Here is a 263,961-nt window from a genome sequence, read left to right as displayed (position 1 = left end):
GCACGCGTTCATCTCTTTCCATTGTTGTTGTATTTGAATAACACTGCAGTTATGTGTGATGTGACTGAAGTGACCAACAGTCCAGAGCTGTGCTGACATCAACATATTCATAATCACAACACCAACCAAGTCACAGCTGGAAACTGAAGCCAACGTGGAAGAACCTTAACCCTCGCGTTGTCCTCGGGTCAAAATGACCCGCAGCTGTGTTCAACCAAGTTCTATTTTATTTCTATATTTTTATATTTTTGGGGATTTTTTTGGTTTAAAGAAACCCTCAAAGCATCCTTGTCACCAATGATCCCAAAAAATATGAAAATATAGAAATAAAATAGAACTTGGTTGAACACAGATGCGGGTCATTTTGACCCGAGGACAACACCAGGGTTAAAGTGCAATACAACAGATATTGATATTCTTTCAATGTGGTGAACATCAAAAAGCCCAATTCTGTGCAACGTATTGTAAACTATTATTTTTTTACAATAGTTGATCAGAGTTAAAACAAAATCTGAGCTTTTAAAAAATCATCACACACAAAGATTTCAAAATGTAAATGTTTGTGTGTTGTACTCTGAGAAGTTTGAATGTGACCGCAGCCTCCTCTGCTGGTTGACTTTATTCTGAGGCGAGGATGATTCCTGAACGTTTTTCTGCAAGGCTTATGAATATCTCAACTATATAGGTCATGATGTTATAGTAGTGAATAAATCCGTTGGGGAGATAGCTTTATAACCTCACTACAAAAGGCTGAAAGTAAACATAGCACAAACCATCATTTTCATTTTCATCATTACAGATTTGTTAAATTTAAGCAAAACAGTCATCAAATTAAGAGTTCATGATTCCTAAATAAATAACAAACCCAAGGTTCTAATGTGCAGGAAGATGAGGGTTAAAGATGAAGAGGTAAGGTGAGGAAGGACAGGGAGAAGCCTGGAGAGTTTCTTTAAAGGAGATTTGACAGGTCCAAGAGGGAGTTGAACAATTTTCGCTCGCTCCACCTGCTGCAGGGATCCACCTGCTCCACCCGCTGCAGGGATCCACTCTGCTCCACCCGCTGCAGGGATCCACTCTGCTCCATCTGCTCCAGGGATCCACTCTGCTCCACCTGCTGCAGGGATCCACCTGCTCCACCTGCTCCAGGGATCCACCTGCTCCACCCGCTGCAGGGATCCACCTGCTCCACCTGCTCCAGGGATCCACTCTGCTCCATCTGCTCCAGGGATCCACCTGCTCCACCTGCTGCAGGGATCCACTCTGCTCCACCAGGCCTTGGTCTCCAAAAAGGTCAAAGCAGTCCAGCCGGCTCTGGGATAATCCAGTGATCTTTTATTTGAAAAAAATATCTAAAACTTTCTATTCTAGAGCAACTAACTCCAGAAACGGAATCATTCTTCTGAATAGCTCCTCTTTCAGTCACTCTCAGTCCTCCTCAGCTCTCCTCCATGCTTCCTGTGTCTGATTGCCCCTCCTTCTGCTTGCAGGTGTGCTTGATTTATCACTTCCCTGTCAGGGTGGTAAAGGGCTCTTCCCTACTTTTTTCATTGCTTTTTTCCCCTCTCTGCTATCAACTGATCTTTTTCATTTTACAGGTCTGGAACATTGTATTGTTTACTGAGCTATTTCATTTCCTGTCCTGCTTCACCACTTGACCCTCTACTTTCTCTAGTTGTGTCAAAGTCTACTTGTTTTTCCACGTCTCTCGTCTTCCTCTGTACTCTCGTAAAATTTAACAGAAATTTCAAACTGTCGAAGGCTGAGTTGAATAAATTTAGGACAAAATGAGTTTATTAAAATAAGGAACAAACAGAAAAAGGGATGCAAATGACAGCAGTAGAAAGAAAAGAGAAGCACAGAGGTGAATGAAGGACTCGAGGCAGTAAAGGAAGAAATGAAAGAAAATGAAGGAAAGCAGAGATGGAAAAAAACGAGTTGAGATGAACAAATACAAGGACATAAAGAAATGAAAGAAAACAAAGAGGATGGAAGGGACTGAGGGAGAAATGAAGGCAAAAAAAGAAAAGAAAAATAACAGTAACATAGAGGATGAAGGAAAGAGGAAAACAGGAAAAAATACAAAGGAAGCAAGGATCACAGACAGGATGAAGAAAGGGGAAGAAACATGTGCATAAATAGTAACGGGAGGAAGGCAATTCCACAGAAAATGATGGAAGATTTGAAGAATACTGTAGAAAGCAAAATAAAAAAGGAAGAAATGATGAAAGTAAGAAGGAAGTCAAATAAAGCAACAGGAAGAAATATGAGAGTGAAAGAAAGGAACAAAAGGAGTTGCAAAATGGAGAGAGAACAGCTGAGGAAGATGAAGGTTGTTAAAACTAGAGGTAGGAAAGAAAGGGAAGAAAAAGACAGAAAGATTGGCTTGAAGGAAACCAAGAGAAAATAAAGGAAGGAAGCAGAAGAAAAAAGTAGGAAAGGAAGAAGGAAAAACATGAGATGGTGAGAGGGAAGGAAAAATAACAGCAAACAGAAAACAAACAAAAGACGGAGGAAAATCGACCTTCATGTTGTTAACGTAACAACTTTTGATCATTTCTGCAGATGTTCATTTAAACCACCAGATGGCAGCGCAGCCCTGACAGTCTGACCGATCTGAGATCAGCTGCAGCAGCAGAAACACTGGCTGCTTTGTCTCCTCCAGCTCTGACAACGTTTATCTCCAAAGTGAACAGAACTCCTTATTGTCTCTCCCAAATATCAAACTTTGTACAGCCGTTATCACACGGTGTTTTTCTTTCAGTGAACTCTTCAGGCTGCTGCATTCAGCACATTTAATATTAAAAAAAAAAAAATACCATGTGTTTTAACGGGGAGCATGTTCATCACGAGGAGGCTCTAAAATCCTGCAGCCTGGTAAAGGTTAGAGCACTCATGGTTTCAGAAGACGACTTTATATTACAGAAAGTCAGGTGACGATGATCTTGAAGATATTTGATCAAATGTAGACAAAATCATTAAAAGAAGGTGAACAGCAGCGAACAGTATTTTCCTGATGACGTTTCTTGATTAACAGGTTTCATCATGAGTTTAACAGGAAATTTAAATATGGTACAAGACATCATTGGCGTGTCAGCACGACTGAGTCATCAATCTATTGAATCCACGACCTCTGATTGGCCATCATCGTCCTCAGACAGCTGAACAACACCAGAAATTAACAACACAAAAACACTATACAAGCAGAATCTAAGATCATTTTTGGGGTATTTAAAAAAAAAAAAAAAAAAATTGTTATCTTTAATCCTTGTTCACTGTTGGTTTATTTGCCCACAATAATTACACAGTTAACAAAATTGGCAGCACATAAACGTCAGGAGATTTGTGTAATCGCAGTGGCTGTAGACAATTCATTAAAGTGTGGCAGAGAAAAAATTGAACTCAGAGCCTAAAACATATCATGTGTCAGTTCGGAGGAAAGGTCAGTGTTTGGATGGATGGTTGGGTTTTAATAAAATGAAAATGTTCTGTATGTGTTTTAGAAGATAAATGAGGGAAACCAGCAAAATCATTATTCAAAATGCTGAAAAAAATCCTCCGGTCTGGATCGCTGTTTGGAAATGAGGTTGTAAAAATATGTCAATTGTGACCTTAAACAGATCCACATGTTGATAATGACTCGGCCTTGATTGTCTCAGATGAATCATCCAATTTATAATATAAAGGTTGTTTCTTTAATTTATAAAAGAGGAACCACAGATATTGTCTTTTATTCCATATTTTCTCTCCTTCTTTGCCAAAACTGCCAAAGGACAAACTAATTTTGTATGAACAGGCTGCTTAACTTCTCACTTTCTTGCACTGATGCGTGTCTATGTAATGTGACATATCACAGATGCTGCTCACAGCACGAGGGGAAACACGGGAGTCTTTGAAAGTGGTAAATGTATAGCCTGCTCACAAACTATCGCTCACAGCTTCAGTTTTCTGCTCTGATTATATTGTTAGCATTAACAGTTCGACTTATTGATTAAAGCTGCAGAAATAGTTTCAAAATGAACCCGAGGTCTGCGCCCAGTAGGATGCAATGACTGAAAATGATTCCCTGTAGATTACTCACTGATCCTTCAAATATCCACACTCCCACACTGTTTAGTATGTCAGAAAGGGATTTAGTATGTCCCAATACATAGTATGTTAAATGTACTATACCAAAAGTACCAGGATGTTCTACTACATCCAGTCTTATTCTGCAGTCTGCAGGCTGTTCTGACCCACAATCCTCTGCAGCGAAGGATTTGTCACATCAGCTGAGCCGCCGAGAGGTGGTTGCAACTCACAAAAGGAAGAAGAAGATGCATTCAAAGAAAGCGTACTCTTTTCAAACTCCCTCCTTTTTCTTTTCACTTCAAATGTCGTGGGGGTTTCAAGACTTGTGCAGTTGTATACGAGTGGGATGTTCAGTGGGTTGTACAATTACTTTGTTTTTTCAACTCGTGATTGATATTCACGCCGGGTTACATCAGGCTAGTGAACGCATGCTGCTGCATAATCATTTTGAAGGAGTGAGTGAGGATGATGGAAAACATCAAACTGACTCAGTCAAAGCAATACCAGCAAACTGACATGAGGATTCATGTGTCAAGCACAAGTCAATCAAACATTGTAACGATTATTTAACTGAAAGCGACAAAAAAGGGACTTCAGGCAACTTTTTGGTGTTCAAAGTCTGCAAACGGCCCACTTCTCCTGCTCTGTGTTGTAAAACGTCTTTTGGTTTTTAGTGTTTCTTCAGAGAGACATCTAATGTGGACACATCACGTTGGGCTCTGTGGACTTGTGATGGTCATTTTCCATGATTTTCTGACGTAGACATTCACATCCTCTAAGTGTTTGGGCAGATAAATCATTATGAAAATAAATAAGGATTGACAGCTGAAACTCGAGACATGAACGATCAAATCGAAGACGCATGTGAGGGCGAAGATCAGCATCAGAGCTGCAGAGTAATTCTAGTTTTCGCTGCTGCACCTGCAGATCATGAGACGGAGCGATAACAGAGCCGCTGTCTCTCTCCTCAACACTGGGCCGGATTGTGCCAAGGCAGCCGGAGGCTCATCATTCAAGCCGGAGCCCAAAATCAACCCGACAGAGAATCCTCTCTATTCACTTCTGAATAATCAAAAATCAATTAACCAGATTAGAAAAAGGTCACAAGTCAGTAAAAAACAAAAACGAAAATATCAAAGTATAAGGAAAATATCCTTACAGTATGTACATAACTTAAGGCACTCAGTTTTGAATCAAATGATTGTGAAGGAATCGCTGTTTTTAAACACCCTCCGGTACCACAACGGTATTTTTGTAGCTTCTGATTCAATCTGCATCTGCAGGTTTATTTTCCTGATCCGTTTTTAGCCAAATCATTTCAGTTGTTTTATTTTAGGCCCCCGGCAGGTGTGCTAACGCAGGAACTTCGAGTTACGTAACATTGATTTCATGCTTTGTGGCATCCTGGAGTGCATTATTACGTAAAAAAAATTCCCCTAGATGCAATACATTGCAGCTGGAGGCGCTATAGCATGAAATGAGGGAAAAGCTATCCCTCATTTGTTCTCAGCACTAAAGTTCCAGCTGAACTTTGTTGACTCTTTTATTCAGACTTGAAGACTCCATCCTTCTTCCATGTGATTCGAAAGTCACACAAAACATGGGCTGTTTTAGTCTTCGGCGCAGTGAGCACAGCCGAACGCTTTCCTCAACAGATGACCCTCACTGGTTGCTGCAGAGGTCGTGGAAATGCTTCCCTGAGAACAGAGATTGATCACCGCCACAGACGGAGCTGAGCGTGTGCACCACGCGTTGCATCGGTTCAACCAGCTGGTGCACTTTGTGTCTGTGTGCTATTTTAGAGCTCGTTTTAGGACTAACTGATAGTTAGAAATGAACGAAATATTATTACACCTTAAAAAACAAACCCTAACACAGCTTGTTTAACTTGCAGCACAATTCATCCTTCTCATAAAGAAGGTGTTGTACTGTACTGAGTTAAAGTCTCCTGTCCAGCACTTGAGGGTTGTTTTAGATCTTCAAGTAGAAAACGTCATGTTTTCCTGCAATTTGTTGCTGTATTTCTTCATTTCAGAGCTGTCTTTTGAAGGGTTTCATGATTTAATTTTCTTTTCTTTATAGCTTTAAACACTAATCTATCAAATCTAATACAAACTAATTTAACAGTTTCAGTCTGGGAACAGGCACTTTTTCTTTATTTTGGAGCATGCTTTTCCAATAAGAACATACTTTTGCAACCTGCTGATCAGACTGATTGTCACTTTGGTCAAACCAAGCAGCAGATGTGGGCATCTGGAGTCAGGCTAATATGACTGAAATGGTTGACATGAGGCACAGCTGACTATTAGGTTTTGTTTGGTGATGGAGAAATGCAAACTAAGAAAAAGCGTGTGCCTTTAAAGCACGTTTTTTTGGGGTGAGGCTCAGGTCAGTATACCACAATGAATACATAAATGCAGTCACAAGGCGTCACAGCTGAAGTAAAGTGTGTGTAGAGATAATATTCACCACATTAAAGATATTTTTTGCACTATTTGACCCAGAACTGAAGCCTGTTTCCGCCCCAGCAAGAAAGCTTCAGCCTGAAATATTGATGCAACTTCATAAGCAGCTTTTGCTGTTTGGTTCCATGTACAGTTGGAAAACACGATGGAACTCATACACGGCAGACTTCTGCTCCACTTTACTTCTGATTATTCAAAGGTAAATAGCAAAAAAGACAAAAAGAGAACAGACATGTTCCTGGTACAGAAACATTTGTCATTTGTATTTCAGACACACTATTTAAGAAAAAGAAGTCAGAGCCGGAAGGAAACTATTCAGTCTTTATTTCTGTACTGATACAGTGTAAAAAAAAAAAAAATGAACCTGCAACTGCAGTATAATGTAAATACTGGACCGGAGTGATTCAAGGCAATTTCTCTGTAAATAACAGGTAACTTCGCAAGTTACTAAGAAGCAAAAAAACATTTGTTTCTCACTCGGTAAACGTGGACGGTGTCATTTAGGGAGAATAAACAGGATCCGTTGATCCGGACCCAACTTCCAGTGCTGCATCCGTGAGAGGATACAGCCCCTGATTTAGGACCCAGCTGCTGCATCCTTGAGTTGTATGTACTGTATTTGTAATGTATTTGAAGGCTGAATATCAGTCATGCAGACATCGTCTGAAGTGAATGAACTACTGCTTTCGTAGTTGTTCTAAAGGCTGAACCAATATCCAACATTAAAAAAAACTCAACATTAACAGAAGACTCTTATCATTGACCTCTTATTCAGGGTTGTTGCAATGGTTTCAAAGCATGCCGAGATAATACATGGGACGTATTCTAGCCACGTCGTATTCAATGGAGAGGGCAGATTTACAGGTAGATTTCAATTAAGCAATATTAGATGAGAGGATGTGCTTTAACGTCATTATCGGCACGACAGGAGCGAGGCACTTGCTTACAGACCTCAGCCCAAGCGCCTCGATTTACACACTTCCAGCTGTAAGAGACTGCACTTTGGTTTTGTGCATACAGTCAGTGTTGAATTAATATGATTTTAAAGCATTTGAAGCTCTTATTTTGACAGCAGATGAAGCCTTTGTATTCTAAATTAGAGTCACAGACTGTCTGTTCTGTAACGCTACGTCACTTTCAGGAGGATTTTTATAACTTTGAGTCCCATGGATCCCTAAGTTAAAATAATAAATTAGAAAACATTATAAGTAAAATATTTCTGTGATTTACAGCATTGATCATTATCACATCGCAATTGTTTTCCTCAAATTGCAATTTTGTTCTAATTTCTGCAAATTACACAGCAATTTTTGAAAGAGTTTATTATTTGACTTGATCTCACGTGTTATACAATTTTGGGAACGTGTGGAAAAAAAGATCTGAACAGATTAACAATGGCATAAACATTTTCCACAAAAAATGAAATTATTTTTATTTATCAAGTTGTTAATTTTTCCACACAACTTCACGCCATGAATGTAAATGAGTTTGCTACAAATGTTTAATTACAGTATTTTTCTGAAATATATTTGGTGACAGAATTTGCTGTTTCCGTTTGAGAAAGGCGTCCCACAGAACACCCGTCAATTTATACCCTCCCCCTCCAAGACCCTTCACAGCCCCAAGTGTGACCCCCACACCTCGCGACACTTCATCAGAGTGGAAGTGTGTCGGGCCGGATTGGAAATGGGTCCTGATTAAAACTCCCTGTGTGGCCACAGCTTGTCCTGGCGTCCCCACAATGTGACTGAACTGATATTTGTCCCCGCAACATCGTTAATAAAAGTACACACACTCACCAACTGCATATTCGCCACGGTGGTCCATAGATTATGCTCCTGCTGTTTTTTTTAATGATTGATTATTGATGTGCTGTTGGTGTGCAGCAGAGAAACCTCTCTGAATAATGGCTTGAACTCCACTCTGCTGCTGCCCTTCGGGAGCAGGGTGTGTGTGTGTGTGTGTGTGTGTGTGTGTGTGTGTGTGTGTGTGTGTGTGTGTGTGTGTGTGTGTCCGTGTGTGTGTGTGTGTGTGTGTGTGTGTTCGTGTGTGTGTGTGTGTGTGTGTGTTCGTGTGTGTGTGTGTGTTTGTGTGTGTTTGTGTGTGTGTGTGTTTGTGTGTGTGTGTGTGTGTGTCTGTGTGTGTGTGGGGGGGGGGGGGTCGAACAAAACTTAGGATAGATGAAACAGAGGAAGGAAAGGTCATGGGATAGACCTTTGCCCTTCTTTATTTACTTTTCATACACTGAATATGAGAATAAAAATAATTATTGTTTGGTTTTAAAGCCGTGAATATTTTTGGCTGAATGTGTTTTTCCCTTCCCGTCTTTTTTATGCATTGTTTGATTTTCCTCCATTTGCCCAGTTTTCGTTTTTCGTTCTTAGGTTTGTGAAACATACTTTCGATATAATTTGAGTTGTAAAAAAGAGATTTACATATCAGGAAACATTTCTGGTTTAATAAATGTCAATTTTTTTTTTTGACATGGTAATATCAGTAAGGTCTGAAGATTGTTCATTTGTCAAATATAATATATTCATAGATTGTGACCTGGAAGTTATGCCACTTAGACATTTTCAAAGTAAACATTTCAGTTTAATCACTGTATTGACGACACAATCACGACTTCCATCACTTCTATTGTCCTTCCTATTGTTGTTGTTAAAACAGCAGGTGTATATTATTGTCTACACACGAGGTACTGATGTGCAGTACATTGTGCCAGCTTCATAAGGAGCAGACATTTGGTACATGAAATCAATTTGAAAAACTAAACCTACAAATATACAAAGAAATCTCAATTTTAAGAAAGTTCCACTTCTGAAAATATGGAACAACTTGATCATTTGAATAATGTTGCTAGCATATCTACTAATTGTGTATGCTACAAGAATCGATGTTATTATGGTAAATATTATTCCTGCTTGGCATAAGTTTGCTTGTTAGCATTTTATTTTATTATAAATATACATATATATAAACTTTTGAGAATTATTAACAAGAGTAGCTGGTGGAGATGGACACAGAGCTACACGTAGAGTGTAGCGACGATGGAACTTCAAAGTCGATTTTCTCTGCAACGCTTTGTCACACAGATGAGGTACTGGCAATGTTGGAAAGCTCGAGTCGTGCAGTTTTTATAGGATATGAGCTGCATCTCTCTGTGATAAATACTTGCTGCGCAATTTAACCGAGAACAAGGAGTGGATTTTCCTCCGTCGGGCTCTGAGGGTTAACCTCTGCAAGAAACACATTCACAACCAATTAGGTTAATTATCAACAGATCAATAACATGATTGAGTTTAAAAAAGGGCACCCAGAGAGGCAGAGTTTCTCAGCAGAGGAAATGGGGAGGGGTTCATCACTATGTAAACGACTGCATGGGCAAATAGTGTAAAAATGTTATTTAACTTACTGATCCACCCTCGTATAAATAACTCTTCCCCTGATATTATGAGAACCGCAGCAGGAAGAGGTTCAATAATTTAAGACAAAAACATGCATCTTAAACACGCCAAATTTTGTCATTAAATACATGTCAAACTGAACAAAGAACACTCATCCAATATATATTTAAATCCGGTGTTGGGATCATGTTGTGGAGTCAGCAGAAGTCAATTATGCACACTTAAAACTCCCAACGGCTGTCTTTGGAGATTTCCGTTTGTCTGGACTTTAACCCTTTAAGCCCGAGAGGCCCCCAATTGGAGGCCAGGGAGAAGACTTGGCAAAACTATTATTAAAATATGGACACATATACTGATATTTACACATCTCTTTATTATTAAAAATATTTTTTTTTTAAATAATTTTTATTGTGGTTGCAGAGATATACTCTTTTTATTATGGGTATGCAATTTTCGAGCAGAGGCCTAAAAAATAGGTGTGTTTTCAAAAGGTTAAAGGATGCAAAAGACTATTCAGGATGATTAAAGGTGGATTTAAATATGGATCTATTTTATAATGGAATAATAGTTTATTTTGGGGGTAATAAAAAAGAACTTTTGGAATGGTTAATTAAATGTAAATATTATTTCAAATGTAAGGTGCAGCGCTGTGCACGGTGCACATTTCTTTAAGAGGGTTTGAAGTTAAAAATGTTAATATTTGGTGTTATGTAACCCAACGAACAGTTTTCTTAAACACAGCTATTGTTGAATCACAGTATTGTCGGCAGTGGTAAGTTGTTCTATAATTGTCTTCCTTGTTCCAAATGAACTCGTGCGTTTTAACACCAACCTGAGGTTGTGTGTTACGAGCTGACTTGTGTAAACGATGCCATGTCACTCTGTGGTCTTGCAGGCTGGCGAGAAAAGTACATGTAGATGGAAAGGCTTTTAAATTGTTTCCCCATCATGCAATTACAATTGCAATTCATTTGTAATTAACTGGAGTGCCTTTTAATATTTTATGGCTGAGATTGGCTGCTGCATAATGACGTGCACCAAAGGCCCAATTCCCATCCAATTCAATATACAAAAGTCAACTTTTCATAGAATTAACTGAATCAGAATGTTGCATTAAAAAAAAAAATAATAATAATAATAATTATTCATGTAAATTGAATTGAATACAAAGAACCGCTCTGTGGGATTTCGGTCCTTTGAAGCCACGAAAATAGATTTTGAAGGCACCGATGCAAACTCACCTCAAAATGGACAACAAAATAGCACCGGGGCATCTTCAATGACCCCCTGCTGTGCCGTTCCACCCATCTGAGTGCAGTTGGGTTCGTCTTGGCGTAACACGAAAATACCACTGCCCCTAGATCTTCGCTCCGCTGCCAGGAATGTAAACAGGGCCGTCTTTTCGTCTTTTTCAAGGAAGGAGGTTGCTTATTCACAAAAGAAACATGTTTAACCGCATTCTGTGTTACAACAGTGTGGCTCCATAGTAGACGAGTGTGGGTGCTAAACTGGCCTGCCTGCAGTCCAGACCTGTCACTCATCGAGCATTTTTGGTGGATCATGAAACAAAAAATAAGACAAAGAAGACCCTGAACTGTTGAGCAGCTGAAATCCTATATCAGGCAAGATTGGGACAACATTTCACTTTCAAAACTCCAGCAACTGGTCTCCTCAGTTGCCAGACATGTTTCAGTCTACGTTTGCATAGTGTTGTTAAAAGGAGAGGTGAGGCAGCACTGTGGTAAACATGCCCGTCCCAATTTTCATGCTGCTTAAGAGACAAATCTACTCTCAATTACAGCCGTAAATGCATGAAGACAAAAAACACTGTTACTTTTAGGATTTTAAATTAATCTGTAAAAAGTGACACGTGGCCGAGTTTTACTAAATTTCGAGAAACAATACACCAGTGAATACTAAAGTCAGCGCTATGGTCATGTTTGTCCTGTAATACGTGTCACCTTCTGTCAACACTAAATAGACTAGAGACTGTCTCCTTGTGTGATTAGAGAGCTGTTCTTTGTCTGAATTCCTTATTTAGGTCTGTTTTCGCCACTGTGACGAAACAGCCAATTTTAGCTTCAGCAATAACTGAGCATTACTTTTAAATCAATGTGGAACATCACTACCTAATGACATTAGTTTCAGGGGTTCCATATGTTAAAATGCTCCATTTAGAAATAGCTCTGGGTGGAATCAGGTCATGAAAGCTAAACGTTCAGCTCTATTGATGTTAGAAGTCTGAAGAACAATTATTCTTTATTAGCCAGTGTGTTACAGGCAGTATGTTTCTATACACAGGAATACACAGTAATTTGACCTCAGCATTTCATCTGTGTAGTGAACAGCATCCAGGAAGCAGCTGCGGTTTAGATACCATGCTGGGACAAGGAATCAAACCAGCCTTCTTTTAAAAGTGGACACATACAAACAAGTATGGAAGCCAAATAGCTATGAAGGGTTATGTTAGAACCAAATATGTATTTATTACAGATCTTAAATATATCTTTATCATAATACTTAATCTGGGTCTAGAACCAGTCTGGACCGGAACATGAAGATGGTAACATATAACAAGAGTAATTGCCATCACATTATGGCAAGACAACCAACACAAATAAATGTCCTTTAGTCACAATTAATAGTTTTAAATTCCCTGTACTTTTAAGACTGGATTTCAGTACTGTGGGTCTTTGTCAGTGTATGGATTCCTTTTGCTCACTGTAAATTGTTCAGTAATGTAATATCCTTCAGAAAGTCCCTTCCCAGAAAGGGAATCAACTCAGTCACCTTTCAGACTTGGAAAGTGAGTTCCTGATGACGAAACAACTTCAGTGTCTCCCGCCGCATTGTTTTACACAAGTGAGTCCTCTGGAGTTGACTTGAGCTGCGTCAAGGTTACGTTTGGTTTGTATAATTTAAAAAAAAACTGCAAATATGCATAATAGATCTCCTTTATGTAATTTTTAAGCAAAAATTTGCTTTTTCAAGTGTCTGTGATAAACTTGAATCAAAAATGATCATATTTCGTATTTTTCACTATTTTTTTGACATTCTATAGACAAAATGATTAGCCAATCAGTGCAGATTAATGAATGATTAAAACAATTTTTACTTGCTGCCTTACATGGAATAAGCCTCAATGTAGTTTGATACTGGCTATAAATCAGTGTGACCGATTTTATACATCAACGTCTACGTCTTGGAGAATACTCCTGCACATGTGAAAAATTAGTACAAAGCCTTTAGTGTCTCCAGAGAGAACCATGTGGAGTCTGATGAATGGCCTCACATGGTGTAACTTCAGTGAGTGAAGGATGGGTTCAAGACTGCACGTTTGACGAGTAAGCAAGACAAAATCCAAGCCTGCTATATGGCTAAAATGTGTATCACAAAGGTGGAGGGCTTTTCCTTTGAAACCAGGGCATTTAGTTTGAATGGATACAGGAAGTCAGCCAACCAATTCCTAACTGAAAAATGACATGAGTTTCCCCACATGTATCCCCATGTGGGCACATGTGATCAAGGGTGCTGCTCGGTTTGACAGCTTCTGCTGCCGCTGGCTCTCTCTCGCTCTCCCAAACTAAGTGGAAGAATATCCAACAGTGAGTTTTGCTGTCATGCAAACAGACGTCACATTTGTCAGCTATCATGTTCGAAATCACAGTGTGGGTGGAAAAGAACCAAGCAGAACTGTTCCCAGCTAAATACACAGAATCTTACCGACTTCTAACCTTGAGCTCACTCCCCCTCCCTCTCCCCTTGGTCCCGGTCCAAATTTGGCATCGTTGGCCTCTGTGAAAAGGCCTTCTCCCCTGAGGATCGAGGCTATGGGTAATTCCTGACTGAGGTCAGAGTCTAACAACATTCTGATTTTCCCACAGGAAAATACAAACATCAATTCCGACATAATGTGTTTTGAAATCAGGAGATCAAAGCTGTGAGGGGAGAGGCTTCGTACACAGCAAATTTCTGGAGTGAAATATCCTGCAGTTAAACAAAGAGTTTGATTTTGGGAGTTTATTTTCTAAGTTAGACTCCAGCTTGTGTTCAGTGTTAATCTCTGGTGGGGTAATATTCTGGGGTTCATTCGCTGAGTGTTGAGGAGTATCATTCAACACGACTCCCGGTGTTTACTGCGCAGCTTTGTTGCTGTATTACTATTTCCCACATTCCTTAGTTATTTCTTCATAACTTTTAAGAATAAAGCAACCAAATTAAACCCAAGTGATGGGCAGAAATTAAAGTTAGTTTTGTTAAAACGTGCTGTTTATTAATATTTCAATGAAGACATAATGATAAATAAAACGGGGCTATCATTCAAAGTGTACAGTGTACAAGGTAGGAACGTAAGATGAATATGTTACTTTGTAGTAAAGTCTTACCTAAAACCTTTACAGTGTGATGAAATTTGAACTACATGAATGTCAAACAATACACACTTATATATATTGACTGTTAACACTGTGAAAGAGTTCATACTCAAACAACTCAAGGTTAAAGTACAATTTACTCTTCATGGGAGTCGAGTTAACTCCTAAAGAGTTTAAGGTTCAACTCCTGAAAAGTTTTACTTCCATTTGTGCCATGAAACTAATTATATAAAAGGGGAAGTTTTTAGAGAGTTTTGAGAAACACAATCACACACTCAGGATGTAAAATCTGAAAAATACAAGACAAGTGCAGTGTAGCATTGATGCTTCAAATGTCAACGAGGTGATCAGTGAAGTAACAAGAGAACCGAAGGTGAAAAATAAAATATCTCGGTAACACTAACTGAGATATAATCACGGTTTTTAGGTTGTAAAAAAAAAGTGATGAAATGTGCAGAATTACACATTTGAGTGGACATATAACGATTAATATGGGCCTTACAGATCAATAAAGCTGCAATGATTTGTGTGTTAAATGATTAGTGGAACTATTTTGATAATCCATCACATTTTAATTAAAAATTACCTCTGTGGAGTCCGTTTTTTCAAAAGGATTGGCTACCTCTGTTTTTAAATCATAGTATAGGCTACTGTAAGTTTTAAACTGTTAGTTGGAAAAGAATATGTCTGCATTTTCCACTGTTTGTGTTGTGTTATTAACCAACAATTATTTGGTTAATTTAGAATATAACTTGCAGATTAAATTGTCACAATACGTGGTGTGAGCGGACCCAAGTGCAGCACGGCCAACAGCAGAACTTCAGGTAAGGATATTTATTTCCCAAATACAGGTTATCAGACAGGCTGGACCATATGGTCCTCTAGACCGGAACAGCACATCAGGGTTAACAGGATGACCGGGTTAACAGGATGACCAGGATAACAGGCAGGATTGACAGGGTGGTTCCCGATGTCCGACGCAGGATAACAGGCAGGATGGACTGGGTGGTACCCGAGGACCGACGCAGGATAACAGGCAGGTTGGACTGGGTGGTTCCCGAGGACCGACGCAGGATAACAGGCAGGTTGGACTGGGTGGTACCCGAGGTCCGGCACAGGATAACAGGCAGGATCATAATATCCCAGACAAACAGGGACGCTGGTAGGAACTGTGGCAGGCAGAAAACAGACAGAGAGTCAGAACCGGAATTGCAAATATGCAAACAACTTACCAACAACTGTGCCGACCTGATCAGGAGTGAAGAGTGGGAAGCGTCTGGAGGTGAGCGGTGAACGAGTCCATGCCCTGCAGACACAGACCAAAACAAGAACGCATGACAGACAAAAACAGAGACAGACAGGAACTCCTGACATAAATTGATAAAGAAAATAATTAGTTGGCAACTTGAGGATCAGTAGTTTGATAGCAGCTTCTGAACACTACTGGAACGGGTAGACAATCCCGTAGTAACATTTTGTTTTCCATTTATTCAATTATGGTTGAAATCTGACAGTGCAACATGAATGAAACATGCTGAGAAGTGCCAAGTGGTGCTACCACTCACCTTTTGGGTCCAACCATAGACTGTATATAAAAGTGGACGTAGCTTTCGGCTTTGAAAAATGAGGCTGAGGTGGAAGGGCCTAAAGCTGCCATACCACCGAGTGCCACTAGAGGTGGGCTCCAAAAAGCCTCTGGCTCCAGAGACTCCCATTCAACTTCACTAATAAGATTCTTAGTCAATAAAATGTTTCCATGAGTTTTTTGTATGTCTGTCTTGATACTAAAGTCACTCTTCCAGTCCATCTGAAAATAATCCGTCGTTTTTTTATAAAATAAGCTTAAAAAAGACCTGTTTTTGGGGGTGTGTCTGTTTGATTGACAGGCTTGTGGTGCAGTCAGGTTACGGCTATCGGTGGGCGGGACGTAGTATCGTCAGGTTTAAATATAGTATGTCATCCAAAATGTAATTAAAAAGTCACCGAGAAGTATGTCATAAAAACTGTCATACAACACTATGTCGTCCAAAATGTCATAAAATAGAGATCAGTCAGCTCCACTGCTGGCTCCTCCCCCCCAGCTCGTCCAAATATGGTCACTTCCTGCTCCAAATCATTCCGAACTAGCAAAATGGCAGCGGCCAAATTCTGAACTGGAGGCTTCCTAACGGCTGTTCACAAACCAACGGGCGACATCACTGCCGGTTGCCGCTGGATTGGAACCATGTTTCATGGTGATTCTACAATATAAAAACCAAATTGAATTGAATCGTAGTGTCATCGTACTTTCTCTTGCTGCAGCTGATTGCAGAAGCGGTCCAGACGTTCTTTTGGACTGTGACGACTGTAATCCTTCCACATGTGATGCGTTCCTCCAGCTGTCTCCAGTGTGTCTCTTAGCAGAGAAGCCTTGTTTATTTGGCTCACATGACTGATCTGTTTCTGTGCCAAACGGCCATTCCTGCTGCGCTCACATGACGAGACTGTGTTTGATGCAATTGATGAGGCTCACATGAAAGTTATTGATCGGTAGAGAGTTCAGTGAGCATCAGTGTGGAATTGTTCTGGTGAGGGCTGTTTTTGTTCTGGTCTGAACTGTGTACTTCAGACTCCAGAGTGTCTATGACGCCACCATGTTTTTGAAACATCTAACACAAATGTTGATTTGTGTCGATATACACCAAAAAAAATGCTCTAATTTTTTATTTTATTTTTTGCTGTGGATTGATATTAATACAGTTTTCATTCTTAAGTATCTTTGGACCATTATGACCTACTCAAACTCTTAAACTAATCCAGACTAATACAATTTTTGGGTCAGCAGCTGTTCATGAAAAGCTAAACTATATGCGTGCTTTCAAATATACTTTCTTTTATCAAGTGTCCATCAACTATGTCTATGCAGACATAGCTGCTCACTGGCTCTTGTATAACATAAAACAACCTTTTTGGTAGCTTGACACTTTCCCTCTGTAGCTCTGAGGTTGGAGAAAGAGTGCTACAGGTTTGCTGGTAATGCTAATATATACTGTAAAGCCAAAGACAGATCAGTGAAGTATAGTACTGTATTTGTAGTATCTGTGACCTCAAATAAATGAGCAGCATGTGTTCTTAGTCTGCTGCAAAATACAAAAAAATGTCAATAAAGAAAAGCTTTAAACAACATGAGGAAAAGTGGTTGCTGAAGAAACAGTCCCGTGTTCTGTGGGAGAGATGTGATGGAGAAGTGGAACGACCAGCAGTGACATCACCTGTTGGTTTTTAAACTGCTATTATGAAGCCTCGAGTTTGACTTTTAGGCCATCGTCATCTTGCTAGTTTGGAGTGGTTTGGTTTTTTTTGACATTTTTTAAATTCCTGTGATTTTTTACGCAAAAAAGGTTGTCAGCAGAAGCTGTGCTGCAAGTGTCAGGGCATAAAATAGACTTGTCAAACTATTTCATTATTATTTCATTATTAACAATTACAATCGTCCTCCTCAACTCTCAACACCAAAATGAGCAAGCAGAAAACCCAGAAGTTACGGAGTTTGCGGAAATATGGTCTTCGCATTAAAATGATCTAACTAAAGGCTTATTATCAAAGAAACTGATTGCACATTACGAGCTGGGGCGGAGCGAGTGGTGGATCTGACTCAATCTAATTGGAAACCAGGGGACACTGAGCCCCGCCCACCAATAGCAAAACCTGACTGCACCACAGGCCTGTCAATCTAAAAGACATGCCCCCAAAAAGACACCTTTTTGAGGGCTAATTTCTAATTAATTATGGGATTATTTTCAGATGGACCTCCAGAAAACCAATAACAAGGAGTGACTTTAGCTAACAACACCATAATAACTCAAATAAAAATGTATTGACTTCGTATTTCATGAGACAAGTTGAATGGGAGTCTATGGAGGCTTTTTGGAGTCAACCTCTAGTGGCACTTGGTGGTATTGTACTTAATGGCACGGCCGCATTGGCCTCATTTTTTAGACCCGGAAACTACGTCCACTTTTACAGGACATACAGTCTATGGCTACATCCCGAGTACAGTGATCCAGTGGACATAAAGAGTTAGGATTCAACCAGTTCTCATCCTAATAAGTTAACAAATCCCCCTCCCGTGTTGTGGTCATGGTTGGGTGGACGACTTCCCAATTCTACCGTTGTTTGCAATTTGATGGTGGATTTTTTTTTTTGGGGACCAAATCAATCCAAAAGACAGTAAACATAACATTTAATTTTAATTTTATTTTAATCAGACAGTTACACCTCCCTACAACACATTTTCAAACTTCAGATCACATGCTGAGTAGCAAAAAGCTCAACTGTAGTCACAATCATTTTTAAGCCCTTTCATTCAGATATTTCGTCCACTATTGTTGATGGTGGTTCGAGGGAAAGCTGTAAGCTGTATTGCACAGTCTCCCGCAGTCGAGCTAGAGCACACTGAACTTGTCAAATTCATCGTATAGCTTTACATGATTTTTGTTGTTGTTGTTCTTATTTTCCAGCTCCTTTATAAAGTTTGACTCTATGCAGATTTGCGTGACTTTGTCCCAACAGCACACGGGACAAGACCCCAGGCAGGCCAAAAGGCTTCCTGACATGAATTATAGCAAACAGGAACTCTTTGCCCTCATAATAAAAACATTGCAAGCCATCTGTGTTACACAACAGTACACAAGGAGTAAAGTCAGTAAATTGCACTCAGTATTATGAGACAGAAACGTTGATCCAGACTGAACCACAATCATGCAGGTAGTGTGTTGGTGCAGCATCTTTCCAAATGAATAAAGCAGGGACTCAACATGTCAACCTTTTTGCAGGAAAATACATTTTGTCTGTATACACATCGTTACATAGAAAAATGTTATATAAATAGCACATATTGAGGGGAACACGGTCAGTGGGAGGTTCAATCCCCATGACAGCCGCTGGTATGTCTTCAGAAATGTCTTACTCCTAAACCCTGAACCCTGACCTTAGCCCGACCTCTGACCCCTGAACCCCTGTGGTAAAAATGCAAGTTTGTGTCCCCAGAGAAAATGCAAAGAAAGCAGTTCATCACAACATACTTTAAAGTCACGATGAAATAAAACATGACTTTCAGGACGATCACAGCCCTGTCTCGAATACCCCTTTTAAATCGAACATATATTTAATATACTACAGACGTGAACATATTTAATATCAAAATGACCAAATGTTTGTGAGCGCTCATCACAAAAGTTGAAGCTTCTTAACTTCTAAAGAATTGGCACTGACCAAACAGGGATTATGCATAAAATCTGCACTCTGTGCAATCTTCAGGGTTCTTTTAGCTTGTAATACGCTTGTTGTTAATTATAGATCAACAATAAAATACTATGTCATTTATATACAATTTTATACATTTAAAAGTAGCTCAACCACAATAAATTATGTGGATTTTATTCCTGTCACTTTGCTTAAGGTAGGCAAGTCAATCAGTCCAGAATAGTTTTATCAGACGTTACCTATTCTTTATCAAGGATGAATTTAACTACTGCCTCTGTTGTGTGGGATAACAATGATGTTATCAAACTGTCTCTTCATAAAAAAGTGTCATTTGTCATTTCCACATGATACTGCAGGAAAAAACTTTTGCATTTTCTAAGGCTAACTCCAGCAAGCTTGTTTGAGTTCCTTTGTGTAGTTAGTTTAATACACAGAACAGGAGGACTTTTAGCCTTTCTGCCTCATTTACAAGTGTTTTTTAAAGTGAACTTTCCTGTGAACCAATAAATAAATTAGACACACTAAACTTTGCCAAAGCAAAGTGCATCAACTGTGGTTCTGATTTTGTTAGTTTTGTAGTTGCAAATTTTGCATGCTGTTTTCAAGGACAAACATTTCTATGGCATTCTCTTTTGTCAGACAGAAAAACACACGATAACTACAGAGGCATTCAGAGAGCGTAGATTTCTGCCAAAGCCAATAGTCTGCACTTCTAGGATATGCAACATCTGCAGCAATGTTACAGTTGTACTGGTTTTGGTGTCCCTGAGGGCTCCATAGCAACTGCTTGCTTCACAGGTTTGAGCAAGTACATGTGTATATCAGGAGGATAAAAGATACAAATAAATGTGGATTGTGATATGGAGTCATCGTATTTCAAGCCCATAATTTGTCATTATATAGAAAATAATTGTGGTTCCGCCATGTGATTCGGATCCACTGCAAAAATTTGTGTTTAGTACAAAAAAGACAAACGCACCAAATATATACAAATTCAGATTTTGACCAAATTCTACATTTTGAAGATGAAAAAGTCCAACCCAAACCATATATATTTGACTATGTGGTGTTTTATATGTGTATATATATATATATATATATATATATATATATATATATATATATACAGTGGGTACGGAAAGTATTCAGACCCCTTTAAATTTTTCACTCTTTGTTTCATTGCAGCTATTTGCTAAAATCAAAAAAGTTAATTTTATTTCTCATTAATGTACACTCAGCACCCCATCTTGACAGAAAAAAACAGAAATGTAGAAATTTGTGCAAATTTATTAAAAAAGAAAAACTGAAATATCACATGGTCATAAGTATCCAGACCCTTTGCTCAGTATTGAGTAGAAGCACCCTTTTGAGCTCGTACAGCCATGAGTCTTCTTGGGAATGATGCAACAAGCTTTTCACACCTGGATTTGGGGATCCTCTGCCATTCTTCCTTGCAGATCCTCTCCAGTTCCGTCAGGTTGGATGGTGAACGTTGGTGGACAGCCATTTTCAGGTCTCTCCAGAGATGCTCAATTGGGTTTAGGTCAGGGCTCTGGCTGGGCCAGTCAAGAATGGTCACAGAGTTGTTCCGAAGCCACTCCTTTGTTATTTTAGCTGTGTGCTTAGGGTCATTGTCTTGTTGGAAGGTGAACCTTCGGCCCAGTCTGAGGTCCAGAGCACTCTGGAAGAGGTTTTCTTCCAGGATATCTCTGTACTTGGCCACATTCATCTTTCCTTCAATTGCAACCAGTCGTCCTGTCCCTGCAGCTGAAAAACACCCCCATAGCATGATGCTGCCACCACCATGTTTCACTGTTGGGATTGTATTGGGCAGGTGATGAGCAGTGCCTGGTTTTCTCCACACATACTGCTTAGAATTAACGCCAAAAAGTTCAATCTTGGTCTCATCAGACCAGAGAATCTTATTTCTCATAGTCTGGGAGTCCTTCATGTGTTTTTTGGCAAACTCTATGCGGGCTTTCATATGTCTTGCACTGAGGAGAGGCTTCCGTCGGGCCACTCTGCCATAAAGCCCCGACTGGTGGAGGGCTGCAGTGATAGTTGACTTTGTGGAACTTTCTCCCATCTCCCTACTGCATCTCTGGAGCTCAGCCACAGTGATCTTTGGGTTCTTCTTTACCTCTCTCACCAAGGCTCTTCTCCCACGATTGCTCAGTTTGGCTGGACGGCCAGGTCTAGGAAGAGTTCTGGTCGTCCCAAACTTCTTCCATTTAAGGATTATGGAGGCCACTGTGCTCTTAGGAACCTTGAGTGCTGCAGACATTATTTTGTAACCTTGGCCAGGTCTGTGCCTTGCCACAATTCTGTCTCTGAGCTCCTTGGACAGTTCCTTCGACCTCATGATTCTCATTTGCTCTGACATGCACTGTGAGCTGTAAGGTCTTATATAGACAGGTGTGTGCCTTTCCTAATCAAGTCCAATCAGTTTAATTAAACACAGCTGGACTACAATGAAGGAGTAGAACCATCTCAAGGAGGATCAGAAGAAATGGACAGCATGTGAGTTAAATATGAGTGTCACAGCAAAGGGTCTGAATACTTATGACCATGTGATATTTCAGTTTTTCTTTTTTAATAAATTTGCACAAATTTCTACATTTCTGTTTTTTTTCTGTCAAGATGGGGTGCTGAGTGTACATTAATGAGAAATAAAATGAACTTTTTTGATTTTAGCAAATGGCTGCAATGAAACAAAGAGTGAAAAATTTAAAGGGGTCTGAATACTTTCCGTACCCACTGTATGTGTGCGTGTGTGTGTGTGTGTGTGTGTGTGTGCGTGTGTATAAATATATATATATTTATGTATAATCCTTAAAAAGTTTATTTTTTGTTTCCTTACGAAGTCAAATTCAGGAGCAAGACGCTCTCAGAAATACCATTTCATTGTGACTTTAAAACCAAACTCTCCATCTTAAATCTTAGGATTTTAAATGATCCTGAATTACACAGTATAAAGAAACACTTTTCCTCCTACTCAAGATTGTAAATAAATTTAAAAAAAACAGGTCCAGTCTTGAGTGCAGCATGCCAGACATCTTGGCCGGGACAAATAAATTATCCTAAAAACACTTCTACAGATCCACAAGATCGTTATCATCCTGGACGTCTGTAGCCAGAAGTCCTCCAAAGGGCCCAGTCAGCCGCCGCTTAAATATTCATACTTAAAGTGAATTTACACGATGCCAAAAAAGACAGAAAAGTGCTCAGATCTTCTGAAACACTTTCTCTTCTGCAGCAATCAAGTTGCTAGAGAAATACAAGCAATAAAGTTAGAGATTATAATGAAGTTAGTCATTGCATTGAGGCAGACAGCAGATTCATTATCAACATGTACACCGACTGCACTATAAGTCATGAGTTGATTATCGTACAACACTACGTGGCTTGTGATTTAAGAGTCATGTGCTATTTCAGCTTGAGATCAAAGGCAAACAGCCTGGAGGCTTAACAAAGAACTGCTGATAAACCTGAGGATGAAACAAGAATAAATAAAATGTATTGTCTCTGAGACAAGGCTACGCCGCTGTCTGCTGGCGGAAAAAAAAATCACCGGGTCAGCGGCCATCTTAGAAAGTAAAGCTAATTTCCAAAACCAACATTTTCATGACACCCGGTGCTGTGTAAACACATTTGGAGCTTCCCACCAACTTCAAAAGAGAGGAATCCTTTTGATACAACACATGATCTCCTAAATAAATCTCGCTCTTCTAAGCTTAAAGTCCATCTGTGACACATTTTTAACTCACACACAGGCTGATTAGCGGATGATTTGTGGGCGAATTATTTTTTTATACGCTCATTAGCATAGAGTTCCCGAAAGGGAAACATATCAGTAGACTGTTTCAAGTGTTTACCATTTTTTGCAACAGCTAACTCTACCCTGAAAGAGCCAAGACAGATTCATCAGTCAGGCTTGAAAACATTTAAAATATTTTTTTGCATCTCAGTGGGTCGGACAGCACAGGTCACGCTGTGCTTTCCTTTTTTGCATCTCAGAGTTGTTAAATCCGAGCAGGCAGGAGTGTTTTATTAAATCCTCTGAACACACATGAATACTTTTCTCATCAATCTTAAGCTTCTTTACTTTGTCTTCGTCAGCTTGCAGCCATGAAAGAGCAGCATCACACGAAGGGCATCTGAGAAAGTCGTAGCAGGAACTTCACAGCCTCCTTTTTCCAGAAAATGAGCCTTTGAAATGACCGACAGGCGTCTGCACGGGCGCCTCTCTGTGCTCCATGCAAGGGGTCCACAACACGTTTCAGCGCGGGACCAAAAAGACCTGTGTCATGCTACGCAGCGAAGAGCAAAGCGCACACACTTGAGGCCGACGCCTCCAAAGTGACCAAACCGAAACCATCCGAGTCGGGTGTCACACTTGGCACTGAGGGTCCGGCCGCAGGCTGACGGGGGCCGGAGCCTTTTTGGCCTCCGTGCAGCTGAGGCAGGAAGGAAACAACGAGCTGAAGAGGCGGCCGAGACCTTTCCGGAAGACGCTGTTGGAGAGGCTGTAGATGAGACAGTTGCAGAAGCTATTGCTGATCGCCAACCACGTGGTGAGGAAGGACGCCACCTTGTGGTGATACAGCCCGGCGCTCTCCAGGAGGAAGTAGAGGATGTACGGCATCCACAGCACATAGAAGACGCTGGTGATGCGGAACAGCACCATGGCGTAGCGTTTGTCCGGGCAGCCCTCGCACCGCTCGCTTTTGTCGCCCTCCGCCTGCGAGCTGAAGCGGGCGTGGCGCTGCGTGATTTCCCTCGTGTGCTGCCGGCAGATCCTGAATATGCTCCCGTAGGTGAAGCAGACGGTGAGTGCCGCCGGCGCATAGAGCAGCGCTACAATGAAGGTGCTGAACCCCGGGTTGGTCTTCCAGGAGTCTGCGCACCACTGAAATATGTCCCCGTGATAGCCCGGCTTCCCCCAGCCAAAAAAGGACGGCAGGAAAATCAGAGCAGAGTAAAACCAGATGAGGACGATGCACACCCTCAAGCGGCACGGCGTCACCAGCGTGGCGTAGGACAGCGGGCGGGTGATGGCGATGTAGCGGTCCACGCTGATGCAGGCCAGCGAGGCCATGGAGACGCTCTTCAGCACGGACACCATGTAGCTGAACACCTTGCAGGTGAGCTCCTCGTTCAGGCCTCGGAGGTAGCGGAGGAGGGACAGGGAGGGCACGAGGCAGCTGACGCCCACCAGCAGATCGGCGTAGGCCATGGTCTGGATGAAGTGGCTGGTGGTGTGGTGGTGCAGCAGCGGGGCGCAGTGGAAGACGAAGATTACCACCAGATTGCCAGCTATGATGAGCACGGTGAGGAAGAGGATGATGACCACCTCCAGCACGCAGGTATCCAGGCTGTGGGAGTAACCCACGGTGCCCAGCAGGCAGAACGGGGGTGAACTGCTTTGGTTTGCATCAGAGGAAGAGTTCATGTTTGGACTGGAGAGGTGAAGGAGGAGAAGGGGGGCGGTTTCAGATCAACACAGCCATCATCCCGTCATCGTAGTCTCTTTTTTTAAATCCTGAAGTTGCTTGTCCCGTCTGCTGCTCCAAAAACAAAGCGTGCCTCCTATTCTTCTTAAATCAGCATCTTTTCTTGCTCAGCCAGCAGAGAGCCGGTCCTTAAAGTAGCAGTAATCCATCGGTGCATGAAACATGCAGCCAGCCTCTGCTGCTGCTGCTGCTGTTGCTGCTGCTGCTGCTGAAATTTGTGCATGTGTGCAACCTCAAGAGGCAAAAAGAAACACAGAATAAGAGATGCCAGTCTGATGCTGCAGTGCAACCCGCCTCCTCTCGCCGCTGTTTATCATTCCCCCCCTCCTTCCGTCGACTACAACTCCTGAGGTAAGCACTCTGCTCCAGCATGCAGCCACCAAAAAATAACAAAAAAAACAACCAACCACTCGCGCTCCTCAAATACTGGCAAAGGAATAAAAGAGGGAAAACAATGCTGAGAATCTTGGCAGCTCCTGTTTGGTTCGCATCAGAGGTTTGCAGCACTTCTGCGCACTGACAGTAACGGCTGCTTCAGCAAATAAAGTCTAGGTGGTCCAATCAAACGTCAGACGTGGAAGTACAGCCTCGTCCATCGGGCTTCAACAGAGAAGAAAACAGGTCTTCAGACGCAGCGTCTCGTGCAGGAAGAGTTGAAGTGATGAGAAGCAGCTGGCTGCCTTCCAGTGTGCGTGCATGAAAGTGTGTTTAAAGTGTGAGAGAGTGTGCACGCATGTGTGTGTGTGTGTGTGTGTGTGTGTGTGTGTGTGTGTGTGTGAGAGAGTGTGTGAAAGACAGAGAGACAGAGAGAGAGACACTGAGCTGTGTCTCCTCTGCTGTAGTAGCAGTGTAGTGATGATGCAGCGCTGCCTCTGCTTCTTTTCTCTCCTCCCCCTGCTCGCTCGCTCCTTCTGTCTCTCTCTCTCTCTCTCTCTCTCTCTCTCTCTCTCTCTCTCTCATACACACACACACACACACACACACACACACACACACACACACACACACACAAACACTCTTTCACACACACAATTTTTTCTCCCTTCCCTTTTCCCCCTCTCCTCTTTCCCACACAGTCCTTTTCACTCCCGTCCTCTTTGTCCCCCTTTTAAATTTTTTTATTTCTTTTCTACCTTCCCTTCCACTCACTCTCAGCGTGGCCCTGTTCACACTTGGCATTAAAACCAGTCTCTGGTAATCCGATTACACTATACACTATAGCCATGCATTGGGATCCGATTGCTCAGACCACATTCAGAAGTGGAGCAGAGTAAAAAATATTCTGCTGAAGGCAGCTGAAAAGACAGAAGAAGAGATTTACTTGCTAACTTCAGACTGAACTGGTAGATTATAAGGCAGTTGTTAGGTGAATAAAAACACAGGCTATCTACCTGACCCTTGTTTCACCGAAGCCTCGTCTGGGTTGGATATTTTGGTTTTAGTACACTAAACACAAAATATACCTTTTCCAATCTCTCTGTTGTATAATTCAAATGGAAATAATCAAATGTGGCCCTTTGATAGACTGTCGACCTGTCCAGGGTGGACCCTGCCTTCGCCCAAAAGTAAGCTGGAATAGGCTCCAGCCCCCTGCGACCTTTAATTTTACAATAAAACCCTCAGTTTACCTTCAATATTATGGTAAAGATAAATGACCTTCTATTAAACTCCTGACCACGCAACTGTAGTTATTTCAATACGTTCACATCTTCCGACTGTCAAATTCTGATGTTTTATCAACGTCTTTCTGCAAAGTCGTACATTTTATGTTTTCAATCATAGGAAAATAAATAATAAATCAATATCAAAATGACCAAATTGTTACAGTAACAAAACACGCTTTCCCCTTCGGGAGTTTTTCAGGAGCTCAGTGGTTGACGGGAGTGTCAGACAGCCTGGCGTGTGCGCTACCCGTCACGCAGCGCTGAGCTGCCACTCGGTTGCGTGTGTGCGTCCACACCGGCTGCCTGTCAAGGTTATCCCTTCTATAACGGCCGTCATTAGTGGATTTTTGAGGTTGGACAAGTTGTAACCAAAGAGCAGTCACGTGGTTTTTGTTGACCTGCGTGAAACACAGCGACACACACAGGCAGGGAATGACACGTCAGAACTTAGAAAGTCAAATCCTACCCAACCTCCACTAAATGCAGGCTGGGAGCAGCAGTCCCAGCAGAAAACACTGGAAACACCAACAATCCCGTTTAACACGAGAACAAACTGATGCCTTTTCTGTACATATGTGAACATCGTATTCATCTAATGCTTGTTAAATTTATGCCACCGTTCAAATTCAACCTAACTGACTGCTTTATGACCTCCAAAGTTCACGTGAGAAAACTGCTGAAGTCAGCCAAATGAACTGTATCTGTTACAGACATGGACCAGCCATACACTGGGTCTGACCTAGACTTGTCAATCAAATAATGGACACAGATATATCCTTGATTAAATTAATTTAAGTTGTGAACATCAGCAATGCCTCTCTGCATCGCTTATTTACTGTTGAATTCAGAATTTAATACTTCATGATTTGCTGATGTGCGTGTGTTATTACATGTGTAAATAGGGAGTACCAGCATTTTTTCTTTCCATTGATATTGGAATTTTGACTGCCCTTTCTCCCAGTTTGAGAATACAGGATGTTCTCCATCAGGATGTTCACCCATCTCTGCAGTCACCCTGACCTACCAATGAAATCCCTCACATGGTTCCCACCAACGCTTGCAAAGAAAGTCTTTAAAGCTGCAGACATTGTGATTTTTATGAATCATATACTATATGTTGACTTACACTACGTGTTGTAACGGGTCGTCCTGCAGCCAGAAGCCTCCAACTTGTCTGCTCACGGTGCACAGATCAATTTGCCTTTCACTTTGTGCAGTGACATTTCCACTAAGTTTATTTAATATATCTGTGTCCTCTGATGAAAACAAGAGTGGGAGGTGGTGTTACTTGGTGCAGTTCTACAGCTGAAGTTGCACTGCTGGTTTTAATGGTTCATTTACAGGAAGTTAATTCGGAAGATGATGCACTTGTCTTAATGGATTTTTTTTTTAATTTGATTTGTGTTATACATTAGAGTAAACAGCTGAAAGTATTTTCTTACTGACAGAGTGCTTTTACTGAGTTAACAGTTACAGAATTATGGCCAATGAGACGCTTTTATGTTATATATTTTATTTTTTATTTTTTTGGGGGGGGGGATTCATGATAATTTAAGTTAATTTATTTTAATTTGTTTCCTCTGCTGTCCATAAATAGTACCTTGACTCTAAAATTGAGGTAAATGTCAGACTGTGAACTTTTGGTTATCATTCCATCTCATTTGCCAATTATTTCCTTTATTATTTAATTTATTTATTATTTTCTTTTATTTCCTTTTCTTCCCTCTTTCACCTTCTGATTCCTCTCCACTGTAACTGTAACTGTACCCCCCCATAGGTCCCTGCATCCCTCCATCCTTTGTCTCCATGGACACACCCTCACCCCTTCACTCCACACTGGAAGCCCCGCCACACTCACATCTGTCAGCCAATAAACAGCCAGGAGGTTTCCATCTCCACAGAGACCGTTCCCACCCACCCACTCGCTCACACACACACACACACACACACACACACACACACACACACACACACACACACACACACACACACACACACACACAGCAGTGTTCCCTCACATATGAACTGTCCTCATGTTAATGCAAAGACATGGCAACACACACACGTGTTCAAAAGACACAGCCAGGAATGATCACAGACATGTACACACACACATGAACGCACATCAGATGACAATAGAGTGATGCTATTCGCTTCGTGGGGGGTGGGGATTCCTGCATCTACCAGCAGCTAATGAAAGGAGAGATGGATGAAGATATGAAAAGGAAGATACAGGATGCAAGACATGGGAACAAAGGAGCGAATGGAAGCAGAAAAACCTGATGTGGTATGGTTTGGTTTTTTTCAACAAAAGAATATTCCTTTCTATTTAATAATCCAGTATCTTCTAATGTTAATAACAACAAGTAGTGTTGTGATTTAAGGTCAAATCAAACTACATACATACATATTTCATCACTGCTCTGTGCTAATCACTGGGGGGACGGTGCTGCAGCTGCAGACATGTAAAAACACAGAATCATTCAGTGAACATCAATTAAATACATCGTGCATGTTCTGCATGTGCTTTGCACAAACTGGCTGCACTGTTGGTGTTATGTAACCAGGCAAAGCCGGTTAGCCACTTGTCCTTCTGTAGAACTGCAGTTTCTTCCCTCAACATGTTGGACAGTAGATGTTTAAACAAAGAGACTCGTCTGTTTTCTCTTCTCATGAGTGTGTTGCATGTTGCAAAGATGGACCGTGATGTTTGTTCACAACTTGCTGATGTCAGCTCGTTGCACATTTCTTCATATCAACATCTGCTCCAGGCTTCAGCACATCACAAGTTCCAAGGACAGCCCATCCACCCGCTCAGTCTGCCTTTAATACCAAAAGCACCTACGATCAAATGAAGATATTCCAAGCCAAGTGCCGTCAAACCCACAGCTGGTGACTCAAAGACTAAATCCACCATTATGTTACACAGCAAGTAATGTGCATTATATCTATCATAAACCTGGTGTTATCTTTGTTGCAGTGGATGTTTGAACTGTCCACTCTCACTCAATCATCATCCATCACTGAGGTTACATGTTGGTCTGTGAACATTATGAAGCCTCCAATTTGGTTTATATTGTAGAATCACCATGAAACATGGTTCCAATCCAGCGGCAACCGGCAGTGACGTCGCCCGTCGGTTTGTGAACGTTATGAATCCTCCAGTTCAGATTCTGTCCGTCACCATCTTGCTAGTTCGGAGCGGTTTGGAGCAGGAAGTGACCATATTTGGACGAGCTGGGGGAGGAGCCAGCGGTGGATCTGACCGATCTGACTGGAAACCTGACAATACTACGTCCCGCCCACCGATAGCTGTAACCTGACTGCACCACAGGCCTGTCAATCAAACAGACACGCCCCCAAAAACAGGTCTTCTTGAATCTTCTTTTCTAATGAATGAGGGATTATTTTCAGACGGACCTCCAGAAAACTAATAAGAAGGAGTGACTTTAGCTAACAACACCGAGATAACTGATGGACACATTTTATTCACTTTGGATTTGATGAGAGAAGTTGAATGGGAGTCTATGGAGCCGGAGGCTTTTTGGAGCCGACCTCTAGTGGCACTTGCTGGTATTGCAGTTTAAGACACTTCTGCATTGGCCTCATTTTTCAGAGCCAGAAGCTACGAACACTTTTATATACGGTCTACATATGAATGCATTTAGGAAGTTGATTTTTCCAATCACAAGCACTGGGCCTTGGTATGCTTCTGGATATAGTCCAATCAGAAGAAAGACGGCTTGTAGGAAGGAGGATGTTGAAGAGATAGGATCTTAAACTGCTCGTTTCAGACAGAGAATGAATTGAAAGACTGCATGAAGGCCAAGAACAACATAATTAGGGAACTGAATGATGCAAAGCAACAAATGAAATGAGCATAAGAGGTGTTCAACAAATTTTACCAACTTGGAAATGGATCCAAAATTAACCACACACACACACACACACACACACACACACACACACACACACACACACACACACACACACACACACACTCTCTCTCTCTCTCTTTTCACCACACTCATCCGAAGGCTTGCTAGAAGCTTATAAAAACCACAAGTCACATTTATATGAAAAATAAGCATCCCACCAGAAGTTTACAGGAGGATTTCAGTTCAGGGACTAAAATTCAGACTTCCACCATAATCTCAATAGACTTAGTACAGTTGTATGACACGTGAAAATATAAATACAATACATAACAGTTACACTCTTCCTGCACACAAGTGGACATCATTCAGGGGTGGAGAGCTAACATTAAATGAGGGAAAGGTGACTGCCCTTCTCTCATGTAGGTGACCTGCTCGTTTAAGTTGAAGTAGTTACAGTGTGTAGTGGCTAACGAAGTAGAGAAGGACAAAAGTGAAACACAGCCCTAAACTAGGACGTTTACTAGTTACAAATCACCAAAACAGGTACAGTTGTAGTTACTTTGAGCATAATTATATGATTAGACAGCATTTTGTAATGTTTATCTTTATGGAAGGTCCAAGACCCGTGTTGAGGCCGTTTCAGCCACGTTTAACGAGCCTGTGGAACGACCTGCCGAAGGACCTGAAGGGATCAGAGCCTTTAACTCATATTTTATTTATACACTCATTTTACATGTACAGTATTTCCATTCTTTATGTTCAGCACCTGGAGTTGAATTTAATGTATAGCTTGTGTTTTATAAATACAATTTCATTGCTATGGTTTGATTAGGTGATTTTTCATGATGATTAGGTGATATTTTTGTTTAAAATAACTATATTTGAGTCACATTTGACTTTTATAATCAGGGAATTGCAACACTTAATCTATTGTGTTCATGATGCCATGCAAAAAACAGTAGCAGTATGCGTCATTAGCGAACTGTGTTGTCTGCTGATTCACCACATCAAACCAAAGCCACTGTTGTGATATCTGGTCCCACAGCGAGTACAGCTCTCCCTTCCAGGCTGTTCGTGGGGAACAGAGATGCCATTCTGACTCTGTTTTCTGTTACCATATGGTGAGCGTTGAGGTCGGAAGGAAGGCCGTTAGCCACCATGTTAATGCTTCTGTTTCTGCTGTTCATTTTCCAGGCCAAGGATCAAAGGTGCCACATCTGCACGGCTAAATGAGGCGGAACCTCCAGGCGGCTGAACAAGCAGTCGGTTGTCTGATACGTTGTGAGGTTTAAACGTGAGCGCAGCTATCAGCACCTCCGCCTTGTTGCCATGTCAACACACCGAGTAAACAGCAGACGGGCCGACGGGGAGAACCACCTTGTGATTGAGTGTTTGGAAAAGAGAGGGTGTGATGCAGAGTCTGCTTACAGAGCATAGAGACGATGTGGAGGTCACGGTGTCTGCGGAGAAACAGCTGAAATGACAGTCGTCTTTAATTATGTATACAACGCTGTTTTACAACACTTTAAATATTTGACTTCATGAGAACGTTGAGAGACATCAAGGACAAATAATCTGCAGTCACATATGAACATAATTCATAGGTTGAGAATGATTCTGGTTGATGCAACGCAATGCACGGTGATGTGTTACCTAATTAATGTAGAGAAAAAAGTACATGACTTCTGACATAACAGCAGAGCTGCTTTGATCATATTTTAATGTATGTATTATGAGAACATGATAGGTCATAATCATGAAGGCCGTTCAGTTTTTTTTTCAATTAAATTTGAAATATATAGTACCAAATCATAACATGTCATGTTGTAGTGAGTTAAAGATGTGTCAACATTAGAAGGAGAAACCCAATAATTCCTCTTTCAGCAGCCAAAAAAAGACTCAAAACTTTGCCTTTCAACAGGAATAAACTTCCAACAGAAGCAGACAGAGATGAAAAGAGCAGCAACAGAAATAATAAGAACTGAATAGCTACAAACAATAAATAGCTAGGAGGGTGATGAGTCAAGTAACCGTAGATCATTTAAAATAGTGAATGTTTAAGTTTATAAACCATAAACACCTTTCTGATCACATTTTGACCGATATCAGAAATAATATTACAGTGAAGGAAACACTGAGCTTTTTGAGTCTCCGTTAAAGACAGTCTGACTGCAGTAAAATTCAGCCTCACACATAAACTGTAGGGTGCGGATACGCTGAACAAATCCCCTGATTCAGTGCTATCGCGATACTTGGGTTGCGATTCGATATGCATTTGATTTTTGCAAGTTACTGCTGTTATTGTTTCCATTGTGGCTAGACAGCAGCAGCAGGGTGGTGATCTGGTTAAGAATGGCAAAAGGAAAAAAAATTAACGAAAGAGGAAATCCAGCCAAAGATGCATGGGAGTGAGTTTTTATTCATTCAATTAATCATTTTAGTTTTCTTGTGCTCATGCCATGAATGTAATGTGCGACAGAGTATTAGGGGCCACATCACGTGGAAAAAAAGACAAAGATCTTTTTTTTTTATTTAGCTTATGAGAAAAAAGTCATAATTTCTAGAAGAACGTAGAAATTTTGAGAATTAAGATCAAAATTTCAAGAATAAAGTTAAAATACTATATTTTTGTGTTTTTTTTTATTTTGAAATATTGACAGACACAGAATACAGTAAACATGTACTTTGACTAATATTTCCATTGTTTTTCAGCTTTTTGTTAACGTATACAAACAAACAACAAACCTGTCCCACCCACCCCACCCACTGGTACACCCACCTAGAAAAACTGAAAAATAAAGAAAGAAAAAGAGGGAGGGGTCACCTCATTACGCCGTGCCAGACGTCATTATATATATATATACATGGACACACACATACACTGTACATCTGTATGTAGACACGCCTGCATCACTCTGCAAAGTAAATACACAGTCAACACATCATACAAGCACAATAATACCCAACAATCAAATGACAATAGGATTGGCAAACAGGTAGAAACCAGTGCCCAAATTATTCCTTATCCAACAGAAAGAGAGTAAAATTAATAAGTGAATCAAAAAACAGTTGTGCACCTCATGATTTAGGGTCTAGACCAAGAAATACTGCTGGGCAGTATCAGGCATAGTTTTGAGTTCCCCTAAATATGTCAGAACCGGATCCCAGGTGGAGACAAATTTGTTCCTTGATCCCCTGAGTATTTTATTTTCTCTAATTGTATGAATTGCATCAGGTCACTAAACCACAATAGATGCCTTCGGTGGATTTGTTGATTTCCAATGCAACAGTATTCTTCTACGAGCAAGAAGTGTCATAAACGCCATGATGTTTTTATGTCTTTTTCTTATTGTAGAGTGTTGTCTATCTGTGACACCAAATATAGCTGATGCTGCATTGGGTTGGAGATCAATATTAAGAGCCTCAGAAAGTGTTTTAAAGATCACAGACCAGTAAGCTGGTAGAGCAGGGCATGACCAAAATATGTGAGTTAAGTTGGCAGGAGTATTACGACATCCGTTACAACTAGCATCTAAATTAGGCTATATTTTAGCTAATCTTGCTTTTGAAAAATGAGCTCGATGCAGAACTTTGAATTGTATTATGTTAAGTTTTGCACAAGAAGAACTGTCATTCACTCTTTGTAAAGCACAGTTCCACGTCTTATTCGGTGTCACCCTTTAGCTCACCTTCCCAGGCCGCTCTTATCTTCGCCTGGGTTACGTTTTTAAGAGAAGCTATACAGTCGTGTATTCTTGAAATTAACCTTTTTGAGTCGAATGGGAATTCTAGCATATCATCTAAGCCTGACACTGAAGAGACGTTTGGAAAGTTGGGGTCATGACACTTGAGGAAGTGGCAGATTTGGAAATATCTAAATAAGCTGTACCGAGGAAGGCTAAATTTGTGTGATAAATCCTCAAAGCTGGCAAATACACAGTTTATGTACATATCCTTAAATTTAACGATGCCTTTTCTTTGCCAGAGAGAGAATGCAGCATCTTATCTAGCTGGGGGGGAAAGATGGTTATTGCATATAGGGCTTATGTGAAGAAGGTAATTAAAACCCAAGTTCCGTCTAAATTGAAACCATATCTTGAGGGTATTGATGACGATTGGATTGTTTGTGAAATGTGAAATAGAAACTGGAAGACTGGAAGTGACCAGGGCTGTAAGACATGTTGAACTGCAAGATCTAGTTTCCTAGTGACACCTGTCTGTATCTGGAGCATGAAGACAAAAGATGATTTTTTTTTTGTAACATTTGTTGCCCAACAGTAGTGGCAAAGATTAGGAAGAGCTAGCGCTCCCCGTAATTTAGTTCTATATGTACCCTAGGGTTCTTACCATTCCATAGAAATGAAATGAAAGCTTTTTCAATACATTTAAAGAAAGATTTAGGAAGGTAGAGCGGAAGGCATTGAAACAGGTAAAAGAATTTGGGAGGCACATTCATCTTGATGCAATTCACTTTTCCTGCCAAGGATAAGTTAATTGTTTTCCATTTCTTCAGATCTAATTTTACTTTCTCAAGTAGAGAAGAAAAGTTTTCTTGGTAAAGGTTCTGCATATCTCTTGTGATGTTAATGCCCAAGTACTTAAAGCCATTCCTCGACATTTTGAATGGTAGTACTTTATCCTGAATTTGAAGCGCCAAGTTAATAGCAGGGTAGCATTCACTTTTACTGAAATTCAGTTTATACCCAGAAAATTTACCAAATCTTAACAAAGCGTGGATAATGTGAGGTACACTTAGAATAGGGTCTGATATATATAATACGAAATCATCAGCATATAAAGATAATTTATACTCTTCCTCTCCTCCACTTAAATTCCACTTATTGATGTTAACGACTTGAGTGTGATGGATAAGGGCTCTATGGCCAAAGCAAATAACAGTGGGCTGATTGGACAACCCTGACAGGTTCCCCTTGACAATGTGAAGTATTGTGATTGTTTACCATTTGTAACTACAGAGGCCTTGGGTGAATTATATAGGAAATCAAGTTAGGACCATAACCAAATTTCTCTAAACATGTAAATAAGTATTCCCAATCAACCCTGTCAAAAGCTTTCTCTGCGTCCAGTGAGATGACCTCTTCTGGTACCACGCTGGACGCAGGAGAGTGAATAATATTTAAGAGCTGACGGATATTGGTAAATGAATGTTGCCCCAAAATGAAACCGGTTTGGTCAGCAGAGATCACATCACTCATTGTGGTTTCTAGGCGTAGGGCAAGAGCTTTGGCCAGGATCTTAACATCGCTGTTGAGGAGGGAGATGGGTCGGTACGAGCCACATTCTGTGTTTATGGCTTAAGAAGGAGAATAATTGATGCCTCAGTCAGTGTTTGTGGCAGCAACTCACAGGACAAAGAATCTAAAAACATATCTAGTAGAATTGGGGATAATTTCTAAGAAAAAGTTTTAAAAAAATTCTATTGGGTATCCGTCTGGGCCAAGCGCCTTACCACTTTGCATTACCATTATCGCTTTAACAATTCCAGAATGTTGTAATGGGAGTTCAGTTTTTGAAGGTTGTTAAAAAAAAATTCCATGTCAGTTCTATCATTTGCCATTTCTGACGTGAACAGGTTTGAGTGAAATGAGGTAAATGTTTCATTCATTTCTCCTGGGTTAATAGTTAAATCACAATTTACTTTCCTTATTTGTGGGATTTGTTGGGCAGAAGATTGACACTTAAATTGGTGTGCTAAAAGGCAGCCAGCTTTTTCTCCATGCTCATAGACATATCCACGCAATTTTAACAGCATTTTTCCCGTCTTTCCAGTTGATAATAAGTTGTATTGAGTTTGCAGGTCAATCTTCCTTTTATAGAGTTCAGAGGATGGTGATGTAGAGTACTGAGCATCCACTGTGATTATTGATTTAATAAGCTGGTCTTGTTCATTTCTACGCATCTTATTGGTTCTTGATGAATATGATGTAATCTCTCCTCTAATCACGGCCTTCAGTGTTTCCCAAAGCAGGGAAGGGGAGATGTTATCGTTTTATTAGATTCTAAAAAGTCATAAAAAATTTTGTTTATCAATTCACAAAAATAAGTGTCAGCCAGTAAGGTTTTGTCTAGTTTCCAAGGAGGGCGTTCCAAATTATTAAAAGCACATCTAGTAACATTGGGGCGTGATCAGATTCAATTATAGTTGAATATTTAGCTTTCGTGACAAAGGGAAGAAGGGTTCAATCAATAAAGAAATAGTCTATTCTACTGTGTGAGTGGTGCATTGGGGGAAAGTAGGAGAAGGATTGATTCAGTGGAGATAAAGAACACCAAGGGTCGACACTTCCTATTTAATCCATAATAAGGGACAATGATTTGGCCATTTTTGACGGTTTTGTAGATGTAGGATTAGAACGGTCCAATACTGGATTAACTTTACAGTTTAGATCATCCCCAAAAATTTGTTGTTGTGAGTTTAAGTCTGACTTGATATTTTAACAATAAATGAGTTTCTTGAAGAAATACAATTTCACATTTGAAGTATTTCAGATGATTGAATATTCTAGCTCTTTTTACAGGCCCATTTAGGCCTTTTACATTCCAGCTAATGAAACGCACATCAGCCTTTCTTACATTTGTTCTTTTTTCCATGTTTAATCAAAAAAGGTAGAGTAATTTCTTTAATCAAAAATCGTCGCAAAAAAGTGCACAGCTCCATGGGTGACCTCTCCAATGAGAGCAAAAGCAGATGCAAGCTGCAAAAATCTAGGGGTGTACTATTCCATAACCCTATCCTAGGGTCCTTCTAAAGAGTTATGGTAGTACATCCTCTTGGCACTTCTAGCCAAGAAGGCTCCCAGTGATTCATAGAATATAACAAGCTGAACACCTTCAAGATAAAATAATAATAATAATAATAATAATAATAATAATAATAATAATAATACAGCGCAAAGGAGAAAAAAAAACAAAAAAACTTTCTTTACAAAAAATAGCCCAGCAATAACATTAGTGAGAGTAACCATACCTTGAGTCCTAGGGCTGCTGGCAGGATCATTTCAAAGGCAATAATTCATGGTTTTAAGTCAGTACATGTCATTTTCCATCTCCAAGCTATACAGAACAAGGCAAATGTATCCGTATTTTACTCTTTATCAATCCTCTGATCGTAAAACTTCTGAACTTCATCAGGTGAATCAAAGGTGAGCACATCGTCCCTGTGCATCACACGTAGTCAGTCGGGGTAGATCAGGTGGAACCGGACGCTCTTTCTTTAAAGGGCTTGTTTAATCCCGTTAAATGCAGCCCGCTGTGATCTTGGTACATCCTGATGGTGGCTCGTGGTTCCTCGCCCAGCACAACGCTGCCTCCTTTTGCTGGAATCTGGAAAAACAAACAAGGAACGTGCGAGGGGATTTTCCTTGGCCAGATCTGAAGGTGGGCTCTCTCCAGCTGAGGTCGGGGACCGGAGGGCTCTCTCTCCAGCTGAGGTCGGGGACCGGAGGGCTCTCTCTCCAGCTGAGGTCGGGGACCGGTGGGCTCTCTCTCCAGCTGAGGTCGGGGACCGGAGGGCTCTCTCTCCAGCTGAGGTCGGGGACCGGTGGGCTCTCTCCAGCTGAGGTCGGGGACCGGAGGGCTCTCTCTCCAGCTGAGGTCGGGGACCGGTGGGCTCTCTCTCCAGCTGAGGTCGGGGACCGGAGGGCTCTCTCTCCAGCTGAGGTCGGGGACCGGAGGGCTCTCTCTCCAGCTGAGGTCGGGGACCGGTGGGCTCTCTCCAGCTGAGGTCGGGGACCGGTGGGCTCTCTCCAGCTGAGGTCGGGGACCGGTGGGCTCTCTCCAGCTGAGGTCGGGGACCGGAGGGCTCTCTCCAGCTGAGGTCGGGGACCGGTGGGCTCTCTCCAGCTGAGGTCGGGGACCGGAGGGCTCTCTCTCCAGCTGAGGTCGGGGACCGGTGGGCTCTCTCTCCAGCTGAGGTCGGGGACCGGTGGGCTCTCTCTCCAGCTGAGGTCGGGGACCGGAGGGCTCTCTCTCCAGCTGAGGTCGGGGACCGGAGGGCTCTCTCTCCAGCTGAGGTCGGGGACCGGTGGGCTCTCTCCAGCTGAGGTCGGGGACCGGTGGGCTCTCTCTCCAGCTGAGGTCGGGGACCGGAGGGCTCTCTCTCCAGCTGAGGTCGGGGACCGGAGGGCTCTCTCTCCAGCTGAGGTCGGGGACCGGTGGGCTCTCTCTCCAGCTGAGGTCGGGGACCGGAGGGCTCTCTCTCCAGCTGAGGTCGGGGACCGGAGGGCTCTCTCTCCAGCTGAGGTCGGGGACCGGTGGGCTCTCTCCAGCTGAGGTCGGGGACCGGAGGGCTCTCTCTCCAGCTGAGGTCGGGGACCGGAGGGCTCTCTCCAGCTGAGGTCGGGGACCGGTGGGCTCTCTCCAGCTGAGGTCGGGGACCGGAGGGCTCTCTCTCCAGCTGAGGTCGGGGACCGGAGGGCTCTCTCTCCAGCTGAGGTCGGGGACCGGTGGGCTCTCTCCAGCTGAGGTCGGGGACCGGAGGGCTCTCTCTCCAGCTGAGGTCGGGGACCGGTGGGCTCTCTCCAGCTGAGGTCGGGGACCGGAGGGCTCTCTCTCCAGCTGAGGTCGGGGACCGGTGGGCTCTCTCCAGCTGAGGTCGGGGACCGGAGGGCTCTCTCTCCAGCTGAGGTCGGGGACCGGTGGGCTCTCTCCAGCTCAGGCGGTGCAGGGAAGACATCGGGACCCATCACCTGCAGCAGCAGCTCTGACCGGATCTGTTCTGTCCTCGCTGCCTTCTGGTATGTTCAGTATACGGACATTCGCTCTCCGTGATCGGTTTTCGAGGTCCTCGAGCCGAACCGGAAGTGATTGGTTTTGGGTTTGGAGTGTTTTAATGGTGGACTCCGTTCCGGCTATACGTTCAAAGTTATCTCCAGCTACGGACTCCGCAGAGGAAAGACGAGTCTGGAAAGTCTTCACTGTTGTCTGCAGTGAGTCTAGTGAGGCTTGAAGTTGCTCTGTAGATTCTTGAATCAGGAGAGAGACGTCATCTCTAAGTGTAGTTCTCTGCTTTTCAACGTCTGCAGATAGTTGATCCATCGAGATGAGAGCAGAGGTTGTTTTCTTCGGGTATTTTTGTTGCTGTCTGAAGGCTGTTAGCTGAGAACGATGCTAGTTTACCCGCTGCGCTCCTGCCAGCGCATGTCGCTGCCGTTTGTGCACCTCCACTTTGTTTTGTACTCTTAGAGTTGCTCATTTTTAGTAGAAAACTTTAAGTTAACTCTTACAGTGATGTTTTTGTCAAAGTTCTGGGAAGAAAGCTTGTTAAACTAGAAAATAGCAAAAAGTAGACTGGGAGCCTTCTCTCGTGCGTCCGCTCGCTACATTTACAACCTTAAAATACTATTTTGAGAAAAAAGTCAAAATTTCTTCCTTAATTGATACTAAAAAAAAAAAAGAAGCCTTTTATAGCCTCTTGCATTAATGCATTAACTAAAGGCCTTATGAATTGTGTAAATTTGTAATGATTTTCTCCCAGTAGTCTATGTTTCCCTACTTCATACTCTGTGTAAGGCCACTTCAAGCACAGCTTTCACAATGTTCTCAGTTAACAATAATTGCATAGTTGTCTTTGTGTATTGACAGTTTGAGTAAAGAAGGGTTTCTCACAACAAGTGGGAGTCAGAAATTGAATTTGAGGTTAATTATTCAATCATGTAAAACCAGTCACATATATTAACATGAACCCACACTAAGAAAAGAAATCCCAATATCACTTAGTGACCATGAAGTGAACTGAGTTTACACTTGATTTGATTAGCGCACCACCCAGTCCCCTATTAATCTGATCACTATCGATGAGGAAGTAAATATTCTGGCCTACAAATTAAAACCAACATGCACAGACTCTCTGGACTAGACACACAAGGGAATACCAATCAATTAAACAGATAGATGTCATTCCTATGGTTTGAGACTGGCCGATCAATATTTGTGAAAAACAGCCTGCCCCATCGTTTTGAGATGATCAATGTGATTTATTTTTATGTATCAGCGAGCGGTCATATTGTTTTGGCTCAAATATCAAATGCCAGATTCCTCTTCAGGTAGCAGCTTCTCGTTTTTAGCCGACTGTTGCTGTTGCTTAAATGAATACAGATGAGATCGTCTACAGTACGGTGAAATAATTTGAATGTGGTAACTCAATTAAAGAGTGAGGTTACAAACAATTAACCACACTCTTTAATTTAGTTACCACCAAGTGAGAAGATATATCAGTCTGTAACGCCACTGTGCGACCACCACATTGTGTATGTAATTTAAGTTTCAGTTATGACTTCTTTAGAGATATTATCTCCGGCGATGAATGCTCTTCTTTCATCAGCTAAAGCGTACGTTAAGGGGAGGTGTTGTAGAGGGTTAGTGGAGGTAATGTAGAGGGGGAACTAATTTTCCTGCTACTTTTACATCTCAAGTGCCGACTGAAAGCTCAATACCACAGCAGGGGGAACATGATATGTGCTATGTTAATTCTGAAAGTAACTTCATGAGCTACAATTAAAGTCCATTCTGTGACATCACTGTACGAGTGTTTTTGCTGATTAACTTCAGAGTTTAGAACCACGGCCTTTAGTATTTTAATTAAGGTATTAAGGCATTATTATAATGGGTTCCATAACAATCCAACCTAAATTCCTCCATAACTAATGCTTTTTCTGTAAAACTTCAACTTCATCGTTTAACAAAGTTTCACAACTATGCTTGAGCCTCTCCAAAGTTGATTAACCAAGTTTTTGCTGTAACTGCAAAATTTTAGTAGCATAAGAAAACAATTGCAATTGAATAGGTCACTAGTATAAAATAGCCATCAATTGATTTCTTAGTGAGAGCAGCCGCATGGGGGATCACTTGTTTACATGTGGATCACGGATTGTTCCTTTAAAGGCACTGCTGCGTGAACATTCAGAGCAGTAATGGCCAAATATATTGAATACTGGTCGATTCTATTCTACACTGTTCACGAGCTCACATGTTCGTATATAATTCATGCACTGATACATCATTCATGTGTTCCTAGATTGACTCCGGGGTCTGTTTGCCTCATTTTGAACCACCTTCTCTCTTTTTTTTCCTCAGAGAAACATTGTGACCTGCGAGAGTTCCTGTACAAATTGAATTAACCTCAGGCACATGGTTCATTAGGGGAAGGCCTGCCTGGTGCCACGGGCAATTAGCTTTTACAGTGCAAGTCTGCACGACTAATGCCGTGTTCTCGCTGTCAGCTATACATAAACACAGGCCACAGCCTCATAACACACCATTACAGCCGGATGAAGCCTATTAGTGTCAGAAAACGTCACACTGACAGATGATGCTGCAGCAAGGAGGCGTGGTGGATCTTTTTTTTCCCAAATCTTCACTATATTTTCAATTTAAGAAGCATTACACATGATCAGATGCTGCCACTTCTGAGTTGTATTTATATTGCATTCATTGCGATGTTATGGTTGTTGTTAATATTCACTCCAATAATATATAACAGAAAAAACATTAGTCAGCAACATTCGCTTTTTTAACTTATTAATTCTTACACTTCATAAAAGTTATTTATCAAGCAAAGAACCCAAATTTTGCCTTGATGTTTTTCAGTTCGATGTCACTTTAAATTTAACTGAGTAATCATGTAAATCAAGTGTCAACTAAGAACAGAGCTGAAGTCTGGATGTGTTTAGTCGAGCTTACCACACACACAGACTGGAGGTAGGGAGGAACATTTCCAAAGTTCCGCAAATCTTTAAAAATTCAAAACATCTTTTATTTTGTTTTTAGCCCCCACTTCTGCGCTGCGTCTCTGGCGCAGAGCACGGGTTGTCATATACGGTTGGAGAGATGAAAAGCTTTGATTTTGGTCTTTGCACAGGTATGGTGGCACCAAACCCGGCAGCCTCTGTGGCAACTGCGACCCTGCAAACAGTCTCTGCACCTAACTTTTATCCAGCAAGGAGCAGCTGAGATTCCCATAAAACTAACTGTTGTTTTTACATTTCTGTTGGTGTACAGATTTAAAAAGCCAAATACATCACCGTACAGCAGAGCGCTTTAGAGGCAGTGATGGGAGCACTATTAGATTCAAAAAAGGATCCGTATTCTTACAGATTCCTCATACTAGTTACTCCTAGTTATGAGAGTCGAAGAAATTTCTTAAAATTGTGATCTTTTCTATGAATTTCCCCTAAAAGTTAAGAGTAGATCCTTGTAAAGATGAAAGTTATTTAAAAAGCCTTTTAGCTCTGAAGGTGACAAACAGGAGCAGGGAGAAGGACTTTTAAAAGAAGAATTTCATAAGCAGAGGAGAAAATTGCAGAAGTCGAGCGACGTAGGAGAAATATTCTTCAAACGCCGAGTGGCAACACGTTAATGAAACTCTACAGATCATTACATGCAGGTATGATGTCTGTGTTCAAGCTCATTGTAGACACGCACATCTCACACCCAATGCAATAGCACCAGAAATAAATGTGATCCACAACACAGATATTAGGCAACTGTAAAATTAAGACAAACTTCATCAGCAGACACTAAAAGCACTTTCACAGCCTCAGAATGGGACGCAGCTCAGTTCACTTCCACTGGATGTCACTACCATTCGGTAACCATTTTCACAAATAGTGCATTTCTCTGATCAACCAAGTACATTTTATAAAAGGATGTGTAATAACCAAGCAGCAACCAGCTGTGACGTCACTCGTTTGGTTTGTGAACAGCCTGATGAAGCCTCGAGGATGTTGGTCGGCGCCATCTTGCTAGTTTGGAGAGTTTTGGAGCAGGAAGTGACCATATTTGGACGAGCTGGGGGAGGAGCCAGCGGTGGATCTGACCGATCTGATTGGAAACCTAACAATACGACGTCCCGCCCACCGATAGCTGTAACCTGACTGCACCACAGGCCTGTCAATCAAACAGACACGCCCCCAAAAACAGGTCTTCTTGAATCTTCTTTTCTAATGAATGAAGGATTATTTTCAGATGGACCTCCAGAAAACTAATAAGAAGGAGTGACTTTAGCTAACAACACCGAGATAACTGATGGACACATTTTATTCACTTTGGATTTGATGAGAGAAGTTGAATGGGAGTCTACGGAGCCGGAGGCTTTTTGGAGCCGACCTCTAGTGGCACTCGCTGGTATTGCAGCTGAAGACACTTCTGCATCGGTCATAGCTAGCAATAGCTATGACCACACCTCCTCACTGACATAAAGGTTTTTGTCCCTTCTTTATTTGGAGTTGCTCTGAGAAGTTTTCTAAATCGCTCCTGAGCCAAAACTCCTCGCTAGAAATGTTTCATTCGGAGCTCTCAGACGGTTTGTAAAAACACAGTGAATCAACAGTTTTGTTGCCCCGTTCTGTTTGGGGTTTGACATTTTGTTTAAATGCAAAATTTGTATCCCATATTGGAACAAAACTCCATCATTCCAAATAATACTTTGGATGTGAACGCTGAAGAAAAACACTGCATATGCAAGTGATAAGTTACTTCTGAAGAGAGTGAAAGAGAGAAAAGAAGCAGCTGAGCAACCAAATAACTTAACAGATAATCTTAGAAAGTGCAGTGATTTATTGACTTCTTCACCCTCTCATCACCTTCTGACAAAACACAAGCTGACAAAAACTAAAAAATTGAAATTTTCCTCCCAGCTAAGTGAGGATATTGCATTTTTTGCTTTTTAAGAGGCAGATTTAAGGCAGAAACATTGTTAGTAGGTCAGTCAGTGAGGGAATTCAGTCTCCGTACGGTGGAAACACTCCTCTCACAGCTCTCCGTCAGAGTAGGCCTGCATGGACGGGGTTCTGACGGGTCTGAAGCCGCTGTACTGCCCATCCGGGTTGGGATATTCCTTCCTGATTCTCCACACGCAGCAGCTGGGGATGGCAGGGTGGGTGTCGGCGGGTGGGAACCCAAACCTCCAGCTGATGTACTGTCCGTAGGCGCAGTGACGCAGGGCGGCGGTCTGAACCTGATCCAGAGGAGACAAGGGGCCCCGGTACCAAAGTACGGCCTCGAGCAGGGAGCGACTCAACACCAGCTGCTCAAAGAGAGGAGACGAGGTGATGCAGGCGCCGTCGCTTCGCCTGCAGCACAGCGCCTCCTGCGGGAGAGAGGAGGGAGCACAGCAGCCGCACTTACACCACGCCGGACGACCGGGTTTAGGGTTCGGGTCGGCTTTATGGCCGAGGGGAGGCAGAGTGTTACGATCCGCACCGAAACCCGGCTGGAGGAGACAGAAGATGGCGTTCAGGTGTCCTGTGTCCTCCTGTTTGGACGGAGACAACATGTCAGTAACTATTCATCTACGAGTGTGAGAATTAAAAGGTACTGTATATGCAGCACAGCACACACACTTCTTTAACTGAAACACAAAGTTAGACATGAAATAAATCTTTCAAATCAACTTTTACCAAAACTAATGTGCTCATCACAAAGGGCCTATTGAGGAGCCAAAATGATGATGGGAGTCGTCAGGAGAGCTGTAATATCAGCTTAATGGGTTCACTGCTGTTCTCTTCTGAGCCCATTTTCAGCTTATATTTGTGGAATTTTTTTGGTATTACAAATATGCAGAAATATCAGTTAGTAGTTCCTGTTTGTAGTGTAGCATCACCGGGTTACTGTGATCCTGAAGAAAAGATGAAAACGTGGTAATTCTTTTCCATCTGATTTCTAAGCATATTAATGGTTTATTTGCTTACCTTGCGAGGGTGAACAGAGATCGGTTTGATGTCCTGTAAACTTCTTTTTTTTGATCTCTTCACCAATCGAAGGTTGTTCTCATCAACGTAGGCCACACATAGGATGCACTGCAACACAGCCATTTGGAAAAAGTTAACAGACTATTAAAACACATTAGGGGTTTCCATGAAACAGTTTGACACTCGGTTTGCAGCTACAGTACAGACAAGATCCAACCCAGTATCACGGCAAAGTGTGAAATAGACACGCAAGTCCATTACAGCAAAACGTGAAGTAGCCACGCTTTGGCCCATCTAGGCGCGACAGTTACACGTTTGGAAAGCGTGAAACTTGCACGCATGTAAATGTTATGTGACCCGGGATCATGTGACCAAGATCCTGCAAGAGGCAATAGGACATTTTTTGGCGGTATTAGGAGGCAGAAGGGTTGATTTGGTGGCGTTAGTCATAGACTGCCATGCGAGATGATGAGATTCAAATCCAGGAGATGACAATGTTTTTGTCGAGTTGTTTTTTGTTTTCTAACCTCAACCGCGTGTTTTACCTACAAGTTTCATTTTCCTGTAAATTACATGGCTTTACACATGCAGTAGGTTTCATTTTTGTCTATTAAAAGGAAAAATGTGTAATCGTCACGCCTAGGCAGGCCAAAGCGTGCCTATTTCACATTTTGCTGTAGTGGGCCGGCATGTTTATTTTGCGTTTTGCTGTGACACCCAGTTGAAATATCACATTCCTGGTCACATCAAACTATTCATCACCTTCTCTTGGTCTCGTACTGTGTCCACTTTCTTCTCTGAATAGTTTTGTCCGACCTCTGAAGAGTAACAGCTGGTTCCAATCAGCCAGTCGATAAACATGGTCGTCTGCAGGAAAAGACAGTTTCAGCTGAGTGGAGACGAGGAACTCTTTTCTGCAGCCACAGTTCTTAATCTCTTCTGAGAAAATATTAAAGTGTTAACACCAAGTCGCATTTACACTGCAGCTTTACTCTTCAGTCTGACTTTATTTCTCTCTTTATTAAGCCCCATTTCTGTCAAAAAAAATAATTTATGAAGAAAGATTTTATTAAAATATATATAAAATATTAATTTCAGTCAAACATTTTACCTACAAACATAATGTCAAAATCATAAAATAAAAGGTAACAATTGTGCAAAAAAAGTACAAATAAAGGTCAAAGTTATGAGATACATGAACATTATTAGATCAATAAATACAAATTAATAAAATAAGGAAGCGTCAATACTGGGGAATGTAAAAGGCACTACGCAACTACAATCTTCACTTAATGTAAAAAGTTTGATAAAAAGTCTAAATTAAAAATGTCCCCATTTCTAAATTATCAAATAAAAAGAAACAAAAGACAAAAAAAAAAGTTTATGATATGACATAATAAGTCACAATTAATCTTGACTTATCAAGTATAGAAAGTTATGAAATAAAAAATATTAACTAAAATTCACATGATATAAAGTGTCACAAAATCTCCATGGTAAGTCAACATTTTCCTAATTTCAATGTTTTATCTCAATTTTAATTTAACAAATAAAAACTTTAGTTTTTTCCTTTACTGGCTGTAAGAGACTTTCACAGCTCTTTGAGGTCACTGCAGTAAAATGTTTAAAGTCCCATTCTGGACATTAACACTGAGCACCATTGTGTTCAGCACTAAAGGAGGATGAAGAAATGTGTGGTCTCTCACCAGAGCGTAGTACGACAGTGTTGAACCGATGTAGATGATAAGCTGGATGAAGCTGAACTTTCCCGCCTGGAAAATAGATAAAACAGTTTTGGTATTTTCTTTACACTCTCCTTCGGAGTTGTTTCCAAAAATGTAGAAATATTGAGGTCAGAAGTTCCTCAGGCACACATGAAGTTACTGATTAAGAAAGTTTTGTATCACGAATCAGTAATTTTATTTTACTAATGACCTGTTATCTTGGATTTCCTTTCAACAAAATAGCAAACTGGGATGCAAAGCACTAAAATATATCAGCCAAAATGTACAGATACCGAGTGTAAAATATTATAAATCATGCAAATTAGATTTTTACTGAAAAGGTATTTTATGAATATATAAACAAAGTTGAAGTTTGTAATACTTTGTTGTTCAAATTCTTTTTATGTTTTTAAATTTGGCCAATAAAACTGATCAACAGAACACAAAGTTGTTGCCATGACGGCAGACGATGCTTCAAATATGGATGTTGCTATAAAGAAGCTATAAATTCTAAAACGTGGATGTTTCACACACATGTTCAACCCGACAGCACAGAAGATCTAAACAATCAGAACAGTTTCAAGTTTAGTGTCACCAGTTCAGTATCTGACTACATGTGAAATATGGTCACAGTGTCTCCTTCTGTTTTTGAGTTATGGTGGTGAATTATGGCCAGAAAAGTGTTTCTGCATAATATTATGATGAAACAGTGAAGTTGACCTTTTGGATGTAAAACATCACCACCTCATCATTTAATCCTATTAAGAGATGGACAACCTTGATTTTTGACCCCCAAAATCAAATCAGTTAATCTTTCAGTTCAAAGTGGACATTTTTGTCGAATTCAGAAAAATTCCTCAAAGCGTGTCTGAGATATTTGCAAGAATGGGATGGACGGACAGACGGACGTACAGACAGACAGACAGACAGACAGACAGACAACCCAAAAACATAATGCCCCCGTCCACAGCGGTTGCCGGCGTGAAGGCATAAAAAGAGACATGGACTGTGTGTGAATGAAGGCCGTGTGAATAGTACCACCGGTCACCTTTAGTTTTGTGTTTAGTTCGGGGTTCGGTCAGGAACGACCAATTAGAAGGTCTAAGGTTGCATGTAGGCTCGTAGGGGGACAGGAGGTTAGCTATATATTCAGGAGCCAGCCCCCTGCGACCCTTATACAGTGATCATTAAAATTTTAAAATGTATTCTAAAACAGACAGGGAGCCAATGAAGTGATTTCAAAAACAGGTGTCATGTGCTCTCTCCTGTTGGTACCTGGTTATGAGTCCGGCTGCTGCATTTTGAATGAGTTGACGTTTGTTTATGTTAAATTGTGTGAGGCAGGAGTACAGTGCAGTGCAGTAATCTAAACGGGATGAGATGAAAGCATGGATTACTGTTTCTAGGTTATTGGGGGATGGAAATGACCTGATTTTTGAGATTTTCCTGAGTTGAAAAAAGCACGATTGGACAACAGAGTTGGTGTGCAGGTTGTCAAAGATCACACCGAGGTTTCTGCTGGAGGAAGTCATGTTAGCTGAGAGGGAACTGAGATGGGAGGAAATATAATTTTGGGATAAGTCTGGACCTATGATGATAATTTCTGATTTCTCTGAATTTAGCTGCAGAAAGTTTGATGCCATCCAGTTTTTTTTATTTCAGCAATGCACATGTGGAAGTTGCTTAGTTGGTTAGTGTGGTTGTTGTCAAAGGAGAAATATAATTGTGTATCATCGGCATAGAAATGGTAATTGATATTGTGTTTTTTTAATTAAATGACCGAGAGGCAGCTTGTAGCTAGAGAATAGTAACGGTCCAAGAACAGAACCCTGTGGAACTCCGTGTAGCAGCGCTGCCGGTGCCGATTTAAAATTCCCAATTTTTACACAGAATGACCTCCCCGACAGATAAGATTTAAACCAATCTAAAACCAAGCCTGAAATACCCACCCAATTGTTTTAAGATGTTTCATTAAAATGTTATGATCAACAGTATCAAAAGTTGCAGAAAGGTCCAACAGGAGTAAAAAAGTATTTTGACCACAGTCAGCTGCTAAAAGAAGATCATTTAAAACCCTGAGGAGTGAAGTGTCTGTACTATGACCCTTCTTAAAATCTGACTGAAATTTTTCAAGGAGACCATTGCAATTCATAAAAGAAATAATTGATTCGGCTCCGATTTTTTCAAGGACCTCTGCAAGAAATGGAAGTTTAGAAATTGGCCGTAAATGATTCAGAGTATCAGGGTCGAGTGTAGGTTTTTTAAGTAAAGGCTGTACGACTGCCGTTTTAAAATAATCAGGAACGATGCCAGATGAGAGTGACGAGTTGAACAGATTCACCAGGAATGGACCGGTGATGGCCAGCGTTTCTTTAAGGAAGTTGGTAGGAATGATGTCAAGGGAGCAGGTGGAGTTGTTCATTTTGGCAATGATCTCAGTCACATAAGTAGTTGTTAATATATTGAAGGAAGCTACGGTACGGTTGCTGCTAGGAGGTGGAAGTTCAGGAACAGTCTGGGAAGTAGAAGAAATATTGTTTCTGATGTTTTGAATTTTGTCAAAGAAAAAAGACTTAAATTGTTCACATTTATCAATTAATGGTTCAACGGTGGTCGGGGGTGGACCGGATGTGCGGTTTACAACATTGAAAAGGATTCTGGGGTTGGACCCATATTTGTGAATTAGATCATTGTCATATTGCTCTCTTGCCATCTTCCCTGCTTGATTGACATTTTTTTGTAAAACTCTCAATTTGTTCAAGTCAACGCCTCCATTTTTGTTCTGTTTTGCGACATGACTGTTTCAGGGACTTGATGTCACTGTTTAGCCATGGCTGGTGTCTAATTTGGGGTTTTCTTGGTTTTAATGGAGCCATCGTGTCTAAAATATTTGTACAGATTGAATTGAAAGTGGTGGTGATGTCATTAACACTCAGTTCGGAAAATAGTTTAAACGACTGCACTATTCAAACACAAGATGGCAGTAGAAGTAGCAGACAACAGTCCTACAACAATTGTCAACTACAAATGGTGAAATGGGTCTCGTGCTGGTTAACGTGGAGAGAAGGAACACAAAAATTGATTGATATCTAATCAAACAAAGTAGGACTCTGCAATTAATCAATTAACTAATATGAAGCCACTCTTAGTCAATGAAACACATTAAACAAATAAAATGCATTCTTTTCATAAGCTGTTAAGACATCCCTTAACTCTCTGGAGCTGCCTTAACCTGCCTTTAAATTCAACAGGGTTAGGGTCCAATTAACCCTAACTGAAGAGGGACAACCAGGCCGGCTGAGATCTGTCCACTGGGCTGGACGTGGGGACGCACTTTGTCTTCAGTCAATACAACACTGAGTAGAACAAAGCTACTATTAAATACTGCAAGAAAAAAGCTGCAATTCTGAAGAGAAGCTCAACTAAAACTATTTAAATTATGAATCGGCTTTGCTGGAAATGCAAAGAGCTGAAGTGTTTAAAGTGATTCATTTTAGATTTCCTGAATAAACAGGAGATATGAAACGATCAGGCCGTTTTCTTTTTACAGCACGATTAACAGGGTTTGAACTGGTAAATATGACGCTGTCAGATATTCACTTTTCTATTTTGAAGTCAGTGATAAATCAGATTTTTTTTTTCATAAATTGTGCTGTAAAAAGAACGGAAACAATACAAATCTTTGTTAAGTGCTACTATTGACTGATAACAAGTCCACAAGTGTATTTAAAAAATGAGTTATAGTGGTAACTAACAATTCTTTTTACATGATATCGCCCAGCCATAAAACAAAATCACAGACCAGATGGAGAGAAACTGAGAGACCGGCTGCGGCAGTTTAAAATCAAAATGCGTAGGGAGGACGAGCAGGCAGACAAAAGAGACATATATGAGCAGAGGAAACTGAACAGACAGATTACTTTTAATTCTTCCACCATGAATCTCAAACTTTGTGTTCAAAATGCAACAAAACAAACTTATTGGCCTTTTCAAACCAAACCGTCCACAACCGATAACCACGATAAACAACTCTTGAATTAACTGCGTCCTGCTAATGTGGCGCCGACTGCACCCAGTTTAATCACAAACTTCAAAAAACTGCTAATCCTGAATTTAAAAAAAGCCTGAAAAGCTAAAAGAGGACAAAATGAAAGGAGAAATGCACCGACCTGTCCGAACACCATGACATCAAATCTGATCCCAAACGCTTTGTACAGCGTGCGCTCCTCCTCTCCGTTCACCGTGTTGTACTTTGCATACCTGATCAGAAGATAGCAGATATGATGTATACAATTAAAAACACTGCAGTTTGGTCTGATTGAAGAGTTTTTAACAGGAGGGGGGTTTATTTACACCAAATCAGAAACGGGGCCTGAAATGAAACAAAGATTAAATATAACCTGTATATTTCTGGTACCACAGTGCCTGCTGGAATTTATTAATTCATTTTCAAAGTTTAGTCATCTGAACATGGTGAACTTGACCTATGACCCTGGCTCACCTGAAGTTGAGGCCGGGGTAGAGCGTCTTGTTGCTCTCCTTCTCGTCCAGCCGTATGAAGGAGTATCTGGGGAGGCAGCGATGCATGAGCTGGTCCAGGTTGCAGTCCCATTTGATCAGGATGCCGATGACTCCCCCCTGTGGCCACAAGTGGAACCGCAAAACCTCACTGATCATATAAAGTGTCAAACAGTCGATGCTTTTTTTGGAATTAAATCAATTTGAGAGGGAATTACATCAATAAATAAATAAATGTAATACTGTAACAATCACATGGGCAAATTTCTCCTTGAAGTAGTTAACACTTTAAATACATTTTGCTTAAGTAATACTGCACGCAGCGCTTTTACAAGTACTTGTTGTATTTTTATTTATTTCACTAAAGGATGAAATAAATACTTCTTTTGTCAAAGGCCGTTGCTCAAATCGAAGGTAGAATCAACAAAATGGCTGCCAAGGAGATATTTAGTTCAAGTTTCTCTGGGAAATGGTTGCACCATTGTACACAGGTGACACCCAACATCATCGTACAGTAAGAAGATGAGGAAATTGTGAAGTTTAAATTTAAGGGTCCCTTTAAAAATGCAGATGAACACTGGAGAGCTCTAAATCTTTGAGTCCTTCGAAGCCTTATTTTCTTAAAACAAGAGAAAAGAACATTTCTAAGAAAAATAAGTGTCCTGAAAGTAGAAAGAAAGTCTGGTAGTTGGACTCAAATCAAGAAAAATGCAACCTGATTTCACAAAATACTACAAGAGGTAGATTTTCATTGGATGGATTTTTTTTTATTTTTTTTTTCATTTGTTTTAGGAACATAATACTTGTAACACTCAAACAAAAAAATATTTAATAAAGATTTTTACAGTGAAGACTTCTTTATTTCGGATGTTTTATCATTGTAAAAGAGGTTAAGGGTTTTTTGGGGTTTTTTAGGGGAAAAAAACAGTAGACATTTATTATTTAATAACTACAGGTCTGATGATTCTTTCATTTTATTCTCACAAATATAACACTGTTGACTGTGTTTCTTGGTTGTTTGTATATAATATATATAGATATATACTGTACTGTATATACTGTGCATTTTATATTTATATTTAATATTTTTTTTTACTGCTATTTTATTGCTTTTCTATTATTATCTTATTATCTTATTGCTTCTGTATGCTGCTGTAGCGAAAAAAAAATTCCCCTCGGGGATTAATAAAGTAACTACCTAACCTAACCTAACCTAAACTGAAGAGGGTGTGTTGTGGCAACAAATGATTCACTAAAAGAAACCCAAAAAATTCAAAGTGGTCTAGTCTCATAATGTTGCAGCATCCTGACATTTTAGCCATAAAGTTGAAATGTTCCCACGATAGTTTACTGACTAGAACTAGAAACGTATTCAGGTTTCAGATCTCTTCATAGAAACATCAATGTGACCTCACCTCTACTGCCATCTGGGAGAACTTCTCCCCGGCCTCTCGGACGACGTCTCCCAGCCTGAAGATTGGACACAGCGAGTCGTTTCCTCTCCGACAGCTCTTCAAGTAGGCTTCGTTCATCTGCGGCAGGATGTTCCTTCTGGAAGACAAAACAAACTCTAATATTCCCAGAAAGTCAGGGTGTCCCTCGCAGGAAGGAGAACTGATGAACTGAATGAGCTGCAAACACTGTTGTTAGTCAGATATTTCAGTGTGCATGTAAATCATACTGTACAACTAAATATTTAAGTTTATATACAGGGGAGTCCAAAAGTCTGAGAACACACTGAAAATACTAATTTTACGTAAACCTGCAAATAATTAGGATTTAGAAACATGTATTTGTGTCCCTCTTTTGAAGAGTGTTCAGATGACATTCGGGTAGATTTGATCGACTCATCTGAGGCTTGTTTGAGTAAATTCACCTGCAGCCACTGACCTGTTAGGAACACGGCTGTGCTGCAACTTTCCAGCAGAACCTTGCTGACTAAGCGGCATTGTGATCGTGGGAAACATGGCATCAGAACTAAATGAAAGTCACTCTTTGGAAGCTGGACCGGATGATCCAAAACGGGAGCGGCTAGACCAGAAGTGGTCGCAGAATCAGATGATCAACACATCGAGATTTGTTCACAGAGATACAAAAGCAGCTTCACCACAGATACAGATAAGACTCCAATCAGCAAATGCCCTGCAAGAGAAGGCTGTCCTGTCGTGTCTCAGAGGACGAGTAGCATCTGTAAACTACTTCTCAGGAGGGGAAACGGGTACAAACACTGCAGGGGTGGGCTTAGACAGTTCACAGTGGACGATGGTAAAAAAAAGTCTGATTGACTGATGAATCCAATTTAGAGATTTGTGATGATACAGACGGGTGGATGTAATGAGACGAGCGGGACACAGAATGATATCGCTCTTCATCAAACTCACAGTGACCGAGCAGAAGCAGCACGTCCAGCTCGACCCGCCGCTTTACATCCAAATCATACAGCAGCAGGAGAATGAGCCCAAACACACCGAAACGCTTTGAAGAACTACTTGAAGACCAAAGAGTGCTGACTGTCACGGACTTCCCTCCACAGTCACCTAACCTCAGCTCCACTGAACTTTTATGAGGAAGCCAAACAATCCTGACAAATTTATAGACATTTTTTTCAGAAATCTTTCAGAGAACTTTTCACTCCTTGTTAGGCTGATATAATTTTGAATAAAAAAAATTATTAAATAAAAAAATGAACTGAAAAAAGTATCTATACAAGCGGTCTCCACTATGCGAGTCTTGCATGTGGATGTACTGGATTGGCATGATTACATATATGCAAGGTACAAATTAAAAAAAAAATAAGATACAGACATGCAGCTTCCTTTTTTTTGCAGACAGAATAATTGGTGTCATCTAATTCTGTTTTATACGCATATGATAAAGAACTGTAATATTTATTAAACTCATCATGACTTAACAGGTCAATAATAGAGAAGTCTCACCGGATGAAATTGAAGGCGGGGAACTTGATGTTGTTCTTGATGAGGACAGTGAAGTTCTCCGCTGCTGCCAGCAGAGCAGGCCTGCATCACAGGAAGAGGCAATAAACAAATAAATTACACCCCAGACAACATCACCTTTGGGTGTGCAGCCCAGAAGTTACAGGACTTCAATGTTTCAGTCTCTAGTTAAAAAACTAAAACAAAGCAAAATACAGCAGCGGGGTTGTCATGGGGATTCCACAAGGGGATTGCGACCTGCCCATGGTGTATCTCGTGTTCCCACAATGTCAGCTGAGATCGGCTCCAGGCTTTAATATGTCACATACCTGAGGAACCAGTCAACTCAGGAGTGAGGCCTTCCATATCATTAAGCTACCAGTGAGCGGAGCGAGGTGGGGGCTTCAGTATTTGCATATTCATCAATCTACGAAATGTGTCGAGCTACATCTGAGACAGCATTAGGGGAAATTCTTTCTTGGAGTGAAACATGCTGCCCAGTGTCAGAAAGCTCTCTCTCAGCCAAAGGCCATTGGTCCTCCAACAGGATAATAGTCCTGAAAAACAGCTTAAAGCACCTGGAACAGCTCAGATCAAAACAAAGGACTCTTCTGAAGTGGCCTTCTGTAGTTCCTGATCTGAATCATTTTAATCATCTATGGAAAGAGCTCAAACATGCAGTCCATGACGGAGATAGCTCAGGCAGTGTGCTCTGAAAGAGCGACCCAAACTACCTGTTGACAGGTGCAAAAGTCTCAGTGAGAGCTACACGAGTCATTTGATTGCAGTGATTTCCTCTAAAGGTTCTTCTTTTTTTCATATCAACAAATTCATCCACGTCTGTATGGGATCTTAAGGTTTTAGCACACATGCTGATGACATGATGTTTTAGCATGATGTAATGCTAACATTAACATGTTCACGTCATCTCAAAGTACAGCTGAGCCAATGGGAGTAGAGTATAATTTGCCAGAGTCATTTGGTTTCATCCATCAAGCATGAACATTTCTACTAAACTTCATGGAAACAATCAAATAATAAATGCCAAAACATCTTACTCTAAACCAACAAAGTAAAACTAATTCGATTTTAACTACATACTGACACCCTGTGGAGTCCAAACTGAATTGAAGTTACCTTGGAGGGGTTGTCTTGGTTTCTATCGGACACCACGCAGAAACCTCGCAGGTTTTCCTCAACACATCAAACTTGACACATGATCCGGTCTGAATCCCTGCAGCAGAGGAACAATTGTCCTGTAAACTCCAGTCCCTCTGTCACAGCACAGCATGAAAAAAACGTTTTGATTTCTGCAGCAGCTGAACTGAACCCAAATCATTAATTTAGCAGAGAGTTGCAGAGAACTTTAGACTGAGCTAAAACTGCAGCACAGCAATGAGAAATTCCTCAGCTTCTTGTGGAAACAGGTGGTGGCTCCCTTTCTTTCCGCTAAAATAGCTTTAAGGTCGTTGTATGCAAGTTTGTAATGGTCTTTTTCCTCACTGACTGGAGCTTATTAAAACTCTTTGTCTTTATTAGACTTTCATATTAATATCATCCAAATGGAAATATTTAAGATGTCTTATGCATTATTTTACACAAATTCCTCAAAGATTCAGAGACTGCTCTTGTTGCACACGAATGGTGCACAGCACCTTGAGGTGCACTAACCTCAGAGAAGCTATAACCTTTGTGTTAAGTACTCCAAGTTGTGTTGCTTGATCAAAACCAGCACCTGAGTTACACCTGCTTTTGTGAGCAGCAGCCGGCTGCATCGGCGGTTCTTTACGCACCTGAACCTTGAGCAGAGTGCACATCAACCTTTTTACTAATTATTGGGGAACAGAAACAAGTATCAGGGAGCCAAATCCAAAGTGCTACGGCGCCACAGTTTAGGTCATCATCACCGAATGTTTTCCTTCAGATCGTCACGGTACACTTCGGTGTTGACAGTCTGACCCTCGGGGATGAATTCATGACGCACCACAACCCCTCGAATGTGAAAGAAAACCCACCTGGTGCGAGCCTGACCTGGTGAGCCTTCATTGGGTTTGGACAGTGACAGTCCGCCCCAAGAAAACACAAATGTCACTCAAAACACCTCTCCAGACAATTCATATTGTCGTGGGTTTCTGTTGCTGATTTCCAGAGATTGCTACAAACTTTGACGTGTGCTCTCTGCGTAGGTTTCAGGTGCGTGAAGAATCACCGGAGCGGGACCACCGCTCACAAAAGCATGTCGAACTCAGTTACTGATTTTGAAAGTACTTCCCTGTCCTCTGTGCACATCACACCTCCTCTCAAAGGGTGAAGCCATCTTTTTCTATACTTTTAGTTACTTGCGGTTAATTGATTTAATAAAAGCACCAATGTGTCAATACCTTATGAAATCTACACTGCTTCTGAAGAAATTCTTTCAAAACAACTTGTAAATATTTAGTTTCATTTTTTACAAATAGAACAACAATGTTTAAACTTGTGGCAGCAGATTAATCCCCATTTGGTGCAATTGTACAGACTTGTGAAAGCAGGACAATGTAAATGGGATTCTTTCAAAATAAACTACAATGCGTGTTCATGATAATGAAAAAACAATCTCTCAGTTCAACACTGTGGCTCATTGATGTGGTTTTAATAGTTTTTGGACAACATGTGGAATATCCACATAACTGAGTCATCCATTACTTGCTAAAGAACCTTCTGTGGCTGACAGGGCTCTAATAAAACCAGTTACTGTACCATGGCTCTGATGGTCCCAGGCTCCTTTGTTACAGTCCTTGTCAGAGCGACACAATCTGCCTTTAAGGGGAACCTGGAATATAAACAGTGCTGCAAAATAAGAAAACTGCTGACTTTTAACAGAAGCATTGTAGAACCTCGTCTCAAAGAAAAGTGTGGACGCTGTCCAAAAACTAAATTAAAAAAAGAACGTTATGATTTGCAAATCATATAAACCCACATTCAATGAAATATAGCTCAAAGAAAACACATCAAATGTTGATACTGAGAAACGTATGTGCTTATTTGAATTTGATGCCAGCAACACATCTCATAAAAGTTGGGACAGGGTCAACAAAAGACTGGAAAAGTTGTGTAAAGATAAAAAAAGAAATACTTGGTGGAACATCTCACAACTAATCAGGTTACCATGGCAACAGATCAATAACATGATTGGGTATATAAAGATGATTTCAGAGAGGCAGAGTCTCTCAGCAGTGAAGATGGGGAGAGATTCACCACTCTGTGAAAGACTGTTGGAAAATAGTTCAACAGTCTAAAAAAGAATGTTCCTCAACTTAAAACTACAAAGAATTAGTGGATTTAATCGTCTACAGTTCATAATATCATTAAAAGATTCAGAGAATCTGGAGAAATCTCTGAACACAAGGGACAAGGCTGGAAACCAATATTGGATGGTGGTGATCTTCGGGCCCTCAGGCAGCACTGCATTAAAAACACACTATTTTGGAGTGGAAATCACTGCATGGGCTCAGGAACACTTGTGAAAACCATCGTCTGTGAACACAGTTCATCGCTGCGTCCACAAATGCAGGTTAAAACTCTCCAAAGAAGAAACCATATATAACTTCAAAACTCCAGCAACTGGTCTTCTCAGCCCCCAAAAGTGTTTGTTAAAAAGAGGAGGTAAACATGCCTCTGTCCCAACTTTTTTGAAACGTGTTGCTGCCATCAAATTCACAGAAAACCATCTATGTTTCATTAAAAAAAAAAAAAAAAATCCCCAGTTTCAACATTTGATATCTTTTCTTTGGTATATTTTCAATGACATATGGGTTTACATGATTTGCAAATAACTTCATTCTTTTTTTTATTTATATTTTACAAAGCGTCCCATTTTGTGGAAATGGGGTCGTTCTATTATCACCACTTCCTTTTGTCTTAGTGGTCTTTAAACATTACAGTTCTTTAACTACTTAAAATAGATTATTCCAATCAAATAATATCAATTATAAGTACTAATAAAGATGAAAGCGCACCTCTGGGCATTTCCCCTGCTTCTGATTCTTTGTCACAATGACATTGGTCACCACAAAGAAGGAGTTTTTGTCCTAAAAAGAGAGAGAAAGATGTCTTTTAAAGTCTTTCTCTTCAACAAACACAAAGAATATTCACAGCCCAGCACCCAAAGCATTGAGCTCCCACCTGCGAGGGCCCGCTGTAGTCTATACCATCCCAGACCACGTCCCCGACCCCGGGCAGGTACGTCTGAGCTACACCTTTCACCTTGGTCGTGACGGAGCTCACCACAAGGTCGAACTCCTGGTAGTTCCTGTTCCACAGCATTATGATACTGTAAAACAAAAAACAAACCGTTTAATGCAAGTTCCTCAGATTCTAAAAATCCAGATCAGCTAGTAGCACAGAGGGGAGTATAGTCAAGGGGCTAGGGTTTGAGATTACAAACTTTTAACAACGTGTCCAAGATAAGGACGTGGGTATCCTCAGAGGGCTTTGTAAGTGTCCCGAGGCCTGGACTGTTACGTAGGACTGGGGGTTAGTGAGTTAACTTTGGGTTCAACTCTGAGTTTGCAGGTTTATGATGGTGGTTCACATCTTATTGTGATACGTTGTTATGGTAACTAATGCTGCAGACCTAACCTGCGCCAAAGCAGGTTGTGTTTGAGAAAACAGATCAAAATTACCAATCAATTATCTTAGAAAATGGTACCACTGATTGTAGGAAACCCAGTGGAGCTCAGTGCACAGATATCAAGAGAGTATCTTAAGGGGAAAGAATGTCCAGAGACCTGCCAAGCTCTGGCTTTCCCAACAGTTTTTTATACAGTATACTGGTTGTTACATTAGGTACACATATTTAACTGCTCATTAAAAAAAAAACTGCTCATTTAAAGCAAATATCTAATTAGCAGATCATGCAGCAGAAACTTGAAGACGTTCAAACCGAGCAACAGAAATGTGGAAGAAAGGTTGTTTCAGGGACTTTGAGTGCGGCATGGTTGATGGTACTGGAAGGGCTGGTTTCAGTATTTCATAGACTACTGATAAACTGGGTTTTTATACACAACCATCTGTAGGGTTTACAGAGAACAGCCAAAATTAAAAACCATCCAGTGAGCAGGGTTTCTCTTGGTAAAAAGGCTGTGTTGATGGTCGAGGTCAGGGAAGAAGGACCAGACTGCTTCAAGCTGACAGAGAGGCAACAGTGACTGATATCATTAAATCCAAGGTATGAAGAAGAACACCTTGATGCAGACGGCCTACAGCAGCAGAACATCACTCTGGGTCAGCTAGGAACAGGAAACCGAGGCTGCAATTGGCACAGATTCATCCAAATTAGACAATGGAAGATTGATGACGCCTAGTCTGAGGAGTCTCAGTTTCTGCTGCGACGTTCAGATGGTCGGGTCAGAATTTGATGTAAACAACATGAAATCATGGATCCGTCCAGCTTTGACATGTTCAGGCTGCTGCTGCTGGTCCAACAGTGTCAGCCATGTTTTCTTGCAACACTATAGGCCTCTTAGTACCAAGTGAGCATCATTTAAACACCACAGCCTACCAGAGTAATGTTGCTGACCGTGTCCATCTCTTCAGTGTATCAATCTTCTAATGATTACTTTCAGCAGGATAACATGACATGTCACCAAGCTCATAAAACCTCAGACCGGTTTCTTGAACATAACGATGAGTTCACAGTACTCAGATGGCCTCCGCAGTCACCAGATCTCAATCCACGAGAGCCCCTGGGGGATGTGGTGGAACAAAAGATTTTGCATCAACAGATGGTGCCTACAAATGTGCACCAACTGCAGGATGCTGTTCTGATGAATGTGTCCAGCACCTTGTTAAATTTATGCCACAAAAAGGCAGTTCTGGAGGTGAAAGGAGTCCAACATGGTGCAAACATGGTGCGAACATGGTGCACCTAATGCAGTGGCCAGTTAGTGTAGGTTTCAGTTCCTTGTGCTTTTGTTTACAGATATCATCCTTCAACAGAGACTGATTGAAGCCTACTAGTAAGATATGAAAGTAAGCCTCCCTACAGCTTTGAAAACGTTTTTTTTTAGATTTTTTTATTTTTAAGAATGAGCTGTATTGGTCATACACAACATGACAATACATCTAAGCAACGCATTGATTGATTACTAAAACAGAGCTGGTGTACTAATGATGCTGCGGTGAAATCTGAGCCGTTTCTAGCCTAAATCAGATGTTTAACTTCTTCATTCAATATTATAGTTTGCTGGTCGTTTGTAAAATATGCCGCTCTGCTGCCAGTAAAACTCCTCCTTGTTTGTGATTGGTCAGATGCTCCTTTGAGAATGGGCAGATTGGGAAAACGTGACATGAAAATCACCGATTCTGGTTTTCCAATTACCCCGGTTGTTGCATAAGTGAATCCAGACAATGAAAACATTTTGAACTTGCTTGGTGGTCCAGGCCCCGGATACTGGATCTAAGTGCTCGTCCCTGCCCGGAACAACACGCCAGCCAGCAGTGCGCCGGTTGGAGCGCTGACAGGACGGAGTGAAAGTGCAGAATTAGGGAAGTGTGAGCTGAATGTGCAACACGGAGAGAGACGAGGGGACTGAAATATTTCACATGTTCACTTACCAGATGAAGAGCAGAATGGTTGCGTTCAGGGTCCACTTCAGGGAGCCGAGGCGGACGCTCTGGATGCGGACCAGCTTGTAGGTTTCATACTGACACAGACCGAGCAGCCCGCACGACATGATGGTGACCCAGCAGCTCCTCTTCCGACTTTCAGATCCGTCTGGCGGATTATTTTGTGGAGGAAGAATCTCTGACTCATTTCTTGGCTCCTCTTCCTGTGTGCACGGTCACATGTCCAGACTCCTGCAGCTGCTCTCACGTCTAACATCCCCGCAGCAGCTGCAACATCCACTTCACATTAAGAGTCCAAAAAGTTCACTTTAAAATTGTACCTTTTTTTTTTTTTTTTTTTTTTTTGTCTGATTTAAATTTTCACGTTAATAATATTACTTGCCGTTTTAATATTAAAGCTACAATTTGTTACCATGACAATATGGCCGTTTTTTCTTTTCTTTACTGGGAAAGAAAATCTTTATTAGCCAAAACACGCCTCGTGCCTCTGTAAGGACTGTTTGACCAAGTAGCAGTGATGGAGTGCTGCATCAGCTTTCAACAAAACAGCCAACAAAACTCAACACATGTGGAAACTCCTTAAAGACTGATGGAAAAGCTTCATGTGATGACTTCATGAAGAGTGTGCAAAGCTACCAAAATAAAATATATATTTTTTTGGTGCTTTTTCTAACCTCACATTACAGAAATGTCAGTATTTAATACCTTTTTGATCACAATTCGGTGTTGTTGTTGTTGTTGTTGTTTTTACCTTTTGAGGCCCTGTGCTGTAGATGGCAGTGTTGTCTCAGTGGTGACAACAAGAAAGGTCTGAATCAATGTGACAACCCTGAATGGATTTACTGCCCCTGTTTCCACAGAAAAACATCTGAAAAAAAATAAACTAGAAAATTCCTCCCATTCTGTAAACATGTAAAAACTAAATGCTGCGGCCTTGGAAACCACTACATATTTACATATCTACTTGTTTTTCTGCTACTCTTCCTGATAAAGGGCCTCTTGTTCCCAGCAGGACAAGTGAATATCTGTGTGGAAAAGTGACCACAGACTGTCCATGAGGAAACAATGACAGCCTGAGTAGTTGTGTGTGCAGAGTTGAAATGTAAATGAGAATATTTCACTCATGTCGGGGTCTCTGCAGCGTTCACCAGATGGCATTCGAGCCTTTTCAAGATGTTTTTGTCACCACACAGAACTAAACATCTTTAACGACAAAGAAAACCACTTTGAAATGACCTTGTTTTTATTTCTAAATTCATTCTTTTCTCTTTCCACAAACATGTTTTTAAAAATACATTGATAGAAAAATAAAGTTCTGACGTCTCCATTTTATCATTTATTTATTTTATTGCATGAAAATTTTGATTTTTGTTGTTATCTAAATTATGTTCTTTAATGTAAAATCAGATAAACACAAACAGATTTTTACAGAGATGGATAGTTTTAAAAACACATCTACATTTTTTGGAAGTGTGAGTTACTCATCCATCATCAGTGCAGTAGATGCACGTCTCACTTCAAAAAAGACCAAAATTACCCCTTTAATACCTGGAAGCTGGTTAAATGGATTCTAAACACTTCATATCTAAACTGCAAAATTCTGCTGCTACAAATACAGAACAACCATCAAACAAATGAAGTGAATCTCTCTGTTTACACACAGAAACCTTTTCAGAGGAAAACCTTCTGAAAGTTTGCTTTGAACATCTCCATCTCTTTGGTCATCTTCATCTTCTCCAGCAGACTGTTGACCGTCATGAGTGCGTCGTGAGCTTCATCAAACAGCTTCTCACCCAGCTCCTTCTTCACTCGTGCTCTCCAGGCGATCAGCTTCGGCCGACCTTCGAACACATCCACGCCGGTCGCAACAGGCTGTAAAACACATATTTAAATTTTTATGTTTTTTTAAATGATGATTCAAAGGAGCTGAGAGTCTCACACACCTGCAGGTTTCTGGGAGTTTGTTCCAGTTAGTTCTGACTCTGAGGACAGAAAGGAGACCCGTCCCAGACCACCTGATGGGTCTGGATGGTTCATAAAGGTAGCAGCAAATCAGAAATATATTTTGGCCCTAAACCATTCAGTGCTTTATAAACCAACAGCAGGATTTTATAGTGGACAGGAAGCCGGTGTAAAGACCTCAGAACTGGAGTGATATGATCCACTTTCTTGGTCTTAGTGAGGACTCGAGCTGCAGCGTTCTGAATCAGCTGCAGCTGTCTGACTGACTTTTTACAGAGACCCTTAAACACACCGTTACAATAGTCAAGTCTACTGAAGATAAAGGGACACGTTTTTCCAAATCCTGTTGAGACACAAGTGCTCTAATCCTTGATATATTCTTCAGGTAGGCTGATTTTGTAATTGTCTTGATATGGCTGTTCAGATTGAGGTCTGAATCCATGACTCCTAGATTTCTGTTCTACATGGACCAGAGCCTGGACCAGAACCTGGACCAGAGCATGGACCAGAGCCTGGACCAGAACCTGGACCAGAACCTGGACCAGAACCTGGACCAGATCATGGACCAGGGCCTGGACCAGAGCATGGACCAGAGCCTGGACCAGAGCCTGGACCAGAACCTGCACCTCCTTCTGAGTGAGAAGAGGACGTATTCTCCTGATGTTGTGCAGCATGTATCTACAGGAACGTGTTGTTGCAGTGATGTTGGCAGTAAGAGAGAGTTGACTGTCGAGTGTTACACTGAGGTTCCTAGATGGGAACAACACATATCCTGCGGTTGGTGTGGAGGCACTTACTGCTTGTCTAATTATCTGAATTTTGTCAGTAAAAAAGGAGGCAAATTGATTGCATGCCCAAGTGGATTGGAGCTGAGCAGCTACTGACACCGGAGGGTTTGTTAGCCGGTCGACGGGAGCAAATAAGGCGCGTGTATTGTTATTGTTTTTGGTTATGATGTCAGAGAAGAAGGACTGCCTTGTATTTCTCAGTTCCAAATTATAATTGCGAAGTCTTTCTTTATAGATGTCACAGTGAACCTGGAGATTTGTTTTTTGCTCAGCTTTTCAACTCTCTTTTCTCTATTCTGACCAGCGTGGCATTTCTCCAACGAGACCTTTGCTTCCCAGAGACAACCTTCACTTTAGTGGGTGCAACAGCATCAATAACATTTTCAACTTTAGAATTGAAGCTATCTACAAGCTCAATGGCTGAGATGCCAGAGAGGGCTGGTGTGGAGGAGAACCTCTGAGTAAATAGTTCACTGGTGTTTTCAGAGATGTAACGCTTCGTCACCACCTCGGTTTGGACATTTGTGTCGAAGGAGATTGAAGTCTCAAAGAAAACACAGGAATGATCGGAGAGTGCAACATCAGTCACAGCAACCTTGGAAATGTTTAAGCTTTTGGTGATTATTTGGTCCACAGTGTGTCCTCTGTTGTGGGGGGGTCCTGTCACATGCTGAGTGAGATCATAGTTATCAAAGACACCACATAGTTCTCCAGACCTTCTGTCGTGGGGATTATCAACATGGATATTAAAATCACCAACAATAACAACAGTCAAAATCAATACAGATTATAAACAGCAGTTCAGTAAACTCATCAAAGAAGGTTGCACAGTATTTAGGTGGTCTGTACATGTTTAGGAATAAAGCTGTAGAGGAATTCAGAGTCACATATTTAAAAGAAGTAAAATGACCAAAGGACATCTGCTTGCATTGAAGAGAATCATTAAATAAAATAGAAACTCCACCTCCTTTCTTATGAGCTCTTGTTTCACTCATGAAACTGAAGTTGAGGTGTTGATTCAATAAGATCAGCTGCACTGTTATCTCCGTCCAACCAAGTTTCAGTTAAAAACTAAAGGTCCAGTTTGTTCCGAACAATAAAATCATTGATTCAAAATGTTTTTCCTGACAGAGACCTGACATTTAATAAAGCTAAGTTTAATGTGTTTAAAGCTTTATTTGCCCAATTTACTTGGACAGTCTGTGGCTGATGAGGAATGAATATGAAGTTTGATAAGTTTGCAGATTTACTCTTGTTTCTTCACAGCCTCACCTTTCTTCTTCTACAACCTATCAGGACAGGAATTGAGAAGGTTAGCTGCATACAGCATAAATAATTTTAACCAATTCTTGATATCATTCTTACAGCAGTCACACATGTAACACCAAGTACTCTATCTTTAGAGACATCTGTAAAACCTGATTTATAATTAAACCACTTCTCTCCTTAATCCCAAATGATTGAGTCCAAGTGAATGTATCCGTTAAATCAGACTGAAAAATGAGGCTTCTGTCCAGATTGATGTCAGATTACAGTGTGGGGTTACAGAATAATTAGTATCTCCATCAAATCACGTATTCTCTGGTACAGGTCAAACTCCAAAGTAATGGATTCCACATTTCCCATAATGCAATTCTAATGTTGGCAAACTCTCTCCAGAGCCACAGAAGACAACTGACTACTCACAGGCTGAGTCGTACTCCTCTTCACTAGACAAGAAGAAGAATCATTTGCTAAGAAATCAGGAAACTGTCAGCAGTGAAAATGATGAGTATTATTACCTGCATGATCTCCACAATAGCCACCAGATCAGCCAGAGAGATTTTGTTGCCGGCGATGAAGGGTTTGTTCTGGATGAACGTCTCCTCCAGCAGGTCGACTGTCTTCTTCAGGTCCTCTACAGCGGCGTCCAGTTTCTCCTTCGGGGGCTCAGAGCCCATCATGACAGGAAACAGAGCCTGCTCACAGGGACACTGAGGTCAGTGACACATCGGTAGTGTACCAGCAGCAGCAGTCCATGTAACTCTCTGGTGAACTATGAGCCTCCAAGAACACTGAGATCATCTGCCGCTGGTTTATTGGAGGTTCAGCGGCAAACAGCCGAAAGAAAATTGGGGATTCGGTTTTTGTCAGCTACGCTCCAAAGCTGTGGAACAAACTACCTGTTAGAGATCAGGGAAGCTAGTTCAGTTAATACTTTTAAAAGAAAGATAAAAACATATCTCTTTACATCAGCCTTTAACTAGCTACTCTTGAAGCTGTCTTGCACTTTGAACTACCGCACCTTTAAAATAGATAGTGCTTATTTTATATTTGAACTTTATTTGTGTTTAATTTGACCTGTTTCTTATGCATTTCATCTGTTCTCATGCATCTCATTTCTTTTCTATATTTTTAAATGTTCCTTTATATCTGTTTTTATGTCAAACACTGCATGTAATTTTCTTGCTTTGAAGCACTTTGAGCTGCATTTCTTTTATGAAAGGTGCTATACAAATAAAGTCTAGCAGTTAAATTCTAGTGTGACAGCAACAAACAAAATGCGAGTTGTCATTTTTTTGGTTCATGAGTCTGCATGAACAACGGTGAGCCATCGACAACTACAAATAAATTCTCCACCTGTGGGAAACACAGAGATCTCTCAGCTTTGTCTGTTCTTAACTGTTCTCATAAACAACCAAATCCAAATAGAATCTTACTGTTGTACATATTATGTAGAATAAATCACCAAAATTATGGGAAAAGAGGGTTTTTTTTCATTTTTCATCTGCCAGGCTAATAATAAATCTACAATGGGTCAATTGAACTCTGGGCTGAGAAGACTAAACATGATCAAAATTAAATAAAAACATATTAAATTTTTTTTTTAAACAAATCATAAGTGTAATTCCACAAACTGTAGATATATGTTGCATGACAGTACCGGTAAGAGGAGAGTATCAATTATTATAAAACTAATAGATTCAGCTTTAGAAAAAGGAACCAAACAGACGAATGAAGTGATGAAATGTGAACTGGAGGAAGTCGAGTGAGGCCGCGGCACCGGGCCGGTCCGGGTCACGTACCTTGAGCAAAAAGACCTTTGAACCGTGATCTCGGAGGTTCATGTGCTGCCACGACAGGTATTCATTAACGCGAGCTCGCTGCTGCAGGTCAGCTGGATACCAGTGATCCGCCACCGACGAAGAGTGTTTCTGCACCAGGTACAACAGGATCGCAACGCTGCAATCCACACGAACAAGAACTAATTCATGCTCTGAACATCCAACATGACAGAATTTTTCATATTTAATTTGTTTGACTACTTTAAATAATCCTTTAAATGTGCAGATGTTCAGAACCGCAATCAGATACCTTCATATGAAAAGATAAATTAACTTACCAGAGTCTTAAAACTGAGACTATAAATAAACTTCCCTCACATTTAGGCCTCATAATGAGTTCACACAATACTGATCAGGTTTAAAGGTAAATATTTCACTATATTTAAAGTTTTTAAATCTGTGCTGACCAGATAAATGCGTATTGGCCATGGTCTATGGACAGAGCACAGACACCAGCTAACTTCCTCTTGGATCCATCATCAAAATACATATTTCCTATCACCTTTATGCTGACGATACTCCAAGAGTCCAAGTGAATGTTTATGTCCAGTTTGAAGAAGTCCTCTGAAGGCGTTGTTCACATATCCCGTTCACCACAATCAGACAGATGGATGGAAACGTGAGCTCACGACGACCTTTGACCACTAAAAACTTAGTAAGTTCATCCTTGAGGACAAAGTGTGCCAACTTTGAAAAAAATCCAAGATTCAATCCAAGAATGGGTCGCTGTGAGGTCGAAATAACTTTGACCTTTGACCCCCAAAATCGAATTAGCTCATCCTTCACGACCACAATAAGGTTTGCTCCAAAATAAAAAGAATTCCCTCAAAGCCTTCTTAAAATGTTAAGTTCATGTGAATTCAGCAGACTTTAAAATAAAAGGGAAATTGTTTTCCCCTAAACTTTGACTGACTCAAAGAGAACCGCTGCTCGAGAGTCTGCAAAGCCTTCTGCATTCGGCTTGTTTATTTCTCTGGCTGCAAAAAACCTGCATTGCCGCATTGAATGTGACCTTATATTGCAGCTAATGATTATTACCATTAGTTACTTGTTTCTATCTAAAATATGAACAAAAGGACTAATCAGACTTCCAACACACTTGTAAACCACTTTAAGCAGCTTCAAAAGTCCTTTAAATTCAGTGTAAGAAAGCCAAACCTAAATCTAAATCACTATTTTACCTTTCTGTCAAAATGAAGCTTCCATCCTTCATGACAGGAACCTTCCTTATGGCGCTGATTTTTCCAAACTCCTCGCTGTACTGCTTCCCTGAGACAAACACACAGAAAGGAGATTCACAGTTCAGCTAAAATCAAGAAAACTCGTCTGTTGTCAGTTTTTTGGTGTTGACGTGACTGTAAATAGAAGAGAAGCGCACAAGCAGGCATAGAATAAGTAGTGAAAGGGTTGTTGTATTATGTGCAGACAAAGAGATTATAGAAACTAAAATGTCTGCAGAAGTCTCCTTCCCCTTTCCTCCTCTTCATATCTGCTCCACAATGTTTGTCTTTCCTTTATTTATTTTTCCCGCCGCACATCTCCATTGTGTTTTATCATCTCTGGGACTCAGGACTGTTTTATCAGGATGTTTCGAGGTCAGATCCACAACACTCCACCCACTGTTTGCTTGCTAAGTCGGATATCTAGGCGTTTACGTAACTCTACCCCTCAGCTCCCCGGATGGGACCGTCAGCTCTCTGGGAGAAATGGTCAAATGTAAAGTGATAGCCCAGAGGAGGGTTGCTTTGATTGTTAATGCTCACAGAACAAGTTGGAAGCCTGGAAGAACTTTGTGCTGAATGTAATTCCAGACATTCAAATTTAAAAAGGAGAGAGAAACATTCCTGTAAAAACAATCATGCAGACTTCTGGAGCTGCCAGATTATGAAACAAGTTCAAAGTTCGCAAGTCATTCGACTCTGCAAACTCTACACGTATCTGGAAACGTTCCGTTTATTTCTAAAATAGAAAAACATGAATCTTAATGCAGAATGTGAACTAAAACCTCCAGTCAAACATACACAAGTCTGATGCCATGATTTCAGAAAGTATCATCCAAACGTTGGATTGTGTGTCTGTGCTGGTGTCGGATTACCTGCAGCGAGGTCCACCAGCTTGAACTCGAAGGGAACCCCGAGCACTTTGGCGAACAGATAGACGGAGCGGCAGGGCTGCGAGTGCAGGTCCAGATAGAGCTCCATCATGGTCGAGTGTGAAGGCTGCAGATGTTTCGTCCCTTTGTGTTTCCAGTCCTCTCCTGCCGCGCCTGTTATCCTCTGTCTGCTCACGACTCCGCCTCTCCTCCCAGTGAGACGCATTGATTTTTAAATGGTGGCGACAGTTCAAAGTAAGCAGGCTGTCAGGGTTGAGCAGTCCGACCTTTGACCTCGGCTTAGCCCAACATTTGATAAACACTGAGGAGATTGCAATATTTGTATATGCTAGACATGCCTCTTATCTGTGTCCTAATTATGAGTTTATCAGACATTAATGAACAACTAATTAATCATTAATGTCATTTATCAAGATGTAACACATAATGATCTCTGGTCTCTGTTTCTCACTACATTATACAGCTGGTAAAATAAGTATTGAACACGTCACCATTTTTCTCAGTAAATATATTTCCAAAGGTGCTATTGACATGGAATTTTCACCAGATGTTGGTAACATCCCAAATAATCCATACATACAAAGAAACCAAAACAAATCAATTCAGAAATTAAGTTATGTGTAATAATGTGAAATGACACAGGGAAAAAGTATTGAACACATGAAGAAAGGGAGGTGCAAAAAGGCACGGAAAGCCAAGACAACAGCTGAAATCTACCAGTAAATAGAAAGTAATCCGGCCTCTTGTCAGTGCAAATTAATATCAGCTGGTTCAGTCCCAACTGATGGCCTAATACAAGGTGTCTCATTACCAAGGTGTCACCAAGAAACATCTCATGATGGGTGAAACCAAAGAGCTCTCTCAAGACCTTCTCAACCTTATAGTTGCAAAACATACTGATGGCGTTGGTTACAGACGCATTTCTAAACTTCTGAATGTTCCAGTGAGCACTGCTGGGGCAATAATCCAGAAGTGCAAAGAACATCATTTCACCATAAACTGGCCACGACCAGGTGCTCCTCGCAAGATTTCTGACAGAGGAGTAAAAAGAATTATCAGAAGAGTTGTCCAAGAGACAAGGACCACTTGTGGAGAGCTTCAGAAAGACCTGGAAGTAGCAGGTACAGTTGTTTCAAAGAAAACAATAAATAATGCACTGAACCTCCACGGCCTGTCTGCACGCTCACCACTTCACAGAATGTACTGAGACATTCTTGATAAAAATCTGCTGCCATCCACCAGGATGATGAAGATGAAACGAGGGTGGACATTTCAGCAAGACAATGATCCCAAACACACAGCCAAGGAAACTCTCATCGGTTTCATGGCCCAGCCGATCACCTGACTTCAATCCAATTGAAAATCTACGGAAAGAAGTGCAGATCAGAGTTCATAGAAGAGGCCCACGGAACCTTCAAGATCTGAAGACTGTTTGTGTGGAAGAATCAGCCAAAATCACACCTGAGCAAAGCATACGACTAGTTTCTCCATACAGGAGGCGTCTTGAAGCTGTCGTTACCAACAAAGGCTTTTGCACAAAGTATTAAATAAATATCAGCAAGCGTGTTCAATACTTTTTCCCTGTGTCATTTCACATTATCACACATAACTTAATTTCTGAATTTATTTGTTTTGGTTTCTTTGTATGTATGGATTATTTGGGTTGTTAACCACATCTGGTGAAAATGTCATGTCAATAGCACCTTTGGAAATATATTTACTGAGAAAAATGGTGACGTGTTCAATACTTATTTTACCAGCTGTATATCTTTGGGTTTTGCACTGTTGATCAGACAGCAAACACTAAACAAAATGTTTGACTGAATATCTGCTGGGTGTAAAGATTCAGTAGTAAGGGAGCAGTCATTTTTCAGACGCAGGATTAAAGTGAGTAAAACTTTTATTTTGACGTGGTGATGGGATGAAAACAGTTCTTTCTCACTGTTTACTGGTTTTGCCTCAGAGGTGGAGCTGCTGCCTCTGAATCAGCGTGCGGAGGCGTCGGGTCGGACGGACGGATTATCTCTGACTGCAGAGTTTCTGAAAGACGCAAAAGAGCAACAGAATTTAAACGAAGAGCAGATAACGAATGGTTGTAACATGGTTACAGGACTTTTGTTCTGTGATGGCTGCAAACAGAGCATGATGAATTTAAGCTCAAACTGTTGATGCAGCACCGACTTCAACCGACCGTATTGTTGTAATTTGCTGCTGTTTGTGTTGTAATGTAAAAAAACAACCTCATACTGTCGTGTGCTACATTCTCCGATAAGTTTAACACAAATGCAATAAACAAAACATGAGAAAAAGGACAGGACAAGTTCTTCTGCCATTTTGCCACTTAATCATTTTTAAAGATTTTGCATATTGCAACAATTATAGTGTAACATTATTTATCATTATTTGAGTACCGGCATGTTTGGCCTCTTGGCTGCAGCAGAAGTGCGCAGTGAACATAAACAAATCATTAAATTATAAAGTTGCTGTGGTGAACTTGTTAGAAGGCAGTTTTACCAGCATTAGGGCCCGTGTCCGAGTGCAGCGTATTTTTAAAATAGATTTTAATTGGAGCGAAGCTTTTTTTCCGACGGCAACAGCGTGACCAGGAGCTGAGCGTTTAATCGGAGCTCTGAACGATCTGCGTTTCTTTCTGATCATCCAGAGTTGAAAAATATTCAAATCAAGCGGCAATCAACTGTGACGTCAAGCATTGGTTTGTTAACCGACTGTCTGAAAATTTTAAATATAAATTTGGTCTTTTGTTCTCGCTCCTTTAATCTGTATTTTTTATTTACAGGAGAGAAAAAAAAGATAGTGATGTTACATAACTTGAAGAGATCTTAAAACAGGGACAAGACAAGGACTTATTTCATCACGTGTTTCAAACTTATTGGAAGAGGAGTACATTGTTTGTTTGACTGTTTGGATCGGACCAGCTGATCTGGCTCTGGTGGGACTCGGCTGTGATTCATCCCGCTGTGCTGCTGACAGGAAACAGCTGCTGTGTCTTCTGGGTTTTTCTAAACAACTGTCTTCACACCACTGACAAACACACACAATCCTCTGGAGAGTGATTCCAGTACCTGACTGACTTGGGGTCAGAGGTCAGAAGTTTCTGTCCTTGACTGTTCCCTGAGGGGCGGAGCTCTCCACAATCTTCAGCAGCCTCTCTATCTTCAACTGAGTCTCAGATCCGCTCTCAAAGTCCTGCAGAGGACAGAAATCACCAGAGACACCTTGGTGGGCGGAGCCACAAACCCAAATATTTATCATGTTCTTCAGATATAATAGATATTAATGTTCTAATAATTCTAATGTGGAGCTGTGTTTTTACCAGTGAGGTGTGTATGATGGCCGCTTCCCGCTGCACACGCTCCAGCTGCCTCCTCCTCCTCCTCTCCTCCTGCAGCTCGGCCCGCAGCTCTTCCAACATGGCCGATGTTTTACGGCACTCGTTGGACTCCAACATCAGCTGGTCGCTGCAAACAGCAGAGACAACAACACTGTACAACACCGGTAGAGCCAGTAGGGCTGTCGCTGAGTGGTTGAACATTACATTGAAAAAAAAAGAACCTCATTTGGACAAATTGTACCACCGAGGGCCCATCGAGCTCACCAGGCAATACCTTATTTGGGCAGAACAGATATAATGAAAATGTACCTACTGGTCACAATGTGACGTTTAATTAACACATGTCTGTTTTTATAAACCCAACACAGGGTCACACGTGTTTTAAACACCTGGTGGGAAATGGAACAGCAGGAGGATGGAGATCAAATATGTCACTTTAGACTTTTGATATCCACAGTCACCACACGTATGCACTGATGGTTACACACACGCATGAATGCTTCATGTAGCAATTTTATTTGCAATGACACAACAATTGTCATTTCTTCAAAATGGAACCAAATGTAAAAACATTCAGACGTGACAAATCTCAAAAAAAACAATTCTGTCTTTCTTTCACATCTAGAGTCAGATAACAAAGAACAAGCTGTCTGGAATACGTCAAAAATATATCTTCACCTCAGGTTCATTTTAAACAGGACTTATTATGGGTAATGAAATGTTGTCTGTTAACATTTAAGTTCAAAACATGAATCGTCCTCTGGTCTTTCACACAAGATCATTCAGAAAGTCTTCTTTTGTTTTGACAGTGCTGGCGGGCCATAGATAATACATTTGAACATTTGAAGACGGACGCTGCGGGCCATAAAACCTGATCTTGGGCTGTGATTGGCCCCCGGGCCACAATTTGGGCATTCTTTCTACACACTACTTGGCTCATCCACCGTTATAAAAGCTGTCTGTTATGGTGCAATGTAAACCTGGCTCTTAAAGAGAAAACAACAATGATTGGTTTATTTCACGTCAAGCACGTAATTAGGGAACCAAGCAGCATCCCTCTGAACTGTTCTTTTGACTTTGCACTCAGATTATTATGTGCTGTTAAACTGGTGGATTTGGACACCACGCGCTTCAGACCACGCACTGTTCAAATAGACCCCCTGATGTTTCAGCCTTTTAGTGTGATTGCAATGTGAAGTGCTCCTGGCATGACAGTGCATGTGGTTCTGATCCAAAGGTACGGACGGTAAAGAGAGAGAACTCCGACCTGAGAGTTTCCGTCTCGGCCCATGAGCTCAGTTGGGCGATGTGGTCGTTTTTAATGTCGACCATCAGCTGCTGACACTTCTTCCAGAGCTGCTCCACCTCCTGAAGAAAAGAAGATAGTGAAGGATTTTTATTCTAACTCAAAAAAGAAAGTCACGGTAAAAAGGTAAACAATATTTGTCTCGTGCGAAAATGAAAAATGATTAATTAACTATTTATGACTGCAGCTTTTAGTTTTAAAGTGAAATGTCCATGTGACCTCATGTTGACCCCATCCTCCCGAAGGCTTCATCCCAGGAATGCATTTGGGGAATTTCCTCAAGTGTGCCACAAACATTCACTTGACATTTGATTTTATATCTCAACGGTCAGAGGCCATATTTCATATTCAGTCAGACACTGAAAGTGTGACACTAATCCTGAAACTGTACTGATTGTACAGATCTTCTGTGCTTAGAAATGGTATTTTCTTTACAGCAATATCATAATAATAAGCCTGTTGCAGCAGCTCCCGGTGTGCATTTTAGTTTGCAAGACTTTTCACTTCTTCTCTCTTCTGAGTTGTTTTTGTTTTCTTAACGTTTTGTTTAAGTGACAGTCAGGCAATGGACCGGAACTTTTTTTTTCCCTCTTTTTTGGTGGCTTTTCTGTTACTTTTTTCCCTCCTTCTAACGGAGAGCTACGCACAGTGGACTGGTGCCTTTGTTTACTCTCGCGATCAGCTGATTGCGCTGAGTAAACCCCTGCTGCTGCCCGGAGCGAGGCCTGAAATCCCGGAGGAACTTCGTAGAAAACATCAGGGTTGCAGAGCTGGAGCTAAACTGAAGGCGAAGAGGAGGAGATGTAAACCAGCGGTACCGGCGATTTTAATGGAGAACGTGAGGCCAATAAGTTGGACGAGCTCGGCGCGCTGGTAAAGACCCAGAGAGAGTACCGGGAGTGCAGCATCGTGTGTTTCACCGAGACATGGCTGCACTCACATCTCCCGGACCACAGGGCGGCCGTACCCGGCTTCAGGACTGTTCGGGCGGACGGAGACGTTGTGCAGAGCGGCAAGAAGAAAGGTGGAGGGATTGCAGTCTATGTGTGAAACATGTGAGCTGCACAAGCTCAGTATGTTGAATGTAAATTACTGAGAATTGTCTACATCGCTCAACGTCTCTGAACACAAACATTATGCACATCTGCTCACAGCGATTACAAACTTAATGGACTTTTAAGTTTGTAATGAAATTGACAAGCAGCGTTTATGAGGCAAAACTCAACATAGATGAGAGGTGCTTTGTGATTCTGGAAAGGTTTGTATGCGATAAAGATAAAGATAAAAAGTGAAAGTTGCCAACTCTTGTGCAAGTAGGAAATCCTGTAGTTTTCTTGCACGCCACCAGGTGGAGCCCTCGTGTACCTCTCTCAGTTTCGGAATCACCAGTATGGTTCAAAGACTGTATAATTTGAATGTTTTCTTAAAGTCCGACTTTCTGAACACCGGAAACTGTGGCCAAAAGATGCAATCACAGAATAGTTATTGGCACATACACCCTGACAAACGCTGAGGCTGCAAACACAGCAGAGACACTGACAGGCCTACCTGAGAGGGGAGTGCAGCTCAGTGATGGAGCAGATCAGATTCAAACCTGAACCACCCGTCCTGGAATAAAACAGTTCTTCTGCAGATGGTGTTACTGGTTGTCCTCTTACCCTGTCGAGGACGGATCTTTGCTGGGTTATTTTGTCGAAACCTTTCTTCAAGTCATTTCTCTTGAGGCAGATATCATTCTCTCTGACTTGCAGGGCTTCCACCTCCTTTGGCAGGCGCTCACTCTGACTCCTCAGGTTCTGCAGCTGCTGCAGCCTATGGATGTGCCTGGCCCTCTCCTTCTGAAGGATCCTGGAGGTGTTACACGTTATAGAGGTCTTCACGAAGTTGTGGAAATCCTCAATATTCCTGTTTTTTGGAGGACAGAAGACAAGAAGGATACATGTTTTTTTTTTTAAAAGATCAGCATAGAAAAATTCCTCAAGCACTTCAACTCTGTCCTGTAGACTTTACTTTTCTCTCGTTTTCACTACTTCCATCTTCAGGCTCTGGATGGTAGCTTCTTGCTCTTCATTGTGATTGGCCAGCTGCTTCTCCTGAGACTCCACATCGGACAGCTGCTGCATCAGGCGCATCAGCTGATTCTGTTGTTCCTCCAACTTCACCACTGAGGAGGTGAGATGAGAGTAAATCAAGGAAAGGGGAGAATGCTTACGGACTTCTCACACTGCATCTTCAAGCCTTGGGCTAAAGGTACTGTATATATCCCTGTTCATTTTCAGAGGATGACCCAGGAAACTCGGGGTTAAGCTGTCTTAGAAACTGTGTAACAAACATTATTCTTGACACATCTCACCCATCATGTCCTCTGAGTTCAGTTTGTGTGTCAGGTCCTGCATCTGCTGGCTGTGCTGCAGCTTCAGCGTCTCTCTGTCCTGTTTGGCCACCTGCTTCTCGCCCTTCAGCTGCTCAACCAGCTCGACCGCCTTCTTCTCCTTCACAGTCAGCAAGCGCTTCAAGCCCTTGGTGCTCTCTGTCTTCTCCTTCTCCAGTGTGTTGTACTGAGAGACAAGATCCTCTTCCTGCTGCCCCAGCTCATCACATTTAAGCCGACACCTGTAGGATGAAGAGGGACACAGCGGGTTTGAGGGTCATATGCGAGGATCCAGTAGAATTATTGTTTAAAGTAATAGTATTCAAAATAAATAACTGTACTTATACTGTCAGAGAGTTTTTATCAGGCTCAAGCTGTGACTGAAGGATGTCAGTGAGTTGAAATATAATGATGGTTCAAGGGACCAAAAAGAACTAACATGAGATTTAATTAACTGAGGCACAACATAATGGGCAATCATTATTTTTCAAGCAATAATCTCAAACATTCACCAGGTTTAAGCTTCACTCACTCATGTTAATTTTGTTACGCTTTTCTTTTGCATGTATGTGTCATATAGGACACTAATACACCGCCAACAAGTTATAATTTGTATTTTTCACTATTTTCTGAAATTTTGTTAGCCAAACAAATAATCATCATAATGATCACCAATTTAGATTAATCCTGGATTTATGATGCTGCTTATTTTACAATATTAATAACAGTATATTAGTTTGTATAGGATACTTTAATTTGGTATTTTTTGTGATATAACGTTAAACCTAATGTAAACACATTTCTTTTTTAATAATAGTCTTTGAGTTTCGGCAATCACAGAAATAACTTTATTACAATTAAATCGATTTTGTATGAACTATATTTTCAAAGAATATGGCACAACTCTCCAAAGACTAACTGCTGTTCATCATGATGCTATTGTTAACCTAGTTAACATCACTGTGGCTAACGTTTAAGCTTTAGCTAAGCAAATGAAACGTATAAAAAGAAGAATAAATACCGTATCTGACATGAACGGACCACTAAAACACTTGAAAACTGTTTCCTGGAAACGACAGCAGGTTTGCAGTTTGTCAGTCTTACCCCTCCAACTGCTCCTCCAGACACCGGATTTGTATCAAATGGAAGGACTTTTCTTTGTCATCAGAACCGATGTTATCTGCCATAGTTATAATGATGATCTTTTTCTTAAATATTTTTTGTTTTAAATTGTTTATCTGCGATTATAACACGTCTTTTCAGGGTAATTTTCAAATAAAGTCCACCAAGTCTACCTGTCTTGCTAGGGAATGCCCTAGCAACAGCTAGGGAATGCTGTTGCTAGGGAATGCTGTTGCTAGGGAATGCTGCCTTCACAGACTGCTCCGAAATTCCTTCAAATCTGTCAAAGGTATCCAAATATAAAAATGTAATGTAGGCTAATATCATATCATATCGTATCATATCATATCATATCGTATCATATCATATCATATCATATCATATCATATCATATCATATCATATCATATCATATCATAAATTTGAGGCTTACTTAGTTTTTAGACTCTGCTGCTACTTGAGGATGCTGCTTTCCAAGACTGCGTGTCCCCCACACTGAAGGCCATTTCCCTGGTTGGAGAAATAATCCACCCAACCACAGCTTCATAAGAGACAGAATTTGATTAAAAGTCAAAATGAGAAAACCAGTTTTATATCCCTTTAAAAGGGAAGAGGCTCCATGTGGTTGTAGTTTTAGTCATCACCAGGAGAGGTCAGTAAAGCTGTGGGATCCTTTTTAGTTCACATCACATCCAGTTTGTGTGTGTGCAGCTGTATGCAAAAGTTTGGACACTCCCATGGCACATATTTTGTTGTTTATTTTATTTTCCTTTATGTTAAAAGAAGTAAACACAACCCCAGCAGCAAACAGCATCTGCTCAAATGTTAGTGTGCTATTACTTTTTCTTTAAATGAACTTAAAAAAAATAAAATAAAAAAAAAAAGGAAATAAATCGAACATCCATTGTGGAATGTGCAAAAGTTTGTGCACCCTTGTCCTTGTAAAGTTTGAGAACTTTATTAACTCATTAACTGAAACATTGATATGTGTAAGGCAAGAGGACATTTAGGAATTTATCAGCTGATGATAATTCCTGAGATGACAAATTCTCTTACATGGTGACTCTCAACAGCTGTGGGCTCCTCTGAGAAATGACTGGGGATCTGAGATGAAGCTTATTGGAGCCTACAAGTGAAGAAAGGCTTTTTAAAAAAAAAACATCAATAAACTTCTAGCTTACAATTTCCACTGTGCGAAATGTCACTGAGAAATGGCTGGAAATCCAGAAGATCACAACAACTTTAAGATGAAACTTCACCTCTGACCTCATCACAAAAGTCAATGTCTGCAGTATGAAAAGCAACATCTTGAAACAAGCGCTGTGGACCAAAAAAACTATTTGGCTCCAATTACCAAAAGTATGTTTGGAGTAAAGAAGGAGAAGCATTTGAAGTGAAGAACACCTCGCTGATTGTCCAGCATGGTGGTGGAAACATCTCACTATGTGGTAGAAGAAGTATTGCAGGGACAGAAGGAAGAAGGGATTGCACTAAATATCAGCAGATTCTGGATGTAAATGTCCCAAAGTCAGTCAAGAAAGGAGAAACTGAAGTGAAACAGCCAAATATATCTCAGAAGTTGAAGTGATCTGCAAAGAATTACTGAAAATGTGAAATAGAAAGGCTGAGCTGGTTACAAAAAGCATTTCAGCCGTGATTACTGACTTAGTACGATTGTAACACTTCACAATTACTGCATTTAAATGACTGGAACATACAAACCCTTATCAACAATCAACAAAACATCTCAATTGCATCCACCTGTACCTGCAGTGGAAATGTAGTTTGGTTTATGGTGCGGATGATGGAGGTGTTTGTGAGGTTAGGTTAGGTTAGGTTAGGTTAGGTTAGGTTAGGTTAGGTTAGGTTAGGTTAGGTTAGGTTAGGTTAGGTTAGGTTAGGTTAGGTTAGGTTTGGTTAGGTAGTTACTTTATTAATCCCCGAGGGGAAATTTTTTTCAGACAGAAGTTCAGAGACGCTCTCCACTCTACTTGGAGTGCAGCTGCAGGAAAATGATGGTTATGAAACAGAAAGAGGTCGGCGGCATCGATTACTCAGACTGACAGCTGAGTGTCCTGAACCCCGGCTGTAGTACAGTTCTGTTAAAGATCTGCAGGAAGGTTGAGGTGAGTGTAAACTCATGTAAGTACTTTGTGTACGTTGTAAAAATACAGCTGCAATAAATCATTAAATACTTTGTGAGAAAAAGCACAAGATCACTAAATATTTACGCCAGAGTGCAGTATGGTACACAAATATGTATACATGCAGGAACCATCTCTGATAAATGCCTAAAACTATTTGGTTTGTAGGGCTTAGTGACAGAACTGCACAGAACGGTACGCCAGAGAAAAGGTGACCTTAAAGACTGAAGTCAGAAAGGAAGTGCATCGATCTCCAGGCAAGATAACTGAACTTTAGCAGCTTGAATTGTTCCTGTTTATAAAATAGCAGTACGTTTTTCAGAAATCGCAATTTTGTACTCACTGGTTACAAGTTTTAAACTTTAACAAAAGAAATACTATGAAAATTGTGGCACATTTCTTTAAGTTTTAGTTGATTATTACAAAAACTAACTGACTCCTACTGAAAATGGAGGTCTTTTTGTATGTAATTTTCAAATTCAAAAATATCATGTCTGTTCTGGAAAAGTCAAGTTTTTACTATACTATCCACCAGAATCTTGAATTAATATGATGTAAAAAGGAAAAAAAAAGTTACAGCTTCGCTGGCCATGTTGTTGGGGATTTTAAAAAGTTGCACGTCACGCTGTGGTTTCAAACGTTTGCTGAAACATGAAAGTTCATCCTTGACACAACGTTTATTTATTGGCTTTTTCCAGGGTTACTAAATATGGTCCTCCAAGTGCAATGGCTGAAATCATCAAAAAAAATCTTGTTTACATGACAACAAACTGTCTCCATGACAACTAAGTGAACTCAGTGCTAATGAAGACTGAATGATTTGGTTAAAAGCTTAAAAGCTTTTAAGGGGACCTTGAGTTGGGATTGATTTGCCAAATTCTCAAATGGTTGTTTTTCTTGGATCTTGTGGAGACAAAAATCAATATGTGGCATGAAGCCTGTAAACTAATATTTGTTATAATGACACCAGACTGGTTGGGGCAGATGGCCGCAGAAGTTTTCAGCTTCCTGTTAAAGCAGTCTTATTAGAGTTTATTGTTATCGCTGTGTACGTTCCTCCATCAGCTGATGCAGAGGCAGCAGTGGACACTATCTACTCCACTGTGTCCAAACTGCAGACTCAGCATCCCGGTGCAGTTTTGGCAGTTACTGGAGACTTAAACCACTCTGGATAAAGTACTACCACCTTTTCACCAGTATGTGAACTGCCAATAAAACCCTGGATCTTCTGTATGCTAATGCCATGGATGCATACAGTGCTACTGCCCTTCCCCCCCTTGGTAGGTTGGATCACAACCTGGTCCTGCTGACTCCCATGTTCCCCCTGGTGCAGAGGCAGCCTGTGACCACCAGGACTGTGAGGAGGTGGACACAGGAGGCTAAAGACGCCCTGCAGGACTGCTTTGAGTCCACGGACTGGAATGTGCTGTGTGGACCACATGGGGAGGACATCAACAGCATGACAGACTGTATCACAGAATACATCAAATTCTGTGAACACACCACCGTACCATCCCGGACTGGACACTGCTTCCCCAACAATAAGCCGTGGATCACCAGTGACCTGAAAGTTCTTCTTAATAAGAAGAAAGCAGCCTTCAGGTCTGGGGACAGGGAGGAGCTCAGGAGAGGCTGGTCTTGACCCACCTCAGGCCGCTGGTGAAATCTTCTCTGGACCCTCTGCAATTTGCATACCAGCCTCATGTGGGAGTGGACGACGCCATCATCTACCTGCTGCAACGAGCTCAGTCTCACCTGGATGGAACCGGTGAATCTGTGAGAATCACCTTCTTTGATTTCTCCAGTGCATTTAACACCATCCAACCACTGCTGCTGAGTGAGAAGCTGCGGGTGGTGGGGGTGGACACGTCCACCGTCTCCTGGATCACTGACTACCTGACAGGCAGACCACAGTTTGTCCGTCTGGGCAGTGTGCTGTCTGATACGGTGGTCAGTGGTATTGGAGCTCCTCAGGGAACTGTTCTGTCTCCTTCCTGTTCACCTTATACACCACTGACTTCCAGTCCAATTCAGAGTCCTGCCATCTGCAGAAGTTCTCTGATGACTCTGCAGTGGTTGGGTGTATAAGGGATGGACGGGAGGATGAGTACAGGGCAGTAGTGGAGGACTTTGTGGAGTGGGCGGGAAGAAATCACCTGCTCCTGAACGTGGCCAAGACCAGAGAGATGGTGGTCGACTTCAGGAGGAAGACGACGGCTCCACAACCGCTGAGAGTTCTGGGAGAGGAGGTGGACATGGTTGAGGAGCACAAGTACCTGGGTGTCTCCATGGCAACAGACTGAACTGGAAGACCAACATCAACGCTGTCTACAAGAAGGGGATGAGTCAACTCTTTTTCTTGAGGAAACTTCGATCCTTCAATGTGTGCAGCGAGATGTTGGAGATGTTCTACCAGTCTGTTGTGGCCAGTGAACTGTACTTCACTGGGGTCTGCTGGGTAGCAGCACTGGAGCCGGCGACACCAACAGACCGGCTCCATCATTGGCTGCAATCTGGACAGTCTGGAAAAGGTGGTGGAGAGGAGGACGCTGAGGAAACGATTATCCATATTGGATAATCCTGACCACCCTCTCCACCACCTGCTGCAGGGACAACGGAGGACGTTCTCCAAAAGACTCCTGCAGCTCCGCTGTCACAAGGACCAATACAGGAAATCATTCCTGATACAGGAGATCATTCCAGATACAGGAGATCATTCCAGATACAGTAAATCATTCCTGATACAGGAGATCATTCCAGATACAGGAGATCATTCCTGATACAGGAGATCATTCCTGATACAGGAGATCGTTCCTGATACAGGAGATCATTCCTGTCCACTGCAATAAGACTACAATAAATCACCTCGGGCAAAATCCATCACACAACAACAACACCATTGGTTGTTTGTTTTCTTGTTTGTTTAAATCCTTGCACTATTGTTTGGTTAGTTTAATCTAATTTAATATTATTCTACTTTATCATATATATTGTGCATTTTTAAAATTTAATATATTTTACTCTGCTTTTCCTGTATCTATAATGCTGCTGTCGCGAAATAAATTCCCTTTGTGGGATTAATAAAGTAACTATCTGCCTATCTGCCTATCTATCTATCTATCTATCTATCTATCTATCTATCTATCTATCTATCTATCTATCTATCTATCTATCTATCTATCTATCTATCTATCTATCTATCTATCTATCTATCTATCTATCTATCTATCTATCTATCTATCTATCTATCTATTAAGAGCCTGGAGATGACCTGCGGTGTGATTTGGTGCTGTATAAAATAATGTAATTGGAAATTTGAATTGAATTGAATTGAATTGAATTGAATTGAATTGAATTGAATTGAATTGAATTGAATTGAATTGAATTGAATTGAAGATCTGCTTTAAAATGCAAAAGATTTCAACAATACTGGCCATCAAAACCTTTGAACACCACAACATCAAATTTTGTATTTTTACAGAATGTTTTATGGACATTTGCTGACATATAATGCGAAACAGGAGACTTCATCATTTAAGGCTCGTGCCTTAAAGGAAAACCAAGATTCACAGCAGCACCACATTTTTCTGGCTCTGTTATCGTCTCGGTTTTTTCCGCCTTCACCCCTTTGGCCCTTTTGTTGTGGCGAGACCGCAGCCACGGGTCCGCCGGGGGCGCGTCAGGAGGAGAGAATGAAGGTTAAAGCTGTAATGACCCCCACTGTGTCTCCGTTAACTCCCTCCAGGACCATTTTTCACAGCTCTCGGCCCGACCGGTCGCAGCAGGCCGGTCGCTGCCATCCACGCGTCTGGTTCGCATTAAAGGAACACATGTGGTCTTTGTTTGAAGAAGTGCAGCTGACACAAACCCATAACTAGCAGTATGAAAAATTGATTTCTCAGGCAGCAAATTTAGGCGAAATTTAGTTTGGGGACTTTAAACAGGAGGTATCATAATAATAGGAAGTGTATCGTTTGACCTTAGCCCCTAGTTAAGGATGATAGGCAGAGTATCGCCTGCAGCACACAAGAGCTGATATAACAGGGACCTTGTAGGCAGGTCAGTTGCCAGATATGAATCTATTGGCAAGATAACGTTCTTTAGAGGTTTCAGCTCAAACTCATAGGCCAGAGTTTCACAGCTGCGTGTTGCTGTAAAAAGCGAGACGCCTTCTCCGTCTACGACTGAGATTTACGCTCCGGGCGTTCAAACAATGGCGCAGTGTTCAGCGCAGGGACACATGGCGGTTAATGGACACATTGGCTGTGGCAGGGATCAAACCTGTGACCTTTTTTTATGACCAAACAATTTTTTTGGACCACCCTGCAACACCGTCCGGCCATCCGATACTTTAATAAAGTTTCTTGAAGGCTCGTTGTGGTTATAATCTATATTTTTCTTCTATTTAACAAATCCCATGAGAGGAAAGGTGTGCATACATTAAAACCTAATATATCTTATTTCTCTGTGCCATAGAGCTCCATTACTGTCTAAAAATGATTAAAAACACATCAATGAGACGGACTGTTTAAATTTTTTTCATTACCATAAACATACACATTAGTTTACTTTGAGTCCATCCTACATCTCCAACTACATCCCCAACTATTAAAGCACTAAATGTGGATTAATAAGCCCTTGAAAATAGTCCTGAACACATACACTATTGTCTCTCATTTGATAAAACCTTTATCAGCCGGCTGTTTTTGGAAGCAACGTCTTTGTTTTGCTTATTATCTGAGAAAATCTGACCATGCTGCAGAGTCCTGCTTCAGACTGGGACTTTGAAGTGTTCCATTTCTGCATTTGCTGAGGGAAATATCACATCCTGATTTCAGAGTCCGTGATGAGTCCTGAACTTTGGAGAAAGCTGAATATGCAAGCTTAAGTTCACCAAAAGAAAGCAGGACACATGTTGCTTCTTCACATCTTCTCCAGGTTTCTGAATGCTGCCGATTACCTGCACCAGCACAGCTTCAACAAGTTCAAACATCTCACTTTCATCCGGGAACACCTGATCTCATCACCCTGAAGATGCAACTGGTTTGTTTACATGTGTGGGGCTGATTTAAATGCAACGAGGAATTACTCCATGGAACAGAAGGAAATTGGGCACAAATCATTTCAGTCCGGTAGGTAAATCAAATGAAAGGCAAACAGCACGCAGGCAAAGGCAGAAAGACGGTCGACCAACTGAGGAGGAAAAGAGAGGAATCCCAGCTGTGGGACGACAACTGATGAATTTGTGACTTTGATGGACATTGTTGTCCTGGAGATGATGTTTCATCTCTCCAACATCAAATGGAAAAAAGACCAAGACCAGCAGGACCAAGTGGTTGGGTCTCCATAAGGGCAAGTAAATGCTGTTACAACAAGAACATCTCGTTTGCTACGACCTCTCCAACACAAACACACCAAATGGAAAGCTAGCCACAACCTCGCACACATAAACAAACTAACATGTGCGGATGAATACGCAGGGTGAAAGTCAGCCGGCACGTCTCCCCAGATGGTGATCCCTGATGCATTTCCTTTTTTCCACATTTGGTCAAACTCAAAAACAGTAGTGGACCGGCGTGTCTATATTTCATGCTTTGTTGTGATACCGGGTTGGTTTGTACCCTAAATATGAAGCTAGAAGCAGCAGCTGCAGGCTGATAGAGCAAAAACTGCAAACAGGAGTCAACAGCCTGACTTTGAACAAAGGGAACCAAACGGTTTGTGCCACATTTAATGAGTTGGACAGGTGCTCTGCTCTGATTGGCTGTTTCAATAAGGACATCCCAGTGATTTCTAGCATCTCATCGAAATGTTTACACAAAAGTTGGTAAGCATATTTCTCAAAATGTCAAACTATTCCTTTAAGTTCGCACCTTTCCTCACAGTTCGCTGTAGCAGTTGTGATGATGCGGCAGATTTACCATAATGGAATAAAACCAGCACATTTTCTGACACAGTCTTTGCTTCTCCAACCATTCCAGTATGTCCCTGTCACATCAAAGCTTTTACATGAACTTCATGAACATGATTTATAATCTGTGTGTATGTAGATGTGGTGAGGGTTAAAATCAAATCAAGCCCTCGAAGAGAACAACCCCCATCACACACACACACGTTAACACCAGCGCAGCATTAGCTCACTGGAATGCCATGCTGGGCACTTTTGTTGTGAGCAATTTTGTTTTTATGGTTGTTGCATTTTTACCAAAAAGAAAACACAAAGCTCTACGATGATAATCTGTCCATGTGATAAACAGACCGAAGCTTCCATTCAGAGCGGATCGACAGCTGCTGCATCAGGACCAGATGGGAGACACAGACGCTTTTCATCTGGAAAGATCTTTAGCTTGATTTCACCTGGACAAAGAGACGGGAAAACAAGGACTGGATGGAGGCCCTGAGCGCATACAGCTGTTAGACTGGAGTACGTATGATGTAAATATGGATATGTTCAGTGCTAAAATGGTTCATGGTGGATGTGAGAGGTTTTTACCTGAAACACGATGCTGTATCAGGTAAAAAAAAAAAAAAAACCCTAACAAGCTATAATTCAATATATAAATATCAAAACACAGAGTATAAAACTGAACTGTGATTTTTTTTTTTTTTTCAACAATGTAGTCCTTTTACATACTTTTATTGCACTTACCTTTCCGATCTCATGTTTTATCCTCCCTTGTCCTCATTCTTATTTTTATTTTTAGTTTCTAGTTCTGATCTCACTTCTTCTACATTTCTATTATCGCTATCATCTTGCGTGCGTTGGTCTTCAGGTGTTTCTTAAATTGTCTTACTTTCCTTTTAATGTATTTTTAATCGTGTTTTTTTAATTTGTTCTCAAATTTATTACATTTTTCTGGTAGACACCTGTCTGCCTTATTATCGGTCTGTCAATCATCTGTGAAGCACTTTGAACTGCATCAAAATGTACGAAAAGTGAAACATAAGTACAGTTTGATTGACAGTTATCATCCAATGGGACCACATTTTATTGATATTTTTATTCATTTATAATAAGGCTCATCTGGTCAATAGAACACAGTACACACAGATTTAAGCTTAGTGATTATATTTTTCTCATAACTTTGAGTTTTTTTTTTTTTTTTTTATCAAAGAATCGCATTTGTGATGAAGATCTTCACTGTTAAGACTCGTTATAATTTACTTGTCGTTTTGTTTTAATGGCTTATTTTATGTGAAGCACTTCGTGACTTGAATTTAGAAAAGTGCTATACAAATAAGGTTAATTGTTATTTTTATTTAGTGTTTGGACAGACAATTTAACCAAGAGAGTTTAATGCTGATGTAAGCCATAAAAATGCTCCTTAAATGACATTTACCATTTAGAAAATTGCAAATAAAGGATGTAGACTCATAACTCTGATGCATCTACCTCACCCTCTTACAGGCTGTAGTTACAGACTTTTTTTAAAATCCAAGAATCATGAGTTTCATAAGTCATAACGGGGGAGCACCAACTATGTTCAGTTAGCGAGCCAAATACTTCTCATGTTAGAATAACATTGCTGAGACAAGAATTTGGTTATTAGACTGAAACATCCTTGTGAGGGAGTGAGCTGGCAGATAAGAGGAGTCACAGGAATTTACTCAGAAAAATAGCTTTTATCTACTTGCAAAACAAAATTGTGTAACTGAAGTTCAGCGCCTATAGAAGAGGTCAACTAAGCAGAACTTAATTTATAATGCAACTGACCTGACAAGAAGACATAATTGGGACCATATATACTGACTGATCGGACCATTTAGAGACGAGAGGGGTGACACGAACACAACACCAGCCACTGAACGACAACAGCAGGACTGATGCTGCAGTGGCAGACTGATTCAAACATCATCCAAATCAAATTATACCAAAAACTAATTCATTATAAACAAACCAACAGTGTCTAAACTAAGAAATACATCCCCACCCACCTCCCCCAATGCCTTTTGGTCGAGTCTGATTGGCCACTTCCTGTATTTAAAACCTTCACTTCCTGGAGCACATCTGTAACTCCAACCTGGCAAGATGACCTCCAGCAGCAGCAGACAACAGTGCCCCCCCCCCCCACCCCCACCCACACACACTCCACCCCAGCACTGGTAACTCAAGGAGATGAAAGTTTGAACGTAAGAAAACTAAAGACAAACATGTTGATTGTGCAAACATTCTCTAAATGTGAGCTACAAGTAGAAACTAATGTAAAAAAAATGTTATTACAGTCCTGTTGTGAATTAAAGGGGAGAAGTGGGACGTCCAAGCTGTCATCTGACATTCAAAGGTAACAGGACACCTTCAGATGTCGTGTGGAGTCTGATGGGTCGGAGCGGTTTTGGTCTTGAACAGCTTCAGTCAGGTGGTTTTAAGGGTTTTGACTGATCAGTGTACATTATTTGTGACTTGTACGGGTGTTATGATTTAAACTTTTACAGTGGCTGCGTTTTAAATCACAGGACTGTCCTTCTCCCTCAATCAGCACGTCATGTGAAAATTCCAGCTCGTTTTCAGCGTTTCCTTTGTGTCACTCGGGCAGATTCCTGGGTATTTATTGGACTTGGCAGCGAATCGAATCCAAATTTTCAAAGTGGGTTTCTTTTCTAATTGAGAGCTGCTGTCATGTGTTGGACGATTGCCACCGCTCGTAAAAAATAAAAACACGGAGGGGGAACATGTATTGGGACCATCTGTGGGGGGAAAATGAGATAGTTTGTTCATATAATTCACATGATGACGACGACCAGCGCAGCTCAGGATACTTCAGAGTTACGAGAGCAGTTTAATGTCCGCTAACGTTTGACAATAAAGACATTTGTACAAAGATCAGAGTGAATGAAGTAACAGTGCTGCTGGAGATCAAGAACACTCTCCTCTCCAACACAATGAAGATATATAGAGCGTGATCACAACAGTAGATCTCAAGTTCATTTACAAACCTTTCTCAGTCTCAAACCATCTCATCGGTTTAGTTAAATCTTGATGGACAGAGATGAATGTACACGGTTCGGACTGCAAGTTAACTGGGAAACTCTAAAAGCATAAATGACAACTTTTTGAATTCGTATGAAAAAGTTACACTTATTAATGAAACAACATGACTGAACTATTAAAATGCCCTTTATCCCTATGAGACAAAAACACCCAAAACTTCTGTAAGTCCTGAACAGCACAGGCGCACAGTTATTTTTCAATTTTTTTTTTTTTAAGTTCATATTCAAATTCATTATTTAAAAAAAAAAAAAATTCTACGGTTCAAAGTTTGAGTTTCTGTTATTTATTACTGCCGAGTGTCCTCATCTCCTGTCAGCTAATGAACAATTATACAACAAGTAGTTCCGACCCTGGATCATGAGATCTGATTGGTCAACTGGACATGCGACACGATCAGACATGTCCTGGTGTTGTTATAAAAGTAATATCTGTATCTATTTATAAAAGTCCAAACCCCGTGCACTGATTCCTTACCAAATCAGCGCTAGCTTTGACTTTAATTGGCCTGTGTGCGTAACACGTCTGCATACTGTAACATTAATTACAGTCTCCTGTCCAGAAATTAGAAGTGTTTCTATCTGGCAGAGCCCTTTCCCTTTTCTCTGTCATTACACCGGGAAGATAACAGGCCCGATGTGGTGCAGAGCTTGCAGTTCCTCGTAAGGCAATCAGATTTTATTAGAGCCCTTTTTCCATGTTCAAATATCCTTCAGAAACCTGACAGCCATTACACAGGAAAGCACTGCTGAATTCTTTACTGCGATTAGTGGTTGTAATTATAGAAGTGTTCTCAAACTGATTCACAGAGGTTTTTTTTTCCTGCACGAAAGGGATGAATGTCAGAAACCTCCACACGGTCCGACTTGTGCATTTTATTTCACAGCTGCAAAAATGCACCAGCAGATTCTTAACTTCCAAGTATTTTAAAGTTGTATTCTTCTAATCTTCTTCATTATCATTAAAACTACTCTTCACAGACTTTGTGGCCTTTAATATTAGTTATTATCATAATTAATTTGAATATATATAATTGTTTGCCATTTTGGGAAATATTCCTTTCCAAATATTAGATAAGAAAGATTTAACTGTCCCATGTGTGAGCATAAAGCAGAGGTGGAATGTAACAAAGTTGAGTATCGTGTTTAATTGGACCACTTTATTATTTCCATCAAATTAACTCTTTTTAAAGGATAATTAAAGCTTTGCAGTCTCCACCTCTGTGGGGGAAACGAGGAGTCACATAAAAATGTATGAGAGCAGGTGCCTCCCCAAAGCTAAAAGGTGATGATTTGATCACATGAAAGTTGCATCGGTGGACATTTTTGACATATTCACAATTCATAAATTAACTAATTTGTATTTATTTATTTTACATTTACAAGATTACACAAACTCCAAACTAGTCGTATTAGTTGTTTTAAACATTTTGTATTCTCTGTTCCTTTATGCTGAGCCAGATCCATCCATTGATTTGTAGCCAGACTAGTGTAGACTTCATATCACACGTTAACCATGTGTGATATAAATCTGGACCGCTGTGTTAGTTAAAAGTAGATACTACACACTGGTAATTAACTGCAGGTTAAGAGTGGGATCAACGGAGTAATCTGACAATACATCTGAAAGTCATCGTCACACATGTAAACAAACCAGCTTACATGGATAAATATGCAAAAGTGATGAGGTCAGCCAGTAAGTATTCCACGTGGAGATCTCCAATGTAAATATCAAACTGTGTTACTGTCAGTCAAACTGAAAAACAAATCTTGAAAATGGTTCATGTGAAAATCGTGCTTTTGTGTGACTCCTCTTGAATTTCTACAACAGAGGTGCAGAGTGCAATGATGACCTACAGAGACACCACAGCAACGTTGATGGGTGATGCTGTTTAAGTAAAGTTTTGGAAGAATTCATTTTACTTGTGTCATTTCAACACTGCAACAAAAAGTACAAGACACGTTCCACCACCGGCATCAAATACAGAGGTGGAGTCAGGAGGGAACGAGTTTAGATTAATAGGCAGGAAACAGCCACCGTGGCTCTGCTGCAAGTAAAAGAATCCGCCTTCCAGCATCCCTGCAGCTTGTTCTGTCTGTACACAAACAAAAACATTTCCCCCAAAAAATGAAATGAATTTGTGTTTGGAGGAGGAGTTACTTGCTGATTTACAATTTACAAAAAAACACAATGTTTTTGCAGCGTCTCAGCTGGTTGGTCAACAACCTCATGCTCCATTGTCACTTTTACATTTCTCTTTAATTGGGGCTTTAGGAGTGTTTTAGGTGTGTCTGTGTGAACTTTGGACAGGGCAAGTCCGCTGTCCAGCATGTGTATGAAAACATTGTGGAAGTGAAGCGGAGGAATTGCACAGAAATTAAGCTTTTCTCTTGAAATATTAAACACAAAGCTATTTTTTCTGTGTATATTTGGGAGTTTTAGGTTTCTGTGGGGAGTTTAAATTCTACACTGACGGATATTTTACAAGTTTTTTTTGGTTTTTTTTGTTTGAGTCACTTGAATTTGAAGTGCAGAGTCTTTTAAAAGTAATATGTAACCAATCTCCAAATAATTCCCATTTAAATTTCTGCACGAGTTGAGAAAATTCTACTTCTCAGGCTTATTAAACCACCTGCAGATACACTGCCTTTTTTCTTTTGGGCTTAAATAAATGTTAAAATGTTTCATTTAACAACTAAACTGCCATGAACAGAAAGGCGTTCCTTTAATTCCAACATCTGCACTGTTGCACGGAGCACTTACTGTATGTTTTTTTCTCCTCATAAGAGGATTTAGTTGGACTTGAAGTGAATGTGTTAGTTTTTGCTGAAGGTGATTGTGTTCTTGTAATACTCTCAGAATAACCCTATAATATTTCTATAGGTAGCTTGGAGTGGGCCAGCAGGGCTGCAGGCGGTATCACCTTGTTTGTGGTGTTTAAATTGTTTATTTCATTTCATTTCCTGCCAAAACTTGGTCCTGGGTTTCTTGGGCTTTATAAAAAAAAAAAAAAAAAAAAAACAGGTGGGTGAAAAACGCAGATCCGTCCTCATCTGTTTTGAGTCGCCCGGTGCGGCAGTGGAAGAGTTAAGAGTCACATGGTAGCGGGTGGTATTATCAACCCGGGTTGTTAAAAAAAAAAAAAAAAAAAAAAAAAAAAGTGTATCGGGTGAAAAAAACAGGAGAACAAAGAAATCAGAGTCTATTTAAGGAGAAGTCGCCCCAGATCCTGGAGCCGTGTGACTCCCGGCACTGCACACCGCACACTGCTGCGCCAAGACCACGCTGCTCGTGCATCACCGCGGCTCCCAACGGCGGTAAGGATGCGGACTTCTCTGGTCGTGTGCTGCTGCGTCTTTGCGCTGCAATGCTTCCCGAGCACGCTTTGTCTTCCAGGGCGGGGATCCAGCAGGTACAAAGTGGTACCGGTGAGTTGGAGGACGCTTTATTCCCCCTCTTTCATCTGTTGCGAAGTCGAAGCGGAGAAAAAGAAACGTGTCCTGTGCAGAAGTCGAAATTGTGGCGCAGCTTGGTTGAACTTTTTACTGTTGCACGCATGAGAACAAGATTTATCTTTTTCATTTTAAAGGAATCTGCAATGTTGACTTTCTTCATTCTTTCGCTTTGCTACAAGTGACTTCCCCACCCCCAAAACACACACGTACACATGAGCGCGCACACACACGTGCATTGCAGTTGTTTTATTGTGGAGACTTTGCCCCAAATTGAACAGGATTCTCATTGTTGGACGAAGAGTTAGTTTTATGTTTAAATTTGTCAGCGCGTCTCTGCAGCTACAAGTGCCGCGCACGAGCATGTCCATGAAGCATAATGACCAATGACACGCATGTTGTAATTAAGAAAATGGTTATTTTCGGCGCGCAGGAGTTGACCTGTCACTGTAATTAGCCCGCAAGCTGCAAGCGCTCAAGAAATCACTGCTTCTTTTTTTGTCTGCTCAGCAGAAACACGAGCACTCATGACTTTGCACCCAAACCTGACTTCCCGTCCTCTCCGCGCACGCGGGATGACAGCGCAGTGTTTTGGTTTCGCCTCAGTCTGATCTCCGGGGAGGAGGAGAAGGAGAGGGAGAGAAAACCAAAGGTTGCTGAGTTCCCGTGTCTGCAGGGCAGGAAGCTGTAATAACAGCTCTTAAAGGCATTTTGTCAACAACACCATAAAAGCGAGGGGTCTCCATATGGACCCGTCATGACGGCGTCAGTGGCACAAGCTGCACTTTCTGTCATTGTCACGTGTTTTGGTGGCTTTTCTAATCCTTTCATGCAATAGTAATTAATGTATTACTTTAACTTTGGTCTGAAACCATTTTGAACACATGTTTCACCAAATATTTCCGTTGATATTTGTTCTAGTGTTGTAATATTGGATTTTATTAGGTTTATTGCTCCCTTACATCTTGAACTGTATCATACTTCTTCCGGGAGCGAACATCTAACCTTTATTTACACTGACTAAGTATGTTTAGCATGAATTGCTTATTCACAGGAATGTCCTGTTTACAGGTAGGCTAAATAGAGAAAGGGCTATTTTATCAAAACAGACAACTTTCATAAGCAGTCACAGAGAAGCTGGGGAAAGTGTTGGAGCTGCAGAGGGATTTATCCATTTTAGGAGACCAATGTGTGCAGTTAGTTATTTGTGGTATGTTTCCTGAAGCATCAGTTAATCACATAATGAGGTTTGGAGCAAAGTTGCAAAGCATTAGAAGTGAAGATGGCAATTTTCCTGACAAGAGGTTTACAGAGAAAACACAGTAAATACCTGCTGGTACGTCTGTCAGTCAGGGAGGAACAACCAGTCTTATCATGAGAGATCAACGGCGAGTGTCGAACCATAAAGTCCACACAGCGATTATCTGGAGGTTTTAATCCATCTCCAACCACATCCATATCCAGGTGAGAACGTGCCGGGACTAGTCGGCCACAGTAGGCAGCTAGTTTTAGTAGCTCGTGGAACAACAAGTTCACAGTTTATTGGAAAGACGTGCAGAATGAACATCATGGACATTTCGCTCTATTTTTAATCAAGGTTAAGGTGCAGTCAAAACTACAAAGGAAAAGTCTAATCAGAATAAAACCTTTCATCCCACCAGGCTGAATCTGGAGTACGTTATTAGTATTTATATGGTGAATGCAGATTTAATACTAGTGAGCAGGACTTTTCCTCAAGCGTGTGAAAATACTGTCTAAGACATGACAGATGATGTTTTCATAAAACAAATAATTTACCATCACTTCCGTTGGATGAGATAAATACTTTGGCTCCTCTTGTCTTACTCATTGAATTACAAGAGACAATGAGGATGATGTAAAAAGAACAATAACCAGAGTTTGATGGGTTGAAGGTGCATCAGAGGTTTATGACAAAGCGCCTCTCCTATCCAGAATCAACGCTGCTGTAGCAAGAGGCTCATTCAGACACACAGCTGACATCTGGTTGATGGTAACTGATGATAAAGAGCCTTTCATCGGCTCTAATTATTGTTCAGTATCATCAATAAATTCTGATCTTAAGTTGATGTCTGGTGGAGACATTTCCATCCCTAAACTCGGTGGCTTCGTTGAGATTCAGGCGGCTTCAGATCAGATATAATATCTGCTCCATATTTTTCCAGGAGCCACATTAAGAGATGATATTATTTGATCCCCCGTAGACTCAGATGGTCCTCTCCGTTCGGACTTCTCAAAGGTCCAGATGGTTTGCAGGAGGTCAACAGTGCAAATTCCCAGGTCAAAGTTCATCAAAGTTAAACTTGAAGAAAATATTTACAAAAGTTTACTTGTCTAATTTTAGCCTTTTAAACGCTTCTCTGATCGGCTCGACCCGTGTGGGACTCACAACTGCTTCTATGACCTTTAGTAGTTGGGAAAACAGCTGACTCAGCATCTGGGTCGTAACATCCCGACAAAAACAAAAACATGTCAGACTTTTTTTTGCCTTCTATTGTACTTAATTAAAACGTATGTGATGTAGCCTACTATGTTCAAATAATAGTTTCAGTAAAGATCAAGCAGCAAGTTGATCCAGTAATGCATTGCAATTATACTGCAAAGAAAAAAGAAACATTTCGACTCCCAGTTTGCATCAAAACATTCAAAAATGACCACCAGCGTGCGATAGTCTTCCATGCACCTCCTCTTTCATAAAGATAATCCACATATGATGAAACATAATGTTCCATAATCTGATTATTAAAATGATTAACAGAAATAAAACCAGAAAAAACATCTGCTGCACAAAGTATTTATAGTTTCAGATTTTTTTCTAATCTTTACTTTTTCACTCATAAATTGATGGATTTTAAAAAAAAAACTATTTCAGTATTCAAATATTATTAAAAGAAGAAGAAGGTTGAACTGGTTTCAACTGGTAGAACCACTGACCTGATATGACAAATATTATAAATGATATAACACAAATATTGTGCAGACTGATCCTGCATAACGATCTTTATGCTTTGTTTTCATTCATTTATGTCCACACTGTGTTTTTTAATACTTTTCCTGAGTTTCAGTCACAATCAGACCATTTTAGTGTAACCACATGCCTTTGGTGACAGTGTGATTATGTCTCTACATGGAAAATGACTCTTTTTCTAGCAACACATTGTCATGACTATGTTGCACCTGTGATGACAGCTTTGTTATGTCTGCTGGTCATTTCATTTTTGGAAAGTCTAATCTGCAGTTTTGTCGATGGGTTCCCGTGTTGTTGATAAAGGAGTGAGTGATTGCACAGGCTTGGACAGGCACGAGTGCCTGTGGCATTCAGGGCAGTGGGACACACAGAGCGCCTATTTTCTCTACGGGGTACGGAGGCTGTAGCGCTCGCTGTTTTCTTTTTTTTGCTTTTGTCAATAAAACCTGAGTGCCGTGGTCCTCCCTGCCTGTTTTGTTCATGTCATGTTGGTGTCTTTGAGCAAACCGATTGGTTGGGGAACCGTGAGAGCAAAGGTGACATCAGAGCGGCCCTGGGTTCCCATCGAACAGATCTAGGTCACAGCTGCGCCGGGCTGTGAGTGGACAATCAGACACAACAAGGGGGGGGTTGCAGTTAAAAGGCGCATGCACCCAACCTTCATGAAGTTAACTCACATATTTTAGTTTGTGAGAGCCCTCAGACTTGTTCTTCTAGAGGAGGAGCGGTAGCAAACCTGCATGTTTACAGCTCAGGTGACTACTGACGGGATGAACCATGTCATGAGTTTGGCAGGATGGTGTTGTTTCTTCAATTCACTGAGTTTCTGGATGGCAAAGAATGCCAGTTTGTAGCCTGATTAGTTTCTCAAGGTGTGTCTCCATCTGTGGCGTCATGGCAACCGCAGAAGTTAGCAGTTACGTGATCCGTTTTTCAGTGTTTTTTCATCTGAGGCAGGCGATAAAGATGCAGTTAGTTAAAATCCACTGTCCGTGTCATGAAAACATGAGATCTTGAATGTTCACACCGTCTAAAATACCCAACTAGCTACACAGCTGCGGTCATGACAACTCGTGACAGAAACACGATGAGATGGACATATCAATCCACTCTGCAGGTTGTTGAAAGTAACTCTCAAATCAACTGAAAATCAGGAACTGCTGCTTCTGTGTTCACTGAAAATGTCACTTGCTGCCACAGACTGGATATAGAAGTGTTCGTAGCTTCCGACTCTGTAAAATGGTTCCGATGCAGAAGTGTCTTAAGCTGCAATACCAGCGAGTGCCACTCCAAAAAGCCTCCGGCTCCATAGACTCCAGTCAGATCCACCGCTGGTCCCCCCCCCCCCCGGCTCGTCCAAATATGGTCACTTCCTGCTCCGAACTAGCAAAGATGGCGACGGACAAAATCCAGACTTGAAGATTCATAACCAGTTCAGAAGCCACAGAGCCAACTGTGAATCCTAGCTGTCAGTCAAGAGCCACGTGGCGGTTGACTGAAAACACCGGAGCCTTTTATAAGCTTTTAAATCTTAATAATACAACAATAATTTTCAAAATAACCACCAGTGTACTTATTAGAGGGCCTGAAATTAGCAACTGAGACCTTAATGACGACGTAGTATTTCTATCGAGAAGCCAAAACTTTCTGAGTGGAAGTCGGCTGAAGCCAACAAGTAGCAGCCATTGCTGGTGTTGCACTTTAAGGCTCCTTCACGGTGCCTCGAGCTGTGGTTGCTGCATCAGAGACAGACGACTACACACCAGGCGTCGCACCAGGTGGGACTTAAATTTGGTGCCAGCAGTTAATCCTGTGGGTTTTCCCCCATAGAAAAAAAAATCTGGTGTTAACTTGGTTATAAGATAAATGAAACTGAGGTTCTCACCACAATTCAGACCTTTCGGGGCATTTTGACTTGAGTTTTTCACTTTTCCCTAAAAGTCCCATAACAAGCAAATGAAATGAAAAGTCCTTCCAAAACCCCTCCCTTAAAAAAAAAAAATTGTTTTCCTTATTGTTTGCACAGGTCAGTGTTTGAGCTTCACTGTGCAGAGTTTGACACTACAAGGCTGTTTTCACAGTCTTCTGATTAATGTGCAAAGTTGAAAATCTATAGAAAGGTGAGCACTACGAGCATGATTTGTGAATCACAAATTGTTTGGAAGCCAATCTTCGTCCAATTCAATTTACAAAAGTAGAAGTTATGTGGAAACTTGTAACTCCCAGTGCACACACACTTGGGTAGTTAAGTATGAAACATCCCGTGTCCAGCATTTTTAACGGGTAAGGAGTAGACATCATTTTAAGAATTTATATAAAATAATGTAAAAAAAAATTGTAGTAGTTAAATTGGGTATTTTTATACATTTTATCTTGTCTGGACGATGTGGGAATAAAAGATTGAGGCTGCGTGATTTACTTGGTACTGTTGCTCATTAATAATCACAATCAGCAGTGAAATCATGAGTGAGTCAGATGAACTGAAGATCTGCTAGTCGGAGGTTTGAGAGGAAGCTGTTTGGTGTCAGGAAAGATAAGATGATGCTCAGATGATTTATATCACCTCTCACTGCTGGGTGTTCCTGATTTTCAGATGATATGTTGGATTAGGAGACTAAGAAGGAAGATATCAACGTATTTGTTGATGCAAAATCGTACTACAACCTCTCCTATCTGGCACAATAAATCCTCACTCACTGTAAGCAATCCTTTGTTACTGGTTTCGTCAACTCTTCAAATTGAAACCTTATCTGTCTCCTCAAGTAAACATCCACTTATGACTTACTTCCCATCATCCGGATTCTGCAGGTTTTTTTCAGACAGACGTCATGTTAATTAAAATGTTGCTGACTCTTGTTTTTATGCTACAAACAGAATATATTGGACAGCATCACTTGTTGCTTCTTTCTGCTTCAGATGTGCCCTCGGGTCCTTTCTGAGATCTGTGACGCTCTCTGGATTTCAGGAGGAATTTTTTTCGATCAACTTTTGTAATTTCCTTTTTGATTAACCCAATTTCCTTCAACCTTTCCTGTCCACTTTGGTTGCAGTTATACATTTCCTACTGCCCTTATTCAAAACACATGTGGAGTGGATGTAATGCATTCTGGTTGACCGATGCTAATGCTAGTATACAAATTGGTCTTTGTGCCAGGACTATATCAACCATTCTCCAAATGAATATGTGTTACTGAACTTTCAACAAAAATGTGTTGAAATATTGTAAATACTTGGAAGTGGATACTACTTGAAAATATACATTGAAGGTATTTTGTTGTAATATTACAATGAATATGTCTAATAAACAAAAAGATCTCATGCTGTTATTAAAATGCTTCAAAATGCCTATAAGAATAATCTAGAATATTTGTGCAGTCAACAAATGATGTGAAAAGACCCAAAGACCAACACTCGCCGTCTGTCATGACCTGTCTGACTCTCAGTATGTTAAGCCCATTGGTTTCTTTTAGCTGAAAACACCTCACAAATATGTATTATAATTTATGGCTGGACTGCAACAGCAGGGCAAGCCCAAAAAAATGGAAAAGTCTGTCACTGAGTGAGTCAGCGAATGAGTGAGGGATAAAGTCTCACTAGTGGTCGACTGAATGAACACTGCATGGCTAACTACCTGTATCTGTTTCAAATTAAAAGCCCTCCCTTCAAATTAAAAGCCACATACTAGGTTTTGATCCACGTAATAAGATAAAATAAGTACTCAGATCATTAAAAAGAAATGTGCAGTCCCATCAAGCGCCCATCCTTTGATCCGTTTTAGCCTTCATTAATAGGCTATCAAGTTGGCCTGTTAGCAGCAAAATTTTAGTTTTATCGTCATGGTTTTTGTGCTTTTACATGAAAAGATGTTGAAAAATACCTTATCGTCTAAAATGTACAGGTATTAAATTCAGGACTTCTCTGCTGAAGTCAAGACGTAGCGTGTTTGAAAGTGGACTTGAAGCTTTCCTCCATGAAGGTTCTCCATCATGTCAGACGACAGCACCGTGACCGGTTGGTCTGGGGGGGGTTGTTGTTGTTATATTGGAGACGTTCCTCAAACGCACCGTGTACAGACATGTTTCTCTATGCTTTCTGAATACCACTGTCAGATACCCTGCACTGCTTCTCGCAGATCTTGTCATCAATGTAACCAGCAGCTAGATGTGTCCATACTTGTAATGGATGCCCCCCCCCCCCCCCCCCTCAAGGCTTTTTGAAGCTTTTTGTCTCATTACTTACTTCATTGCACACTCAGCAGAAAGTGACAGACTAATTATCCCGAGGGCAGTTTTTTCTTTCTCTCTCAAACGTCGTCACACAGTCTCCTAACTGAATTCCCACTGTCTGCACAAGCATGCCACAAAATGTTTGTCTCATTGGTTGATCAGCAGCCCTGAACTAAAACAAATCTGCCAACTGAGCTTTAGATTTAAATGAAATTCATGAAGAATAGGACGTCTGTACGGTTCTTACTAATTCCATATTTTTAAATAAACCCTGTCTGAAATCATTCAGGAAAATGGCTTACTTGTGCAAAGTCAGACAAGAAATCTGGCATCCTACACACGTACAGTGGTGTGAAAAAGTGTTTGCCTCCTTCCTGATTTCCAATTTTTTTGCATGTCTGTCATACTTAAATGTTTCAGATCATCAAACAAATTTAAATATTAGTCAAAGATAACACAAGTAAACACAAAATGCAGTTTTTGAATGAAGGTTTTTATTATTAAGGGAGAAAAAAAAAATCCAAGCCCACATGGCCCTGTGTGAAAAAGTGTTTGCCCCCTCCTGTTAAAACATAACTTAACTGTGGTTTATCACACCTGAGTTCAATTTCTCGAGCCACACCCAGGCCTGATTACTGACACACCTGTTCTCAATCAAGAAACCACTTAAATAGGACCTGCTTGACAAAGTGAAGTAGACCAAAAGATCCTCAAAAGATAGACATCATGCCAAGATCCAAAGAAATTCAGGAACAAATGAGAAAGAAAGTAATTGAGATCTATCAGTCTGGAAAAGGTTCTAAAGCCATTTCTAAAGCTTTGGGACTCCAGAGAACCACAGTGAGAACCATTATCCACAAATGGAGAAAACATGGAACAGTGGTGAACCTTCCCAGGAGCGGCCGGCCGACCAAAATTACTCCAAGAGAGCAGCGACGACTCATCCGAGAGGTCACAAAAGACCCCACGACAACATCCAAAGAACTGCAGGCCTCACTTGCCTCAGTTCAGGTCAGTGTTCATGACTCCACCATAAGAAAGAGACTCGGCAAAAATGGCTGCATGGCAGAGTTCCAAGACCAAAACCACCGCTGAGCAAAAAGAACATTAAGGCTCGTCTCATTTTTGCCAGAAAACATCTTGATGATCCCCAAGACTTTTGGGAAAATACTCTGTGGACTGACGAGACCAAAGTTGAACTTTTTGGAAGGTGTGTGTCCCATTACATCTGGTGTAAAAGTAACACCGCATTTCAGAACAAGAACATCATACCAACAGTAAAATATGGTGGTGGTAGTGTGATGGTCTGGGGCTGTTTTGCTGCTTCAGGACCTGGAAGACTTGCTGTGATAAATGGAACCATGAATTCTACTGTCTACCAAAAAATCCTGAAGGAGAACGTCCGGCCATCTGTTCGTGACCTCAAGCTGAAGCCAACTTGGGTTCTGCAGCAGGACAATGATCCAAAACACACCAGCAAGTCCACCTCTGAATGGATGAAGAGAAACAAAATGAAGACTTTGGAGTGGCCTTGTCAAAGTCCTGACCTGAATCCTATTGAGATGCTGTGGTATGACCTTAAAAAGGAGGTTGGTGCTGGAAAACCCTCCAATGTGGCTGAATTACAACAACTCTGCAAAGATGAGTGGGCCAACATTCCTCCACAGCTGGAAAAGACTCATTGAAAGTTATCGCAAACGCTTGATTGCAGTTGTTGCTGCTAAGGGTGGCCCAACCAGTTATTAGGTTTAGGGCAGGGGTGTCAAACATACGGCCCGCCAGGGGGTCCGGCTCGGCCCGCTGGATGACTTTGCTAATTGTGAAAATTACAGAAAGACATAGATTGCATTTCTATGAGAATATGGAGGTTTATGAGTACAAACATTTTGTAATTTTTTTAATCGATCCAGTAATTGCTTCAAAAACAGCATAAATGCGACGTCTGCTCCGGAGGCAGCAGCGCTCGCTGCGAGGGAATCTGCAGAGGAGAGCCCAGGCAGAGAAACAGTGGGCTGATGTCTGAGTTTTTGGTCTTTATGTTTCTGGTTTATTGTAGAAAGACCTTAAAATAGGGTTTAACATCCAAAAACCTTCACCAATGATTTAAACATAGAGAAATATTGTCGTTATTATGCTATGAATTTACTGGTCTGGCCCACTTGAGATGAAAGTGGGTAGTATGTGGCCCCTCAACTAAAATGAGTTTGACACCCCTGGTTTAGGAGGCAAACACTTTTTCACACAGGGCCATGTGGGTTTGGATTTTTTTTTCTCCCTTAATAATAAAAACCTTCATTTAAAAACTGCATTTTGTGTTTACTTGTGTTATCTTTGACTAATATTTAAATTTGTTGTTTGATCTGAAACATTTAAGTGTGACAAACATGCAAAAAATTAAGAAATCACAAAAGGGGGCAAACACTTTTTCACACCACTGTATGTGCACATGCTAACTATTAAACCTTAGCCTTGTTCTGTTCAAAGGTAACAAAATACCTTTAAACACCATTAAAACTCATAAAACCCCATAAAACTGGATTTTGTTACATTTGAAGGAAGCCAGGACGTTGTATTTGTGATATATATACATATGTATATATGTATATATATCACATGTATATACAACGTGTGTATATATATATATAAGTTGTATATGCCTTTGTGAAAAACTGTGTTAGCTGCTGGATTTAGCTTCATTTTCAGTGTGCAGAGATCAGCGTGGGATCAATTCTTCTTATCCAACTCTTGGCACGAAACTATATTATGATATTTGTAAAAACCAAGCAGACTAATGTGTATTTTAATCCAAAATATAAATCTAGTATTCTAGTGTTTTTCATTAACAAATGCCATGAACTTCAAACTCACAATGACTTTATCCGATTAGCAGGTGTTTTGTGTGTGTGTGTGTGTGTGTGTGTGTGTGTGTGTGTGTGTGTGTGTGTGTGTGTGTGTGTGTGTGTGTGTGTGTGTGTGTGTGTGTGTGTATCCAAAGCCTGACATCTTATTTGTCAAAGCTCGATTGTTGTCCAAAGGAAAATTAAAAACACAACACTACACTCGGTAACATGTAGATTAATGTGCCGCAGAAAATGCCCAAATGCCTGAATTTCTTTCTTTAAAATAACATTTGTTTTGCTAAAAACTTGAGTGACCAGCAGTCATTACACATTACAGAGCCCCTTTTTAAAAATGAAAGTGTCTGTTTGTGAGGTGGTTTTTTTTAAAGATTAAGTCCTCAGTCGTCCCGATGTGCCTCAGACCGAGTGACAGAGCAGGGACGTCAGAAAAGATTCATACATTGGCCACCAAAATATTTCAATCAGTGCGCCATACAGAAGTAATTCATTTTCTCTATATATTTGAAGGTATATTTAAAAAAATGTGTTAAGAATTGTATGTTTCTATTGTTAAAGCACATAAATTAATAGCTAAGCTAAATCAAAATAAAGAAAAGGTTTGAAACCAAAAATTGTCCAATTAAACAAGAAAACCTGCAAGTAGATATTCTTTTTCAAGATGATGCCGTTGTTTGGCTTGAACTTGAGCTTTGATGTGGAACCCGTCAGGAATCAGACACGTGTATGGTTTTATTCGTTGAGGGGTCAGACAGGTCAAACAATCCATTTGACACACAGTTGGGGGCTTTACTCCTTCAACTACATGTTTTTTTTTTTCATCGCAGTCTTTGAAATGAAGGAGGTATCCCCCCACCCCCCACCCGGCACTTATAATTAGCCAAAGTTTTATGACCCTGAAAGGCGACACTCCCCTCACATCTCTGATTGGGATCAGACAGTGGGCGGCTTCGCTCTAAGCTGTCTCGTTTGTGACCAGGTGAGTCACAGTTCAAATCCCCAAACTCAACAACGACAACAACAAAGGCTCGTAAACAAGACATTACCGGTGATAGAAGACCGTCCTCACCAGCAGATATACTGCGTTATTTGAGAACTGTGTTCACATCATCCTGACAACACCTGGATGATCAACCATGGAAAGAAGGAAACTTCCAAACTTATGTCAAAATCTAGTTTTAAGGGTTTAATTATATGAGCTGATGATGGGCGCTCACATATTATAACAGCACAGAGGAGATGGCAAGAGTTCGGAGATGGAATTGCATACAGGGCAGTCGGCGGAGGTTTCAAGGACCTCTAGTGGTTGTGTGGATAATATGAAGCTTTTGTCTGCGAGGAACAAAGGAGGAAATAATGTGATGTTGTGCTGTAAACATTAGGTGATCTGTTATCTTTGAACTGATATATGACCCAATGGGAGCATTCATCAACACACTGAACTCATACATTTTAATACTACATTTTATTCATAGCACTTGTCATGATACTCAAAGACGATTATGAATCACACATTAAAAGCAGCTCTGAAAAGGTGGGTTTTGAGGACAGATTTGAATGGATGCAGAGGGGGAAAGCATTTTGGTCATTGCACCCCCCTCAAATCACCTCCTGGCCGTTAGATCTTGGTGCACAGGCTTTGGTGACTGCATGCAGTAGACGATATGCAAAACAACTGCATTGTTTCTGATGCTGTTTGCCTGATATTTTGTTCCAGATTTTTTTCATATAAGCTCAGGTCTTCTCAGTATTTCTGTCTTTTTGTGATCTTCAACGGCTCCGTGTTCTCTGTCTTTATCAGATGCTCTGAGGCTCGTCTAGACTTCATCTTCTCAAACTGGATGTGTGTTGTTCTGGGTTTTCTACCCTCATGGTTGAAATGCACTTATTGTAAGTCGCTTTGGATAAAAGCGTCAGCTAAATGAAATGTAATGTAATGTAATGTGTGTTTGGTAGTCTGGCATTCACCGTCTGTAGAAACTTGCAATTGTGTAAACAAAAGTGTCTCCACAGAAGCTTGATCAACACTTTGCTGCTCTGCTGCTGTGGTTTGTTTCTCTTTAAGTAGTCGTTTTGGGGGAGAAATCTGGGGCTGTTGCGAGGAGATGCGCAAACTTTAAACTGGTATTCTGGAAAAAAAATTGTATTTGGTAATTTGACAGTGCCTTGAAATAATCAGTGTTCTTTTTTATATCTTCCTTAAACTATCTGTCTCAAACAGCCCACAGAAGTGGAAAGCAGACGCACTCGTCACAACCGGGCGCTGTGGCAGTCGGGCTCTCCTGCCGGTCCGACGAATGTGCACGATGCATTTTCTTTTTCTCATAAAACATTTGTAAAGCAGCTGTCTTCGATTTGTTGGTGCATTGCTAAAACGTTTTGGTACCCCTAACTGTCAATCAGGGGAATATTGTGCAAAACATTTGACAGAAATGCATATTACAGCGTTCACATGCACGTACATAAATAAAACAGGGATCCACAGAAGTGCTTCATATCACTCCTGGGTAAAAAGTCCATGACAACCAACCTGCTTAATGTTTATTGTTTGGATGATTTATTTGAGTCCCTGACAGGGTTAAAAAAAAAAAAAAAAAAAGAGAGTTGTATTATTATAATATTTCAAGCAACAGTTTTATAGTGACTTTAAAGAATATCAAAATGAACTTTAAAAGCACACTGTGCATATTTAATCTGTAATTGTGGAGTGTCATTAAAATCCCAGCATGCCCAGAAACAACACAAAGGACTGAACTCTGTCTTTACTAAATGGTAGATAAGTGTTAGACTGAATTCCTTGCTGGTTATGTTTTCCACCAGTTTCATGTCAGTAGCCTTTATCACTGCAGAACTGCTGTACACCTTGATGAGTGTTTTGTTATCTGCGGTTTTTGTTGTTAATCTTTACTGTAGACACAGAGAGAGAGAGAGAGAGAGAGAGAGAGAGAGAGAGAGGAGCCTCGGATCCGACTGGTCTGACACATTTCTGAAAGTACAAACCTGTAGAAAAAGAGCAGAAAAGAAGCTGGACGAGAAGCAGGTTTTCCGGGGACGCCTTTAAAACCTCTTGGGGGCTCAGTTTGGAAGCTACGGCTCTTTTAGTTCAAGCATAACAACACTAACAAGGCATTTAAAGAAAAGCCGCAGGACATGAACAGAACCACCCCCGCCCCCCAACATGAATAAGTGCTTTGTGCGACCAAATAAGCAGCTGAAATCTCGTTTAAACAAAGTGATACACAGGAGGTGGGTTGGGTGGGGTGGGGTGGGAGGGGGGTCTCCGGGAGGTGTGCACTGTTTGTTCTGTGATCCAGACCCATCAGTCACAGCTTTTCTGCAGTCTGGAGCACATTCCACGAATCCTGCTGGGTTTTGTTCCCCATAACCTACAACAACGTCACAACAACAGAGTCCTGCCGAGCGGAGCGAGTGAGCCTCGTTTCTACACAACAAAAACAGGATCGTGACTTCACCCACAAAAACCTTCTGCACTGAATTATTTTAGATTTATATATTTCATGGATCTGGGTGGGGCTTCTGATTTGGGATAGGTTCATTTGATGCTGGTTTTGTGCCACTTTTCTGTTTAAAAAGGGCAGAATAGAGTTTATGTCAGGTTTGTAAAGCATCCGTAACTAAACCATCGTAGGACGTGGTTTGACGGTAAATTTTTGTCTTTTAATTCTAGTAAACACAAGGTTACATGAAGTTTTAGAAAACGTATTTGTTGGATAACTATGATCTGCTATCCTGGCTGTACCAGAGTAGCATAATTGTCATATTCATACATTGACTTAGCTGTAGCAACAAGTTCCACTTCTAATGTAGATGTTAGCATGTTTAAGACTTTCTGTTTGATTTGTTTACTTACTGGTGAAGGATGTTGATGTTGTTTCTGTTGGTGACGGTGATGGCTTGTTGGTTCAATGACAACATAAAGTTTATTAAGATTCAACTCAAAAGGCCCATCAAAAATATAGACTTCATTAAATAACTCGATACATTTGAAAGCTGTACTTTGTAGGAATGTAATCCCATCTTGTAATACGACTTTGTACCTTTAGGAGGCGATAGTGAGTCACTGCAGCATGCAAGCAGTCTGCCCTCAGTTGGTTGTAATGCCAAAATTGGAGTCATCAGTTTCTGTAACCTACAGTGTTGGTTAGGTTTAGGCATGAGGAGTGAGGGTGAGAATATTCAGGCAGGTCACAGAGTCTGATGGGTCGGAGGTTTCAGTGTAAACCTTATAACCAGTGGACCACCCACATCCGAGCCACAGCCAGTGAAAATGAGAGGCACACGAGCGTTGGTAAAAACTTGAAGAACTTTTTGATGGTCCACCAGGATTTGTCCCCGATAGTCAGAACACCCCTGACGTCATACTGTTAGCTGCCTTTATAAGTTATTGCTATGAAGCCACCGTTAGCATTAACAGCTGTTTACTCACCAGTCTGGAAGATACGTTGTCACAAGAGTCACAATCATCGAATGAGTGAATATATATACAGCACTAGTCTCCCATTCAATAACAAAACTGCAAAAAACATGTTTATACATTTTTGTGTAAAGCTCACTGTTGTTCTGTATCACAAATTAAATGATGACATAATCACAAAAACACGAGTTTCCAGCCTCGTTGTCAGAGATTAAATCTGGAGCCCCATGATAGATCAAAACCTCTTCTCTATTCCCTTTAATTGATTATAAATGGAACTAAATTCTAGCATCGGAGTGCATGCATCTTAAAATGTTACATGATACCATGTCACCAACATTTTAACCTGCCAATACTGTATACTCCTTCTTCTCAGTTGAATAGTGCAGTGAGTTTTCATAACAGAGAAATGCAGCCATATTCTATGAAACTGCACGACTTTCCAGCAATGTCGACTTTGAAGTTGAATCATCGTGACACTCTACATAAAGTGCTGTGTTCACAGCTGACCTCTGTCCGGTCTCCAACATAGGGCTGACATTACATCCCACTTTGTATGCTAAAAATAATAATAATAACATATTTGTGTGCCGACACTACAGCGGAGTTACCAGCACATATCACAGGGCCGTAGGTCCTGAGTGTGAGTCCCTGTTTGGGCTCCTGGACACCCGCAGTCATTCATCCAATGTGTTTTCCGTCAGGCATTAAGCACTTATTTTTTTCAAATTGCTGAGTCATATAGTGTCCCGCAAACATGGTTCAGATATTACCAGATTCTAAGCAATGTCCTCTACACAATATTAAAAAGCACATCATTCTGTTATATTTTCTAAATTATGTTTACACAGGGATGGTAAATTATTTATAAGTAATATTGTTGCTTATGTAATATATTTGTTTTAGAGTTTTAACAAAACATTTCCCACAAGCAAGTGATGTAATGTTGCACAAAAGGTCACAAAAGGACAACAGCAGCAGAAATTAGACCAAAGATCCGAGCTGTGGTCCTGAGAAATATCATGCAACAGAGAAGCTGTGGGAAGATTCAAAGGATGTAATGATAGAGGTAATTGGTTTTATCTCAATATATTGATAAGGTCTTTTCCCACCGGTCGGTCTGAGCAGCAGCGGGAAAGGAAATGATGGTGATTGTGTGATAGGAGGAGAACACCCAACGGTTCGCTGCAGAGCTGCAGATGTGGTTTGACGTTGAGGCTGAGGACTGAGTCAGATGAAGACGTGCGAATGGGACGGCGCTCCTCTGTAATTTGCGTCTGTGGAAATGAGCAGAGCCATTTCCTCTGGATCTGGCAGGGGGGTTATTACCCATAATGGGACACTCTGGGACCGACTGTCTCTTCAGCCAGGCCGAGTACATCGCTCGGTGACCTCTTTATGAGTGTGCTGTGATTAACCTCCGGATTTAAAATGATGCTGACTCGTATCCAGTCAGCACTGACGTCTACTTCAGGTCTTTCTTGTGGTTTTCTTTTGGTTCTCCAACTCTTGACTGTTGTTTCTTCTTCGTGTTCACTTTGAATGTTTCTTCTTTTCCTTTATAACTCTGTAGATGGAAATGTTAATCCACCCTTCTTAGTCCTGACTCAAATATTCCAACTATTATATTCAACTATTGAATGGATGGACATTAAATTTGGTTCGGACATTCATGCTCCCATTGGGGTGAACCGCAATAACTTTGGTGAAGACTTTTCACTTTAGTGCCATCATCAGGTCAAATTTATAATCTGCCCAATACATTCCCATCAACCGTGATGCCCTCTCAAGTATTAATATGCTAAACCAAGAAGGTTAACAGTGTAAATATGATACCTGCTTAGCACGAGGATGTGAGTATTTTAGTATGTTGCCTTTAGCCTTTAGGTCAAAGTTCAAAGTAAATGTAGACTAAAGGTTGTCTATTCCCATTCCTTCCTCTTGCTCTTCATCTTTTGCATTTTATGCCTCCGCAATGGTGACAGTATTATGTTTTTCCATATCTTCAAATTTGGCACCAACATTCAATATATGTGGAAATATCAGTGTTAATGTTTTGTCAGATGTCTGCTGAAGTTAGCATGCTAACCTGCTAGCACCGTTCTGGCCTATCTTGTAATACCACTTTGTACCACAAGATGGTACACTGGGTCACTGTAGCTTTCAATCTGCCCACAGTCCCACATCAGGAAAAGAAGTAGTGTATTTTAATGAAGGTGTATTATTATATTATGATGAAAGAAACTACAAACACAACGATGGCTGAAACCAGTGGCGCCCTGAAACTGTGGTGGTTGAATAGATATTCTATGCTGCCGGTTTGAAGATGTGTTTTATGCATCCATGTTTCCCAATTTGTCACTTTGCAACAGCATCCACGTTTCAAACGTTGCCTATTGTCCTGGCTACAACTTTAAATTCTATCAGAATCCGCTTTTTTTGCCCAAGATTGTGAACACATGTAAAGATTCCTTTGAATTATTCACGCCGTATATGAGTCTGGACTGACATAGATGTAAACTGCAACTGGACTGGTTGATGGAGCCATACAACCACAAGGTGGTAATTCTAGTTTGCTCTGCTTTGTCTTTTTTCATTTCATTTCATTATAATTTTCTCTGTCATCTTCTGAAAAGGAAATCATTTTCACATTTAGTTTTACCAACACACGAGGGGTGTACGACGAGGCGTGTTCAACATACCCAGGATTTCTGTGTCTGAGCTGGTCTCAACAAAGCGGTCAGTAGGTTGTCTGTCATATCTTATAAGTACAACAAATGCAATGCTTTTGTGGTTTCAATCAGTCTCTGCTGTAGGATGATATCAGTATATGAACTAAATTAAATGGAGTCTATATCTCATGTAAAAATTGCAGAGGAAAGCCAAAGAGGACTATCTCACTCCAAGCACCAAAAACCCCGGGATTATTTTACAATGGTTGATGACATTTTTCCAAGAAAATTGTTGGTCAGTAGGCGGTGCTTTCGTACGTTTTGATCCCATATCTCGAACATAACCTGCTCCGAACCAGGTTCAATTTGCAGCATAAGTTACCACAGCGGTCTAGTCAGGTTTATTTATCTCATGTTTTGTTGAGTCGGGCTCTCGACACAGAAAAGTGTGTTACCACATCCCAGAATGTCCTGCAGCCACACAATCAACACCGCCTCAGGAAGTAACATGCAGACATGGGTTTGACATGTTAAGCCAGTTTAGGAACCAAGGAAGATAAAAGAAGTCCATTGTTGTTCCAGGTCTCTGAAAAGTCACCGGGCCTGAAGAAGAGAGGAAAGCTTCCTCATGTTCAAGACTTGGTGAAGGAGGCGAGTTTGTTACCCAACAACTCAAACACGTGGAATCGACCCCGCTGCGGCGTACCGGACTACCCCGCCCAGAAGGAGGTGCAGTACCCGGGACGGAACCGCCAAAGACGATTCGTCCTATATGGAGGGCGTTTGGACAAGTCGGACCTCACCTACAGGTACACATCAATAATCAGTATCAATCATTCTTTGTATAATTTGAGTTTAAAAGAAGTTGAGATGTGTTTTTATATTTTCACAGCATTGTTTACATCCGACTTGTTTAAATTAGCATTTATGCCTCCAATTCAACTAAACATAATTCATATGTCCAGCAGGAGGAAAGTTGAAGCAACAAACGTAAAAATATAAGAAATACAAAATATATTCACACAAAATCTTTTCAATTGTTGTCTTTTATCTGGGCTTAGTGATTTTGTGTTTTGGATGTCTCTCTTGGAAAAAAGATCTTAATTTCAAGGATACCAATACCTGGTTAAAAAAACCGTTGTAAATATCATCTGATGTAAACTGTATCAGCCAGATCCTGGACCCGGAAATGCATCTAAAAGATTTTGCTGTTCAGGTTCACCAACGTCAGAAGAGTGTTTTTAGCCGCAGCAGGAAGCTGTTTTCAGAGCACTAAACAGCAGACTGATACAGATAGTGAGATAGTGACTAACTGGTGAATATAGTGGATCATTTGCAGACATTTCCTTTAGAAGCAAGAGGAGACCAAAAACGGAGCTAAAAGAAATTAAATCCCGGACTTTCATTCATCAGAACGGATGTGGAAATAAACACGTTCAACTTATCAACTTAAAAGATGAAGATATGTCAATGGTGTGTTTGCAACTTATTTCTGCTGCTGTTCTTTAGACGCACTGATTGATGGGAGATGTAAGATGGGGGGCAGCGGGGGAGGGAGCTATCGAGCACTTGGAAAATTCAGTCTTGGATCGAGAAAACGGGGGTGGCGGGTTTCTTTCATCTGAGGTCTCGGCTCCATTGAGACCTGGTGGTCTGCTGGCTGCTGCCTCTCTGTCTGTGTCTCCTGGGGTCCCTTTCTTTGTAGTCATTCTTTAAAGTAACAGTATAATAACACAGACAGAGAGAAAGCAAGCAGGGGGAGGCAGAGTGCTTTTAATAGCAGCAGCGACCACACACTAATTAGATTCTGCTGACCAATATAAAGCTCACGGTGACACCTGACAGAGGGATGTGGTTACCAACCATCAGGGCAACGACCCACCAAGTCAGACTACACATATCTCCATCATGGCCCAACAAGGCCACCATCCCTCCCCTGTCTTCGCATGTGACTCAAGTATGAGCAATGTAATAGTGGATGCTAAGGAGTCCCTGTGTTTACTTTTTTTTTTTTTTACTTTGAACCAGCCGGTATTTTTACTTTGTGAAGCAAGTCCTGGCCTGAGACATGAAGACATACTTGGTCAGCTGAATGCAGTGTCGTTTAACAGCTTTAAAGCTCGTTAACTAAACTGAAAAGATCTCCAGAGGCTGCGAAATAAATGATTGAACTAGCTGTGCAGGAGGGGAAAGAAACTCGACCAGTTTTTATTTTGATTTAAGAATTAATTAAATGTCTAGCTTATGCGTGTAAAGAATTTTTTCCACTATGAGGCAGAAAAAAATAAGTGTGACGTGATAAAGTCAATGATTTAAGGAGGACAGAGGAAAGTCCCTTTGAAAATAAACAAAAACTTAAGACAATCTGCTCAGATTTTGGCACCTTTGCTAAAGTTTTTTATTTTGCATTGTGTTTGCGTAAACACGCTTCAAAATTATGATCAAAGGTTTTTTCAGGGCCGATTGTGGGAGTTTAAATTAAAATTTTTCATAAAATGTCATGGTTCAGCTCTACTTCTCCTCCTAAAGTATATGGAAACAAAAGAAAGTAATTGAGAGGAATACCAGCAGAGTTTTTATCGCTTGTGCATTGCCAAATTAAGATCACATTTCCCATAAAGCCTGTTGCTTCCTGTCCCTCTTGACCCTCCTTGCATGCAAAAAGACAAGAGCCACTAACAGCCGGTATAAATCCTTGAAGGTAAAATAATGTGCTCCGGACTGACGGCCCTTCTTCCGGTTTTTGTGCCATAAAATGATGTAGCAGATTCTTTGTGATCGTCTTGTCTTTCTTCAGTAGATCAAGTTAAGATCAACTTTGTTTTGAATCTTTGTACCAATCAAACCTGCGTGTACAGATCTCAGGAGGACTCGCTGTTTTATACTGAGGTGACCAGGATACCAACTTCTTAAGCGGCCCGTGTCCAGAATTAAAAGGTCATCATTTTTGGTAGACTACAAATATTTACTTTCTTTTTACCGAGAGCGAAAATCTATTTTAATCTTAATTTGTGCATTTACGTAAACGCGTCGAGCCTAGTTTAGCATAGAGACTGGAATCAAAGGGAAACCGCTAGCTTTGCTCCCACCAGGTAAAAAGAAATCTCACTAATTAACATGTTGTATATTGTTTGTTTGTGTCTTGTTGTCTCTGCACAAGAGAACCATTAAAACTTGTTTCAGTTTGTTTCAGGGGAGGTAGATGCTTTAACTAGTTCAGTCAGGTTGCCAGGTTTGGTAACATTGTGCCAAAACTGTGCAATAGCCAGCAGCAGTGCACAGAAATACAAGCTGAACACGTCCTGATGGCTCCAAACGTGACCCACGTGTGAGTTTCAGTCGTATCCACTCACTCTCAAAGTGTTGAACTATTTCTTTAATTCTTTGGCACATAGTTTTTAATTAAAGGAGGGTTAAAGTTGTTAATTTACCAAATCCAAATACTATTATCTGTTAAGGTCATAGATCAGAACAACAAGTACAATAATTAATGGTTCATTTATTTTGTACAAAACCTATTGTATGAAACAACTTTCCTATTTTAGGGAGTTTAATATACCCAATTGTTTTTTATTGCAATATTGTTGTGCCATTTTTAGTCTATTTTCAAAGAGTACCAGAGTACTTGGAGTAAATCAGTTTTTACGATTTCCACCCTGATGATAAACTAAGGTTTTATATACATCTCCTCCTCCAGAGCTTCCAAAGAGTGCCTGAATAATGTAATATACACTTTGGTTTTTATCCAGTAACCCGTCTGCATGTTATTTATCTCATTATACAAAGCTAAACTGTAGTTCTGTCTAATTCACAACTCTCTACCTCAGCCCCTTAATGTTGTAAATTGTAAATGTAAGACTTTGTCCTATTTCACTGCTGCAGCTTCTCTCCGGTTTAAAGTTTAAACTAAATTTACTCAGAGCTCTGTATAATTTACAAACTATGGCCAAAGCGATGTGTTGAAACTCTGCTTATTATTCACACAGGGATCTGCAGCACTGCACAAACATGCAAAAAGATTGTAATCAGATTAAAGATTACAAGGTGAAAGATTATTTATGGTACATCGAATACTTTCTCCCGCAGAGAAGCTTTCTTTCCTTTTACTTGGCAAGTTGGCCATTAATTAAAGCAATCTGCAATCCTTAAAGGGAAGGAACGGAGACAACACTGTGATTGTTTCAATTTACAACAAAAACACACCGATGAGTCATTAGGGCATTAAGTACCATCACTTTAAACCCTGTTAAACTAGGGAAAATGGATTTGGACACATCCTAAATGCACTTTCACAAATAGCTGCAGACCGTGATCTTAAGTCATTCAAATACAGCTGGAGGAGTTGTTTTTTTCCCGTTAACACACGGCTTTGTTTTATCTTAAAGAAAAAAGGGGCAGACAATGATGCAGGGTTTTGTTAGTGAGCCTGAGGGCTCCAATAACAGCACACACCTCCCACAGATACAGCTGCAGATATCAGACGGCCCCTTACTGCTGGTGTACATCCTGTGTGACTGACACCTCAGTGTGTGACTGACACCTGAATGTGTGATTGACACCTGAGTGTGTGACTGACACCTGAGTGTGTGATTGACACTTGAGTGTGTGATTGACACTTGAGTGTGTGACTGACACCTCAGTGTGTGACTGACACCTGAATGTGTGACTGACACCTGAGTGTGTGACTGACACCTGAGTGTGTGATTGACACCTGAGTGTGTGATTGACACCTGAGTGTGTGACTGACACCTGCCTTGGTCTCCCGCAGGATCGTTCGTTTTCCTTGGCAGATGGGCGAGGAGAAGGTCCGACGCGTCTTCCGGGAAGCGTTGAAAATATGGAGCGACGTCACCCCGCTCACCTTCACCGAGATCCACAGTGGGAAGGCCGACATCCGCATCGATTTCACCAGGTGGGAGGACACACTGACAAAAAAACATCTTTAAACATGACTGAAAATGAAGAATGAGGAAATTAATTACATCAAAAGTATATGAGAGACACATGAAGCAGCTCAAATAACATCACAAAAATATCCCTTGTCTTAAAGTGGCTTGGATGGACCTCTATATACAAATAGTTTCTGCCTCTTTCTCCACCCATCCCTCCATCACTCGCTCCAGCGGTCAGCGCGATGATACGTTAAGCTCCACCTCATAAGTTGACAGGATTGGGTCCTTGGTTTTGTGCTGATAGAAACCTTGGCTGTCTGAATCCGTGTCGATACTCCGCTGCTGTTCCAGAGTGGAAATACTCAACCACGGCACTGACTGCTTATTTCACTGGTGTTATCTTCTGGTCAGCGGTTTAGTTGTGTTGTGGACAATGCAACAAACAGCTCTTGGTTTCATGGACTTCCCAAGATACTGGAAACCCTCCTTTGAGATCGAGCATCACTGTGACCTGTAGCATCACATCATGACGCTGACACTGACACTGACAAACGTGTAGACGTTTGTCAGCTGCACATTCACGCAATCCCAAATATTAATATCAGTCTAGTTTCATAAGCACAATTCTGAATTCTGTGAACAAAACTGACAAAATTGTAAAAGCACATTTGTTTGCAATGCAAACTATTTCATTCTCACATCATATATTTTTACTTACAATCTTGATTTTTGATTGCAGGGCGAGAAATTTGCTCTTTTGTTTTTCTTGCATAATAAAGACACAAAAGTACCTTCATATGCTGCTCTCTGTTCTTGTCACAACAGAATTACTTGCAATAGTTGTTGAGATATTTAATTCTGGATTAAAGTGGTGTCCCGAACGCCAGGAGGCTAACCAGGAGGCTAATATGATGTAGACATCGTCATTCCTGATTGGCTTAAAGAAACTCAATCAGAAACAAGACAAAAGCTGCAATTTAATGATCATTTTCATTGTTGATTATAATCAGGAGTAACTGATTAGTCAGTTTGTGGACCAGAAAAAAAGTCAATGACAGTCAGAATCACAGTATTCCAGAGGACAATGTGACGTCTTCAAATTGTCCAGTTAAGAGTCCAAATATTTGGCCTTTTGTTGGATAATGATTAAAGAATCAGAATCTGTTATTAAAGCTTGGTACAGATTGATTTATCTGTTGAGTTACACATCAGCTGATCATTTTAACACTAAATAAAAACATTTGACAGTTTCAAGATGATTTTAAATTAAGAGACTACATAAATCATGTGTTTTTAATTCGGCACTTTTTCTTTTTGGTGGCTCTCCTGGACTTTCCAGTTATTCCACAAATCATCACAAGCATCTCAGTCAACAGACACACAAAGTCAAATATTTTAAACCTATTTATGAGTTTGAACCGACAGAGTGAGATGAGTTCAAATCATAATTTTCCAAATGATCTTTGTTTGAAAGGGATTGCAGGAGCCACAGAGATGGAAACAGGAGATAGTGGAGCAAGAAGGGACAAGCAGCTGCCAAACAGCAGAGACATAAAGACAGTTTTATGACAGTGGATTTATGTCATCTTTGAAGTTACCTCATTTTCTTTTATGAAGCTTGGTTTGTTTATTCCTGCAGGTTGTTTCTGTTTTTCCCTTTTTAATCATTTCTTTAAATCAAACTTCACTGTTCGTCATGTCAATCTTTGTGGTGAAAAACAATTGAAAGATATTATGTTTGAATTTATTTATACCATATTAGACTAATCAATACCTAATCAATACCCACTGTAAACACGAATCAGTACCTGCAATGATGTTGACGTGCATCTGTAATGGTTAAAAAAGGAATCAGGCACGGTTACAGATGGGTTTTTAATTCATGTATCATACAGCGTTGCCTGTAATTGTAAAAGTTGACAGCTTGTTATTTAAAAATGTTTTTAAAGGGTTCATCATGCTTGAATCCCTCCAGAGAGCCTTTAATGATCTTCAGGGTGTTTATGTTTTTTTTATGATGAACCTGTAGGTACTGGCACGGAGACAACCTTCCCTTCGACGGACCCGGTGGGATCCTCGCTCACGCCTTCTTCCCTAAAACACACAGACAGGGCGACATTCACTTCGACTACGATGAGTCCTGGACCCTCGGAAACCACATGGGTGAGTGTTGGGTTGACTTTGTTTTTATTTATCAAACTGATAAAATACATTTTTGATTTTATTGAAAGGTCATGAAAAGTCCTCTGTTTGTCCTGCTAATAAAAAGAATAGAAACTGTTTATCAAGCTTCTATTGCTTCACAAAGACAACCACCCCTCTGCTTTCTCTAATAGTATTAATTAGGCGACGCAATATAACTAAGAATAAAGTAGTTGCGGACTATTATGTACATTTGAACAATTTATATGATTTTATGCTCTTTTTTTCTGTTTTTTTTTTTTTTGTTGGCATTCATCAGAGGGTGAAAACAAACAAAATGAATAAGTCTAAAATTATATTTTTTTCACCATCACTGTTTCACATCTTGTGTGCAACTGAACTCTCTTTATTGTATGATTTCTGTAACATCCCTGGTCTCTTAATGTCCTGTTATTTTAAATATATTAGATTGATGATTAATGTAGATTAATTATTCTGAGCATATGTGATATGTGATTCATACATAACTAGGTGAGGTTTACTGTATGTTAAGGGTAATTTTGTCTCTGTAAAAAAAAACAACCTAAATAATAGTCTAATTAGTTCAAAGTCCATCTTTTACCCAATTCAGTTTAAAGTTTAAAAATCTGTTGGTCACTTACAACGTGTTAAATTGATTAGCTCTGAGCCGTATCTCTGATTTACAAATAACACTTTTAAATTACTTTTAATTTGTTTATTTATAATAATAACCTGGTCAATATTATTATATTAACTTAAATAGTATTTTATCTAATTTTTGTGGTTTTACTGTATGATTTTATGACACTCTCTCATATCTTTGTAACTAAGTCAATAAGTGATATACCCATAGAAAATAATAAATATGACAGGATGGCCACCACGGCGGCAGTCATTTGCAGCTGCCATAAAGTGCAGCTGTAAATGAAGTCAAAGTACAGTGAAGGCCGTTACGGTTTGTAGAGATGATTCCTGAAATAATCATTTCTCACTTTACTCAGTGAAGGAAGGAGGAGGAAGTACAATAACAGCGGTCATCATACTAAACAATATTACAGGGTAAAATATAATTTTACATAAATCCTGTGAAAACAGACTGACTGACTCCGTCTGCCACCGCGAGCAGGTCAAAACAAACGCTCCCAGCTGTTCTCTGACAGCGTTTGAACCAGGTGTGCCCCTCCGCCCTGCAGGCACAGACCTTCTCCAGGTTGCCGCCCATGAGTTCGGGCACGTCCTGGGCCTGCAGCACTCCCGCGAGCCGGGAGCCATCATGTCCGCATACTACTCCTTCTCCTACCCGCTGAGGCTAAGCGAGGACGACAAGCAAGGTATCCAGTATCTGTACGGCGCTCATCCGCAAGTCCAGCCCTCGCCACCGCCCCCGCCTCTGCCCCCGTCGAACCCAGAGACCAACGAGATCGTCACGAACGTGAGTGGAGCTGATCCAACATCATCTGCATGGGAGGACTTTATGAATGTACTTATGTATTTTCAAAAATGATGCATACACAATGTGCTGACACACACAGACTGAATAATAATGATGGTAGTTACCGATGAGCAGCATCCAACTCACATTATGATCTGCCATATTTGGACGTGCTGGGGGAGGAGCCAGCGGTGGATCTGACCGATCTGATTGGAAACCTGACGATACTACGTCCCGCCCACCGATAGCTGTAACCTGACTGCACCACAGGCCTGTCAATCAAACAGACACGCCCCCCCAAAACAGGTCTTCTTGAATCTTCTTTTCTAATGAATGAGGGATTATTTTCAGATGGACCTCCAGAAAACTAATAAGAAGGAGTGACTTTAGCTAACAACACCGAGATAACTGATGGACACATTTTATTCACTTTGGATTTGATGAGAGAAGTTGAATGGGAGTCTATGGAGCCGGAGGCTTTTTGGAGCCGACCTCTAGTGGCACTCACTGGTATTGCAGCTGAAAGCACTTCTGCATCAGATGCTACAAACACTTTTATATACAGTGTTAAAAACACATCATAAATATGTGGTTCCATTTTTAAAACAAGTTCAATAATTTCCTCCATCACTGTAGTTTTTAGCAAACATTTCTCAAACAGGTGGAAATAAATTAACATTTTCAGCAGCACATTTTGACGTTATGATAAGTATTACAATGATAGCCTAATAAAATACATTGCGTGTTAAAATGCTAATGAAACAGCTGATGTCACGGTGCATGGGGTGGGTCATAGATGTGTTTTTGGACAACAACGGAGCCACATGGAGTTGTATGGGCTTTGTTGATGAGTAGAAACTAGAATCAGAGTTATCCTATAACTAGCAATGGTTTCTGTGGTTGTACGACACTTTCATAGGAAAATATATTTCAAGGCTGCATGTCTGTCTGACAGTGAATATCTTTGAAACTCCACCATAACAGACACGAGTGTATCTTTGAACCGTGGATGATAAATGAGCGTCAGAGACCAAAATAATCTCTTCGTCCCAGAGGAGCTTCTTACAGGCGAACAGCTTCCTCTCACCATGAAGTTCTTGTGTAAAATTTGTAGGTTTCTCACTCGTGTGGAAAATCCCGGAAATGTATTGCTGTATGGTTTGTGGTATCGTCTTCGGCTGGACCTTAAGGAGCACAAAAACCCTCTTCACTCTGGCATCCTTTCAGACAATAAAACGGCTCCTCAACACTTCATCCCACAGCAGTAAAAATCCTTCATGTCAGATACTTGAAGTTTTCCCGCGTCGTTGCGTGTGGAAATGAACCCGTGATCTGTCCTCTCTGCAGCCCGACGCCTGCCAGACGGACTTTGATGCCGTGTCTATGATCCGGGGGGAGCTGTTCTTCTTTAAATCGGGGTACGTTTGGAGGATCAGGGACGGGCATCTGGAGAGCGGTTACCCGGCGCTGGCGTCCCGTCACTGGAGGGGGATTCCCGAAAACATCGACGCCGCCTTTGAAGACAAGTCGGGGAACAGTTGGTTCTTTCAAGGTGGGCGGCGGAGACAAGTGAGCGGCTGTTATGTGGTTGACAGTTTCGCATGACTGCAGATCTACACAAGTCAAATATCCTACCCTTCGAGGAAACTTTAATTTGATCGTAAAATGATAATTAACACTGACTAGTGCAGTGCCCGTTCAAAATATCCTTTTTGACCGTATGATTAAACTACCCAAGCCCATAGTTATTAAAATTAGTACAACCTTTAACATCTACAGCAGTAAAATACAACATCCACAATAATGCAGCAGCAATATGAACCCAAATACATTATATCATAGTAAACACTGACAGGGAGCATTTTACTGCACAGTGTGCTTTTACTACATCAGTACATTTAGCAAATACTAATACATACTTTTACTTAAGTGCATTTTTAAATGCAGCACTTTTATTTGTAATGGAGTATTTTTTGTTTGGTATTTGTACTTTTCACTTCAGGATAAGTCTGATTCTTTAATGCGCTTCTAAAAAATATTTATATTCTAAATATGAGAAAATATTGTTTTACAGCAGCAACAGAAATGTCCATATTAAGTCAATAATAATATTCCGGACATCAACATACTGTGTGAAGGTTGGAATTTGCTCCTCCTTTGAAAATGTATTTATATGAAACGTGTCGCGTATCCAAATCGCACCAAAAAGACGCACAACCTCGGGTCCCCAACAACAACCCCCCAACATGGAGGGAGCATGGAGTTTATTCTCTCGCTGGGAAAAAAAAAAAAAACATGAGACAAAGACATCTCTAACAGCGATCATACGAAAGCTGTTTATTTGGTGTGGCAGAAAAGAGTTTCTATTTAGATTAAGGACTATTTAAGATGTATTTCCTAATTTTGTTCTTCCTTCTCTCGTCTGAAACGTCCAGCATCTCCACAACAGAGATGCTGTCACATTTTCAGCATTTTGGGATGGTACCGGGCCAGAGCGTTGTCACGACATCCTTATGCTAAACTAAAAGGATGAACAACATCATTGTGCTGCTGCACAACATCAGGAGAATATGTCCCCTTCTCACTCAGACGGCGGCGCAGGTTCTGGTCCAGGTTCTGGTCCAGGCTCTGGTCCAGGCTCTGGTCCAGGCTCTGGTCCATGCTCTGGTCCAGGTTCTGGTCCAGGCTCTGGTCCATGCTCTGGTCCATGCTCTGGTCCAGGTTCCGGTCCAGGTTCTTGTTATTGTGCAGACGACCAACTTGGCCTTAGAGAAGACGCTCCCGTTAAAAAAAGTAGTATTGAATATTTTTGAATATTTGAAATATATGATATTAAACATGAATATTTATGGTATTTAATATAATAGTTAATCCCGAACACTGATATAACCAAGGACGCTAAACGTAATGTAAAAGTGTTACGTGGGAACGCAAAATATTCAAACATATTGCAATGAAACGTGAACGTTTTCATCAAAACATTCTCACAATGACCCTTCAGTCATACGAGGGAACTCAATCAGTTTTTTGATAAGTCTAACTTTAAAGTAACTCTTGTATGTAATGGGTCCTATCTATAAACTCTACAAGAGTTCTTCAGCATAAATTGTCACATAATAAATGACATCCTCAAATGTTTCCTCCAGTTTATTAATAGGACCCATTTCTCCCTGTAGTTCCCATCAAAGTTTGATCATGCCACGCAGACGCAGACGAGCCTCTCGCCCCGTTCGCAGACGCAGGAGGACTCTCAGGCCCCCTGCTGTACGCAGACGTCCGAGAGTTCAGCGTCACAGTCACTAAGCGTCCATTAAACTTGATGCATTTTTAACAAAATGCAGACATTTCATTTTTTTCATGAACCAAAACATAAAGATTAATTGTGACATTGTCAAACACTGATAATACCAATAATGTAAAACGTAATGCGAAAGTATTACGAGGGAACACAAAATATTCAGAGGTTTAACAAAACATATTGTAAACGAACGTGAAAGTTTTCCTCAAAACATTATCAGTGACCCTTCAGGGACTCCGTACTTACTCCTAGTTCATAGTCTGGGCTTTTTCTTGGTCCTCCTATTTTTGACTCCACCTGAAAAGAAAAAAAGAGAAAAAATATTAAAGTAACTTTGGTATGTTATGGTTCCTATTTATAAACTGTACAGGAGTTGTGCAACATAAACAATTACATAATTAATAACATCCTAAAATGTTCATAAATAGGACCCTTAACATTCAAGAGGTACTTTAATGTTCTCTCTCTCTCTCTCTCTCTCCGTCCCCATGATATGTTGTGCTTAAACTCAGATTATTTGGCGTTGCTATGGTAACTGAATTTTTTATTATTTTTTTATCAAATCTCATCAGATGAAAAATAAAGATGAAATTGTGAGAAGTGTAGCTGGAGAACAGCAGCCAATAGGAGTCAAGCATTTGATGATGTCCCCTGAGGGACGGTGGACAGCTCCTTTACACTCCCACCTCCATTTACACTCTTTGAACTGGGAGGTTTGTGATGTCATAAATGACATCATCAAATTCTTGATCATCAAAACATTGTCAGTGACCCTTCAGGGACTCCGTACTTACTCCTAGTTCATAGTCTGGGCTTTTTCTTGGTCCTCCTATTTTTGACTCCACCTGAAAAGAAAAGAAAGAATATATTAAACTATTTCTTGAATATTTTGATTCCTATTTATAATTTCACCGTACAGCATTTTGTATTATTATTAAACTAATTCAATATTGTTGAATGAAAATGTAGTATTAAATGTAAAATATATTGTTATTATGTTTGATCTATCCACTTCAAGACACAAACAATCTAACTTTACAATAATCCACAATCAATAATAAAAGCCAGCTAAAATCTAGTGATAGGGCAAGAATGAAAAAGGAAATGCAAAATTAATATGAGGGAACACAAAAATAATATAAATGTTCCCAAATCAGTTTTCTGATAAGTCTAACTTTAAAGTAACTCTTGTATGTAATGGGTCCTATCTATAAACTCTACAAGAGTTCTTCAGCATAAATTGTCACATAATAAATGACATCCTCAAATGTTTCCTTTAATTTATTAATAGGACCCATTTCTCCCTGTAGTTCCCATCAAAGTTTGATCATGCCACGCAGACGCAGACGCAGACGCAGACGAGCCTCTCGCCCCGTTCGCAGACGCAGGAGGACCTACAGGTCCTATGCTGGACGCAGACGTCGGCGATATGGCCGTCGCAGACGCTGAGTGTCCATTAAACTTGATGCATTTTTAACAAAATGCAGACATTTCATTTTTTTCATCAACCAAAACATAAAGATTAATTGTGACATTGTCAAACACTGATAATACCAAGAATGTAAAACGTAATGCAAAAGTATTACGAGGGAACACAAAATATTCAGAGGTTTAACAAAACATGTTGTAGACGAACGTGAAAGTTTTCATCAAAACATTGTCAGTGACCCTTCAGGGACTCCGTACTTACTCCTAGTTCATAGTCTGGGCTTTTTCTTGGTCCTCCTATTTTTGACTCCACCTGAAAAAATAAAAAGTGAAAATATTAAAGTAACTTTGGTTTGTTATGGTTCCTATTTATAAACTGTACAGGAGTTGTGCAACGTAAACAATCACATAATTAATAACATCCTAAAATGTTCATAAATAGGACCCTTAACATTCAAGAGGTACTTTAATGTTCTCTCTCTCTCTCTCTCTCTCTCTCTCTCTCTCTCTCTCTCTCTCCGTCCCCCTGATATGTTATGCTGAAACTCAGAATATTTGGCGTTGCTATGGTAACTGAATTTTTTTTTTTTTTTTTTTTTTTTTTTTTTTTTTTTTTTTTTTTTATCAAATCTCATCAGATGAAAAATAAAGATGAAATTGTGAGAAGTGTACCTGGAGAACAGCAGCCAATAGGAGTCAAGCATTTGATGATGTCCCCTGAGGGACGGTGGACAGCTCCTTTACACTCCCACCTCCATTTACACTCTTTGAACTGGGAGGTTTGTGATGTCATAAATGACATCATCAAATGCTTGATCATCAAAACATTGTCAGTGACCCTTCAGGGACTCCGTACTTACTCCTAGTTCATAGTCTGGGCTTTTTCTTGGTCCTCCTATTTTTGACTCCAACTGAAAAGAAAAAAGAGGAAATATTAAACTGTTTCTTGAATATTTTGATTCCTATTTATAATTTCACCAGACAGCATTTTGTATTATTATTATACTAATTCAATATTGTTGAATGAAAATTTAGTATTAAATGTAAAATATATTATTATTATGTTTGATCTATCCACTTCTAGACACAAACAATCTAACTTTACAATAATCCACAATCAATAATAAAAGCCAGCTAAAATCTAGTGATAGGGCAAGAATGAAAAAGGAAATGCAAAATTAATATGAGGGAACACAAAAATAATATAAATGTTCCCAAATCAGTTTTCTGATAAGTCTAACTTTAAAGTAACTCTTGTATGTAATGTGTCCTATCTATAAACTCTACAAGAGTTCTTCAGCATAAATTGTCACGTAATAAATGACATCCTCAAATGTTTCCTCCAGTTTATTAATAGGACCCATTTCTCCCTGTAGTTCCCATCAAAGTTTGATCATGCCACGCAGACGCAGACGAGCCTCTCGCCCCGTTCGCAGACGCAGGAGGACTCTCAGGCCCCCTGCTGTACGCAGACGTCCGAGAGTTCAGCGTCACAGTCACTAAGTGTCCATTAAACTTGATGCATTTTTAACAAAATGCAGACATTTCATTTTTTTTCATCAACCAAAACATAAAGATTAATTGTGACATTGTCAAACACTGATGATACCATGAATGTAAAACGTAATGCAAAAGTATTACGAGGAAACACAAAATATTCAGAGGTTTAACAAAACATGTTGTAGACGAACATGAAAGTTTTCCTCAAAACATTGTCAGTGACCCTTCAGGGACTCCGTACTTACTCCTAGTTCATAGTCTGGGCTTTTTCTTGGTCCTCCTATTTTTGACTCCACCTGAAAAGTAACGAAAGAATATATTAAACTATTTCTTGAATATTTTGATTCCTATTTATAATTTCACCAGACAGCATTTTGTATTATTATTATACTAATTCAATATTGTTGAATGAAAATTTAGTATTAAATGTAAAATATATTATTATTATGTTTGATCTATCCACTTCTAGACACAAACAATCTAACTTTACAATAATCCACAATCAATGATAAAAGCCAGCTAAAATCTAGTGATAGGGCAAGAATGAAAAAGGAAATGCAAAATTAATATGAGGGAACACAAAAATAATATAAATGTTCCCAAATCAGTTTTCTGATAAGTCTAACTTTAAAGTAACTCTTGTATGTAATGGGTCCTATCTATAAACTCTACAAGAGTTCTTCAGCATAAATTGTCACATAATAAATGACATCCTCAAATGTTTCCTTTAGTTTATTAATAGGACCCATTTCTCCCTGTAGTTCCCATCAAAGTTTGATCATGCCACGCAGACGCAGACGCAGACGAGCCTCTCGCCCCGTTCGCAGACGCAGGAGGACCTACAGGTCCTATGCTGGACGCAGACGTCGGCGATATGGCCGTCGTAGACGCTGAGTGTCCATTAAACTTGATGCATTTTTAACAAAATGCAGACATTTCATTTTTTTCATCAACCAAAACATAAATATTAATTGTGACATTGTCAAACACTGATAATACCAAGAATGTAAAACGTAATGCAAAAGTATTACGAGGGAACACAAAATATTCAGAGGTTCAACAAAACATGTTGTAAACGAACGTGAAAGTTTTCCTCAAAACATTATCAGTGACCCTTCAGGGACTCCGTACTTACTCCTAGTTCATAGTCTGGGCTTTTTCTTGGTCCTCCTATTTTTGACTCCACCTGAAAAGAAAAGAAAGAATATATTAAACTATTTCTTGAATATTTTGATTCCGATTTATAATTTCACCAGACAGCATTTTGTATTGTTATTTTACTTATTCAAAATTATTGAATGAAAATTTAGTATTAAATGTAAAATATATTATTATTATGTTTGATCGATCCACTTCTAGACACAAACAATCTAACTTTACAATAATCCACAATCAATAATAAAAGCCAGCTAAAATCTAGTGATAGGGCAAGAATGAAAAAGGAAATGCAAAATCAATATGAGGGAACACAAAAATAATATAAATGTTCCCAAATCAGTTTTCTGATAAGTCTAACTTTAAAGTAACTCTTGTATGTAATGGGTCCTATCTATAAACTCTACAAGAGTTCTTCAGCATAAATTGTCACAAAATAAATGACATCCTCAAATGTTTCCTTTAGTTTATTAATAGGACCCATTTCTCCCTGTAGTTCCCATCAAAGTTTGATCATGCCACGCAGACGCAGACGCAGACGAGCCTCTCGCCCCGTTCGCAGACGCAGGAGGACCTACAGGTCCTATGCTGGACGCAGACGTCGGAGATATGGCCGTCGCAGACGCTGAGTGTCCATTAAACTTGATGCATTTTTAACAAAATGCAGACATTTCATTTTTTTCACAAACCGAAACATAAAGATTAATTGTGACATTAACAGGAACATGAAAGTTTTCCTCAAAACATTGTCAGTGACCCTTCAGGGACTCCGTACTTACTCCTGGTTCATAGTCTGGGCTTTTTCTTGGTCCTCCTATTTTTGACTCCACCTGAAAAGAAAAGAAAAAAGACAAAATATTAAAGTAACTTTGGTATGTTATGGTTCCTATTTATAAACTGTACAGGAGTTGTGCAACATAAACAATCACATAATTATTAACATACTAAAATGTTCATAAATAGGACCCTTAACATTCAAGAGGTACTTTAATGTTCTCTCTCTCTCTCTCTCTCTCTCTCTCTCTCTCTCTCTCCGTCCCCCTGATATGTTGTGCTTAAACTCAGAATATTTGGCGTTGCTATGGTAACTGAATTTTTTATTATTTTTTTATCAAATCTCATCAGATGAAAAATAAAGATGAAATTGTGAGAAGTGTAGCTGGAGAACAGCAGCCAATAGGAGTCAAGCATTTGGTGATGTCCCCTGAGGGACGGTGGACAGCTCCTTTACACTCCCACCTCCATTTACACTCTTTGAACTGGGAGGTTTGTGATGTCATATATGACATCATCAAATGCTTGATCATCAAAACATTTCAGTGACCCTTCAGGGACTCCGTACTTACTCCTAGTTCATAGTCTGGGCTTTTTCTTGGTCCTCCTATTTTTGACTCCACCTGAAAAGAAAAGAAAGAATATATTAAACTATTTCTTGAATATTTTGATTCCTATTCATAATTTCATCAGACAGCATTTTGTATTATTATTTTACTTATTCAAAATTATTGAATTAAAATTTAGTATTAAATGTAAAATATATTATTATTATGTTTGATCTATCCACTTCTAGACACAAACAATCTAACTTTACAATAATCCACAATCAATAATAAAAGCCAGCTAAAATCTAGTGATAGGGCAAGAATGAAAAAGGAAATGCAAAATTAATATGAGGGAACACAAAAATAATATAAATGTTCCCAAATCAGTTTTCTGATAAGTCGAACTTTAAAGTAACTCTTGTATGTAATGGGTCCTATCTATAAACTCTACAAGAGTTCTTCAGCATAAATTGTCACATAATAAATGACATCCTCAAATGTTTCCTCCAGTTTATTAATAGGACCCATTTCTCCCTGTAGTTCCCATCAAAGTTTGATCATGCCACGCAGACGCAGACGAGCCTCTCGCCCCGTTCGCAGACGCAGGAGGACTCTCAGGCCCCCTGCTGTACGCAGACGTCCGAGAGTTCAGCGTCACAGTCCTAAGTGTCCATTAAACTTGATGCATTTTTAACAAAATGCAGACATTTCATTTTTTTTCATCTACCAAAACATAAAGATTAATTGTGACATTGTCAAACACTGATAATACCAAGAATGTAAAACGTAATGCAAAAGTATTACGAGGGAACACAAAATATTCAGAGGTTTAACAAAACATGTTGTAGACGAACGTGAAAGTTTTCATCAAAACATTATCAGTGACCCTTCAGGGACTCCGTACTTACTCCTAGTTCATAGTCTGGGCTTTTTCTTGGTCCTCCTATTTTTGACTCCACCTGAAAAGAAAAGAAAGAATATATTAAACTATTTCTTGAATATTTTGATTCCTATTTATAATTTCACCAGACAGCGTTTTTTTATTATTATTATTATACTAATTCAAAATTATTGAATCAAAATGTAGTATTAAATATAAAATGTATTATTATGTTTGATCTATCCACTTCTAGACACAAACAATCTAACTTTACAATAATCCACAATCAATAATAAAAGCCAGCTAAAATCTAGTGATAGGGCAAGAATGAAAAAGGAAATGCAAAATTAATATGAGGGAACACAAAAATAATATAAATGTTCCCAAATCAGTTTTCTGATTAGTCTAACTTTAAAGTACCTCTTGTATGTAATGGGTCCTATCTATAAACTCTACAAGAGTTCTTCAGCATAAATTGTCACATAATAAATGACATCCTCAAATGTTTCCTTTAGTTTATTAATAGGACCCATTTCTCCCTGTAGTTCCCATCAAAGTTTGATCATGCCACGCAGACGCAGACGCAGACGCAGACGAGCCTCTCGCCCCGTTCGCAGACGCAGGAGGACCTACAGGTCCTATGCTGGACGCAGACGTCGGCGATATGGCCGTCGCAGACGCTGAGTGTCCATTAAACTTGATGCATTTTTAACAAAATGCAGACATTTCATTTTTTTCATCAACCAAAACATAAAGATTAATTGTGACATTGTCAAACACTGATAATACCAAGAATGTAAAACGTAATGCAAAAGTATTACGAGGGAACACAAAATATTCAGAGGTTCAACAAAACATATTGTAAACGAACGTGAAAGTTTTCATCAAAACATTATCAGTGACCCTTCAGGGACTCCGTACTTACTCCTAGTTCATAGTCTGGGCTTTTTCTTGGTCCTCCTATTTTTGACTCCACCTGAAAAGAAAAGAAAGAATATATTAAACTATTTCTTTAATATTTTGATTCCTATTCATAATTTCACCAGACAGCATTTTGTATTATTATTTTAATTATTCAAAATTATTGAATTAAAATTTATTGTTCAATGTAAAATATATTATTATTATTTATGATCTATCCACTTCTAGACACAAACAATCTAACTTTACAATAATCCACAATCAATAATAAAAGCCAGCTAAAATCTAGTGATAGGGCAAGAATGAAAAAGGAAATGCAAAATTAATATGAGGGAACACAAAAATAATATAAATGTTCCCAAATCAGTTTTCTGATAAGTCTAACTTTAAAGTAACTCTTGTATGTAATGGGTCCTATCTATAAACTCTACAAGAGTTCTTCAGCATAAATTGTCACGTATTTATTAACATACTAAAATGTTCATAAATAGGACCCTTAACATTCAAGAAGTACTTTAATGTTCTCTCTCTCTCTCTCTCTCTCTCTCTCTCTCTCTCCGTCCCCCTGATATGTTATGCTTAAACTCAGATTATTTGGCGTTGCTATGGTAACTGAATTTTTTTATTATTTTTTTTATCAAATCTCGACAGATGAAAAATAAAGATGAAATTGTGAGAAGTGTAGCTGGAGAACAGCAGCCAATAGGAGTCAAGCATTTGGTGATGTCCCCTGAGGGACGGTGGACAGCTCCTTTACACTCCCACCTCCATTTACACTCTTTGAACTGGGAGGTTTGTGATGTCATAAATGACATCATCAAATTCTTGATCATCAAAACATTATCAGTGACCCTTCAGGGACTCCGTACTTACTCCTAGTTCATAGTCTGGGCTTTTTCTTGGTCCTCCTATTTTTGACTCCACCTGAAAAGAAAAGAAAGAATATATTAAACTATTTCTTGAATATTTTGATTCCTATTTATAATTTCAGCAGACAGCATTTTGTATTATTGTTATACTAATTCAAAATTATTGAATGAAAATGTAGTATTAAATATAAAATGTATTATTATGTTTGATCTATCCACTTCTAGACGCAAACAATCTAACTTTACAATAATCCACAATCAATAATAAAAGCCAGCTAAAATCTAGTGATAGGGCAAGAATGAAAAAGGAAATGCAAAATTAATATGAGGGAACACAAAAATAATATAAATGTTCCCAAATCAGTTTTCTGATAAGTCTAACTTTAAAGTAACTCTTGTATGTAATGGGTCCTATCTATAAACTCAACAAGAGTTCTTCAGCATAAATTGTCACGTAAGTAATAACATCCTAAAATGTTCATAAATAGGACCCTAAACATTCAAGAAGTACTTTAATGTTCTCCCTCTCTCTCTCTCTCTCTCTCCGTCCCCCTGATGTTATGCTTAAACTCAGATTATTTGGCGTTGCTATGGTAACTGAATTTTTTTATTATTTTTTTTATCAAATCTCGACAGATGAAAAATAAAGATGAAATTGTGAGAAGTTTACCTGCAGAACGGCAGCCAATAGGAGTCAAGCATTTGGTGATGTCCCCTGAGGGACGGTGGACAGCTCCTTTACACTCCCACCTCCATTTACACTCTTTGAACTGGGAGGTTTGTGATGTCATAAATGACATCATCAAATTCTTGATCATCAAAACATTGTCAGTGACCCTTCAGGGACTCCGTACTTACTCCTAGTTCATAGTCTGGGCTTTTTCTTGGTCCTCCTATTTTTGACTCCACCTGAAAAGAAAAGAAAGAATATATTAAACTATTTCTTGAATATTTTGATTCCTATTTATAATTTCACCAGACAGCATTTTGTATTATTATTATACTAATTCAATATTGTTGAATGAAAATGTAGTATTAAACATAAAATGTATTATTACTTCTAGACACAAACAATCTAACTTTACAATAATCCACAATCAATAATAAAAGCCCGCTAAAATCTAGTGATAGGGCAAGAATGAAAAAGGAAATGCAAAATTAATATGAGGGAACACAAAAATAATATAAATGTTCCCAAATCAGTTTTCTGATAAGTCTAACTTTAAAGTAACTCTTGTATGTAATGTGTCCTATCTATAAACTCTACAAGAGTTCTTCAGCATAAATTGTCACATAATAAATGACATCCTCAAATGTTTCCTCCAGTTTATTAATAGGACCCATTTCTCCCTGTAGTTCCCATCAAAGTTTGATCATGCCACGCAGACGCAGACGAGCCTCTCGCCCCGTTCGCAGACGCAGGAGGACTCTCAGGCCCCCTGCTGTACGCAGACGTCCGAGAGTTCAGCGTCACAGTCCTAAGTGTCCATTAAACTTGATGCATTTTTAACAAAATGCAGACATTTCATTTTTTTTCATCAACCAAAACATAAAGATTAATTGTGACATTGTCAAACACTGATAATACCAAGAATGTAAAACGTAATGCAAAAGTATTACGAGGGAACACAAAATATTCAGAGGTTTAACAAAACATGTTGTAAACGAACGTGAAAGTTTTCATCAAAACATTATCAGTGACCCTTCAGGGACTCCGTACTTACTCCTAGTTCATAGTCTGGGCTTTTTCTTGGTCCTCCTATTTTTGACTCCACCTGAAAAGAAACGAAAGAATATATTAAACTATTTCTTGAATATTTTGATTCCTATTTATAATTTCACCAGACAGCATTTTTTTATTATTATTATTATACTAATTCAAAATTATTGAATCAAAATGTAGTATTAAATATAAAATGTATTATTATGTTTGATCTATCCACTTCTAGACACAAACACTCTAACTTTACAATAATCCACAATCAATAATAAAAGCCAGCTAAAATCTAGTGATAGGGCAAGAATGAAGAAGGAAATGCAAAATTACTATGAGGGAACACAAAAATAATATAAATGTTCCCAAATCAGTTTTCTGATAAGTCTAACTTTAAAGTAACTCTTGTATGTAATGGGTCCTATCTATAAACTCTACAAGAGTTCTTCAGCATAAATTGTCACGTAATTATTAACATCCTAAAATGTTCATAAATAGGACCCTTAACATTCAAGAAGTACTTTAATGTTCTCTCTCTCTCTCTCTCTCTCTCTCTCTCTCTCTCTCTCTCTCTCCGTCCCCCTGATATGTTATGCTTGAACTCAGAATATTTGGCGTTGCTATGGTAACTGAATTTTTTTTATTATTTTTTTACCAAATCTCATCAGATGAAAAATAAAGATGAAATTGTGAGAAGTTTACCTGCAGAACGGCAGCCAATAGGAGTCAAGCATTTGGTGATGTCCCTTGAGGGACGGTGGACAGCTCCTTTACACTCCCACCTCCATTTACACTCTTTGAACTGGGAGGTTTGTGATGTCATAAATGACATCATCAAATTCTTGATCATCAAAACATTGTCAGTGACCCTTCAGGGACTCCGTACTTACTCCTAGTTCATAGTCTGGGCTTTTTCTTGGTCCTCCTATTTTTGACTCCACCTGAAAAGAAAAGAAAGAATATATTAAACTATTTCTTGAATATTTTGATTCCTATTTATAATTTCACCAGACAGCATTTTGTATTATTATTTTAATTATTCAAAATTATTGAATTAAAATTTAGTATTAAATGTAAAATATATTGTTATTATGTTTGATCTATCCACTTCTAGACACAAACAATCTAACTTTACAATAATCCACAATCAATAATAAAAGCCAGTTAAAATCTAGTGATAGGGCAAGAATTAAAAAGGAAATGCAAAATTAATATGAGGGAACACAAAAATAATATAAAAGTTCCCAAATCAGTTTTCTGATAAGTCTAACTTTAAAGTAACTCTTGTATGTAATGGGTCCTATCTATAAACTCTACAAGAGTTCTTCAGCATAAATTGTCACGTAATTAATAACATCCTAAAATGTTCATAAATAGAACCCTTAACATTCAAGAAGTACTTTAATGTTCTCTCTCTCTCTCTCTCTCTCTCTCTCTCTCTCTCTCCGTCCCCCTGATATGTTATGCTTAAACTCAGATTATTTGGCGTTGCTATGGTAACTGAATTTTTTATTATTTTTTTTATCAAATCTCGACAGATGAAAAATAAAGATGAAATTGTGAGAAGTGTACCTGCAGAACGGCAGCCAATAGGAGTCAAGCATTTGATGATGTCCCCTGAGGGACGGTGGACAGCTCCTTTACACTCCCACCTCCATTTACACTCTTTGAACTGGGAGGTTTGTGATGTCATAAATGACATCATCAAATTCTTGATCAACAAAACATTGTCAGTGACCCTTCAGGGACTCCGTACTTACTCCTAGTTCATAGTCTGGGCTTTTTCTTGGTCCTCCTATTTTTGACTCCACCTGAAAAGAAAAGAAAGAATATATTAAACTATTTCTTGAATATTTTGATTCCTATTTATAATTTCACCAGACAGCATTTTTTTATTATTATTATTATACTAATTCAAAATTATTGAATCAAAATGTAGTATTAAATATAAAATGTATTATTATGTTTGATCTATCCACTTCTAGACACAAACAATCTAACTTTACAATAATCCACAATCAATAATAAAAGCCAGCTAAAATCTAGTGATAGGGCAAGAATGAAAAAGGAAATGCAAAATTAATATGAGGGAACACAAAAATAATATAAATGTTCCCAAATCAGTTTTCTGATTAGTCTAACTTTAAAGTACCTCTTGTATGTAATGGGTCCTATCTATAAACTCTACAAGAGTTCTTCAGCATAAATTGTCACATAATAAAGGACATCCTCAAATGTTTCCTTTAGTTTATTAATAGGACCCATTTCTCCCTGTAGTTCCCATCAAAGTTTGATCATGCCACGCAGACGCAGACGCAGACGCAGACGAGCCTCTCGCCCCGTTCGCAGACGCAGGAGGACCTACAGGTCCTATGCTGGACGCAGACGTCGGCGATATGGCCGTCGCAGACGCTGAGTGTCCATTAAACTTGATGCATTTTTAACAAAATGCAGACATTTCATTTTTTTCATCAACCAAAACATAAAGATTAATTGTGACATCGTCAAACACTGATAATACCAAGAATGTAAAACGTAATGCAAAAGTATTACGAGGGAACACAAAATATTCAGAGGTTCAACAAAACATATTGTAAACGAACGTGAAAGTTTTCCTCAAAACATTGTCAGTGACCCTTCAGGGACTCCGTACTTACTCCTAGTTCATAGTCTGGGCTTTTTCTTGGTCCTCCTGTTTTTGACTCCACCTGAAAAGAAAAGAAAGAATATATTAAACTATTTCTTTAATATTTTGATTCCTATTCATAATTTCACCAGACAGCATTTTGTATTATTATTTTAATTATTCAAAATTATTGAATTAAAATTTATTGTTCAATGTAAAATATATTATTATTTTTTATGATCGATCCATTTCTAGACACAAACAATCTAACTTTACAATAATCCACAATCAATAATAAAAGCCAGCTAAAATCTAGTGATAGGGCAAGAATGAAAAAGGAAATGCAAAATTAATATGAGGGAACACAAAAATAATATAAATGTTCCCAAATCAGTTTTCTGATAAGTCTAACTTTAAAGTAACTCTTGTATGTAATGTGTCCTATCTATAAACTCTACAAGAGTTCTTCAGCATAAATTGTCACATAATTATTAACATCCTAAAATGTTCATAAATAGGACCCTAAACATTCAAGAAGTACTTTAATGTTCTCTCTCTCTCTCTCTCTCTCTCTCTCTCTCTCTCTCTCTCTCTCTCTCTCTCTCTCTCTCTCTCTCTCTCTCTCTCTCTCTCTCTCTCTCTCTCTCTCTCCGTCCCCCTGATATGTTATGCTTGAACTCAGAATATTTGGCGTTGCTATGGTAACTGAATTTTTTATTATTTTTTTATCAAATCTCGTCAGATGAAAAATAAAGATGAAATTGTGAGAAGTGTACCTGGAGAACAGCAGCCAATAGGAGTCAAGCATTTGGTGATGTCCCTTGAGGGACGGTGGACAGCTCCTTTACACTCCCACCTCCATTTACACTCTTTGAACTGGGAGGTTTGTGATGTCATAAATGACATCATCAAATTCTTGATCATCAAAACATTGTCAGTGACCCTTCAGGGACTCCGTACTTACTCCTAGTTCATAGTCTGGGCTTTTTCTTGGTCCTCCTATTTTTGACTCCACCTGAAAAGAAAAGAAAGAATATATTAAACTATTTCTTGAATATTTTGATTCCTATTTATAATTTCACCAGACAGCATTTTGTATTATTATTATACTAATTCAATATTGTTGAATGAAAATTTAGTATTAAATGTAAAATATATTATTATTATGTTTGATCTATCCACTTCAAGACACAAACAATCTAACTTTACAATAATCCACAATCAATAATAAAAGCCCGCTAAAATCTAGTGATAGGGCAAGAATGAAAAAGGAAATGCAAAATTAATATGAGGGAACACAAAAATAATATAAATGTTCCCAAATCAGTTTTCTGATAAGTCTAACTTTAAAGTAACTCTTGTATGTAATGGGTCCTATCTATAAACTCTACAAGAGTTCTTCAGCATAAATTGTCACATAATAAATGACATCCTCAAATGTTTCCTCCAGTTTATTAATAGGACCCATTTCTCCCTGTAGTTCCCATCAAAGTTTGATTATGCCACGCAGACGCAGACGAGCCTCTCGCCCCGTTCGCAGACGCAGGAGGACTCTCAGGCCCCCTGCTGTACGCAGACGTCCGAGAGTTCAGCGTCACAGTCACTAAGTGTCCATTAAACTTGATGCATTTTTAACAAAATGCAGACATTTCATTTTTTTTCATCTACCAAAACATAAAGATTAATTGTGACATTGTCAAACACTGATAATACCATGAATGTAAAACGTAATGCAAAAGTATTACGAGGGAACACAAAATATTCAGAGGTTTAACAAAACATATTGTAAACGAACGTGAAAGTTTTCATCAAAACATTGTCAGTGACCCTTCAGGGACTCCGTACTTACTCCTAGTTCATAGTCTGGGCTTTTTCTTGGTCCTCCTATTTTTGACTCCACCTGAAAAGAAAAGAAAGAATATATTAAACTATTTCTTGAATATTTTGATTCCTATTTATAATTTCACCAGACAGCATTTTGTATTTTTATTATACTAATTCAATATTGTTGAATGAAAATGTAGTATTAAATGTAAAATATATTATTATTATGTTTGATCTATCCACTTCAAGACACAAACAATCTAACTTTACAATAATCCACAATCAATAATAAAAGCCAGCTAAAATCTAGTGATAGGGCAAGAATGAAAAAGGAAACGCAAAATTAATATGAGGGAACACAAAAATAATATAAATGTTCCCAAATCAGTTTTCTGATAAGTCTAACTTTAAAGTAACTCTTGTATGTAATGGGTCCTATCTATAAACTCTACAAGAGTTCTTCAGCCTAAATTGTCACATAATTATTAACATCCTAAAATGTTCATAAATAGGACCCTAAACATTCAAGAAGTACTTTTATGTTCTCTCTCTCTCTCTCTCTCTCTCTCTCTCTCTCTCTCTCTCCGTCCCCCTGATATGTTATGCTTAAACTCAGAATATTTGGCGTTGCTATGGTAACTGAATTTTTTTATTATTTTTTTATCAAATCTCATCAGATGAAAAATAAAGATGAAATTGTGAGAAGTGTACCTGGAGAACAGCAGCCAATAGGAGTCAAGCATTTGGTGATGTCCCTTGAGGGACGGTGGACAGCTCCTTTACACTCCCACCTCCATTTACACTCTTTGAACTGGGAGGTTTGTGATGTCATAAATGACATCATCAAATGCTTGATCATCAAAACATTGTCAGTGACCCTTCAGGGACTCCGTACTTACTCCTAGTTCATAGTCTGGGCTTTTTCTTGGTCCTCCTTTTTTTGACTCCACCTGAAAAGAAAAAAGAGAAAATATTAAACTATCTGTTGAATATTTTGATTCCTATTTATAATTTCACCAGACAGCATTTTGTATTATTATTTTAATTATTCAAAATTATTGAATTAAAATTTAGTGTTCAATGTAAAATATATTATTATTATGTTTGATCTATCCACTTCTAGACACAAACAATCTAACTTTACAATAATCCACAATCAATAATAAAAGCCAGCTAAAATCTAGTGATAGGGCAAGAATGAAAAAGGAAATGCAAAATTAATATGAGGGAACACAAAAATAATATAAATGTTCCCAAATCAGTTTTCTGATAAGTCTAACTTTAAAGTAACTCTTGTATGTAATGGGTCCTATCTATAAACTCTACAAGAGTTCTTCAGCATAAATTGTCACATAATAAATGACATCCTCAAATGTTTCCTTTAGTTTATTAATAGGACCCATTTCTCCCTGTAGTTCCCATCAAAGTTTGATCATGCCACGCAGACGCAGACGCAGACGAGCCTCTCGCCCCGTTCGCAGACGCAGGAGGACCTACAGGTCCTATGCTGGACGCAGACGTCGGAGATATGGCCGTCGCAGACGCTGAGTGTCCATTAAACTTGATGCATTTTTAACAAAATGCAGACATTTCATTTTTTTTCATCTACCAAAACATAAAGATTAATTGTGACATTGTCAAACACTGATAATACCAAGAATGTAAAACGTAATGCGAAAGTATTACGAGGGAACACAAAATATTCAGAGGTTTAAGAAAACATATTGTAAACTAACGTGAAAGTTTTCATCAAAACATTGTCAGTGACCCTTCAGGGACTCCGTACTTACTCCTAGTTCATAGTCTGGGCTTTTTCTTGGTCCTCCTATTTTTGACTCCACCTGAAAAGAAAAGAAAGAATATATTAAACTATTTCTTGAATATTTTGAGTCCTATTTATAATTTCACCAGACAGCATTTTGTATTATTATTATACTAATTCAATATTGTTGAATGAAAATGTAGTATTAAATGTAAAATATATTATTATTATGTTTGATCTATCCACTTCAAGACACAAACAATCTAACTTTACAATAATCCACAATCAATAATAAAAGCCAGCTAAAATCTAGTGATAGGGCAAGAATGAAAAAGGAAATGCAAAATTAATATGAGGGAACACAAAAATAATATAAATGTTCCCAAATCAGTTCTCTGATAAGTCTAACTTTAAAGTAACTCTTGTATGTAATGGGTCCTATCTATAAACTCTACAAGAGTTCTTCAGCATAAATTGTCACATAATTAATAACATCCTAAAATGTTCATAAATAGGACCCTTAACATTCAAGAAGTACTTTAATGTTCTCTCTCTCTCTCTCTCTCTCTCTCTCTCTCTCTCTCTCTCTCTCCGTCCCCCTGATATGTTATGCTTGAACTTAGAATATTTGGCGTTGCTATGGTAACTGAATTTTTTATTATTTTTTTTTATCAAATCTCGTCAGATGAAAAATAAAGATGAAATTGTGAGAAGTGTTCCTACAGAACGGCAGCCAATAGGAGTCAAGCATTTGGTGATGTCCCCTGAGGGACGGTGGACAGCTCCTTTACACTCCCACCTCCATTTACACTCTTTGAACTGGGAGGTTTGTGATGTCATAAATGACATCATCAAATTCTTGATCATCAAAACATTGTCAGTGACCCTTCAGGGACTCCGTACTTACTCCTAGTTCATAGTCTGGGCTTTTTCTTGGTCCTCCTATTTTTGACTCCACCTGAAAAGAAAAGAAAGAATATATTAAACTATTTCTTGAATATTTTGATTCCTATTCATAATTTCACCAGACAGCATTTTGTATTATTATTATACCAATTCAAAATTATTGAATCAAAATGTAGTATTAAAAGTAAAATATATTATTATTATGTTTGATCTATCCACTTCAAGACACAAACAATCTAACTTTACAATAATCCACAATCAATAATAAAAGCCAGCTAAAATCTAGTGATAGTGCAAGAATGAAAAAGGAAATGCAAAATTAATATGAGGGAACACAAAAATAATATAAATGTTCCCAAATCAGTTTTCTGATAAGTCTAACTTTAAAGTAACTCTTGTATGTAATGGGTCCTATCTATAAACTCTACAAGAGTTCTTCAGCATAAATTGTCACATAATAAATGACATCCTCAAATGTTTCCTCCAGTTTATTAATAGGACCCATTTCTCCCTGTAGTTCCCATCAAAGTTTGATCATGCCACGCAGACGCAGACGAGCCTCTCGCCCCGTTCGCAGACGCAGGAGGACTCTCAGGCCCCCTGCTGTACGCAGACGTCCGAGAGTTCAGCGTCACAGTCCTAAGTGTCCATTAAACTTGATGCATTTTTAACAAAATGCAGATATTTCATATTTTTTCATCAACCAAAACATAAAGATTAATTGTGACATTGTCAAACACTGACAATACCAAGAATGTAAAACGTAATGCAAAAGTATTTACGAGGGAACACAAAATATTCAGAGGTTTAACAAAACATGTTGTAAACGAACGTGAAAGTTTTCATCAAAACATTATCAGTGACCCTTCAGGGACTCCGTACTTACTCCTAGTTCATAGTCTGGGCTTTTTCTTGGTCCTCCTATTTTTGACTCCACCTGAAAAGAAAAGAAAGAATATATTAAACTATTTCTTGAATATTTTGAGTCCTATTTATAATTTCACCAGACAGCATTTTGTATTATTATTATACTAATTCAATATTGTTGAATGAAAATGTAGTATTAAATGTAAAATATATTGTTATTATGTTTGATCTATCCACTTCAAGACACAAACAATCTAACTTTACAATAATCCACAATCAATAATAAAAGCCAGCTAAAATCTAGTGATAGGGCAAGAATGAAAAAGGAAATGCAAAATTAATATGAGGGAACACAAAAATAATATAAATGTTCCCAAATCAGTTTTCTGATAAGTCTAACTTTAAAGTAACTCTTGTATGTAATGGGTCCTATCTATAAACTCTACAAGAGTTCTTCAGCCTAAATTGTCACATAATAAATGACATCCTCAAATGTTTCCTTTAGTTTATTAATAGGACCCATTTCTCCCTGTAGTTCCCATCAAAGTTTGATCATGCCACGCAGACGCAGACGCAGACGCAGACGAGCCTCTCGCCCCGTTCGCAGACGCAGGAGGACCTACAGGTCCTATGCTGGACGCAGACGTCGGCGATATGGCCGTCGCAGACGCTGAGTGTCCATTAAACTTGATGCATTTTTAACAAAATGCAGACATTTCATTTTTTTCATCAACCAAAACATAAATATTAATTGTGACATTGTCAAACACTGATAATACCAAGAATGTAAAACGTAATGCAAAAGTATTACGAGGGAACACAAAATATTCAGAGGTTTAACAAAACATATTGTAAAAGAACGTGAAAGTTTTCCTCAAAACATTATCAGTGACCCTTCAGGGACTCCGTACTTACTCCTAGTTCATAGTCTGGGCTTTTTCTTGGTCGTCCGATTTTTGACTCCACCTGAAAAGAAAAAAGAGAAAATATTAAAGTAACTTTGGTATGTTATGGTTCCTATTTATAAACTGTACAGGAGTTGTGCAACATAAACAATCACATAATTACTAACATCCTAAAATGTTCATAAATAGGACCCTTAACATTCAAGAAGTACTTTAATGTTCTCTCTCCCTCTCTCTCTCTCTCTCTCTCCGTCCCCCTGATATGTTATGCTGAAACTCAGAATATTTGGCGTTGCTATGGTAACTGAATTTTTGTATTTTTTTTTTTTATCAAATCTCGTCAGATGAAAAATAAAGATGAAATTGTGAGAAGTGTAGCTGGAGAACAGCAGCCAATAGGAGTCAAGCATTTGATGATGTCCCTTGAGGGACGGTGGACAGCTCCTTTACACTCCCACCTCCATTTACACTCTTTGAACTGGGAGGTTTGTGATGTCATAAATGACATCATCAAATGCTTGATCATCAAAACATTGTCAGTGACCCTTCAGGGACTCCGTACTTACTCCTAGTTCATAGTCTGGGCTTTTTCTTGGTCCTCCTATTTTTGACTCCACCTGAAAAGTAAAAAGAGAGAAAATATTAAAGTAACTTTGGTATGTTGTGGTTCCTATTTATAATTTCACCAGACTGCATTTTGTATTATTATTTTACTAATTCAATATTGTTGCATGCAAATTTAGTATTAAATGTAAAATATATTATTATTATGTTTGATCTATCCACTTCTAGACACAAACAATCTAACTTTACAATAATCCACAATCAATAATAAAAGCCAGCTAAAATCTAGTGATAGGGCAAGAATGAAAAAGGAAATGCAAAATTAATATGAGGGAACACAAAAATAATATAAATGTTCCCAAATCAGTTTTCTGATTAGTCTAACTTTAAAGTACCTCTTGTATGTAATGGGTCCTATCTATAAACTCTACAAGAGTTCTTCAGCATAAATTGTCACATAATAAAGGACATCCTCAAATGTTTCCTTTAGTTTATTAATAGGACCCATTTCTCCCTGTAGTTCCCATCAAAGTTTGATCATGCCACGCAGACGCAGACGCAGACGCAGACGAGCCTCTCGCCCCGTTCGCAGACGCAGGAGGACCTACAGGTCCTATGCTGGACGCAGACGTCGGCGATATGGCCGTCGCAGACGCTGAGTGTCCATTAAACTTGATGCATTTTTAACAAAATGCAGACATTTCATTTTTTTCATCAACCAAAACATAAAGATTAATTGTGACATTAACAGGAACGTGAAAATTTTCCTCAAAACATTGTCAGTGACCCTTCAGGGACTCCGTACTTACTCCTAGTTCATAGTCTGGGCTTTTTCTTGGTCCTCCTATTTTTGACTCCACCTGAAAAGAAAAGAAAGAATATATTAAACTATTTCTTGAATATTTTGATTCCTATTTATAATTTCACCAGACAGCATTTTGTATTATTATTATACTAATTCAATATTGTTGAATGAAAATTTAGTATTAAATGTAAAATATATTATTATTATGTTTGATCTATCCACTTCTAGACACAAACAATCTAACTTTACAATAATCCACAATCAATAATAAAAGCCAGCTAAAATCTAGTGATAGGGCAAGAATGAAAAAGGAAATGCAAAATTAATATGAGGGAACACAAAAATAATATAAATGTACCCAAATCAGTTTTCTGATAAGTCTAACTTTAAAGTAACTCTTGTATGTAATGTGTCCTATCTATAAACTCTACAAGAGTTCTTCAGCATAAATTGTCACGTAATAAATGACATCCTCAAATGTTTCCTCCAGTTTATTAATAGGACCCATTTCTCCCTGTAGTTCCCATCAAAGTTTGATCATGCCACGCAGACGCAGACGAGCCTCTCGCCCCGTTCGCAGACGCAGGAGGACTCTCAGGCCCCCTGCTGTACGCAGACGTCCGAGAGTTCAGCGTCACAGTCACTAAGTGTCCATTAAACTTGATGCATTTTTAACAAAATGCAGACATTTCATTTTTTTTCATCAACCAAAACATAAAGATTAATTGTGACATTGTCAAACACTGATAATACCAAGAATGTAAAACGTAATGCAAAAGTATTACGAGGGAACACAAAATATTCAGAGATTTAACAAAACATATTGTAAACGAACGTGAAAGTTTTCCTCAAAACATTATCAGTGACCCTTCAGGGACTCCGTACTTACTCCTAGTTCATAGTCTGGGCTTTTTCTTGGTCCTCCTATTTTTGACTCCACCTGAAAAGAAAAAAAAAAAGACAAAACATTAAAGTAACTTTGGTATGTTATGGTTCCTATTTATAAACTGTACAGGAGTTGTGCAACATAAACAATTACATAATTAATAACATCCTAAAATGTTCATAAATAGGACCCTTAACATTCAAGAAGTACTTTAATGTTCTCTCTCTCTCTCTCTCTCTCTCTCTCTCTCTCTCTCTCTCTCTCTCTCCGTCCCCCTGATATGTTATGCTTAAACTCAGATTATTTGGCGTTGCTATGGTAACTGAATGTTTTATTATTTTTGTATCAAATCTCGTCAGATGAAAAATAAAGATGAAATTGTGAGAAGTGTACCTGGAGAACAGCAGCCAATAGGAGTCAAGCATTTGATGATGTCCCCTGAGGGACGGTGGACAGCTCCTTTACACTCCCACCTCCATTTACACTCTTTGAACTGGGAGGTTTGTGATGTCATGAATGACATCATCAAATTCTTGATCATCAAAACATTGTCAGTGACCCTTCAGGGACTCCGTACTTACTCCTAGTTCATAGTCTGGGCTTTTTCTTGGTCCTCCTATTTTTGACTCCACCTGAACAGTAAAAAGAGAGAAAATATTAAAGTAACTTTGGTGTGTTATGGTTCCTATTTATAATTTCACCAGACTGCATTTTGTATTATTATTATACTAATTCAATATTGTTGAATGAAAATTTAGTATTAAATGTAAAATATATTATTATTATGTTTGATCTATCCACTTCAAGACACAAACAATCTAACTTTACAATAATCCACAATCAATAATAAAAGCCAGCTAAAATCTAGTGATAGGGCAAGAATGAAAAAGGAAATGCAAAATTAATATGAGGGAACACAAAAATAATATAAATGTTCCCAAATCAGTTTTCTGATAAGTCTAACTTTAAAGTAACTCTTGTATGTAATGGGTCCTATCTATAAACTCTACAAGAGTTCTTCAGCATAAATTGTCACGTATTTATTAACATACTAAAATGTTCATAAATAGGACCCTTAACATTCAAGAAGTACTTTAATGTTCTCTCTCTCTCTCTCTCTCTCTCTCTCTCTCTCTCTCTCTCTCCGTCCCCCTGATATGTTATGCTTGAACTCAGAATATTTGGCGTTGCTATGGTAACTGAATTTTTTTTTTTTTTTTTTTTTTTTTTTTTGTCAAATCTCGTCAGATGAAAAATAAAGATGAAATTGTGAGAAGTGTAGCTGCAGAACAGCAGCCAATAGGAGTCAAGCATTTGGTGATGTCCCCTGAGGGACGGTGGACAGCTCCTTTACACTCCCACCTCCACTTACACTCTTTGAACTGGGAGGTTTGTGATGTCATTAATGACATCATCAAATGCTTGATCATCAAAACATTGTCAGTGACCCTTCAGGGACTCCGTACTTACTCCTAGTTCATAGTCTGGGCTTTTTCTTGGTCCTCCTTTTTTTGACTCCACCTGAAAAGAAAAAAGAGAAAATATTAAACTATCTGTTGAATATTTTGATTCCTATTTATAATTTCACCAGACAGCATTTTGTATTATTATTAAACTAATTCAATATTGTTGAATGAAAATTTAGTATTAAATGTAAAATATATTATTATTATGTTTGATCTATCCACTTCTAGACACAAACAATCTAACTTTACAATAATTCACAATCAATAATAAAAGCCAGCTAAAATCTAGTGATAGGGCAAGAATGAAAAAGGAAATGCAAAATTAATATGAGGGAACACAAAAATAATATAAATGTTCCCAAATCAGTTTTCTGATAAGTCTAACTTTAAAGTAACTCTTGTATGTAATGGGTCCTATCTATAAACTCTACAAGAGTTCTTCAGCATAAATTGTCACATAATAAATGACATCCTCAAATGTTTCCTTTAGTTTATTAATAGGACCCATTTCTCCCTGTAGTTCCCATCAAAGTTTGATCATGCCACGCAGACGCAGACGAGCCTCTCGCCCCGTTCGCAGACGCAGGAGGACTCTCAGGCCCCCTGCTGTACGCAGACGTCCGAGAGTTCAGCGTCACAGTCACTAAGTGTCCATTAAACTTGATGCATTTTTAACAAAATGCAGACATTTCATTTTTTTCGTAAACCAAAACATAAAGATTAATTGTGACATTGTCAAACACTGATAATACCAAGAATGTAAAACGTAATGCAAAAGTATTACGAGGGAACACAAAATATTCAGAGGTTTAACAAAACATGTTGTAGACGAACGTGAAAGTTTTCATCAAAACATTATCAGTGACCCTTCAGGGACTCCGTACTTACTCCTAGTTCATAGTCTGGGCTTTTTCTTGGTCCTCCTATTTTTGACTCCACCTGAAAAGAAAAGAAAAAAGACAAAATATTAAAGTAACTTTGGTATGTTATGGTTCCTATTTATAAACTGTACAGGAGTTGTGCAACATAAACAATTACATAATTAATAACATCCTAAAATGTTCATAAATAGGACCCTTAACATTCAAGAAGTACTTTAATGTTCTCTCTCTCTCTCTCTCTCTATCTCTCTCTCTCTCTCTCTCTCTCTCTCTCCGTCCCCCTGATATGTTATGCTTAAACTCAGAATATTTGGCGTTGCTATGGTAACTGAATTTTTTATTATTTTTTTATCAAATCTCATCAGATGAAAAATAAAGATGAAATTGTGAGAAGTGTAGCTGGAGAACAGCAGCCAATAGGAGTCAAGCATTTGGTGATGTCCCCTGAGGGACGGTGGACAGCTCCTTTACACTCCCACCTCCATTTACACTCTTTGAACTGGGAGGTTTGTGATGTCATTAATGACATCATCAAATGCTTGATCATCAAAACATTGTCAGTGACCCTTCAGGGACTCCGTACTTACTCCTAGTTCATAGTCTGGGCTTTTTCTTGGTCCTCCTATTTTTGACTCCACCTGAAAAGTAAAAAGAGAGAAAATATTAAAGTAACTTTGGTGTGTTATGGTTCCTATTTATAATTTCACCAGACTGCATTTTGTATTATTATTATACTAATTCAATATTGTTGAATGAAAATGTAGTATTAAATATAAAATGTATTATTATGTATGATCTATCCACTTCTAGACACAAACAATCTAACTTTACAATAATCCACAATCAATAATAAAAGCCAGCTAAAATCTAGTGATAGGGCAAGAATGAAAAAGGAAACGCAAAATTAATATGAGGGAACACAAAAATAATATAAATGTTCCCAAATCAGTTTTCTGATAAGTCTAACTTTAAAGTAACTCTTGTATGTAATGGGTCCTATCTATAAACTCTACAAGAGTTCTTCAGCATAAATTGTCACATAATAAATGACATCCTCAAATGTTTCCTTTAGTTTATTAATAGGACCCATTTCTCCCTGTAGTTCCCATCAAAGTTTGATCATGCCACGCAGACGCAGACGCAGACGCAGACGAGCCTCTCGCCCCGTTCGCAGACGCAGGAGGACCTACAGGTCCTATGCTGGACGCAGACGTCGGCGATATGGCCGTCGCAGACGCTGAGTGTCCATTAAACTTGATGCATTTTTAACAAAATGCAGACATTTCATTTTTTTCATCAACCAAAACATAAAGATTAATTGTGACATTAACAGGAACGTGAAAGTTTTCCTCAAAACATTGTCAGTGACCCTTCAGGGACTCCGTACTTACTCCTGGTTCATAGTCTGGGCTTTTTCTTGGTCCTCCTATTTTTGACTCCACCTGAAAAGTAAAAAGAGAGAAAATATTAAAGTAACTTTGGTATGTTATGGTTCCTATTTATAAACTGTACAGGAGTTATGCAACATAAACAATCACATAATTATTAACATCCTAAAATGTTCATAAATAGGACCCTTAACATTCAAGAGGTACTTTAATATTCCCTCTGTCTCTCGTTCTCTCTGGCTCACTCTCTCTATCTCTTGTTCTCTCTGTCTCACTCTCTCTCTCGTTCTCTCTATCTCACTCTCTCTATCTCTTGTTCTCTCTGTCTCACTCTCTCTCTCGTTCTCTCTATCTCACTCTCTCTATCTCTTGTTCTCTCTATCTCGCTCTCTTGCTCTCTTTCTCTCGTTCTCGCTCTCTCGCTCTCTTTTTCTCGTTCTCTCTTGCTCTCTCTCTCTCTGTCTCTCTCTCTCTCTCTCCATCCCCCTATGTTATTTTTAACCGCAGAATATTTGGCATTGCTATGGTAACTGAATTGTGTTTTTTGGGGAGGGGGTTCTTGTTTTTGTTTTTTCAATCAATTCAGTTGTGTTGTGTGTGACATCATAGTCTTCAAAGAAACGGAATTAGCATTTTGGGCAAGTTGACAGCAGGTTGCTCGGCAACAGTATTTTGATCCTTCCATTCTTTGCATCGATCTTCCCAGTTTACACTCTCTGTCTTCTTCACACTGACACTTCTGGGGAGGCTTTGGTTCAGACGGTAGAGTGGGTTGAACAATAATCAGAAGGTTGGTGGTTCAATCCCCAGCTCCTCCTGTCCACATGCCTAAGTGTCCTTGAGCAAGACACTGAACCCTAAGTTGCTCCCGATGGTGTACCATCAGTGTGTGAATGTTCTCCTGATGGCAGCACCCTGCATGGTGATCTGTCTCATTAGTGTGTGAATGGAAAACCATGTTAAAGCGCTTTGAGACCAAAAGGTGATAAAACTATACAAGTACAGACCATTTACTTCAGTTTGTGAAAACTTCACCAATTCCTTGCAACGCATGACATCAACATTTGAGAATCGCAAAACAACGCACGCAATGGATGGACAAACACATTTTCAGAAAGAGATCCAGGAAGCCACAGTGGAGACATTTCGTCCACTGCACAATTCTTTTTTTGACAACATCACATCACAACAGATGACACCTTTGACTACAGGTAAACCCGATGACGACACCCAACAGCTGCTGGGGCAGCTCGTGTCCGACTCGATCGAAGTCATTTCAAAATCACTGGTGACCAAAATGACCACAACAAAAGTAGCCGGCGCTGACACGGCTCAGTCTGAAGACGAGGACGAACTGAGTCTTCACAGTTGCTTTTCAGATATGGTAGTCGAACCACCATTCCCCCCATTTTACAGATCAGGAATCTGACTCCCCTCTGCCGACCAAAGTAACCAAAGCTGACACGGCTCAGTCTGAAGAAGAGGACAAAATGAGTTTTCAAGGTTGCTCTTCAGATATGGTCGTCGGACCATCACCAGATGTCCCTGAGGTCGAGGTCATTGCACCTCTGACAACTGAGGCGGAAGCTTCTTCTACATCTGTGGAAAAACGTGAACAGAAAGCACCAGCGGAGACAGACCAATTCAAAAGCGCCGTGAGGACTCTTGTTCGGACGCTGGTCCTGCAGGTCGCTAGCAGGAGCCTCACTGAAACACAAATTGATGACATCAGTGCACGAGTGTTGGACAATGTCTGGGCTGATGTTCAGAGTGAAAATCTATATGTCCCGAGAAAAGTTAGTCGGCCTCGGCGAGTCTATTTACAAGGATCTTTGCACGAGGTTTCGCTCTCCACATACGGTGCTTCCTTACATCGAGTTGAACAACGAAGACACTTCCCTACTCGTTGTTCGTTCAGTCAGAAATCACCTGATGAACGCAAAATCGGAAGTACAATTCGAAACGTCCGTGAAGGTTGTTATGGATCAACTGATTACGCAAATCATGAGAGATGCGCACTCGAGACTCCTGTTGGAAAAAATCAATGCCGTTAGTTTGAGGCTTGTGACCAAACTCTTGGCAAAAATCGAGAGAAGAGATCTTTATATCTCCCCAAAAAAGTTTAAAAAGCTCAACAAGGCCATTTACAAGGACCTTAAAAATTATTTTATCTCCCCAGAAATTATTCTGCATTTATTGTACGTTAACGGTCCAGCAAGTGAAGAGATGATCAGTTTTATTATCAGACGGCTCCTGAGGGCCGAACAAAAGAAACCTGGTCCCGTCAGGAGATTGTTCTCAGCTGTGGGGGAAACCATCCGCAAGCCCTTCAGCTGCATGGCTGGGGTCGGCGTGCAGTAGGATGACTGTAGCGTTCAAACGAAGGCAACGAAGAGCTCAACCGGGAGGTTCCCTGCACGTGGGGATACTTCCTCCTCCTTGACCTGTTTGTGGGGGTTTTTTCTTCTGCTCCACTGGTTTCTACAGAACAGAGACCAGCGGAGCAGGACTTGAACCTGAATACGGGTCAGGATTTGAGCTCTCAGTTCATCTCAGTGGACAGCAGTGATGTCTACTTTGGTGATGTGGGTTTTCTCCGGGTGCTCCGGTTTCCTCCTCTCTCTAAACTAACCACTCATAATAATTTAGGAAATAGTCAAATACAAATGTAACTTTACAATTGAATTCCTGCTTATCTACTCTTGCATAAAAAAAGGTCAGAATGGACAGTTGTTTGAAGTTGTTTTGCAGCAGTGATTCTTCCTGTTGTTAAAAACAAAAACATCTCCATTGGCAGTAAACATGGTTGTATAACTCAGATCTATCACCCATTTCCTGTTTAAGAGACCATGAAAACCCTCTCGAGCTCCCTTTCTCCAATATCATGGCTTTATTTGTCACAAATCGCTCTAACAATAATATAAAATAAAAAAAATTACGTTCAACAAGTTTAAATTTCTATTTTTTGTTTCTGGTACTTTTGCTTATCCCCAAAAATGTTGCTCACCAGTTAACGTCACACCAAGTGTTTCTTTAAGCATTACACGACTTTTCCAGTCTTGTTGGCCCCTTCCCAACTTTTTAGAAAATGTTGCTCGCATGAAATTAAAAAAGAGGATGTTTTTTTTCATAAAACCATAAAATTTCTTAGTTTCAACATTTATATGTTGTTTTCAGACTAGTTTCCAATGGGCTTACAGGATTTACAAATTATCATAATTGTTTCTTATTTACATTTTATACGGCGTCCCAACTTTTAGAAAAACGGGGTTGTTGAACAAAGAGACTCAAAAAAAATGATTTCATTTCAAAATAGCGTAATTAATGGGATTGAACTGTGACGCTCAAAATGGCCACCACGGGCACACTGTTCGACAAAAACAAATTCCTTTGATGACTTTTCATCTCCGAGGTGTTAAGATAGGACAGACAAAATGTCAAGTCTGCAGGAGGAGTTCGTTAAAACAACACGTGCGAATCGCCAAAAATGGCGACTAAATTCAAAATGGCGGACTTCCTGTTAAGTTAAGGTCATGATGCCAAGAGACATTTTTGTGATACAACTGTCCAACTAATTTCGGGCATGTAGGTGAAACTAGGTGCCGGGGCTGCAGTTTAGGGGGCACTAGCGAGCCATTTGGCCACGCTCCCATGCAAAACACTTATCAGATGTATCGTCTCACCACGCCGGATGTATGTGCCACGTTTCGTGAGGTTTCACGCATCCTTTGACATCAAACATCAACTTCCTGTGTCACGGCGAAACATTAAAGTTTGACGCCCTTTGACAAAGTCGCACGAACTTCTCAATATATCATGATCAACGTATTAAGACTATTCTGACCCAAATTGATGTCGATGTGATCAACCAGCTCGACGTAGCATGTGAAAGTACGAAAAGTGTAATTTCCTGTTGCCAGCAGGTGGCAGTATGACTATGAGTGAATATTAATATTACCATACACGTGTCTTCAGGGACGGACATGTAATGTTTGGAGAAGGTCGGTCCATGGACATAAGATTTACAGCAATTTGTAGTTTCATGGTGAGATGGTCAAAATGGCCACCACGCCACGGGCACACCGATTGACGAAAACATATTTTTTTTAACAACTTTTAAGAGTGCACAGACAAATTTTGAAGTTGGTCCGACAAAATCTGTAGGAGTTTGTTAAATTACAAAATGTGTTAATTGCCCAATATTGTGACTGAATTCCAAATGGCGGACGTCATGTTAAGTTAAGGTCATCGTGCCAAGATACTTTTTTTTAGATGTAGGTATGATCTACATGTCCACCGTGCATGTAGGTAAATGTAGCCGCCCGGGCTGCAGTTTAGGGGGCGCTAGCGAGCCATTTGGCCACACACACTTGCGAAACCACTAATTTTTCGCCGGGAGAGACGTGTGTGCCAACTTTCACAAGTTTTGAAGTATGATAAAGTTGCCAAAAAGGCAATTTATTTTTAAGAACAATAAGTAACCAGTATAATTTCTTGCATTACAATATGGCTTTCACACCACCGGTGCTCTGGCCCTAATAAATACTGCACTTAAATACAGATACGCAGCAGTAAACAGCATCAGCTGCTCTCACTGAGGTAAAGAAAACTAATGAAAACATGAACTGCACTCCGCCGTCTCTGCAGGTGAGAACTACTGGGTGTTCGACGCCGAGATGCAGATCAGGGGGCCGGAGTCCATTCGGAGTTTGGGTCTGTCGGTGTCCAGGATCCAGGCGGCGCTGCGCTGGGGTCACGACTCCAACTACAACACCTACTTCTTCAAGTCGGGCAGCTACTGGAGGTTCAGCCCCAGTGAGAGCCGAGTGGAGTCCGTGTACTCGCGCAGCATGCAGGACTGGAGCGGCATCCCCGACGACGTGGACGCCGCCTTCAGGGACATCTACGGTACGGTCCGAAATCAGAAACTCAACAAGCGAGCAAAGTTCCTCGCCAGGTGTTGCAGACCCAAACTTACTGCATACATGTAGGTCTGGTAGGGAGTCGTTTCCAGTCGTTGTGTCCTCCTGGGCGTAGACCCCGGGTTCATTTGGAAACTCTTGGAGCAGCCTTTAACCAATCGGCATCGACCTCCATGTGCGTGAAAACTCCACCACTTCAACGATATTTAGAAAGTAGCTGAGCAAACGTTAATGTGAACAGGGTTTCCAGACTGTAGTCACAGTGAGAAGTAATCTGGTAACGCCAGACTCGTTATTTGTTTTCCCGGTACTTTTCATGCAGCCTTCGTACGGCCCTCAAACTTTATTATGAATAATCATCAAACACAGATCAAAAGGGTTTTATGTTTGTCTGATATCATGTTTCACAAGTTGCCAGATCATGTATGAAACACAAACCCCAAACTTCATGCAATCTTAGCCCAGCTGTCTGTACAACCTGGCAATTCCATAGACTAATTATTATTTTCAGATGGACCTCCAGAAAACTAATAAGAAGGAGTGACTTTAGCTAACAACACCGAGATAACTGATGGACACATTTTATTCACTTTGGATTTGATGAGAGAAGTTGAATGGGAGTCTATGGAGCCGGAGGCTTTTTGGAGCCGACCTCTAGTGGCACTCGCTGGTATTGCAGCTGAAGACACTTCTGGATCGGAACCATTTTATAGACCTGGAAGCTACGAACACTTTTATAAACAGTCTGCCGGTAGTATGGATGTTGGAACGCAAGGTTCATGTTGTCACGAACTCGCGGTGAGATTGCAGTTTGCAAACAACCAAATAACTCTTCCCCTCATCCAAGGGAGGTTTGCAAAAAACATTCAGCCCTCCATAGTTTAGTTTGTCTCTTCTGCTTGTTTGTTGTTAGTTTGACTCCTTTCAGCTTTTTATCTTGTTCAGCTGCTTCAGGTTTTTTCACTTGCTTATCGAACATCTGGCCAACAGACAGCAGATGAATATTAACTGTTTGTGGTGCAGATTCGTTTGCATTTTCCCAGAAGGAAATAAATGGTCGAAGTTGTGTGTTTTTCAGGCTACGCTCACTTCATCCGAGGACGACAATACTGGAAATTTGATCCCGTCGCCAAGAACTCTCTGGAGGGCTACCCGCGCTACATCGGCATGGATTTTTTTGGCTGCAGGAACGAGTGAGTTTTTACCTGCTGAGATTCCGATTTGTTTTTTTGGACAATGAAGAGGAGTTTTTGAAACACAGACGTTTTTACTGCGGATTCAGGAGGCCGAAACCATCTCCTTTAAAACTGTTTATGCTTCAATCAGTTCATTGATACTCAAATCAACTACATCTTCCTCTCAGGCAAACCGAGTCATGTTCCCTCAGACTCGCCACTTCCTGTGCAGCTATACTCATATTTGTTTTGCACATTTTTGTCACCCTGAGGCTGAGATCTGGCGTTAATGTTTGGTGATCCTGATGTGAACTGCAGCCTTTCTCTGAGCCTGAAGGTGAGACGTTGGTTCACAGACAGATCCAATGCAGACGGTCTCCCTCCCTGTAATCAGTGTTTTCCATTTCAGCTGGTTTGTTTTCATCGTGGATGGACTCGCTGATCCTCGAATGTTTGAAGAGTGACATCAAATGTTAAACCTGCAGCTGCAGCTGGAGGTGGCAGTGAGAGTTTGGTTTGAGTTCTGCAACTTTAAACCCAGAAATCCCTCAGCGTGAAGTCATCACACACAATTTTCATCTCTTTTTACAGACACGTTCACACCTGCAGTAGATTTACTGGCACTGACCATGAATCAGAACATATAAACAAAAGTCACACTATTTTAAGTCACTATTTTATTAACATAAAGGCTTTCAGGACAGTTTGACTAATCATGTTGTCTTGTCCTGCTCAGCTGTCGAAGCGTTTTGGGTTTCTCGTCCTGAGATCCTCAGTCTCGTCCGCAGTGTCGTGTCTCAAACAGTTTCCTCTCAAATTTGACCTAAAATTGACCAAAAAGGTGTCAGAAAAAAATGCTAATGAATGTGCATTTCCATCCACTGGTGTTATGTGACTGTTAGAATTTGGGTGCATTGATATGAGCAGTTGCACAAATTTTCCAGTCAGATTCCATCAAACTGTTGCAGAAGAAAAGGGACCAAAGTATTACCGCCTGAATTCATGTTTGTTTCATACATATAGATCATACTCATTAGGTTTAGGAAACATGTGAATTTTTTGAGGAAGGTTGCAGTCTGCTAGGACCTGAATCATGTTTACTTTTGTCTTGTTTCCATTGCACTTTATTTAATTTACTTCTTATCAATTCACCAACTCGTCCAAATCAGCTTAGTGTAAAAACTCTGCATGTATATTTTGAACTGAACTCCTGCATAAAAACAGATGTACGGAAATGCACTTAATGAATGAAACAAAGAGACCAATATTGACAAAAAAATAAAACATTCGGTTTCTTGCTCTTCCAAATGAAAATCAAACCCAGACGCAGCTCCAACAGCTCAACTTTTGCTATGAACAAAAGTAGCCGCAACAAAATGCAGCCAAAATAGTTTGAATGAATACAGTTTCGCTTCCAGGCAGGAAGAAATCAGTGTCCATAACATATAAACAAAAAAAACTGTAAATACTTCACAAGGATTCGGAACACAGTGGAATTCTCTCTTTTTGGAATATTTTGTTAATTACTTTTAATTCATTTCTGTGCCCAGATTTTCTCTTCATTAGGTACAGAAGCCTCAAACTAACTCGGATGACGAGTTCGTCTTCCAGAACGTCAACATGTGAACATGATGACATTTTGTGATTATTGGTCATTTCAGTTTGTTTTAAACGTCCACACACTGCTGTTTAAGAGAAATGTTGCGTTAACTTTTCATACTAAGACTAATTAAGCAAATATAAAAGGTTTCAGTCAGTAAGAAGGACAGATTCTCTCAGTCTTTGTGATTGAGGATTATTGTGTGACTTTTACATATTATGTCATCTACTTTGTCTCCTTGACATAACGAAAAGAAATGCATTGTTCTCATGAGTAAAAGGTGTTTTTGATGTCACTCTTCTGACATGAAGGTGTGAAGCTCTGGAGTTGTGAATAATCCCTCACAAGTAAACAGTCCTCCGCTGCAGGAGAAGCTGCAGGGCGCCATCTGCAGTGCAACAGCGCCCTCTGCCGGAGAAGCGACCTCACACTCTGATGAAGTCATGTCTGTAACGTGGCGCTCTGTTCTGTGGATCGGTGAGACGTTCAGGGACAGCAGCTGCTGTGAAGGTCAGCGGTTTTCAACCTGCTCAGTTCCTCCCAGAAAACACAACCAAACTTTGACTCTGACCTCATTTTCACTTTTTTTTTTCACTTTCACTGAAATATGGTTTCAGGTGTTTATCACATAGACTAAAAGCTGTACGGCAGTGATGGTACGTATAATCTGGGAACTCTTGTGTATTTCCAGTTTTTATTACTTTATACTTCTGCTCTGCTACATTTCAGAGGCAAATATTTTGTACTTTGCTCCACCACATTCATAATATTTGTATTAATAACATGAATGAGATAATACAATCAGCTGAGCATCAATTAACTTCCCAATGTTACTTCACAAATAGACAGTTTTGTCTTTAATTGAATACCTATTTGGCCACCATCCACACAGTGCTGCTGTAAACGTGTTCTTTGTGCCTTTTAAAAAGAAGAAAAAAAAGAGGTGAAATCATTCAATGTTTCACCAAAAAAAAAAATAACCCAAGGATTTTTACAATTTATATAAATTTGTGGATCAGCACTTTTGGTTTTTTTATTTCCTTTCATCACCTCTCATCTTTCAAAACTTGCTTTTAATCTTTTGGAGAGCCTAAACTTTAGTTTTGGAACCACTGGACTAAATTACCAAAATATGCATGAAGCTGTTAAAACTCAAACCTCAAGCAGCAGCAGCAGTAAAATGCTCATCAAGGAAATGACACATTAGTAACAACAGTATTTTGAGTTCAGGCCTATTGGCTGTTTTTTTATATATAAAGGATCTGAATACCTTCCACCACTGCTGAAAGTAAAAGCATCTCAAGGATGTGACAACGTTACGACTTCAGGGCTCCAGGTTGAGAACCATGTGTTCATTCTTTCAGTGCAGGACGCTGACAAGTCACAACAGTTTTCATCACTCCGACTGTGTTGTTGTTGTTGTTTTCCAAGTCATTTCAAGTGTTAACTAGTGAACTGTGCTTTGAAAACATATTTATACAAAAATAACTGAGCAAAAGTTTCTTGTACATACATGTCTTTGTTTATTATCTTTTTCAATCATATATAGCCTCTACTCTGGACATTGAAATGTGTATTTTTGTGTATTTGTTTCTGCTTTTTTAAGTCACATATAATAAATTCATAATCTTTTTAGCAAACTCTGCTGCCTTCGGAGCCATTAAAGCTGATTAACCGCAGAAACTGATGCAAGGACACTTAAAAAACACCCAGTTTATGAATAATTAATTTTAAAAAATGCGTAGTTTGTACAAATTGAAAGAACCTAACTGTTAGCTAGGAAACATGGAGGATTTTAACAAAACTCTAAATTAACATTTGAGACAAATTTGAATAGTTTAAGATTTTAAATAAATGTTAACTGTTTATATATTAAAAACATCATTTATTAGACTTCAAATAGCCGACTTTCCTACAAAGTAAACACTATTTGGCAGAAAAAACATTGATCTATGCTGGTATAGAATAATGTGCCACTTCTTAAAAAACTTTTTTACGTAAAGATTTGATGTAACAATTGTCTTTTATTAAATGAATCATTTAGGATTTAACAATTACAAATATTTAAATATAGATGATACTGAATTTAATGAAATGGGCTTTCAAGAATGAATTCTGAGGATTTTTTTTTTTATGGTATATCTTTCAAAAATGGATATAAATTTTGATATCAATAAATTGTCAGGCACAATTTTAGTTTAAATAATAGTACTTACTTTTTACATTTTATCTTATTTATCTATCGTTTGTTATTACTATTATTTTGATCTATTTTTTTTAGCCCAAAGACATGTTATACATGTAACTTTAAATATTTGTTAAGCACAAGCAAAACTTTTACCAAATATATCCCACTGTAAGATTGTTTGTAAAAAAAAAATTTTAAAAATAGGAAGCTATAATACTGAGATTAAATGAAAAAGTAATTTATTAATTACATTTCATGTATCCCTAATATAATTTAATGGCTTTAAGATTAATGTTGTAAGAGTTTGCAGAGTTTGTGGGGTGGATGGTGTTAATTGATGACTGAATCTGATTGGCAGGTGCGGGGAAGGGGGCGGGGCCTTTGCGGTTCATTCAGGGATTCATGAGTGACAGGGAGGCAGCATGCAGCAGCAGAAATGGCTCACAACTTCGCTCAGGAGTATTTTCAGATTCCTGTAGTGACCCGAACCTACACGACTGCCTGCGTCATCACCACCGCCGCTGTGGTAAGAAACACAAACAATTCAGAAGACAAATATACTTGTTTAACTCTATAAACTCCAAGATTACAGGAAACTACTATATAGAGTCTAGACAGTCTGTTGATGCAAACTAGACCTGATGCTTGTAGTTGTTTTTGTCCTCTTTCCTTGCGTGATGTTAAGTGTTCTCATTAATTCTAAAACTATTGCAGCAGTGTTTAATCATTGGTGACATGTGCGCTGAAACTTTTCTGCTGTCGTCACACGCCCACTTGTCACTGATTGGTCCGCCCTGCCAAATTTTAGCCTAAACAGAACTTCCAGAATATAATCAGATTACGATTGAAACAGTGAGCAGCAGTCTGGTGGAGATATGTTTGCACTTGAATTATAATGCAGCATTTGCAGAGTAGTCGGAAAGAAGTCTTCTCTGCAGAAGAGCAAATTAATGTCCACAATGATAATCTATCACATTGTAATCTTTTTAATCTTTTGCATGTTTTCAAGTTCACTGCTTTATGTCCCTGTGTGTGTGTGTATTTGTGTGTTGTGCACTGCCTGTGCATAGTTACTATTTGAATCATTAAAATGAAGGTGTAATTTGTAAAAAGAAAATGAAATCCTATCCTGTAATACCACTTGGTAAAGTAGGAGGAGCTAGTGAGTGACTACAGCGCCAAGTCTGATGGGGGGATAGATTTAGGTGCAACACTGGCTCTCAGAGTTTCCACAGTTTTGTAGAATTAGACATGAAAGACATTTGGGTGGTGCAGTGGTTAGCATTGTCGCCTCACAGCAAAAAGGTTCCGGGTTCAAATCCGGTCCTGGGCCTTTCTGTGCAGAGTTTGCATGTTCTCCCTGTGCTTGCGTGGGTTCTCTCCGGGTTCTCCGGCTTCCTCCCATCATCCAAAAACATGCACCTCAGGTCAGGTTACCTGGCGCCGCGCTAGTGGCAGCCTGCTGCAGCAGCTCCCCCCCGAGAGCCCCCCTGCTGTAGTGAAGACATTTCCCCTCGGGATTAATAAGAGTGAAATAAAATTTAAAAAAAATAAATGAAGCCGTTGAAATGTAATTTGATGAGAGTGAATGCAGTGGTCGATGTGTTGGCCCAAAGAGTCGTTAAACTGTCAGTGGAAAAGTAGGAAATAAAAGCAGCTGATCTGTTTACCTGTGAATTCAGTTTGATCAAAAAAAAACAAGTGATGGAACGTTTAAAAACTGAGATAAAAGCAGTTAAAAAAAAAATAAATGGTTATAAATTGTATTTGAAGTGGAAGCAGGAGATGATGTTGTGGTGCTGACGCAGTGGAAATACTGGTTGTTGACCCGTGTGTGACAGCAGTTGAAATGAACGGCTCTTGTTAAAGTTTAAGCTCTGAAAGCAGTGAAATTTATGTAACATGTAAAAACAGCTGGAGTGTCAGTGAGCAACAAAAGGACTTAAAATTTGTAAAAACAAGTTAAAGCAGCTGAAGTGTCAGTTAAAGTAACAAAAGGACTTGAAATTTCAATGGTTTAAACTGTCAGTTTAAGAGCTACAGATACATTTTCAGAATTAAAAGCAATGAAAGTAGTTGATTTAAACCAAAAAGGTGTCAAAAGAAAATGCAAATGAATGTGCATTTCCATCCGCTGCTGTTATGTGATTATCAGGATTTGGGTGCATTGATATGAGCAGTTGCACAAATTTTACAGTCAGATTCCATCAAACTGTTGCAGAAGAAAAGGGACCAAAGCATTACTGCCTGAATTCATGTTTTGATTCATACATATGAACCTATTAGGTTTAACAAACATCATCAATCCAATAAACGTTATATAAATTATCCAAAAACAATTACACTCCATGAATTTTCTTCACTTTATCTGAAACCGTGTTATTTTTTAGCAACTTGAGGTCATCAGCCCCTTTCAGCTCTACTTCAACCCGGACCTCATCATCAGGAGATACCAGGTAACATTCAGCAGCTTTAAAAGACTGGCCACGCGATCGGTCCGTGTTTCATCATATTTACACTCTTTCCTCTCCGTCTTCGTCAGATATGGCGCCTGATCACCAGCTTCCTCTTCTTCGGTTCTTTTGGATTCAGTTTCCTGTTCAACATCATCTTTCTGTATCTTTTATCACAGCGTTTCCTCGAGCTTTTACTCAGAATAGGTATCTCTGGTTTTCACAACCATGAACTGCAACAGCATCATTATTATCACTGGAGGAAATCTTTAACTGAAGTTAGATACCGATACTGCCGGATGCTGGAGGAAGGCTGCTTCCGGGGACGGACGGCGGATTTTGTTTTCATGTTCCTGTTTGGTGGAGTCGTGATGACTGTATCCTTTAAAATGTTTATAGCAAACAAACTCCCACTGTTGTGACATTTTTAACAAATTATTCAAAGCATCAGTTCACACAAATGACAAAAATACAGTTTGTCACATTGAGCTACTTTTTTACAAATTTAATAAAATTGGAAGTTTAGATTTTGAACACGTTTGTAGATATATAAAAAAAACCTCTGCTTTGAATAATATTTATTCTTTTATTTAGTTGTTTTACGTTCTTAGAAAATCTTCAAATAACATCAATGCCTCTTTCCTCTTTGAAACTCTGTGACTACTTGAACATTTTTGATTTCAGATGTCTCCTCATCAGAAAGATCATTTTTAGTACGTCTGTTGTTGACTTTATGTCTCCACATCACTCCTGAGAGTCGCCTCTTAGACCAGGATTGCTTGACCTCTAAACTAGTTGTGAAATCTTCTTGCAGACTCGTGCCTGAAACTCTTTTGCACATAGATCATCGTTTTCAGTGAAGCTCAAACAAACAAGAGGAGCCACTTTGACCAAAACACATGTTTGAGTGAGGAACCACCAGCTACCAGTTTATCCCTGTGACTCTGAAAACAACAGAACTGGAACGGCACTTCAAAGAAAAGTTAAGAATTTATTAATTTATCCGCCAACTATTTTCTCAATTAACCAAGTAGTTATTTTGTCTGTAAAACGGATAAAGTACTTTGTAAAATAAAAAAAAACGGCAGCATTTTCTAAATCCCACAAACACAGCTTTATATCGTTATTTTTTCTATCCTACTTTAAAACAAAAAGATAATCCTCTATCACGTTTAACAAAAAAGAAACCATCACAACTAAGAAGAAAGAAGTTGTTTTACTTATTAAAAAAAAAATACGCGATTAAAAGATTATCAAAATGTTCACAAATATTTATTAATTTAATTGTTTCAGTTTTCAAAAAACGGTTCACAATAGATTCGGCATATTATTTAGGATATTCTAGAAACTATTTCTTAATTCTGAAAAAAAACGGTGAATGGAGCAGAAGTGCTCAGTCTTTATAAAACGGTGTAAAACAACTACATTACAACAGTACAATCATATCTTGAGCAAAATGTACTTCAAGTATAAAAAGTAAAAGTACTCATTCTGCTGTAAAATGTCCCTTGTGACAGATATAAAACTCTATATGACTACATTGTCAATACTGATGAATCAGTATTTAAATGACATTTTACTGTTTTAAGGATTTTATAAACAAGTAGTTAAATTCGACCAGGGTTCCCAAAGTAGGGTTTGAGCCCCCCAAAAAGGTCCAAAAGAAAAATCTAATTTCAATACAAATAAAACCAAAAACGATCAAACTTTCTCTGCATGTTGCCTACTACAGGATCTGCTGATGAACTGTGTTGTTTTGAAATGTAAAGAGGAAACTGATGTTTTAAAGTGGAAACATTAGAAGCTGTAGCTTCTCCTCAGCTGGCTGATAAACATCTCCTCTTTGGTTAGGTTAGGTTAGGTAGTTACTTTATTAATCCCCGAGGGGAAATTTTTTCGCTACAGCAGCATACAGAAGCAATAAGATAATAATAGAAAAGCAATAAAATAGCAGTAATAAATATAAATTGCACAGTATATACAGTACAGTATATATATATATATATTATATATGGGGTTGTTGTCTGGATGATGAGGGGTCATTTTTCTGTCTAAATTAGGACGTCTTCGGGCTGAAAGCTACTGAACGCGCAGCTCATCTTTTTTTTGATGATGCTCAACAGTCTGCAGCCAGAAGCTCTGGTTCACGTTCCTGGTTAATGATATGGTCCTGGACCGGTTTACCATCGAGGCTGTTGTGAAACGGTCAACGTGCAGGTTTATGGGATTTTTTTTCCGGAGCTGCGTTTCATGTTTCATGGACAGTTTTAAATGCAAGTATATGAGGACAAACTCTGCTGTACTAGTTTATCTGCTGTACACATGTGTAATCACACGCTAGCACGCTTAGCTGGAATGAAGGGAATGTCATGAGTTGTTTTTTCGTGTACAGGGTTTCACCTTCATTAAAGAATAACATCAGGTCTCATAAAACGTCTGCAGATATCAGAGAAAAACATGTTGAATATGAGTCAGAACTGGAACAAATACTCACATTTCACAGATCTGCATCATGCTATCAGTTGCTGATTGATTATTGTACAGCACTTTATGTTTTAGTGTTTGGATATCAAAATATTCCTGGAGCCTCGAGTGTCTCGGTGGCAAAAGTCAAACAAGGTTATCTGATTAAAATGAAAATTGCATTCTGCAGAGAAATAACAATGAAATGAAATTGTATGACTAAAGATAAGTCATGATAAAATAATGACATAGATGGCGCTGTTTGCATCGCGCACATCCAATCACATTGACTTTTTTTTTTTTTTTTGTGACAATTTGTAATTTTCATAAATCAACAACGAGGGATGGGATGTGTCGGACTTCTCTCTCACCATTTTTTTTGTTTGTTTTACCCCCAGACTGTATATAGAATTGGACGTAGCTTGCGGTTCTGAAAAAAGAGGCCGATGCCTTCAGCTGCAATACCAGCGAGTGCCACTAGAGGTCGGCTCCAAAAAGCCTCCGGCTCCATAGACTCCCATTCAACTTCTCTCATCAAATCCAAAGTGAATAAAATGTGTCCATCAGTTATCTCGGTGTTGTTAGCTAAAGTCACTCCTTCTTATTAGTTTTCTGGAGGTCCATCTGAAAATAATCCCTCATTCATTAGAAAAGAAGATTCAAGAAGACCTGTTTTGGGGGGCGTGTCTGTTTGATTGACAGGCCTGTGGTGCAGTCAGGTTACAGCTATCGGTGGGCGGGACGTAGTATCGTCAGGTTTCCGATCAGATCGGTCAGATCCACCACTGGCTCCTCCCCCAGCTCGTCCAAATATGGTCACTTCCTGCTCCAAACCGCTCTGAACTAGCAAAGATGGTGACGGACAGAATCTGAACTGGAGGATTCATAACGTTCACAAACCAACGGGCGACGTCACCGCTGGTTCTGATTGGTCTGCACCTTCCTCCAGCTCAAACCATATTTTAAGCTATTCAGTGAGTTTAACTGCGGGTGTCTTGATTTTTACTGATTTTACAAGCATTTAGTTGGATTTAACCTGAAACCCTGCAGCTGTTCGGTGTCTTCGTCAACATCTTCTTCCTGGGTCAGGCCTTCATCATCATGCTGGTGTACGTGTGGAGTAGAAGACATCCGCTCGTGCGCATGAACTTCTTTGGCCTTGTGAACTTCCAGGCCCCGTTTCTTCCCTGGGTCCTCACCACCTTCTCACTGCTGCTCGGGAACTCCATTGTGATTGACCTCCTCGGTAAGAAACATTTAACCAGAATCTGATATCATCAGACTCTGGTCTGCTCAGATATTTGACTTGTGTAACGTCAGTTTAAGAGGAATGAATCGGAGGAAAAAATAAAGATAAAACCTGCAATATGACCCGTTTAACTATTCAAATCACAGTTGGTCTTTTTTGTGCAATAAGAGTTTTAGAAGTTCGAGTCCAATTTTCAGTAAATAAGTTATATAGAATTTGGTTAATTCAGCTAAAGTAGTGCAAATGTCTTCTTAATGGACTGTTCAGTAATCAGGAAAGAATAAGGCTGGTTTTACTCTATATTTAGTGTTGGGAACACAACCCATTAAAGTGTTATTCCATGTCAGCGATTTCTGACTCCCCAACTCTTCCTGTGGCTCTTAGCCCTTCTAGAAGAAAATCTTTTAAAATGGAGAGTTTGATTTGTGTTAAAGGTTCAGTATTTTCCTAAAACAGAAGGTCACTTCATCATTTATCAAACAGACAAAAGGACGTTTGTTTGTTGGGGACTATTTTCAGAGGCGGCTCGAACCACAGTTGGAGCTCTATTGAGTGTTTCTGGCAGCCGGCTCATTGTAATGGTGAAAGTGGGTGAAAGTGGGTGGAACTGGGTGAAAAGCCAGTCCAGTAGTCTGACTCACTTATTCGTTTTTGGACAACAACACAGCTCTGTGGCATAAAGGAGTAAGATGTCAGGCTTTAGCGACACATGACATGTGTTCCTAGTATGCATTCAGTGTTTTCTCTTGGGATTTGTTGATTAGAAGAAGTATATAAAATATAGCAAGGTATTTTTGTTTCTTTATTATGCAAACAAAAAAAATGTTTGAGAGCAAATTTCTCGCACTGCATTAAAAAAAAATGAAGTTTGTAAGTAAAAATGTATGAACTGACAATAAAATTATTTGCATTTAGTTGCAAATCAAAAACTTTTGGTTGCAAAGAGCAAAAATTGGACGCTGACCTCGATGTGGGCCAACAAGCAGTCGTCTGCTGTCAGAAGGAGTGAGGTGTGTCTACAGACACTGTGGCTCCAAGTCAAGCCACCGATAGAAACATTTGTCTCCTCCGCCAACTTATGTCCCGCCCACCACATCCAACTCAACTCGCAACCAAAAGGTTTTGATTCGCAGCCAAAAAGTCTAGTTTCAGAAGCAAAATTCTGAATCCTGTCTAAAAACCTAACAAAACTAGAAGAGCAAACTCGTTTGCAATGCAAATCATATTATTCTGATTTCATGTTTTTACTTAGTGCGAGGATTTTGTTCTCAAAACTGTTTTTTGGGGTTGGTTTTTTTTTTGCTTGTATAATAAAGACACAAAAGTACCTTCAGAGTTTCGTCTGTAAGCGTGAACTAATAAAAACGGAACATTTATACTCTGAGGTGATCCAGCAATGTGACGTTTGTCTTTTATATGAGTGTGATGTGTAACGGGTTTCCTCCCTCATTAGGTATCAGTGTCGGTCACATGTACTATTTCCTAGAAGACGTGTTTCCAAACCAGCCGGGAGGAAGGAGGCTGCTGGTGACACCACAACTTCTGTAAGAATCACAGTTCTTCTAACACGTGTGAACTTTATTAGTGTTTGAAAACTGAGCTTAAATAATTGTTGTACCGCAGCATTTCAAAAGGGATTATGTACCAAATCCTTTGGACACTAGTTGGTACTAGTGTACGTTTTAGACTTTTCCAGATTTAAATCTTTTTTGTTACAACCCTGTTTCCAAAAAAGTTGGGACGCTGTGTGAAATATAAATAAAAAGAGAATCTGATTATTTGCGAATCATGTAAACCCATATTCGATGGAAAAAATAACAGACTACAAATCAAATGTTGAAACTGAGCAAGTTTACTGTTTTATGAAAAATGTGTCCATTTTGAATTTGATGCAAACAACACATCTCAAAAAAGTTGGAAGACGATCAACAAAAGACTGGAAATGTTTAACGCTAAAACAAAAACACCTGGTTAAACATCTCTAAACGAATCAGGTTAACTGGCAACAGATCAGTAACATGATTGAGTATAAAAAGAGTCTCAGCAGTGAAGATGGGGAGAGCTTCACCACTCTGCCTGGAAAAATAGTGCAAAAATCTAAGAATAATGTTCCTCAACATAAAATTGCAAAGAATTTCAGGATTTTATCATCCGCAGTTTATGATATCAATCTGGAGAACTCTGTAAGAAAGAGACAAGCCTGAAAACTAATATTGGATGGTCATAATATTCAGGTCCTCAGGTGGCACTACATTAAAATTCGGCAGAAATCTGGAGTGGAAATCACTGCATGGGCTCAGGAACACTTGTGAAAACCATCGTCTGTGAACACAGTTCATCGCTGTGTCCACAAATGCAGGTTAAAACTCTCCAAAGAAGAAACCAGATAGAAACATGATCCAGAAACACCGCCGCCTTCGCTGGACCGAGATCATTGAAGATGGACTGAGGTGAAGTGGAAAACTGTCCTGAGGTCTGATGGATCACAATCTGAGATTCTGTTTGGAAATCATGGACGCTGCATCCTCCAGGTTAAAGAGGAGAGGGACCATCCAGCTCGTTATCAGCTCAGTTCTAAAGCCAGCATCTGTGATGGTACAGGGATGCATTAGTGCACATGGCATGGGTAGCTGATAAACTGGCCTCCTGCAGTCCAGACCTGTCAATCATTGCATTTTAAACAGCATCCCAACTTTTTGGGAAACGGGTTTGTACAACCTCAATGTATTTTTTTGGCACTGCTTACATGCAAAGTGTTGGCAGTGTTTTACCAAGTTTTGTTGTTTGGGTCACCAGTATTGCATTAGTTATGATTAGAGGTGTCAAAATTAGCACAAATGGAAACTGTTCATATAGTCAATTTTGATAAAATGGTCAAAAATTGTAGGTTGGATCGGAGCAGACGCCTCATGTCCTCATGTTGTTCTCTCTCTTCAGTCGAGTCATGTTTGACCAGCCGGAGGAGCCGGACTATCGAACCCTCCAAGAGGAGCAGCAGGGTGGAGATCTGCAGCAGGACGAGGAGCAACACGGCTAACGGCACGCAGACCCTCAAACATCAGGAGAAGTCATCTGGCAGAAACAGGAAGACACTCTGAAGATGAGGATTTGTGAAGCCCGGAGTCGTCGTAGAAACCAGTGAATGTGGATGGACTGAATACTCAGTGAGGACAAACATCTGTCGTCAAAACATTTTGGAGTTTAATTGCAAATGCTGATTGAAAAGATGAAAGTCATATTTTTAAAAAGCAACATCCTCTTCTGCTTATTTATCACCTTACATAATACCTTTGTAGAATAAGGTGACCTTTCAAACACCCACACAGGATCTCCACAATCCTCAGAGTCCTCTCACCATCTGAGTAAAAAAACACGGGTAGTAAAACTTTTCTCACTTGTTTTGAGCAGCAGAACACAGAAATTGAGGACAGTGCTTCCAGCAGTGTTCAGTGAAATTAACAGTACATGTCTGGAACAATTTTTTTTTTTAAACTGTCGGACTGACCAGAGGCCTGAACCAAGAAGCAGGTTCAACATATCCAGGATATCTGTCTGTCATCTGGCTTAATTTAACCTCACAAACGAAATCACGCTAAGCGAATTGCTAAGTCCACCCAGTGTTTTCCCATTCAGCTCTGAGCACATTCACATAAAAGAGGAGCTGTTTCCAGCATCATGACTTAAATGTACAGCGATACATGACTGAAGCTATAGTTAAACAAATTATTTTTTTTTTAAATGACCCTAAAATGTAAAGATTTTAAAAGGAGAGTGGAGACAGGATGGTTTTTGTTTCCAGTTTGCATTGAGATGCAGCAATGCACCAAAAGCAGGTAAGCATGGATGTAAACAATGGTTTACATTTAGGAAAAGGAAATATGGAAGAAAATATATTCAAAGAATTTGTGAGACATAAACACACTGGTGAGTAAACGGTGTTTCACTGTACGAGCTGATTCTCAGCTTCCAACCACATCTCGCATCTTTATTACGTGATCATCTAAAAACAGGTGATCGTACATGGAGGGAAAACTGTTGCCCCCGTTTCCTAAGTGAGTGCGATGTGTAAAAAGCAGGTTAAGTTTAATATGTTAAAGGAGATGTATTGTCCTCATTTCCAGGTTGTTTTTTATAACTTGTATTGGTGCTGGGGCTCCACCAGAGCAGCTTCACATGACTCGCAGGGAAAAAGAAATCCTCATTGACCTTCTGCAGGCCCTTCATGCAGCTGCACAGGTGGTCCTGTCTGAAACCAGCTGTTCACCACACCCTGCAGGCATATACGAGCACAAACATCGTACGACAGCACACTCCTACTAAAAAACACCTATTTCTCTTTCTGTACTTAGAAATGGAAAACTTCTTAACTCTGATTTCTGACCCGAGCTCGGCTCTATTTACGTGAACACGACCAGACGATTGAACTGGAAGCGGGACTGAACTCATGACTTCCCCGCTGCTGTGTTTCACTCGCAGAACAGCCGACGGCCTGAAAACCGGTCGGCTCCGTCTGCACACGCTGCACTTTCACCCGCTGCCTTTGTGGGTCAGACACTGGCAGCTAAATGGAAACTGCTTAGTACAACAACATGCAAACAAGTCTGTGAGACCCCAGCAACAAAACGCACTTCACCGTCCTGGAAAACAACACTGCTAATAAATACGACGCACAACTGGAGGTTGACCTTTCTTGTCGGGGTCGAAACATTTACAAATATTTAACTGAAATTGCGCTCCTCAATATTCCAATTTAAAGTGAACAGCTTTTCTACAAAGTAAATCACAGCTCTTCATTTGAGTGTTACATTATGCAAAGTTACAAACTTCTCAGTGAACTTTACTTTTGTTAATAGAAATCTATTGCTCACTGCACGTTTGCTAACTTTCCACCGGCTGTCTGTCATTTCTTCTCAACAACTCAAATGAATCATGTAGATTGTTTATGTTCAGGGTCAGCTGATCGTCAGCTAATCGTATGTCACGTTTGTAGCACATTTCAAAAGGCGTGTTGGAGACTTTGTGTGTCTTCAGTTTGTTTAATTTTTTTGCTTTGTTTGCTTGATTGATTGATTTAAGAATAAAAGTCATTCATGCAGCTGCTTGTTGTAGATTATATCTGATGACGCCTACATGGATGCATTTTCTGGACTCAGAAGCAGGAAAGAGTCAATTTGAAGAAGACCTCAATTTACATTTCTATTTACAGTATTTTATTTTGTAAGTATTTATACTTATGTATGTTCTTATTTCTTCATAAATGTGATCTAAAACATCAGATTTTCTCACAGGTTTCATTAATTTTTTTAAGTGTCCAATAATAACAAACTAAATGTGAGCGCTAACTGTTCATCAGTTGTGCATATCAGTGCGGAGGAATTTCAGCTTGTGGATTCCTCACATGAACCGCTCCTTCCTCAACATTTCTACTGGATTCCAAAACATCAACTTTATTCTTCAACCATTTTTTTTCTTGGTTAAATAACTTGTGTTGTTCCCTCGTAGACTTTCCTTCCTCACTTAGTTTGAACCTGGAATTTCTGGTAAATGTGACTCTGTGTAAACTCCCAGAGCAGAGTATATATTAACAGGGCAGAGTATATATTAACAGAGCAGCGTATACATTAACAGAGCAGAGTATATATTAACAGAGCAGAGTATATATTAACAGAGCAGCGTATATATTAACAGAGCAGAGTATATATTAACAGAGCAGAGTATATATTAACAGAGCAGAGTATATATTAACAGAGCAGCGTATACATTAACAGAGCAGAGTATATATTAACAGGGCAGAGTATATATTAACAGAGCAGCGTATACATTAACAGAGCAGAGTATATATTAACAGAGCAGAGTATATATTAACAGAGCAGCGTATATATTAACAGAGCAGAGTATATATTAACAGAGCAGCGTATATATTAACAGAGCAGAGTATATATTAACAGAGCAGCATATATATTAACAGGGCAGAGTATATATTAACAGAGCAGCGTATACATTAACAGAGCAGCGTATATATTAACAGAGCAGAGTATATATTAACAGAGCAGAGTATATATTAACAGAGCAGAGTATATATTAACAGAGCAGAGTTTATATTAACAAAGCAGAGTATATATTAACAGAGCAGCGTATATATCAACAGAGCAGAGTTTATATTAACAGAGCAGAGTATATATCAACAGAGCAGAGTTTATATTAACAGAGCAGAGTATATATTAACAGAGCAGAGTATATATTAACAGAGCAGAGTATATATTAACAGAGCAGAGTTTATATTAACAGGGCAGAGTATATATTAACAGGGCAGAGTTTATATTAACAAAGCAGAGTATATATTAACAGAGCAGCGTATATATCAACAGAGCAGAGTTTATATTGACAGAGCAGAGTATATATTAACAGAGCAGCGTATACATTAACAGAGCAGCGTATATATTAACAGAGCAGAGTTTATATTAACAGGGCAGAGTATATATTAACAGGGCAGAGTTTATATTAACAAAGCAGAGTATATATTAACAGAGCAGCGTATATATCAACAGAGCAGCATATATATTAACAGGGCAGAGTATATATTAACAGAGCAGAGTTTATATTAACAGAGCAGCATATATATTAACAGGGCAGAGTATATATTAACAGAGCAGAGTTTATATTAACAGAGCAGCGTATATATTAACAGAGCAGAGTATATATTAACAGAGCAGCAGGGGACATTTTTTCGCTACAGCAGCATACAGAAGCAATAAGATAATAATAGAAATAATAGAATAAAATAATAGAATAGAATAGAATAATAGAAAAGCAATAAAATAGCAGTAAATAGCAGTAGAAATATAAATATAAAATATAAAATTTACAGTATACAGTACATTATATATCTATATATATTATATACAAACAAACCAAGAAACACAGTCAACATATATATATATATATATATATATATATATATATATATATACAGTACAGTATATATTTATATATATTATATAAAACAAACCAAGAAACACAGTCAACAGTGTTATTGTACTGTGATGGATTTTGCCAGAGGTGAGTTATTGTACAGTCTTATTGCGGTCGGCAGGAATGATCTCCTGTATCTGGAATGATCTCCTGTATCTGGAATGATCTCCTGTATCTGGAATGATCTCCTGTATCTGGAATGATCTCCTGTATCTGTCCTTGTGACAGCGGAGCTGGAGGAATCTTTTAGAGAAAGTGCTCCGCTGTCCCTGCAGCAGGTGGTGGAGAGGGTGAACAGGATTATCCAATATGGATAATAGTTTGTTCAGCGTCCTCCTCTCCACCACCTTTTCCAGACTATCTAGTTTGTAGCCGATGATGGAGCCGGCCTTCTTAACCAGTTTGTTAAGTCAACTATATATTAACAAAGCAGAGTATATATATTAACAAAACAGAGCAGCGTATATATTAACAGAGCAGCGTACATATTAACAGAGCAGCGTATATATTAACAGAGCAGAGTATATATTAACAGAGCAGCGTATATATTAACAGAGCAGAGTATATATTAACAGAGCAGAGTATATATTAACAGAGCAGCGTATATATTAACAGAGCAGAGTATATATTAACAGAGCAGCGTACATATTAACAGAGCAGCGTATATATTAACAGAGCAGCATATATATTAACAAAGCAGAGTATATATTAACAGAGCAGTATATATATTAACAGAGCAGAGTTTATATTAACAAAGCAGAGTATATATTAACAGAGCAGCATATATATTAACAGAGCAGAGTTTATATTAACAAAGCAGAGTATATATTAACAGAGCAGCGTATATATTAACAAAGCAGAGTATATATTAACAGAGCAGCATATATATTAACAGAGCAGAGTTTATATTAACAAAGCAGAGTGTATATTAACAAAGCAGAGTGTATATTAACAAAGCAGAGTGTATATTAACAAAGCAGAGTATATATTAACAAAGCAGAGTGTATATTAACAAAGCAGAGTGTATATTAACAAAGCAGAGTATATATTAACAGAGCAGCATATATATTAACAAAGCAGAGTATATATTAACAAAGCAGAGTGTATATTAACAAAGCAGAGTATATATTAATAAAGCAGCATATATATTAACAAAGCAGAGTATATATTAACAGAGCAGCGTATATATTAACAGAGCAGAGTATATATTAACAGAGCAGCATATATATTAACAGAGCAGCGTATATCATAACAGAGCAGCGTATATATTAACAGAGCAGCGTATATATTAACAGAGCAGAGTATATCATAATAAAGTAGCGTATATATTAACAGAGCAGAGTATACATTAACAGAGCAGAGTATATCATAATAAAGTAGCGTATATATTAACAGAGCAGAGTATACATTAACAGAGCAGCGTATATATTAACAAAGCAGAGTATATATTAACAGAGCAGAGTATATCATAATAAAGTAGCGTATATCATAACAGAGCAGTGTATATCGGGACATAAAGTCCAAGCTAAGTGTAGCTTTAAAAAAAAAAAAAAAAATTTAAAGACTCACTGAATGTAAACACAGAAATTAGTCGTGTGGAGGAGCCATTTTGCTCATTTCATTCAGGATCTCCACCTGGAGGATAACGGACAGCTGACCCAACGGCCTCCTCACATGTAAACAAACCAACATGTGGATGAAGCCAGCAATCAGACGGATGGAAATCCACCATGCAGGGAGCAAAATAATCTTTCTCTGTGGCCGATTTCCGTTTTTACCTTCAGTCAGATTTGATAAAATGTTTTAAAATTGGAGAAATCATGCCGCAGGAAAGCGTAGAGGAAGCTCCAGCGTTATTCTCAACGATAAACTGTTTAGTGCAACTTGTTTTTAAAAAGCTTTTATAATCTATTGAGCCACAACAGCCATGAGAACGGAAATACACCAGTATGATCCTTTAAACGATCACCTGCTGCTGCTTGTTAGGTTTTGTTTTCCATTTTAAATCACAGCTATGAAATAAAAACACGAGTCAGTCAGCCATCCTGTTACAGAACAAAATAAACTTACAATTAGCTGTAAGTTTTTGTCTTTCTGTCACTGAACCGTATCACAAATATCGAGTCAATAATAAAACAATATCAGTAAATTTGTACGTTGGTCGAAACCTACTGACTTCATTCAATAGCTTTTTTTAAATGATGCACAAAATCAGACTCGTTCTCTTTTTATTTTTTTTTATTTTGTAAGAATTATTAAAATGTACAAAAAAGACAACAAATACAACATAATATATTATCTGAGACTGGTGGTGTGTTTTTTTTTCCTCCCTCTGTGGTCAGGTAAAGAGAGTCAGTGGTCAAAGTGAGAGCAGCTTCTCCACGCTGAGGGGCACACGGGAAACACCAAGGAGGGGCACGGTCTATGCCAAACATAATCAAATATTAATAATAATAACAATAATAATAAAACAAATAAAAGGGCGAGCGGCGGACTGAGGTCTTGGCCGAGCAAGAAAAAGACTTCCAGCGCCAGACGGAGGAACTTCTTTGTGGCTGATGTTAGGAACCGTGACGGCGTCATACCTCGATGACCTGCAGGGGACGCCGACGCTGCTCCGTCTACCACGCGGGCGCCGTGTTCGCCAGTCGCCTCATTCGCCTGCGGAGATAAACAGGAAGTGTCAACAGCTCTCAAAACACGACGACAGACGGATGAACTGATCTCAGCGTTTCATCTATAAATTGGGTTTTTATTCAAATGTAAAAAAAAACATCATAAATTAATTTGAACATTTTCTATACGATGTGTTTATATTGTTTGTTTTGTTTGAGCACCAGCATAAACACAAAGATATGTACTTTTTATAAATGTAAAACTAGAACCGTTAACAATTAATCAATGATCAGAATTATTGGAAATTAATATTCTGTCAATCACCTTACAATGATCTGACTAATCATGTAAACTTGACTCAGTATTATCAGCCATATTTGAACATGTAATACATGTTTATAACGAACTATAATGTTGTTAGAAGCAAATATATTCCGGGAGAAAAGATAAATGAAGGCTTCTGTATAAACAAATGGTAAAGTGTGTGAAATGTTACTTTCTGAACTTTTAGAAACATAAAAACAAATTCCTGAGTTATAAAAGTGACGAGTCTGTGATTGCAGTCGAGAATAAAAAGGCTGCTGGTCTGAAACCTTGAGCTCTGTGTTCTGGTCGTTGAGATATTACAATAAGAAGAGAAGGTGGAGCTGAGGAGGAGTGATGCTGAGGATCCAGACATCAGCAGCCTGACTGCACCCAGGCATCTCAATGATGCAGACTCATCAATGAATCAATATTTGTGAACCTGGAGCTGAATTTTCAATGAAAATTCCCGTTTTCTTGATAATTAGTATAAAAATACACGTTGCTTTCCAGAAAATGAGGAAATATCAGACCTGAAGTGTTACCCATTACCAGGTGGAGGACCCGAACAGTGTGCACTGAAGCAGGTTCAAATCATGAAAAGATTCTTCCACTATTTCGAACATCCATTAATCATAAATAAAAACATCTTGAGGATTTGTTGCGTTTCACTTTCTATTATTTTACAGATGAAATCATTAATTGAGAAAAGAGCTGCCAGATTAATCAATGAAAGGAGAAATAAAACGTCTTATCAGAACTGACCACAGTAAACAGCTGGTGTTGCCATGGAGACGTCACAACTCACCTCGTGTTTCTGTCCTGGTCTCTGATCTTCTTCTCCATCTCTGCGTCCGTCAGGGTCTCCAGCAGGGGGCACCACTGGTCGGCGTCGCCTGTGTTTCTGATGGCGATCTCCACCGTGGGCAGAGGGTTCTCGCTGCAAACACACAAACACACAAACATGTTACAATCAAAACGTGTGCGACTCAGATCTTCACACCAAATAAGAGGAAGCCTGAAACCCTCTTTTAGGAAAAAACAGCTTTACATGTCAAACAGGATTTTTAAACATCAGGATTTTCCCACATTTCAGCACCAATATTGGTCCATAAACATCCCGGAGAGCTCATAAATCCCAGATTGTGTGTCCGCACATGAAGGAGCGACACGCAAACCTCGGATTTTGCATGAAGTTAAATGATTGTTCCACAGCTGTCGGGATATTTTCATTTTCCTGAGAGTAAAAGTCGGATCTGTTCACCGAATGTTTTATTCCAGAGATTTATTACAGCAGGATTTTTCCAGCGGTGACTTCAAAATAAGTAAATTTCGAACAACAACACCCGTTTCATCGATGAACAACCAAAATGTGGCAACAAGCATCTGAGTGACAATAAAAACACATTTTAGTCGGTGACTGTAAGTCGCTGTTGGATAAATGAGCATTAAAAATGGACAGAATTTTAATTGATTAGGAAATCATAAATAAACTAATAAAAGAATTTAAAGAGCGAGTTCACCCCAATGAACCTACCATTCAAATAAAATGATTTAACTATTAAAAACCTATCGTATCCACCAGGTCTGATTAATACATTTATTCTTTCATTTTGAAAGTGTAGCATACAATTTTTTTTGTAATGTAAATTTCCCATTTTATTTCTTTCTAGATGTGACTATCACCATGACGATATGTATGTAATGAAGTTTCTTGCAGCGGTGAGCGTACCTGAAGGCGTACGTCCTCTGGTGCCAGCTCAGCTGACCTCGGATGCTGTAGGCGATGGTGGTGACGAACTCTCCGCCGAGGCCGAGCTCGGAGCAGAGCTTCAGGGCGAACTTCTCCGGGGAGTTCTCTCTCTCGGACATGTCCCACTCGAACTGGTCCACCAGAGAGATGTTCCCGACGTGGATGTTGAGCTGGAGCACGGAAACGTTTCATCGGCAGGAGAAGGAGGTTTGGTTAATGACGTGTGGGGTGTGAATGTTTTTAAAGACGGCGTCGGTGCGGAGCGTCACCTTGATGATCACCCTCTGGTCCGTCTGGTCCTCCAGGATGCTGTCCGTCGGGTACGACTCGATCTGCTGCCGGATGGCCGAGGCGATGGCCGGTACGAAGGCCAGCGGGTTGAGGTCCAGGTCGTCACACAGGATCTCGGCGAACATCTCGGGTGTCATGAGCTTCTCTGAACATTTTCAAAACGTACAGTTTGAAGTCTTGGTTTTAAAAAAAGCACACATTTAGCAGACTAAGAGGAAGTGCTGACGGGACGTTACCGTTCATGTTCCAGGTGAAAGCGTCTCGGAGCTTCTGCCCCTCGATCTCCATGTCCAGACGGATCGGAACCAGGACTTCAGACTGAGTGGCGTTTTCGTGGATCACTGCCGGATCGTGGTCGTCGAAGCTGAGCGGGACAAAAACACAGGGCAGAAAATTACAGATAAGTTGATGTTATAAGTTCTGTAGAGCTCAACAGGAAGTCTGATTTTACCAGGAGTGACTTCAAACACGAGTCCACCAATCAGAACCAGCGGTGACGTCACCCGTTGGTTTGTGAACGTTATGAATCCTCCAGTTCAGATTCTGTCCGTCACCATCTTTACTAGTTCGGAGCGGTTTGGAGCAGGAAGTGACCATATTTGGACGAGCTGGGGGAGGAGCCAGAGGTGGATCTGACCGATCTGATCGGAAACCCGACGATACTACGTCCCGCCCACCGATAGCTGTAACCTGACTGCACCACAGGCCTGTCAATCAAACAGACACGCCCCCAAAAACAGGTCTTCTTGAATCTTCTTTTCTAATGAATGAGGGATTATTTTCAGATGGACCTCCAGAAAACTAAGAAGAAGGAGTGACTTTAGCTAACAACACCGAGATAACTGATGGACACATTTTATTCACTTTGGATTTGATGAGAAAAAGTAGTTCCTTCTGAACATGTTGTGGTGTAAACCGATGAGTTTTGTCATTTTTGTGTTGCGGTGTATGTTGTTGGTTTTTTTTTAATCCTCCTTTTTGGGTCCTCCAGAGACCCTCAAGTAAAATAAAAGTGTGAAATAATTCTGGTGCCTCAGAGAAGGATAACATTGGTCATATGTTGTCCATCGCTGCTGTTGTTACTTCAACCTGTATAACTTGGATATAATGAGTTAGATATGATGTATGATGTCTCCTCGGCAGCGTGGTGCTCACCACAGGGGGAAGGTCCTCTTCTTGTCGCGGCCCAGCCGGCTGCGGTTGATGGTGGTGGAGCAGGGCACTGCGTCCAGGTGGTGAGAGCTGTTGGGCAGCGTGGGAACCCACTGACTGTTCCTCTTGGCCTTCTGTTCCCTGGTGACACACCAACACACACAGAGACACGTTCACATCCAAAATATAAAGAGGTGATCATGTTCTTTACTCTTTCCCACTTCGAGCTGTAAAACTGGCATGAAGTCATCGTACTAGCACAGACTTTAATATCACCGATTATCAGACTGTCTATTTAAATGTTTTAGCAAAAACACAATAATACATGTGAAACCTCCGGCTTCCAAATCATTCACAAATATATTTGCATTTTATAATCTAAACTTTTTTCCCATCTTAATTAGCAAACATGAAATTTAAAATGGCTGAAATAAAAGATTTGACTATATTTTCTGGTTTTTTTTCATGACTGTAATACTGTGCGTAGAGATTTATTAAGGTTATGTTTCTGTAGCTAATGCTTATACACCTCCTTTAAGTGCACCTCCTTTAAATGCTGAACCAGATTATAGATTTTACATCCCATATAAATACACAGATCAGCCACAACATTAAAAGCACCATCAGGTTGAATCAGCTCTGACCTGTCCGGCACCAACATGTGCTGCATCCATGTGAGCAGCAGGAAGGTGTGAGGTCGGACATGAATGGATGGAACTGTATTTGGAGCTCATCCATCAGATGATGCATCGGACTGAGATCTGGAGGATTCGAAGGTGAACTTAACACCTTGAACTCTTTGTCATGTTGCTGCCATCAGGGACCAGCGTCGCCGTTAGCTGTGTGTCAGATCCACATCCCAGCAGGACATTGTCCAGAGCATCACACTGCCTCTCGGGCTCTCCTTTTTCCCATAATGCATCCTGCTGCCGGTCACTGAATGATACTTTTTTGAACACCAATTTGATCAAATTCATAGTAAAAAGGAATATTACATAAAGGACATCTGTTGATTTTATGCAGTTTAAGGGGGGGGGGGGGGGGGGGGGGGGGGGAGTTTTCCTGAAGCAATAATTTACAGATGTCCCCTAAATGCCTCACAAGCAAGCTACAATTTACCGATGTTCTCTAAACGCCTCACATGCAGGGTATCAACAGATGCTGGTTCAGAGGCTGCACACAGACGTGTCTCCAGTTGCTCAGATGGGTATGTGGCCAAAATACATACATGCAGCAAAAATTAGGCGCTTTTAAATAAAAGCATCTCAGTACCTGAGATAGGCGGGCGGCTCCGTGCTGATGGAAACAGCTTTGTACTTCTCATCGTTTCCTTCCAGGATCTCCTCGACCTCCGAAGCCTTCAGCAGCGTCACGCTGGTGGCCAGCTGAGTGTAGCCGTGATCTGGGAGAAGAGCGGGAGTCAGAGCGGTGCTGAAGCTGCAGCTGATGGAGCGAATGTGGGACGGAGCTGCCGCGTCATTATTAAAATGATCATCACTGTGTGTCACGTGTAACCTCATCACAGCTTCTTTCCCAGTTATAAAATGAGAGATGAGGTTTTCCACACCAGCGTGTAGGATTTAGTGTTCCAGCGGTGTGGTCGCAGACTTCAACCGAACACAACTCGCCCTTTGCGACTCTACGGAGGGCAGCCGGTGTTTTGTTCATCAGGTACATCAATATATTTTCAAAACGAGATAGAGGATGAGACAATTGTGTTTTCATGGTGTGGTGCAGCGCTTTAAATTCACGGAGCCTCGCCTCCGTCAGGGGAAATAAAGACATTTATAACGTGTCATTGTCGCCTAAAGAGAGAGGCCATCGCTAACGGCTAAGCTACACCTACTGGCAGCTCTGAACAGTTTGTAAACAACTGAGGGATTAGTGAGAAAGCTGTTAAAAGAAGGAGAGTTGCGAGAGTTTGAGCTAAAGTCATTTAAGTAAATGAGTTATCACATTAAAATGAAACGGGCTGAGAGACGCACAACCGCCTCCGGTAACACAGAAACATCAGCGGCTGTAAATGAGCATTTATGGCAGTAAATCCCCCTAAATCCTACATACTGGTCCTTTACAGACAAATATCTGCCGAGTTTTGAATATCATGAAACATATTAATATTACACTTTAAACACTTCATAATAAAGAAAGAAAGAAACACGTTTTAACTGTTGTTCCTATTTAGTTTCTGTCTTCAAGATACGTTTCCACACAAACCTACCAACTCTTCTAATTGTTTCATGGTTAAATTATTTAATGTTTCTACATTACATATGATGGAGATTCAAAGCTCGACCGACCGTGTGACGACTCCACGATCTTCTTGCGCTCTTCTACTGATGCCAGCTTCCTCCATAGCGACGGGTACCGTTTGTACAGAGAGCCTCTGAACATCCGAAGGTAGTTTCCCACCTGAACAAAGACCACAGGAACAAACAGAGGATCAAGAAACATGAAGACAGATCACTCACTAATCAATCAATCAATCAATCAATCAATCAATCAATCATGACTCATTCATTTCCTGGTTGTGGTTTAAAAAATGTGGTGATTTTGGAGGGTGGGGGGGGAGAGGGGGGTTCTTGGTGGTTTATGTACGAACAATTAAATTAACAATTTAATTAAATCATGACTTTTTTTTATTTTCTTTTTTAAATGATCTAATACTGATTCTTTGGATCTTGAAAAATCTAATATGTAATGGAGGCACTTTATTTCCTCAAATGAGTTTCATGTTGCACCATATGTCTGTTAGAGGCTGATATGACCCAGTAAAAGTAATAATAATAATAATAATAATAATAATAATAAACTTCTATAGCACCTTTCATACAAGAATGCAGCACAAAGTGCTTCACAGCAAGACAATTACATGGTGTTTCATATAAAAACAGATATAAGGGGACATAAAAAATATAGCAAAGAAACGAGAAGAACAGATCAAATTAAACACAAATAGAGTTCAACTATAAAATAAGTCAAACCGTCTGATTTGAGGTGAAGTGTGAAGGCGGTCTGTCGATGGGACTGATGGACATCATTCAGTTACACATCACTTACTGGTTCGACACTTGTGTGACCAAGACAATAAAAACACGTGTATACACACATATATATATACATATATATACATATATATACATATATATATACATATATATATATATATATATATGTATATATAAGATAAACGGAGGAGAGCTGGTTGGAGTAACGGAGACTTTAACTGGATGTTTATCGACGGTGCTTCACCAACTTTATTTTGATCGCTGCTTGCTGAAACTATTTTAACCTTCACTGAAGTTGAATAACCCCAAACATAGCCAAGGAGTCCCAGAGGAGGTGCATGAAGGAGTCCCAGAGTCATGAAGGAGTCCCGGAGGAGGTCATGAAGGAGTCCCGGAGTCATGAAGGAGTCCCGGAGGAGGTCATGAAGGAGTCCCGGAGTCATGAAGGAGTCCCGGAGGAGGTCATGAAGGAGTCCCGGAGTCATGAAGGAGTCCCGGAGGAGGTCATGAAGGAGTCCCGGAGTCATGAAGGAGTCCCGGAGGAGGTCATGAAGGAGTCCCGGAGGAGGTCATGAAGGAGTCCCGGAGGAGGTCATGAAGGAGTCCCGGAGTCATGAAGGAGTCCCGGAGGAGGTCATGAAGGAGTCCCGGAGGAGGTCATGAAGGAGTCCCGGAGGAGGTCATGAAGGAGTCCCAGAGGAGGTCATGAAGGAGTCCCGGAGGAGGTCATGAAGGAGTCCCGGAGGAGGTCATGAAGGAGTCCCGGAGGAGGTCATGAAGGAGTCCCGGAGGAGGTCATGAAGGAGTCCCAGAGTCATGAAGGAGTCCCAGAGGAGGTCATGAAGGAGTCCCAGAGGAGGTCATGAAGGAGTCCCAGAGGAGGTCATGAAGGAGTCCCAGAGTCATGAAGGAGTCCCGGAGTCATGAAGGAGTCCCGGAGGAGGTCATGAAGGAGTCCCAGAGTCATGAAGGAGTCCCGGAGGAGGTCATGAAGGAGTCCCGGAGGAGGTCATGAAGGAGTCCCGGAGGAGGTCATGAAGGAGTCCCGGAGGAGGTCATGAAGGAGTCCCAGAGGAGGTCATGAAGGAGTCCCAGAGGAGGTCATGAAGGAGTCCCAGAGGAGGTCATGAAGGAGTCCCGGAGGAGGTCATGAAGGAGTCCCGGAGGAGGTCATGAAGGAATCCCGGAGGAGGTCATGAAGGAGTCCCGGAGGTCCTGAAGGAGTCCCGGAGGAGGTCCTGAAGGAGGAGGTGATGAAGGAGGAGGTCCTGAAGGAGGAAGTCCTGAAGGAGGAGGTCATGAAGGAGTCCAGGAGGTCCTGAAGGAGTCCCGGAGGAGGTCCTGAAGGAGGAGGTGATGAAGGAGGAGGTCCTGAAGGAGGAGGTCTTGAAGGAGGAGGTCCTGAAGGAGGAGGTCATGAAGGAGTCCAGGAGGTCCTGAAGGAGGAGGTGATGAAGGAGGAGGTCCTGAAGGAGGAGGTGATGAAGGAGGAGGTCCTGAAGGAGGAGGTCCTGAAGGAGGAGGTGATGAAGGAGGAGGTCATGAAGGAGGAGGTGATGAAGGAGGAGGTCCTGAAGGAGGAGGTGATGAAGGAGGAGGTCATGAAGGAGTCCAGGAGGTCCTGAAGGAGGAGGTGATGAAGGAGGAGGTCCTGAAGGAGGAGGTCCTGAAGGAGGAGGTGATGAAGGAGGAGGTGATGAAGGAGGAGGTCCTGAAGGAGGAGGTGATGAAGGAGGAGGTCATGAAGGAGTCCAGGAGGTCCTGAAGGAGGAGGTGATGAAGGAGGAGGTCCTGAAGGAGGAGGTGATGAAGGAGGAGGTCCTGAAGGAGGAGGTCCTGAAGGAGGAGGTGATGAAGGAGGAGGTCATGAAGGAGGAGGTGATGAAGGAGGAGGTCCTGAAGGAGGAGGTGATGAAGGAGGAGGTCATGAAGGAGTCCAGGAGGTCCTGAAGGAGGAGGTCCTCAAGGAGGAGGTCTTGAAGGAGGAGGTCCTGAAGGAGGAGGTCATGAAGGAGTCCAGGAGGTCCTGAAGGAGGAGGTGATGAAGGAGGAGGTCCTGAAGGAGGAGGTGATGAAGGAGGAGGTCCTGAAGGAGGAGGTCCTGAAGGAGGAGGTGATGAAGGAGGAGGTCATGAAGGAGGAGGTGATGAAGGAGGAGGTCCTGAAGGAGGAGGTGATGAAGGAGGAGGTCATGAAGGAGTCCAGGAGGTCCTGAAGGAGGAGGTCCTCAAGGAGGAGGTCTTGAAGGAGGAGGTCCTGAAGGAGGAGGTCATGAAGGAGTCCAGGAGGTCCTGAAGGAGGAGGTGATGAAGGAGGAGGTCCTGAAGGAGGAGGTGATGAAGGAGGAGGTCCTGAAGGAGGAGGTCATGAAGGAGTCCAGGAGGTCCTGAAGGAGGAGGTGATGAAGGAGGAGGTCCTGAAGGAGGAGGTGATGAAGGAGGAGGTCCTGAAGGAGGACTCAGCCCTTGTTCGGGTTGTTGGATGTAAACAACCGTTATCTTGTTAGCTCAACGTTAGCTCGCTCCAGACGAAGGGAGCCATCGGAGGTCTCCGGTCAAACTGACCTCCGTTACATCTGAGTTTATATAGATATATAGACATATATATATAGGTGTATATAGGTATATATAGGTGTATATAGGTATATATGGGTTTCAGCCCCACCATGGATTTCAGTTACATTAACAACAAATCTAAATAAATGATTTTAGCTGCTCATGCGCTGCTGCCGTCCTCCCCTAAGCTAAGCTAAGCTAAGCTAGTGACTAGCTGCGAGTCGACCGGCTGGGCAGCTTCACCACCTCCGGGTCAGAGAGGTGCACCCTTCACACAGCGGCCTGGTAAACAGGTGAATACTCACCTCAGATCCAATCATGTAGAAGTCTCCATCCTCCTCCAGCTGGAACTTGACCGGTTTTTGTCCAAACGTTTTGCTAAGCGCCATACTGAAATGAAATAACAAAGCTCCGTGCTGCTGCGCAGGCGCGAACAACAACTTTACCCTGTCGCAGACAAATGACGTTTTGCTGAGCCGTTAATCAGTCTGTCAATCAACAATTGAATCGCTAAACCTGCCAGTGTGTATCTATTACATCAAAATATCTATCTCAACATTTCTTGTAATATAACTTAATGATAACTTATGCAAATATATATTTCAATAAATATATCATGTGTAATATTGAGTGTCAAAATTAGATATATGATAAAAGGAGGCATTTGTTTAAACTAATTTTACATGTCCATAAATCCATACACCCAGCATGACTATGGTGAGGACAGCTTTGCACACTATTGGCAATATCTTACCTGACTTCATGACACTTTTAAGGAGGGCCTGGTTATACTTCCAACAATATCACGTGACTAATTCAGACATCTATGTTCAGATTTTGAAAGAAATAATAATTTAAGAGGGAAAAATAAAAAGATTATAAATATTACAAGTTGTAAACTTTTCAACATAGAAACTGCTTTTTAATTGTTTTCTATCCTTTCAGTTTATGAAGAAGATCATCGCATTACAACAGCAAACAGTTCATTTTTAATGTCCGTTTGCTGCACACATACTGGACACGTTCATAACTGCAGTCCACATAAAGTAAATCAGCAGTTTTTAATAAACACCTGAGAACGTTCCTTAAGTTTCCTTCAAGTGTTGTTTATTCACTTCTTACTATAAAATACTTGATTTTTTGTTTTCCCCCTCTTTCATGCTCAGTTTCATGGAGTTGTGTCACGTAGAGGATCTTCACAAGTGACTCTCAAAGATCGTAACATGAACCAACTTCTCACAACAAACATCAGAAAGACACAGAAGTCATTTTTACTTTTATAAACTTAATGTTTATTCGTATATACATGAATATATTAATCTATAACCAAGAAAGGAGAGAATGTACAATGCAAAACAAATTCTCTATATACAAATCAATAAATAAACAAAAGACATAATCAAGGACAGGTTTGTTTTTCTACACAGGTTCTGTGTTTCTGGGGAAAAAGTCCAAATGAAGGAGAGACTGCAGTTAGAAAAAGTTCTGAAGTTCTTTTTGTTAAAATGGGAAATGGCACCCAAGCACAGTTCAGGGGAACGAAACAAAAAAATAAAAATAAAAGGAAGAACACACACCACGGCAGCTGGTTTCCAGTTTGTAGTTGTTTTTTTTTTTGTAAACGCAGCCTTTTTTTTTGTTCAAACTCGCACAGAATCAGGTCAAATCACAAAAAAGGTACGTCATCGTCACCACGGCTACAACGATACACAGACCAGTCCATCATATCAAGCTCACCAGCACAGAAACACTCGCAGGGGTCGCAAAAGTCCTCTTTTAAGTTTTACTCAACGTTCACGTCCACGCGAAGCCTCAGAGACGGAGCTGCTGCAGGAACCCGGCCGGTGAACGACCGGTGAACGACCGGTGAACATCCGGTGAACATCCGGTGAACGACCGGTGAACGACCGGTGAACGATCGGTGAACATCCGGTGAACATCCAGTGAACGACCGGTGAACATCCGGTGAACGACCGGTGAACGACCGGTGAACATCCGGTGAACATCCGGTGAACGACCGGTGAACATCCGGTGAACGACCGGTGAACGACCGGTGAACGACCGGTGAACATCCGGTGAACATCCAGTGAACGACCGGTGAACGACCGGTGAACATCCGGTGAACATCCGGTGAACATCCGGTGAACGACCGGTGAACATCCGGTGAACATCCGGTGAACGACCGGTGAACATCCGGTGAACGACCGGTGAACATCCGGTGAACGACCGGTGAACGACCGGTGAACATCCGGTGAACGACCGGTGAACGACCGGTGAACATCCGGTGAACGACCGGTGAACGACCGGTGAACATCCGGTGAACATCCGGTGAACATCCGGTGAACGACCGGTGAACATCCGGTGAACGACCGGTGAACATCCGGTGAACATCCGGTGAACGACCGGTGAACATCCGGTGAACGACCGGTGAACGACCGGTGAACATCCGGTGAACATCCGGTGAACATCCAGTGAACGACCGGTGAACGACCGGTGACCATCCGGTGAACGACCGGTGAACATCCGGTGAACGACCGGTGAACATCCGGTGAACATCCGGTGAACGACCGGTGAACATCCGGTGAACATCCGGTGAACGACCGGTGAACATCCGGTGAACATCCGGTGAACATCCGGTGAACGTCCGGTGAACATCCGGTGAACGACCGGTGAACATCCGGTGAACGACCGGTGAACGACCGGTGAACATCCGGTGAACGACCGGTGAACGACCGGTGAACATCCGGTGAACGACCGGTGAACGACCGGTGAACATCCGGTGAACATCCGGTGAACATCCGGTGAACGACCGGTGAACATCCGGTGAACGACCGGGGGACAGACGACGGTATGACAACGAGACGGTTTCTGTCCCGACCGAACAGCACGGAGAAGGAACACACGCTGCATTCAAGGGAGGTTTAGAAAAGGGAAAGACGAAGGCAGCTGATTTGTACTTTTTCTTTTTATCAAACTAACGTGGATTAATCCGCCGCAGAAAACAGTCCCCACCGAGTGCTCTATTTAGATCTTCAGTTTGAACCAGCGGGAGGAAACATATAAAATGATATAAACACACCTCATTAAAGTCTCATGAAAACAGGTCATGAAACTTGGTTAAAGTGATGGTCAGTTCGTAAGATTCTTCTTTTCCTTCACATCATCAAACCAAACGTTCCCTGCGGCACTTTTTTCACGGATCGTTCCTCAGATGAAGCTTCTGGGTGGAATAAAAAAAAAAAAAAAAGAACGAGATGTTCAATCGTGACGGAGCCTCAACAAGAAGTTTAAAAGATTAAAACAAACAAAAAACAGGAGGATAAATTCATGAAGTTTCTACATCAGCTTGAGGTTTCTTGGACAGAATCTAATTCTCCACATGGAAACGGCTGCACACTTTTTTAGTGGGTTTTTTCTCCTGAAAAATGCAACGACATAAAACCTTGATTTTTTTTTATCTGTTCAAAGCAACTTTCTCTTCCTTTCTCTTATTTTTGGCACGTCGGGTCAAAGCATGCGGCCGTCGCTGCTCTCAGACGAGGGTGCGGATGTTCACTACAACTCCATTAAAGGGGGGAATGAGACGCTAGTGAGGTTCACAGTGCTCGACGTGACACGCCGATCAACAGGCAAGAGAGGGTCCGGACGCAAGGGTCGAAGGTCACAGTGTTCAACAGCGAAGGGGTTTCACGGCACAAACAACATCCAAGACAGCCGGACAACGCGCTCATCAACCGTATTGCTCTCGCAGGTTTTGGTTTTTTTTGGGGTTCTTCACTCATTTGATTCAAGATATTTTCGAACTTCATGCAGATGAAAAAAAAAAAAAAAGGCCACACATGGTAGCGAGCTCACGTAGTGTTTGTGTAGATATGAACAACTTCAGGAAAAATCCAACCTTTGATATTCAGTCATCAAGTGTTTTTGGTGAAACTACTTCCCCCATAATTAGCGATTTCCTACATTTCCCAGAATGCTATGCAACAGCACTCAAACTAAGCCGTTTCCCTCCAGAGCTCCAGATTCCTCTACATGGAGCTGCAGTGACAGACATACTCTGAACTCAAAGATTTTCTAAAACCCCCAAAAAATACAAACCCAGAAGTGTCGGGAATGGATTAAATATTCTAAGATGTGATGCAAAACATTAACGAGCTCACTGCCAACAGAAGAAGGTGACTTTAGTCGGTTCGTCCTCGTGTTTAAAGGTCTTTCTTCTGGGTCACGCTGGGTTACATGTTTCCTCATCCTGTCATACCAGACCCAGAAGATGTGGCGTCTGGAGAATAAGACCTCGTTTTGAAGTCACAGATAAAAACAGCTGATCCTGTGTGACAGTTAAATCAACAAGTTAGAAATGAGGAGCTGATGTTAAGTGAAATAAAGAACCTATTGTTTCAGAAACTATCTGAGAATCTAGAGGCCACATCGTCCTCTGTTGTCGCTTTGAACTAATAAACACGTGCTGTCATTTAACATTCACGGGAATAAAAGAAACGCAAATATTGGAAGTGCATCACCAAAAACAACCTTTTGAAGATCAGCTTCAAGTGTTGTTAGGTTGGATTTTTTTCCTTCACGGAAACAGAGAAGAACATCACAGAGAAGAAAGAAGAGTTTGTTCCCTCACGTGCAGCTCGGCAGCATCGCGGTCGTCCTTCAGGGCTCCGACGCACAGACGCGTTTTCTTTTGAACACGTTAACATGTTTTCAACACACGTCCTGTTGGTTGGAGCCCAGAGAGGAAAGAAGCTGCAGCGCTGCAGCACACAGGCCCGGCATGGCACATCTGAAAAGTGGTTACTGAGGGACATGAAGGATGAGCCGCCATGTTGGAAGAACTAAACCACTGAACTACCGTGGCAAGGGGGCGGGGCTTAAACCAAAGCATCAGTCTGCTGGTAGAAAAGGTTTGAATATTGTTCTTTTGGGAATCTGACAGAATATCTTTTTATTTATTGTTTCATGAATGGCTCGAGTTTCTCAAGAGTTTCTCTCCTGCAGTGTTCAGGGAACACGGGAAGATCTCAAAGTGGATTATTAGGATGAAAAATAAAGTGTTGGATGCGTGCAGCAGAAAAAAACCCATCTGAAGACTGATTCCAGTGTTTTAGAAGATAAAAATGTTTCATCAAAACTGAATACTTAAACTTATTTTTGCAATTATTAAGTTCAAATTTAATTATATCAAATGTTTGAAATAGAAATGTATTTTTTAGAAAAGGGTTAAGATGTATGGAAGCAGGATGTCATTTCTGTAGACAAATTAGAAATAATAAAAAAAAATTTAGACTTAAAATCGGATAATTTGGCGATTTTGGCAAAACAAGCAACGTGACAACATACATTTTTCACATTTAGAGCAGAGAACTGGAAAAATAACTGATAGAAAAGACAATTGGCAGCTCAATCTGGAGGAAAAATACTTTTTAGCTGGTTGTGACCATATCATAATTTTGATCTCATATCTCGATAAGCTATTTCGATAAACTTTTATCAAGTAATGTCTGAATGTTTTTATTGTTCTCCATTTTCATTTACTTTCTTTTTGTCCTGGCAGAACAGGTTTCTAAATGTTTGAAAGATGAACAATAATTTCATAAAAACAGCAGACGTGACGTTTAAACGTCCGGCAGAGAGAAGAGACGCACGCTGCAGCTGTCGTCCAACATGGCGGCCGGCGGTCGGGAGAGAAGAGAGGAAGGTGTGACGTGCAGCCGGCACGACGTCGTCAGAGATAATTAGCAGCACCATATCCGAACAGAGATGCAAATGTACAAAGCAACATGAGAAAATAAGCGTTGATATCGTGACGAGTCAATTAACAAAATGTCACAGTCCGTTTCAGAAGATACTGCAGGAAGGTGTTAATCCGTATGTACACGCAGGGTTTTGTTCTGTTTCCGGTCCCAGGCGGAGGTCCTTCACCGTGTAGTGGTTACGATTCATTAGTAAAAAAATGAAAAGTGGCGTGTGAATGGTGGCGGTGCCCTCCGGCCTCTTGACACCACGTCCTTGTTTCAGGCCTCGTGACCTTCTGTTTTTTGTTTTGTTTTTGTAACTTGGCAGCGTTCAGAAGTGAAAAGAGTTTCGGGTCGCTCCACGTCGGCGTCGCTGGTGTTGGAAAGCTGAGAGAGCGAAACCTCCCGAGACGCCGCTGACATCAGGGACCCCGAGGTGAGACGGTAAAGGCGGCGGCAACACTCACAAAAAAAAAAAAAAAAAGCTCCCTGAAAAAATAGGAACACATTCCAACACCTGGCAAACACACACACACACACACACACACACACACACACACACACACCACACACACACACACACACACTCATTCACACACTCACTCACTCACTCACACACACACACACACACACACACACACACACACCACACACACACACACACACACTCATTCACACACTCACTCACTCACTCACACACACACACTCACTCACACACACACACACACTCACTCACACACACACACACACTCACTCACTCACACACTCACTCAGGCGCGTGTGTGTTTAGCTGCTGCGGCGTCGTATCGTCCGTGAACGTCCACTCCGAGCCAGGAGACGCGTGCATGAAGACCGAAGAGTATAATACAGAGATGAAGGCGGCACATTAAAAAAGTGTTTCATCCGAGGTGCAAAAAAATCCCCTCGTGAACAAGAGGCTGGAACTGAAACGTTTCAGGGCCGACCGAGTGATGCTGAAGATGTAAACAGTTGTAAACGAAAGGTGACGGACCGGGAAACGAAACGCTCTTCACGACCGACGCTGGCGTTTCGGACGGAGCGGAGGCGGGACGGAGAGTCTGAGCGGCGCCCGACGCCGGCGAGGCCTCGGAGGGTCCCGGGGACGCCACGTCCGCCGCTAAGTGCTTAAAGTGCTCCGCTGCTTCCCGCTCGGCCCAAAAACTCAGAGACCTTCGGGTCAGAAACGTTCTTCTGAGGAGGCCTCGGAGGGGGGGGGGGTGAGGGGAGGGGCAGGAAGTGGCGAGTTTGTCCTCAGAAAATCCCTTTAGCGATTTTCAGTCCCTTCTGCTTCATGCGCGGCAGCGTGGAGCTCGCCACGTTCTTGGCGCGCACCGGCCGCGCCAGGCCGCGCTTCTTCAGCACGAAGTCGTAGTTGGCAGTGGAGTTCATGGCGTAGAAGACGTTGGCGTTGTCCGGGATACGCAGCTCTGCGGGAACACACCAACGACAGGAAGTCACTCAAGATGTTTACGAGGACGCTTCTCAAGAAGCGGTGTTACTTTGGGGGGAGTAAATGAAACTAAATCTAAATTGTGAATGACGATCTTTCATAACGTCTGTTCTCAGAGAGGGCGGAGAGTTGCGTCGGGACGGGAGGCGGGAGAGTCGTCCCTCCCAGCAGGTTAGCGAGCTCATTTCTGTTTCGTGTTGAGCGTAGCCGTACGGAGGTAAAAGAACTCGTCTTTGGTGCTGCAACGACACGATAGTTAACTACCGGCGTCGCTCCTTCGCCGTCGGGGGAAACCAACCGTCTGCTCAACAGTCTGTGATTTACTTCAACAAACCGGTGAAACCTCATCCAGGTAACTACAGAAGTTCAGTATCTGTTTGTAGTTCAGCACCGATCAGACTAACTGATCCATCACGATGCCGGCTGGTTAGTTTCACTCCGATATGTTTTTAATTTCACCGTTCAAACGTCGACGTCCCGACCGATGTTGAGACCAAACCGACGTTTTTATGAGCAATCTTCCAACGTTACATCCTCTTTTTATGAATACATTTTTAATTTTAAAGTTGCAGTCCTATTTACTATAAATACATATATATTTCCTATATATTTACTGTATATAATTCAATGATTGAATTCAGAAACGCTTCATGTTCACCTTTGTCCTCAGAGATTTTCTGCATTAGCTCGTATTCCTCGGTCTTCTCCCGATCCAGGTTGTGTTTGATCATCGCCTTCCTGATGACGGCTGGAGTTTTGTCTTGACTCGTCACCTGAATCAGGAAATAAAACGTCACGTTGGACTTTCTGAGCCAGAGGATTGTTTTTCCTCCGGTGACATCAATGTGCTTGAAAGACTTCGGGCCTCATTCACTAATATGTGCGTAGAAATGCTCTTCTGCAAAAATCACAGGGATTTATGAAATGTGTACCGGCCAATCAGAATCATTTTAAATCTGACACGCCCCCTTTCTCCATATAAGGACAACGTTGTCTGGAGCTTCATGAAGAAAGCGGCGAAGTGAAGAGAAGCTGACAAGATGGCTCCAAAAATAAAAAATCCACGAGAGCAGAAATCGAAACAAAGAGCGTCTGAGGTGGAAGAAAAGGAACTTTTTTCAAAAGTGTTTCCTCACGAGTAACTATGGTTAAAAAAAAAAAAAAAAAGACGCGTGGGCTGCTATTTTTCATAATATTTATGGTACTTGTATCTTATCTTATCCTTGAATATGTGAATATATGTGAATATTTTTAATTAAGAGAATAATTGATGATGATTAAAGGGCGTCAGTTTCATGGTTAGCCTGTTTAATACATTTGGTCAATGCATTAGTAAATGAATATTGTCGTTTCTTAAATCCTTTTTTAATAAATGCAGTTTTAATATGCTAACAGGTGTGTTTACATCTTCTAAGACAGACAGGCAGTCATCATTTGGTCGTACTCATGGTCTGAAGTTATTCTAAATGTGGTCGCAGAGTACGAACAAATTCAGGAAAGAAAATATTGATGAATTCCAGATTTGTGCGTCAAACATTGGTATGTCTGGTTCAAGCATTGGTTTGTGCGTACTTGTGATGTGTTCCCACCTTTAAATGATATCAATATTCAAAAAGCCCTCGAAGAGCCGAACAACCCCGTCGGTTCATCCCACCGACGAGTCCACTCACCAGGATGCTCTTGTACATGTTCCCGTTCTCCACGTCCAGGCTGACCCTGATGATGCAGCAGTCGTCCACCTGCTGGTTGTACAGCGGCAGCGACAGCGTCGAGTAGTTGGACACCGCCGACACCGAGCGCTTGTGGGAGCGGGACGCCGACAGCGGCGTGGACGAGGACACGGAGGAGGACGAGGCGCTGCTGGAGCCGGACGCCGAGCCGGAGCTGGAGCCCATCCCAGAGGTGTCCAGAGAGGACAGAGACGTGCACTCCCAGAACTGAGGGGGACAGCAGGAGGACAGAGAGACAGGTGAGTGGACGGGAGGACAGGTGAGAAGACAGGATGACAAGGGGACAGGTGAGTGGACAGAGGGACAGGTCAGTGGACAGGAGGACAGGTTAGTGGACAGGTTAGTCATCATTTTCATTATTTTTATTTTTCAATTAAATTTGACAAAACCATCATCGTGCATTACAAACTAGGACCTTGGAGTTTGAAATGTGAGTATTTGCATATTATGTTGCATTATGGGTGTTTTGGGTTTTTGTTCTAATTCATCATATTTGAGCCTCAGATGCTGCGTTTTTGACCACTGTGTATTTTAATTAATGTCAATTCTATATTTTTAATGCTTAACCCGTTTAATAAATCCATTAAATAATGAGTACTAAACTGAAAGAAATAATGTTTCAAATATTCTCTTAATAAATGGACTAATCATCAATATTCACACTTCACATGTTAACAGACTTAAGTTTGCTGTGTAACTTCAACATTGTCAGCTTGTTGGTTTGCTGAACGTTTACTCTATTCACTCTATTCACTCTATTATTGAGAAATCATGAAACTTTGGAAAATCACCACAAAAGTTGGTACCGTTGAGGTGGTGTCGGCTGCTGGAGCTTCTCTCCCCAAAGCAGAGACGGTGAATTTCACCGAAGGAGTCGAAGTCTAGAGACGGACAAAAAAACAGAAACACTCTCTGAACACATGCCTACTTAACAGGAAGTATATTTCACATATCAGACGTTGTTCTTGAGTGGAGAGGATACCAGTGTAACTGTGGTCCTACAGAGAGTGATGCATTGTGGGTTGTTTGTAGCATAAGAAGAAATCTATTTAACAACTATTTCACGTTTCACAAATCGGAGAGAAAAAGCTTCGATGGCGAGACTCTGGTCTGCTCGGATTCATGTTTTCTGAAGAGGACAGAGACGTCCTATAATCCAGAAGAGATGAGACGACTCCGCCTCCTTTTTTACATCATGAAACAAGCGCAGGCCGACCGTGTGCTGGTCTCTTTCGTACCTTCCTGTCGTGTCCCTCCGGTGAATCCGATAGGAAGCTGGGGTTCACGTCCTCCAGGTCCGAACCGCTGGAGCTGACGGAGGTGACGCTGAGAGCATCGCCGCTGTCCCCCCCTCCTCCCCCGCCGCCTCCTCCTCCTCCTCCTCCTCCTCCTCCTCCCCCTCCTCCTCCTTGGTACGGTCTGTAGTGCGAGTGGTCGAAGGACTTGGAATGAGAGCCGGAGGCGCTGCTGCAGCCGGCCTCCGTCAGCTGCCGGCTGGACACGGAGAAGGGGGGGGGGGTCATGTTAACCGTGACGGAGACGGTTGAATGATCATGATACTGAAGAAGTACGGTGATGATAACGTGTGAATCTGTCCATCACTTACTCGCTCCAGCGCTTCATGATCCCTCCGTTCTTCTTGGCTCGCAGCGTGTTGCTGGCCGACTCCGACAGAGGCTCGATCTCACAGGACAGGTTGTAGCTGCAGAGCAGAGAGTCGGCATGGAGACGGCGTTCATTTAAACGCACGTCACGGAGAGGACAGGATCCAATACAAATATGAAACATCACAATCTCAACTGAGAGTAACTACTCTGAATCTAATTTGGACAAAGAGAAAATCTGCAGAGTCAAAATCCATTTTTTGTTTCAGCTGCATTTTAATACAGAAACTGTCTGCAAGCACTTTGTCTGGTTTCAGATGCTTCAAACTGATTTGACAGCGTTTAAATCTACCGGCCATCTTATAGTAACCGATATTGTAATTTTCAATCATCTTGCTCGCTGCCTCCTCTGAACACCTGCAGCATAGTTTACTCCCTACACCTTCTGTAATCAGTCACCACGCACGGAGGTTTTCATCCTGACAGTAGAAAGGACACGTGAACGACAACAGACGGGACTTTGACTAAACTACACAGAAGGTCATTTAATGTCTGAAATTACTGTCTGATAAATGTCACATTTTTGACTGAACCTTTCAGCTTTATAATAATAACAATAATAATAATAATAATAATAATAATTCCTGGAAACAGCAAAAAAATTTATTAAATAATTATATGAAACCACCTTTTAACTAACAATACTGAATACAGCAGGCAGGCAGACTTTCTAATACCGTCTGAAGCCGTTTCTGAAGGAACCTGAAAACATATTTGCTGCTTTATTTGCACAGAGAAGACAAAACACTCGGACATGATTGAAAGAAGAGGACAACGAGGACACGTCTCCTGCGTCCCTGAGGGGACACACATGTTGAGACACAGCACGAGAGGACCGACTGACCTTTCCGCCTCGCTGAGCTTCTCCACGCCTGCGAACCACTCTCTGAAGTGGGAGTCCTGAGTGAAGCTGTAGTTGTTGGAGGCCAACTGGAGCAGCTTGATCTGAGCGATCACCTCGAACTCCTGCAAGCAGAGGGCGGAGCGGAGCGCCGTTTAATGAGCTTATTGTCATTCAACACGTTTGTTTTGGTCTGTTCTGAGATGAAAGATGATCTCTACGAATAAATCACTTTGCTTTTGTAGTCACACCAGCATTTCTTTTTTTGTTTTGTATCATTTCAAAAGAAGAAATTTGAACTCACCTTTCTTCTCTTCTCGAAGTTGATCAGACCACCCTGGAAAAAACACATCCAAGAATATTAGAAATTACGTCGGAGAAAAATAAAACCTGCCAAGGTAAAAAAAATGAAGTGATCCCAGTGAAGACGCCAGTGAGGAGGCTGACCTCAGTGTAGTCCTTCATGGCAGTGTCCATCATCACCAGGTCCGTCAGGAAGGTCCCCAGGTAAGGAATGGTCCCCTGCATCACACCCTGTTCACACAGGGACAGAGGGACAGAAGGACAGAAATGCATCAGATACAAGTCAGAGTCTGCATGTGAAATTAAAAAATGGTACATAAGTTCTGGTTGTCATTTTGATCAGTTGTGTATTTATTTCCATACTCTGTTATTCAAACTCTTTTAAATGACCAACAAGAGCTTCACGTCACAAAGAGCTATTTAAGAGCACACGACACTGGACGGACTGCAGTGACGACTTCTGCCACTAGGTGGAGCTGTCGCTGAATAAACGATCAGAGGCAGAGCAGCGTAGAAACGGTGGAGCCGAGGAATACAGAGACAGAAAAGAGACATGTTGTCTCACCAGGTCTCTCTGCTGCTGGTGTCTCCTCTGAGCTCGCTTGGGGTTGATTTCCAAAGTTGCAAACTTGGAGGTTCCTTCCTGCAGAAAAATAAACACAGACAGGAAGTTTCTGTTTAATACACGAAGAAATAAACTCCTCAAATCCTGAGACAGTTTTCCTCATTTCACTTTCAGAGATTAATTACCTGAAAAACATCGAAACAAGAACGACGAGGAAAGAAGCAACCAATCATCTCAGTTGGGAAAGTAACAAAAGTAACAAAGTAAAAGTACGTTCTGCAGAAAAGTGACATATTATCACACATTACATTATTGTTGTAGCTGGTTGAGGTAGCTTCTATTGAATATTAAATATTCATGTATATATGGTACAGTAGTTTGGTGATGTGGTTCAGGCCCCTCCAAAGACTCACAATAAATCTGAAGGGTTTTAAATGAAATAAAAACAAAACTCTTTTCTACTTGAACCTCTGTAGAAGTTCAGAGTGTCTTTGGAGGAACTGCTCTCATCGCATAAACAAAACAACAAAACAACAAGTCATGAGCCAAAAATGTTAAACCTTCATCTTAAAAGTGGCCTGAAACTGAAGCTGCACCATTAAAGGGAGGTTCTTCAGTACAATACTTCAGCATGTTTTATTTTTCATCATCAGTGAAGCTGCAAACTGTTTATTAAATAATGTCAAATTTAACAGAAATATCTAAATGTGCAACAGGCGTCTGAATAAAAGTTAAAGTTTCAGCTGAAGCAGGTTTAAAAAGTTTATTTATGATGTTTCAGTCGACACAACCTTCATCAGGAGCATCATGGAAACACAAACATTGTAAATAATTATACCTAATTCATATATCAAATGTTTCCATACGAGAAACTCGTCTGGAAACTCGTAGCGCGGACCCCTCTGGTGGATGTTGTGTTGAACTGAGGGTTCGTTGGCAGGAAAAGTGTTACGAAGTAGATGAAAAACAACCGAACGCTGGTTGAAGTTTGAATCTGCCATTACAAAGCATGAATGGGACTGTTCTTTTCCCTTTTTGCTGTATTTCAGAGGAATCAAACCTCTGAGGAGAAGTGGGAGTAAATCCTCCTCCTGGCGTCCTCTCACATTCCTCAGAGTGACGTAACGCCGAGAGGCCGTCGGCAGCGTCGTGGAACCGGAGCTGTTCGCTGAGAGCGCAGCGAACGCAGCGAGCGCAGCGAACGCAGCGAACGCAGCGAACGCAGCGAACGCAGCGAACGCAGCCTGGCCGGAGCAGATAAGAGACGAGACAAGAGAGGCGACACCCTCAGCTCCGCTTTTACACATCATCACATCGCAGCCGTTATCTCCACCTCACGGGTTTCCTCCCGCTGACGTCAGCAGGGATTCCCTCAGAGGACCCCGGGGGTCACTCAGCGTCACGCTGGAAAACTCCTCCGGTTTAAAGGAGGTGATAGAGAACTCAAACTGAACCAAAAGAAGAGTGACGACGTGTTGCTGGAGTTCAGAGTCTCCACCAAATAAACCTCAGTTTGATCTATTCGAAAACAGTCTGCTCCCAAAAACAGCATTGATATATTTTATTCCTCATATATTATTCTGATTTCATCCCACATAAACTGTCCTGAACCCAAGCAGCTGTTAGCACTTCCTGTCTGCAGTTCATCTGTGAATGCACGAACAATTATCACGATATCACTTTGAAACTGAAAACAACCTCCAAAATATGATGATTCTCGGTCCAGTTCTGCAATTTTTATCCAATTTTATTGGATTTAAGGATTTGTATTTGCAATAGACAAAATTATTTTGGACTCTAAGTCCCGGTTGACCCTGTGCACCTTCATGCAGTGCAACGACGACACAACTTCAACTTGGATTATCTCCGCGGCGCTTTGCCACACAGATGAGGCACCGACGTTTCTGGAAAGCTGAAGTCGTGAAGTTTCACAGCATGTCGGGAGACACTCTCTGTCACAGATACTCGCCGCGCAATTCAACCGACATGAAGACGAGTGAATTTGAAGGCACTTTGCATTCATCGGGTTCATGTGAATCATGCCTGTGTGTTCAGATTTGAATGAGTTATGAGTATTTATTTCACTTGGGATGACAGCAGCAGTAGATGCAGCATGTTGAACTGACGTCTAGTTTCTGGTTCAGGGTGGTTCCTCTGTCGTTAACATGCATCCTGCGTGATCCGATCACAAGCGGCTGCTCGAAGTGCATCAGTTCACTCCTTAAAAGAAACCGTGTCTCCGGTGAGCGCCGGTGAACTTAACTCACCTCCTGCACGTAAATAAACACAAACTGGAGGAGAGAGGAGTCGAAGCAACAGGCGACAACCTCTCTGCATTAAACCCAGTACATCCCATTAACGACGGCAGTAAACTGTCAGCAGCCCACCGGGACACCGGGAGTGATGGACAGGATCCGGAGGACACGATGTTCCTCTGCAGCTGTTAGAGAACAGACGTGAGGAAGGACAGCGGAGGGACGAGGTCACGGACACATACATCCTGCTGCCACGTGCAGCTGTTATATAACGCACACGCTGATTGATCGGTGCGTCTGATTAATACATCTTCCCGTCTCTGTTCTGGTATTTTCTTGTCTCAGATTACGTCCACTGTTTATGTTCACTGACTGTTCAAATAGCAGCGACGCTACAACCTTCATTTACTGTGATGAAGAGGATCAGATAAAGGAGAACTTGTCATTTATTACAATAACAGCAACAAACTGTGTATTGTGATGCTGTTAATAAATAACATGAGATGAAAATTAAAACTGTGACACTGAACAATTCAAATACTGTTATCGGGGCTTTCAATGCCAATTATTTTCCTTTCTGATTATTATTTTTTCAATGAACTGAGTAATCACTCGGTCTATGAACGGGAAAAAATGTCTGGATCAGTAACTCAGGACTGGGAAAATTCCATGTCTTCAGAATATTTGCCAAACAGTCTGAAGTCTGAAAATTATGACTGAAGAGAAAAACACGTCCTTTGCTTTTAAGGAAGTTTGAAAAAAATGTGAATTGACAGATCCAATTGTTATGTTAAGAAACAAATCAATGAATTCAAATGGTTTGTGATATTTTAAAAGAAATACTTCAATATCAATAAATAACAATACAGTCATGCGGATATTGAGAGACTCTAACAATAACTTTCTGTTACAACACAAAATTTTGGATTCACAGTGTCTTGGTATTACAATACAATAACGACATGATTTTAGAAATAATTAAATGCATACTGCTATTATTGATTTTTTTGTGATTTATTTTATTTCTTTTCAATATTTTGAAATGTTCACTGAATGTCATTTTATTGCTGCAGAGCTGCATTTCTTGTATGAAAGGTGATTTACGAATAAGATTATTATTATTATTATTATTGTTGTTGTAAATGACCTGAACTAAAAGGTCAAAACTGTGTGTTTTACGTTACTCATAGACGAGCAGAGATATTTCAATTTTAATAGAATTATTTACACGCGTGAAAATTATGTTCTGTAGTTTTAACAAGCTTCAATCTATGAGTTGTTTTCTTGGATTTCCAGTCATTACAAAAAAATGAACCGTCTGTGTGACCCGATGTCCGAGTGGTTGGTCCCGGGTCAGAACTTTGCTGCATGTCATTCCCTGTCTGCGTACACTGCTCCTATCTACTTCTAAAGAAGGCCTAACGGCGTGCTGTTGAGAAGCTGCCACCCACCTTCACCAGCAGCTCTCGGCTCAGGGAGTAGTTGTTGTCGTCGGAGAAGATCTCTGACAGCTCGCGGAAGGTTCGGAAACTTTCCCTGCAGGCGGGCGGAGAGGTCAGAGCACGAGAAACGAACGAACAAACACCTTCAAGAGTTCATATTCAGCAGCTGTTAACTTAAAGACAGGAAGTCTACCGTGACACTTCCTCCCAGGTCCTCTTCAGGCGGTGGATGGCGTTGCACTGCAGGGCGGAGAGGATGGCTCGCAACGAGGAGAAGTTCTTCAGGATCCGACACTCCTGGAAACAAAAAGAACATCCAGTCAGAAACCAACAGATCGATTCCCTTCAAAGGCTCTTCAAGTGTAAATAAACTCGGCAGACAGACAGACGGATGCGGCTTACCCGGGCCACGTCGATCCACCGCTCCAGCAGCCGCGCTCTCTGGTTGGGCTTCAGCGCCGGGTTGCTCAGGCAGGTGGTGATGACACAGTTGGTGACGGAGTTGAACTGGGCCACGGTGGCTCTGATGGTGGGAGCCAGGTGCTCCTTCCCCTTCTTATCCCGCTGGGACCAAATCCCCCCCAGGCAGTGGTAGGGCACCACCTTCTTAAACAGATCCTGGCGGGACAGAGAGACACGGGGAATTAAAGGCACGGTCCGCTCTGAAGAGCGTTCTGGTAAATGTTTGAGTTTCACTGTGCAGAGTGATGTTTGCTCACAGTTCGACTTTGGACATCTTGTATCCAGTTTGTTTTTGTTTTTCAATAAAACGTTTGCACATGTATATAGATTTTGAGTTTGAAGGAGGAGTTTTGAGGAGTAAATGCAATTTTGAAAACCAACTTAACCTGGAAAGTAAACTTGTATTAAACACAAACACACTTGTGTGAAGCAGAATGTCAGTAATGATGCACTGATTTGATGATCAGGGACAGTTTTAAAAACATCTGGATGGACATCCAGAATGTTCAGACATCTTAACTTCAATAAAAAGCAGCAAAAACCTCACAAGTTAGAAAATCGAATGCAGGAAACAGACAGAAAACAAACGTGGCTGCTGTGAGACAGTAAGAATCAGGTCATCTTTTGATTTTCTTGAAAAAAAAAAAGAGTTAAAATGCTGTTTGGCCTTTTGAGTAAAATCTTGGATGACTGACACATTTTAAATAAACCAGTGTGTCCTGATAAATTAATGGAAAGTTGGTTTTCTTCTGGTTGTTTCAGAACAAAGTTAAGAAAACACCTGAATAACTTTAATTTAAAGCACAATTTGGCCACTTTGGCAAACAAGCAAGGTTGACACCTTCACCGTTTCATCTTATAACATAGTCACAGTTATACATGGAGCAAATACAAAGCAGCATCATTATACAAAGTGAGAGGTGTGCAGCGGGTTCTATCAGCCGGTTCTATCAGCTGGTTCTATCAGATCTAGGAAAATTGCTGCTTGATGTTGCAGGAAACCGAACCAAACACTAACTGCACCATGAACACACATAACACGTACATATCATACAAGCAGATGATTCTCCCTGGGTTTGTCTTCACTTTCACTTTAAAAGTAGGGATTTTATCCGTTTTGAATACAAAAGTGCAGCTTCAGCGTATTTTAAGAGGCTAAAACATGTGAACCACTGGGAAATCTCTGTAGACATTTTCAAACTTGTTCCAATTAATAATTAAAAAAAAAAATAGAATTTACAGATTAAAAACTATTTATAATTTAAGTAAAATAAGTATTAACTGCTGCTGCACCCGTTATCGATACGACTAAAACAATGTGGGAAACTATAGGAGACTTTATAGGAGAAGTTAAAGGTCCTCACCGCATCCATGAGCGTGAACTGCTCCGCCACCATGATGGGGTCAAACGACAGAAAGCTGAAAGCAGGAAGCTCGTCCTCGAAGCCACTCTCTTCCTGCGTAGCAAAAGGGCAGCCGATGTGTTCCCCTAAAAGAAAAGAGAAAAAACAACAACCCATTTCTCACAATATGACCTCCACCTGAGCTCAGCCTGCACACAGTTCCTGCTCTTCTTCTGCTCCAGCATCTCATCCTGCCTTCCAACTCGGTGTTTGTTTTTTGTTCTCTCTGCAGGATCTGAAATATTCACTCATCGCTGGATGAGTTCTGACCGTGACGGTCGGCTGGTTCTTATCAGCTGCACAACCAAACTGTTCGTTACAGCAACAAACGTCCCGGCATGTGAACTGACACCGTGTCTGTGGTTGTAGGAAACGTTTAACACGAGCCCTGCGCTCCCTCTCCTGTCCTCTGCCTTCATACCATCGGGATCGGGCTCACACTGCTGTCGGCGGTGGAAGTGGGCCAGCAGGTTGCGGGCGCGGCGCTCCAGGTCCGAGCCGGGGAAGTGGAGGTGAAGGTAGGACATGAGCTGGTGCAGACAGTCGTAGCTGGGAGGAGTCCAGAAGTCCTCGGAGTACTGGTCCAGCCATGCACCCAGGATGGATGAAACAGTACTGGAACGCACAGACAATGACAGAAAAGATGTGTTTATATAAACTGTTAAATAAATATACATCATACAACCGAGGCGCAATTTAAATCTGATGTTAGTTTTGCAGTTACTGGAAGCCGTCACATAAAATGTGATAGTGTTGTCCTGCTGAAACAGACCAGTTTAAACTTTAACCCAGAGCGGGGGAGGAAGGGGGGAGGGGGGGGGGGGGCTGAATTACTCGGTGATGGATGTCGGCAGCTCAACACTGAAGGTCGCAGCACGCTTACTTTCTGAGCTCTGTGCGGTCATCCTGGGAGACTCGGTGTGCTGTGGCTGCAGGCACGTTTTGGAGCTTGGCATACCTGCAACAACAAAACACCAGTATTAAAGAAAAGAACAAATAAAGTCTGATATCAACAACAAAACACGAGCTCAGACGTATTAAAGAAGCTCATGAAAAAAGAAACGTAAAGTCTGACAACAACAACAAAACTCATTCGCTTGATTTAATTTTTCTGCTTTCGTTCATCCTGTAAAAAAAGACGTTATATTCTGTAAATGTTTGTTTCAAAATGGAACGTGTTGTTCATACTTGAAAATAGAATTATATTTTTTTTTTAACTTTATCCTCATGTCACCATGTATTTAATTTTTTTTCGATAACAGGAGAGCCTCCAAGGTGAACAACGAATCTACTAATTTAAGAGTTTGGTTGACAATCTGTGTATTAAAAATGATGATGAAAAATAAAAAGGAAATCAAAGCTTATGTATGAAACAAAGTCGTTGGGTAAAAAATATTATAAATCCCCGTGAACTGAAGGGCAGTGAAAGTATTGGGTGTAAATCAAATAAAAATACGTGAGTAAACATACCAACGTGAGTTAAAACACCAACAATCTGAACGCAGGTTTGAACTAAAGTTTACTTTCCACCGAACAAAGAACCGAGAAGTCTAAAGAGTCTAAATGTGTTTTCCTGTCTCCAGGTGTGCCGCCTGCCGTCTCCGTACCTGTTGAGCAGGAGGTCCAGCACCTGCTTGGTGGTGGCGAAGGAGCGGTAGGTGCAGAGGAAGATGGTGACGTAGGTGGAGTCTTTGCCCCTGAACGCCAGCACCATGTACTCCACCAGCCGCTCCAGCGTGCCGGCCTTGATGGTCCGCACCTTGCAGGTCTCGTAGAGGCTCAGGGCCGAGTCCGTGTCCACGCCCAGCCATCGCTGCCCCTTGCTGGCCGACTGGTGGAGCTGCACCTTCCTCAGCGTGATGGTGAAGATGGCGTCCTCCTCGGCCTCCTCGCCGATCTCCTGCGTCGAGCTCTGCGAGACAGAGAAGCAGGAAAATAAGACGTTTGGCTCCAACCAACGACGACAGTTACTGGCTTTTCTTCCAGACTGAGTGGAGTTATATCCTTCAATTTGATGCTGGTGGTTTTGCCGTGTTGGAACGAGGCCTTCGAAGATCTGTCTCGTGCACTTTAGAGGCAGTTCAAAATGGCATCCGTTACCGTGCAGATTGTGGAGTTAAAAATACCCGACACCTCTCTCAACCCTTTAATTATGACCATCTGTGTGACCCGGCTCTCTCTGACTCACTCTGTGAATCATGTGCATGGCTGTGCACAAACGAACAATAGCTCGCTACTAAACAGAGCCTGCTGGATAACTGGGAAGACAATACAAGCTGCAGCCTGTAGGTACCCAAACGGGGAATTAACACAAGCTACTTGTTGCATGAATGCGGCCTCTGTCGGCTCTTCCATGGCATCATTGCAGCATTTTGTTGTTGTTGTCGTCCCCGACATGAAAAAACAAAGATGCAACAAACCGTGGAGGAACACTGTGATGGTGACAGATGGTTCCAGACATCATCGCAGCATGTGATCATCATGAAACACATTCAGGTTCATCATGCATGTATCCTGCATCAGCACCGCTCAGTTAACACAACAGAAACCAGATGAAGTATTATTGAAGCGAGTTCCAGTCCAGAGGCACAAAACTCAACAACACTTCAACAGCAGCAATGTTTGAAACGTACGGAGCTAAAAAAAAAAAAAAAAAAGCCTTTTAGGGGATGGGCAATAATCCAAAATTATATTATTATTATAATACCTTATTGTAAACCATTCATCGTATTGTGACAGGATTTTGTATGAAGCTCACAGGAGAAAAGACAGAAAAATGCACAACAAAACATTGAAATTAGACAAAGAAAATGCACATTAATCTAAAGAGGAAGCAGGAAATTCATTATTCGATATTTGAAGAAGATTATGAGCCCTTAAAAGTAACTGCAGTCTCTTTGAGTGTGAATTTAGTCAATCGGGAAACTGAGCAGACTTTTGTTGCATGAAGGTACGTCCTTCTAAAATCAGCAGGACATCAACACAAAGAGGCTAAAATGAGGGTTTTATGTTGTTATTAGTTTGTTGCTGCTGTGATGTGTAAAGATATAAAGATATAAAGATGTGATTTAGGCAGCAAATTTGAGAAAAGATGAATGAATGAAAATCAGATGTAAAAGCAGAAATGTACAACTTTATGAAAATGATAATCAGAAGTGAGATTGTAATGAAAGATAACTTTTGGACCCAATCCTTGTTTAATTAACACACAATGAGCATTGTTTGTTAATGAATATTTCCACAATTGAGATTTCAAAATACATGTTAAATTACCAGAATATTCAACTCGCCATTTTAAATCAGTTTTAACATGGAGGAGGTCGTGGAGAATGTTTTTAACGAACATTAAAACAACATCATGTGTCTGGAAGCAGCAGATGAAAACTGGTCTGAAAAGAGGTCAGTGATACTGTGATAATCATTTTAAAGGTCTTGATCCATATCATACAATGTTTTGGGACTCCTGTTGATATCAAGACATGAGAAGATACTTCAAATTATGAAATTGTTAAAGAATTTAATCAGAAGTTTTCATTTGAGGTAAATCTGTGAATTTGGGTCAGTCAAATTAACTTTGTGATATTAAAGATGAGGTTTCAGTCCTACTAGAAAGTTCTTGGTAACGATAATGCAAAAAGTTAACACTCACTGAGTGTCCCTTCAGAAAAACAGAACACTTCGTACTCGGCAGCGGTGAATAACTAATCTTGTTAGTAGTTTATCATCTGTTTGCATCAGCGTCCAGATAAACGTGGCCTGTGAGCGCTGAGAGGCTGAACAGCAGAGTGACAGCGCCGTGACTCACTCAGCCGACGGATGGCAAGTAAGGCGGCGAGCCACCGTCATCTGTCACGGACACTTGTTGTGTGTCCTGGCAGCGTTAGTCATCCGAGGACCTTCCTAAGCCTCACTGCCTGTACCTTTAGGTCGGTAACATCGCAGTCACCATGGTAACAAGCTGTAATAAGGACGGTTGTGAATTTGGAAAACTGGTGTAATGAGTGATAGAGGATCATCAAGCACTTCTTATATTTCAGTTTCATGTTTTGGACACGATAAAGAAGGTAAAGATACAAATGAAAAAAGATGAGAGATGCTACGAGGCTCACGGTGTTTCCAAAGAAGGGAAAATACAAAATCGGCAGAAAATAAAATAATGAATCATCATACCAAACTGTGCAAAACACAAACTACCCAAACAAGGAGAGTTGACTCCACAGCATGTCTGGATTAGGGATGGGTCATTATTTTACCATTTTTAATGACAAATTATAAAAAACAGATTTTATAGTTAGAGACTATCATCTTGACATAAAAAATGTGCCTGTTTTTATCTTCGCCTGGCAGTAACTCATTCCTGCCAGAAGGTGTCAGTGATGCATGTAAAAGCTGTTTACGAACATTTTACAGAAAAAAAGATTAATGGAGCAGATTAACTGGTCATAAACCTGAACTTCAGACTTCCCCCTAAACTGTGACATATTGTATGTAATATTACATCTGGCATTTTATGCAATGACTCGATCACATTAATCACCACTGAAATAAATAATGAATAAAATCACCAGCGGTGGCCCTGGGTGGTCGGGAAACAACAATGTTTTAGTTGGTTGTATCTTTAGAATCTACTTAAGACCCACAACAGATTACAGGTAGAAGATGATGTTGCTCCACATACTTAAAAAAAAAACACACTAAGATGTGTTCTTGAACACAAGAAAAAAAAAAAGGCTGCAGTCGAGTGAAACTCCTCAAACCTCCGTCCACGAACCGAGACAGCGGTGAGTCATGAGCAGGGAACGTGAACTTCGGTAACCCCGGCAGAAACCCTCAGCGAGGGGGGGAGGGGGTATGTGACAGATAAATGGGGAGAGAGCAGACAAACCCCTGGACTGTTGTAAATCCTGTCGGGTATAATGTCCGAGGAGCAGCTGCAGCCGAGCGGCCGTGACAGCAGGAGAGCTTCTTATCAGCCGAACCACAGAAGCCGCCTCGCTGCTATCGCTTCACGTCCCCCCAAAAAATGCAGCACTCAAGGGCAGCGCCTCGATCCGTCGGAGAGCCAAACAACAGAATAATGCTCCTATTCATGCCTGAGTGTTGCCATGATAACCAAACTCTCACTACAACTTCAACAAAAACAAAGCACGCACCCTGAGAGATCAATACTTCAAAGAGTTCAACGCCACCGTAATACCGTAATACAGAAAGAACTGAACAAACAGAAACTCACAGTCATTCTGGGTTTTGAATGATAAAAAAGTGTCTACAATCAAAAAGATCAAACAAAGCAGGCACATTTAAAGGCCAAAAGTTTCCCATCACATCACCTGACAACAGGTCTGAATCTGGAGAAACATATTTACACTGTTCTCTCTCACCCTGCTCATAAACACAACGTGGAAATGCTCTTGTAAATCAGATGCAGTCGGACTGAACCGGGATCTGTTCGGACAAACCAGATTCGTCAGAAGTTTGGTGGAAATAAAGAGGGAATTCCCAGGAATGTGCCCCACTTTCTTCTGCTTTTAGATGAAGGTTTGACTCACATTCCTTCAGCCTGACTCGATGCTTCATCAACCCGCCCGCTTACAAACACGCAGGAAGTGGCTGCTGAAGACAGACATGCTTCTGGGCAAAACAAGTTCTGGCCCACTGCACCAGAAAACACTCTGCATGGAATCTACGGTCGTTCCTGGATCCTCCCGCCCATAACAGATTATTTTTGTAATCAAAATCCCGTTTGTCAGTAAAACTGAATGAAGTGGCCAACAAATGATCCCCTGCAGCAGGCCTGGCCAACCCGCGGCTCCCGAGCCGCATGCGGCTCTTTGCCTGGTTTCATGCGGTTCTTACGTTCATATTGAAGTTTGTGTTTGTGTTTTTGTTTTTTTTCTTCTTTTAAAATCTTTTTATTGATTTTGCAAATACTTTAGACAGAGAGGTAGGCCAGGATTACCCGTCCAAAAAATTGGGATATACAGAATAGTACATTCAGTTGTAAATCTCTTGGAGTAGTGTTTGTGTTTTTTTTAATGTGCGTGTTCGCTTCGCTTGAGTTCAATACGGTATTTTCGTCAAATGCACATGTGCGTGAGATGAAAATACCGCAAAGTTTCCCAGTAGGGGCAAAATCATTTGAGTAAACAATTTGTGTCCAGTTCACTCTCAAAATGACAGGAAAAAATGCACAGCAAAACGAAAATATGAAGATGAACACAGGACGTTTTTAACAGAGTGGGAGAGTTTATATTTTTTTGCTGAACGTAATGGCGAGCCATTCTGCCTTATATGTCAGGCGTCATTAGCGCATTTCAAAGCTTCAAATCTTCAGCGCCACTTCAGCTCACTCCATGCTAACGTCGACCAGGGATTTCCAAAAGGGACTGAACTTCACAAGCACAAGTTGGACACTTTGAAAAGTCAGGCAGAAAAGCAGGTACAGTTTTTCCAAAAATTTACGAAGCACTCAGAGACTGTCACGCTTGCATCGTATCAACTGGCTTGGAACATTGCACGGGCTAAAAAGCCATTTAATGAAGGGGAGTTCGTTAAAAAATGCCTTGATGTTGTGCCATTAAAAGACAGAACCCGTGGCATAGATGTGAAAGAAACAATGATGGCTGCATTTGCGAAAGCAAATCTGCCCATACCGAAGCTAACTGCAATAGCCACGGATGGAGCGCCGGCCATGATCGGATCTGTGAAGGAGTCTGTGTTTTCTACCCTGAAACACGTGAAATCAAAGCATCGATCTGTTCTGACTGACACCCATGTGAAAGAATTGCTTCGAGTGGCAACAACAGAATACAAGCCAGATTTGAAGAGGATTGTTCAAGGCAAGGAATGCCAGAAGTCCCACTAAGCAACATGCATAGTAAAAGAAAAACGCTATTGTAAATTATTATGTTTTTGTTTGTGGACTTGGTTGAACTGAGAGTTTGTGTGTGTGAGACAGTGCACACAATGTTCATTGTTGAAAATGACTGGCCTGTGGTCTTAGTACTGTAGGAGTCAATTTCTGTCATTATCATGTTGGTGTGTGACATTTACAATAAATCTGGCTGAGCAGAGGTCTGTGTGTGTGTGTGTGTGTGTGTGTGTGTGTGTGTGTGTGTGTGTGAGGAAGGGATGGGGTGATGTTCATGTGTGCCCATGTGTATGATGTGGCTCTTTGCGGTAACACAGTAAAAAATGTGGCTCTTGGTCTCTGACTGGTTGGCCACCCCTGCCCTACAGTTTTGTTGGTTTCAGTCGTAAACTTGAGAATTTCCTTTTAACGCCTCTTTAATGCATCACAACATTTTTTGATTGTAAATCAGACCTCTTTGTTTGGAAGTCAAAACCTTTTGCTTGCAAGTTCAATTGGACGTAGCGGGTGAGATCTGCAAACATAGACAACAGTTTCAGTTGTTGGGTTTGACGTGGATCCACAGCTGCACACCAAGCAGCAACCATCAGTGATGTCATCAACCATCAGTGATGTCATCTTTGGTTTGTGAACGTTATGAATCCTCCAGTTCAGATTCTGTCCGTCACCATCTTGCCAGTTCGGAGCGGTTTGGAGCAGGAAGTGACCATATTTGGACGAGCTGGGGGAGGAGCCAGTGGTGGATCTGACCGATCTGATCGGAAACCTGACGATACTACGTCCCGCCCACCGATAGCTGTAACCTGACTGCACCACAGGCCTGTCAATCAAACAGACACGCCCCCAAAATCAGGTCTTCTTGAATCTTCTTTTCTAATGAATGAGGGATTATTTTCAGATGGACCTCCAGAAAACTAATAAGAAGGAGTGACTTTATCTAACAACACCGAGATAACTGATGGACACATTTTATTCACTTTGGATTTGATGAGAGAAGTTGAATGGGAGTCTATGGAGCCGGAGGCTTTTTGGAGCCGACCTCTAGTGGCACTTGCTGGTATTGCAGCTGAAGACACTTCTGCAAAGGCCTCATTTTTCAGACCTGGAAGCTACGAACACTTTTATATACGGTCTTGTGAGCTCAACACACAGTCAGCTTCTGCTGAGTGTTTACAGTGGGAACAGTAGGACTGCGTATGTAAAGCCACACTGTGGATCCACGTTAAACCCACCAATCAACTCTCGTCTCATCCATCAGCTTTGATGTGAAACACTACATCCAATTCAGTTTGCAAACACAACTTTTTCACTGGAAATCAAAGAGGTCTGATTCACAATCAGGTTTTTGTGACACAATTAAGAGGCTTTGAAAGCAAAAGCTTCAAATCTGTAACCAAAACCAAGCAGATCATTTTACTGTCAGTTCTTATGGTTCTACTTGTGATTTGGATTTTTGATTGCAAGTGCAGGGAATTTGCTCTCATAGCTGTCTTTTATGTTTTCATTAAAAAAGAGACAAAAAAAAAAAACTTCACACACCTCATGATCTCTCCGAGCTCAGGCAAACAGGTGATTTAAATAAATATCAAAATAAACAGTCTGAATGGGATCTAGAGATGTTTTTTCTCACTCTCTCTTGCCCTTTTCTTTGGTTCAGACATTTGTTTACCTACTTTTTCTGGATTGGTCCTTTTCATTTGATAAGCAGCTTTTGGGGCAATTAACCAGTTGCACATTTGCCAAATCAAGCAGCTGGTTGGTCTCAAAGTCTTTTCTCTAGTAAAACCAAAAAAACAACTATTTGAATCGCTTATAAACATAAATTTCACCTTCCACCTTTGTGTTTTTTGTCCAACTAAGGTTCGGTTTGATGTGTTGTCTAAAGAGTTCGCAGCTGATCTGAGCAGCCGCACTCAAAGAACTAAAATGGTTGGACTCAGCTCCCCTTTCCAACAGCAGAATCTATCCGACCGTCTGACAGAAAAAAGCCGGTTTATGTTGCTGAAGCCTAATGAGCTCATTACTGCCCCCAGAGGCCGGAGCAAAGAAAACAGCCCCTTCTACTTGAACCTAAGAGTGTCAATAAGGTGGTTGTAGCGGGTGAGACTTCACAAAGTTGTTTACTGTGCATTTAAAAAAAAAAAATACAGCAGTTCACAATAAAAAAAAAAGCACTTAGCACCTGATATCTGCGATGAGAAAGTTAAAGGGCTCAAACTCCACCAGGTGCTACTGATATATTTAGTTCAAAACTCCCATTAGCTGATCTATAAAGCTGTTTGTTATCATCTTTATTCCATAAAATCACATAATGTTCAGTATTTACAGCAGCGAACATGAGCCAAATAAATATATTCAAAACAAAGACGCGGATGAAATTTATTTATAGAAATGTGTTGAACCTTTGTTGGGAAAAAAAACTACAAATTTGCATCGCATTCATCAAACCAGAAGACAGGTTTGTATTCACTGGTCTGAATGTGTTCACTGTGTGTCCCACTGAAAACAACGAGGTGTAACTGGGTCACAGTGTCCCGTTAACGTGTACATGTTAGTTTCGTTCTGATGTGTCAGAGAGGTTGGGGGGGGTAAATAATTCACCACCAAAAAGTGCATGTTATTCTTATTAAAGTAGCAGCCAGAATATGTAGCTGTAAGCGGCAGCATGCGGTGCTAATTAGCACAAATCAAGTCACACAGCAGAAGACTCGATTACGATGTATGAACAGATGTCTGTTAGTGGGTGTCAATAACAAAGCTGCTATTATTTAAAAAAAAACAACGTAAATGACATAATTTTATTGTACCAACGTTTTCATATTAATCCTCAACTAAATGTCACAAATATGATAACATGGACTGAATAAAAATGGGAATTTGAGTAATGCAACTCTGAAATAAATATTCTATGAGCTGTTTCTTTGCTGCTCGTGTTTTTGAAAGAAAAAGAAAAAGGCCGGACCCACCAAACGTCTGGCATCCAGAACCGAGCCTCCTCCGCACTCATTCCAGCTCTTATCAGATCAACGCTCACCTACAGCATCCTGACCGGGAGAGGCCGTGGATGTAGATGTGGGCCGGAGGAATGCCAGAACAATAAAAGCGTCAGCGAACAGCCGAGAGGCCGAGAGAAGAAAGTCACATGAGCCTCGATGGATGACGATCGTTCTGGAGTGGAATGAATTGATTTTCATTTCATTGATTTTTCAATAGTCATTTAAATTAACCAACAGTGAGTGAGTGAGGAGGACATCTAATAGCTACAATGGCAGTAATTCAGCCGCATTTTAACCTAAAAATAAATAGCTGTAATCCAGAAAACGAATTTAGGAACAGAGTGAGAGCAAAAATTACAACCCTCAACAATCTTTTCTTATAAACGTAACATATTGACTGAATATAAGACAATTAGGATTATTAAACATGTGTAATGAGAATACACTGACCATTGGTCCACATAGGATATCCCAAGACATCTGGTTGTTTAAAACTAGCCATTTTGTACTTGCATGAAAACACAGAATTTCCTGTAGCACTTTCAGAATAAAAGCCTCCCGCTGGTTTGTCGATGGAAAGCCTTTTTCTCTGGCCAGCACTATAAACATGAACGTCTGACCAGGAGGTCAGTGTGTAACCTGTGATGGGTGTTTAAACAGACTGTTTGGATCATAATGTTCCTGCTGGCCCACCAAGTCTGGCTGCTATATTTGTGGTCCTGATGGACTTTTAGTAGTTACCTCATCTCCAGATCTGAAAGATAAATCTGGTGAGTTCAAAGTTATATAATCACTGACAGGGTTGATGGCAAAAATAATAAAGACCCACGTTGTAGTGAAGGAGAAAGATGCCCTACGGAAAGTACATGTCAACATCTCAAAACTTCAGCTGGCTGAGCTGCTCATCAGTTCACAAACACGATCACATCACCTCCAAATCAAAGAGTAGCAGCCACCTAGCAGAAGAACGCACGACAACAAACAAGTTAACCTTCATTCTGAGTCAAATCCCCTCGAGGTTGAACAGAGAGTGTGTTCGGACGAGTCCCATCAACAGAAAACACACCTGCCTTCGAAAGAGACCATTAGAGGCAAAGTCTAAATGTAGATCAGCTGGGAAACTCCCAGTGGAAAGAGAAAACATGCCCCTGAAAAAGTCAACAGCTAAACAAAGACAACAATAGCATGCATCCATTTCAACCCCGTAGCACAAGCCAGCGACTTCCCCTCGCCAACAATGAGCGCTGAGAGCCAGTGAGGTCATCTGGAAGTGGGGCAAGAGACATTGGTGGTGATGGTGGTGGAGGGGGGGGGGGGGGTGTGTGTTAAATGGTGAGGCGGGGGTGGTCTGATCAGTGGTCATTTGTGGGGAATATCTGTCAAATTTCATGGAAATCCTTCACATACCATTCATAATACCACAAATCCTCAAATTCCTTTGGGAACCATGAATATTTGTGATAAATATGTCAGTCAAAAATGACCACAAGCACAGCAAAGAGTAGATGAAATTATTTGGAGATATTTTAAAGAAATGGGATGACAATAATAATAACAGAAGTCAGATTTATCTGCTCATAATGTTTTAATAACGGACTCAAACGGATAAACAAAATATGCCAAGTCCAAGAATTCACTAAGTTATTTGGTTTGTGAAGCAGAGAATGAATAAAAAAAGAAACCTTTGGTCCGAGGACTTGACAGAAAGCTGGTAAGATCCACAGGTGGACAGGGAAGGTTTCCTACATGAAGGATGTCCGTTTATATCGGCGGTTTGTTTGGTCAAATGTTCCATTTTAAGATGATACTTAAAGTGAAAAATCAGCTGATTTGGATCCGCCCCACAGTTTTATAGTTCTAATGGCATTAGTCTCACCCTTCTACACTGTTTCATGATAATCACGGGGATAGTTTTTCCTGCTAACAAACACACAAACACACAATACCAAAAACATAACCTCCTTGGATTAGGAAAAATATGTTATTCATTCAGTCAGTCTTTTCTTTTGCCTCTTATCTTTCCATTTATCCACTCCCCTCTGCTGCAACCATCGTTTCAGTATCAACTTTCCAAACTACTGCCAACTCAAAGGCTCTATTTCTGTATTTGCTTGTGCTTCTTCCAGCAAAAAGCTGACATGAACATAAACAGATTTTGCTGTGAAATGAAGCAGACGGACCGACGACGAGCCGAAGAACTCCCGATTCAATTTTAAAGATGACCTCCATCTGCATTTCCTGGAATGAGATGATTATTTGTTTTATCTAGCTGTAACAGGCATGTTTAAAGTACCACTGTAAATTCAAAGTGACAGGAATGAGGGAGAGTAACGGAGTTGGAGGAGGTTTGTTTTCTTTTAAGCTTCTTCCACTACTTTCTGTCTCACTTTCTTTTCTCTTTCTATCGCTGCCTCACACATAAAAACTAATCCTCCACCTTTATTTAGCCCTCAGCTGAGGACGCTGCTGCCCATGTGTCGCTTAAAACTGGGTGACAGACCTGTTGTGACATGTATTAGAAGTCCGCCCGGGCAGCTAAACTGGCTTTGTCAGCCGTTATCAAGCAGTAGTGGAGGAAGGTGGAGGGAGGTGGAGGGACAACGGCCCTTTTCTGGCCTGAACAATTGCCTGAACCTGTTAGAACAGATTTTACAAGATATAATCACGTCTTTCTGTTTTTTCAATGAGGAATAACTTTGAGACTGCACGAGAAAGTTGAAAGTTTACAACGTTTCCTAAGACAACAGAGCTGCCATGCTGACACTTGACAAGGCGTGGACAAGGTAGGTTTGAGTCAGAGTAACGAATAACAGCACTGATCCAAACGAAACTTTAGGCGAAACCAAGCAGCAACCATCAGTGATGTCATCATCCATCAGTGATGTCATCGTTGGTTTGTTGACGAAGACACCAAACAGCTGCAGGGTTTCAGGTTAAATCCAACTAAATGCTTGTAAAATCAGTAAAAATCAAGACAGCCGCAGTTAAACTCACTGAATAGCTTAAAATCTGGTTTGAGCTGGAGGAAGGTTCAACTAATCAGAACCAGCGGTGACGTCGCCCGTTGGTTTGTTAATGTTATGAATCCTCCAGTTCAGATTCTGTCCGTCACCATCTTGCTAGTTCAGAGCAGGAAGTGACCATATTTGGACGAGCTGGGGGAGGAGCCAGCGGTGGATCTGACCGATCTGATTGGAAACTTGACAATACTACGTCCCGCCCACCGATAGCTGTAACCTGACTGCACCACAGGCCTGTCAATCAAACAGACACGCCCCCAAAATCAGGTCTTCTTGAATCTTCTTTTCTAATGAATGAGGGATTATTTTCAGATGGACCTCCAGAAAACTAATAAGAAGGAGTGACTTTAGCTAACAACACCGAGATAACTGATGGACACATTTTATTCACTTTGGATTTGATGAGAGAAGTTGAATGGGAGTCTATGGAGCCGGAGGCTTTTTGGAGCCGACCTCTAGTGGCACTCGCTGGTATTGCAGCTTAAGGCATCGGCCTCTTTTTTCAGAAGCGGATGCTCCGTCCACTTCTATATACAGTCTGGGGTCACAAAAACGGTGAGAGAGAAGTCCACCTAACACATCCGTAAATAACAAATGTCGCTTCTTTAAACCAAAAACCTCTCAGCATCGTCCAGATCCAGTTCAGTCAAGACCTCGACCCTCCAACCGCTACAGAAACCAGATCCTCTGAATCACGTCAGATCAAATCCCTCCACAAACTTCTCTCCTGCTCAGTCTGTCTCTGTAACTGACTCTATATAGAGAAATAATAACTTTAAAATAAAATACTTGTATATATTTTGTGTCAGCTGACTATTTCTGTTGTTCTGTTGCTTCAAACAGTTTCTGGTTTGTGGATGTCTCGTTATTTTTCTTCTGAAGTTGAAATGATCTCTCCCAGTTAATGTCTGCACAGAGTAAAACTACCAAACATGTCACATCTGGTTCCGTTTCCAAATCGGTTCAGTTATGATATCAGACTTAAAGGCAGCTGCTTGCTTCCTCTCAGGCTGGAGCGCTCGTCACCATCAGGTCTGCTACAGAATCTTTCCCGATAGATAGTTCTGTATTATACATCCTCCACAGGTTCAACCAGCATCATCCAAAGTTTCCTCTTGCTTCAGGATAGTCCCACTTTCTCTTCTGATTTTCAGCAAAGAAGAATATTTCTAAAAACATAGACCTATTCCTTTAATAATGAAAGATTTATACAAACAGACAGATTCAGATTTGAAGTTCCTTCAGGCTGCATGTCTCAACGTGTGATTTTATCCCACAATTTAATTCAGAAACTTAAAAAGGAAACTTCAAGCAGCCTGTTGCTGTTCAGGGAGCGTCAGAAGCCTCAGATTTATATCACATGGAGGGAAAACGAGCCTCATTTGGAGCTTCTCTATAAATACACGGTTGGTTATGTGTTTTTAAATTCTCCTTATGTAAGACCGCTCCAGATGATCAGACTGCACCAGAACCGACAGCCAGTTCACAATTTAAGAGACGTGAAGTGAATAAAGTGTTTTTCCAGGCAGCGGGCCTTCAGATTCCAGCTGCTGTCTGTTCCTGTCGTTCTGTCTGCCGCTGAGATCTGAAACTCTGCTGCTCCACTCTCTTCAGACAAAAGCTAGTCTGTCCGAGTCGGACGGTCCGGATCCTGTTTCTCAGCCGAACTTCCACCTGCGCCTCAGTCGCTGCTTATCTTTGAATAAAAGCTCATCACGGATTGTGACTCCGCTCGCCGTGACCTGGTGCGACATCTTCCCCTCGACGTGTCGGCAGCAGAAAAGGCTGATTGAAGTCACAGTTTTTCACTCCAGATCTGGGTCACGTGGGTAAAAATAGAGTACGTGACATCCAGCGTGACATAAAGTAAACTTGAACTCAGTTCTATTATGTTCCTGTAGTGACATCCTCTTTGTTTTTGAGTGAGTGTGAGATTATTTCTTCCATGTGGGATTACTCTCGTTGTACTGTGTTATTATGTCACTCATCTGGGACCGCTTAGAAGTGCGTATATGAGTCACTGTGATCACAGAGGAAAATCACACTGCTGCTAGATTTTGTTACAGCAGCTTTGTGTCTCTGATTTCTAGAACTTTCAACACCGTCCAGCACTGATACCTCGACTTTAATAACACTTCCTGACCGATGCTTTTTTTAAAAGGAAATCTTAACCTCCAAATCTTTAGTTCTTATTTTGCAGTTGCTCAGTATTTTTACACAGTCGAAGCAGTTTCCTAATATTATTGGAGCCTGATAAAATGCAGCCACACTTTTCATGTCTTCTTAGACATTTTTTTTACTCGGTGTTGGTACGAGGATGCTGCATGTTTACTGCAGTGAGCCACAGGTTGAGAATTGAGCTGTGGTGGTGGCTGATGCAGCGTGTGCATGCAGAGACTCTGATTAAATGAACGTGTCCGAATGCTTCTCGTGTTTAGTAACATGCCTCCTGCAGTGCACGCAACCTTGTGCGGCCAAACTAGTTTGAAAACTGTTAAATAAAGCGTTCTAATAAGAGATTTAACAGGAAAACTCGGTGTTTCCCTTCGATTGGGACCTCCTCCCGCTCCGGAAAGAAACGCATCTCAATCAAAACCATGTATATGGCTGGAGCCTGTGATAAACTGGAATATTGTATTCATGTTATTTACCTAATTTATGAGCAGCTGTTTGTTTCCAGCTCAGTGTGAGAGTCTCTGCTGTGTTTCTGTCCTCTGATCTCTGTGTGTCTCACTGTGGGCGGAGCTCCACCTCCACCAGCAGACACAGGTGGAGGCAGCGAGGGGAAATCGTCCACTCGGTCGCGTTGACAGCGCTGTTCTCTCGGACAGGTTCCAAAATAAATACATTCTAAAAGGGCTGAAATGGGGCCGGCCGACGGTATACCGGGCGGCCGGCGGGGTATACTGGCTGGCCGACGGTATACTGGGCGGCCGGCAGGGCCCACTTAAATAAGTCTATGAATAGGAAACACTGCAGATTTTTCAAAACCTTCAGTGAGTTACTCAGAAACTCAGAAAGGTGTGAAGTCAAAAAATGAGTTTGAAAGGAGTGAAATAAGACGTTCTACAGTGAGAATTTCCTACATTGAAACCAAGTGATTTCATCTACACGGCGGGCCGCCGAGGAGCCACAGCAGCAATAGAGGCTTTGTTTTCCAACGGTCCTGAACTGGTCGGATCTGTTCTCATTCTTTGATGTCCTGTAAACTGATTTCTGAATGAATGAGCCAACAGTTTGAAGCACTCGCTGTTTAAGGCCTGTTGAGACAGACTCAATAAGCTTTGTTTAGCAGTGTTTTCTGTAGGTTTGGCCCTTAATCCTGCCTCTGTGCTACTGGACCACATCCTAATTCGGACTATTTTTAGCTCAAATGTTCTGCTGTAAACTGTTTTTGCTGCAGCTTCTTACATCTGTGTCGAAGCTGGTTTCTTGGCTACCGTGAAAATAAAATGACATCGGGAAAACGTGATTACATAAAGTCAAAGAAAGCACATAAAAAACTCATGACACTCAAAACAGCTCAGGTGCACACTCTTACACACCAAAGTACATGCAAAATAGATCAGTTTAAGACTTAATCACTAATCTAATCTAAATCTATTATCTTCGTTTAGAAGCAAAAATATGATTAATATTTGTAAGCAAATGAGGATTTGATGTCTTTCGTTGCTGCACGTGACAGTAAACTGAATATCTTTGGAGTTTGGATTTTTAATTGGAAGAAACAATACTTATGAAGATGTCATCTGGTCTGTGTGAAATTATTACACACATTACTGACTGTTTAAACTAAATGATGGAGCAAAACAAAGAATAAGAATCAGCTGAATCAGTAATGAAAATTATTGGTGGGGTTGGATATTGAAATGAATGATTATCAAAGACAGTGGAAATATATTCTCAGATGTGAATGCAGAAAAAAGTCCCCCACGCTGAAGAAACGCTGCCACGTCCTCGTGAATGTTTTTGCACGTTTCAACCATTTTCCAAGCAAAAATGTTCAAATGTTTTATGGCCCTAGAATTCAAATTTTGGGGATTTGCTGCTTTTTTTTGTCCCATGCGAACGGTCACTGATCATTTTTGGGTTGTGAACTGTTCTTTTGGACACCAAAGTATTTCTACTTGGACGTCAGATATAAAATAGATATATTTTCATTAGTTGCCTTAAAAATCACAGGAAGTGTCTGCAGTAAGTCGCCAAGTTCAGTGTGATCAACAACTGAAGAGGAGTGAAGCAACCAGCACGAGCAGCAAGCCTTCCACACAAACCTGAACTTCAGATAGTTTCTAACCAATAAATTTCAAATATTACTGTGAGCTCAGATTTACTTCCACTCTTCTCAGATCTTTTGTCACGTATAACAATACAAGAAACCAGAAAGAAACTCTGATACAACCGGGACACGCCAGCATCCTTCCTCTGGTATCAGCCTCCCACTGCAGTAACTCTACCTCGCCACCCGATCCTCTCAGCTACATGATCTACTGCACACACACACACGGACGTTGGTGGTTACAGGGAGCCAGAGGGATCAACAGATGACCGAATCCAACCCACCCCCACCCTGATCTCTACCAGTGATCTCTCGTGCTGTAACACAACCTCCGCATCGAGTAACGTTCACCTCGGCAGCAGGACGGGAAGAACGGCGGGGACCGTGGAGGAGACCCCTCGGCCGCTGCAGGAGGGGGATTAAGCATTAAGTAACTGTGTTAGAGGACAGGATAAGATTAGAGCGGAGGGACGAGGCGGAGCAGGTTAGTTGGAGACCGAAGACCAACAGGACACACTGAGGAAAACAGCAGCGTTTTAATAACAGGCTCGTGATGGCAGTCCACGTCAGACTGATCAAAACAAGAACACATCATCCAGACCGAGAGGACAGACAGACAGACAGAGGACATTATGTTATGCTGTCGTCCTCATCCACCCTTTTATATAAGACCAATAAATATCATCCTCCATCCTTATCGAATGTACAGGATGTATTGATTACAGAGCTTACTCCATAAAAACAGACATTTTTACAGATAGCAGTGAAACTAGATCTTCGGTTTGGAGGCTGAAGGGGGAGACTGACGCAGTGGAAACGGAAAAAGACCAGTTATAGACATAAAAATAGAGACCATTTGGTATACAGCCACAAGAAAAAAAAAAAATGAAACACGCACGCCGCGCTGCCAGAGAAACCAAACATACTGAACACTAAGCACAAGCTCCTGTCATTAAACATGCATAACGTCATGAATTACCACGTCTGAAATGGATTTTCTGCACGATGCAGACTCGCAAGCAATCAAAGTAAAACCAGACATGCAATCTAATGCAAAGAGTATTTTAAAAAATCCCTTCCAGCTTTTCAATATGAATAAATGATACTGAAGTAAATATATTTTAGTTTTTTTAATTAATGGCTGAACAAAGAAAGCACTGTAACTTTTTTGACTTGTCAGTATTTTGTGCTACTTTTGGACCAAACAATTTATTAATTAATCTACAGATTAATTTACAATGTAAGTAATTGTCAGCTGCAGCCTTATTGTCAACAAACTCTCTTTCCCTTTAATTACGACTGCATACATCCATAACTGTCGACTACTGTCAGCCCGATGAAGCTGAAACAGGAAACTTAGACTTCCACATGAACAAACTTCATTTAAAGCTTTGGAGAAAATAACAAACAGATTAATTGATAATGAGAATAATCATCAGCTTGATAATAAGTGCTTTGGTCACTATTTACTCTGATTAACGTTGAGAGTTCTCATAACTGGACGGATTTGTGTGTGTTGATGTGGATTGTCTCCACTACGCATCTATAATCCACCATCACTTACAGTACGACCACAGTAGAGATGAAACAAGTGGATTATTCAATTAGACAGTCAACAGAAAAGTAATCAGCAACTAGTTTGATAAGTACTTATTCGATTTAGTATGTTTTTAACAGATGATTTAAGTATGAGCATTTTTATGGCCTTTTTTTTGGCTTCTGTTACGGCTTTAATACACTTCTTTAACCAGACAGTGAATTTATTTCTAACTGAAGTTGGACAATATTTCCTGCGATACAAAGATAATGTCCATAACCTGGTTCATTCACAGTATTCTGGAGGATATTTTGCACACAACAAGCAGTCGATGCAGAAGACATGAAAAAACCCGTTTGATTTGACGCCCTGAACTATTTTCAATATCAGAATTCCTCATATTTCCTGCGGTTTGATGAGATGTGACTCAGTGACAGCTGCAGGAGGGCTTAGCTCGGCATGTGGTCGGTCGAGTGAATGAGTGTGTGTGCAGAGAGAGGAGTGATAAGCACAGAGGTGAAACCTGCTAAAACAGCAAGTCATCCTGTAACAGTGTTGTCGAGCCATCTGAGGAGCCGCAGCAACGCTCCTGTTACATTTTTCTGCATTTGTTATGAACCACTTAAAACGTGTGACACCTCCATGAAAGGACACAAAAACCTGCTGTGAACTTTCCAGCCACTCAACCATAAGCTGTTTAAATAGCTGCATTATAAAGAGGCTTAACAACAGGGTTTAAAATATTGGATTAGTACTTGTGTTACACTATACCACCTCAGCTACAAGACCAGATGAATCACTGGCTCATTTTACTATTTCACTTCATATTTCAGTTGTTTTGACAGTTTACAGTTGGGTTTAAAAGTGTTGTAAAAGCAGACAAAATATTGAAAAATATATTTGACTTGGTGGCAACTGGTCTTAAATAAGAGTCCTTTTTAAGAAATAATTTCTTATTAGCTCAGGATTGAGTCAGAATCTCCTCCATGGACCCTGAAGACCTGTCTGAGTCCTGGTTCTGGCCGATCAGCCTCCTCATCACAACACAACAAACCGCAGCGGCTAACGGACCTCTCCTCCCCGCCTCTCCTTCACCCTCCTCCTCACCTCCAGCAGCGGCAGGTCCGGGTCGAGGTGCGTGAAGCTGTGCAGGACCACCGGGCTGCGGTCCTCCACCACCTCCAGCCTCACCCCGTCCCAAATGTTCCGTACCCTCCACGACGAGTCGAACATCTCGACCAGCTGTTCCGGCTTGACGCTGCGCGCCTCGGTTTGCATCCCCGGGAAATAGACCATGGATGCCCGCGGAGCTGCCGGCTGGACTCACAGCAACGGTCGCGACATGTTTTTTACTGTTTTATCGGCGTTTAGTTTTTCAGCCAAAGAGTCGCAGCTGCTTCGTGAGGTTTCAGCCGCTCTGAGGGATCATCGCCGCTGTTTGCAGCAGCACCGTCATGACTCTGACCGGGGCTTTACTAAACCACGCCCCCAGCCACGTGAGGCCTTCACGGCTGACGGAAATAACACGAATACGGGAAGAAACCCTAAAAATGTATCTCCGCTTCATACTTTTAACTTTTGATCCACTAACGCCTTAAAAAGACTTTCATGTAACTCTACTGTCACCACAGTTCCTGAATGGAAACACTCTGCCATGACATTTACTCATTTTGCTCATGATATGTCTTCTTCCTTATAAACACGACATGGACATATCAACAAGTTTAAAAATTGGATTTGCCTTGGAGCTTTTTCAATATAATGTTATATCTACTCAGAAAAAAAAGCAATATAATAGCAATAATACCGTCATCCCAGGACCAAGTGTTGTAATAAATGGTGTAAATCAGCTGTGTTTGATTTTATCCACACATTCAATGCTTTTATTTTACTGATAGGCTGACTTATGTATTTTGTTTTAATTATAAATCCTCTCAGAAATCATCTCTCTTAGTCAACATTTATTGTTTTTAAATGTGCTTTGCAAATAAATGACTTTGCCCATCATTGACAAATGTTTCCATAATGAAAAAGTCGTGAGATATTTTATAATATCTATATGGTTTCTGATTGTTTATCAGAACAATATTCCACTATTGTTTTGGTGTGTTTATTGTTGTCTGTAGTTCTTAATGTGCTTTCTTTTTCATTAGACTATTAGTTTGTTACACTTCTTTAAGATGGAAATTTCCTTTCTGGGATCGATCATTTTGAGATTTTGGAACAATAACATCATATTGATTATTGGCATATGTAGTTCACTCGGTTGAAATTTTGGATCTGTCAAGAAGGAGTTTCCCCCAACACATAACTTCTTTACCTTTTTTTGTACATATATATTTATATTTTCTCTACTATTCAAATATTAGATATACACTTGTGTGGAAAATATTAAGTTATTTATTGGAATATAATGTTTCTGCTGAACTTTTTGTGTTTTCTTATAATGGCTACACTACGCAGTATAGGTTCACATTTACAACTTGTACTGAATGAAGTATAAGCGTCCGAGGTGTCCCTGAAGGCAGCGTTAACTCCTCCACTCTTACGTCATGCCTTGGGGAAATGATGGCAGTGTTTCTGCTCACTATGGCAGCAGGACAGAATGGGAAAAGAAAACACAACATACTGATGAACAGTTTACGTCCCTGCTGTCTCCTGAAAATCACATATTTACACTGAAACTAGCAACTCAGCCGTCTTCAAACTCTCAGTACATTCAACCTCATTTAAGTTTTATATATACTTATACTTGTACTTTACATGAGTATTTCTATTTTATGTTCCTTCGTATTTCTACTTTATACTATTCTACTACATTTTAGAGGGGAATATTGTACCTTTAATTAGTTTTGCTATCTATTCTAAACAGTTTGAGTTGTAAATAACTTACATAAAATAACTTATATAGCTTATAAAACACAATCCAAAAACAACCCAGTTGCATGTAGTTTTTTTTATTTTTTTTATTTTTTTTAAAATCGGTTCAATACTGATCAGCTACACATTTAAAATGATTACATGCTAAATGCATTTAAACTGAAATCTGATCATTGTCTTACTTTTAATTTCACTTTCTTAAGTAAAAGATTTTACTTGGAGCACTTTGACTTTTTGGTATAACTACTTTTAATGATGTCAATGATATGAGTAGGGTTAAAACAAATTATTCTTCTAAATATGAATTCACCTTTTCATTATTTTCTTGAATAATTAATGGTTTTGTATTAAATGTATAAACAAGAAAAAGTTTGAAAAGCTGAAGATGACTTATTTGTTTGTCCATCTAAAATCCCCCATATATTAAACTTTAACTTAAATTATAAGCAGCTGAAATCATTCATTTTTGTCAGGATTAACGGATGCTGGAAATGACTAAATTGTGGTTAAAGTTTGTAATAAATTATTCTAACCATGTCTTTTACCATTGCCACTAAAACACAACTGATCAACAAATCCAACTTTATCACAAGCCAGCAACAAACAAGGACAACAAACGCAGTAAAACTCTGAGTGCAGCCACATAAACACAAATATCTGCAGTTATTTTAAACACATCTGTGCAACTCGCCAGCATCTGGGAAGTTATTTAACTGCTGCAGTGCTGAGATTTTATCTCTATCTCCAAAACAAACCACATCCTTGATTTGAAATACCAGAAAGTACCTGAACTACCCATCATCATGTCCCTGTTAGCTGCAGATTCAAATCTATTTAACTGTGAGTTCCTCACAGAACGAGCCTCATCTGAAGTTAGTTCTGACACTTTTACTGTAGCTTGACAGATGCATTGTGGGGGATTGTGATGGATTCCACGAACAGCAGAAGACATCACAGCAGGAGTCTCTGTGGATTAAACATTTAACACTGCCTCCTACTGGTCAATGTCGGGAACAAACGTCTCATATCAGAGATTATCACAGATCATCTAAAGAAGACTGTTGACAAGTTTTTAAAATAATAACCAACTCAAATCAGTGTTGTAATCAGCAGCACATGTTCACCACACAAATGGACATAACTGAGTGGCTTTAAACTGGAACAGATGATGTTCATTTTACAACAGTGTGTGGTATGTTTTCCAGAAGAGAACTACATTATCCAAAGGCTTTCCATGCAGATGCACCGACAGGAAGAGCAGGTGTAAAAGCGATTTAGCAAATTTAAGACAAACATCTGCTGCGCCAGCTGAGGCCGAATCCAACCACAAACACGTCTGACCTCCACGACCTTTCTCATCGCCGAGCTGCTGCGCTTCATAACTCACAAATCTGCAGCTGCTGGACGAGAAAAGACCGAGTGGGACGCCAGAAGGGGGAGAAGACGGTGAAGCTGAGGCTGAGTCTGATCATCTTTAATTTATGTCTATGTTTAATTTGTGACTATCTTAAAGGAAAAGTGTCCAAAGTCAAAGTAGTCAGCGGTTTGCCAATAAGTTTTCAGGCCTTTAAAAGAGCATTTGAAATGATAATACTATCACAAAAAGTAAGAGAACTTCAGTATTTCATCATCTTGTTCAAAATTTACACAAGCAAGAAAAAGTCATTTTGTCAGGGAGGAAAGGATAAGTGATTGTTTGCTACAAATATAAATAAATATAAGTAAACAATAGTCCAAGGTTATGTCACTGAATAAATAAATAAAATTATAATTATAACATTCTTAACCTTGGAAATAGTATTAGACTAAAATTACGTCCACTTAATAGCTCCGTGTTCACGTTTCCATTTTTCTGACCAATTCAGGGACTTCTTATCTACGTTTGGCAGATGTTCAGAATTCATTGGTAAATGTCGGGGAGAATTCTTTTTCTAATTTCTTTTCATCCATCTTCATTATTCTCTGGAAGAATCATTTAATCTTCTCCTAAGGCTGCAACATTGATCCAAATACATTAGCTCTTTATTTTATTTAGCTTAATTTCATTTCACTTTATTGCAAAATCCCCACGACATAACCACTTAAACGAAGTCCAGCAGCAACCAGATAACAACAAGGTATCGCAGAAAAACGTGAAATAGACACACCGGTCCGCTACAACAAAACGTGAAATAGACACACCGGTCCGCTACAACAAAACGTGAAATAGACACACCGGTCCGCTACAACAAAACGTGAAATAGACACGCCCATCCACCACAGCAAAACCTGAAATAGACACACCTGTCCACTGCAGCAAAACGTGAAATAGAAACGCCTGTCCACTACAGTAAAATGTGAAATAGACACGCCTGTCCACTGCAGCAAAATGTGAAATATGCACGCCTGTCCACTACAGCAAAACGTGAAATGGCCATGCCGGTCCACGACAGCAAAACATGAAATAGACACGCCCGCCCACTACAGCAAAATGTGAAATAGCCAGCATTTGGTCTGTGTAGGCGTGACAGTTACATGTTTTCCTGTAGTAGACGAAAATTAAACCTAATACACGCGTATAGCCATGTGATTTAAAACACAGGGTTGGGGTTACTAAATAAGCACATGGTTCAATTCAATTCAATTCAACTTTATTTATATAGCGCCAAATCACAACACAGGTTATTTCATGGCACTTAACACATTAAAGTCCTTACAGCAAGACTTTACAATATTATACAGAGAAACCAACAATTCAACAATTCCCACATAAGCTAGGAGGGAAAAAACTGATCTTTAAGGGAGAAAAACCTCCAACAGAGGGAAGAAAAACTCCCTCTTAACAGGAAGAAACCTCCGACAGAACCAGGATCAGAGGTGGGCGGAGCATCTGTTAACAGAACCAGGATCAGAGGTGGGCGGAGCATCTGTTAACAGAACCAGGATCAGAGGTGGGCGGAGCATCTGTTAATAGAACCAGGCTCAGAGGTGGGCAGAGCATCTGTTAATAGAACCAGACTCAGAGGTGGGCAGAGCATCTGTTAATAGAACCAGGCTCAGAGGTGGAGAACATCTGTTAATAGAACCAGGCTCAGAGGTGGGTGGAGCATCTGTTAACAGAACCAGAACCAGAGGTGGGCGGAGCATCTGTTAACAGAACCAGGATCAGAGGTGGGCGGCCATCTGTCTCGACCGGTTAGGATGAGAGGAGAGCAGAGAGAGAAAAGGACAGCATAGAGATAGAAGAGAAGAACTGTTGGTGGAGACGACAAGCGCAGGGCTAGATTGGTTGGGGTTAAAAAACAAAAAATAACTCAACAAAAACTTTGTCACCTCCTGGATTTGGACCTCATCATCCCACATGACAGTCTGTGATTAAGGCCACCACTCCAGCCTCCTAATACTGCAGGAAAAATATCCTTTATCGCCTTTGTTGCGGGACCTTGGTCACATGATCCAGCGTCACATGACATTTACGTGCATGTAAATTTCACGCTTTCAGGCCAAAGCGTGGCTATTTCACGTCTCTTTGTGGACCTAAAACTAATGCTGACCTGGATTAAAGATATGTTTAACAGACAACAGATTGGAGTTTAGTGGGACTATTTCCTGTCTGGTCTGTAAGGAGAATACTGTCAACTTTCAGAAATAAAAACCTGAGCAACATTCTCGCAATGAGACGCTCCTAAAAAGAAAATACTGATGAAAGACTTGGAAGACTTTAAGAACTGCGAGCTTTAAAGTCGCTCAACACAACAACAACTAGCAGAAGTTTAAAATCATCCCTACTAATATCTGTCTTCCAGGAAAACCCACAAGGACTGAATCCCAGAAGTCTCCGAGGGCTCGAAGCACCGGCCAGCTTTGAGTCTGAGCTCTTCTTCCATCTGCTGGAAATCAATACCAGAGGATGTTGTGCTGTCGCTGCTGCTGCGGCACCGGCCGATGCTTTGACATGTTTTAGTGTTCCCTGAGGAGGGTGACGCTAACGGGCTGCATTACTTTCTTACTCTCCTCGCATACAAAGGAACACTCACACTTTTAGGCAGAGATAAATACGCAGCAGCAGAACCGAAGAAGCCGCCCCCATGCGAGGCCAGAGTCAACGTCACCGACTGCAAAGCTGGCTGAAGATTTCCATCATGACGAGGTTAAAACTAAAATCAGAGCAGCGACATCAGGAAGATATTTCAGTCGCGGTGACGAAACACAACGCAGAGAGTTCGTTGCTTCTCCTGTCGGGACGCCATTTAGCAGCCGGGGCCTGTGGTTCTGTTGGGCGGCTGCCATCGGGCTGCTGCGATCAATAAATCTGAGACAAATAAAAGCCAGCGAGAGTGCCAGACATGGGCCGAGTCTGGAGTTATGTAACGGGGGGGGGGGGGAACAGGCCAATGAAATGAGAATAAACTGATTATAAAACAAAAATGGACGCAGAAAAGCCTGGTCATGATGAGATCATTTCAATCTGTAAAGTACGACACTAGAGACATAGAAATAGATGTTTTTTGGTAGTTTCTGGGTTTAAACATTTACATATGAAGGTTTCTTTTTGTCTCTTGTTTAAAGCTGCACTACTTAGTATTTTTATATAAAACCAAAAATTTACATTTATAATGCCAATAGGAATGATACAATGGAATGAAATCACTGAAATCAACTCTGCAGCTCTAAGAAGCGTTTAGCCTCTTTTAGCTCATTGTTTTGGTTTTACATAGATGACATTTCCTGGTTTGGCTCAGTCTTTTTCCAGCAGTAAAAACCTCCAGTGAACACGACCTGCTAGTCAACCACCAGCAGGCCGACACACAGACAACATGGGAAAGGAAGCAGAGTTTTTAAGTGTTGAGCTTTACTTGTTTTAATACTCTTTGAAACCATAACATTTAAGTTCTGTACAAATCGACAGGACAACCTGTTACTGCTCCTCTGAACCTTTTTAAGAAAAATGGAGGGTCCGATTACAGCTGAGAGAAGGCGGGACCAAAAAAACAAACTCTGTAACATGTTTTTAATCTTCAGCGTGGAGGACTTTACGTAAAAGGGTTTTCTATGATTAAATAAAAGACTTGCAGGAGAAGCTGTTCGATCTGCACATGAAACTCCAACAAATGACAGGGCTGAAAAACAGACTTCCCAACTGCAGGACCGTTTTAGAGACAGACTGGTCCTCTGCACAAGTCTGAATATCTGGAAGTTATTTAACTATTCTCCTTCCAACCAATGAGGAGATGTGAACGTGGCAGTGTGGGAACCCTTCTGACAAGCAGATGTTTTTTTTCCTTTAAAATAATTGTTTATTTATTTCATTACTCTGATTTTATTATTTTTCAAATATCTAAAAAAATATATATATATAAATTTTCCATCAGGCTGGTTGTTAATATTCTTTCCGTCTCACCGTTGTTGGAGGTTAAATATTAATAAATAACATCGAAGGTAAAGATTCAGAGCACGCACAACATTTTCTTCCTGGTCTGTCTACATCTATGCATGCTGTTCAGACGCTGCTTACGACAGCCGGGAGTCGGAGGACGTGATGCATTTAACCGATCTTCAAAGAAAAAAAGTGGCTTTTATGATATACAACAATAATAATAATGTTCATGCCCTGCTGATGTGTCAGTCTGACAGCTGTTAACGGGAGCAGACAGCTGAGGTCAGGTGTCGGTGCTGTTTCATGTCTCTGAAGCCAGAACGCTGTAATGATGGTTAATAGGATCAGATTATACTTCGTTCTTTCATTTTTCAAATGCAGCAGTCTATTTCCACTGCAGACGTGTCACACTGTGCAGCTTATATACATCCAGCTTATACAACCATCATTAACACATGCTGTGTTCCTGCTCCCACCAGCTCTGTGGGATGTTTTCATGTTGGACACATTTCAAAATCCAGCACCAGAGCTGCTTTTAGGACATTTGGTACGAGTCTTAAAAAAACAAAAAGAGAAGCTGAGTCATCCTCTGATCTGATCCAGTTGATTGATCCCAACTCAAACTGATCGAGTTTATCCATTACTTGAAATACAGCTACTTCATCCACGTCCAAAATAAAAAAAAATACATTGTTTATTTATCTGAAAGACTTCAGCACAGTAAAATAGCCTTTGTCTAGATTTTGAAATAAAGAAAAAGAGCTCTGATATCTGATCATATCATCAGCAGATATCCTGAATTCATCTGTCAGAATCAATACTGAGAGAGGAAAAGTCCAACTGAGCAAATGTGTTCATTAAATATGTTGGTAACCTGTGTGGCCATGCATGTTTAACCAGGCCAAAAGACACGAATGTCAGCAGTAACTACACAATCTCCACTTCAATAAGTCTCTCTAACAGTGTTTCTAATGATTCCTTTTTCTTTTCTTTTTTTGTTTTTACTTAAAGAGAGCAGAAATACAGACAGGAAATGAGTGGAGAGAGGAAACAGTGTCTGACATGCAAACAAAGGCCCTCAGCTGAAATCAAAAAGGAGACAGCCGAGCTACATCTGATAGAAAAATGCAACCTGCTGCTGCCATTTTTAAAAGGTCGCCAAGCACGTTTGGAGCCGAATGTCTCATCGTTATTAAAGATGTCGTTCACTCTGATTTAAATAAATTAAAAATGACAACCTACTGTAATCTGTTTTTACAAATGTAACTAATCAATCATACACAAGACAACTGTGGTGATTAAACGTGAGCAGATTTTGAAGTGGTAACGTTGCCTCAACCTTTTACCTACATGTAATGTGTAGCATTTCCTGTAGCACTTTCACAATAAAAGCTGGTTTGCCAATAGAATTATTTTTCTGGTCTGACCACAACAGCAGAGCAGCTCTATAAACGTGAATGTCACTGACTGACTGAACGATATAGTTTCACCACTGGTTGGCTGAAAGCCGCAAATTTCTTTATTCATTTCAAATTAAAAGCCCTCTAATGTTTCATACACCGTTCAGCCATGAACTGTGTTGACCTCATCCTGTAATATGAAACTGCAGCCTTTGCTTCCAGTATGCATGGACCAATGTGCACCCATGTGGACCCGTGTGGACCAATATGGACCAATATGGACCCATGTGGACCAATATGGACCCATGTGGACCCGTTTGGACCAATATGGACCCATGTGGACCCGTGTGGACCAATATGGACCCATGTGGACCCTTGTGGACCAATATGGACCCATGTGCACCCGTGCAGACCAATATGGACCCATGTGGACCAGTGTGGACTAGTGTGGACCCATGTGGGATTTTGGTGATATTTGTTATTGCGCACACACACACACACACACACACACACACACACACACACACACACACACACTGTAAATATGTATGTCATAAATTATTGTTTTTCATTTAGGAGCGCATGTACTGTACTTTAATGTATAACCTTTAAAATCCCTAATTGAAGCTATCATTAGTTAGCCTCTTTAGAGAGTTAATCGATACAAGATATTGACTGAGGACAATCCTACAGTTCAGTCACGATCCAAATGTCCCCCGTGAGACACCGAACTACCAGCAGCTCACCCTCTTTATATTCAGTGAAATGGGACGACATGTTCATCTGTATGTCTGGAAATAAAAGGAAGCATCCGTGAATCCGACCTGTCTGTGTGCTGTCCTGACTCTCCCGTAGAAATCCTCCACGTCCCAGCAGACACCCGTCCTGAGCAGCAGTCCACAGGTCCACCGGCTCCGGCACCACATCACGACTTCACCGAGCACCGGACCGGATTCCTCAGGATCCAAAGGATCGAGGAGAAAAAGCTCCAGCGCTCCCACTCCCCTCGTCACAGATTGGCCGAACCCCCGCCGACGCTCGGCTCATACATGTTTACTTTACCAGCTGTGTCAACAACGCAAAGGAACAACACTAGAAAAAATTAACTGGTGCTGGGAAATAAGAAAAAAAAAAAAAAGGCTTTCCAGAAGCGCTGAAAACTTTTAGTGATAGTTTCCCTAAAAACTACACGTCTCGTCTGTGGTGCTCGAACACGTTCAACACATCTAACAACAGAAAATGAAAGCTGAAGATGAGGCAGTGAAACTCAAAGGGAATTCCCTGTTTAACTACAGGAGGGAATTCCTTCAGTTAACCTGCTGTACTACATTATTTAAAAGAGCCTCTGTGCATTCAGCTGGCACAATTATGACACTGATCATAATAATAATAATAATAATAATAATGTCAGAAAATCAGTTTCTCACAGCCGATGGGGATGTCTTCAAACAGTCCAAAATAAAAACATATTAGCTCTTCTATCGTGCCTTAAATGTACACATTATTATACTGTGTTACTATATCTTACATGTACTTTTATATTTATGTATCGACAAACTATTTATGTATATTTATTTAAATTTTTCTTGTAATAGAGCCTCCCAGCCAAAGCTTTTCACACAGCTGTACTTGTACAACCAGTGTAACAATAAACATCTGGAATTTCAAATTGAGTAAGAAAAAGAAAAGCATGAACTCTCTGGGAGTTTCCATACATATACGTTATATGGGTGTGGTGTCGAGACCAAACACAGGCCACGAACAAATGGATCTAAATCAATAATATTAATAATAGATCTATGTTAGTTTAAGATAATTAAAATGCATTCAAACAGCTTGCTGAGATCTAGTTTTCATGAGTCCAAGGAGAGTTTCTGTTTTTCTTTCACAGACGCCTTCTCTCTGCTGCACTGGGCAAAGAAAACCCACCAGAGTTTCCCAGGAACAAACCAGAAGAAGCTTCTCGTTCTCAGCTGCCTCTGGATTTATCCCCTGCTATCATTTCAGACATCAGAGACATTCAGGTGCTCCTCCGAGGTCCTGGCATTTAAAAATGCTTTCTCATGCCGACTGGGGATCACAGCTGCTCTGAGACGACCTGTCAACCGTTACTGAGGACAGAATAAACCAGCCTGGGTTTCTTTTGTTTTTGTTGAAAATTGTACTGTCAGGAAAATAGTTCTGCATTTTTTTTTTTATTGATTGAAGTTTCATCTTTTCATTTGATTCACTTGACTTGAAGGACCATTTGTTGTTTTGCCTCTTTCTTTTCTGTGTTTGAAGTGAGATCTCCGTGGGCTCTATTATCTAACCTGCACAAAGAAACGGCTGCATCTCCTCTTCCAGTCATCTCTCAGGGGAAATCAAATCGGACAATCACGTGTGCAAAGTTTCTGTTCAACACAAAGTTCAGTTAAAGTAGCTTGAACAAAACTGAACTGCACAGATAGCATGAAAGCAACACTTCAACTTATCGGCTGGTGCCATAAGAACTACAATCTACATCAAACCTGCAATATGCAACTTATTTTAGATGAAAACTGATAAACAAAGCAGATTGTTTTTGTGGATTTCTGTTTGTCTGTAACTTTTTGAGAGAGTCCTCCACAGAGTTAGCATTGTACTCCGGTAACATATCATCAATGGACAGCTGTGGGGAAAAGTGACGCAGCAGAAGCAGCAATACTTCCTTTTTAATTCCTTGTTAAACGCTTACCAACCGTGCAATGCAACCGTTGACAGTTTGTTCAGAAATGGAGGAATGCTGCTTTACTGAAACAAGCTGCAGGTCCATTAACCCGCCTGCTGTTTTCTTCTCTGTGAATACAGTCCGGTCATTTGGCTCGTATCAGAGTTTGCAGCCACTTTAAAGGTCGGACCAATCAGAGACCAGTGTCGGTGGTTAACTGTGTTTGTCCCTCCCCTTTTTCACTGTGATTGGACGGCTGGTGACAGTAAACAACATTCTCAGCGCAGAATAAACACTCAGCACCTCGACCAGCTGCTGCCGTTCATTATAACAATTAAAAACAAGATAATGTGCTGAGGAAAGAAACGCTTCAGTGGACACGGTAGGTGGCTGCAGCGGTGGCAGTGTCGGCCGGTTTGGTGCATCCTGATTGGTTAAAATTAAGCCGAGGTCTTCACCCAGTAGGACGGAACAACAGCAGCACGTTTCTTACAGACCGATATTCACACAGGGCCATTTGGTCTGGTTCTCACCAGGCTAACAGGTCCAAACCCAGCGCTGCCTCTTCCCACCTGGAAACAAACTTTAATGAGTAAAATCTGCTCTGTTATCCTTAAATAAAGTTCATCGAGCTTCCTGTCGGCACAACAACAGACACAAACCAGAAGAGAGAAGCCAGCAACCTCTTATTTGTTCTGTTGCAGGTCTGTCTGATGCTGAACCTTTTTCTGTTCAACGACCCACATCAGCAACCGATGATCACTTGTGACGGCTTCTTAGACCGAGTGGGAGCAGAACGTGGGATTAACAGCACACTTCCTGCCTGAGGAGGAAAACCTGCATCCTCTTCTTCTTAGTATAAGTATAGTGTATAAAAACAGAAACAAACATAAAGACGGGGTAATCCACAATAAAATACTCCACTTATATGATTATTTGTTGAGAACTGAAGTTAAAATACTTCAGTTCCTCTGAGTCAACCGTCACTGAGCGCTGACAGTGAACATTATCAACCTTCACTTCCTGTCGAGCCAACTGACGGTCTGACAGCTCCATCATTTGGCAGCAGAGAACATCCGGCTGCTCTTTAAGCCTTTTACCATCATTGACTGTCAACAACTAATCAGAGCTCTGCACAGCCTTGTTTTTCGACGTGCTTCAAAACCAAAATGTTCTGCCTGCCGAGAGCTGAGCGTAGTCAAAGTTCATAACTAATAACAGAAAGATAAAACCATAAGGTCTCAGAGCTGCTGCATGAAATCAATAATAAACACAAGAAGACAACAATGTTACAAATCAAAGCATCAGATGTGAAGAAATCCTCATCTTCTTACTTCCCACATTTCCCATAGAGGCAAATTTTTGTTTCATCCTCAGAAACACGCGTCTGTCTGTTTTAAATTTACAGTCTCCAAGCCGAAGTTGAGACACAACCCCGATGACACCGCGATGATTTCATCCGCAGTTCTTCTCTCAGACTTGAAAAGAACTCCTCCAGAGCCACAGGGGACGTCACCGACCATCTCTTCATCCGACTGCTCTCACGGCCTTCTGCTTTTATATAAAACTCATGTTCACGGCTACACGGCTGTCTGGAAATCATTCAACGGCAGACCGACAGCAGGGGCGCCAGCGACTTCATCTGACCCCGCACAGGAATTCAAGCCACATGAAATACAATCAGGTGTTACAGCCGAGAGAGGAAAGCAACAGCAAACCGCTGACACCAGATATCCACCGCTCACACTGACAGCGCAGCAGAGTATCGCTCTAACTCGATATTACTGTTTGAGCATATTTCATAAAGAAAGTTAACCTCAGGTGCCCTACAGATGGGCTGAAAAACTGTTCAGGGTCATGAACAACAAGCTGAAACAAGACCATCGTGTTCACACACAGACTGGAAAAAAAAACTAGATTCAGTTGGCAGCAGCTTTAAATTCAGTAGAAAATACATGGACGGTATTTCTAAACGTATTCTATACATATGGATCACTGTCGGAAAACTGCAACCTAACAATTACCTTGAGGCGTTCAGGGAACATCAGCAAATTGTACGTCTACAGAGTCTGCGTGTGAGGCGTTTAGGGAAGATCAGTAAATTGTATGTCTAGAGGGAGCATCTAGCAACAGAAAACAACATGAATTACCCTCTAAAGTCCGTGAACATCAGTCAATGCTCCGTTTGTGGAAAACAAGAATCTCTCTGCATTTTCTCAGTTCTTGACAAAAGAATTCTCCAGTAAGCTCATCCAAAATATGTGAAATATTAGTATCATGCATTTGGTTCTTTTCTGTTCTTCTATCACAATCAACCAAATTTAAAAGGAACATCACTGTTTCACATATAATGTACAATAAATCACCAGAGTTATAGGGAAAGAGTTCTTTTCATGTTTTGATTGCTGGGCCAGTATCTACTGGGCGAGTGAGGAAAGTTGTTATGTTGCACAGTCGAACTCCTGAACGTCTGAAACTGGAGCTCCTTTTTAGTTAAAAAGCTTCCACCTTTGTCATTTAAATGGCTGATGAATACAAAGCTGCTCGGTGGGGGAGAGAACAGAAGAAATAAGTGATCTAAAAGCGTAAAACAAATATTAGACGGAATGGTTTATAACAAAGTGCTAAATAAATAAACCCTTCAGTGGAAGATAAAGAATAATATCAGGCTGCACACAACGATGCGGATCAAAAGTTTGCCCACAACATCTGAAGATCTGTGAAGTGTTTTTAGCCTCAGGATTAATTAACCAGCTGATTCAGGAACACACTCATTAGGCTCCACGGGATTATTACAGGCACGACCAAACATGTCAAAATTTAAAAAGCCGCCGCCTCCTCTGCAGGGAGCCGGTTGCCTGGGTGAGGTGGTTGAGGTGAGTGAGGTGGGTGAGGTGGCAGCGGCAGCCCAACACACACACACACACACACACACACACACACACACACACACACACACACACACACACACACACACACACACACACACACAAATGTAGGCCAAGCATGTTCTGAAAAAAAAATCTTCAGATGCCAACAAAATAAACATCCATTCCCATGGAACAGATGTGAAGCAAACATCCTCAAACGCTGTCGTGTGGAGATAAACATCGAGATCCAGCCAGAAGCTAATCGAGACACAAGGCAAACACCTGAAGAGAAAAAACCTGAGTGTCACAACAAGGTGAAAAAGTCACCTGAGGAAGAAGAGAACAAAACTGAATACAAAAGTGCAACACTTAAATTCATACAAGTACACAAACAAACATGTTTACATGTAAACACACACATTCACACACTGCAACACTGGAGGACACACACACATTCACACACTGCAACACTGGAGGACACACACACATTCACACATTGCAACACTGGAGGACACACACACACACACATTCACACACTGCAACACTGGAGGACACACACACATTCACACACTGCAACACTGGAGGACACACACACATTCACACATTGCAACACTGGAGGACACACACACACACACATTCACACACTGCAACACTGGAGGACACACACACATTCACACATGCATGCAAATACAATTTAATGTATGCTTACAGACATACACACACATTCAGTATATGCATATGTAAACCCATCTGAATGCCCTTATATGGTCCCACACCCACCCACACACACACACACACACACACACACACACACACACACACAGCCTCTCTGCGGTGTGGCGGGATGCAGGAGCTCACCAGGTCGTCCAGGATGGTGACGGGGAAATCGAACATGCACATCTTGACGGGCTGCGCGAGTGCTCTGTGCAGGCTGAACAGGGACTTGGCCTCCATGCTGCACACAACGCAGCCGTCGCAACGCACATATAGCGACAACAAAATAAAAATAAAGCAAAACAAAACAAAAAAAATCAAGAGGGAACTCCCAACGCTGGCTGCTCGCTCTGCCTCTCACCGAAGACTGCAAGGAGCCCCTCCACCTCCTTCCTCCTCCTCCGCCCAGCCACCAACCACCTTGCACTCCCCTCGCTTCCCTCTCTCCCTCTTCCACTCCTCCTCCTCCTCCTTCTGACTTCCCTCCCTCACCAGGGAACCATCTTAACTGTCAGCAGCTGCTCTCTTGTCTTCCCGTCTTCGGGGGTATTGCCCAGCAGCTCGGCAGCACTCAGCTGTTGTTCTGCAGTGTTTTTTGCTTTCTTCTCTTTCTCTAACATTCAGGCTGAGACCTGTGCATCAGTCACAGGAAGAAAAAGCTCTCCGAATGAAATGCAGCAGGTACACGGAGGAGCTGCGAGTTCCCCGTCTGACTCTCTTCTGCTTCATTATGCTGCAGCGATTTAATGAGGAGAGAAGGAGCAGCTCTTTTTACTCCGGTGGTCGACTGTGTTTGAGCCCATTAAAGACGAAGCAGGGCGACTGATTCTGAGGCTGAAGTCTGAATCAGCTCCTCCTGGTTAATGCTGCTGGTGAATGTGAAACCGGACTTTCTGCTTGGTCAAAATTGGTTCTGTTGTTTTCTGCTGTCCACGCTGGCTTCCCTGAATACAACCTGTTCCAAACATGGAGCAATGTTTTCATGAACGCATGTCGGAGGCACATGTACGTGCACGAGCATGCAGCTGACACAACACATCAGCACGTGATTTCACGCTGTTCGCTCGACCGACAGTTGTTGGCGATAACAAGCCAAGAAACACAGCAAGGTGCCAGGAAAAGACCGGAAAGAAGAGAAGTGCTGCAGAACGGACATGGACCCAAACACAGGCCTTCAAACACTTCAAGGAGAAAAATCAACGAAAGGCCAAATGCAAAGAAAAGTCAATTAAACTTATATTAACCATCACTATACCTGGTTAACTTTACCAGTGTTACATCACTATACCGGGTTAACAGTATAGTGATCTATCAAGAGAGAATCTTTACTTCACTTTCTTACCCTGTTTGCTTTCTGTTGTTTTAAATACAACTTCCAGCACCAAGAGAGAAATGCCAGCTGTAAACAGCTGTTTCTAAGCCCCGCCCTCTGCTACTTATGAGTGTTTATTTTGAATACTCTGATTATTAAATATAGATAAATCATGTTGTTTACTGTGGCGACAGTATTGTTTAGTTTCCACAGTTGGCACCTGTCCAGTGTGCTCCAGACCTTTTCTCCACCCTGACCCTCAGCAGCAGCATCATCCTCCGTCATCCTCCGTCATCCTCCTGATTTACACATGAACCACCGGAGTCAGCTGTCGGGGTTCATTGATTTAAAAGCAAAAAAAAGTTGGGGTCCAGCTTCTTGGATCTGAAGACGAGGCTTTTCTCTGTCACACATGATAGTATGAAGTACATGTGAAGATTTCATCCTGGACTTTGGGAATCTATGATGAGTAATTTCCACGATTTATGACATTTTAGAGACAAAACAATAAACCCGCAAAGAAACAGTAGAAAAATTTTGGAATTCAGTTTTTAAAAGAAAATAGCAGCAAATTGGACAGAACATTTAGTTCAGTGGAAACCTGGATTCACTCTCAGGATTATTTTTCCCACCTCCCACATCCACCTAGTGATGGTTCTGAAAACATCTGATGTGACGTTTCATTTCCTGCAGTTAAATGCTAAAGTAATATATTTATTTGGTACTTTACATAATTCTGCACATACAGCGTATCTCTGCTTGCAAGCGGTGGAGCAGGCGTCTGCACGGTGCAGCTGATGAGTGTTGAGGCGCTACATCAGTATGTGAAATGAGGTCAGAAGGTTTTGGAGTGAGACAGCAGAGAGTGAAACCTCCTGTTTCCATGTGAAGTTATGATTCTGTTGGGCAGAATCTGAAGTTCTAAGGAAGACGTTCTGGTGTCGTTGGATCCGGATCTGCTCACAGTGCATATTAAACGCTCCAGAAAGTGACCAATCCTGCAGCTCTGCAGCAGCTATATTGTTAGTTTTATGTGTTTAATGATCAATAAAGTGGACTGATTAGACTTCAGAACTAAGCGGAATCACAAACACATCCAACGGCTGCCTGCCGACACGACGCCGAGCTGCTTTTGAAGAGAGACAGAAAATCCACCTGCTTGGTAAATTGCATGTTTTTTTCCGATGGATGTTTCAGTGCTGTGCAGCTGAGGGCTTCCTCACAGCACCACGTTTGATTCGGAGCCCATCGGAGACATCGTTCCTCCTGCTGGACTCCATATTGACATTTAGACTTTTCCTCTGCGTCGTGTTTGCAGCCTGAACACGAAGGCTCGAACAGCCTCCTGCAAAATCTCAAAAATCTTTCAAGTCAAACTCGTCGTATGTAGGTCACACGGCTTTTACCCCAGATGGCTGCAATGTTGATGGAGAGGAAGTATGTTTGCGTTGGCCTGAAAAAAAAAACCTGCCTCTGAGGGTTTTTCTTTATCTAACCTATCAAACAAAGTCCTGCTTTCTGTTTGACTTCAGAACGGTAATCATGTCTCACTTACTCGCTTCGTAAACGTGCTGTTTTCAGTCATGCTTGTTGTTGCTGTGCGTTGTTGTGAGTTAATGCACGTAACATACTGTTGCTCTGTGTAACAGCACGATGTCACCACGACAGCAAGTTACAATATTATCACAATATGATCATTCTTTTATCATATCAAAACATATTTTCATCAACGATATAATATGGCACACCCCTGTTTATACTGTGTAATTATGAACTGGGTCTTTTGGGGAAATACAAGGCAAAATAAAACATGGATTCTGCATAATGAGCAAAGTGCTCCAATCGCTGTTAATTTCAAAGCTTTTCTTTTCTTTCTTGCACTTGGCTAATATTTGCATATTTACTGGACAGTTGGTCTAAATAATTTAAGTGTGTGCTGGCTCTGTGGTCTCGAGGAATTTAACCAGGGAACAAAGGCAGGACTCAGCCCTGGCTCGGATGCTAATGGTGTTTGACGTGGAGATTTAAAAGTACGGCCGCCAGTGAAGATGAAGTGCTGCTGCTTTTAAAAGGCAGAGACAGAGAAGGAGCAGCTGAAGGAGGCGAGCGAGGCGCTCCGAAACACCGCTGGGAACTGCTTTGAGATGCAGAGGCCGTCCCACGGCTGAATACTGTAGGAGAGCGGTTGTCATGGAAACTGGGAGGCAAAGCCGGCTCTTCATAGGGCTACATAAGATCAGCTCTCTCCTCCTCATGCCCTCCCCCTCCTCCTCTCCCTCCCTCCCTCTTCTACAGATACCCGGGCCAGGACAGGAAGCCAGACTGTAACCTGCAGGTCTGCTTCCTGTGGGACAAAGACAGGACGGGTGGAGGCGGTCCACATCGGAGACACACGACCACAGACTGTGTACCTGCTATCACTGCAGCATGGTGCGTCAACATGATGATGAGGTGCTACAGAACAGCAGAAAAAATCATTTCCTGTTATTACTACTAGTCCTGATTTATCGCTCAAATTATGAAACAACAATGTTTTGTTCAATCTGCATCAAAAAATTTACATATTTCTACTTGAAAAGTGTCCTGAATCAGGTTTGAATTCCCCCTCCGATGAAACGTTTTTAAATTGTTGACATGTCCATGTGGTGTTTATCATTTTCAAATCATTTAATATATATATATATATATATATATATATATATATATATATATATATATATACAAAAAAAATACAAAAAGATTAGTATGTGCGACCATCGTTCTTCCTCATTTCCCGCAACATGTTGTAATGCTTTACTCCTGTCAGAAGGTGGCGGTAATGCACCTAAGAGCTGTTTGCCAACAACCATCAAAGATAAAACTGTATTTCACCAAGAGACGAGATCAAATTTGGACCAGGGAGCAAATACTTGATTTTTTTTTTTCATGGAAAAATTCATAGCGAATTTCGAATAGTAATTTTGCCTGAAATGTGCATCGCTACAATGAGTCAGTTTCATACATCACACCCATCAGGGTGGAGGTAGGGGCGGGAATCATCAGAGATCAGAGATCCACACATACCGAATGAAGGCTGAAGTGTGTCCTTATATTCGGGCTACTTTGAGGCATTAGGGGATTTATTTCTTGGGAAAAACTTGTGAATTTGTCATTTTAAAGAACACAGGAGAGGTTTTGGGACTTTAAATAAAGTTCAAGTGTCTCTTGCAATACAATGGAGAATATTTTTTATATCCAACCTAATGCCAGTTATTTGATTTTGGGACATTCCCTGATACTGATGAGCGAGCTGGTATTTGTGCTCTTGAAGTTCAGAACATGATGTGCAGTCAGATTATTTCTTCATTTCGGAAAACTTACACGCCAGTCCTCCTTTTGTTGATATTGAAAATAATTAATAGAATATCAATAATAATCTTATGTTTTAGTGCAAAGACAAAATGAAGAGATTTACAGTTCACATCGCACAAAATACACAAAGTCAACACTGCAGGTCTCTGAAGTAAAAATGCTTCGGTGGAAAAACCACAAAGTCTAAAAGGTAAAGGTTCAATGTTATGAAAAATCAAAGTAAAAACTGTCTTAGTTCCATTGTTGATTCATCTGACAATTATTGTTAATTGCTTGGTCAGAAAATGTTCGAAAATAGTCCAAAAAAAATGACAGTCTACATTTTAAAATTGCTGGTTTTGATCAATAAATAGCCAAAAAAAAAATCTAAAGATATTTAATCTATTATCAAAAACTAATATTTCATAGGTTTGATTGATTCTCATGTTGTTTCACCTAAAATAATGAACTTAAATGTGAAAAGCAATTAATTTACTTTGATGACATTTTGGTTTGTGCAGGAAAAAAGAGGAGAAACATCATGTTGTTTTAGATTGCTTTTAGATTTGAACCTGCTCTGTAAAATAAAATGAGAATAATCTGCTCAGAAGTCAAAGTGGATTTCACAAAAACCCGATGAGCAGCCACACGTCATGTTTCTGGCCTGCAGTCTTCACACACATCTGATCCGACCGCTGGAAAATCACAAACGTGGACAAATGTCAGCCATAAAACAAATCTGTGCTGCTCGCTGACGAACACACAGCTGATGAGAAACCAGGCAGCAGAGCAGCAACAAGTCCAAATGTTACACCGACCCTGCACTCTGCAACACTGTTCACAGAAAACACACTTCTCCACGGCTCCTTCAGACGACAGGTTTCAAGGACGGGCCTTCCTCCACACAAACTGAAATAATGCTTCTGGGAAAAAAAGAGAGAAAAAAAAGGAAAAACAGAAACCCTCGGGACTAAAAGAAAAAGTCTGATTCTTGTCACATTCCATCAGACAAAGAAGTCCGATACGCTCGGAGGGAAGTCGAGCTCGGAGAGCAGAGAGTGAAGCACAGCGGCAGCAACAGAGGAGCTCAGCTTCATCTACAATTCAGAAAGCAAATAAATGTTTGAAAAGAGGATAAACATCAATAATACCAGCAAACGGAAACAGGATTTACATGGAAGGGACAAAAGGAGAAGTCTGTTTACAGTGAAAATCCAGGCCGTGTGTGTGTGTGTGTGTGTGTGTGTGTGTGTGTGTGTGTGTGGTGTGTGTGTAGGCAGTGAGAAGCCTCCCAGACAAAGCTCCGCTGTGACCTCTGACACAGTCATCATGTTTACTTCATGATTCCTGTCAGGCTGAAAGAGTTTAGTTTTACAACTGCACGGAAAAATATGAGTTTAAATGTTTCATCGAAAAAAAAAATGAAATGATGATGATGGCGAGTCGAGCTTTGACAGTTTGTATTTTACTCGTCGTCTACGCGTGGACATGACATCTTTAAAACAATGATGGAAAACACCTCCAACTTGTTCGTCCACTGTGTGTGTGAAATAGGTGTTTTTTTCATTTATTGATTTTCAATTTCAGTTGTATGGGTACACAACCACATTTCGGGTACTGCGACATTCCTCTTACACACAATTACAAAACAACCAAACATTTGAGCTATGATTCCTGTAGTGTGAAACACCTCGAAGGGGTCAGGAGATCAATGATTGACAGAATAATCACCAAGTATAAGTTGAGCCACAAAAAAGTTACTTTTTTTCTCACTGTACCATTTTCTTGAGAATTACTGGACAGATTGACCTTTTTTGGGTCTGAAAAATTATTTAAATAATATCATTTCAAATTAAAAGGGAAAATCTCTCTCTCCATTGTTTCATTTAAATGGGTAATTTAAAATGTCAACGACCAATAAATGTCCTAAAAGTTATCACGACCTGCTTTGTGGTTAATTAATGAACTGGCCGTCACCAGTTGTCTTGACATGGCTATTAATATGGCTCATTGGTCCCCTCCTACACATACATGACCATTGGACAGTACCACAGACAAGCATGTCAGACATCTGTCGTCATAGTTACAACTACAGCCCAGTGGTTAAGTTGCGACACGGTCAAAGTTTGGTTGGGTTTAGGATGAGATCAATAAGTACGCTACTCACTGAAGTTACAATATGTTACATAAGCTGACGATGATTTCAATTAAAATCAGTCGACGTGGACTTCTGTTTTCACGCGGGACTCAGACGGCGGTAACCACGGTAACAGTCCTGCGTCTGCTCCATCACACCACTGACTCCGGTCATAACCACCATGTCCACTAGAGGCTGCAGAGGAGGTGCAGGTTGGTAGGCAACCGATAATTTACTGGTCTGATAACGTTCAAAATCAAAGCTAAGTCCAATAAATGATATTTATATTGCTCAAAATCAGAAAGCTTGACAATCTTTACAACATACGACACCCTCGATCATCGAACCGTCCGTTCACATACGGACAAACAGAGCAGACGAAAGGAGCAACGACAAAAATAGAATGCAGCTGAACGACATCACGCTGCACATTCAGCACAAAGATATGATATTAAATTAAATGCAGTATCACACGTGACAGTCATTTCTTCTGTGATTAGTCTGGAACATTTGCACAACCACAAGACCAATCAGCGACCATCTCATTTTCTAACCATTTATTTTATATCCCAGCATGCACTGGGCACTAATCAAAGTACCGTCACAGAGCCGATACATCATCTCACATACATAACAGATTATTCAGCTCACATGCCTGCATGTCCGACAGTCGTGGCAGAATGAAGCCACACAACAAAAAATCAATACACACAATTCATGGAGATGAATTCCTTGCCTACTCAGGACTAATGCTCATGGCAGGAATCACCAGCGACATCTGCAGACACACCTCTGATGCATTATTTATGTATCCGCTTTTGTTTATGGTCACTGATGCTGCTGTGGGAGTAAACAAGGGGACCCCCCAACCCCCCAGCCCCCCCACCTCAGGTCCTGGACAGAGGAGGTGAGGAGATCTACAGGCTGAAGGACATTTACAGGTTCCTGGTCTGCAGCCACAACAAACAACGGTCTTTAAAAGTCTTTTAAATATGATAAAATAAGTTCACAGAGTTTTAAGGGGTGTTTGATTATTCCAGCTGGTCTCCAACTCAGAGAGTAAATCCTGACGTCCCACTAACATCTCACTGTTCTGGTCCATCAACACATCCGGCCGGAGACGGGTCGGGTGCCTCACAATAAAAACACCTGTGGTTATGCTTTGGTTTATCATATTAAATATAACTACTGTATTTAACTTTATTGCAACCGTTTTTCATTTAACTAACAGGTAGAAGACTCGGTAAAATAAATATTACAATTTCTGGAAGTTACAAATAAAACAAGGCAGGTCATGATACTGAATTATGGTTTCTGTTCCTAATTTTAACATTGGTTGTGTATGGCAAAAAATAATGAACAACATTACAACAACAAACTTCGCCATTTAAATGCAGTCATGCAGGTGCAATGTCAACTGTCTGGAAATATTTGAAACCCGTTCTATTTTCCAGTTGCCCCGTGATTCATTCAACCTGCAGTCCAAAACCCAAACAGTCATTTTATGATTTATAACAAATTCCAACGTTTGAAATTAAAATTAAAATCAACAAAACTATTCATAATAATTGTTGCAGCTTTAATGCCACGTCTTACTTTTGTCAAAAAAGAGAACTGTGTTGTTTACAGAGACATAAAGACAGAAAGACATAGAGACAGAAAGACATAGAGACATAGACAGAAAGACATAGAGACACAAAGACATAGAGACATAGACAGAAAGACATAGAGACAGAAAGACATAGAGACGGAAACATGTCCCAGTCTGAGATGAACATGGAGAAAGTGTCCACGTTGTCCCAGCTGGTCTCTGTGTGTGTTTTAATGTGGTACATCTGTGGGAACACGTGAACAGGAACCTGCAGCAGGAACCTGCAGTCTGTCCGACGGTTGTCATGGCAGCAGAGACGGACTGCACGGTCCCCGTTACAAAAGGTATTGATTGATCACCTGAGGAGCTGCAGCTCACACTCACCTTGAAGCCTGTCACTCATCACTCCAGCTGTGTGCAGATGTGCAGAAGGCCGCGATATGCAAATGAGCTCCGGTGACATTTAAACATGACCCGCTGACTCCGATGCTAACGAGGCTTACCTGTTTTTCCAGCATGATCATTCTCTCAGTATCATGACCTTCATGGAGTGAGTATCCATGCGAGTTCAAGTGCACCGGGAGACGCTCTCCTCCTCCGCCAGCATGTTCTTCTTCACGGGAGGGAGGAGGGAGGAGGAGGGAGGGAGAGGGAGGTGACTGATGCTCACGGCTAGCTAGCGCTGGGAGGCTAGCGGACCGTTACGATGCTTTGATCCTTGAGAGAAATGTCCTCGGCGGCTCCAGCATGTCTTCACATCATATAAAAGACATGAAGGAGTGTTTTCCTCACGGAGACAAAGAGACCCGCCACATCGGTCCGAGGACGGGAGGGACAAACCCGAGCGACTGGCAAGCTAACGTTAGCGCTAGCGTCAGCCAGCTAAAAGAACCATCGACTATAAGATGCTGTTTGTCTCCTCGTGTCCTCGTCCATCGTGTCCTCCTCCTCTCACTCCGACCAACACGAGGGGACAGCGTCCAACACCTCCTCTCACTCCGACCAACACGAGGGGACAGCGTCCAACACCTCCTCACACCGTCAAATCCTCCCCGGTACTCGACCACGGCATCCTAGTTTGGAGAGGAGGGAGGAGGAGGAGGAGGTGATGTGGAGGAGGAGGAGGAAGAGGAGGAGGAGGAAGAGGTGTCCGACCGCTGAAACACTTAATGGAGGCTGCTGCTGGGGGGGATCTCCGTGTTCAGCAGGAGAAGGAGGAGGAGGGAGGGAGGAGGAGGGGGATGAGGGAGGGGAGGGAGGGAGGTGGAAGAGGAGGGGGAGGAGGAAGAGGAGAGAGGGGAGGGAGGAGGATAAAGGGGGAGGAGGAGGGGGAAGGAGGAGTAGGACGGAGGGGGAGGAGGGGGAGGAGGAGGAGCACGAGGGAGGGAAGAGGGGGAAGAGGAAGAGAAGGGAGGGGGAGTAGGGAGGAGGAGGGCGAGGAGAAGGGAGGAGGTGGAGGAAGAGGGAGGCGGACACAACGACGCTCCTGAACGCATCACACGTGGAGCGACACTGAGGCGAAACTGAACAAACCCTCTTTTTACAGTCGACTTACTGGACTGTACTTTTGACTCTTCTGTACCTGACCAGATATAAACTATAACGAAGTGGACCCTTCTAACCTCTTTCATCACCTTACCAGATATAAACTATAACGAAGTGGACTCTTCTAACCTCTTTCACCACCTGACCAGATATAAACTGTAACGAAGTGGACTCTTCTAACCTCTTTCACCACCTTACCAGATATAAACTATAACGAAGTGGACTCTTCTAACCTCTTTCACCACCTGACCAGATATAAACTATAACGAAGTGGACTCTTCTAACCTCTTTCACCACCTTACCAGATATAAACTATAACGAAGTGGACTCTTCTAACCTCTTTCACCACCTTACCAGATATAAACTATAACGAAGTGGACTCTTCTAACCTCTTTCACCACCTGACCAGATATAAACTATAACGAAGTGGACTCTTCTAACCTCTTTCACCACCTTACCAGATATAAACTATAACGAAGCGGACCCTTCTAACCTCTTTCACCACCTTACCAGATATAAACTATAACTAAGTGGACTCTTCTAACCTCTTTCACCACCTGACCAGATATAAACTATAACGAAGCGGACCCTTCTAACCTCTTTCACCACCTAACCAGGACTCTTCTAACCTCTTTCATCACCTAACCCGGTATAAACCATAACGAAGTGGACCCTTCTAACCTCTTTCACCACCTGACCAGATATAAACTGTAACGAAGTGGACCCTTCTAACCTCTTTCACCACCTTACCAGATATAAACTATAACTAAGTGGACTCTTCTAACCTCTTTCACCACCTGACCAGATATAAACTATAACGAAGTGGACTCTTCTAACCTCTTTCACCACCTTACCAGATATAAACTATAACGAAGCGGACCCTTCTCACCTCTTTCACCACCTGACCAGATATAAACTATAACGAAGCAGACCCTTCTAACCTCTTTCACCACCTAACCAGGACTCTTCTAACCTCTTTCATCACCTAACCCGGTATAAACCATAACGAAGTGGACCCTTCTAACCTCTTTCACCACCTGACCAGATATAAACTGTAACGAAGTGGACCCTTCTAACCTCTTTCACCACCTTACCAGATATAAACTATAACTAAGTGGACTCTTCTAACCTCTTTCACCACCTGACCAGATATAAACTATAACGAAGCAGACCCTTCTAACCTCTTTCACCACCTAACCAGGACTCTTCTAACCTCTTTCATCACCTAACCCGGTATAAACCATAACGAAGTGGACCCTTCTAACCTCTTTCACCACCTGACCAGATATAAACTATAACGAAGTGGACCCTTCTAACCTCTTTCACCACCTTACCAGATATAAACTATAACGAAGTGGACTCTTCTGACCTCTTTCACCACCTGACCAGATTTAAACTGTAACGAAGTGGACCCTTCTAACCTCTTTCACCACCTGACCAGATATAAACTATAACGAAGTGGACTCTTCTAACCTCTTTCACCACCTGACCAGATATAAACTATAACGAAGTGGACTCTTCTGACCTCTTTCACCACCTGACCAGATTTAAACTGTAACGAAGTGGACCCTTCTAACCTCTTTCACCACCTGACCAGATATAAACTATAACGAAGTGGACTCTTCTAACCTCTTTCACCACCTGACCAGATATAAACTATAACGAAGTGGACTCTTCTGACCTCTTTCACCACCTGACCAGATTTAAACTGTAACGAAGTGGACCCTTCTAACCTCTTTCACCACCTGACCAGATATAAACTATAACGAAGTGGACTCTTCTAACCTCTTTCACCACCTGACCAGATATAAACTATAACGAAGTGGACCCTTCTAACCTCTTTCACCACCTTACCAGATATAAACTATAACGAAGTGGACTCTTCTGACCTCTTTCACCACCTGACCAGATTTAAACTGTAACGAAGTGGACCCTTCTAACCTCTTTCACCACCTGACCAGATATAAACTATAACGAAGTGGACCCTTCTAACCTCTTTCACCACCTAACCAGGACTCTTCTAACCTCTTTCATCACCTAACCCGGTATAAACCATAACGAAGTGGACCCTTCTAACCTCTTTCACCACCTTACCAGATATAAACTATAACGAAGCGGACCAAGATGGCGCCGCGCTAGCGGCAGCCTGTTGCGGCAGCTCCCCTCCCCTTGTTATTAGTATTATTAGTATTTTTTAAGCCTTTCTCCTCTCTTTGGAGTTGTTGTTTTTTTTCTTTCTCTCGTGTTAAGTTAACGGTCCGTAATGGACCGTAATTTTTCCACGTTTCTGGCTGGGGGCTCTGTTATTGTTTACTCGCGTGATCAGCTGATCGCGCTGAGTAGACCTCTACTGCTGCTGCCCGGAGCGAGGCCTGAGATCCCCGTTGAACTTCGGAGAAGATGGCGGGGTTGCAGAGCCGGAGCTAAGCTGAAGGCGGAAAGGAGGAAGTATAAACCATCGGTATCGGCGATCTTAATGGGGAACGTGAGGTCGTTGGTTAACAAGACGGACGAGCTCGGCGCTGGTAAAGACCCAGAGAGAGTACCGGGAGTGCAGCATCATGTGTTTCACCGAGACATGGCTGCACTCACATTTCCCGGACCACAGGGCGGCCATACCCGGCTTCAGGACTGTTCGGGCGGACAGAGACGTTGTTCGGAGCGGCAAGAAGAAAGGTGGAGGGATTGCAGTCTATGTGAACGAGAGGTGGTGCAATCCCGACCACGTGTGTGTGAAGGAACGTTTCTGTAGCCCGGACATTGAACTTCTAGCCGTGGGGATGCACCCTTATTATTTGCCGAGGGAGTTCTCGTCCGCCATTGTTATCGCTGTGTACATTCCTCCATCAGCTGACGTAGAGGCAGCAGTGGACACCATCCACTCCACTGTGGCTAAACTACAGACTCAGCATCCCGGTGCATTTTTGGCCGTTACTGGAGACTTTAACCAGTCTGGATAAAGTACTGCCAACTTTGCACCAGTATGTTAACTGCCCCACAAGGAACAATACAACTCTGGACCTACTGTATGTTAATGCCATGGATGCATACAGTACCACTGCCCCCCCCCCCCTCCCTTGGTAGATCAGACCACAACCTGGTCCTGCTGACTCCCAGGTATGTCCCCCTGGTGCAGAGGCAGCCTGTGACCACCAGGACTGTGAGGAGGTGGACACAGGAGGCTAAAGATGCCCTGCAGGACTGCTTTGAGTCCACGGACTGGAATGTGCTGTGTGGACCACATGGGGAGGACATCAACAGCATGACGGACTGTATCACAGAATACATCAAATTCTGTGAACACACCACTGTACCATCCCGGACTGGACACTGCTTCCCCAACAATAAGCCGTGGATCACCAGTGACCTGAAGGTGCTTCTTAATAAGAAGAAAGCAGCCTTCAGGTCTGGGGACAGGGAGGAGCTCAGGAGAGTGCAGCGCCACCTGAAGGAGAAGATGAGGGAGTGCAAGGACTCCTACAGGAGGAAGCTGGAGGCCAAACTCCAGCAGAACAACGTGAGGGAGGTGTGGACCGGTATGAAGGAGATTACTGGGTTCAAGGGGAGAGAGAGACAACCAGGGGGAACCTGGAAAGGAACAACCAGGGGGAACCTGGAGAGGAACAACCAGGGGGAACCTGGAGAGGTCCAATGAGCTAAACTGTTTCTTCAACAGGTTTAGTTCACCACCCTCATCTGTCTCCTCCACATCTCACACCTCCAAAACACCTCTGCTGCCTCCCCCCCTCCCCCCTCTGCGCCCCCTGGTGAACTGCATAGAGCCCTCAATCTCAAAGGGCTCTTCCTCCATCGACACCTCGACCCCCCCCCCCCCCACACACACACACACCCCTCTCCCCCCTCTCTGTGATGACTGGCCAGGTTAGGAGACAGCTGGAGAGACTCCACCAGCACAAGGCTGCAGGACCTGACAGCATCAGCCCCAGGGTCCTGAAGACCTGCGCCGTCCAGCTGGCTGAGGTCCTACAACACCTCTTCAACCTGAGCCTGAAGCAGGAGGAAGTCCCGGTGCTATGGAAGACGTCCTGTCTGGTTCCTGTCCCCAAGAAGACGACTCCATCTGGCCTCAATGACTACCGACCGGTTGCCCTCACATCTCATGTGATGAAGGTGCTGGAGAGGCTGGTCTTGGCCCACCTCAGGCCGCTGGTGAAATCTTCTCTGGACCCGCTGCAATTTGCGTATCATGTGGGAGTGGACGATGCCATCATCTACCTGCTGCAACGAGCTCAGTCGCACCTGGATGGAACCGGTGACTCTGTGAGAATCACTTTCTTTGATTTCTCCAGTGCATTTAACACCATCCAACCACTGCTGCTGAGTGAGAAGCTGCGGGTGGTGGGGGTGGACACGTCCACCGTCTCCTGGATCACTGACTACCTGACAGGCAGACCACAGTTTGTCCGTCTGGGCAGTGTGCTGTCTGATACGGTGGTCAGTGGTACTGGAGCTCCACAGGAAACTGTTCTGTCCCCCTTTCTGTTCACCTTGTACACAACTGACTTCCAGTCCAACTCAGTGTCCTGCCATCTGCAGAAGTTCTCTGATGACTCTGCAGTGGTAGGATGTATAAGGGATGGACGGAAGGACGAGTACAGGGCAGTAGTGGAGGACTTTGTGGAGTGGGCGGGAAGAAATCACCTGCTCCTGAACGTGGCCAAGACCAGAGAGATGGTGGTCGACTTCAGGAGGAAGACGACGGCTCCACAACCGCTGAGAGTTCTGGGAGAGGAGGTGGACATGGTGGAGGAGTACAAGTACCTGGGTGTGTCCATCGACAACAGACTGAACTGGAAGACCAACATCAATGCTGTCTACAAGAAGGGGATGAGTCAACTCTTTTTCTTGAGGAAACTTCGATCCTTCAATGTGTGCAGCGTGATGTTGGAGATGTTCTACCAGTCTGTTGTGGCCAGTGAACTGTACTTCACTGGGGTTTGCTGGGGGAGCAGCATTGGAGCCGGTGACACCAACAGACTTAACAAACTGGTTAAGAAGGCCGGCTCCATCATCGGCTACAAACTAGATAGTCTGGAAAAGGTGGTGGAGAGGAGGACGCTGAACAAACTATTGTCCATCTTGGATAATCCTGTCCACCCTCTCAACCACCTGCTGCAGGGTCAGCGGAGCACTTTCTCTAAAAGATTCCTCCAGCTCTGCTGTCACAAGGACAGATACAGGAGATCATTCCTGCCGACCGCAAGAAGACTGTACAATAACTCACCTCTGGCAAAATCCATCACAGTACAATAACACTGTTGACTGTGTTTCTTGGTTGCTTGTATATTATATATATAGATATATACTGTACTGTATGTATATATATACATACATATATATATGTTGACTGTGTTTATTGGTTTGTTGTATATAATATATATAGATATATAATGTACTGTATGTATACTGTATATACTGTGCATTTTATATTTATATTTTTTACTGCTATTTAATTTTATTGCTTTTCTATTATTTTATTCTATTGTTTCTATTATTGCTTCTGTATGTATGCTGCTGTGGTGAAAAAATTTCCCCTCGGGGATTAATAAAGTATATACCTACCTACCTACCTACCCTTCTAACCTCTTTCACCACCTGACCAGATATAAACTATAACGAAGCGGACCCTTCTAACCCCTTTCACCACCTGACCAGATATAAACCGTAACGAAGTGGACCCTTCTAACTTCTTTCACCACCTAACCAGATATAAACTATAACGAAGCGGACCCTTCTCACCTCTTTCACCACCTTACCAGATATAAACTATAACGAAGCGGACCCTTCTAACCTCTTTCACCACCTTACCAGGACTCTTCTAACCTCTTTCATCACCTAACCAGGTATAAACCATAACGAAGTGGACTCTTCTGACCTCTTTCACCACCTGACCAGATATAAACTATAACGAAGTGGACTCTTCTAACCTCTTTCACCACCTGACCAGATATAAACCGTAACGAAGTGGACCCTTCTAACTTCTTTCACCACCTGACCAGATATAAACCGTAACGAAGCGGACCCTTCTAGCCTCTTTCACCACCTTACCAGATATAAACTATAACGAAGCGGACCCTTCTAACCTCTTTCACCACCTGACCAGATATAAACCGTAACGAAGTGGACCCTTCTAACTTCTTTCACCACCTGACCAGATATAAACTATAACGAAGCGGACCCTTCTAACCTCTTTCACCACCTGACCAGATATAAACTGTAACGAAGCGGACCCTTCTAACCTCTTTCACCACCTTACCAGATATAAACTGTAACGAAGCGGACCCTTCTAACCTCTTTCACCACCTTACCAGATATAAACTGTAACGAAGTGGACCCTTCTAACCTCTTTCACCACCTGATCAGATATAAACTATAACGAAGCGGACCCTTCTAACCTCTTTCACCACCTTACCAGATATAAACTATAACGAAGTGGACGCTTCGAACCTCTTTCACCACCTTACCAGATATAAACTATAACGAAGTGGACCCTTCTAACCTCTTTCACCACCTTACCAGGACTCTTCTAACCTCTTTCATCACCTAACCAGGTATAAACCATAACGAAGTGGACTCTTCTGACCTCTTTCACCACCTGACCAGATATAAACTATAACGAAGTGGACTCTTCTAACCTCTTTCACCACCTGACCAGATATAAACTATAACGAAGTGGACCCTTCTAACCTCTTTCACCACCTGACCAGATATAAACTATAACGAAGCGGACCCTTCTAACCTCTTTCACCACCTGACCAGATATAAACTGTAACGAAGTGGACCCTTCTAACCTATTTCAGCACCAGACCAGATATAAACTATAACGAAGTGGACCCTTCTAACCTCTTTCACCACCTGACCAGATATAAACTGTAACGAAGTGGACTCTTCTAACCTTTTTCACCACCTGACCAGATATAAACTATAACGAAGTGGACCCTTCTAACCTCTTTCACCACCTGACCAGATATAAACTGTAACGAAGTGGACCCTTCTAACCTCTTTCACCACCTGACCAGATATAAACTATAACGAAGTGGACCCTTCTAACCTCTTTCACCACCTGACCAGATATAAACTGTAACGAAGTGGACCCTTCTAACCTCTTTCACCACCTGACCAGATATAAACTGTAGCGAAGTGGACCCTTCTAACCTATTTCAGCACCAGACCAGATATAAACTATAACGAAGTGGACCCTTCTAACCTCTTTCACCACCTGACCAGATATAAACTGTAGCGAAGTGGACCCTTCTAACCTCTTTCACCACCTTACCAGATATAAACTATAACGAAGTGGACCCTTCTAACCTCTTTCACCACCTGACCAGATATAAACTATAACGAAGTGGACCCTTCTAACCTCTTTCACCACCTGATCAGATATAAACTATAACGAAGCGGACCCTTCTAACCTCTTTCACCACCTTACCAGATATAAACTATAACGAAGTGGACGCTTCGAACCTCTTTCACCACCTTACCAGATATAAACTATAACGAAGTGGACCCTTCTAACCTCTTTCACCACCTTACCAGGACTCTTCTAACCTCTTTCATCACCTAACCAGGTATAAACCATAACGAAGTGGACTCTTCTGACCTCTTTCACCACCTGACCAGATATAAACTATAACGAAGTGGACTCTTCTAACCTCTTTCACCACCTGACCAGATATAAACTATAACGAAGTGGACCCTTCTAACCTCTTTCACCACCTGACCAGATATAAACTATAACGAAGCGGACCCTTCTAACCTCTTTCACCACCTGACCAGATATAAACTGTAACGAAGTGGACCCTTCTAACCTATTTCAGCACCAGACCAGATATAAACTATAACGAAGTGGACCCTTCTAACCTCTTTCACCACCTGACCAGATATAAACTGTAACGAAGTGGACTCTTCTAACCTTTTTCACCACCTGACCAGATATAAACTATAACGAAGTGGACCCTTCTAACCTCTTTCACCACCTGACCAGATATAAACTGTAACGAAGTGGACCCTTCTAACCTCTTTCACCACCTGACCAGATATAAACTATAACGAAGTGGACCCTTCTAACCTCTTTCACCACCTGACCAGATATAAACTGTAACGAAGTGGACCCTTCTAACCTCTTTCACCACCTGACCAGATATAAACTGTAGCGAAGTGGACCCTTCTAACCTATTTCAGCACCAGACCAGATATAAACTATAACGAAGTGGACCCTTCTAACCTCTTTCACCACCTGACCAGATATAAACTGTAGCGAAGTGGACCCTTCTAACCTCTTTCACCACCTTACCAGATATAAACTATAACGAAGTGGACCCTTCTAACCTCTTTCACCACCTGACCAGATATAAACTATAACGAAGTGGACTCTTCTAACCTCTTTCACCACCTTACCAGATATAAACTATAACGAAGTGGACCCTTCTAACCTCTTTCATCACCTTACCAGATATAAACTATAACGAAGTGGACTCTTCTAACCTCTTTCACCACCTGACCAGATATAAACTATAACGAAGTGGACCCTTCTAACCTCTTTCATCACCTTACCAGATATAAACTATAACGAAGTGGACTCTTCTAACCTCTTTCACCACCTGACCAGATATAAACTGTAACGAAGTGGACTCTTCTAACCTCTTTCACCACCTTACCAGATATAAACTATAACGAAGTGGACTCTTCTAACCTCTTTCACCACCTGACCAGATATAAACTATAACGAAGTGGACTCTTCTAACCTCTTTCACCACCTTACCAGATATAAACTATAACGAAGTGGACTCTTCTAACCTCTTTCACCACCTTACCAGATATAAACTATAACGAAGTGGACTCTTCTAACCTCTTTCACCACCTGACCAGATATAAACTATAACGAAGTGGACTCTTCTAACCTCTTTCACCACCTTACCAGATATAAACTATAACGAAGCGGACCCTTCTAACCTCTTTCACCACCTTACCAGATATAAACTATAACTAAGTGGACTCTTCTAACCTCTTTCACCACCTGACCAGATATAAACTATAACGAAGCGGACCCTTCTAACCTCTTTCACCACCTAACCAGGACTCTTCTAACCTCTTTCATCACCTAACCCGGTATAAACCATAACGAAGTGGACCCTTCTAACCTCTTTCACCACCTGACCAGATATAAACTGTAACGAAGTGGACTCTTCTAACCTCTTTCACCACCTGACCAGATATAAACTATAACGAAGTGGACTCTTCTAACCTCTTTCACCACCTTACCAGATATAAACTATAACGAAGCGGACCCTTCTCACCTCTTTCACCACCTGACCAGATATAAACTATAACGAAGTGGACTCTTCTAACCTCTTTCACCACCTGACCAGATATAAACTATAACGAAGTGGACTCTTCTAACCTCTTTCACCACCTTACCAGATATAAACTATAACGAAGCGGACCCTTCTAACCTCTTTCACCACCTGACCAGATATAAACTATAACGAAGCAGACCCTTCTAACCTCTTTCACCACCTAACCAGGACTCTTCTAACCTCTTTCATCACCTAACCCGGTATAAACCATAACGAAGTGGACCCTTCTAACCTCTTTCACCACCTGACCAGATATAAACTGTAACGAAGTGGACCCTTCTAACCTCTTTCACCACCTTACCAGATATAAACTATAACTAAGTGGACTCTTCTAACCTCTTTCACCACCTGACCAGATATAAACTATAACGAAGCAGACCCTTCTAACCTCTTTCACCACCTAACCAGGACTCTTCTAACCTCTTTCATCACCTAACCCGGTATAAACCATAACGAAGCGGACCCTTCTCACCTCTTTCACCACCTGACCAGATATAAACTATAACGAAGCAGACCCTTCTAACCTCTTTCACCACCTAACCAGGACTCTTCTAACCTCTTTCATCACCTAACCCGGTATAAACCATAACGAAGCGGACCCTTCTAACCTCTTTCACCACCTTACCAGATATAAACTATAACGAAGTGGACTCTTCTGACCTCTTTCACCACCTGACCAGATTTAAACTGTAACGAAGTGGACCCTTCTAACCTCTTTCACCACCTGACCAGATATAAACTATAACGAAGTGGACTCTTCTAACCTCTTTCACCACCTGACCAGATATAAACTATAACGAAGTGGACTCTTCTGACCTCTTTCACCACCTGACCAGATTTAAACTGTAACGAAGTGGACCCTTCTAACCTCTTTCACCACCTGACCAGATATAAACTATAACGAAGTGGACTCTTCTGACCTCTTTCACCACCTGACCAGATTTAAACTGTAACGAAGTGGACCCTTCTAACCTCTTTCACCACCTGACCAGATATAAACTATAACGAAGTGGACTCTTCTAACCTCTTTCACCACCTGACCAGATATAAACTATAACGAAGTGGACTCTTCTGACCTCTTTCACCACCTGACCAGATTTAAACTGTAACGAAGTGGACCCTTCTAACCTCTTTCACCACCTGACCAGATATAAACTATAACGAAGTGGACCCTTCTAACCTCTTTCACCACCTAACCAGGACTCTTCTAACCTCTTTCATCACCTAACCCGGTATAAACCATAACGAAGTGGACCCTTCTAACCTCTTTCACCACCTTACCAGATATAAACTATAACGAAGCGGACCAAGATGGCGCCGCGCTAGCGGCAGCCTGTTGCGGCAGCTCCCCTCCCCTTGTTATTAGTATTATTAGTATTTTTTAAGCCTTTCTCCTCTCTTTGGAGTTGTTGTTTTTTTTCTTTCTCTCGTGTTAAGTTAACGGTCCGTAATGGACCGTAATTTTTCCACGTTTCTGGCTGGGGGCTCTGTTATTGTTTACTCGCGTGATCAGCTGATCGCGCTGAGTAGACCTCTACTGCTGCTGCCCGGAGCGAGGCCTGAGATCCCCGTTGAACTTCGGAGAAGATGGCGGGGTTGCAGAGCCGGAGCTAAGCTGAAGGCGGAAAGGAGGAAGTATAAACCATCGGTATCGGCGATCTTAATGGGGAACGTGAGGTCGTTGGTTAACAAGACGGACGAGCTCGGCGCGCTGGTAAAGACCCAGAGAGAGTACCGGGAGTGCAGCATCATGTGTTTCACCGAGACATGGCTGCACTCACATTTCCCGGACCACAGGGCGGCCATACCCGGCTTCAGGACTGTTCGGGCGGACAGAGACGTTGTTCGGAGCGGCAAGAAGAAAGGTGGAGGGATTGCAGTCTATGTGAACGAGAGGTGGTGCAATCCCGACCACGTGTGTGTGAAGGAACGTTTCTGTAGCCCGGACATTGAACTTCTAGCCGTGGGGATGCACCCTTATTATTTGCCGAGGGAGTTCTCGTCCGCCATTGTTATCGCTGTGTACATTCCTCCATCAGCTGACGTAGAGGCAGCAGTGGACACCATCCACTCCACTGTGGCTAAACTACAGACTCAGCATCCCGGTGCATTTTTGGCCGTTACTGGAGACTTTAACCAGTCTGGATAAAGTACTGCCAACTTTGCACCAGTATGTTAACTGCCCCACAAGGAACAATACAACTCTGGACCTACTGTATGTTAATGCCATGGATGCATACAGTACCACTGCCCCCCCCCCCCTCCCTTGGTAGATCAGACCACAACCTGGTCCTGCTGACTCCCAGGTATGTCCCCCTGGTGCAGAGGCAGCCTGTGACCACCAGGACTGTGAGGAGGTGGACACAGGAGGCTAAAGATGCCCTGCAGGACTGCTTTGAGTCCACGGACTGGAATGTGCTGTGTGGACCACATGGGGAGGACATCAACAGCATGACGGACTGTATCACAGAATACATCAAATTCTGTGAACACACCACTGTACCATCCCGGACTGGACACTGCTTCCCCAACAATAAGCCGTGGATCACCAGTGACCTGAAGGTGCTTCTTAATAAGAAGAAAGCAGCCTTCAGGTCTGGGGACAGGGAGGAGCTCAGGAGAGTGCAGCGCCACCTGAAGGAGAAGATGAGGGAGTGCAAGGACTCCTACAGGAGGAAGCTGGAGGCCAAACTCCAGCAGAACAACGTGAGGGAGGTGTGGACCGGTATGAAGGAGATTACTGGGTTCAAGGGGAGAGAGAGACAACCAGGGGGAACCTGGAAAGGAACAACCAGGGGGAACCTGGAGAGGAACAACCAGGGGGAACCTGGAGAGGTCCAATGAGCTAAACTGTTTCTTCAACAGGTTTAGTTCACCACCCTCATCTGTCTCCTCCACATCTCACACCTCCAAAACACCTCTGCTGCCTCCCCCCCTCCCCCCTCTGCGCCCCCTGGTGAACTGCATAGAGCCCTCAATCTCAAAGGGCTCTTCCTCCATCGACACCTCGACCCCCCCCCCCCCCACACACACACACACCCCTCTCCCCCCTCTCTGTGATGACTGGCCAGGTTAGGAGACAGCTGGAGAGACTCCACCAGCACAAGGCTGCAGGACCTGACAGCATCAGCCCCAGGGTCCTGAAGACCTGCGCCGTCCAGCTGGCTGAGGTCCTACAACACCTCTTCAACCTGAGCCTGAAGCAGGAGGAAGTCCCGGTGCTATGGAAGACGTCCTGTCTGGTTCCTGTCCCCAAGAAGACGACTCCATCTGGCCTCAATGACTACCGACCGGTTGCCCTCACATCTCATGTGATGAAGGTGCTGGAGAGGCTGGTCTTGGCCCACCTCAGGCCGCTGGTGAAATCTTCTCTGGACCCGCTGCAATTTGCGTACCAGCCTCATGTGGGAGTGGACGACGCCCTCATCTACCTGCTGCAACGAGCTCAGTCGCACCTGGATGGAACCGGTGACTCTGTGAGAATCACTTTCTTTGATTTCTCCAGTGCATTTAACACCATCCAACCACTGCTGCTGAGTGAGAAGCTGCGGGTGGTGGGGGTGGACACGTCCACCGTCTCCTGGATCACTGACTACCTGACAGGCAGACCACAGTTTGTCCGTCTGGGCAGTGTGCTGTCTGATACGGTGGTCAGTGGTACTGGAGCTCCACAGGAAACTGTTCTGTCCCCCTTTCTGTTCACCTTGTACACAACTGACTTCCAGTCCAACTCAGTGTCCTGCCATCTGCAGAAGTTCTCTGATGACTCTGCAGTGGTAGGATGTATAAGGGATGGACGGAAGGACGAGTACAGGGCAGTAGTGGAGGACTTTGTGGAGTGGGCGGGAAGAAATCACCTGCTCCTGAACGTGGCCAAGACCAGAGAGATGGTGGTCGACTTCAGGAGGAAGACGACGGCTCCACAACCGCTGAGAGTTCTGGGAGAGGAGGTGGACATGGTGGAGGAGTACAAGTACCTGGGTGTGTCCATCGACAACAGACTGAACTGGAAGACCAACATCAATGCTGTCTACAAGAAGGGGATGAGTCAACTCTTTTTCTTGAGGAAACTTCGATCCTTCAATGTGTGCAGCGTGATGTTGGAGATGTTCTACCAGTCTGTTGTGGCCAGTGAACTGTACTTCACTGGGGTTTGCTGGGGGAGCAGCATTGGAGCCGGTGACACCAACAGACTTAACAAACTGGTTAAGAAGGCCGGCTCCATCATCGGCTACAAACTAGATAGTCTGGAAAAGGTGGTGGAGAGGAGGACGCTGAACAAACTATTGTCCATCTTGGATAATCCTGTCCACCCTCTCAACCACCTGCTGCAGGGTCAGCGGAGCACTTTCTCTAAAAGATTCCTCCAGCTCTGCTGTCACAAGGACAGATACAGGAGATCATTCCTGCCGACCGCAAGAAGACTGTACAATAACTCACCTCTGGCAAAATCCATCACAGTACAATAACACTGTTGACTGTGTTTCTTGGTTGCTTGTATATTATATATATAGATATATACTGTACTGTATGTATATATATACATACATATATATATGTTGACTGTGTTTATTGGTTTGTTGTATATAATATATATAGATATATAATGTACTGTATGTATACTGTATATACTGTGCATTTTATATTTATATTTTTTACTGCTATTTAATTTTATTGCTTTTCTATTATTTTATTCTATTGTTTCTATTATTGCTTCTGTATGTATGCTGCTGTGGTGAAAAAATTTCCCCTCGGGGATTAATAAAGTATATACCTACCTACCTACCTACCCTTCTAACCTCTTTCACCACCTGACCAGATATAAACTATAACGAAGCGGACCCTTCTAACCCCTTTCACCACCTGACCAGATATAAACCGTAACGAAGTGGACCCTTCTAACTTCTTTCACCACCTAACCAGATATAAACTATAACGAAGCGGACCCTTCTCACCTCTTTCACCACCTTACCAGATATAAACTATAACGAAGCGGACCCTTCTAACCTCTTTCACCACCTTACCAGGACTCTTCTAACCTCTTTCATCACCTAACCAGGTATAAACCATAACGAAGTGGACTCTTCTGACCTCTTTCACCACCTGACCAGATATAAACTATAACGAAGTGGACTCTTCTAACCTCTTTCACCACCTGACCAGATATAAACCGTAACGAAGTGGACCCTTCTAACCTCTTTCACCACCTGACCAGATATAAACTGTAACGAAGCGGACCCTTCTAACCTCTTTCACCACCTTACCAGATATAAACTGTAACGAAGCGGACCCTTCTAACCTCTTTCACCACCTTACCAGATATAAACTGTAACGAAGTGGACCCTTCTAACCTCTTTCACCACCTGATCAGATATAAACTATAACGAAGCGGACCCTTCTAACCTCTTTCACCACCTTACCAGATATAAACTATAACGAAGTGGACGCTTCGAACCTCTTTCACCACCTTACCAGATATAAACTATAACGAAGTGGACCCTTCTAACCTCTTTCACCACCTTACCAGGACTCTTCTAACCTCTTTCATCACCTAACCAGGTATAAACCATAACGAAGTGGACTCTTCTGACCTCTTTCACCACCTGACCAGATATAAACTATAACGAAGTGGACTCTTCTAACCTCTTTCACCACCTGACCAGGACTCTTCTAACCTCTTTCATCACCTAACCAGGTATAAACCATAACGAAGTGGACTCTTCTGACCTTTTTCACCACCTGACCAGATATAAACTATAACGAAGTGGACCCTTCTAACCTCTTTCACCACCTGACCAGATATAAACTGTAACGAAGTGGACCCTTCTAACCTCTTTCACCACCTGACCAGATATAAACTATAACGAAGTGGACCCTTCTAACCTCTTTCACCACCTGACCAGATATAAACTGTAACGAAGTGGACCCTTCTAACCTCTTTCACCACCTGACCAGATATAAACTGTAGCGAAGTGGACCCTTCTAACCTATTTCAGCACCAGACCAGATATAAACTATAACGAAGTGGACCCTTCTAACCTCTTTCACCACCTGACCAGATATAAACTGTAGCGAAGTGGACCCTTCTAACCTCTTTCACCACCTTACCAGATATAAACTATAACGAAGTGGACCCTTCTAACCTCTTTCACCACCTGACCAGATATAAACTGTAACGAAGTGGACCCTTCTAACCTCTTTCACCACCTGACCAGATATAAACTATAACGAAGTGGACCATTCTAACCTCTTTCACCACCTGACCAGATATAAACTATAACGAAGTGGACCCTTCTAACCTCTTTCACCACTTGACCAGATATAAACTATAACGAAGTGGACCCTTCTAACCTATTTCAGCACCAGACCAGATATAAACTATAACGAAGTGGACTCTTCTAACCTCTTTCACCACCTTACCAGATATAAACTATAACGAAGTGGACTCTTCTAACCTCTTTCACCACCTGACCAGATATAAACTGTAACGAAGTGGACCCTTCTAACCTCTTTCACCACCTGACCAGATATAAACTGTAGCGAAGTGGACCCTTCTAACCTCTTTCACCACCTGACCAGATATAAACTACAACGAAGTGGACCCTTCTAACCTCTTTCACCACCTGACCAGATATAAACTGTAACGAAGTGGACCCTTCTAACCTCTTTCACCACCTTACCAGATATAAACTATAACGAAGTGGACCCTTCTAACCTCTTTCACCACCTGACCAGATATAAACTATAACGAAGTGGACCCTTCTAACCTATTTCAGCACCAGACCAGATATAAACTGTAACGAAGTGGACCCTTCTAACCTCTTTCACCACCTTACCAGATATAAACTATAACGAAGTGGACCCTTCTAACCTCTTTCACCACCTGACCAGATATAAACTATAACGAAGTGGACCCTTCTAACCTATTTCAGCACCAGACCAGATATAAACTATAACGAAGTGGACTCTTCTAACCTCTTTCACCACCTTACCAGATATAAACTATAACGAAGTGGACTCTTCTAACCTCTTTCACCACCTGACCAGATATAAACTATAACGAAGTGGACCCTTCTAACCTCTTTCACCACCTGACCAGATATAAACTATAACGAAGTGGACTCTTCTAACCTATTTCAGCACCAGACCAGATATAAACTGTAACGAAGTGGACCCTTCTAACCTCTTTCACCACCTGACCAGATATAAACGATAACGAAGTGGACTCTTCTAACCTCTTTCACCACCTGACCAGATATAAACTGTAGCGAAGTGGACCCTTCTAACCTATTTCAGCACCAGACCAGATATAAACTATAACGAAGTGGACTCTTCTAACCTCTTTCACCACCTGACCAGATATAAACTATAACGAAGTGGACCCTTCTAACCTATTTCAGCACCAGACCAGATATAAACTATAACGAAGTGGACTCTTCTAACCTCTTTCACCACCTGACCAGATATAAACTATAACGAAGTGGACCCTTCTAACCTATTTCAGCATCAGACCAGATATAAACTGTAACGAAGTGGACCCTTCTAACCTCTTTCACCACCTGACCAGATATAAACTGTAACGAAGCGGACCCTTCTAACCTCTTTCACCACCTTACCAGATATAAACTATAACGAAGTGGACTCTTCTAACCTCTTTCACCACCTGACCAGATATAAACTGTAACGAAGTGGACCCTTCTAACCTATTTCAGCACCAGACCAGATATAAACTATAACGAAGTGGACCCTTCTAACCTCTTTCACCACCTGACCAGATATAAACTATAACGAAGTGGACCCTTCTAACCTATTTTACCACCTTACCAGATATAAACTATAACGAAGTGGACCCTTCTAACCTATTTTACCACCTTACCAGATATAAACTATAATGAAGTGGACTCTTCTAACCTCTTTCACCACCTAACCAGGACTCTTCTAACCTCTTTCATCATCTAACCAGGTATAAACTATAACGAAGTGGACTCTTCTGACCTCTTTCACCATCTAACCAGATATAAACTATAACGAAGTGGACTCTTCTAACCTCTTTCACCACCTAACCAGATTTAAACTATAACGAAGTGGACCCTTCTAACCTCTTTCACCATCTAACCAGATATAAACTATGACGAAGTGGACTCTTCTAACCTCTTTCACCACCTGACCAGATATAAACTATAACGAAGTGGACTCTTCTAACCTCTTTCACCACCTGACCAGATATAAACTGTAACGAAGTGGACTCTTCTAACGTCTTTCATCACCTAACCCGGTATAAACCATAACGAAGTGGACTCTTCTGACCTCTTTCACCACCTGACCAGATATAAACTATAACGAAGTGGACTCTTCTAACCTCTTTCACCACCTGACCAGATATAAACTGTAACGAAGTGGACTCTTCTAACCTCTTTCACCACCTAACCAGGACTCTTCTAACCTCTTTCATCACCTAACCAGATATAAACTATAACGAAGTGGACTCTTCTAACCTCTTTCACCACCTAACCAGATATAAACTATAACGAAGTGGACCCTTCTAACCTCTTTCACCATCTATCCAGATATAAACTATGACGAAGTGGACTCTTCTAACCTCTTTCACCACCTGACCAGATATAAACTATAACGAAGTGGACCCTTCTAACCTCTTTCACCATCTAACCAGATATAAACTATGACGAAGTGGACCCTTCTAACCTCTTTCACCACCTAACCAGATATAAACTATAACGAAGTGGACTCTTCTAACCTCTTTCACCACCTTACCAGATATAAACTATAACGAAGTGGACCCTTCTAACCTCTTTCACCACCTAACCAGATATAAACTATAACGAAGTGGACTCTTCTAACCTCTTTCACCACCTGACCAGATATAAACTATAACGAAGTGGACTCTTCTAACCTCTTTCAGCACCTGACCAGCTATAAACTATAACGAAGTGGACTCTTCTAACCTCTTTCACCACCTGACCAGATATAAACTATAACGAAGTGGACTCTTCTAACCTCTTTCACCACCTGACCAGATATAAACTATAACGAAGTGGACCCTTCTAACCTATTTCAGCACCAGACCAGATATAAACTATAACGAAGTGGACTCTTCTAACCTCTTTCACCACCTGACCAGATATAAACTATAACGAAGTGGACCCTTCTAACCTATTTCAGCATCAGACCAGATATAAACTGTAACGAAGTGGACCCTTCTAACCTCTTTCACCACCTGACCAGATATAAACTGTAACGAAGCGGACCCTTCTAACCTCTTTCACCACCTTACCAGATATAAACTATAACGAAGTGGACTCTTCTAACCTCTTTCACCACCTGACCAGATATAAACTGTAACGAAGTGGACCCTTCTAACCTATTTCAGCACCAGACCAGATATAAACTATAACGAAGTGGACCCTTCTAACCTCTTTCACCACCTGACCAGATATAAACTATAACGAAGTGGACCCTTCTAACCTATTTTACCACCTTACCAGATATAAACTATAACGAAGTGGACCCTTCTAACCTATTTTACCACCTTACCAGATATAAACTATAATGAAGTGGACTCTTCTAACCTCTTTCACCACCTAACCAGGACTCTTCTAACCTCTTTCATCATCTAACCAGGTATAAACTATAACGAAGTGGACTCTTCTGACCTCTTTCACCATCTAACCAGATATAAACTATAACGAAGTGGACTCTTCTAACCTCTTTCACCACCTAACCAGATTTAAACTATAACGAAGTGGACCCTTCTAACCTCTTTCACCATCTAACCAGATATAAACTATGACGAAGTGGACTCTTCTAACCTCTTTCACCACCTGACCAGATATAAACTATAACGAAGTGGACTCTTCTAACCTCTTTCACCACCTGACCAGATATAAACTGTAACGAAGTGGACTCTTCTAACCTCTTTCACCACCTAACCAGGACTCTTCTAACCTCTTTCATCACCTAACCAGATATAAACTATAACGAAGTGGACTCTTCTAACCTCTTTCACCACCTAACCAGATATAAACTATAACGAAGTGGACCCTTCTAACCTCTTTCACCATCTATCCAGATATAAACTATGACGAAGTGGACTCTTCTAACCTCTTTCACCACCTGACCAGATATAAACTATAACGAAGTGGACCCTTCTAACCTCTTTCACCATCTAACCAGATATAAACTATGACGAAGTGGACCCTTCTAACCTCTTTCACCACCTAACCAGATATAAACTATAACGAAGTGGACTCTTCTAACCTCTTTCACCACCTTACCAGATATAAACTATAACGAAGTGGACCCTTCTAACCTCTTTCACCACCTAACCAGATATAAACTATAACGAAGTGGACTCTTCTAACCTCTTTCACCACCTGACCAGATATAAACTATAACGAAGTGGACTCTTCTAACCTCTTTCAGCACCTGACCAGCTATAAACTATAACGAAGTGGACTCTTCTAACCTCTTTCACCACCTGACCAGATATAAACTACAACGAAGTGGACCCTTCTAACCTCTTTCACCACCTAACCAGATATAAACTATAACGAAGTGGACTCTTCTAACCTTTTTCACCACCTTACCAGATATAAACTATAACGAAGTGGACTCTTCTAACCTCTTTCACCACCTTACCAGATATAAACTATAACGAAGTGGACTCTTCTAACCCCTTTCACCACCTTACCAGGTATAAACTATAACGAAGTGGACTCTTCTAACCTCTTTCACCACCTGACCAGATTTAAACTATAACGAAGTGGACCCTTCTAACCTCTTTCACCACCTGACCAGATTTAAACTATAACGAAGTGGACCCTTCTAACCTCTTTCACCACCTGACCAGATATAAACTATAACGAAGTGGACTCTTCTAACCTCTTTCACCACCTAACCAGGTATAAACTATAACAAAGTGGACTCTTCTTGTGTTTTCTGAAATGCATTTGTTGGGTTTTGTGTTGTTTTCTGTTTCTGTTTTCTTGTCATCTTCTGTAAAATGTTGTGTTCTATGAAATGTTGTATTTTTGTTTGCTGTTTTTCATTGTTGTGTTCTGTGAAATATGTTGTGTTTTGTTTCCTGTTGTGTAGTTGTAAAATGTGTTGTTGTGTTTAGGTCACTGCTTGGTGTTGTTGTCTGTTGTATATTCTCTGTATTGTGTTTTCTGTTCATTATTTTTTATTTTGAAACAAAAAATGTTTCACATTTAATAATCTAATGACATCTCAGCTGCCAATTATTTATTTCCGAATTGTCTGAAATGCTTCTAATTGTAACTCTGTTGTGTTTCAAGTAATCTTCATGATAGAGTAAATGTAGTAGTTCAGTAAAGCCAGTTGTGGTGGTTGGTGTGTATTTGATTAGAACATCTGTCTCCAGCAGGGAGGAGACATCAGGACTCAACCTGTTCATTGGTGGATGGGTTCTATATGTTCTGGTAGAAACATCTCAGTGTGAAAGTGGACGTCTGATGTCTGACCTGCAGCATCCTCTCACCGGGTCGCCTCGGCCCGAGTCTGACACCTCTCCTGTGGACGGTGAGAACAGAACCGTTGTCGGGTTATTGTGAGGAGGTGAAGCGGTGATGTCGAACATCTCCTCAAAGAACAAGAGCTGGAGTCCTTTCAGATTCATCCTCCTCATGCTCTGTGCATTTCTTTTTGGTCATTTTGTGTGTTTTTGTGGCTGTTTTGAGTCTCTTTGGGGTCATATTGCATGTTTTCATCGTAAATTGTTGCATCTTTATCACAGTTACGGTCATTTCAGATTTCTTCGAGGACATTCTCTTCTTTTGACTTTAAAAACAACTACTAGTGACCTTTTTGCTTCGCTGTTTTCCATTTTTGTGGATGTAAAACATTTAAATATGGGACGTAATCAGCCGCTCTACACTTGATTGCTGTTGCTGTATTTTATATTTTAACTCATTTTGTGTTTAATTTTAAGCATTTAATCTGTTCTTATGCATTTTATTTCTTTTCTATGTTTTTAAATGTTCCTTTATGTCAAACACTGCATGTA

The 263,961-nt window shown here is 41.0% G+C and overlaps 7 protein-coding genes and 1 long non-coding RNA gene across 15 annotated transcripts; 2 read left to right on the top strand and 6 right to left on the bottom strand.

Annotated features, from left to right (window-relative positions):
- Positions 1 to 22,302: 22,302 nt before the first annotated feature.
- Positions 22,303 to 25,857, bottom strand: LOC138210314 (probable G-protein coupled receptor 21). Its single transcript, XM_069169386.1, has one exon. The coding sequence runs from the start codon at positions 25,007 to 25,009 to the stop codon at positions 23,948 to 23,950; it is 1,062 nt and encodes a 353-aa protein (XP_069025487.1). The 5' UTR covers positions 25,010 to 25,857; the 3' UTR covers positions 22,303 to 23,947.
- Positions 25,858 to 44,167: 18,310 nt separating this feature from the next.
- Positions 44,168 to 61,296, bottom strand: p2rx7 (purinergic receptor P2X, ligand-gated ion channel, 7). Of its 2 annotated transcripts, none has more exons than XM_069169380.1 (13): positions 61,093 to 61,296; positions 58,660 to 58,807; positions 58,494 to 58,565; positions 57,235 to 57,307; positions 55,633 to 55,729; positions 54,499 to 54,579; positions 52,978 to 53,113; positions 51,546 to 51,682; positions 51,214 to 51,304; positions 47,027 to 47,092; positions 46,083 to 46,187; positions 45,321 to 45,428; positions 44,168 to 44,884 (listed from the first exon to the last, which is right to left on the bottom strand). In XM_069169380.1, the coding sequence occupies exons 1-13, from the start codon at positions 61,209 to 61,211 to the stop codon at positions 44,381 to 44,383; spliced, it is 1,737 nt and encodes a 578-aa protein (XP_069025481.1). In that variant the 5' UTR covers positions 61,212 to 61,296; the 3' UTR covers positions 44,168 to 44,380. The 2 variants fall into 2 exon arrangements, with proteins under 2 accessions (XP_069025481.1, XP_069025482.1); XM_069169381.1 differs by lacking the exon at positions 61,093 to 61,296 and adding an exon at positions 60,857 to 60,953.
- Positions 61,297 to 62,427: 1,131 nt separating this feature from the next.
- gstt1a (glutathione S-transferase theta 1a) lies at positions 62,428 to 69,225 on the bottom strand. The gene is made up of 5 exons (XM_069169369.1): positions 69,054 to 69,225; positions 68,140 to 68,227; positions 66,920 to 67,076; positions 65,636 to 65,812; positions 62,428 to 62,976 (listed from the first exon to the last, which is right to left on the bottom strand). The coding sequence occupies exons 1-5, from the start codon at positions 69,160 to 69,162 to the stop codon at positions 62,776 to 62,778; spliced, it is 732 nt and encodes a 243-aa protein (XP_069025470.1). The 5' UTR covers positions 69,163 to 69,225; the 3' UTR covers positions 62,428 to 62,775.
- Positions 69,226 to 71,027: 1,802 nt separating this feature from the next.
- Positions 71,028 to 77,431, bottom strand: cfap157 (cilia and flagella associated protein 157). The gene is made up of 8 exons (XM_069169350.1): positions 77,205 to 77,431; positions 76,083 to 76,342; positions 75,740 to 75,893; positions 75,388 to 75,634; positions 73,691 to 73,791; positions 72,406 to 72,550; positions 72,155 to 72,278; positions 71,028 to 71,111 (listed from the first exon to the last, which is right to left on the bottom strand). Exons 1-7 carry the CDS (start codon positions 77,285 to 77,287, stop codon positions 72,177 to 72,179), a joined length of 1,092 nt encoding a protein of 363 aa, XP_069025451.1. The 5' UTR covers positions 77,288 to 77,431; the 3' UTR covers positions 71,028 to 71,111; positions 72,155 to 72,176.
- LOC138210285 (uncharacterized) lies at positions 74,461 to 76,444 on the top strand. The gene is made up of 2 exons (XR_011179246.1): positions 74,461 to 74,753; positions 75,481 to 76,444. It is a non-coding gene; the product is annotated as an uncharacterized lncRNA (long non-coding RNA).
- Positions 77,432 to 91,521: 14,090 nt separating the features above from the next.
- Positions 91,522 to 166,675, top strand: LOC138210300 (stromelysin-3-like). The gene is given in 17 exon segments (XM_069169365.1): positions 91,522 to 91,779; positions 109,563 to 109,789; positions 113,749 to 113,892; positions 115,902 to 116,035; positions 117,229 to 117,467; positions 118,815 to 119,019; positions 150,082 to 150,342; positions 151,435 to 151,549; positions 151,618 to 151,660; positions 151,662 to 151,733; positions 155,741 to 155,845; positions 157,710 to 157,775; positions 157,862 to 157,935; positions 158,056 to 158,149; positions 161,286 to 161,481; positions 162,938 to 163,028; positions 164,422 to 166,675. Coding segments are annotated over 17 exon segments (2,271 nt in total). The 5' UTR covers positions 91,522 to 91,674; the 3' UTR covers positions 164,522 to 166,675.
- A 4,001-nt stretch (positions 166,676 to 170,676) lies between these two features.
- smarcb1a (SWI/SNF related BAF chromatin remodeling complex subunit B1a) lies at positions 170,677 to 180,565 on the bottom strand. Of its 2 annotated transcripts, XM_069169368.1 has the most exons (10): positions 180,440 to 180,565; positions 176,872 to 176,983; positions 175,844 to 175,973; positions 174,575 to 174,712; positions 173,656 to 173,783; positions 173,398 to 173,564; positions 173,108 to 173,298; positions 172,184 to 172,315; positions 171,042 to 171,117; positions 170,677 to 170,878 (listed from the first exon to the last, which is right to left on the bottom strand). In XM_069169368.1, exons 1-9 carry the CDS (start codon positions 180,521 to 180,523, stop codon positions 171,078 to 171,080), a joined length of 1,122 nt encoding a protein of 373 aa, XP_069025469.1. In that variant the 5' UTR covers positions 180,524 to 180,565; the 3' UTR covers positions 170,677 to 170,878; positions 171,042 to 171,077. The 2 variants fall into 2 exon arrangements, with proteins under 2 accessions (XP_069025469.1, XP_069025468.1); XM_069169367.1 differs by having other exon boundaries at positions 170,677 to 171,117; positions 180,440 to 180,564.
- An 843-nt stretch (positions 180,566 to 181,408) lies between these two features.
- Positions 181,409 to 242,230, bottom strand: LOC138210242 (ral guanine nucleotide dissociation stimulator-like). 6 transcript variants are annotated; one of them, XR_011179238.1, is made up of 19 exons: positions 217,822 to 218,161; positions 199,619 to 199,923; positions 198,895 to 198,969; positions 198,433 to 198,626; positions 197,973 to 198,097; positions 196,549 to 196,764; positions 196,340 to 196,443; positions 196,156 to 196,240; positions 192,450 to 192,527; positions 192,029 to 192,115; positions 191,886 to 191,918; positions 191,585 to 191,706; positions 190,683 to 190,778; positions 190,315 to 190,570; positions 189,868 to 189,957; positions 189,017 to 189,283; positions 188,005 to 188,119; positions 184,765 to 187,323; positions 181,409 to 183,354 (listed from the first exon to the last, which is right to left on the bottom strand). XR_011179238.1 is itself a non-coding variant. In XM_069169293.1 (18 exons), the coding sequence occupies exons 1-18, from the start codon at positions 241,515 to 241,517 to the stop codon at positions 187,148 to 187,150; spliced, it is 2,445 nt and encodes an 814-aa protein (XP_069025394.1). In that variant the 5' UTR covers positions 241,518 to 242,230; the 3' UTR covers positions 181,409 to 187,147. The 6 variants fall into 6 exon arrangements, 5 of the variants coding, with proteins under 5 accessions (XP_069025394.1, XP_069025393.1, XP_069025392.1 ...); XM_069169293.1 differs by lacking the exon at positions 217,822 to 218,161 and adding an exon at positions 241,497 to 242,230 and having other exon boundaries at positions 181,409 to 187,323; XM_069169292.1 differs by lacking the exon at positions 217,822 to 218,161 and adding an exon at positions 232,768 to 232,988 and having other exon boundaries at positions 181,409 to 187,323.
- Positions 242,231 to 263,961: the final 21,731 nt, after the last annotated feature.

The sequence above is a fragment of the Embiotoca jacksoni genome, unplaced genomic scaffold (genome assembly GCF_022577435.1).
Source record: "Embiotoca jacksoni isolate LCO1_2020_lvr unplaced genomic scaffold, fEmbJac1.0.p SCAF_44, whole genome shotgun sequence".
Taxonomy (NCBI): Eukaryota; Metazoa; Chordata; class Actinopteri; family Embiotocidae; genus Embiotoca; species Embiotoca jacksoni.
The sequence above is the reverse complement of the archived record's forward strand: the minus strand, read 5'-3'. Positions and strand labels throughout refer to the sequence as shown.

What these genes read in the sequence shown, in the direction of transcription:
- LOC138210314 (XM_069169386.1), bottom strand. Translation starts at nt 25,009, where the DNA reads ATGAACTCTTCCTCTGATGCAAACCAAAGCAGTTCACCCCCGTTCTGC.
- p2rx7 (XM_069169380.1), bottom strand. Translation starts at nt 61,211, where the DNA reads ATGTCGTGCGGGCTGCTCGGTCTGTGTCAGTATGAAACCTACAAGCTG. An exon ending in CCCGCCTTCAATTTCATCCG is followed by an intron (nt 53,114 to 54,498) that starts GTGAGACTTCTC and finishes TTTGTCTTCCAG; the next exon opens with AAGGAACATCCTGCCGCAGA. An exon ending in TACCCCGGCCTCAACTTCAG is followed by an intron (nt 51,305 to 51,545) that starts GTGAGCCAGGGT and finishes TCTTCTGATCAG; the next exon opens with GTATGCAAAGTACAACACGG.
- gstt1a (XM_069169369.1), bottom strand. Translation starts at nt 69,162, where the DNA reads ATGATGGAGCTCTATCTGGACCTGCACTCGCAGCCCTGCCGCTCCGTC. An exon ending in AGCTTCATTTTGACAGAAAG is followed by an intron (nt 67,077 to 68,139) that starts GTAAAATAGTGA and finishes TGTGGATTGCAG; the next exon opens with CGTTGCGATCCTGTTGTACC. An exon ending in CTATTGTGGAGATCATGCAG is followed by an intron (nt 62,977 to 65,635) that starts GTAATAATACTC and finishes TGTGTTTTACAG; the next exon opens with CCTGTTGCGACCGGCGTGGA.
- cfap157 (XM_069169350.1), bottom strand. Translation starts at nt 77,287, where the DNA reads ATGGCAGATAACATCGGTTCTGATGACAAAGAAAAGTCCTTCCATTTG. An exon ending in GTAGTGAAAACGAGAGAAAA is followed by an intron (nt 75,635 to 75,739) that starts GTAAAGTCTACA and finishes TCCAAAAAACAG; the next exon opens with GAATATTGAGGATTTCCACA. An exon ending in GCCGAGACGGAAACTCTCAG is followed by an intron (nt 72,551 to 73,690) that starts GTCGGAGTTCTC and finishes TGCTGTTTGCAG; the next exon opens with CGACCAGCTGATGTTGGAGT.
- smarcb1a (XM_069169368.1), bottom strand. Translation starts at nt 180,523, where the DNA reads ATGGCGCTTAGCAAAACGTTTGGACAAAAACCGGTCAAGTTCCAGCTG. An exon ending in AAGAGGACCTTCCCCCTGTG is followed by an intron (nt 173,784 to 174,574) that starts GTGAGCACCACG and finishes TGTCCCGCTCAG; the next exon opens with CTTCGACGACCACGATCCGG. An exon ending in CAGAGGACGTACGCCTTCAG is followed by an intron (nt 172,316 to 173,107) that starts GTACGCTCACCG and finishes GTGTGTTTGCAG; the next exon opens with CGAGAACCCTCTGCCCACGG.
- LOC138210242 (XM_069169288.1), bottom strand. Translation starts at nt 218,010, where the DNA reads ATGGTCTATTTCCCGGGGATGCAAACCGAGGCGCGCAGCGTCAAGCCG. An exon ending in ACTTCGAGAAGAGAAGAAAG is followed by an intron (nt 191,707 to 191,885) that starts GTGAGTTCAAAT and finishes CTCTGCTTGCAG; the next exon opens with GAGTTCGAGGTGATCGCTCA. An exon ending in CAACGGTACCAACTTTTGTG is followed by an intron (nt 189,284 to 189,867) that starts GTGATTTTCCAA and finishes TGTCCCCCTCAG; the next exon opens with TTCTGGGAGTGCACGTCTCT.